Source organism: Trichomycterus rosablanca, chromosome 19 (genome assembly GCF_030014385.1).
Source record: "Trichomycterus rosablanca isolate fTriRos1 chromosome 19, fTriRos1.hap1, whole genome shotgun sequence".
Taxonomy (NCBI): Eukaryota; Metazoa; Chordata; class Actinopteri; order Siluriformes; family Trichomycteridae; genus Trichomycterus; species Trichomycterus rosablanca.
In genome coordinates this window covers 4,890,209-5,178,566 of record NC_086006.1, presented here as the reverse complement: position 1 = coordinate 5,178,566, position 288,358 = coordinate 4,890,209, and the positions used below count along the sequence as shown (strand labels likewise).

The 288,358-nt window shown below is 39.6% G+C and overlaps 5 protein-coding genes and 2 long non-coding RNA genes across 15 annotated transcripts in view; 5 read left to right on the top strand and 2 right to left on the bottom strand.

Moving 5' to 3' along the window:
- kif1b (kinesin family member 1B) overlaps positions 1 to 76,193 on the top strand; it is a 77,099-nt gene extending 906 nt beyond the window's left edge. The window contains exons 2-49 of one of the 6 annotated variants that reach the window (XM_063015227.1): positions 2,329 to 2,476; positions 23,347 to 23,423; positions 23,573 to 23,752; positions 23,977 to 24,042; positions 24,991 to 25,169; positions 26,833 to 26,944; positions 27,606 to 27,683; positions 29,045 to 29,110; positions 29,252 to 29,269; positions 29,499 to 29,574; positions 30,417 to 30,495; positions 30,887 to 31,029; positions 32,102 to 32,143; positions 34,833 to 35,041; positions 36,885 to 36,964; positions 38,082 to 38,157; positions 40,402 to 40,481; positions 41,149 to 41,255; positions 41,721 to 41,804; positions 42,143 to 42,323; positions 42,564 to 42,636; positions 52,305 to 52,410; positions 52,742 to 52,890; positions 54,292 to 54,470; positions 54,756 to 54,893; positions 56,702 to 56,944; positions 58,582 to 58,700; positions 58,892 to 58,977; positions 59,182 to 59,311; positions 60,161 to 60,311; positions 60,429 to 60,519; positions 60,614 to 60,723; positions 61,785 to 61,840; positions 65,069 to 65,177; positions 65,285 to 65,351; positions 65,484 to 65,568; positions 65,658 to 65,763; positions 67,888 to 68,002; positions 68,193 to 68,326; positions 68,631 to 68,692; positions 68,805 to 68,950; positions 69,220 to 69,462; positions 69,567 to 69,638; positions 69,725 to 69,846; positions 69,954 to 70,106; positions 71,096 to 71,288; positions 71,374 to 71,492; positions 72,879 to 76,193. In XM_063015227.1, the coding sequence (XP_062871297.1) occupies positions 2,371 to 2,476; positions 23,347 to 23,423; positions 23,573 to 23,752; positions 23,977 to 24,042; positions 24,991 to 25,169; positions 26,833 to 26,944; positions 27,606 to 27,683; positions 29,045 to 29,110; positions 29,252 to 29,269; positions 29,499 to 29,574; positions 30,417 to 30,495; positions 30,887 to 31,029; positions 32,102 to 32,143; positions 34,833 to 35,041; positions 36,885 to 36,964; positions 38,082 to 38,157; positions 40,402 to 40,481; positions 41,149 to 41,255; positions 41,721 to 41,804; positions 42,143 to 42,323; positions 42,564 to 42,636; positions 52,305 to 52,410; positions 52,742 to 52,890; positions 54,292 to 54,470; positions 54,756 to 54,893; positions 56,702 to 56,944; positions 58,582 to 58,700; positions 58,892 to 58,977; positions 59,182 to 59,311; positions 60,161 to 60,311; positions 60,429 to 60,519; positions 60,614 to 60,723; positions 61,785 to 61,840; positions 65,069 to 65,177; positions 65,285 to 65,351; positions 65,484 to 65,568; positions 65,658 to 65,763; positions 67,888 to 68,002; positions 68,193 to 68,326; positions 68,631 to 68,692; positions 68,805 to 68,950; positions 69,220 to 69,462; positions 69,567 to 69,638; positions 69,725 to 69,846; positions 69,954 to 70,106; positions 71,096 to 71,288; positions 71,374 to 71,492; positions 72,879 to 72,921 (5,439 nt within the window). In that variant the 5' untranslated portion in view covers positions 2,329 to 2,370 and the 3' untranslated portion in view covers positions 72,922 to 76,193. Of the gene's footprint in view, positions 1 to 2,328; positions 2,477 to 23,346; positions 23,424 to 23,572; positions 23,753 to 23,976; positions 24,043 to 24,990; positions 25,170 to 26,832; positions 26,945 to 27,605; positions 27,684 to 29,044; positions 29,111 to 29,251; positions 29,270 to 29,498; positions 29,575 to 30,416; positions 30,496 to 30,886; positions 31,030 to 32,101; positions 32,144 to 34,832; positions 35,042 to 36,884; positions 36,965 to 38,081; positions 38,158 to 40,401; positions 40,482 to 41,148; positions 41,256 to 41,720; positions 41,805 to 42,142; positions 42,324 to 42,563; positions 42,637 to 46,129; positions 47,937 to 52,304; positions 52,411 to 52,741; positions 52,891 to 54,291; positions 54,471 to 54,755; positions 54,894 to 56,701; positions 56,945 to 58,581; positions 58,701 to 58,891; positions 58,978 to 59,181; positions 59,312 to 60,160; positions 60,312 to 60,428; positions 60,520 to 60,613; positions 60,724 to 61,784; positions 61,841 to 65,068; positions 65,178 to 65,284; positions 65,352 to 65,483; positions 65,569 to 65,657; positions 65,764 to 67,887; positions 68,003 to 68,192; positions 68,327 to 68,630; positions 68,693 to 68,804; positions 68,951 to 69,219; positions 69,463 to 69,566; positions 69,639 to 69,724; positions 69,847 to 69,953; positions 70,107 to 71,095; positions 71,289 to 71,373; positions 71,497 to 72,878 lie in introns of those variants that run through there. The other 5 variants (XM_063015229.1, XM_063015228.1, XM_063015230.1 and 2 more) reach the window with 5 other exon arrangements.
- LOC134333299 (uncharacterized) lies at positions 74,317 to 86,227 on the bottom strand. Its single transcript, XR_010015370.1, has 4 exons — positions 86,129 to 86,227; positions 82,413 to 82,510; positions 79,721 to 79,780; positions 74,317 to 74,401 (listed from the first exon to the last, which is right to left on the bottom strand). It is a non-coding gene; the product is annotated as an uncharacterized LOC134333299 (long non-coding RNA).
- pgd (phosphogluconate dehydrogenase) lies at positions 77,342 to 84,669 on the top strand. Its single transcript, XM_063015233.1, has 13 exons — positions 77,342 to 77,401; positions 79,278 to 79,353; positions 79,465 to 79,644; positions 79,735 to 79,800; positions 79,884 to 80,002; positions 80,083 to 80,152; positions 80,275 to 80,409; positions 80,595 to 80,784; positions 81,802 to 81,932; positions 82,191 to 82,324; positions 83,368 to 83,467; positions 83,592 to 83,714; positions 84,260 to 84,669. Exons 1-13 carry the CDS (start codon positions 77,394 to 77,396, stop codon positions 84,377 to 84,379), a joined length of 1,452 nt encoding a protein of 483 aa, XP_062871303.1. The 5' UTR covers positions 77,342 to 77,393; the 3' UTR covers positions 84,380 to 84,669.
- A 1,063-nt stretch (positions 86,228 to 87,290) lies between the features above and the next one.
- Positions 87,291 to 92,654, top strand: tardbpa (TAR DNA binding protein a). Of its 3 annotated transcripts, XR_010015345.1 has the most exons (8): positions 87,293 to 87,570; positions 87,744 to 88,023; positions 88,829 to 88,992; positions 89,170 to 89,310; positions 89,472 to 89,657; positions 89,738 to 89,822; positions 90,517 to 90,663; positions 92,128 to 92,654. XR_010015345.1 is itself a non-coding variant. In XM_063015008.1 (7 exons), the coding sequence occupies exons 2-7, from the start codon at positions 87,783 to 87,785 to the stop codon at positions 90,609 to 90,611; spliced, it is 912 nt and encodes a 303-aa protein (XP_062871078.1). In that variant the 5' UTR covers positions 87,292 to 87,570; positions 87,744 to 87,782; the 3' UTR covers positions 90,612 to 92,071. The 3 variants fall into 3 exon arrangements, 2 of the variants coding, with proteins under 2 accessions (XP_062871077.1, XP_062871078.1); XM_063015008.1 differs by lacking the exon at positions 92,128 to 92,654 and having other exon boundaries at positions 87,292 to 87,570; positions 90,517 to 92,071; XM_063015007.1 differs by lacking the exon at positions 92,128 to 92,654 and having other exon boundaries at positions 87,291 to 87,570; positions 89,738 to 90,610.
- A 1,903-nt stretch (positions 92,655 to 94,557) lies between these two features.
- sst6 (somatostatin 6) lies at positions 94,558 to 96,422 on the bottom strand. Of its 2 annotated transcripts, none has more exons than XM_063015010.1 (3): positions 96,332 to 96,422; positions 95,565 to 95,749; positions 94,558 to 94,871 (listed from the first exon to the last, which is right to left on the bottom strand). In XM_063015010.1, exons 2-3 carry the CDS (start codon positions 95,721 to 95,723, stop codon positions 94,665 to 94,667), a joined length of 366 nt encoding a protein of 121 aa, XP_062871080.1. In that variant the 5' UTR covers positions 95,724 to 95,749; positions 96,332 to 96,422; the 3' UTR covers positions 94,558 to 94,664. The 2 variants fall into 2 exon arrangements, with proteins under 2 accessions (XP_062871080.1, XP_062871079.1); XM_063015009.1 differs by having other exon boundaries at positions 96,246 to 96,364.
- Positions 96,423 to 98,379: 1,957 nt separating this feature from the next.
- Positions 98,380 to 101,676, top strand: c19h1orf127 (chromosome 19 C1orf127 homolog). The gene is made up of 10 exons (XM_063016015.1): positions 98,380 to 98,452; positions 98,730 to 98,854; positions 98,948 to 99,091; positions 99,195 to 99,233; positions 99,334 to 99,471; positions 100,050 to 100,134; positions 100,472 to 100,665; positions 100,749 to 100,872; positions 101,340 to 101,523; positions 101,643 to 101,676. Exons 1-10 carry the CDS (start codon positions 98,380 to 98,382, stop codon positions 101,674 to 101,676), a joined length of 1,140 nt encoding a protein of 379 aa, XP_062872085.1.
- Positions 101,677 to 150,595: 48,919 nt separating this feature from the next.
- LOC134333494 (uncharacterized) lies at positions 150,596 to 287,767 on the top strand. Its single transcript, XR_010015388.1, has 4 exons — positions 150,596 to 150,670; positions 155,408 to 155,466; positions 206,387 to 206,438; positions 287,704 to 287,767. It is a non-coding gene; the product is annotated as an uncharacterized LOC134333494 (long non-coding RNA).
- The last annotated feature ends 591 nt before the right edge of the window (positions 287,768 to 288,358 follow it).

Here is a 288,358-nt window from a genome sequence, read left to right as displayed (position 1 = left end):
TGTTGCACAAATAGCAAGGCCTTTAACCCCTCAATTGCTTAGATAATGCACTGTCGCAGTACTGTAAGTTACTTTGGATAAAAGTGTCTGCTGAAAATGTATATGTATAAATGTATTCAAAACTGAAAGTTAAACCTGTACTGGTTATTTTTTCAGCTGACAATATATTGACATTTACATTTTCAGCATACGCTTTTATCCAAAGCGACTTACACAATGAGCAATTGAGGGTTAAGGGCCTTGCTCAGGGACCCAACAGTGGCAACTTGGTGGTGGTGGGGCTTGAACCGGCAACCTTCTGTTTTCTAGTCCAGTACCTTAACCACTGAGCTATCACTGGCCCATATTGACACTAATAGTTTCAGTTAACAATGTTACAGTCTATATGAATAATCAAAGAAGGAATGTAAACAAACAAGCTGCTCCAGTACTCATGGGCACCAACGTAATTGAAAATGTTAAGCAGGCCTGTCATATTTAACACCATTTATTTGGCAACTGAAATAGTATCCATTACACTTACCAATGGTTTTGTTTTTCCAGTTAAATTCATTACCCAAGTTTATGGTGCATCAGCTGCACATCAACATAAGCATGGAAGTAGATTTGTTTTCTTTTTGGAATGTGTAGAAAATGCCAAGAAAAGACATAAAGAAGAACTTAAATTACTGTACTACTTAAAGATATAAAAGATTGCTCTACGTCAAAAACAACAACAAATGTAAAAAGGTGACAGTACAAATGTTTTGGTTTAACATTATGACTATCCAAACTTTGCCACAAACCCAGTGATACAGGCTGTTTAATGCAGATTTTATCTCATTTTAATGTAGTATTTATAGACTAGTTTTAGCAGTAAGGATTATGTGGAAACAACTGAAGCCTTGAATATATAGTTGCAGTATATCACAAACCTCGGTTTATAAGACTAATACCGCAGTCCCTGCTAAAGTAAATCTAATGCTGGTCTTATCTGATCTTTCTTTAATTTTGCAACATCATGTTTCTTATATTTTTATCTGTATGGGGATCATCATATGATCTTGCACCCCTCCCCTGCAGTACAGTAGATGAAGCCAGTGTTTGTTGTTTGTGGCCAGCAGCCGGGTTTTATGGGCGTATGCCTGTGAAATAACCACAAGGTCACTGCTAACAGTCGGATTTTGTTTTTAATCATGTTTTACTGAATAAAGCGAAGATGAATCCAGTTATATCAGAAGTCACTTGTGAAAATAAGGCTGATTTTACTATGTATAGTCAATGCAGTATAACATTGACACAACGTCGATTTTGAGTTGCCATCGTGCGTCCGTATTTGTTTAGTCTCTCTGCTGCATATGTTGTTTATAAATTATCCCAATAATATGATGATAATGAACTAAGCACTTGTTATCGGCCCATCCCTGCTGCAGTTTACCGGCAGCCATGTTTTGAGGCGGCTGTAGTGAAGAAGCCATCTAACAACCGGGTTGAGTACGAATAGCGTAGAATTGTACACAAAGTGCACTAGGTAGGGCACGACAATCTGTATTTGAAAAGGGATTTAGTAGTGCGCATGTGTAGGGATAGTACATCTGTTTATGATGCAGCCCGTGTCAGTGACTGTCCAAATATTTATCTTTTATCCCTTACTTACTGAAGCACCTGAGAACTTTAATATGCTCCTTCTAAGGATGGAACATGTGGCAAAACATTTACTCACAATATTTGTAGACATTTAGACGATGTATGCAGATGTATAGAAGTTATATTAAATAGCATGATGGAGGACAATTTAATGGAATGGATTGTATAGATGTACCAATGTAATCATTATATTTATTATATTATACTTATTCAATTATTTGTTTATCTTATACAAATATTTGTTTATCTTCACAATGTAAGATTCAAAATTATGTAAGAATTCAAAACTATATAATAATAAATGTGACAAATGTAAGCCAATGTGTCATTAAAACAGTAAGCTAACTGCTTGGTATGGCTATTACGTGACATTTTCATAGATCCTTACATGTAGAGAAATTATTTAGCGTAAAAACTAAAGAACTTTGGTTAATTTACACCTGAACACCAAGGTGATTTACGGTGAATAGCTACATAGTGTGTGTCTTGCTTTTTATACTTGACCATTTTATTTTTGCATGTAGGTAATAATTTGATTCATTGAACCAGGGAACCTGTTAATCAGACTATTTGTCTCTAAACTACTTATTTGTAACCATATTATATATCCCACTTAACAGGCAAATAAATGGAATGACATAAAAAAAAAACAGTGTCTATCTTTAAGCTTACTAATGATTGAATTTGTTTCCCCCTCTACAGGGTTCATTTCAGTGTTGGCTAGTTTTGACAACAGCTCCAACAATGTCTGGGGCCTCAGTAAAAGTTGCCGTAAGGGTTCGTCCTTTCAACTCAAGGGAGACCAGCAAAGAATCCAAATGCATTATTCAGATGCAAGGCAACTCCACCAGTAAGTATCACCAGATATTTGTCAAATCCCTTGGATATATCATGTTCTCCATGCTTGATGTGGTATGCTCACTATGTTTTGTCTGACTGATGATATTCTGTCACATGCCTGTGGCCTTGGTTATCCGAGTAAAGTTGTGTGTCAGGCTTAGGGGTGAAAAACTAGTCAGATCAGTAACACAAGGGTCCTGAATAAATGGGAAAGGTATCAGTTTCGAGCACAGAAAAAATATGTTAATGTGAGTTCCCATTTCTTAAATGAAAAAGAAATAGAATAGGGTCGGAATTAGTGTCTGAGCAAAAGTAGGATCAGAAGTGTGACGAACCGGTAAAAGAAAATGAGTAGATCATATCACTTTTGATGCTGTGATCTTTGTGCAGTCAGTCATTGCTGAATCATTATGAAAATTAGCACTGTGTTTTGGACTTTCGGTTCCAAAAGATTTTAAATTGGACTGCAGTTGAAGATAAAAGTAGATTGTGTGACCTTTTTAGCCATAATGGTTGGGATTTTTTTCAAATTGAACGATTAGCTAACTAATGCTAGTGACTGCTCATACTTCTAGATTGTTTATTGTACTGCAAGTGTTTTGTCCTGCAAACATGACGTTTGTGTTTTGGTCCCTGTTTGCATGTGAATCATGCATGCTTATTGATTTTTTAAGTGTGTGTGAACAGATTGTCTTAGGTCAGTGTTAATATTGTCAACATTATTGTTAGAAATGGGTCAGTTCTGTGCCTGAAAGAAGAGAGAAATGAGTAAATATAGCATAGCGTTATAGTCACATAGATAAGCATTTCTGATAAATTAAAGTGAAAGGCCATCATAACATCAGATAATTTAATACTGTCAATTATCTTGCTGCTGTAACAACACAAATTTCACCTTAAGAGATAGTAAAGGACTATTGTAAAACATAATTACACATTTTTAAACAAAGTATTGTTTTTCTAAACATAGTAAACACAGTAAAACAGTAAACTGTGGCAGTTGTTTTTGCTTTTGCTAGATTACTTTTCGTATAGTGTTGTGGACCATTGTGGCTTGACTTTCAAAAAGAAATCGAGACCCACCGCTCAAGTGAAAGTATGTGTGAGGATCTGCACCTGTGTTATGGCACCATGGAGCTGGTAGCATGCCCACTGACTCTAATTAAAAGACTTGTGCAAATGGTATGCTAGGAATGTTGTCCTGTTATATGTATTTGTGTGTGTCTGTTAACATCTTGGATAGTTTTCAATTGTTCTCGGACTTGTAGAATCATCAGACAGCGACACTTCTTCTATTGTTAGTATGTGTTGGTTATTATATTTATAGTAAATAAAACTTAGGGAGTTGACAGCTCAGCATTTGTATTAGTTTAGCATTTGTATTAGTGTTTGTATTATCCAGGATTTTTTTTTATTTTTAATTAAAAGCCCCATATGAACTTGCATTGCACTATCGCAGAGCTTTGGCCATGCACAAGGTGAGAGATCAGGACTTAGTGGACTTGTCCATTCTTACCACTAACCCACAATCCTTGACTATGGGACATGTCTGTTCAGGTCACTGTCACACTGTTGGAATGATTACTCACTCCTTATGAGAGCAGAAATATGGTACACATGTCTGATCTCATCAGTTACTTGTTGGGTAGTGGATCAGTCTATTAGATAAAACACTAAATGAGGGGTATTTTTAATCTGATCTCAAAATGTGTCCATTCTGAGGTAATTAAACTACAACAGTTTACCAGCTGAGATTTGATACAACCAAACCCAACCCTACTATAAATTATTTATTATGGGGTTCAGTAAGCTGGACTAAATGGTTTAGATGGTGTAAATATCTTCCAGATCAGAATGTTGTACTATTTATGGGTGCTGAGTTAGCTTAGCTTAGTTTTGCTTACAACCACCTGGGGTGTACAGACTCTCACAACGTTGTGTACACGTAGGAGATGATTTTGGTCCTACTGTTTATTTGTGGTGTGTTAAGTTGCATTTACAAAGCATGCAAAACCAGAATCAGTTTACGAATTGCGATTTAGCCATGGATCATATAAATTGTATATTTTTAATTAATCTGCTTTACACATAGAAGGAAAACCAGGGTAATCAATGCATATTGACATGGACATGTTTCTAGCACTTTCTGGGTTATTGTATAATGTATGTACAGAGTTGAGAGATTGACCTGGTTAGCAGCGTAATCCTTGTGCTTACCTGAAGTCATTACACTTCTAATCCTTCAGAGCTGCACTGCTGTCGTTCTTCTTACCATGTACATTAATACAGGTGTTGAAAATATTAGATTTCTCAGTGATGCATCATTAAAATGATTCCACTGTTAACGATGTACACATGTAAAAACAACACAACAAAATTGATAAAACATGATTAAAGTAAGCTTGTCATTAGACTGGAAAGACAGATGGCAAACGGACGAATAAAATGAAATGTATAAATGACATGCTTCCACCCTTGTGACAAGAGTTCCAGCATGACTGTACCCCTGTGCACAAAATGTAGACCATAAGGACAGTGTTTGACCTGTTTGTTATATAGGGAATTAAGCCCATGAAAATCTTTTGAATGAATTGGAACATCAGACCTTCCCGTTCAAAATTAGTGCCTGACCACAGATTCTTAAACATACCAACATCAATTTTTTCTTCCAGTGCACTAATATGCTAGAGTATGTGAGCCTGTTTTAGGGCTATGATTCAGATTTTCTAAGTCCAGCCATAAAAGAGCAGACATCAGTCTTTCAGGCTCTACACCAAGCCTTGTAAGCAGCCATGGCTTCCTGGCACACCCTTTAGTAGCTACAGTTCCATTCTGCAGACAGGCATGTCCCCCCAATGGATGCAAATAAGCACCAGCAGCATTGTTGTAGTTGATCAGGGGTACTGGATTATAGACTGTTAGAAATATGTGAAAACGAAACATCAAAGTGACTAAGCTTTGGTAATGAAAAACAATACAGACAGTAAGTGAAGTCAGTGGATTAACGGCCTACCTTCCACAGTTGTTTATTTCATACTAACACAGCTAAACATGAAACTGTTAATGCGTCTCCTTCACTGCTAACATAAACAGAAGTTTGTACTTACATGAACTTCATAAGGTACAACAGTTATTGCTTTTCCACACTATGTAGTGTAACATAGCCAAATAAAGTCATTTGAATTGGGCCCAAATCTATAAGGATCTGTTTCGTGTGAATAATTGGTCTACCTGAGGAACGTTTTCCAACGTCAAAACAGAACTCATGTCAGACGCCAAAGGTGTTAATGGTGTTTTGTATATTTTATTCATTTGATTCATTCATGACACCCTGTGGTGTTAAGTATGTAATGTATTTAGGGCCATAAGAGTTTGTGCAATGTTTGAAATTGTTGTATGAATAGTCTTCTTTACATACATGAATTGTATGGGTGCAACATTCTTTTATTATCTGTATATGTGTATATATTACACACAAACAGAAATATTAAAACAACTAAGTAATTAATCATATTCTTTTTGGGACAGATTCATTGATCATTATAACAATTGTTAGTTGCAGTCTTACATGGCATTATTTGTGCCAGCAATTACGGCGGCATAAAAGATACCTCTGTAAATACAAGAGTGCATAGCAATAAACTGTTACGATTGGTTATGATACATAAAGTTTACTGCAGTTCCTGCTAACGACAATAATGTGGGCTGTATAGATGACACCATTCCAGTTCTGTGCTGTAACCCGTTCAGGAATATTACCCCTAGTGTTCATGTTACATCATGTGCTGCAGCTTATCACAGAGTCCATGACGATCAATACTAATGGGTCTTATGATGGCTGCTGGAGGCCATTACAAAGAGGCTTGTGATACTCTTGTGTAGTCTCTTTGTGGCACTGGAACTCTCACCAATGCTTTTATGCATGTACAGTGTATCACAAAAGTGAGTACACCCCTCACATTTCTGCAAATATTTCATTATATCTTTTCATGGGACAACACTATAGACATGAAACTTGGATATAACTTAGAGTAGTCAGTGTACAACTTGTATAGCAGTGTAGATTTACTGTCTTCTGAAAATAACTCAACACACAGCCATTAATGTCTAAATGGCTGGCAACATAAGTGAGTACACCCCACAGTGAACATGTCCAAATTGTGCCCAAAGTGTCAATATTTTGTGTGACCACCATTATTATCCAGCACTGCCTTAACCCTCCTGGGCATGGAGTTCACCAGAGCTGCACAGGTTGCTACTGGAATCCTCTTCCACTCCTCCATGATGACATCACGGAGCTGGTGGATGTTAGACACCTTGAACTCCTCCACCTTCCACTTGAGGATGTGCCACAGGTGCTCAATTGGGTTTAGTCCATCACCTTTACCTTCAGCTTCCTCAGCAAGGCAGTTGTCATCTTGGAGGTTGTGTTTGGGGTCGTTATCCTGTTGGAAAACTGCCATGAGGCCCAGTTTTCGAAGGGAGGGGATCATGCTCTGTTTCAGAATGTCACAGTACATGTTGGAATTCATGTTTCCCTCAATGAACTGCAGCTCCCCAGTGCCAGCAACACTCATGCAGCCCAAGACCATGATGCTACCACCACCATGCTTGACTGTAGGCAAGATACAGTTGTCTTTGTACTTCTCACCAGGGCGCCGCCACACATGCTGGACACCATCTGAGCCAAACAAGTTTATCTTGGTCTCGTCAGACCACAGGGCATTCCAGTAATCCATGTTCTTGGACTGCTTGTTTTCAGCAAACTGTTTGCGGGCTTTCTTGTGCGTCAGCTTCCTTCTGGGATGACGACCATGCAGACCGAGTTGATGCAGTGTGCGGCGTATGGTCTGAGCACTGACAGGCTGACCTCCCACGTCTTCAACTTCTGCAGCAATGCTGGCAGCACTCATGTGTCTATTTTTTAAAGCCAACCTCTGGATATGACGCCGAACACGTGGACTCAGATTCTTTGGTCGACCCTGGCGAAGCCTGTTCCGAGTGGAACCTGTCCTGGAAAACCGCTGTATGACCTTGGCCACCATGCTGTAGCTCAGTTTCAGGGTGTTAGCAATCTTCTTATAGCCCAGGCCATCTTTGTGGAGAGCAACAATTCTATTTCTCACATCCTCAGAGAGTTCTTTGCCATGAGGTGCCATGTTGAATATCCAGTGGCCAGTATGAGAGAATTGTACCCAAAACACCAAATTCAACAGCCCTGCTCCCCATTTACACCTGGGACCTTGACACATGACACCAGGGAGGGACAACGACACATTTGGGCACAATTTGGACATGTTCACTGTGGGGTGTACTCACTTATGTTGCCAGCTATTTAGACATTAATGGCTGTGTGTTGAGTTATTTTCAGAAGACAGTTAATCTACACTGCTATACAAGTTGTACACTGACTACTCTAAGTTATATCCAAGTTTCATGTCTATAGTGTTGTCCCATGAAAAGATATAATGAAATATTTGCAGAAATGTGAGGGGTGTACTCACTTTTGTGATACACTGTATATTTTCTTCACGGTTGCCTGAATCATAGATTATATATGTTATACTAGTGACACTGACATCAAGTGCATTTGTGCGTTTCCTTCATAAAAGTCTTACATAAGCACTTAGCGATGAAACATGTAATGGTGTTTTGTTGCTGTGAGGTCAGTCTGTTTTTTATTAGCTTAGTGATGGTCCAGCTTTTGGGGATGATTCATTCTTTTCGTTTTTAGAGTAATCGTGTAAGAGTAATTCTTCCACTGTAGGCTAATCACACAATCTTAGGCTACTCAACCCTTTATTCTATAGCTCACACGCAATGCCTAGTCTTATGATGGTGTCATCTTTAAAACAGGCATGTTGAATGTTTGTATGTGAGTAAGAAGTAAATTTTTATCCTCTGAGATTCAACTTGTAGATGACCCATGACTTCATCTAAAAATAAGTACATATTTATCTGGAGGTAATTTTACTGTTTATCAAAAATCAAAGGGCCCAGAAGTAAGTCAGGCTTGAGCAGGATACTTGTAACTGTGCTTTTTTATTGGCACATCCAGTACCAATTGTTCCAGCTGTTTTTTTTATAACAAAATTGGCACCCCCAGTACCTAATGGTTCTCAGAGGATGGGTTGGCAGCACTATTTATTGGTTATTGATTGCACATGTTCGACACACTAAAATGCGAAATTTGTAGGATGTTTCATTTCTTTGTGGTTAAACAAAAGATCTTTAATAATTTTCTAAACCTTGCCTTTTTATAAGAATCTTAATTTTAGTCTGAGTTATCCAAATGATAATTATCTAATGGAATCAAGTTAGACGACGTGCATTTAATCTCAAATATTCATTTCCAGTTCAGATTTATTTGCAGCCAAATTGACTGATTGCCAGTTTTTGATAAAAGCAGAAAGCCATATTATATATATATTTTTTAGGAATGATGGGATCGCCTTTTTGACTGAGGCATTTCATTATAGGCAGCATTTTGAGTCATCTAAGAACTAAGACAGCCTTCTCTGTGTGTGGCGTTGGATGACGTAAAATGCTGTCCCTGTAAACTCATTGAATGGACATCAGGCCTGTGAGAGGAGCAGTAAAGCTGAATGAACACACCATCACATGCATGGAAGCATGAGTGTAACATCCTGAGCTTGTAAAATTGTGAGACTGTGAGAATTTTTACTGCAGGGACGTACAGTATATGAGCACACAAGCTCCTGCTAAATTAAGGAAGGAAGTAGAGCACAAACAATGCAGCGTTACACCCTTGTCACCTGACTTTAAGTCATGCAGATTTGTTCTAAAGGAGAAGTATAGTAAATTTAGCATTGACATGTACTATAGTTTGTGCTTATTGTGGTAATGTGGTGCAGTTTTGATTCATTCTTCTTGGCTTTAATTCCCCAGTCTAAGCATGTCTTTCCTAAAGTTTGAATGGGAACCAAGTCAGTAGCTTAGACTAGACCATGCATGCACTTTCTTTACATACCAGTCTTGAGCCATAGGTATGAGGTTGTTAAGTGTCTGTTGTGACTCTGTAGCTTTTTTTATCAAGTGTTGCATGTTGCACTTTTACCACAACCCTGGTTTGCATTCTGTGGCACTGATGTGTTTCTCTATGCAGCTCATCTACTGTTACTGTTATTGCTGTGATTAAACAATTACTGACGGCACGGTGGCTAAGTGGGTAGCACTGTCGCCTCACAGCAACAAGGTCCTGGGTTCGATCCCCAGGTGGGGCGGTCCGGGTCCTTTCTGTGTGGAGTTTGCATGTACTCCCCGTGTCTGCGTGGGTTTCCTCCGGGTGCTCCGGTTTCCTCCCACAGTCCAAAGACATGCAGTCAGGTTAATTGGAGATACTAAATTGTCCTTGACTGTGTTCAATATAACCTTGTGAACTGATGAACCTTGTGTAATGAGTAACTACCGTTCATGAATGTAACCAAAGTGTAAAACATGACATTAAAATCCTAATAAACCAAAAACATTATAAACTGCTGCTACTACTAAAAGCACCAACTACTGAGAGGTTACCTAAGCTTAAATTGTGTCATACAAAATTATTTAGCTGCACAGTATACAATACAATACAATACAATACAATAGCCATTAAATTCAACTCAGCTATTACTTCTTAAAAAATCTTTTAAGGATCCCAGCTGAAACAAAAGCAGCATAAAACCATGTATTAGAAACTTGTGGTTTCTCCTGAGCATTCTCTCCAGCTTGTATCTTCCTGGCACAGCCATCTCATTGGACATAATGAATCATCTGTTTTCAGATTCGGAGCGCCATGGTCTTAAAGGCGCTGGTTACCTAAGAGCTGGGTCGTCTCTTACTCCCACACTCCTCGATCTGAATCTCTGACTCGAATTGAAATAAACTGAATGGATGGGTAGACGTAGTCTTTTGTAGTCCAGGCACGGCTAGTAGTGGCCACTACTCTTTTCTCATGTGCATGGGAATGCATTTGAAAACAAAGGGCACAAGAAAACAACTGACAAATTTTAGAAAGAAGTTTTAGCTGTTGACGTGTTGAGGCATTGTGTTCATTCTTTGTTCAACTGCAGTCTAATGCAGTTTTTACACTTTTCATGATCTTTAGGTTGTATTACATGAAGCTTAGTTATTCATAGATAATCATTTATATGTATGATGCTTTTTGTAGTTTGTAGTTGTTTTGTGTAGCTTTTGGACCAAGAGCTATAAAAACCTGATACAATCTTTGTTTAGAAGTGTATATAGTTCATATCCCCAGATTTAGATGCTACATATTGTGGCATGGGAAACAAATGACCTTCTATTAAAACTCCACAGAATGCATTAAAGCCTGTTTGGACAATATAAAAAAGTTACATGTAGAGGTCATGTTCTGGCTTTGCATCACTGACCATTAAAGCCATCAAATGATGATTAACCTGATTCCACTTTTTTCCACACATTTGCCACGAAATGATGTGGCTTACCATGTGGTGAAATTCATTTCAAACATGTGAATTTTGTTTATTGTTTATTTTCTTGTTGCTTCTTTTGTTGGCTCAAACTCATAAGGAAAAAATGCATTAGTATAAAGAGTTTTACACATGTGTTTTTCCAACAGCATTTGTTTTTCTTTGTATACTTGCTAGATTGTGAGGGGAAAAAGTTTTGCTTTTATCCTAAGCCTTGCTCAAGGGGCTAACAGTGACATATTGGTGATATTGGGCCTTGAACTAGCTACATTTCTATTAATAGCCCAGTACCTTAAACACTAGATGATTGTTTGGCTGCATATGCCAGATCAAGATTACGTAGCTGCATACTGCCATTGTGAGATTCAGTGAAATATATTAAAGCAGATAATCAGATGATTAGACATGATTAAAGTTTGGCCTGCATTCGTTTGACCAATTTTTTTCCATCTGTTGAATCAATGCTGTGATTCATAAAACACTAAAGCCTAATCAGAAATGGTCAGGATGATCTCAATAAATGGAAATAATATTCTGTGGAGCTCATTTTTTTATAATTGTCATTTTATGTCTTGTGTCAATGGCTTTTCCAGCCTTAAGCCTCTTCTGACTGTTTCTGGAGTATGTTGGGAGGGAAAAAATCTAGGGTGATTACCTTGCCAAAAAGTGAAAAACGAGCTTTTTTTCTGCGTCTCAATCCGTCTTTCTTACTGAAGCAGGACATAACTTTATCACATTTCAATGACTTTGGCCCAGGGTTGAATTCACCTCTAACATTCGGTGTAATTGGCAGAACGTGAACATGATGTCATACAAGATATTCATTTCACTTACTTGGAGGGGCATAAAAGTTTCGAGTCGAACAATGCACCATAGATGTACTTAATACGCTTTATGAATTTATATTTAGAGGATGGCCTGTGTTCATTTAACTCCACCATGGACTTCCCCGTTTCCATTGACCCCCTGTGATATAATTAGCTTAGCATGCAGAGGACATTTTGATGCCAACCTTGCACAGGCTATAACTTTTGTTCCTCTTGTATCTTGTAGGAAAAAACTGTGTGTATAAACGTGGCACTAATTACTTCTCTCATATTACTTCTATGGAAGTATAAAACAAATGGAAATACTGTACCGCTTTACATGAATCGCCCATCATATCACTGACAGACATCTGGCATGACAGATATATGATGTCTTATGACGTAAAAACTGTTCATAATATGCAATGGCATAACAGCTTATGTCATATGCCAGGAGGCTGTTGTGACAATTATCAGTACTGGTAAAATAACACTGTTATAATGTCTGGCGTCAACTGTTAATACCACTTATTACATCATATGAGATTGGTATGACCTGTTTATGACATTTTAATTTTAGTATATGATGGAGGGTTTAGGTGTACCAGAAATACAAACCTGATTCCAAAATAAAATTAAAACAATTTAAAACAGAAAGCAGTGATTGGTAACTGTCCATTCCATGTATTTTATTAAAAACAGCACAAAGATTAGAGATTTAAAGTTGTGCCCTATCAACTGCATTGATTTTTGTAAATTTATGCTACTTCTTAATTTAATGGCTGCAAAAAAATCTAAAAAGTCCAGACCTGTCTTTTATTGACAGTGTATAGCATTATGAAACAAAAGAGATCGTGGACGGTTGAACAGCTAAATTGTTAAAACAGCTAAAGCAAGTGTATGTTAAAAATCTAAAAATGAATTTTCACTATTACAACAATTGGTGTTCTAAGTTTCCAAACAATTAGCAGACATTTTTTAAAAGGTGATTTACCACAGTGCCCCATTTTAGAATTAGTTGTTTTTTACAGTTAAAAAAATCCCATTATGGCTTTTTCTTTACAATATATTTGTTTGCTGTGGTATCACATCAGTGCGAAGATCTGTTACAATGTTCTGCTATTGACTACCAAAATTCTGTATCATGACAGTGGTATACAGTGGTATAACATCTTCCACCATGAAACCAAGACACACATGATGTGTAGATCTGAACCCTGCGTGCTCCTGGAACACCTGCTTTAATGTGACTTCCTCTACCTGCTGTGTGTGTGTGCACAGCTCTCAGCACACATTAATATCTCTCCAGGGTTTCTGCTTATGCCTCATCCATCTTCCCCCAAGGTGTGAACGGTGTTCTGGTGCACTGTGCTGAGGAGTGTAAAAACAGACTTGGAAGGCATCGAGGCCTTAGAACAGAAATAACGTTCCACATTGAGATTCTTGGAAGTATGGAAGGACATTTAATCTTCAACCTTCTGCCGGCTGTAGAAGTGCTGGGGTGGGGAATCCTGCATCGTCAGCAGCCATCTCACAACATCAGCAACCATCTGGCTTTCCTCAGGGGTCTTCCATTCATATTCATTCATTTAGCACATTATGTTATTTACAGCAGCTCAGAATACAGATAGGATACGACATGGCTACAGTAAAAAATATATTTTGAAACAAAATAAGAATTAATAAAATAAAATCTGAACAGCAATTTAGTTTTTGAGTTTGCCCTAAAAGATGCATGGCACAAATAAGTTTTTCACTCCATTCAGTGTTGCAAGTAATGATGGTGTTAGTATTAAACTAAGTGTTTATTTCATCTAGTACTTGTGCTTACTGACCGTTTATTCACATGCAGTTTTGTGTGAAACCATGAAGCTTTGCAATGATCTTGATTTGGAATTGTAAGACAAAAAAAGAAAAACAGCGAAAGTATAAAGTGGGTTTATAAAATTTTATTGTTTTGTTCATCTACGGGTGAATTAAATCATGTTGATGAGCTACAAAGCTGTGACAAGCAACTCCAGGATTAGTCCGGGTCACCCATGCTGTAGTTTTCTCTCAATGCCATGCTTGATTTAAAGTTCAATTAAACAGTCCACAATGGATTGGCACCCTGCACCATTGTTAAATCATGATTACAACAACACATCACTTCATTTATTTCTAAATCCTGTTCATATTGAATCATTTAAAGTCTCAACTCTGCTTTCATCCATTCCTTGATCTTGATTCTACAGCCTACAGTATGGGCCTGTTAATAATCTAATGTCAGGCCAAAGGAAATGATACATTTGTCTAGTATTTTACTAATAAGTTGACCTCTCATATCCATCATAGTTGATGGTTAAAGGCTTTGGTAGAGAGGCTAATGGTAGTCCTGGGATTTTATTTTTTATGTCAAACTTTCTATGCACTGCCCTTTCTTCGGCGTGCCTGGTCTGGTTGTGCTCTCCACTAGATCCCATGATGTTTTTGCTGAGTGGAGTGTATTAGAAAGGTCTGAGTGCAGAAATGTGCCCAATCCTTCCTGTCAGGATCTGTCAGCATACAGTTGAGCACCTGCCATCTGCTTCTGTATAAATAGCCCAGCAGTGAGGGCCCCTCGCTGGCAGCTGGGTAGAGCTGCCCTTTCTTTCCCAGAGGTTTAAGTCTCTCATCCACACCTTGATAAGTCAATCATCTCATCACGTTGATTTTCAGCTGTTCAGCATTGTTTAACATGACATCTTTATAAGGTGATACAAACACAAAAAGGTTATTACCTTCTTATAATACAGAAGGTCTTGCCATTTTATGATTTGTTCATTGTTTATGTGTGCCTATTTGTTAATGGGCATTATTTAATTGGCACAACGTGAAATGTTGCTGTGTGTACAGACACAGTTTGAAAGAGCCAGATTACGCAAAAGTAGCACTGAGACCTAAAAAAGGGCACAGACCCCCAAACAGGCATTGCATTACATAATGTGCCGACTCCTTTGTGAACTGGTTCAGACATGTTAACATGGCGAAGCCTAAATTGATATTCATAGGACAAAATTCTTATCCAATTTGGCAAGTTGGTAAAAACAGCTTAATAAAAAAAGTAAGGCAATACAGATTGAATTGCAACATTGTGATTATTATGTTATAGGTGACCAAGCATTCTAAAGTACAATATATGACAATGGAGAGCTTGGACTGTTGAGAAGTGTTTGAAAGAAGCTAGAAAATAAAAACTAGTACATTCACAACTACAAGTGGTATTCTCAGTTCCCAAAATTTACAGAACATTAAAGGTGATGGAACACAGTAATAAACATGCCCAGTAACCCATTTTATCTTGCTTCAATCAAGTGGCTATATATAATGTTACAATTATATGAAAATATAAGCATTTTGGCTTTATCCTGCACCTTTAGTTCCCACTGAAGGTCACAGCTTTTCTGTTGTGATACTCTGCTGAGACCAAATTTATCAAAGAGCATCTTTAAATTGAGTTCCTCTAAATGTAATATTACACCTGTCCTTTCGAAAGCAGGGCAAAGCTGTGACTATATCCAGTTTCATGTCTGCATGTAGTACAGTTAGATTTATCTAACCTGAGGTCAGTGGGTCCATTAGGAAGTGTGTGTGAGTGAGTTTAAGAACAGCGTTCCCCTTATGCGAGACCGAGCACCCATCTTTAGCTTTCCACTTTAAGATCAGTCATTCTGGATTAATGTCTAGATGTATTATTAATGTAATTATTAATTATTAGATGCCAGAGCAGGTGTAAATCTGGGGCGATGATTACTTGCTTAACAGTCTATGCTAAACCTCTTAGAGGCAGTTTTTCAACTGTTTTTGGAAAAATTTTCTGATTGGCTACTTTGTGTGGACAAAATTCTACAATACAAAGAGCTACAAGGAACTCTTCACCTCAGTCCCCCCAAAAACTACTCAAATTCTACAGTAGACTTAAAAATGGCACACAATCCCTATAAAGTGTCTTCGTAAATTCCTATAAAGGAACAAATCGACCCCACAAGGAACTAAAGAATCAAACAAACAAAACAAACAAATAAAGGTGTTTGTTAGATGTCATGCAATAGAATTGACACATGAAAAATGACCTCTCCTGACACTGGACTCAAACAAGCTCTGCAGCTCCCAGGGTGCAACAAGAATTTTCATTATTGTCAGAAGACTAAAATAAACAATCACACAGCCATTAAAGAAAGTGCAGTTAGAACAGTGGTAATGATTTAACCATATAATTGGTAGATTACATCATGTAACCAATAAGTTGGTGAGTTCTGAATAAAACTGTGTACTGTATTGGTAGCTGTACACCAGGATAAACTGATAGACTCCTGCGTCTGATAGCACTACAGGCATGGTAACACTATCTGCTATTAGTGATGCCATCCTGTCAAAGTCTAGACATTTTGCCTGAAGCTGGATTATTATGGCTTCCTTCTCTCTTTTTAAAAATATGCTTGTTTAAAGCCCCCTGCTTACAGTCCATGCTGTGATGAAAGGAGAACACTCATTATCTTGTGACTTGCTGCACCGGACCAGGTTCCCTCCTGCGGCATGTGAAGACTAGGTGCACCAGAATGTGTGTTTGTGCAACAGTGCATATGATAGTTTTTCATTTGTGTTCATTCATGTTTTGTGCACATGGCTGGCCTTGCTTTAGCAATATGCAAATTAGTTGCTCATTAGCAGAAATACTAATCACTTCATCTTGGTCAGGGTTGAGGCTCCACGGACACCTGGAACCACTGGACACGTGGCGGGAACACACTCTGGACAGTGTGCCGAGGAAGTGAAGGACAACACACACTCACACGTTCATTCACTCACATGGTGAAAACCTTAGTGGGGCAAATCCATCTTGTGCATATTTTCTAAGTGACTAACTGCAGAACTGTGTTTTGTTAGATCTTTCAACGTCAGTACCTGATCTCACTAATGTCCTTGGTATTAAATTGAAGTAGGAATGACAAGTTATTAAAGAATTAATCTATATCAGTATCAAGGTTGAAACTACGTGTTGGGTATGTTTTCTTATAAATCAGCAGTGGCAAGTTGAATCTGTACCTCAATCTTGTCAATTAAACTTGACACTCTCACAGTTACACAAACACCACTATACACACAAGTAAAGAAAGCAAATCGACCCCCTACTTTGATGTTTAAAGACAGCTGACATGGCGTTAAGAACTAAACAAACAAACAAACCACAATCTTGCCCGACCACTGGTTGAAAAAAATAACTTGGAAAAGCCAACCATTAGGTTTTAAATGTGTACTTTTAAACTCTATTTAGTCTATTTATTATGTCCATTAGGCACTACAAACGATGAGTAGCCATTGAGCCATTGAGTCAAAAGAGCATTTGTGACATTCCTTTGTATGGGTTCATGGTGTAATGGTTAGCACTTGAATCTGAATCCAGCAATCCAGCAGAGTTCACAATCTCGGTGGAACCTCTGATCCTTTGGGGAAGTGGTAGCTCAGCAATTACAGCTTTGGACTATCAAGCCCAAAATATGGATTTTTTATGTGTGTGGCTGTTATAGTTTATTTTGAGAGAGGACATCACTAATCACAGTCACTCGGATTCTATTGTGCCTTTGGAAACATTAAATAGGGTTTTTCGTTGTCTCTAATTGGGACCTACACTGGCAGAGTAAACCGTAATGACCTTGCCATCAATCAGTGCTGTCCGTTAAAGGCTGGGTTCATTTTACAGCTCACACTCTCTCATGTCCACCTTTAACTGGTTTCACAGTGACGTGGAAAATTCTTGTTGCCATTTCTAGGCTCTCGTTTTCACTCTTGCTTTCATCCTGAGCATTTGAGGATCCTACAGAATGGTCATGATTGTACAGAAGATGGACTTATTATTTTGTCCTGGTCTGTTCCAAACACGACATCAGAACAGCGTCAGAAAGGAATTGGGACTTACACAACTATCAATGTAAGCTCCTGATTCCCACGATGCTGGGTGGAGGTTGCCATGGTAACTCTACCTGTTGCCATGGTTTAGCAGGACTGACGTAGATACAGAAGTCTATGGAATATGTGTGACTGTAACCAGTTTATTTCCCTATTGTGTTTTCAGGAAGGTCTGGGTGATATGGCAGAACATTTATATCATGATACTTTAGGTAACATCGTATGTCCATTAGTATGCGAACACCTAACCATAAGCTTGTTGGGCTGTTATTCTCATTCTCATTAATGCTTGGGCATAATATTTAGTTGCCCTCTTCCTTTTGGCTGTAACAGCCTCTAGATTTCTGGAAAGGCTTTCCATGAGGTTTTAAATATGTCTGTAAGAATTAGTGTCCATTTGTTTTTTTTTGTTTTTTTTATTATCTATTTTTCGTGTCCAATTACCCTGAATGCGTGCCCTATACTGATTCGACCCTTTGCCGCTGACTGAGGACGCCACTCAACTGACTTGCACCCCTCCGGTACACAATCGGTACATCCTGCATTTTTCACCTGCACGAGCCGAGTTTATACACCGAGAGACACTGCGCACGAAGGGTCACACCCCCCTCAATGTTATTCCTCAGCCCTGTGCAGGCGCCGTCAGTCTACTAGCAGGGGCCGCAGTTGTACCAGTTATGAGGACCTATGCTCCGACTCTACCCCTAAGCCCCTGAACAACAACCAAACGTTGTTCATGCTGCCGCCCAACCCAGTCGGAAAGGTAGAGCTGAGTTTCGATACGATGCATCTAGAGACCCAACTCTAGCTAGCGTACTTTACCGCTGCGCCACCTGAGCGGCGTGTCCATTTGTTTAAAAGTGGATGAGAAGGGCTGGCTCACAATCAACATTCCAGTTTATCCCAAAGGTGCTTCATAAAATTAAGGTCAAGGATCAAGGTACACAGGGAAGGACATTTCTTTTAACTGTTGCCACAAATTTGGAAGCATATCATGATTTTATTTATATAATTGGTTATATAAGCAAGTATGTCTGAGCCACAAACTTGGTCACAGTTAAATAAGCAGTTTTTGCTGATGAATTGCCTACATAACAGTCGAGCCACATTAAGGGAATGCTGGGGACCTGGGTTCAATCTTCAAATGTTCATTCTACTTTAGTTACTTCTTACCTCCCAGTGGTGCATTGGTTTCTCAAAATTACCCCTAGGTGTAAGAGCTTAAGTGTGTTTGTGAGTGTTGCCCTGTGATTGATTGGTGCCATGTCCAGGGTGTATTCCTGCCTGGCGTCCAGTGATTCCAAATGGCGCTGGACCACTTGGATCAGTAAATAAACTCAAGATTAAATTCCCAATCCTGACCAGTCTAATCAGGCGATGGAGTCACATAGTCTGAGCGCTACAGTAATTCTTTGTTTGTGAAAGTCATGCTTTGCACACCAGGCTCTAATGTGCTGAACGTACGCTGATCAGATCTTCTGTAACGTTTTGCACTGCTTATGCCTCAGCTGAGGGCATTATGACTGGCTGAGAGCAGATGGAGGGAATGAAAAAATATTAGTCAGTGGGAAGAGGTGTCATGAGCATGAATCACCTCCACCTACCCCCCTTTTCCCCCCTCTATAAACTTAAAACAAAAAAACACATCACGACACATGGCTGCCTTCATGATAAGGTTGCTGCTATTGATTTATCCATGAGAGGAGGCTTTAGGATCAAGTCGAGTGTGTGTGCGTGTGTGTCTTGGCACAGTACAGAGAAATCCAGTAGAGCTAAGCTGGCCTCTCATCCAGTTACCCAGTATCCCAGCGTCCTGGCAAATAAACAAGCAAACACACTGCTCTCGCCATCCTCATGCTTCAGTCCCGTATAGCTAAAACATGCATATAGGGCAGGTGTTAATATCCTCTGTGGGCTTTGTGTTCCAAGAAGAGCACTCAGGTCAAAGGTGAGACGACTCCTAATTTAGCTTGCCTTATTGCCCCCCATGACCTGATGCCCTAAAAGGAAGCTTGCTCAGTCGGAAGCTTGCTGAGTTTCCGAACGGCTGATGTGAGGTGAAGTACAGCCTGGTTTTACCTGTACGGCCTTCACATCTCAGCACTTAGGCACGATGCTATCACACTCACAGAGGAAAAGGCCTTCACTCCGATATCACAGTTTGTTTTTCTCATCACACCAATGACCTATCAGAGGAGATAGAGTATCAAGCTACCAGTCCATCCTCGACACTCAGTCTCTCGACTGTGCTGCATTATTGATGAGTTTACCGAGATTAAGCAGCACTCCAGCTGAAGTGGGCAGCGCAGCCCCCTCAGCTTAAATACACTGATTCCGGTGCTCAGTTAGGTAAGTGCTTAGTTAGTTGGGACAGTGGTAGCCTAGTGGGTAGAGCTTTGGGCTTTCAACTGAAAGGTTGAGAGTTTGAATCCCAGCTCATCCATGCAGCCACTGTTGGGCCCTTAAGCAAGGCCCTTAACCCTCTCCGCTCCAGGGGTCGCTGTATAATGGCTGACCCTGCGCTCTGACCCCAGCTTTCAAACAAGCTGGGATACCCGAAGAAAGAATTTCATTGTACTGTACATCTGTATATGTATATATGACAAATAAATGCATTCTATCTATATTCTACAAACCTCTCAGTCTTCACAGGGGGTGGATGGGTGGAGGTGTATTGGCACCTGTCTTCAATCCACTTGTGGGGCAGGACTGTTAAGCCTGGAGCTGTTTAAAGTGGTGTGCGCAAACATTGCACTATTTACAGTAATAATAAGTGTATTTAATGCACACTATTGTTCACGCTGGGCTAAGAGTGTGTTTGTAGATGAACTGTATGCAGATAAATGGACATTCTTATCTGGTGTGTGCATAGTGTCCCATGGCTTGATTGCATGAGCCATGGGACGCTATGCGCACACGATGCACGCTGTGCACACACCAGATCAGAGCTGTATTATTATTATTAATTATTATTACTGTAAAATCGAAACTGTTTAATTATACGTTTCATTGATTATTAGGTGCTTTTACGTATTCATAATAGCATTGTGTTCTCTCTAATGTAGAGGAGGACTTTGTGGTGACCCTGACTATCTTCTAGACTGTGTATTTCTTCTGTTTTGGTGGTTGCTAGGCCAGGAGCGTGTTCTTCGCATTTGTCAAGCACTCCCATCTTTTTTTCGGGATCTCATTCACTGCCTTTGAACCACTTTGGCAGGGTTTACTTGCGGCCCCAACACGCAGGCCAGCACTGACGCACTCGGGGGACTTCTATAGCAGCTGGCCCCTCACGACTATAAATATCTTACAGTACATTCCTGCGGCACAGCCATGCACGGACCCGTCCGTCCACTGCAGTGTATGTATAGATCGAGAGCAGGCTGCATTTTCGGAACCTGCCAAATGCCAGACAGGGCCGCACATTCCTGTTTATTAAGACAGCAGGTCAAAAAGAATGGGATGGGGTGTGTACTGGATGTAGTGAGAGGCTGAGGAATGTGTGGAGGGGGAGAGGGGGAGAGGTTAGCCATGGAATGACACCAGGAAAATAAATACACCACACAGCTGAAATTGTTTGCAGAGAGAAAGAAAGGGACAGCAAGGGTAAAGAAGGAAGTAGATTTGTGAGGTAAACATGGGGAATGGGGCCAAAAATGTGGCGTCCACCTGCTTTTTCTTTGTTCTGCAAGAGAATTCAGCTGTATAGAAAGTCACTGGAATGTGCTTATGTGGTTTACATTTTTATTTTCCCTGCTGTTAAGTTGCACATCACTCCAAATTTTCACTTCCTCTGTGATGAAGTAAAAAGATGACTTTACCTCGATATATTCTAGTAGAGTTTTTGTTGTTTGTTGTTAAATTTTCAACCAAAAAGCATCCATAAAAAGAAACTAATCTAATAGATTAAATACCTTTTCATTAGGTATTTAATGGAAATTGAGTATCGAACACACTGGCCGATAACACAATATCTACACCTAAAGGTTTGATTAGAAATACAGTATTAAGAAAATGTTAGTAAGTACATATAAGTAAGATTTAGAGACATTGATGCAAAAAATTCACAACAGTGACAGACAGTTCTATATATTTACATTTACATTTACATTTTTGGCATTGGCATTTATTCAAAAAGACTTACAATTATGACTGAACACAATTTTTAAGGGTTAAGGACCTTGCTCAGGGGCCCAACAGTGGCAACTTAGCGGTGGTGGGGCTTGAACCGGCAACCTTTTGATTACTAGTCCAGTACCTTAACCACTGAGCTATCACTGCCCTCAAGCTAAATAGTTCACCACAGCTACACTGCTGCCAGTATTAGAAACAGAATTTGAGGGATAAAAAAATGAAGTCTAATAAGCTAGCTTGTCAATATGCAGAATTTAAGAGTTTTAGTGAAGCTACTATGTTATCAATACCCTGGACGGTCAGAAGAACAAACAAATCAATTTTGGAACAAATCAAGCCAGACATGTCACTGGAATCAAGGATCACTAAGCTACGACTTGCCTACTTTGGACACATCATACGAAGAGAGCGATCACTGGAGAAGGACATCGTGGTCGGAAGAATAGAAGGAACAAGGCGAAGAGGAAGACCAGCAACTCGATGGCTCGACACAAGCACAGTAACGGCAGAGAAGACCCTGGCGGACCTATCTAGACTTGCACGGGATCGATATTCCTACAGATCGTTCATCCATCAAGTCGCCATGGAACGAGATCGAGCCGAAGGCCAATAAAAAAAAATTTTTTTTTAAAGTGAAGCTACTGGCCTGGCCGGAAGATCAACATACTAAATTGGCCATGTCTTAAGGAGGGAAGGTCACATAGGGTTTGTCCTTGTATCTGCTGAAACAGTGACCCTGGCTGTTTGCTTCTTTAGTGTGGGCCTCAACCAGAGGTACATATAAGATGGTGTGGTGTTTACTATGACGTTTTTTGAGAATCCACTGTTTGTTAGTTGGTGTAGTTGTAGTGGGGAATTGAAAAAAGACTAGATAGGTAAGAAAAAAAAAAGTGGAAAATGTGCAAAAAAATGGAAATAAACCTTTTGAATTTGGACTGCCAGATGAAAACAAAAGAAATGATGGAAATGACGTAATGGTACGCCGTGGGTTACCCTGCCGTTTTATGGCTGTGCACGTCCTGTTTTGGAGTTTATTGTAAACAGGAAACTTTGGAAAATAGAGCAACCAAAACACAATGTGCTTTCAAATGTATCCACAAATTTGTGTTTTTATACTAAATATTCATTGATTTGTTGATTAGTTATTGCACAATTAGTAACAACCGTGCTACCTTCCTCTGTTAAACTGCTGGTGCATTGCTTGCAATTCCACACTGGAATATTATGATTATGGAGTATGGTGTTTTCAAAAAGATGTGTCAACCCTATTGCTGTAACAGATTTTAAGATTTGAGGATGTTTGATGTGATCAATGTGGAGGAACTTTAAAAGTCTGGTCTAAAGAGTTCCTGAACCTAATTCCACAGAGATCTAGTTAACTGATGTATTGCTGGATATACAAGTCAAATATCTCTGTTTTTGGGTTATTTGAATCAGAAAAATCTAAATAACAGACGATTGTTTATTTCTTCTGTGCTGTGCTCCAAAAAGTTGGCGTGCCTAACAATTTTTCATTTAACATTTCAGCACCAAAATATAAATGTTTCCTTTTTCTTTTTTTCCAGCTATATTGAATCCCAAAAATCCCAAAGAAGCGCCAAAGTCGTTCAGCTTTGACTACTCTTACTGGTCACACACCACGGTAATGGTTTAATTTCTGTTTTCATTACAATCTCCTTCCTCTATTTTATCCATTGCTGACTGTAAAATTAGCTGAGATGCAAAGTAATTTATCTTGGTCATTTTGTCATAAAATGTGTGCGAATGTGATTTTTTCTTTTCTCCTTGTAGCCGGAAGACTCGTGCTTCGCTTCGCAGAGTCAAGTGTACAATGACATTGGGAAGGAGATGCTGCAGCATGCCTTTGAAGGCTACAACGTTTGCATATTTGCTTACGGCCAGACTGGAGCTGGCAAATCGTACACGATGATGGGAAAACAGGAGGAGGGACAGGAAGGCATCATTCCTCAGGTTGCCATTGATCATTTCCTCCTAAAGCATAATGAAGGACGGGGAAAAATATTGCAGGGGTGAATGGTTTAGGTTTATCTGACTTAGATCAACCGTTGCCTAAAGACATTAAGGAATTAGCTCACCGTCTCAAGCATCTAGCAGCGCTTTGTGTTATTTGTGTGCTTTATCGATTAGTCTCTCCTCAAAGTCTAATGCACCGTTTCATTCCCCCTCCCCCGCAGCTCTGTGAAGAACTCTTTGAAAAAATCAATGACAACAACAATGACGAAGTCTCATATTCGGTGGAGGTGAGTGGCACATGCCCCCAGCTTTTTGCCTCTGTTTCCCCAAAACCCTTAGCTACTCAGTAAAAAGCATTAGTGCTTTCAGATGGAAAAGTGGTCTAGATTGTCATGGTGCTACATAACTTTAATCAGCTGTGAAACTCCCAATATCACACTAGCATCGTGTGCACATTGTGTCAGGTGTTTCAAATAGATCACAAGTGAATCTACATTCGACGTGTCTCTGTTTCCATATTAAGCTCACAGCAAACACACAAGGGGAACTGCAATCATTTTATTCATTGTTAATACTTATACAGATGGATTGTACAGCTGTAATTACAAAATACTTCCCTAGAAAACCAGTCAAAAGAACAACCAGAATATTTGTTTCCCCGTGTTGTTGTATATGAGGATACAGTTGTACAAACACAGACTTGGATTTTAAAGTTTGCTCCAGGTGTTTGACACAATAAAAGACATATAAGAGTTTTGTTTTTGCTTCCATTTTGTTATTTGAGGATGTCCAACAAATTATAGGTGAATATCAATGAGAAGATTTGCCTGTTAAATAAAAACATATAAAATGGCACTTGGTTGGGGCAACGGTTTAATACACTAGCCCAACAGCTACAAGACTAGACACTTGATGGTACCACTTGCCTGTTGGTCAGCAGATGCAAGCGACTACTGTCTGGTTGAGGCTGCAGCACCAGCAGCAAAAAGAGTATGAAAAAAGGAGCTGGGTCCTCTGAACCTGCTGTGACATTCTGTAAGAATCCTGTGCTTGGCGGTGAACGATGCCCGCGGCTGTCTTTGACCAGCGAGGGTGTTGTGTGGCTGGCAGTTCTGAAGGAAACTGAGCATATATAAATACTGCCTGTCCCTTACTAGTGTCTATAACTTTTTGACCAGTGAAAACTGGGTAAAAGGTTTACTAAAATATGTTGTATCTTGAAATATGTTGTGTAGGTGGCTTACATGGAGATTTACTGTGAGCGAGTGAGGGACCTGCTAAACCCCAAAAACAAAGGGAACCTACGTGTGAGGGAGCATCCACTGCTCGGGCCGTACGTTGAAGACCTGTCCAAATTAGCTGTCACCTCATATAGTGACATCGCAGACCTAATGGATGCTGGTAACAAAGCCAGGTAAGAGAACAACTGTAGAAGATCAACACGGCTATAAAATAATCACTTTCAGTTCTAACCGTCTTTAGTTTACGGTTAAATTATAAGTTTTACCTTTATACCGAGGCATGAGGTAAAATATCCAAATCATTAATGTGGGTAAGGGTAAATCACAGTTCAGGATTCAGCGCTCTGTAGCATTTGTGTATGTGAGAGATCTGTAGCTCAAGCTCTAGTAATGTTGCATTTTTTGCACATCTCGTTATAAAAGAAGTGTTTGGCGTTGTGTCATCCAGAAGTCTCATTAGTCGGCCATGTGGGCAGCACAGAGAATGTTTTCTTATGAAAATAGCACTTCTAAAGTGGAGGTTTGGGGTTTGCAGTGAAAGTCTAATTGACTGTTTTCCTAGTAGGAGGAGAAATGTGTCTCACATCAGTGATGACTTCCCTGAGTTTATTTGTAACGTGTGATGTAAAGCTCACATCTCACTCCAGATCTTATCCTACACTACAGCAAGTCCTTTCACTATCTTATTCCTGTGTTCTCAAGCATTCCTGGATTATCATTAATACGGCTGATGCAAAGCAAGCCCAGCCTCATACTCTCTCCACTACACGTGGCCTTTAGTGATTGGCTGCATCTGCTGCCAGGATGGGAGTCTTACGTCTGATTCATGCTTTTACAGAATAGATTTTAAGAAGGATTACTGAAAGCGTGCAGCGTCATCTTTTCAAACAAAAGGAGGTTCTTGAATATTTGCAGGCTATTTGTGATAGTGATGTTGGCGGTATGTTTTAGTAGAAACGTGGCCACTGCAGGTTTGTGTCTCATTTTATTTAGGAATTAATGCGAGTTAACTATATATACAATCATGTTGGACAAAATAGAGCTAGTAAAGCCACATTTTTTGTGGTAGCTCAAATCTAAACAAACCACATAGAGAAAATATATAGGGCATTGTAGCTGCTACCCTACAACTACTGTCACTACTTTTTGGTGTTACATCAGTTTGGCACAAATTCTAATAATAATTAAAATTATACATTTATAAATGTACAGTACATTTACCAAACACACAAACTTGGCTAGTTGTACACAAATAATATTCCAATATGAACTGGCTTTACAAACACTTTATCTTGGTAGGGTAGCAGCAGGCGCTATGCAATAACACACCCTGGACAGGAGGCCAATCCATTTTTAAATGACATCTAAAAACAATGTAGCTAAGAGGTGGCACAGTGGCTGAGTGGGTAGCATTGTCACCTCACAGCAAGAAGGTCCCCAGGTGGGGCGGTCCTCTTCCTTGTTGTGTGGAGTTTGCATGTTCTCCCTGTGTCTGTGTAGGTTTCCTCTGGGCGCTCTGGTTTTCTCCCACAGTCCAAAGACGTGCGAGTGAGGTGAATTGGAGATACAAAATTGTCCATGACTGTGTTTGACATTAAACTTGAGCTGATGAATCTTGTGTAACCAGTAACTACCTGTCCTGTCATGAATGTAACCAAAGTGTGTAAAACATGACCTAATAAATAAATAAATCCTAATAAATAAATAAATAAAAACAATGTAGCTAAACTTAAAGCATAAACCAGTAGTTGTTGTTCTGGGTTTTATTTATTTGTTTATTTATTTTTAAATTCAGCCCATTTTTTTTATATATGCTCTTAACGTCTTTCTTTCTAGGACCGTGGCCGCTACCAACATGAACGAGACCAGCAGTCGTTCGCACGCCGTTTTCACCATCGTCTTTACACAGAGAAAGCACGACAGTGAGACAGACCTATCCACAGAAAAGGTCAGAACCTATATGTCAACCTATGAAAGTGCAGTTAGTGTGTGTGCAGGGTTGGCAGGAAGGGAAATGTGCCGCTAGCTCTGTGTAGGCCTCATTGTTCGATAGCTTGGAGCACAAAAGCATCTCTGTTGTGTCGACGTGTACAATAGTCTTTGTGTAGTGTGTCTGCATTAGATTTTACTACACAGGCTGCACTTAGGCCCTCTACCAACTATACTCGTCCCAGTGTTCCCCTGCCAGCCAAATATGAGTGCCGTAGAAAAGAATAGTGTGGGTGTCTGATCCAAATTGCCAAGCTTATGGGTTCTTTAGATGAATTTAGGATTCACTCAGATAGAGGTGTTTTTCATGAATTATAGTTTTTTTTTACATATTGTACAAATGATTTATTTTCTTAATTATGTATTTTTATTACTATTTATTAATTACTGATTTATTTATATATTTTGTATTAGTGACACAGAAACAAACCTGTGCCTGTGATAACTTAAATCTTGATGAATACAAAAGCAACAGGAAAAAATACTAATTGAGAATTGTTATGGTTTTGTTATGTTAAAAAGGTTTTGTTATGTACAGGATGCATGGTGGTCTATAGCGACTGTCTGTGCCTGTTCCATTGATTTCTCTCTTTAAACGTCCTTTTGCTATCTGGTTTCAGGTCAGCAAAATCAGCCTGGTGGATCTGGCTGGCAGTGAACGTGCTGACTCGACTGGAGCCAAAGGCACACGGCTGAAGGTACAAACTAATTTTACTCCTCTTTGCAGGTGGCACAGAGACTGCATGGCTATGCAGGTACAAACTGGGTAGAGTGATGATGTCTTCTTATTGTGTTTCCCTGGCCTGGTGATGGCCTGCGTGCCTTTAAATACACACAAAACACAGAACTTACAAATGACTTATGAAGTACTGGAGTGTGTTGTAGAAGGGTGACAAGATTGAGAACAAGGTAATTGTTGGGGCAGTGCAGGTAGGATTATTTGGAGACAGAGTTAGAAAGGTGAGATGTGCAGAGAAGCGATGAGTTCAGTTGGGAGAAGGGTACTGAGGATGGAGCCGGGTTATGGATGCGGTGAGGGAAAACATGGTATGATTGGTATGATAGAGGAGGATGTTCAGGACAGGGCAAGGTGGAGACAGATAATCTGACCCCTCACTGCAGCAGCCGAAAGAAGAACAACTGCAGAGTAAAAGATACTGCAATTACACATACCTCACCTTTTATATGACAAAAGTCTATGTCATATAAGTCATTTAGATATTTAATTCAAGGACTAATGCTGCTTCTCTTTAAAAATAAGCCATATTTACTCTCATCCTGACAGTGTTGTGTTTACAGGAGTGTCAGTGATTAAAGTATGTGAATAGATTTGATTACTTTAGAAAGAACAGAAATACTGACTTCAAACACAAACTCCAATAATTTTCAGGGTCTAGCTGTGGATGCTTTGACATCAATTTGCAGCCTCACATGGAATCCCAGCTGTTTTCTGTTTCACAATGGTTGACATTTTCGTTCTTGTTTTTAATTAATCTTTTTAATAAAAAATGACATACTAAGTCCTAAAGTGTGTGTGGAGGGGAGGCATAGTGACTCGCAATAGCGCAGAGACAGAACACAAGATGCATTAAGATCCATGGCTCATCCCTCAGCAATTCTTCTTGTAGCATCAACTTTAATTGTATTAGTGATGTGCTTCTCTGGTGTCCCAGTAATTAAAAACTCAATTCAATTTAATGTCCCTTAACTATCCTAAACCAAACCAAACCAAAATTCAGAATGTTGTTTCCTAACTTATAAGGTAAAATAAGAAGTGGAGTACATGATAACCTATTTATTTCAGTGAGGTTTGCTTGGTGGCACATGAAGTATTGGTGTGATACTTCCTGTGCCATGGTGTGATATGTATGATCACAGGGACATAATCCTTGCTCAAATAAATTTTAGTAGATTCATCTCGGTTCAATGCTAATCTGTTCATGTTGCCCTGTGATATATAAAATAAATAAATAATTTTTCCACAACCTTTTTAAATGTACATGACAAGAACATTTGTTTATTAAAAACAGCTAATCAATACCATCTTTTGACTTCATAGGAGGGTGCAAACATTAACAAATCTCTGACGACCCTGGGGAAGGTGATCTCTGCTCTGGCTGAAGTGGTGAGTATTACAGAGTGTATTGTGGAGTCTGTTAGTCTGGCATGAACTGCCTGTCTGTCTCTCCTACCTGTCAGACTGCAGTGCAATAACAGTGTGTGCTATCTGTCTGTCTGTCTCTCCTACAAATGCTTCCATATTCAGAGTAACTGTACCAGCAAGGTAAGCCTTCCGAGTTCAACTGATAACCACATCATCTCACTATCCTGGCATCGTCTAACCTTATTCATTTATCAATACATTTTTGGTTCTTGTGTTTTATACAATTACCCCTTTCCACCATTAATTCTCTTTCTGTTTCTAACCTAACCAATTCTGTACTTGATACTGTGGGTTTTGTATCTCTTAATCCTACTAGTGTGAGTCTGAAATATTGTTTTGTTTTTAACAGAGCAAGAAGAAAAAGAAGACAGACTTCATTCCTTACAGAGACTCTGTCCTAACATGGCTTCTGAGAGAGAATTTGGGTATGTGTGCTCAGCTTCTGACTGTACATTAACAGAAATGCTAATATAGAATACAGTGCTGAATTCATGAAACACAAATCAGATTGCATTATCTAGGTTAAAATAAAGCAGTCCAGTGAAGTAAAATAGACATATAATAAATGTTAGTAATAAATATTGAACTAAAATTGGTCAAAATACAAATAAATACAGAGAATAGAAAATATTACTGTTACTGTAAGTTTATTTAGGCCAGTAAGAAGGGCTCAGGACAAAGGTAGGCCATTTTATATGCCTTTTTATTGCTTTTTGGCAGACAGCAAATAAAAATGAACAGAAAACACACACACAAGCAACAAATTAAAATAAAAAGCAGAATTATGCATAAAGAAAAAATATGAGTTAGTTTTCCAGCTTTATACTCCCTTCTGCACACACAAAGAAAGCACACAAAACAGGGTTTAAATATACAGGTTAATTACCTTCCCTCAGGTGTAACCACTGATCAACCCTACAGTTCGTCCCTCAGTCTCCTCCCTAATGTTGCATCCTTGAGCACCCCTCTTATAATTACATTAAATGTGTTTATATTTTTAGCTATATAAAAAATTAAAGCAACACTTAATATACGGCACAGTTTGTCCATGTCATCTATACAGTTCACTCTTGTGCTGCTGTAACTTTCTGTAAGTCACTAGATAAGATCATACAGTAAGTTAAAAAAAGTACAAGGAAATTCAGCAGTTTGGGGAGGGGGAATGCTTCCCTTGAATGTTTAAGTCGTATATAATAAAGTTGTGCGTCCCTGCAGGCGTTAAGCTGCCTTTTCTCTTTGAAGTGAATGTTTTTTCATTTTCTTTCAGGTGGGAACTCGAGGACGGCTATGGTAGCTGCTTTGAGCCCTGCTGACATTAACTATGATGAAACTCTCAGTACCCTGAGGTAACCGCTATACTTCACTTCATTACCCACCAATCCATCACCTTCCCTTCTACTCTGTCTGTTTGTGCAGTGCTGTGAAAGCAAAATTACAGAGTTATGAGTAGAATGGCTGAAGCCCTGCTATGGATTGGCGCCCTGTCCAGAATATTCCGGACTTGCACTGGGTGAATTGGCCCCACCGCAACCCTGACTAAAATAAAGCAGTTGTATTTTTGCCAAAAAGCTGTTGAAACAGACGATATATGTCATTTACTCATGTGTTGTCTATGTGTGCACTGGGAAAAACACACTATAAGAAATAAATCTTAATCTTGCTGCCTCCTGAGTCTTTTTTTTCATTCTCTTTGCCTCAGACTACACTTAACCTCTGAACACTTTTACACTCGTACAGATACGCTGACCGAGCCAAGCAGATCAAGTGCAATGCCGTGATCAACGAGGACCCCAATGCCAAGCTGGTGCGTGAGCTGAAGGATGAGGTCACACGTCTGAAGGATCTTCTCAGGGCCCAGGGACTAGGAGACATCCTAGACAGTAAGTCAGGGCAGTTCCCTCAGCAGCCCACCTCCCTGCCTACCCATCATCCATGGCATTAATTCACAGTACTATTTTTTATTACTCACACAGAACTGGTGAGGCTTACTACTGCCTTCTTTTCCACACAAGTCTAATCGTTCTTTACACTGTTTTCATGAAACTTGTCTATTTCTGTGCTGTTTCTGTGAACATTAACATCTTTGTTTAATAATGTAACTAAGAGGGAGAGGCTTTATTTTAGTGTGAGCTAATATTAGAGCAATTATTAAATGCAGTACTCAAACACTGTCTATCAACATTTTTTAAGCTTTTTTAACAACATGAAAAATATTTATTTTTCATTTCATTTTCAAATTTGACCATGGCTTTATTATGGTCAGGGTCCCGATGGGTCCTGTTGTGTAATGGTGTAATGGTGTAACACATCCCGGACAGGACGCCAATCCATCGTGGGGACTCGGGCAGAAATAGCCAATCATGTCTATATGCAAACGCCTGTGTAGAACCACTGGGGATTTGAAGCCTGAATCCCAGTGGTAGTGGGCTAGCTCAGTTTCCCAGTTTGCTACCTGAGCGAATAGTGTAGTGTATAATAGTGTATATTGAGCCCAGGCCAGCAGTACAAATGTTAAGTCACCCGATCAGCTATTACAAGTGTGTGTATTTTCAATTCTAGGTGTCCTTAGAATATGGACACCATGCAGAACTGCTACTAAACTAATGTGGCTTTACTCTTATTGTTATAGATTTTTGCAGGTGAGTTTTGCAAATTATGGAAGGTGCAGAACCAAAATTCAAGCCTCTCCCTCTTACTTTTTATCAGTCGGCCAGCATAACTAATCATGGTTTCTGTCACCAGGCTTTAAACATAAATAATGTAGCAGCACAGCTATTGGCAATATTACCAAAAATTATATTGTGTACAGATGTCTGTTGTAGTACTGTTCCATCATATTATCATCCTGTGTACATTTCATTCTGTTATTGTATACCTCTATCACTACTCCTCTCACTGGTCCTCTCAACTATGACCTCTTACTCGTGTCCTGTTCTTCCTACTTCCCCTCAGTCGATCCAATGGGGGATGATTACCCTGGAAGTGAAATCAAATGTATGACTGTTGCACCTTTTACCTCTTTTTTCTTTCCTTCCCTCTTTCTGATGATGGCATAACCATCACCTTAAGACCTCTCTGAAGTTGAAACTTTGCATGTCCCTTCTTTGCATTCCTTTTCTTGCCAAAGCTTGAGACACAAGGAGTCCCAGACAAATTAGATCTAGTGGGTTAATGAGTTAGGCGTGGACTAATTAGGGATGACTAAGCCTTCTGTCTGCACACTCGACACTTGCTTTTCTTCAGACGGTCTGGCATTGTACGATTTAATCAATCAGACCGTAACTCTTATGTACTAGGCACTTAAAGTAATATGCCTCCATGTATTGTTTGAGTTATTTGAACATTTTGCTACATTTCTGCATTTTTGATGAATGTTGTTGAATATAGTTGATGAATCAATCATATTTCCAGAGCAAACTGGCTTCACAGATACCAGACTGATCTTAATTACCCAGATGCATCTGAGGCCAACAGTGGTTAGCATGTTAGCACATGTGACTCCTTGAGTCACCACCCTCTACAGTGCTGTTTTTATAGCATTAGTGAACAGTGTCCATTTGTGGACCAAAATGAATATCACGACTATACCTAATCTCATAGCAGTTCCTAATAGTAGGGATTATTGGCCCATCTTGTATCACACCGTTTGCACCAGAAATAGTTAGATTCCTATCTGTAGCTGATCAATCCTCCCACCCTTATTAAATACACTCTTTCTTTTAGCTATATTGTTTACTTAATATTTTCATTTTTGTCAGTAATGATTTTGTGTTACGGAACTATTCGTTGCAGCCGACACCATTCACCTGAGTGCTATGCATTACCGGAGTAAAGGTAGATTTTTTTTATTTTAAGTCTGCACAATTAGTTGGATTTTAGTAAGTTGCTGTTTTGTGTCAGCTTGCTCTAGTTTAATCATTCTGAAAATCTAGATAGTTCTTTTTAGCTGTGTTCTCAATATCCTCTGATTCCATGTCCTGTCCTTACCTGTACTTTATTACACACTTTAAAATTATCTACTAGATCAAAGCAGCTGTCTGGGAGTCCTTGATTGACTGTAATAGACTGGTGCTTTCAGCTTTACCCTCTGTTGCTTAAGCATTAAATACTGGTTTTTATACTGATAGTGATGCTCGGTCTTTTATACGCTAGCTGTTTGAATTGCATGAATCCTGTGCATGGAGCCAGCAGAAATGTAATGCCTTGCTGCCTTACAGCAGTATCAGCCTACATGTTTCATGGAGACCTGCATTTATTAGACAGTATCTGACTAGAGCTGCCAGAGTCAGCTCAGAGGCTCTCGTGGTAATTTTGTGGAGGACTGTGGCTCTGCTCTCCAACATCGAGGGCGTGATGACATTTTGAATGGTGTGTGTGCAAGTGTGCTGAAAAGTCAGAGCCCACTGCGCCACAGTCTGGAACTGCATGTGTTTTCATACGTCCCTTCCCCCTCCTGTATTCTCTCAGTCTTTGGCCTCTGTATGGCTTTTCTCCCTTCACTCCTTTCTAAAAGTGGTTTTCACTCTGGTCCGCTTTATAAATCAGTTTGAAATTAATCAATGTGTTAACCCTTATAACAAAGACATTTATCAGATTGGTGCTGCAGTATGATAGAGCTTCATCAGTGCTTTGATTTGGATTTGGCCAAGGCTGTATTTTTAAATAGTGTTCCCAGAAATTAAACTTACAGTAAAAAAATAATAATAATAAATTGGGGGTTGCCAAATTCTCTAAATTGCTAATCTACCATCATTAATTGATGGTTAACCAGTAACCAAGTGACTCAGTACAATAAACACAACATTAAGTTTCAGGTCATGCTTTAGGGTTTATTAAGTTAAAAAAACCATAATGTGGTGGTACTCTATAACAGTGACATGAACAGAAATACCATGACCAGAGACAGTAGTTTAGCATTTAGAATATAATATGGTCAGCAAAATCCTACTTTTATATTAGGGCATTACACACAATATTGTATTCATTTACAGTCTTTATTAATAATTTAATTATATAGTAGCTTTCCAATTCAACTTAATTTATTTCTGGATTTTCCCCCTTTATCTCCCAAACTAGTCATTTCCAATTCCTCATTGTGAATCCGCAGGTGCTTGCATAACCCCAGATCTGATCACGCCAACCGAATTACCACACATCCCTTCCAACACTTGTCCAATCTGTGGCCTCTTCTTATCACCTGCCTGTATGGGGTTCCCATGTTTCTTACAGCTTCCTCGTAGTTTAATGGCATTTCTGCTTTTGTGGTCGTATCAGTAATTAATATGATGTTACTGGGATTAGGCTTGACAACCAAAGTGTAGGTATTCTGGCAGCATCAAGGAAAACATTGAACAAACTACAGCTGTGTCTGTGTCTGGAATTAAAATAATCTCTTAAGAAAGTCCAGCTACAGAAAGCTTAATAAAAAAATATAGTCATGCTAATACATAGTACATTAAATCTAAACAAAATTCTTTTTCTGTCGTGAAAACCACTGCCACATCTGTATCTGACCATTTAATAGATGCATTTGTGTTTATCCTGTACTGTGAACTGTATGTCTTACACTAGTCTTTCCATTCCTTTCTCTTTGTCTTTCTTTCCCTCCTCTCACTTGTCTCCATCATCGTTCCTTCTCTTTTCCTCCTTGTCCTGTTTCCCTCATGCCTCCCCTGTGCCTCAGACCTTAAAGATATACATAATAATCAGCATAGATTGCTTGCATCAGAGAATCAGCGACCTGGCCATCTCTTCACAGCACCCATGGGCTCTCTGATGGCCTCTGCGTCGTCCGGCTCCCTGTGCAGCCCGACAGGATTGCAGTCCGTCTGCAGCATCCAGGAGCGCATCATGTCTACCCCTGGGGGAGAGGAGGCCATCGAAAGACTTAAGGTATGTCATTACCAGCACTGTAAGCAATGTGCATAGTTCTGTGTATACCAAAGAGTCGCAATAGAGGTGGAAAGTTGTAAATGTCACACTGTTCATGTTAAAGGTAAAAGAACTTCCTTAGGTTTTCAGGGCAGGACAAATTTCAGGGCAGGATAAATAAAAGTCTATTTGCTATAGGAAGTGCCAACATCAGTACAATTGACTTAAAAAACATAAATAATAAGTCATAAATAGTTCACCCATCCACAGATTTTCCCTAGACAGGTGCACTAAAGAAAAAAAGTTAATTTAATGAGATTTTGCACATATGTATTCAACTTACGCTTCCTCTCTACTGATGCTGACTTCCACTCCTAATTGAGGAGAGCGTGACTGACACACGCCCCCTCCGACACGTGCATTAGCCGACTGCATCTTTTCACCCGTACAAGGCGAGTTCATATGCGGATCAGCTTTGTGTATAGAGAGCGACACCCTGATCAATGCATTATTTCCCGACTCTGTGCAGGCGCCATCAATCAGCCAGCAGAGGTCGTATTTGCGTCAGTTATGAGGTCCCTATCCGGCTCCCCACCCTGTATAAACAACAGGCCAATCGTTGTTCATGTAGCCGCCCAGCCCAGCCGGATGGCAGAGCTGAGATTCGAACCGACGAGCTCGAAATGTCAGCTCTGGTGTGCTAGCATGTTTTACTGCTGCGCCACCTGAGCGGCTTTGATTATGCACCATTTTTAATGAAACATCGGGGTGGTACAGGCACAGTGGCATTACAGTCAGGGAATTGTAATTGACTATATTGACAGAAAATGCAAAAAATTATAACTAAACAGTTATTGTTCATAACAACGTGCGGAAGTTTGCTCTCCGTAGACGTTGTGGTAACAATACACAGACTTAGTGCAGGGGTGTGTGCAATTTTTTGCATGAAACTGCGTGAATTTTTTGCGTGAAAGACGCAGGAGGTGGTCATCTATTATTTAAACACAGCATGCAAGCCTTTCACGTCATACTTCCCCCTTTAGCAGTGACTAAACTCACGTCATCGTTATACATGATCTTACTCCCCGTATCACTCCAACTCGGAGCATCTTGCCCTCTGGAGCTGTAGTTTCTATGGTTACGGCAGCGGCTCCGCACTTTCGTATCGTCCAGTGACGTCAGCCTCTGACGCAGTTAGGAAATCAGACAGAAATAGACGTGCTCTGTGTGGCTATTAGAATTAAAAAGAACATGAATAAAATGTCTTATAACTAGATGATTTTTCTCTGGAACGAATCACAACTAAAGCAGCAGTGCAAGGATCAATGCAAGGATCCTTGCACTGCTGCTTTAGTTGTGATTCGTTCCAGAGAAGAATCATCTAGTTATAAGATAGGATCTAATATTCACATTTACAGGGGAGAAATTTCTGCAAAGTTAAACGTAGGTAAAGCATCAGTGCTACCTTCCAGAACAACAGATGGTGAGGGTGTTATCCTTTTTGGAAGGATCTTCACACTTCCTGCATTTTAGGCCAGATGGTCCAACTTGTCCTCTGATCTCAAAACAATAAAGAGGCAGCAACAATAGAGAATAATGGTTTCCAATAATGGTTTAGCAATGACACCACTGATGCTTTCAGTGTTTTTAGCATTGAATTTTTACTGTGAATCACTGTGTAAAAGAAGACACAGAGTCTTTTACTGAGGATACGTCACACTGCATGTTCTTAATAAAATTTTTTCTTATTTTAGATATATAGATAATATAATGACTTAAATTGATTCACCTATGTGAGTTGCTGACCATAATGACAATGACATGACAATGCATTGACTTCTCTCATCGCACCCACATTTTTCAGGAATCAGAGAAGATCATAGCAGAGCTAAACGAGACATGGGAGGAGAAGCTGAGAAAGACGGAAGCAATCCGAATGGAGAGGTCAGTTTCGTGACAGTTGACAGAAAAAGTGCACTGCGTTTTGGAAAGTAAAGGTCTAATAGTCTCTCTAAAACCTGGTTTATGCTCTGTGATGTTTTTTTTTTTTTGGAAATAATAGCTTTGTAATATATTTGGGTTGATACTCACCTAAAATACTGGATTGTTTTTGGGTCAAATTGGACATTTTTCAAAATGATCTAATACCATTTTTGCTAAAAATGGCTGTATTAAATCCTACCAAACAACACCTGTTTGTCAAAAATTGCTTCAGCTCAGGTGGCACAGCGGTAAAATATGCTAGCACACCAGAGCTGGGATTTCGAATACATCATATCGAATCTCACCCCTGCCATCCGACTGGGCTGGGTGCCTACATGAACAACGATTGGCTGTTGTTCACATGGTGGGAAAAACCGGACCGGGATCCTCATAACTGCTGCAATTACGACCTCTGCTGGCTGATTGATGGCACCTGCGCAGAGTTGAGGAATAATGCTGATCAGGGTGTGGCTCTCCGTGCATAAGGCTGATCCGCATATTAACTTGTGCAGGTGAAAAAATACAGTCGGTATTGTGCACGTGTTGGAGGGGGCGTGTGTTAGTTGCGAAGCTCCTCAGTCAGCAGTGGAGGCTTGTATGGGTAGACGGGAAGCATAATGTAGTCAGGGTAATTGGATGTGACTAGATTAGGGGAGAAAATTTGGGGGAAAATTGGAGAGAAAATTGCTTCAGCTGGGTCAGCTTGGTCAGTATTAGTATCAGTGTCAGTATTAGCGTTCTGAAAAAGCTACATTAAAACTACATTAATGATTTTTGTGACCTCCCAAAACATGGGGTCTGCAGCAGTAGAGAAGATACAGCTGGGTTAATTGGAGAAAATGGGAAATGCAGAAATAGAATATAAAAAAGTATGCATGATGTAATTAAAAAGTAATGTTTGGGTATTCAGCATCAACTGTGACTGTTATGGGCAGTTAGAACCAATTAGATCAGGAAAAAATGGAAAATGATTAGATGTTTCCATCGGTGGTATGGGACTAGTATTCCAAGTACCAGCTTAATTCATAAATGGTTTCATCTTGCACTTGGTTTAATAGATTTTTTTTTCACTCCTTAGAGAGGCTTTGCTGGCAGAGATGGGTGTTGCAATCCGAGAAGATGGTGGAACCCTTGGTGTCTTCTCTCCCAAAAAGGTACAGCATGTGTGAGATTCATTAGGGCCACTTTCACCTTCTGTTGTAGCTGCTTAGTTGAAATGCATTGATTATCTTTATCACCTTAATCACCTTTTGTCATAATTGTGTAGGCATAATGTGTTTGTAAGGCTATAACTCGCTATTTCTTCCTTTATTCATCTTTCCAATTCAGCATATATATCACTTTTTTTTTTTGCTTTCCTCATGCTGGAATGTTTAGTCTTTGTCAGTTGAAGATTTTAGCATTTTTTCTTCGAATCAGGTTTGTATTGGTGAGCTGAGTAATTCCCTGTGTTAGTTAGGAGTGCTTTCCTGGTAGCTAACCTGTTACAGTAAACCCCCACAGACTTTTTTCTAGAGAAATGTTGTTACAGCCAAAACAGGCATGTCCCGCGTACTTGCTTATGCTGCTTAACACCTTAACTGTTTTTATTAGTAAGCATTTGAAAGGTCTAAGTTTGCAATAATTTCAAAAATCTGCAGGTCCCAGACCCTTTACTGGTAATTTTGATACCTCTCGTTTACACGTTTTGTGGGAGCTTGTTCAGCCATAATGTTTGACATAATGGTTGCTAAACCAGGCTTTGTAATTGTCCTGGTTCACTCACTGAGAGTAGTTCAGTAATCAAAGTTTTCTATTAGCTGAAAATGAGTAGACGCTAGCCGTAGTCATGATTAGTGTCAGTACATAATTGTTTTGTGCTGCCCTGGCAACCTTTTTAATCAGACAAAAAGCCCATTCTCTGTTTTACACATTAGCATGAACAACAAAGAAAGTGACCAACATGATATAATAGAAATAATGGCAACCGTGTGAGGTGAGAGAGTGATGTGTGTAGTGGAGGGCAGAAGTGATGAACTTTCGCTACACCAGCTCCATGTGCGTCACTCAGCCATGATTAATAATTCAGTTCCCAATTAAATCAGTGATTAGCTTGTTATCGCTGATGCTCATCTCTCTTTCATCTCATTAACTCAGCCACTCTTCCCCTCTCTATTACCTATTAACCCCTCTTTGTTGTTCATGTCTTACTTAATTTCCAAGGACATGGTGCTGGTTCTAAACAAAGGAATCTGTCTACTATTCGTGAACTGATCCATGTTTTAAGGGGTTTAATACAATTAAACTGTTAAATTAATCACACTTCATAGTTAAAAAGTATGTTGAATCCCAACCAGAAGCTTGGTGGACGTCCTATATTTTAACCATGGGCATTAATATGAAACTGCATTTCCCTGCAGCTGTAACAGCTGTGGCATGGATGAATTAATTATCATGTATTTATGCATACTTTACACAGCCATATTGGTCCACCCTAACCCCACTGTAAAGTAAATGCTTTTTATGGTTGGATTTTAATCATATAATCAAAAAAAAACAAATAAATAACAATAACTGTTGTTGCAGTTTTTTTTGTTACTAATAATACCCACATTAAGGGCTGTAGAATGACTTTTCCTGTAAAAATACTTGAGTGTATGTAAATGCCTATGCTCTGGGGATTCTAATCCCTGGCTGGGTACACAAATACAGAAGGTGTATGGCATTGCATAAACCTGTTGGTGGAAGGCACATCAGTGCACCCTTAGTGCCAATCCCGAACCTGAATAAATAAGAGGGCTGTGTCAGAAAGGACATGTGGTGTAAAACGTGCCAGATCAAATATGCAGCCTAATGATTCACTGTGGCGACTCCCAACGGGAACAGCCGAAAAGGTATCATTCATTCATTAATCTACAGTCAGGATTAGGTTTTTTATTTAGTATAGCAGAATTTTAGTACTGGAATTTTGTAGTCATAATTAAAAGTCTGTTTCGATTCAAAATGGAACACTGGCTGCTAATACCAGTACTGGCACCTTGTCCGTGGAAAAGGCTAAATGTTAAAATGCTATGCTGTCAATAGCTCTTTTTGATCTTGTTTTTTTTCACTCTTTTTCCATTCCCTTCTATAACTAATTGCTGCCTCTCAAATAGCTTTATGCTGAAAGACCATGTGATCTCTTTGCTGAGTTTAATGGGGTGTTTTCTCCGAAAAAGGTTGGTGGTTTAGATGTGAACCGGTTATTGTACAATGAATGCTTAATGTAGCTAGGCCTTCTGTAATCCCTGAAAAAAACGTCCTTGACTCTGTGTTTTTCCCTAGTGAACAGTTTTGTAGTGATGAATGAATTTGGGCATCTTTAGAGGATTCTTTAGAGACTGACAGATTCATTTGGTTTCCCTTCTCACACTTCACAGACGCCTCACTTGGTTAACCTGAATGAAGATCCTCTAATGTCAGAATGTCTGCTCTACTACATTAAAGACGGAGTCACAAGGTATGAAATCACTTCTTGTGTCTATTAGCTGCCTAAGAACACATCACACTCATGCATGTTCTGCTGCTTGATTTAATGTAAAGTTAATACGCTATGGTAGGTTTAGGGGCAGAATATGTTTTTGGTTAAAGTACTGGACTAGTAATCAGAAGGATGCACAAGCCCCACCACTATCAATTTGCCACTGTTGGGCCCCTAAGGCCCTTAACCTTCAGTTGCTTGAATTGTATTTGGTCACAATTGTAAATTACTTTGGATAAGAACTGCTAAAACTTCTAAAATGACAAATGTCAAATGTTAATGTATAGCCCCAGTTCTTATTTGTGTATGGTTTTACATGTATGTAATACTACACAGCATTATGATTATTTTATTGTTTTTTTGTATTGGATGTTCACTTACCATACCCAACATATATTTGGAAAATGTGTTAATTGTGTTGTGTATTTTATGTTACAGCTCTTTGGTTTTACTTCTCTTGTTTACTTGTCTTGTTTCTTGGATAACATAAATTAATGATGCTGTTGAAGTGTTACTACTATGATTTTGTAGGTCTTACTAGACTGTCAATCTAGAGATTGTGTTGCTGGCTTTATGCTGTATGAGTTTGGTGGTGCAGTTGCCCCTGTAGGCCAGTGAGTGAGTGATTCTGCTTCTGTGTTGACAGGGTGGGTCAGGCTGATGCAGAAAGGAGGCAAGACATTGTTCTCAGTGGAGCGCACATCCGAGAAGAACACTGCATCTTCCGCAGTGAGAGGAACGCCAATGGTGATGGTGAGGTTTTACTACCTTATACTGACTTCTGACAAAATACAGACCTCTTTGTCATTATCTCAGCTTTTTATTTTATTGTGACTTTCTAGTTTCTCATAACCAAGTATCGGAGGCCACTGTGCTGCCATTTTCTTGTTGCTACTGCCTATTAATATTTTCTTTTTGCATAAATGTATGCATATTGGGATTACTATGAAGGCAGTAGCAAAGTGTAGCATAAAAGTAATCAAGCCTACATCAATGTTTTTCTTAACACAGACACATACAAAAACTTACATTTATTGATTTTTCCTGATTGCACATCTTTCACCTTCCTATGTGGTTCACTGCTTTAAAGGTCAAAACTAACTAGAAGCTTTGAGTTCATGAGTTCATTTTAAATTAACATTTGTTTCAAGTTCAGATCAGTTTAGAGTAAATAAAAGTGCTGTTTTGAGACTGACTTGCTTTCTGCTGACTTTGCAGTGATTGTTTTACTCGTGCCATGTGATGGATCAGAGACTTATGTGAACGGCAAGCGTGTGAATAATGCAGTGCAGCTGCGGTCAGGTGAGTTTCCTCAGCAAATCCTTCCACCACACCAGTTTCACTGATCAACTGATTATCTGTGCTACCGAACCCCATGAACCACAAAACGGGGCTTTATATAGATGACTGTTCTCCAGTCTTGTGCCCTACCCACCGTGACCCTGACCACAAAGACATTGGTTAAAATGATTAAATGAATGTTTGAAATTATTGTGCAGTTTACCCTTGGTGTTAAGATGATTTTTTGTTAATCATCAAGAGCTGACCTTGGACCTTGGCGTTGGCATGTATTATGAACGTATTATGACTCCCAAAACTAACTGCAGTATTGTTTTGACATTTCTGTACTTGCTTAATAGGTAACCGCATTATCATGGGGAAGAACCACGTATTCCGCTTTAACCACCCCGAGCAGGCGCGTGCTGAGCGGGAAAAGACGCCTTCAGCCGAGACCCCTGTTGAACCCGTGGACTGGACGTTTGCTCAGAGAGAGCTGCTGGAGAAGCAGGGAATCGACATGAAGCAGGAGATGGAGAAAAGGTAGCACAATGCCAGCAGGGCAAATTGGTTTTGAGAGAGAAGACACAGCACAGACCTGGTATTAGATACCATTGTAAAAACAGCTGTGTGTGTCAAAGTCTGTGGGGCAAATCTAAGCCTTTTTATGGACTCTGGTTTGTGCACCCGCTTGTGAAATCAATTATTTTTAATAGGATAATGTTGTGATTGAGTGTAAAGCGGAACAGCTCTCATGTGTACCCTGTACTGTATTAAATCTAGGCTTACTGAGATGGAAATCCTGTATAAAAAAGAGAAGGAGGAAGCAGATCAACTGCTTGAGCAACAGAGACTGGTAAGAGTGATTCTATATGCTCTAAATTGTTTTATTACAGAGATTTGACATTTTTTAGATTTGAATTTGGTTAATAGACGTGTGTTGCTTGTTTTTCTTGTGGACACTATTGTACATTTAAGCGAAGAGATGTGCCTGATCTGTACTGGTCAATACAAGTTTTTTTTAAATGGCTGATGTTAGTTAATTGGAAAAAACAAACTAGTCTCCCTCATCCAACCTCCAACCAGCACTAATTCTGCACTTTGTGCTCTGACACTTTGAGACTTTTGTGTGTGTGTGTGTGTGTGTGAGAGAAACACTTCTCCTAGTGCATGGCTGAATCTCTTTGCATGGAAATGAAATTCATTCTGACTCAGCTAGTAAGAAAAAAAGGCTGAATTTACTGTGGGATTTCATTATGAGCTTCATTGTTGTCATATCTGATATAGAAAGAATTTCCATCTTCTGGTTCAATAGTGTTTTATAGATTTGAAGAGCAGAGTCTTGCAAAACAGCAACAGCAGAAGAAAAAAAAGATTTACAAACCTCCATTTCCAGAAAAGCTGCAACATTTTGTAAAATGCAATAAAAAACACCAGTTTATGATTTGTGAATTTTCTTGGACCTTTATTTAACCAACAAGTTGAAAGAATATTCAAGTTAATCTATTAAATCAAGTGAAAACCATACATCAGTTCTAAGCAAAGGCACCACTGAGTTTTCTGGGCTTAAGTGCTTCTCAAATAGACCAAAAGATGGTACAAATGTGTGCAGTAGTCAGATGAGTCCACATTGTAGCTTGTTTTTGGGAAAAATGAATGTCGAGTTCTACATGCCAAAGACGAAATGGGCCATCCATACTGTTATCAGCAAAAGGTACAAATGCCAAGATCAAATTCTAAGCTGCTTATATTTCAATACAAATACAAATAACTTAAAATACAAATTCAGTCAGTAAAAACACTGGAATTTCTTTTCAATGTTAAAGAGAATTTACAAATGACTTGTTTTATTGCATTTATTGCAAAATGTCCCAGATTATCTGGAAATGAGGTTTGTTAAAAAAAAATTGAAGACATTTACAAAAAGCTGACTACATCTTCTTAAATTTTGCCACAAGCAGAGGTCACACTGGAGAAAAAATCTGTTCCCTTAATTGGACACAATATTAAAAGAGCTAGAAGCTTTGTGCTTCATCTAGATGAGCTTTTACTTTGGAAACTCCACTGCCCTGTAAGTGTAAGCAAATGGCAGACAAAATAGTAACTAGGGGTTTTATAAAAAAATAAAAAAAATAAAAACAGCGCTCCTTGTAGCCACCACATGTAAATTTGCTTCAAGAAAAAAAATATCAAGACAAACCTGGTGTCACCACTGCTTTTAGCTGCAGTTAAACTGTTTGTGTAGTGTAGTTTTGCAGGCAAACATTTTTTGATATTTGTGTGATCTGTGCTTTCCTGTTGCCCATATTCCACGTAAAAACATCAGAAAACATCAGAAAACATTGTAAGATTTGTAAGGTACAAATTTATACTTCATACATTATAGTAAAGCTGCTTTGCTGTGTTGATCTTTGAGGGGCCGTTTCATCACTTTTGGCCCACCCCCCTGCCCAGTGTTTTGAATGTGTAAAATGACATGCCCAAAAAATGTAAGTGAATTCTGGTATGAAATGCTCAGTGTAAATGTGCAATTTTTTTTCTCTTTATAAATTTTTTGTGAGAAAATGTATTATGGTTTGGGGTCAGTCAAAAGGCTGTGAAGCTAGCTCACATGCAACTGACAGGTTAGCAAATAAGGAAAATTTGCACTTCTAATTATTGCCAATCCATCTTGAGGTGTTTTTACCTGCTGTTTCCTAAGTGTGACCGCAGCTTTAAAAATAAAATAAAAAAAAACTATAATTATGTTGCTGCTATTGCATGGTCTGCTTTAGTAGCATGTTTTCTTAACAGTGCTGTTTTATTAATAAAGTATGCACTGAGCCTTGTGGTATTTATTGCTTCAGTGTTGTCACGCTGGTCAACATTTAAGTTGGCTTTTGATTTGCTTGCGTAGATTTCTGTTTTGTTTCACTGGCTCTTCAATGCAGTTGCTGATATCTTCAATGCATTGTGTAATAATAACCCCAGATTTCTGCTGTAGTTGATGAAGGCTAGTGACAATGTGGTTTCTCATTGACATCTGCACCCTACTGAGTTCTACGCAAAGAGCATGCTTGAACGTAGTTATCTGTGCCGAGGTCTTAATCAATGAAGACAAGCTCTCCAATGCTCTGGTGATCATATCGAAACTGTCACTGCATCACAACATGACACGCAACCCACAGATCCCAATCGCAATTACACATTCACTGTCCTCCTTCAGCGCCTACGCTATCTGGCTTAGATTCGCACTGCACCCTGCATACTAGAAGAAAATGAGAAACTGCATTTCTTTGAACTAACTTCTTAACTGTAGTGGATGAAATCGTTGCTTTTAACTTCCTTCCAGTCTGTTTTTCTTCTTTTTTCCCTCTCTGTACTGACCTGTAATAAACACGCAAGAGTCTTCTAACACACTGCTAGAGCTATATCAACCCCAAAACCTTCATCAAGGACTTCAAATGGGGGGAATGCTTCGTAAAACTTCACTGGCTTTTCTGCATGCCTCTGCTCCATGTTCCTGGTGCAGTTTTTAAATGCACAGAATGAAGAGGAATCTAATGAACGGATAAAACAATCAAGCAGAGCAACACTTGTCCCTTTTTGTTGGCATTTTAATCATATCATGATTGATTTTAATATGAATATGTAATTTGGGAACTTTTTGTCCTGTAAAAACACTAATTCTGACCCTAATTTTAAGTAAGGGGTCTTAATTAAGTTTAACACTTGTCCTTAACGCTCTCAGCTCCATGGGCATCTTACAATGGCTGGCCCTGCACTCTGACCCCAGCCCTAGATTATTATTATTATTATTAATATTGTTATATTAGTTCTATTGTGTAATGAAATGTTAGAAAGGATTTTTGCACTCTTAACACTTAATATCAAAAATTTGACATGACAACACAGTAACAATTATAGCCAAATGTCACATGTAAATTTCCCATAGTTATGTACTGAATGTAAAAGTATGGATATATATGTCTAGATACAATGAAATGCACTTGATTATTAAAGTTGCTTACATATTAATTTAATTTACATTATTTCGCCTATATAAATCAATAAAACCTTAAAACACATTACAACACATTAGTATTTACTTCATTCAAAATATTAGATGTTTAAAGTTGCTGGGATGGAACAATTTAGATTTAGCTAATTCTGTTTATAAACATTGTATTAGTGTATACTAATGACTTAAATATTAAGACCTCTTTGTAAGTTCTGGAAGTTCCCACTTTGCATATCACTACTCGTGTCCATTCTTTAAAAAAAAAATCATTTCCTTTACTTGAGTTTCTCATTTTAATTTTCCATTTGTTCCGCACATTTTCCGTTTTTTTCCTGTTTTGTTCTTAAAGGACGGCGATTCGGATAGTGGAGATGATTCTGATAAAAGATCATGTGAGGAAAGCTGGAGACTCATCACCTCCCTGCGGGAGAAGCTGCCCCCCAGTAAACTCCAAACCATAGTCAAAAAGTGTGGCTTACCCAGCAGTGGCAAAAGAAGAGAGCCTATCAAAATGTACCAGATCCCTCAGCGCCGACGCCTTACCAAAGATTCCAAGTGGGTCACCATCTCTGATTTAAAGATACAGGCAGTCAAGGAGATCTGCTACGAAGTTGCTCTCAATGATTTCCGCCAAAGTCGCCAGGAGATTGAAGCCCTGGCCATTGTGAAGATGAAGGAACTGTGCGCAACTTACAACAAAAAAGATCCTAATGAGCGAGACTCCTGGCGAGCCGTCGCTCGGGATGTCTGGGACACAGTGGGGGTTGGAGATGAGCGAATCGAGGACATCATCTCTACCGGGCGAGGTGTGACAGACATGGATGACTTAAAGGTGCACATTGATAAGCTGGAAGATATCTTGCAAGAGGTAAAGAAGCAGAACAATATGAAAGATGAAGAAATCCGAACCCTCAGAAACAAGATGGTAAAGATGGAAAAGGTCCTGCCTTTGATCTCTGCTGAAAGCCAGGACAAGACTGATATCCGTGGAACTGGAAGGGCTCGCAGCGCCAGTGAAAGCAAGCCTCTACCTGAGGACAAGCCTGAAAGTAAGCAAGGTGATGATCAAGTATCAAAACAAATGGATGATGATCCTTCATTCAGACATGGTCACATGCGCTGGATGCAAAAAGAGCAGACAAGGTTGAAGAACCTCCAACAGCAGGAGATCTCCAATCAGCTCCGCAGACAGAGAGGCCCACATCGCTTCATTCCACCAGAAGACCGTAAGCTTCGCTTTCCTTTCAGGAGCAACCCAAACCATCGCAACTCTTGGAGTCCTGGCACACACATAATCATCACTGATGAGCAAGTGATTGAACTAAAGGTTCCCAAAGAGCCTGTGCAGGAGGAGGACACGACTGAACCAGAGGTTGACCAAAAACACCCTTCCACCCATGATTGCCCTCCTCTTCCCAACACATTAGGGCAACACAGAAACAAAGATCTTGAGCAAGGCCTAAGCCACAGACATAATCATGGCCACAGGAATCAACATCCTCATGAGAGAAGCCGTAGCAATTCCTTTAACAGTAGCCAGCGGGCATCTGGCTCAATGGAGTCTCTGCACTCCAGGGACAGAAAGCACCAACAGCCACAACAACAAGTTTTCCAGCCACGCTACAACCAAAATCAAACCCAGCCCTCTCCTTACCTTCATCCTCATCATCAGCAGTTCCAGCAGTCCTGGAACTACAATACCGATGGCAGCTACAGACCCCACCAGCAGTACTTCCACCACCATCAGCCTAGCCACAATAACACCTTTCAGACACCACCCCGCATGCGCAGACAGTTGTCTGCCCCTAATTTGAAGGCTGGCCAGGAAACCACAGTGTAAATGGAAATGAATCTTCCTTTTATGCTCTGGAACGTATAGCCCTGCCAGCATCACACTACAGACTTACACAGAAAGCCTACAGCATTGGACAGCTTGTACTCATTGAATCATATGGCCAAATGTCATATGGCTTTTTTGCAGTCGAGAAGTATTTGTTTGTTTGGTGTTACAAATTACAGCTCTTTGGCCGACAAAAGTGTATTTTGTCCCCTTTTGGAATGAAGTGTGCAAAGCCATGTAGGGTAGTTTTAGTACCGTTAGTATTATACTGCTTTGTCAAACTGTGTGTCGAGAACTAGTTCTTGTGTGAGGTATCGCTCCCTGAAAATTATGTTACAGTTCACTTGGTATTTAAATTGTGCTCATTTTATTAATCCCTAAAACTGTTTCCAAAGTAGTTTTGGGGTTTAGCTTAAGAGGATTTTATCATCTGCTTAAGGTCTGCTGGTTTTCACAACTTATTTTTAATTCTTTGAATAACCACTATTTGAGCCCACAGTCGTTGTTTAACCAATAAGAGTTGTAACGATACATATTGTATTATGATACATGGTGTAATCTAGTCTGATGATTTCTGTGATGCAAAAAACATAGGTATCATCCAAATTGGGATAATAAAAGCAAATTTGAGATATTTATGGACGTGTCAAAAAAACAAGTCTGGATTTAGACAATGAGATTCAGCATGGAAACCTAATCACTGTAGGCTAGTGTCTGTATGTCTTAATCCAAAGGCGTGGTTTGACCTTGAGTGTTTGTCACTGTCTTATTGATTGCCTGTTGACGCCACAAGCTAAACCAGTCATCCCCAGCAGCCACAGGCCTTCTTAACCTGCCATTTTTTCATTTGTATACAGGCTCTGTGATTCATACTAAATACCCAAACAGCACTAGGAGTGTCTCCAGTCTGTCGTTAAGTTTTGCTGGAGAGAGTTCATGAGAAACACTGTGATGTTGACATAACCTCAGCAAATAGCCTTCTACAGGAATTAGTGTCCTCCAATGCCCAAAACTGATCATCAGCACTTTTCTAATAAGAGGCTATAACAAGCCAATAATTTCATATTACAAACTAATCGTTGAACTCTTAACTGGAACATTGTTACACTGGTCTCTGTGTGTATGTCACAGAACCATTAAAGATGAATGGAGATAATAGTGAAGGGATTAACACCTGGTATTTTTATTAGCTTGGTTGGTGCCACAGGCTTTTAATATCATAGCTTAGTGCTAATCACACAGTGCCACCTCTATATTTAGTCAGTTTAATTCTAACCACACACAAACACAGATGGAAAGACTATGCAATTTCATTATATTAATGTTTACTTTATGTAAAACGACTGAATTTTTGTTACCTTTATATCGAAAATGTACTGGGGTGCAGAAACAGTGTTATTACTTGAATTTCAAGCTAAAGCCGCACTTCTGTGTTTGACTCATCTGTGATACAAAATATGCAACTAATATGTTCAGTGAATGCTGGAAAAACAACTAAGAAATGCAGCTAATGTCCATCAGAAATTCACTATAGATTTGTTCATTTATATGGACTGTAGATTTAATCGGCTCTGGTGTTACCTGACAGCCTTATGAAGTGATTTTTTTTTTTTAAGACGAATTGAAGTGCCTCATCAATATGCCCTCAAGATCTATTAGCTATAATGAAAACTCATTGTACTGATCAGTTAAATTTTTAATCACATAGAAATGTGCGTGTAGTGTCGCCTATATCATTTTGGCTTTAAATACAGTAACACTTATTGCCTTGCTATTGCTAAAGTCTCTTTTTTCATGCAAAAAAGTGCTGCACAGGAAATTTTTCTGCATCGCTGTGTGCTTTGCTCCCATTGTTTCTCTGGACTTCCTACGTCACTGTGCGCCTCAATCCGGGGGGGCTGTGGTTTGTGAGAGGCGTTCTATTCCCACAGTGTTGGATTCAGTGTCCTAGAATGATCTGCCATTTTGTGCATAGAAATACAATCCTGTTTCACATGAGAGTTCTCGTCCGAGGGCTTTGTTCAACCCCAGTCGTAAAGTGCATGATCAGAATAGCACTCGCTTTCTGGTGGGTCTGAATGTGGTCGCTTTAACCCCAGACAATGCAAGCAGGGCTGTCTGGGCCGTTGCCATGGTTTCCTGGGGCTCATTTTAAACTTCAGAGGTAAAACGAGCAATAGTGAATGAGTCTGTGCAGATCTTTTAGAAGCTATGAAGACAAATCAGATTTTACAGATAATTTTTTGGAAGCCTTGCTGTTTTACCCTAATTTGTATGAAATATTTTTGGTAATGCCACTAGGAGCAACTTTCTCATTGTTGGTAACAAACCCACAGTCTGTATTGCTGATCAGATATTTACCGCATTAGCTCACTCTGTATTCACTTTAGAGCTTTAATGGTTAAAATAAATGCCTTATGTCTGTGCCTGTATTACCTATAGCAATATACAAGCTGAGTATTCACCTATGCACTACCGCTAAACTCCAGAAAAAAGAAGAGCAAACCCTGTTACTGTGCTCTTCTGTATCTGCCTTTTAGTGTAGCACAAACCTGTTTCAATTCTGTTACAGTGGGGAGTCACTCACAGTTAGGACATTGTTTTTGCAGGTTAAGTGACTATCAGTGGCTCTTCACTACAGTAAGGAATGTTATTTACGGCATGTATGGTGCTGATGGTTCCACCAGCTATTAGAAAATGGCACTGAGGACAATATACAAGATGAAATGGACAGTATATGTTGTCCTTTTTAATAATGAGCAGTCAGAAGTCTGACCTGTGTTTGTTTATATGCAGTGATGGTATTAAGTGCCTCCAAACGGCTGTTACATGTTGTGTTGCATTTTTTTTTTACGTTTAAATCAGCATTTTGTGCAACTTTGTTTACATGCTTTTGCTGGTTTGTTCAGAATCGGCGTGTTATTGTTGTCGAAGTTGAATGTTAAACAATGGCAAATAAAGATGAGTTCAGTGTCAGTTTGATTGATTATGAGAATTTCATTCCAATATAAGTTGCATTGATGGGCATTTTGGACAACTTTAAACCTATTGATAGAATATAAAGTATTGTAATTGTGTCAGCCATTAGGATACAAGGCTACAGTCATTCAAATGAGAATAAGACTTTTTTTTCCTATACACCAAATCTACAGACCAAAATGTAAATAGTATTTGCATTGAGCATTTTCATGTTCTACCAAATTAAACAGTATCTGGATGCATATTATACAGCTCACTATTACATTTAATATGCATTCACTATATGGCCAGAGGTATAGCATTCTATTTAATTAAATTATTTCAGCCACACCCAGAATTCCCATGGTTTTGGAATAGGATGTCCAACAAGCTAATGGTTTGGTGTTCACATACTTTTGGCCATACGCTGTATGACAAAATAATACACCACCAGTGTGGTTTACTAATACTTGGTTTAGTATGAGCTTGATATCTCCACTCACGTACACAACTGCAACAAACACACGTCACTGATTTCTAATGATTTTATCTTTATAAATGCAGCCAGTATAACAACAGAGTGTGTCAAGGACTGCTTAGCTATTTATTTGATCTGACCATTTCATATTTTGCTTACTACACAATGAATCCACCCAATTAGCATGTACAAATAAAATGATTGATTATTAGATAGAAATGTTAAGTTCTTAGGAAACATCTGTTGTATTTACATTTTGATTTCATGTATTTATTCGGAGTTCTGGGGTACAAGCAGAGTTTTAGTTCAGTTTGATCAGCCAGTTTCAGATCAACCAGTTGACTTCCCTATTGCTATAACTGTTGCTTTACAGTTGGAAGCAAGTAATTTTCTTTATATAATGGACACCTGTTAGAAATTGTTATGGCTGAAACTCATGAATTCCAAAATTAGAAGGAATATCCTAATACTGTTTGATAGAAACTCATTTAAAATAACATCTATAATTTTACCATAGTTTATTGGGCTGGATCATTTTATTTTACAGGGTTTGGGGTTACACATTAATTTAAGATATGACCATGGTAAATGTAATAGATTCTACAACAATTTCCCCATTGTACTGTAGCATTCATAATGATAAATGGATTAGTTATCAGTTCAGCACCAAAGGTTCCTGATTTATAGCTCAGGATTGGTACCCACTGTACCTCGTAGTATTTTATGGCAGATTATCTGCACTATGTGTTGTTTACAGGTAGTTTGCCACAATGCCACAATTGATCTTGCCATTAGGGTGGTGGGGATGGCATTCCTGTCTTCTGTATTCATCAAAGTGAGACTAGCAAATGTTGAGAATTTTTGAACAAATAATGACAGGTATCCAAAGCACTATTTGACAAGAATGACAGTAATTAAATTGGAGAAATCCAGAGAAAAGTTGTATACAGTAACTTGCTGTTGCAGCTTATACACAATAATATTCTATCTAGTAGTACTTTTGTGATGCTAAACAGTAGCATTGACCGAAACCATTCTGTCATTACTGTGTAGTTCCAGCTGCCCATCCAGATGAAAATGCCTAGAATACCAAATTCTATTGGTTCCTGTTGACCAGCTCTTGTATTTGATTATGTGGTGCAAACATACCTGAGAATATTCAGCTCGGGTGGGTGACCTTGGGGGGCACTGGTCTGTGTTGACAGCATTCTCTGTGTGTTTTCTTTCTCATCACATTTTGTCCACCAGGTGTATGAGACCAAGCTTCGGGAACTCCAGAAACAAGTGGATACCCGCCCGCTGATGCCAGAAACTCCTGATGAGGAAGAGGAGGAGGAAGAGGAGGAAGATGAAGGTAAATACTATGTCAAGGAACCCACTGATAGCTTACAAAAATTATTAAGAGCTTGTTATTAGGAGCTCTGTCAGCTATTGTATTTAAGCAAAACAGCTATGAGTACACTGAAATTTACAGTGCTTATTAGAAATAGTCCAATGTGCTAACCCACCACTGCAGAGAATCCGGTTTGAGTTGGGTGTAAATGATGGAAAAAGGCTTAATATTAAGTCACATGCTAAAATAGTGAAAATCCTTTTAATAAATGTGATCTTGATGTTTATATATGTGATATCGATATTTATAAGAGATAATTAAGCCGAAATACTGTCTTTTTGTGGCCCTGCAGTACCATGGACACAACATGAATATGAACTTGCTCAGTGGGCCTTTAGGAAGTGGAGGTACCACCAGTTCACCTCATTACGAGACCAGCTGTGGGGCAATGCAGTGTACCTGAAAGAGGCAAATGCCATCAGTGTGGAGCTCAAGAAGAAGGTAAGGACTGCATTTATGGAGGATTTTACCACATTCAGGCACTGTTTGGGCACATTTAATTGTGTCTCTTTTTACCTGATGTTCTAATCCACCTGATGTAAATGTTTAGAGGGCACTGCAGGGGTAATGTCGGTGCCTCATCAGTATTTCATTCACAGCTTTTAGCAGAGGAAACAAGCGCTGTGGCAGAGCTGAAGCTGTTGTTTCAGGGCTCTGATATACTGAGCGATGTGGGTCGGCATATGGACTGGGTTATAAATCCAAGTGTTTGGCTTAGAGCATTAAGAAAGCAGGCGGTTGGGCTGTGTTTGACCTCTCCACCGCTACGTCTGTGCTGATTTACTCTCCGATTACCCAAAGTGTCAGGTTGCTGCGGGAGGATTTTAACTGCAGGCGAAAAAGAGCAGACTCTGTCATTTTCAAAAGCCCCTCATCTCTATTTGGTTCCCCCCTTCATTTTATGTATGTACTTTCTTTTTCCTACCATGATGCATAGCCTTGAAGGACCCTTATCATGGAGTTCAAATGTTTGTAGTTATAGATATACTGTACACTGGGGCTCATGCCTGCCTAAATACCAAAATTTAAAATCTGTTGCAGTAGTCAAAACTACAGGTCAAAAATTACCCAATGTGTTACAGACAGAGGTTTACTCAGGGTTAAAAAGTAATTGAAGTGTCTTTGACTTTAGGGAGTATTTAGAATACCATTTGTTTTATCATTCTTTAAAATAATCCATTTAGACATAATTGACATTTCATTACAGTGGTAGCCTAGTGGGTAGAACTGTGGATTGCCAACTGGATGGTTGTGGATTTAAATCCCAGCTTGCTATGCAGCCACTGTTGGGTCTTTAAGCAACCCTTAACCTTCTCGGCTCTAGGGGTGCCATATAATGACTGATCCTGTGCTCTGACCTCAGCTTCCAACAGGCTGGGATATACAGAACTAATTATTTCATATTAGTCTACTGTTTACATGTATATATGACAAGTACTGGCATTTCATCTGCCCTAGATTATCATTATCATTTAATGTTCATCTATTGTTTTATCCTTCACGCTGATCCATAGCGGGGTCTGTCCATCTCCTCACACAGCCGATCATGTCTGTATAGACACCTGGCCGGCCGATAGTGTGTAATAGACCACTGCACACCTGTGCTTTAAGTAATATAGCTTGATGATTTTGCCCATGAGCTTTATACACATTACAATACTTTTACAGATATGTAAAAACATGATTTATGTCAGTTGATTTCTCAGCAATTTTGAGTGAGAAAGGGAACAGCAAGTGAAATTCCAACCCAGATAGAGGATGCATTAAAATCAGATGTAATGGGGTTTGGTTTCAGTTTTCTTATTTCCCACTTTCATTCTAGGCCTCTTTTTGTCTTTTAAGGTCCAGTTCCAGTTTGTACTGTTGACTGATACATTGTACTCCCCACTTCCCCCGGAGCTACTGCCTTTCGAGCCGGAGAAAGAGCGAGATGCCAGTCCTTTCCCTCGTACCGTGGTGGCTGTGGAGGTGCAGGATCTGAAGAATGGAGCCACTCACTACTGGTCTCTAGAGAAGCTCAAGTAAGCATTGGGCCTTCAGCCAGACAGCCGAGTGCTGATGAATAACTTTTCCTTCGGGAGTTTTGGCTTGGTGTTTTGCAGGCTTTCAAAAACAGCAGCTTCACATTTTTAATCCATGCTGGCTCTGTTTTAGCAGAACTGCTCCACTAAACCACAATCAGGATTATTTAGTGCTTTTGTAATGTTCTGTTTGAATTGTGCAAGAATGAGGTCTTTTCTTGTATAAAATGCAAAAACAGCTTTTGAAGGCAACTTCTGATGGATGATATTTCTCTGCCCTTATAGGCAGAGGCTGGAGCAGATGCGGGAGATGTATGACCGTGCAGGAGAAATGGCCTCCACCAATCAGGAGGACGGGGAGGGGCCCCTGACTGGCAGTGACCCCTTCTATGATCGATTTCACTGGTTCAAGCTTGTTGGGAGGTAAAGTAATCCTTAAAATATTAGGTAGAGCTGGTATTCCAGGCTATCATGGTCTTTGTGACACACCAGTTTTTTTTTTTTATCATCCAGCTTCGTCGTTTTCAATTCCCTGTTTGTAATTCCTTCACCGCTTGCGCCATCCCCAACCCCAACTAAGGAAAACCCCAGAATATTGTGCCCCCTCCGTCACATGTGCAGCCGCCGACCTTTTCACCTGGCAGAGCTACAGTTTTGTGTAGACAGCTGTATTGAAGAGCCATGTTATGCTATTTTGGGAATATCCACTCCCTGTGTGGGCGGCACGGTGGCTAAGTGGGTAGCACTGTTGCCTCACAGCAAGAAGGTCCTGGGTTCGAACCCCAGGTGGGGTGGTCCGGGCCCTTTCTGTGTAGAGTTTGCATGTTCTCCCCGTGTCTGCGTGGGTTTACTCCGGGAGCTCCGGTTTCCTCCCACAGTCCAAAGACATGCAAGTGAGGTGAATTGGAGATACAAAATTGTCCATGACTGTGTTCGATATAACCTTGTGTAATGAATAACTGCTGTTCCTGTCATGAATGTAACCAAAGTGTGAAACATGACGTTAAAATCCTAATAAACAAAACAAACAAAACTCCCTGTGTAAGGCGACTTGACCAGCCAGCAGAGGTCGATAGCACAGCTGAGATTAGGGCTAAAGAGCTCTAAATCTGAGTTGTGGTTAGATTGCAGAATTTATCTTCAGTAACTGGTTAATCCTGATCAGTGTCACAGTGAGCCTGTAAACATCCTGCATAGAGGAAATCAATTATAGTTTACTGATATAAAGCTGGCAAAACAAACTAAGTATTAAACTGAATGTTACCCATCATCTAAATATTGCAGCTAAATTGCAAATGCAGGCACAGCTGTAGACTATTTCTCTTTACAACCACCCAGCCAGGCAGTATTCTAGTGTGACCACATACAATAAACCTGCTAGCCAGTCATAATGTAGTTTTTTAGAGTTATTAGAATACTGGTAGATTCTGTATCTCACCCATTCTGTTTGTCTACTATGTGTACCTTACCCTGCAAAAAAGTTATAATGTGTCAGTGAACATGTGTCACAATAGTCTAATTTTCCAGCCCTCCATTAGCTCGAAAACTACATACATACATGCTTACATGTACCAAACTTGGGACCAGAACAAATGTGCTAGTGTTAAAACACGGTATGTATTGAGTGAGATGTTTAAAGAGTCATTTGTATGTATTGTTTGAGGTACAATACTCTGTAGGAATGTTTTGTTGGATTGTTTTTCTTCTCATGAATCATTCATATCATTGTTTTCATTTAAATGACACTTCTGAGACCCTGCATACATAATTACCATAACTCATGTTCATACTGGTTGGGCCTCAAGTTGTTCCCCTCATTCAGTGTGTCATTTATTAATGTTCAGCTTTGTGTATAGTTTCTTTTACTGGTATGTGCGAAACATATTAACTCACTTCTTTATTATTATCATCTTTTTTTTTTTTTACTTTGTCTGTGCTTGTGAGGTTATTTCATCACAATCATCTGTTGTTCATTTGTCATTTATCATTAATTGCAATGTTTTCCATTTTGTAACATTTTTTTCCTTGTTTCAAAATTACTTATTGTCCCAATTATTATAATAATTTGTATTTATTTTTTTGGCTTCAGCTTGTATTTTGCTTAAAATGTTTTTATTTTTAGTATTAATGTGGCGTACCCATCGTGTCATACCACTAAAATAAAATGCAATGCATTTGCCTAACCTTTATCATTAGTGCATTTACTGTAAACCAACTTGCGCTGTATTTAGCTTCCATGGCTGCGTGAACGAGCACCTGGCTGACCGCACGCCCTCGCCCACGTTCTCTACGGCTGACTCGGACATCACTGAGCTGGCTGACGAAAGGCAAAGCGAGATGGAAGACTTCATGGATGACGAGGCCTTTGTGGATGACACCAGCTCAGATGCGGGAACAGAAGAGGGTTCAGATATCTTCAGTGATGGCCACGACCCTTTCTACGACCGCTCACCTTGGTTTACTCTCGTGGGCAGGTTGGTGCTGGGGGAGAGACGATGAGATGGAAAGAGAGAGAGAGAGAGAGAGAGAGAGAGAGCTGCTTTACATCTACATATAAATGCTTATTGTAATAGGAAGTGCATTCTGTAGGCTGTTTTTAATAAATGCTTTTCTGGAAATGAACTTTTTCTGGAAAATGACCTGCTGGAGGTAAAACAAAACCTGCTAAGCTGGCTTACTTAGCTTAGGATAGTGATGGAAATTGAACCTTGTGAAAATTGGTAGCGAATTTAGACTCATTGAATTTAGATATTCCTATTCCACTCGTGTCTGTGTTTAAGGCTATAAGCCAGGGTTATACACACCTCCTTTTTCAGTAAGTTGATTAAGCCATGTAAAACCAACTATATACAACAAAGTTTTCTCAATATAAAACCATGGTTGACTAATTTGACTGGTTAATCCTGCAGCCTGTACAGAGCCACTGTACATCTTTGAGATCAATTTAAAAGTTGATTGCAAGCCAGGCCTTTAGGTCTAACACCAGTGCCTGATCACATTTTTAAGTAATTGTGCACAATTTTTCACAGACACTCCAAAATCCTGTGAAAAGCCTTTCCAGAAAAGTGGAGTTTGCAAAGAATGGCCAAATGAATGCTCATGGTTTTGAAATGGGATGTCCAAAAGACTCATGCTGTTATGTCTAAATATTTTTGGACATATAGTGTACAGTTCTAAGGCATATACTAAAAATGTTAAGAGTGTTTAATTTGACAGTATTTGGACACAAATGTTTATAGAACAATAGTTAAAATATTAATATGTAATGTATTATCACATGAATGTTTTGCATTCATATGGTTTAAAAGACTTTTATCACATGACACTTCGCTACACATTGCCAGGTTGTGTAGCTTTTTAAAACCTGTTCTGATCAGAGGAAATTCACTCAGATAGATCTTTAGTAAAATGTAGAGACGTATCAGATGTTTCACCTCTCTCTCTCTGTTCTCAGTTTTTGTCTCCTCATACCATCAAAGCACTGACCGCATTAACAACCACCATTAACAACCACCATTAATCTCCATTCAGTTTCTATGTTGTGTTTTGTTTGCATTTTTTCTGTGTTAAACATTTTGTTTTGCTTGGATTAATTTCATTGTGATTTTGTGGTTGTACAAAGAGCTGGGTTTCAGTCTGCTAAGACATGCTAAAGATGGGAGGGGTGTCTGGGTTAGAGTTTGGGGGTTCACCATAGGGGCAATGGTCACAGTTTATTTCCAAGATCACCAATGTTTTGATAGTTCTTGCCACTTTCGCCCTGAAATACCATTGTATTTGACCTGCACCCAGTGGGCACACACACAGTTCTCGGGCAGTTCAGTTTATTTGGATCATCTTCAGCAGACTGGAACTTTTTTGGGCAACATTTGTTAATTGTGTTGTTTTTTTTTTCGTTCCTTTTTTTGTGTTTTCATTTCAGTTTCAGGGATGACAAGTAAAGAGGCACAAATCATCAAGCTAAGATTCCAATAAAGCTTTAGATAAACACATAAATGCTTTAGAAGTGATAAATGGACCTAACTTTTCTAATGTACTACTCTGCTTTAGTAAATCCTCAAACATGTCACTGTGCATTAATCTTTTTTTTTAATTATTATTATTTTTGCAGAGCCTTTGTGTACTTGAGTAACCTGCTATACTCTGTGCCCTTGGTACACCGTGTGGCTGTAGTGACAGAGAAGGGTGAGGTCCGCGGTTTCCTGCGTGTTGGGGTCCAGGCCATTGCAGGTGAGAACCAGTCCATCACAATCTATTCATGTCTGGTTTTACTTTCTTTTTATAAAGTCAAAAACTTTATAGATTCTAGAGTTTATGGTGGCTAAGATTCATCATGTTATTGACTCTTTGTAAAATGCGTAAGGCGTCTGGTTTTAAGTTTGTTTTGATTGATCTCATGTCTTGATCTTGTTTGGTTTTAGCTGATGAGGAGGCACCTGATTATGGCTCTGGTGTGCGTCAGTCTGGCACTGCTAAAATCTCGTTTGATGATGAGTATTTTGAAAAGGTAATTGTTTCTTTGATTTTCACCCCAAGTTTACAGAATATTTGGTAGCACAAAACTGGGGCAAGTGTTTGTTTAACTGGCCACCTGCCCAGTATTAATATTTCATAAACCAGTACAGTACCAGTACCAACACTGGTGGGGTTGGGTTAGTGGCTCAGTTCTATCCTCTGTACTTATCTATTTACTTCTCTTCTGGTCCTCCAGGCTGATTTCTCCTCCATGGCACTGACACGTTCTGGCCTGTCTATGGAAGAGCTACGTATTGTAGAAGGCCAGGGTCAAAGTTCAGAGATCATAACACCCTTGGAGGAGATGAACAGAATAAATGACATGGGTAAGAAAGGGGTACATGGACAGCTGGTGACACTGAATGCGTAAAGCCATTCACTTGGTGAATTCTGATTGAATTTTGTTCTTTATTGGGTGTCTCCACAATTATTTGCAATTAATATGGAGTTTAGTGGTTTTTAAAAAATTTTAACTTAAAAACAGGATTGGATGACCAAGTCTGGTTCTATAGATTGCTATTTGGGAGTGTTATATTTAGACAGTGATCACACAAAACAAAAGGTTCAATATTATTAGACCTGAATCATTATTAACATTAACCACAGAACATGCATACTGATTTAGCTCGGTAGCTTTTTAAAGCTCTTAAAGCAAGTTAGTGGAATAGATTTCAGGAAGTGATTATTTTAGTTACCGGAACCTTAAACCCGGTTAGTTATCATTTGATCTCTCTCCATATCAAGACACCTTCACCTGCAGACGTTGTGTGTAAATTCTAGAGACTGTTGTGTATAAAAATCAAGAAAAATCAAAATTTTTTGACATTAGTAGTAACCACACATGCCATGTTCCAGTTTACTTAGATCACATGCCCACATTCTGATGTGTAATGTGAACACCTACCTAAAGTTCCTAAGTATGCATTGCAAAGCTGCCACGTGACTGGCTGATAATTAAATAAATGTACATGTTGCTAATAAAGTGGGCAAGACATGTACTATTTAAAATTTAATTTAGCTGACAATATTCTGATGTACTTTAAATCTTGCATATCTTTCTTATAATAATCTTTAAGTGGACTTTAAATGAATTAATATATTAAATACATGGTATTTTTTATTAATCATGACTTGATTGTATCAGTTTGTCCACACACACGTATTTTGTTCCTTAGATCTGAAGCTGGATGATGTTGATGCTAAACTGGCACGATCAGAGGGCGTGATTGGTCAGCTGGAGGTCGGCAGTGTCTTTACGTTCCGTGTCACTGTGCTCCAGGCCGCCGGCATCCCGCCGGAGTACGCCGACATCTTTTGCCAGTTCAAGTGAGTCAGCCTGTCTCTATGGAAACCTTTTTTAGACACAGTGTTCTGTTCTCGAGCAAAACACACACACACACACACACACTTCACTCTGTAATCCAGTAATATTTTTATTAACAGTTTCCTCCATCGTCATGATGAAGCTTTCAGCACAGAGCCACTAAAGAACACGGGCAAAGGTTCCCCGCTCGGCTTCTACCATGTACAGAATGTGAGTGATTACGTACAGAACTGGTAATGTGGTTGCTTATTGTAAATACACATTTGACATTAATTGTGTAATATGATGTGATTTATCTGTCCAGATTTCTGTGGAGGTCACAGATTCCTTTATCGAGTATATTAAAAGCAAGCCTATTGTGTTTGAAGTGTTCGGGCACTACCAGCTGAACCGCCATGACCAGGATGCCATCAGGTACTGCACCACCCTTCAGTTTATAATGTACAGAACAGTATAAATTTATAGCACACAGTCTATGTTTATATAACAAGGTTGACGTTGGTCGAGTTTTTTATTTTTGCAGCAGAAGTGTAAACACAACACTCAGGGGTTTAGGATTGTCTTTCATTTAATTTAGGTACTTAGGTACAACTTATGTACTTGATCCTAAAGTAGCTCAGATAGTTGCGTATGACACGTGACCATGTCATCGTAATTAAAATAGTCATATTTGAATTTGTGTTTGTGTTTACATCTCACTTAATTGTTAACCAGCCAACCTTAAGACAGAAATAATTTTGTGTTTATCATGCATGTGGGCACATACAAGTAATTTAAACCATGTCATTTTATAACAGAACTCTGTTACATCAATGACAGATATTTGGCTATGAAAGCTCCTTTACACACCTGTTGTGTTTTACTTAATTAATTCTAGCTGGATTAATGCTGTAATTTACTGGGATGAGACCAAGCACAATTTCTGTATAATTGTGTAAACAGAAGCTGATACATTATTGATTTTCAACAATAGCACAGTGATGATATGCCTGGAGGAAAGTTTGAAGTCAACAGACAAATTACAAATCGGAGTGATTCAGAAATGATATAGATGTTGGTTAAATAGTTCTAATGAATGTGCAAATGAGCAAATCTTTCAATAATGCATTCAGTAAATAAGCTACATGCAGTAAATAATTTAGGGGGTTGAAATGTACATTTATGGCAAATGTATGGTTAAGGCAACAAGACAGCTGGAAATCAGTGTTTAATATACCATAAATGTAGGTAATGTAATGGCTTTTTGGTCAAAGAGACTTTACAAAGCATGAACATGAACTACTTGGACAAAAAATGCAGTAAAATAAGACCTGTAATGTGAACATTGCACCATTGTGGCTGCTATTAAAATGCTTTTATAGCTACATCTAATTATATTATCTTAATCACTAAAACGTTTTGTCATTAATAATAATTAAGGTTGCTTAGTAATGACTACATAGTAATGTTATGTATCTATTTTTCTTTTTCTTTAGCCCTTCAGAGCCTTCTAGGAAATACTACCCTCCACCCATGCCTCTGTCCAAACCAGGTACAGCCACAGCCTCACAATAAAGCTAAATGTTATATTTTATTTTTTATTTTTTAAATGCACCATATGAGCAGTGGTAGCTCAGTGTTTAGGATACAGGACAAGTAATTGGAAGGTTACTGGTTCAAGTCTCACTACAGCCAGGTTGCCAGGCACTTAACCCTCTATTGCTTGGATTTGGTTTAGTGAAAATTGCAAGTTGCATTAGATAAAAGCATCTGCTTAATTCAAAAAAATTGAAATTAAAATATGGTATTTAGTCAACCCTCCTGTATACTGAGTTCAGTGATTTTACGTTAATTGCTAACAAGTGCATTACAAGCAATTACAAAATCCACTGATACTTCCGGCTGTGTGACACCCTGTGTGACAAGGGATGTCTAAAAAGCTCATGGTCAAGTGTACACTTACTTTTGGCTCTTGTCAGTGTTAATATGAAACTAAAATGAAGCAGATGATTAAAACTATGAATCAATCACACACTTAAACATTGTTTAAATCCACCCATAGTCATCTAGCTAATTCTGAGTCATTCATTAAGTGTCCCATTCAGTCAGATCTACATTTACTCAGGTTTTGATCTTTGCTTTCTCTTGACAAGCTTCTCTGCATGTCAAGCCTGACAGATTTATCTGAAAGATGCCATAGTCTGCTAGATTATATCAGCCTGCTGGCGTTATAAAGAAACATATTTCTTTTGTGACCAGATATAAAACAAGGGGGCTGCAGCCTTGACATGTCGTCTGTCTGTGCAGTATATCGACCTGCCACAAACCGTCATTTGCACAGCAATTTTATAAATCTGCACAGCCAGATTTATCACTGCACAAATGTGCTGGTGGCCATTTGTTTATTGCAAAACTGTATAACTGTATGTGATAAAAAGGAAAATACAGTTAGAGGAAACGAGTAATTAACCACTTTTGTTTTTGTTATTTATTATACTGCACTTCTAATGAAAAAAGTGAATTATTGTAATTGTAAACACTTTAAAGTTGTAAGCAACAACAGTGGATTTGTAACAAAGAAATAATGTTATTTATGTGTGGTGTATACATTTTTAATGCTTAAAAATATTTTTTTCTACATATTTTTAAGTACAAAGTGTATGCAATGAAAGTGATTTTAATATCATAAACAAAAGTGTCCTTTGTTATAGTGTCTGTTTTATAACACTATTCCTTTATGCTCGTCATTATTTTTGTCTCTTTTATTTCTCATGTGCATTTAACCGTTATTCTCTTCCTGCATCCCTGATATTTCCTCCGAGGCAGATCATGCACGTAAGATCGAGCTGATCAGGCATCTGATGAGCGGTTACGTGCACGGCCAGGTGCTGGACACGCTGTCAGAACACGCCAATGCACTGGCCTCCACGGCCGTGGCCACTCTGGAGAATGGGGTTGACCAGCTCTCCCATTTCCCTTTCTTGCCAGTTTCTAATGAACCTGTGCTTACTGTGCCCAAACACCACGGTTTGTACAGGGTCTTTCCCCTATAGAGCTAGCTAGGGTCACTTAGGACACGTTGTGTACGACTCCTCTGTGCTTTGCAATTAAGCAGTAAGTTTGGCAAAAATAACATTTACATAAATTGTATTATACTTATATTTTACTCTGGAGTTATGACATCAGTCGAGCTAACAGTGAAGAAAAGCTTATAACTATTCTGTTAGCACATTTGTGTTTAAATTAACAAACTTCAGCCAAATAGACAGTTTTGGCTAGAGTGACACATTTCTGCTTAAAGTCTTAAAGAATAAAACACAACTGTTATGTTTTTAAGTTGTGCTTTAAAGTATTTAGAAGTATTTTAACTAGAACTAGTCAATGTTACTCTTATTAATTACTACACAAATGAGAAAAGAATAAATATGAATATAATAAATATGAATCTACTACTATAAATACTTAAATATTAAATACTTATGTTTATACTTGGGTTTACTAGTCTTTGCAAAAGACAGTTGTGCTTGGAGGAGATTAAGGAAAAAAGGGAAGAGTGTGGCCAGCAACAAGGATCGATGCAATTAGAGGAACATTGATTTATTAATAAGCCTAAAGACCTAAACAACCCAAATATTCTGTAAAAAATACTATCTATATGGCAGCCAGGAGTCAGAATCCACTTGACAGCACTTAATGATAATAATAATATTTTAATCTTCCTTGGGATCAGTACAGTATCTATCTATATATCTAATAATAATAATAATAATTGTAATAATAACAGCTTTACTGCACCACCAAAGAAGCAAATTTTAGACACCAAACTGTCTTACCTGACTACATTCGGGACAAAGTAAAACGTATGTAAATGTTAAAATGTTGTTTTTGTCCAAACTGTTCTTTTAGGTTCTGTGAATTCAGAGTGATCTGTAGAGTAGATGAATGTGTTTGGTTATTAGGGCTAGATCCTGCAGCTCATTCCAGTGACTCATACACCCCACCTCTTTCCACTCGCCCCCTTGGATAACTACTGAATGGTGACCATTGTCTATGAAGTGTCAAAGCTTTTCAAAATTGTAAGGCCTGCTTTGAAAGGAGATAAGAATTAAATCCTGTGTGTAATCCTACAATATATAATCCTGGGTTCTTATCTTGGTTCCTGAGGATTTTCTTGTGCTTCATAGCCACCAGTGTCAGATAGTGTTCCAGCTGCTTTGCACTTCCCGGGCATTATAGTGTAGGTCTGCTTCTACTGCAGATCAATTCAGTCTAAGTGCTTAAAACCATCTGCCTTGTGTTATTGCTAGCTAAGTAACATCATTGAGGTAGACTCTTCCCGCGTACACTAGTTTTTTCTCTGTACTGTCTCTCAGTGTTGTATGCATTACCGCTTCATCTTTACTACATTATATGGCGGTGTCAGAGCAACACAGGAAATGAAGAGTGCTCTGTCTCCTCCAGCCAGGTCTGATGAGACTGCATTACACGTTATTGATCGTGCAAAGTGTCAGATTAAATCAGAGCTTGTTTTGGAATGAACAAACATACTAATATCCCTTCATCCATTTATTGCACTGTGATGCAACACAGTCACAGGGTTAACGATATTGTCAGCTGAAGCTACCAAACCTTAATCCTGATTTCCAAGATTTTTGACCACCTTGAAGCTAGTTGGGAATTTGATCACCCTTTTTTGATGTTAGCTTTTATTTTTACCTGTTTAGTTTGTCCTCTTTCTGTCACTGCAATTTTACGTATGACATATGATCTCTCTATACAGTGCCAGCCACCAAGCTGAACACCATCAGCAAATCAAACCTGGGTCAGTGTGTGAGCAAGTACGACCTGCTGGCCTGGTTTGAAATCAGTGAGCTGGAACCCACTGGAGAGTGAGTTGATCTGATTCTTATTGTCTTAGCTGTTTCAGTATGTGTAGTTATCCACATTGTGTCTCTGTTCATGTGATAGCTGATTGTTGCCGTTCTGTTTTTGTTAGGTATATTCCAGCAATAGTAGACCATTCTGAAGGCTTGCCCTGCCATGGTACCTACCTACTGCACCAGGTTAGATTGTCATTCTTTCTTGAATTGCATGATGGATGCACGATGCCTGCTTAAGGTCTTAAGGTCCCAGCAATATAGTGCTGGATGCTAAGTTTGTTGTGATCATGATGTTAAAGCATCTTTTTACCGCAGGGTATCCAGCGTAGGATCACAGTGACGCTGAACCATGAGAAGGGCAGTGAGCTTCACTGGAAGGACGTCAGGGAGCTGGTGGTTGGTGAGTCCTTCAGACTGTTCGGTATCCTATAAATAATTTTCTGCTGATATAAACAGTTTGGGTAATGGAGGTTTTTTGGTGGTGTTCAGGTCGGATCAGGAACAAAGCTGAGGTGGACGAGACGGCGGCAGACGCGGTGCTCTCTCTGAACATCATCTCAGCCAAAAACATGAAATCCTCACATAACTTCAACAGGTACGGTGCACACTTTGTGCTTGCCAGCTTATCATATGGGCATGTGGTATTAAGTTACCCTGTACATTACTAGACATTAAACAACTACATGCCAGTGTCACAATTACACTACATTTTAACAGGAGGTAGGAGGTAACCAGTATGAGAGTTAGACTCTGAGCATTTGCCATGAGACGTGTATTGGTAGCAGCATCTGTTCTAAAAAGATCATTTTGGGGAACATGATGTCCGTTGCTTATCCAGCTGTCTTTCTGTCTGTAATACGAGTCACAGAACAAGAGAGACACCTGGTGGAAATGTAAAACATGTTCACTAGTGTGATTTTATGTATCTCTGAGACTGTTAGGTATTTGTTACTTGTTCATACACGTTTTCTTCTATTTCTGTTTAAAGAATAGTTTGGCCACAACGTTGTCATTGCATTTTTTCTTTTTTTCTTTTCTGTGTCACTTAAACACTGTGGCTGCATCACATTAAGTGCTGCATAGAGAGTAAAAGTCAGTCCACATCGGACACATCTCTGTTCCCTTGTACGCTATCCACACTCAAAAAATTGGGACAGAAGTGTGTTTACTTCTGTGTTACATCACATTTCCTAGTAATGACACTTTTTAATGATTTGGGAAATGAGGACACTAATTGTTGCAGTTTTGCAAGGGAAATGATTTCAATTTGTGTTTACTTTATCTGTGGTTGTATCTCAAATGTCATTACATTTTAACACTTATTGCACTTACATTTCAGTGTAGTCTGTTTATCGCTCATTGTGTCTTCAAACATGTCTCAAATAATTTTACTAAGTTAGCTTTATTTAAATTTTGTTTATTTTTTTGCCATTTTATTGTTACTGCTTGCACATTATAACTCTTCTGTTTCTGCCTTCTGTCTTTTTTTTTTTTTACTACTGCTGCTGCTGGATTTGTTTTGTTTTTCTTACACAGACTTAGCATTGATAATGATGTTGCTAGGTATCAGTAACATGACCATAAAGCCTTTTCACTGAAAGAGCTTTATAAATGTCCATCCTGTTTGCTTTACCAGTGTGACTAGATGTGCAGTGCTTTAATAACCCCTAGAGAGTGTAGTACAAATACTGTGCAGTGTGTGTCTTTGTCATTAATGTTTTAGTTAATAACACCCCCCTTCCATTTATGTTCAGTGTGAATTCTTCTGGGGAAAAAATTAAGACTAAATATTAACTGAAGTGTTGGAACAGTGGATCACCAATAAGAATGAAATACTGTGTAGTAAAAATGTGAGATATATTCATGTCCCATGTCCAATGCACTTGACTGTGGGCTCTTTTCCTTTCTTATAGTGTCATTGTTTTCAACCATGGTGACAGTAGCACATCAAATTAATAACTGGCCAAAGCGCTCTGGTAGCTCAACAACCTGAACCCACCTCCGCCAAGACTTGTGTCTTACATTCAAGTCTTTGCAAGACTCAGGTCTTAAATCACTGTCCTGACTGGGTGCTTAGCGTGTCTGAGGAAGAGGAGACTGGATGAACATACACAACCAAACACGACATGAAATTTAATACACACATACACACTCATGTGCTTCCTGACATGTTTTACGGAGACATCCAGAAGCAGTGTCTTTCACTCTTCTCACTCCTGTCTCTTGGTCTCACACCTGCCAACATGCTTATGTGTTCTTTTTTTTTTTTTTTTAACTGCTGTTAATGCAATGTTATTAAACAGATCAGCTTGATTGGACAGGGTGCCTACTGTCACCTCTGTGCACATGAGCTTTCACAAACCAGTGGGAATGAATCCATACCACCTTAAAAATGTGACATTTAATCTATTTTTCTGACTCCTGGCTTCAGATGGCCTTGCAATCATTAGGGTTCAGTGACAGAATTTCCAGACAACTGATGCAGATGCTTTCTTTGTTGTGCTGCTCAAGCTTAAACCATCATTTAAATAATAAAGAAGAGAAAAAACTGCAAATGTTTTATAATCATGTTTAAAATAGCTTCTTGCTATCGCACACTGTTTATCATTGTTATAACGTATCGACCAAACCTATGACAGCCTTAGAAAAGTGCATCATATTGTATGTAAGTAGAAATGTTTCATGCACAAAATATTGACTCTTTATTTCCCTTGTTCAGGACATTCTACCGGTTTGAAGCCGTGTGGGACAGCTCACTGCACAACTCTCTACTGCTAAACCGAGTCACTCCATGTGGAGAGAAGATTTATATGACTCTGTCTGCATACCTGGAGGTTAGTTAATCTACTTACCATGCACATCACACATGAATACAGCACCTGGGCAGACTGAATAAATGTTATATGCAGATTAATGACTAAAGGTTAATTTATCTTTGTAATCATAGGTAATTATGAGAGCTAGGAACTAATGAAGTTTATGCATAAGTTTGACCTGAACATTACATGTTCTTCTGAATTACAGCTTGACCACTGCATCCAGCCTGCCATCATCACCAAAGATATTTGCATGGTGTTCTACTCCAGAGACGCTAAGATTTCACCACCACGCTCTCTGAGGAACCTTTTCGGCAGCGGTTACTCAAAAACTCCTGACTGGTAATTTTTTTTATACTAATATGTTAGTTAGATCTGACAGTCGGAGAAATATTAACAAAAAAGCTGATCCACCAGTAAAACCCATCCAGTTAAACAAATGTGTTTAAGCCCTGAGATAAAGTAATGAAAGCTGGAGCAAATTCATCATATTCCACATAGAGATTCATTTTAGTGTAGTTTGGTTTACAGATTTTGTGTTTAAATTAAATAACTTACAAAACTTCTATACAAATGCTTGTATGAGGGATGAACTCTAAATTCTGCTTTGTAGTTTGTAGACTGATATGTTTTGTTCATCCTATAGTAACAGAGTGACTGGGATTTATGAGCTCAGCTTGTGCAAGATGGCATACACTGGAAGCCCAGGTAAGTTATTTTGTCATGACCTTCCCATGGTTCTTTCTAAGGTCTGTTTGGCTATGAATGGAAAGTTTCTTACTAATTTATGAAAAAAAAAAACTTTTTGTGTGTGTTCCAGGTATGCAGAGGCGAAGGAGGAAAGTTCTGGATACATCAGTGGCTTATGTACGTGGAGAGGAGAACCTGGCTGGATGGAGGCCCAGAGGAGACAGTCTGATCCTGGAACACCAGTGGGAACTGGAGAAACTCGAGCAGCTGCATGAGGTAAAAGTCAATTTCTTAGCTAGTGGAGACTGTGTGTGTGGGATGTGGATGTCTCATCAAATTGAAGAAGAAAAACCCTGATTTTGTTGGAAGTTAGCTAAAACTACTTATTTAAACACAACCTGACTCCTGAGGTTACGGTGCTGTTCTGCTCATTTTGAGGTTCACTGCTGACCCCATCAAGCTACATGCACACTTTTATGCATAGTGAGGCAGCAGATATATTCCTCAATCTAAACTCTACTGTGTCTGTTCTGTCTGTGTTAAAGGTGGAGAAGACCCGTCACCTCCTGCTGCTGCGGGAGCGGTTGGGCGAGACAGTTCCTCAGAAATCTTTGAGCGACTCTCTGTCTCCGAGTTTAAGCAGCGGGACCCTGAGCAACTCCACCAGCATCTCCTCCCAGATCTCCTCCACCACTTTTGAGAGTGCCATCACACCCAGTGAGAGCAGTGGATATGACTCAGCTGACATCGAGAGCCTGGTGGACCGTGAAAAAGAGCTGGCAACCAAGGTAACACATCAAGCAATAAATGAATGTCTTGTTAAATTAGATTCGTTATAATTAAGCAGCAGCATGAACGGACAACGTTTTTAAAATGATTTTCCTCTTTATAGTGTCTCAGACTCTTAACTCACACCTTCAACAGTGACTATAACCAGATGGTCAACAGCATCAGCGACTGCAAAGTACAACCAACTCTTCAGTAAATCATTGATATGGTGACCCAGAGTGGGATATTATAAGCCTTATTTTCTCTTTTCCTTCTCACTAGCTGTCTGATATATCACCCTTGGGTCGTGATCCATCAGTCTCTAGCCTGAGCAGTGCCACACTCACCCCATCGTCCACCTGCCCCTCACTGGCAGACTCCCGCTGTAGCTTAGTGGATCAAAAGTAAGAATCGACAGCTTCTCAGCTGCTCACATTGTATTTTCTTTATGACACTGTTAATTAACCATTCATTTTAGAGTCCAAAATACTAAGCTGTGCACTCTCTTTAGGACTCCTGAGGCTAATTCTCGTGCTACTAGCCCCTCATGCTCTGATTATGAGAACTTCTCTATGATGCCCAGCCTAGAGACGTCCTACCTGGCTCGCGCTGGCAAGAATGAGTTCCTGAACCTGGTGCCAGATATTGAAGAGATGAGGCCTGGGTTAGTAAACGTATTAACAAAAACTAAAAAGAATATTATTTTGACTCTAGCTTTAGCTTTATAAATGTAATCATTTTGCATAGAGTTGCATTTGGAAATATTTAACCCCCTAAAGAAAATAATGTATAACTCTAGCTATTTTTTAGTTTAAATGAAGTCTTTATCAATTGAACGATGATGCAAATAAACAAAGTAAATTAATGCTGTAGTATTTTAGAGCAGCAGGATTTTTAGTTAATACTGCCATGTCAAAAGAATTCAATCCCAACATAATATTGCTGATCTTAAAATGTACTGCTACCTACACAATAACAACCCTTAATTGTTAGATAAACACCACCAGAGATTTGGGAGCTGTCACCAAAGCTGAGAGGAGATCATTTTATTACACCATAAAGGAAAGGGGTATAGGATTTCCAAGACTGAACATTCCTAGAGACACCACTGGGAGAATTGTCTGGAAATTCCAAAACTGGCTGGCTGTAGGAGAAAGCCCAACATTTTGTCCAGATGTCAAAGCAATCTTATCAGAAGAAAACCCCTCATACTGCAAAAACACTTACAGTGCGACCAGGTAAAGGTGGGGACAAATGTGTCTGTGGCAGCCACTGTGGAATACTGAGGGGTTGGGAATATACTGGAAAGAATTTTAATAGGCCTACAGAGTTCAGGGACACCGTTCTATAGAGTGACGAATCAAGACTGGAACTGTTTGGCCATATGGATCAGCGGTTTGTCTGGCGCAAGAAAGCCCATAAGAATACAATCCTCACAGTCATGCTTGTAGATGGGTCTGAACTTTGAACTGGTGATAATTGGACTTTCCAGCAAGACTTTCTAGCAGCTACTTATTAATAAATAATTGAAAGTCAGAAAATGCAATAAAACACAACATAATTATGAGTTTAAAAACGTTCTTAGTATTTTGATACAACAACAACTTGATGATTTGGTTGAACTTATAGTAACTAGGGTTTGTTTCTCTCTAGCTCTGTGGTGTCCAAGAAGGGATACCTGAGCTTCATGGAGCCCCGCTCAAACTCCTGGGTGAAGAACTTTGTGGTGGTGCGTCGTCCATACGTCTTCATTTACAACAGTGACAAGGACCCCGTGGAGAGGGGCGTCTTGAACCTGTCCACTGCTCGGGTGGAGTACAGTGAGGATCAGCAAGCCATGCTCAGGGTAAACACAGATCAAGTTTTACATCGGTTTGCAAACACAGATGCTAAAAATAACTGTGTGATTGAAATATTTTTTTGTTTCTTAGACTCCCAACACATTTGCTGTGTGCACCAAACACAGAGGGATTCTGCTCCAGGCTAACAATGATAAAGACTTGAACGATTGGCTGTACGCCTTTAACCCGCTGCTAGCAGGAACAATAAGGTAACAGTTTCTTTTCTGACCTGTCTCTCACTAAAATAGGACCCAAGGACTCAGGGAAAAATGATCAGTTGGTGAAAAGGAGGCACATTTGTAGTAGGGAATGCTTTTGTGCAAAGCATGCCAAGCTGTTGTGGAAACTGTCATAGGAAACACGACACACCTTTGTCACTTAAAGTTCAACAACAAACAGCTGTATGAAAAAAAGACTTTACTAACAAAGTGCGACATTAAACATAAACAACCGACTCTGGGGAAGCACCATCTATATTGAACTTGAATAGATTTTAGAGCACTTAGTAATAATCTTAACTTGGCTAAATATATAGTGCCGTTTGTACTGTTAAGAAAATAAGGCTGCTTGCCCTAATTACATACATTGGTACTGTGATTCCATCACAACCACTTTTTTTTTATCTTGCCATACCAAAGATTCATAATCAATGCCACAAATGTGTAAATTAACATCCTGTTTCCCTCAGGATGTCTGTGTGTGTTGGGGGGCTTACATTGCTTTGGGTTTGTGTGTTGCTTTGACTGTATGTGTCGTACTGGTTGTTCAGGGAATACAGCCTTACCACATTCCACATGATGTTTGCACTAGAATTATTTGCACAGTTGTTTAGTTTGAAAAAATATGTTATCTTTTTTTAATAAATCTGAAAATAGTTAGAATTATTATGGTTTTATTACACCAGAAAACGCAGAAGCAGATTTATTACTCCCAAATGTGTTCACTTTATGATTATGGTTGATTAAGTGTAGATCGATCTGTTTTAAATCAGATCCACAACACAAAGTGCAAAGTCATAGGTGTCTAAATACTTACTAAATTTACTGGATACTCCTGCCTAAGGCCTTGGCTACCTGGCAGCATTGGTAATACTGGTTTAATATCTCTAGTTTCTTTTAATTGCTATATTAAATTATGTCATGTCGATATCATGCATTTAGGACAGTGGTAGCCTAGTGGGTAGGGCTTTGGGCTATCAACCGGAAGATTGGCGGTTCAAATCCAGGCTCTGCTATGCAGCCACTGTTGGGTCCTTGAGCAAGACCCTTAACCCTGTCTGCTCCAGGGGCGCCGTACAATGGCTGACCCTGCGCTCTGACCCCAGCTTCCAAACTGGGATATGCAAAGAAAGAATTTCATTGTACTGTACAACTGTATATGTATATATGACAAATAAAGTATATCTTCTTCTATTTAGACTTTTTAATTAATGTGTTTTTTAGAGGGTTTGCTTGCAACTTTTGGTAAAACAAATTATTGAAGCGCAAGACAAATGAACATTAGCATTATTAGTAAGGCTGGGACTACCAATAACCTGATAACTTTTACATCCTTAGTTTACTCAAACGAACCTCATCTTTTGTTGTTTTCTGCAGGTCGAAACTGGCAAGAAGACGCTCTGCTCTGTTGAAGAACTGAACACGTTTATCTGCGCACAGAGATACTGCTCTGTTTCTTCTCTCTAGCCTTTAAACATACCAAGTGTTGACTTTTCTTAAACTTTGTGATTCTTGATGGTTTTCTCTGTATGTAGACCTGTGGCTTTAGTTTTCGCTCAAGCAAATGATCTCTTGAGTTCCTCAACTCCACTCTTCCTCTACCCCCTCTCTCTCTTTCTCTCCTAACCCTTTGCTGTTTTGTTAATTTAGCTCTGTTCCTTTTTTGTTCTTTGTCATAGCTGAACCTTCTAGTAGCATGTTGTAATAGTCTGTTTGTGTGTGTGCACGATTCCTCAGAACAGTTTCTCTCCTCTCTTGAGTTTAAACTCGTCTGTAACGATCGTCTTAATCAGTGTTATCTGTTGAGTCAGGTCCAGTTTCTCCCGCATGGCCAGAGCAGCAATCCTCAGGATAAGACCAGTTTGCTTACAAAGCCTCACAAAGTACATTATATATACAAAATAAACTATATTGTATCTGAAAATACATCATTCTCTGCTAGGAAAAATAGCTCAGTAGTTTTTACTCCAGCAATCACATGATTTAAGGAATTAAAAAGGACCAAGGGTTTTGCTGAATGTATAATATTTCTCAATGAGTTATTATGGGACCAGTCATTCCTTATTATGAGTATTACTGTGGTACTGGATGAAGAATTAGGACAGATTGATTAAGATAGCAAATGATTTTTATGAAACTTTATCCTAGTACTCACTCGGTTACTCATAGGTTCATATTAGGTGGTGCTACAGAAAAAAAAGGCATTTTTTGGCATGAATCGAATCAGTGTATTAATGTAGCACTAAAGGCGGATGAATTAAGCATGAACAATACTTTTCAGATTTAAGGAGCATTTCAGCAGCTCTGAATGATTCAGAAAAAAAATATTTTAAATAAACATTAGATTACATTCACCAGATACAACAAAATAATAAATGAAATGAAGGTGGTGATATAATTTTCAGAATTCCTGTGCTTCTTGCTAGTCAGTACAGAACAAGAGACATTCCTTGTACTGTTGTCAATGTAATGTTTTACTTAATTGCCAGGACTTGATAGTTGCAGGCTGATTTTGGAGCTTAGTTAAATAATGATTTACATTGTTTAGTGATCTATCATGGCCTGAACATCCCTAAATACAGTGTTGAAGCAGGAAGGTCTTTCGCTTATCTCTCCCTCAGAAATCTATCTCTTCAATATTGTTAATTCTGTTGTACACAATGTCTTGTTTTTTAAAAACGTACTAATTTATATTCACCACCTAACTATTTATTTATTTGCTAAAGAACAAAGGTTCTATAAAAAGTGTTTTTTCTTTTTTATTACCTTTCAGCTCATAGTTTTGCACAGTAACATTTCACACACAGATGGATCACTGAAGGAGATTTGGTTCATCACTGTTCTGATCGATGCTTGGTTGACTTTAAGATGGTCGAATGCAGTGGTGATGAATTATCATACTGCACAGAAAAGGGAGAATACACTCTTATGCTTGTTTATTTATTGTGAGAAAAAAATATTTGCTCTGTGAGATGTATAAAATATAGATGTTAATTCTTATATTATTGCTGTATTGTTTTGGCTTAGATATATACGTGACTCTGCACTTGGAAAGCCTCTGGTCTGCCAACCAGTAGGCTGTGTCACACTTTTTCTAGATCAAACTTTCAGCTTATTGTAAGGATGGTTATTTTTTGATATTACAACCTTTCATGAATAAAATAGAGTATACTTTTAGGACTGCATGGTATGCACCAAAAAATAGCACTGTATAATGCAATGCATTTGTAGTCTTTGACAATTTCCACTCATTAGCCAAGTGAGGGGCCAGCATGTGCTTTCTCTGAGACTTAAAAAAAAACAGTCACCACCACTTTTTAAACTGCAGATCATGCAGCATTGTTGGGCTCAATAACACACTTGAAGAGGGGTGCTGTCCACACCCTTTCATACACATAAGTTAAACGAAGCCCAAGCATGGCGGGTGATCAATAGAAGGGATTTCATTAACTGTTTTCAGATCAGCCAGTCTGAGCAACACAAATGGGACCTTTCAGCTATTGAATTGTTTCTAAATCTGTGTCTGAAGGTTATTTGCATGTTTTATGCTACTAGTGTATTCTCCCCTATTAAATGGAAGGTGAAAGACCTTACATGTGCCACCCACTACCTCTTTTGAAACCAGAGGTCACATAACATCATTGGGACATATTTGCTTGTTGCAGGTTTTTGCAATAATTTATATTTGCAAGGTTAATATTGCATCAAAATAATTTACAAATGAAATATTGTGCAGCCCTAATAGCCATGTAGTCATTTAATAACTTTTTACAGAATAAAAAAATATAAGAGAATATGAACATGTTGTAGTCTTGACAGAGCAAACATTTTCCCTCACCACTGTTGTTACTAATGTATAGATGTAGACATTTATTTTTGTTATTATTTTGCAATGTACATATTAGTTTGCAGTTCTTTGCACATTTGAAAATCTTAACAGATCAAATAAAGTCTGAGAAGGTTGTTGTTTACCCAGATATGTACCAAATGACAGTGCAGGATTGGACGATTATGTGTTGTGAATGTTGAATGTACTTCTGGGATTTCATGAGCAAATATATTCACAAGTTGCATTGATTAAAGGGACAAAATGTTTCTTTTTCTCTCTTTTCTTTTAAATTGTGGCTTGATTCATTGCAGCGCTTCCTGTTGCATGTTCTTATTTAGCATCACTTCACTTACCAACCCAGTTCAGGTGTGCATTTTAGAGGTATGATGATACTGGTTAGATTTATTTTTTTAATATCAGGGACTTTATTTTGCAAACTAATTTAAATAGAATTATCACTCAATGTGTGCACTATTTAATTTTCTGTTTGTTTCTAAGTTACTAAAATGCATTTTTCATGCTGCGTTCAAAACCAAACCACTATTCCCTCTCTCATAAGACTCCTTTTACTGATCATGTACTTTTGTTTTCCTAAGACACTTAGCTAAACCCAGGCATCAACACTGTACACTATTTGTCAGATTGGCTTCATTTTCATACTTATTTTGTAAATATTTCATGTTGTACGGAGCTTGAATTAAAATGTAAATATGTCTCCTGTATTTGTAATACTTATAATCCATTCGCTGTATAGCCTAGATGTGTAATGCAGATATCTTAATTCTGTGTATGGTAATCTTGCACCATTGATCTGTTTAGTGAATGAGGTAACAATAAAGTCCATCCAGTGCATTAGCAAAATACATTTCATGTGACTTTTTCCTTTCAGAGGTAGAGCAACCAAGCAGCTTCCATATTATCATCATCCATCAAAATGTTATTAAGGAAATCTATAATGGTATGAAGAAAATAATGATCAACCTATTGCATAAAAACACAGTGCCTATAAGGACTCTTTCCTGAAAGGTTGTCAATCATTAAAAAAAATGTCTCGATGCACAATGGCAAATATCTTTTAAGATGTGCCATATGCAATATTGTGAAAAGATTTTGGGGGCTCTTTGTATGGAGAGGCCAGAAACCACTACTTAGTGTGTGTTAAATTTGAGCCTCAGCTGGCATTGCATGAAAAACCGTTGGGCTACACATGGGGATAAAGGCCTCTCAAGGCCCATGCCTCAGATAAATCGATAGATGGTGGAAAAGTGTGCTGTAGTCAGGTGAGTCCATTTCAGCTTGTTTTAGACAAAACCAGATGTTGAATTCATGTTAAGACAAAGAGGACAATTCCTATAGGACTGTTATTAGTGAAAGGTGCAAAAGCCAACATCTGGCATGGCATGGGGGGTGTTTCAGTGCCCATGGCATGGATTAATTTAATCTAAAGTCTATTCTAAATCCAGGGGGGAACCTGTGCAGGACAAGAGTATCCCTCTGGAATGTTTTTTACATTTTCAGCATTTAGGAGACGCTTTTATCCAAAGCAAATTACAAGACTGTGACCGCATACTGTCTAAGCAATTGAGGGTTAAGGGCCTTGCTCAAGGGCCCAGCAGTGACCAGTACCTTAACCACTAGGCTACAACTGCCCTTTTTAGGGAGAAACCAGAGAACCCGAAGGCAGCTGGATAAAATCATGCCAAATTTCCTAGACAGAAACCAGAGCCGATGGTGAAATCCTGGTCAGCAGGGCTGTAGTGACTTGCAACACCTACACTACCTGCGCCATCAGGCTCTGGTGTCCTTTTCCATTGAGTGTAGTGGGCGTGTACACGGCTTCAGTCAGCCAATCAGCGTTCTTCACTCTCAGCTCAGCGTTTCTCCACTAATGATCGAAAGCGAGCAGGTCAGAGCAGCGACGTGCTAATTACGTCATCCAGGCAGCTCGCGTGTTGATTGGTGGACAGTGCAGCCAGCGCTTCTGTGCATAAGGAAGTGTGGATCAACTGTCTCATTCATACTGTGCATTTCTCCCAGCGAGCTCCCCTCTCACACTGTCAGCCATGGCACAGTAAGTCTGCTTTCTTTTACACCTAGTTTTCTAGGACTTGATTTATAGAGAAACGTCGAAATCTATGGGATCATAAAACACGATACATCATATTGTCGTGAACTTTGCTGATCCCTAATAGCTCGAGCAGTTATAACACTATTTGTAATGCATTTTTTTACAGGAATAAAATCTTTTAAGATTCTTATTAATGTCATTTACTGCTTAGGCACTTTTGTAGTTTAATAGCTTCGAATAACCTAACGTTACTTGAGTTGTTCGGCTGCTGCTGCTGTTCGATTCCTGTAAAAAAAAGGAGTCGGTTCTGACTCTGAATATAAGTGTGAGGGGAATTAAAGGAATCGATTCCAAGAGTTTAGATGACTCGTTTACTTTTATCCAGAGCGATTTAAACTCAGGTTCACACTGTAGGATTTCAGTGATCTTATAAGATAATTACTTGTCACACTATGTATTACATATTGGATAACTAATGTTAATGATTACGTAATGTTACTTGAGTTGTTCTGCTGCTGTCCTTTCCTGTAAAAAGAGTCGGTTCTGACTCTGAATATACGTGTGCGGGGAATTAAAGGAATCGATTCCAAGAGTTTAGATGACTCGTTTACGTTTACTTTTATCCAGGGCGATTTAAACCCAGGTTTACACTGTATGATTTCAGTGATCTTATAAGATCATTCCTTGTCACACTATATGAGACTATTTTCTTTAAACCTTTTTTCGATTTTATGACAGTGTGCGATATCATGTGTACTCGGTGTCACGGTTTACCTGCAGAAAACTACAGTACAATGTCATGTGACATCATCAATCACAACAGCATGGTATAATAATGATAGCTTAATGCCCAAATAAAACGAGCTTTAAAGGGAAGAGTAGAAAATTTTAGGGTTGTTTTAACTGGGTTAAAAATGACAACATGGCATAGCATCTGTGCTAGCAGCTATGCTATTGAAAGAAGGGTCCTGTGTATATTGGTACATTTACATTTTCGGCATTTAGCAGACGCTTTTATCGAAAGCGACTTACAGTATACAGTCTATACTACAGTATACAGTCTATATATACTACAGTATACAGTCTAAGCAATTCAGGGTTAAGGGCCTTGCTTAAGGGCCCAACAGTGGCAACCTGGCAGTGGTGGGGTTTGAACCAGCAACCTTCTAACTAGTTCAGTACCTTAACCGCTAGGCTACAACTGCCATGGTATAAATTAATACTGATAGTCTTATTTAAAAGTCCTGACCAGCCAGAACCTTTTGGTCAGCTCTTCTTGGTCGCATTGGCCCTAACCACTGAGCTAAGACTGGCCCTGGTGTTGCACAATTGGAGGAACAAAATATGCAATCAAAACAATAAGCGGTTAATGGTATTCAGGCATCCATATATAATAACTGAAAGGAATTTTGTTAAAGGTTAAATCATTTCTAACATTACCTAAGATGTTCAGGTACATGTAAAGTGTTAGGTTTTACTCAGTTCCCTGCCTAGTCCTAAAGAAAATGTGACCAGACTACAGTCAGAACCTGCCTAAAAAGATGTGAATGGAAGATCATAAATGAATGGCAAGTAAACAAAAGAATAAAAGATAAAATTGGCCAGATCAGAATAACACAGAAATCAAACAGTCAAATTTAAAGCTTAGACATAGCCCTACCCAGAGTGTGTTACAATTTATGGTTGGAGTTTAAATCAGGTCTCACAGAAGTTTTAGGAGATTAGAAAGAAGCAGATGAGTTTTCCTAGTAATCTGGAAAATGTATTGTTACATGGTTTGTTGCAATATTGTTATCATATTTTAATATACCCAGACCAGCATTAGTTTATTCTGTGTAGTTATATCTGGTTTTCTTAATGCTGCATTTCTTGCCTGCAGAGCGGATATTGCTCTCATCGGATTGGCCGTCATGGGGCAGAATCTGATCCTGAACATGAATGACCATGGCTTTGTTGTAAGTCACAGCAACATTTTTATCCTCTTTGCTTTCTTTTTTACTATCAACTTGAAAAGCCAGATGCTGCATGTTGTCATTATCTGATCGATTTTCATTGTTATACTGCAGGTCTGTGCTTACAACAGGACTGTGTCTAAGGTGCATGACTTCTTGAAGAATGAAGCCAAGGGCACCAAAGTAATTGGGGCTGAGTCTTTGCAGGACATGGTCTCAAAACTAAAAACCCCTCGCCGTATCATCCTTCTTGTTAAGGCTGGTCAGGCTGTCGATGATTTCATAGACAAGCTGGTATGTCATTGTATATGTATTAACATTGTCCTGCTGTTATGTCATTTACTGGTTGCAGTTTTATTAAATCACCCACCTACTGCCGAACAGGTGCCTCTTCTTCAGCCTGGAGACATCATCATTGACGGAGGCAATTCTGAATACAGAGACACAACAGTAAGTCAAGTCAAACATGGAAACTCACACATTCATGCCCATTATTAAATGTAAATGATGGAATGTTATTCTTCTGTCTGTAGCGCCGGTGTAAAAGCTTAAAGGAGAAAGGTCTGTTGTTTGTGGGTAGTGGAGTAAGTGGAGGAGAAGAGGGGGCCCGCTATGGACCATCACTTATGCCTGGCGGACATAAAAAAGCATGGTAAGTTTTAGTTTTGAAGTGAAAATATTATAAATGTTTGCTGTAATTATAATGTTTAATGCTTATTTTCACTTCTACAGGCCACACATAAAAGATATCTTTCAGAGCATTGCTGCAAAGGTTGGCACAGGAGAATCTTGCTGTGACTGGGTGAGTGAGTACTCTATTATCTGAAGGCATTTGGCAATTACCCAGTTAGTACTAAGTTGACCATTCATTCACATTACTGTATCTGATGTACTGTAATAAGCATGCTATAATTTGTTCCACAGGTTGGAGATGAGGGAGCTGGACACTTTGTAAAGATGGTTCATAATGGCATTGAGTACGGAGACATGCAGCTGATCTGTGAAGCCTACCACCTGATGAAAGACGTGTTGAATATGGACCATGATGAGATGGCACAGGTGAGTCAACACACTACCTCAATTTTCTGCCAGCAGTAGACTGTTTTACATTTCCTTGTTCCTCAAACTATTGTCTTTCTAAACTTTTTACGTTTTTTGTGAAGTGCTGAATTTCCTATTTTTAGGTAATAGTTGTTTGTTTAGCTTGATGTTAAATTCCATAAACTGGGCTGATTTCCTTTCAGGCTTTTGATCAGTGGAATAAAACGGAGCTGGACTCTTTCCTCATTGAAATCACAGCAAACATCCTAAAGTACAAGGACACTGATGGCACTCACTTGCTGCCCAAAATTAAAGACAGTGCAGGACAGAAGGGAACAGGGAAATGGACAGCCATATCTGCCTTGGAGTATGGCGTACCTGTTACACTTATCGGTATGTACTGGCATTTATTCATTTTGTGGTTTGTTTGGTTTAGAGTACAGGTTTGGCTTCTTGTAGAGAATGAATAAGAGTTTTGCTTTATTCAGCTGATTTCATGAAAAACAGGGATTTTTCTTTATTTTGTTTTCTGCTTCAGTTTGGTTTTGTGATAGCAGAAATTTCATAAACAGCCAGGCTGTGACCTGAGGAAATTAAAGTCTGTTGGATGCTTTTATCATAGATGTAAGTAGGAACAAAGACTTATTAGAGAGGATACAAACTTGGTTTAAATGTATAAGCCAATCTGAGGTTGGAGTTTACTTTTGGCAGCTGTGTCCTAAATACTGTACATAATAGTATGTCTAAAGAGTTCACTTCGATAGAGACTATTTGCTGTATATACTATAGGCAAGATGAGGTTTGGAACACAGCCAGGAGTTAACAGGAAAAAATGTCTGCGTAAATAAAAATGCTAAAAGTACTAGACGACGTTAGTAAAGTATATTGAAATAATTATTACTCTTTGTATGGAATACAGTGCAGACTGCACCGTAGTGTGGCTTTTATCTAAGTAGGTAGCATTCTATTATGGATATTGTGCTTAGTTCATGATGACACGGTTGTTTTCTCTCCTGTGTCCTATCACTCTTAAATGTTTGATCAGTTTAGCCTTGCTAATCCTACAAAGTCATGCTTACACAACTCTGTGCTCCTGCAACTGGTATCTTACTGTTTGTTAATGTGGCAAGCCCTGTTTCACAAAAGCCTGGCTGATTAGTCATTGGTACTGCTATGTGTCCTGATTCAGTCACTGGCTAGCTGAGGCGACTGCACAGGGAGTGGGGAAATCACAGCGTAGTGAAGCAGCTCTGTGAGATTTCACCTCTGGCAGGTGAAAAAGAGGTGGCTGCCGTCTGGACGCTTGTCAGAGGCAGCGTATGATAGTCTGCAGGTCTTTTCGGTCAGGGCAGGGGTGGTAGAATCAGGGGAATCAGTAACTGAGACTGCTCTATAATTTCTGTCTCACAGGAGAGGCTGTCTTTGCCAGATGTCTCTCTGCACTGAAGGAGGAGAGAGTGCAGGCCAGTAAGAGCCTCACAGGGCCCCGGGGGGGCAAATTTACTGGCGACAAAGCTCAGTTTCTTGAAGACATTAGAAAGGTCAGTAATAGGTTTATGGGTTGTTTGCAGATACATTGCAGCATTACATTGTTAATTTATCATAATTACTGAATCTGATTGATTTGATCCCCTTATGACTTTTACAGAGAAAATGTATACAAATTACACATACAGTTTTTTATTTAATGTACCAGTATCAAACATTCACCAATTGATAAAATGATGTACTGGTGTTCATTGTGTGTTTGATTAACCTTTTATAATACAATTAGGAGTAACTGCTGATATCATTTGCAGGCTCTGTATGCCTCCAAGATCATTTCATACGCTCAGGGTTTCATGCTCCTGCGGCAGGCAGCTAAAGAGTTTGGCTGGTCTCTGAATAATGGAGCTATTGCCCTGATGTGGAGAGGAGGCTGCATCATTCGAAGGTGGGCTATATCAGATCACAGCGATAAACTAAGCGTAAATCTAGACAGGTTGTGTTTGCGCAGACAATAAAGTGAAATAATGATTGACCTTATTCTGTGTCCATCCAATGTTGCAACACTGAAATATCACACGAGGAAGTGGAGGTTATGTTTCAGTTCCTGGTAGAACCCTGCTGTGGTGAAATACTGAAAAAAAGATTGCGTAATATCTGTGAAGACATTATCAGTATTGGGAAAAATGCTAGTTTTATAAGCATTATCATTATGTACTCTCTGTAGAATACTACATTAAGTTACAGCAACATATTATAGTTTAACAAAAACTATAAAAAATGAAAATTACTTGACTGGTATTTAAAATGACAACTGCTGCTATTAAAAACTTAATTGCCTAGTTTCAATTATTTTAATATGAGCCATGATTACGTTTATATAACAACAGTTAATTGTTAGGTTTTACAAAGTAACATTGTCAATGTACACAAAACCATTTTTCAGTTGCTTATTTTGATATATTAATATTTCTAAACTCAATCCATGTGATAATCAAATCTTTGTGGCATCATGTTTTCATTACTTTTGGTCAAGGCCTTTACACCATGGACCATTTGTGACTGGTTAATATTTGCTTAATAAGTTCATCTTAAGTACATAAAGAACCTCAATTTGTATTTTAATAATAATAACTATACTAACTATGTTTGTTATACAGCCTTTTATAGTATCATGATATTAAGTTGATAGAAAAATTACAGTTAACTGTCAGTCTGAATTACACAATTGGGCAGATCTTTTATCTGCCTGTTTCAGTTTACTGCCTGTTTCAGGACTATATTTAAATTATTAACTAAATAAATGAAAATCCCTAATAAAAGCCTAAACTAATTTTAACTTTTAAAGTTTTTCTAAATAATCTGTCAGTTTGTTAGTGTTTTGTAGTAGGTGTGCTTCTAAAATAAACTTGTTAGTGGTTTATTCAGTGGTTAGTGTTTATGAGCTGGCATGATTTTAAGTATTTCCCTGCTTTTTTTCCATGCCTTTAGTGTGTTTTTGGGGAAGATCAAAGAGGCTTTTGACCGGAACCCAGGTCTGCAGAATCTGCTGCTTGATGGCTTTTTCAGTAAAGCTGTACAGGACTGCCAGGTACAGTGTGTGCAAGTGCATGTCTATCCAGATGTGTAAACATGAAACTAAATGAACTGAAATATCCCAGTCTGTTTTGTTTTTAGTATGTAGTACAAAGATTTACATTCCTCTCTTTATACAGGAGTCATGGAGGCGAGTTGTGAGTACAGGAGTTCAGCTGGGAATCCCAATGCCATCTTTCACAACAGCACTGTCCTTCTATGATGGCTACAGACATGCTATGCTTCCAGCTAATCTGCTGCAGGTTAGTCCTCTTTAACACAGTTTTCACCACACTACTGTACTGTTCCTTAAAGCATGACACTGGGATTACTGACGCCTCTTGCATTCCTTAAATCTGGAATGTTGCCAGTTAAACATGTCTCTCAATGCTGGCCAATTGTGTAAATCTATAGCTGTCAAACTGCCATGTCCAGTAAGTTTTCCAGAAAGTCAGGCATTCAAAAATGAGCAAATGGTGTGTGTCCATAGCTGTAACTCATTCATTTATTTATACATTTTTCAATGTCTGTTTCTCAAAACACATTCACACATTATTCTTTACTGAAAGCTATGGACAGTTAAAAAAAAACAATCCACTAAACAATTCTGTATGTTTTTATGAGTGGGAAGAACCCTTCAAAGCTCATGTCTGACCAGTGGGAGACATTAGAGGCCTGTACAAATGGAAATGTATAAAGCAGGCTTGAGTCCTTTATGTTAATAATTAATATACCAGTGGTGATCTATTTTCTAAGAAGAACAATACTCAGTAGTAATTCATGTAATTATTATTACTTTACTCTGCAGGCTCAGAGAGACTACTTTGGTGCCCACACATATGAGCTGCTCTCAAACCCTGGCCAGTTTGTTCACACCAACTGGACAGGCCATGGTGGAAATGTGTCCTCAACATCATACAATGCATAGTCAGTGCATCATCTGAGATAAAGGGACCAGATCAACATTTTTCCAATTCTGTCTTTACTTGTATAGTTAAAGCCCCACTTTTACATGATTAAAGGATTTTATTATGTTTTGAACTAGAGTGCTATTCATAACAATACTGTATTAAATTTTAGTGTGAACACTGAAACTATTAAGAAGTGTAGTGCTTAAACATTAAGGTGTTTTGCCCAGGAGTTCACAGTGTTAACACTGGATCTTGGTTCATTGTTTCACTGTATTCTGCTTAATAAAGAGCTTTATTCCTTTTTAAATAGCTTCTGTCCTCTTTATTCACCTGCTGTCCTGAGTAAAGCCACTACTACTGCTTTGTGCACAAAGATGTAAAGAAAAAAACACAAACTTGAAACCTATCGGTTGGTGTTCCCAAGCTGTGTCTTTACTTGAATGACGATGATAATCTAAGGCTGATGGGATGCCTTTATTTGTCATATAAACATATACATTTGTACAGTACAATGAAATGTTGTTCTCAGTGTTTTTGAAGCTGGGGTCAGAGCACAGTCAGTCATTGTATGACGTCCCTGAAGCTGAGAGGGTTAAAGCCTTGCTCAAGGGCACAACAATGGCTGCATGGCAGAGCCAGAATTTAAACACGCAACGTTTCAGTTGGTAAATTTTTATTAACCATCAAATTGGGAAAAAGATGACATGGCTGTTGGTGCCAGTCTCCAGAGTTTACAAATATGTTAAGTGGCAGTTTTGTGAGCCAAAATGTCTCTCTAATACAGACCCAGAGCTGGACTGACATATTTTAAAAACTTTCTCATGTATCTAATTAATATTTTTTCGTTCTTCTTTAATTTCTGACAGAAGATTATAAGTTTTTTTTTTATACTTTGCTTTGCACATACAGAAGTAGGGGCAATTTCCTGGAAATAAAAGTTTAAATTATAGGTATTAAGTACGAACGCATCTTACGCACTTACGCAAATTCACGAACCAGGCTAGGTACGTAGTTCAGTGTCGTGAATCGGAGCATGCGCAGTGAGGCGCTCAGGTGTGTGTATTGATGAGTAAGTGCGATTATCTTTTGACTCTGTGCTTATAAATGCATACAGATTAGCATCTATTTATAAATTTAAATAAACAAGAACAAACATATTCGGTCTCTAATAAAAGTGTACATATTTATTCACCCGGCAAGCACAACTACGTGGTATGAGTTAGCCGCCTGGATGGAAGTAAAGCACCAGAAACAAGAAATCTGACCGCTTTAAACATCCGAATGTATTTACAACTCTACTGAGATCAACTACTTACAAAAATGTATGTATTACAATATAAAAAAAACAGGAATCACTGCAATTAGCTTAGCAGCTAACACTAGCGACCAGTGACCCTGAATATTAACTCACAGCTGTAATGTTTTCCGTATAGTTAGTGTACTGCACACAGCGCCCAAGTCTTTATTGTATATGTTTCATAATAATAATAATAATAATAGTTATGGTGTATGTATTTGGGGTTTAGTCAGTATTTCAGCTGGGAACTAGTTGGGCTAGGTATTGCCACCTTCACACGGCTATTCTAAGCTTATCAGTACACTCATGTGAATGAATGAAGCTTTGTTTAAGGAAATAAGTAAGGGAGAGCGTCACCCCCATACTTGTGTCATTGCATTGGTTACCAGTAAAATATAGGATAGAATTTAAAGTTCTATTATTTGTTTTTAAGGCTTTACACGGCTTGGCTCCGAGCTATGTCGCTGACCTTCTCTGTGTTCACTCCACTCTACCATCCTCTAACCAGCTGCTCTTAGCTATTCCACATTCTCAAATGAGGTTCAAGAGTGTCAGGGCCTTTTCTGTAGCTGCCCCAAGACTCTTCTTCTTCTTCTGTTTGATTTAATGGCGGTTGGCAAACCAACGTAAAGATGCATTTACCGCCACCGACTGGACTTGTGTAATACGAGATATCGAAAAAAAAAACTAGATTCTATTACATATTTCTATTTCTTTTAAAAACTTGATAATTAAATGATATACTGTATATTACTTGGTGTTTTCCCTAATAATCCTAATAAAGCTGGTGTTAAACTGTGTTGTTGAGCCATTTCCAAGGATTGGAAAAGGTTATTTCTTTCTTGTTCATATTTTTTACAATATAGCAGTACATGTTCTACAGTTTCTTCCTGTGTACAGTGTATGCAATTTCCTTTACTATGTTTATTGATTATCTTTGTTGTGTGATTTAGACCTGAGTGCCCTATTCTTAGACGTGTTATTATGGTTTCCTCCCTCCGTCTCCTGCCTGTCCTTCTACCTGAGTCTGTCTCTTTTTGTATTCTGTATAAATGTCTTCCTGTTTCACTTCTATCTCAAAATTCCTGCCAGGCTGTTTTGCCATACTTTTTAATGTAGAACTTTGCCTCTGTTTTGTTCAGTGGAATATGTAGATCTATGTGTTTGTGTTTTAAAGTTTGTCTTGCTATTTTATCCACCTGTTCATTCCCGCCCCAAGACTCTGGTATATTCTTCCACTTTTCATAAAGGAGTCACACACAATAGATGCCTTTAAGTCAAATTTAAACACTTTGGCATTTGAGTCCTTCTAACGAATACGTTTTTATTATTTCTTGGGTTGTCATAGCCATCTTTGTTTTAGTGGTTTTATTTGATTTATATGTTGGTGCGTATGTATATGGTGCGTTATTTTGTATGTATGTTAATGATTTGTTAAATGTTGCATAGTTGTGTAGTATTTATACTTGATTTTAATGTACTGTACAGCGTTGTCTTTTAAATAAAGGTGACTTGACCTGACTTGTTGGATTGAATGAAATGGTACGGTCCAATCCCTAAACCCCCCCCCCCCCCCCCAGGCTGTACAGTGGTATCTTCTGAGTGATGACGCAGTTGGTTCGACAGGACGACTCGGTAGCCATTTTGATACAAGTTTAAGTAAACGAAGCGAGGTTATTCCGTTTGTAATTTCTAAGTAAATTATACCTGTGTTCAGTTGGAAAATACACAGTGAACATTTTAGCGCAATGAGGTTCGGAATTTGCATAATTCGATGAGGTAAAAACTGAAAGAAAAGCAGTTAAATTGGAGCACGGGAATCGAGTGACTGGCATTAACTGCGCGAGCGCGGCCGTTAGGAAACCTCCTCCTCTCTGTGGACTTTAATCATTAACAGTTTAATTTCATGGGGTAACGTTATAAACTTTTGTTTCTATACTGACAATTGTAAATATTCGGCAGGTAGATTATTGTCCTACCCTGCATGTAGCAAATACCTAAGTTTAAATAGACCCCTCATCTGCTACGTCTTTTGGTGAAGCTAGATCTGCTAGCTAAGCTAACTGAATAATTAATCTTATTAGAACGCGAGCAGCTCGCATCCTGTATTAAACACGTTCAGCATGGAGACGTGCTACATTCGCGTGGCTGAAGATGAGAATGAGGAACCGATGGAGATTCCCTCGGAGGAGGATGGCACTGTGCTCTTATCCAGCGTCGCTGCTCAGTTCCCCGGTGCTTGCGGCCTCCGGTACCGGAGTCCGGTGTCTCAGTGCATGAGAGGGGTTCGCATAGTGGAAGGAGTGTTGCATGCACCTGAGGCAGACTGGGGAAATCTGGTGTACGTAGTGAACTATCCAAAAGGTAAATAAACATTGCACGACTTCATTTCCATAAAAGAGATGTGGAATAGAAGATGCCTTTATTTGTCATATGCCTGTATACATATACAGGTGTACAGTACAACGAAATTCATTCTTCGCATATCTCAGCTTGTTTGGAAGCTGGGGTCAGAGCGCAGGGTCAGTCATTGTATGGTGCCCTTGGAGCAGAGAGGGTTAAGGGCCTTGCACAAGGGCCCAACAGTGGCTGCATGGCAGAGCTGGGATTTTTACTCTTATCCTTTCAGTTGTTAGCCCAAAGCCCTGTCCACTAGGCTATCACTGTCCCTATATGTGTTTCATGAATATTTTTAATGTATTTCATATAATATATACAGACTATATTTATGTGTTCCATGCACTCGATGACCCAAAGTAAGTAACCATTGCTGAGTTGTTGATTTACTTTGGCCTGATAGGACTGTAAGTAATTGTACATTTTTTGTATTTAAAAAGTAATTGCAGGCAAAGCAGTGAAACCGCGATAGGGAGACATTTAATGATGTGTTCACGTAGAACCATAGAGTATGATCTTATACTCAAAGGGTCAAGACCCAGATACCAAGTCCTGGTATCGAATTGGTAAACTGGGAAACATATACCTCATTAAAATGTATTGTTTTCTAATATTTATTCTCTGCGCTGAAAAAAACTTAAAAGACAATGAAGCAACTGATTTAACCAAATGGTTATTTAAAACTGCAGGGGTTTCTGTGAGACATGGCTTATTTTTAATAGTGTAACAGCAACGGTATTGTGATTTTAATACTAATCATTTTTTTTATCAGATAATAAAAGAAAGATGGATGAAATGGATGCTGCTTCTGCTGTAAAAATTAAAAGAGGTATTCAGAAAACATCAGACCTGATCGTTCTTGGTTTACCATGGAAAACATCTGAGCAAGATCTGAAAGAATATTTTGGCACATTTGGAGAGGTGATAATGGTACAGGTGAGTAATGCTGTGTGTGTCTGAAATTTTACAGATGTCATGCTTTAACTCGTAAGTTAGGTAGATGTGTGTATGTACAAAACACAAAATGTTGCAGTGGCTTGTCTTTTGGTGCTTATGACCTCTTGTGTTGAACATTATTGGGGAGCATATTTTTTCTTTATGCTTTTTTGACAGGTTAAGAGAGACGCAAAAACAGGAAATTCCAAAGGTTTTGGCTTTGTAAGATTTACAGACTACGAGGCACAAATTAAAGTCATGTCTCAGCGGCATATGATTGATGGAAGATGGTGTGACTGTAAGCTACCTAACTCAAAGGTAAAACTTTTCTGAGAGCTTAAATAATTATTTATCCAAAAAACCAATAACATATGCGTGTACTGTTTTTGGCCAACAGGTAACTTGTTTGGTGATTGTACTATTGTGTCGTGGTTATGTCGTGCAGAGCATGAATAGACTGTTTTTTATAATTGGTCTAGTATTTCATGGAACAGGCTGGGATAGATGAGCCTATGCGGAGTAGGAAAGTGTTTGTGGGGCGTTGTACTGAGGATATGACTGCTGATGACCTTAGGCAGTTCTTTATGCAGTATGGTGAAGTCACAGACGTCTTCATTCCCAAACCTTTCCGGGCGTTTGCATTTGTCACGTTTGCTGATGACCAGGTTGGTTTCCAGCATTTGGACAAAATATTGTTCTTACTGTTTGCATGACTTTCTTGTAATTGATTTGTTTTGCTTTCCAGGTTGCACAGTCCCTGTGTGGTGAGGACCTGATCATAAAGGGCACCAGCGTGCACATCTCCAACGCAGAGCCTAAGCACAATAATAGTAGGCATATGATGGATCGTGCTCGTTTCGGGGGGTTTGGGCAGGGTTTTGGTAATAGTCGCAGTCCTAGCAGTAATGTGAATTTTGGGGCTCTCAGCCTAAACCCAGCCATGATGGCAGCAGCCCAGGCGGCTTTACAAAGCAGCTGGGGAATGATGGGTATGCTGGCCAATCAGCAGGGTCAGACGGCTGCATCTGGCGCTGCTGCTCAAACAAGTGGCAGCAGAGATCAGGGCCAAAGCTTTAGCACGGCAGGCACCAACTTCAGTGCGGCCGGTTCTGCGGGTCTTGGGTGGGGTGCAGCCAATAATGCACCCTCCAATGGGGGCTTTGGCTCTGGCTTTGGCTCCAGTATGGAGACCAAGTCTAGTTGGGGAATGTAGAGTTTCCAGATTTACAGATGATTTATTTTGAGATGAGAGTTTCTACACAGATCTTATTTACTTTAGTTTTTGAAGATGAATCCTGAGTTTCATTTGAAAATATTTTTTGACAAAAAAAAATCTTAAAATTTGGATGGTTTATGTTGTAAAAGTGGTATAGACACTAGAAAGCTTAATTTATCGATAATTTTGCCTACAACCTGATGTGTATAAGCATCATTACATTTATTGTAAACTTGATATAAGTTGTTGTTTGATTTCTTTTGTTGTTGTTTTGGAGTTGGTCAAGCCTTTATAAATCTCTTCTACAGTTCACCACCTCTTTTCCAATTTCCCGGGAAGACACCCTGCGTTGGCCTCAATGTTCGAGCGAGCTCGGTATTACTACCATACTTCCCATGTGTAAATGCTTTGCCATCAAAGAACACAGCTTCACTCTTCATTTACTGTGTTAGACGGTGGGTGTTTTCTTTTTCTCCCCTTTTCATGGATTAATCTGTCCAGTATGTACCGCTTTTGAGAGCGAGCGAGCGAGTGAGATGGTGATGGATTGTTGGTGGGCCAAGAATGAGAGACTGAATGAGCGAACAGACTGAGAGAACGTGAACGCAAGTGTGAAAAGAGCTAGTTGTGCTGTGAGAGAGAAAAAAACAAGATGACTGGAAGATGTGAGAAGAACCTGTGTGAGCGAGTGTGAACAGCAGCAGCATGTTTTCTGTCACATCAGATGGACTTTCATTCTTATTCCCCTTTAATCTTCCTTCCTTCCTTTTCTCATATAATCAAGCTTCTATAGTTACAGAAAAAAAAATATATGTATGTAAGTAGTGGAATGTCTAGCTATCCAAGTATATGTATATTATCTGTAGTGAATGCTTGTATTGTGTGCGTGTGTGTTTGTGTGATCTATCTTTTCTCTTTTGTTGACATCTGAGTGTGAAGTGTGGGGATGGGCAGTTAACTTAAACTAACAGTTTCAATTGGTCTAAAAAACCATTTCAAAACTTAATCGAAACCAGGCTCTGTACCCAGCCAGTGATCTTTGTACTCGGTGCAGCTGAGATCAGAATAAAAGCCTGTACTTCAGATAAATAAATTAGCATTTGAATACATGGAACATGTAAGAGTAGTGTTGAATGTTCAGAAAAGTTACACCCTTCAAATCAACACAAAATACACTTACCAGTACATTTGCAGTGTTTAGCTACCTGCATTTATTTGTGGCAGAATTCCGTACTTTGTTTTACCTGGACATAGTGCCTTTCATAGTCTAGACCCCATCATGGTACTTTGTGTCTTGTGCATGTATGAACAGGAAGCTTTCTGAGACAAAAGCAAAGACTGAATATATTGCTTTCCCTTAATAGGTTAAACATACTAGTAAGAAGTTTTATTTACTTCAAGATTTGGTCAATGGGGTCTCAATTGTAATCCTAGGTAAAATGGGCAACTAAATGTTCTTCTAGATCATTTTTTACTTTTAAGTATATGTTAGAATGATTTGATATTCCAATCAGGAATTGGAAACTCCTATATTTGTGTGGAAAATATGAAAGTTATCTTTAAAATATATTTCTACCAGAGTACACAAGCAATACCTGAATGCAAGATTAAATGATTTAATGAAAAAATATAAAATGGATTTTTAGTTATAGAACTAAACATGCCCATCCCTATGGTATGAGAAAGCACTAGAGGTGGGATGAGGGGGAGTGTGCTAGTATGTGAGCTTTTGAGTGTCTTGAGGAGTGTTGTGGCAGTGAATGTTGAAGGATTCCTACAAAGATGTTGCATTTGTGAACTGTTTAAATGGCATTTATGTTGTGTCTCAAAGGAAACTCTCAAATAAAACAAGTTTTCAAAACATTTTCAGTTGACAAAATGAATTGAATTGCAAAAACTTATTTAATTCGCATGTATAGGGACCTTGGATGCAGCTGACCCAGGTTTACATCAGAACACAGTGAAGTTTTGGGAAGCTGAAGACCGGAGTTGTAGTGTTGGCGGCCCCAACACAGTCCAACTGTCGATGCTGAATGCCTTACAGCCGAAAAGGGACTGCTTCACTTTACTGTAACAGGAACCCAGGAATCCCTTTCGAAATTAAAGTGGACAATTTCAAATTGGCTGGAGCACATACTTTTTAAATATGAACGACAAAAAATATTTCCATGGAACAATGGCTGAACCTCAGTCTTTTTCCAGGTAATTTTGTTGATAAACACTCATGCTTTTTGTTTTATCTAGGAGTCATCGAAAATGGCAAAACCAAATCTTGTGTTTATTTTTTATTATTATTATTTTTTTATTTTTTGGATTGTTGGTTTAATGCTGTCACAAATTCTGCCCTTAGCTATTGTAATAAAATGGTTGGATTTTATTAAAATTGAAAGGCACGTTTGTAGCTTTTTTCAAGTTTTGTGAAGTATAAACTGTTTTTTTGCTGTAATGAAGATTAAGCATTGAATGGTGTTATTTGTTGGTTAAGTCCAAGAACATACTATGTTTTTTTCTAATTAAGGTCTGTAATGTATGTGTAAAACAGTGTTTCAAATGTTTTAACCATATAGAAATGATCATTTATACACACAGCTCACAAAAATATCTACAGAAAAAGTCATACAGCCCAAACATTGACGAGTCCATTTTTGGTGAGCTGTTGTGACATGACCCTGTATATGAATGTAATATACATTAGTTGGAAACCTTTTTAATACAGTTTAAGATGTTATTTTTTCTGGACGTTTTTAGCTCATTATCTAGATGATCTGTGGCAAAACTGCTGCATGTTTTTGCACTTTAAACTTTTTGCATACTTATAATTTCTGTTGTAACATTTTAATGAAGTGAATTTACAAATACAATTGTGCAATAATTGATCAATTATATTTTGGGAAGTTGTTTTTTTGTTAAGCTTTCAGCATGACTGGGTTTGGTGAGCTGCATTCAGATAGAACTGATACCGTCAATACACTAAGTTTTATAGTTCACATGTGAGCTGATTGGCTAAGAAGATTTTATCTGTACCAGAGTAAAGCATTGAATTCTTAAATAGGTAAAGTGGCAGACGTCAAATACAAATGGAAACATGCTTTATTTACAGTTTGTTTATTCAAAAATCAAGACTTGATTGGTGTTTTTTTTTTTTTTTTTCATCATATTATTTGTGTTAGATTACGTTTCTAAGCTACCATGACTGTCTTATTTTGCAAATTACACTTTTATTTACAGTAATTGCAAGATCATGGTTTTTTTTTTTTTTTGGTTTTTTTTTTTTTATTTGTTTTTTTTATTTATTTATTTTTTTTATTTTTTTTAAAGCATATAATGATCATAAAAACATGAAAAAGCTTCTGAAATGTTGATCATTGTGTAAATAATTCCTAAACCTGATCATTGTTTAAAAACCTAAATCTCCTTTTAATACACAAGTTATTGGTCCCTTTAATATTTTGAAGGAGTCTTTTTGGCAGCAATTTCAGTATTTTTGGATTCAACCTAACTGTTGTCATAATGGGTGGTTAAGTGTAAATAGTTGAGTAAAATGACATTCAAATCCATTTCAATACATCTAAAATTGAAAATAAAGCCAGAACGTGTGGAATATGTCAAGGGGTCTGAATACATTCTGAATTAACTGTCCTTTATTCATTTCAGTAAGAGCTAACTTCTATGGACTTTGTTTTTTCTGCTTTTTATTATTATTTGATCTGTTTATGTTTACACTTCTCAATGACTTGAGGATAAATAACCCAGCATGGAGTCCATGCAAAGTGGACTCCAGTATTGTTCACTTGCAGTCTTTCCCTGTACTTGCATAAAGTCAGCAAAATTGGAAATTTTAACAAGGTTAAAGATTTAGATTTGTGGGCAAAACGTTTAAAATTTGTCACTGCAGCCATTACCAGGAAAATGGAATTAAATACCAACCATGCAGTTTTATTTTAGTTTGTCTGGAGTTAATCTGACTTCAATCTCAATTGCAACTCCCCAGCTTAAATTTACAAATTATTTTAACCTGTCTAGAAAAAGCTATCTATGGGTATTTAGAAAATTGTAAAATATGCATCACCATTTTAAAGCTAAGTTGTTCCAAAAAATTTTTTAATGCTTGCTGTTTATGTGTTTATTTGTTATTATTTTAAATATGTTGGATTTAAATTATCCAGCATTTACAGTTGTCACTGTGTATGTTTTACAAATGCTCTGTTGATGTTAATGTGTGGGGTTAATTCACCTGCTTTACCCCAATGATTTTGTAATTATTTACAACCTTCATATATCTACTTTGTTTCGTGTGTCTTCTTCAGAATCTTCAGATTTTTGTAGACAACCATTTTAGACTGCCAAAATAATACATCACATGTTTATTAATACTTGTAATTAAACTCAAGCTGATTGTTTTGTTGTTTATAACAGGGTTAATAATACATGGTCCATGTTTGTATATCATGCAGTCTTAACATGCATAGAAGGTCTTCCAGAAGAAGTTCTTGCATGGGGATTTCTCACGAGCAGGTGGCAAGCCTAAAGCAGACCTTTCGCCCAGTTTACCATTAAACAGCTGCTCGAGGTCCAGTGCGCCCAGCTCCTTAACTGTCATGTTCAATTCAGCAAGGTCCGCCAAGATCTTTATCAACAAGTTCTTTTGCTCTTTTGTCAAAACCTAGGTAAGAGAAAAAACTAAAAGTACTTAATGGGTGCATAGTGAAAGTTTTGTCCATTTTAGTAGTAACTGCAGTTACATAGATATTGGACAGAGGAAAAGGGATGTTCATTAATATTCATTTTGTTAACCACAGCACATCTTATATAAACTGTAAATGTAATAGTAAATGATTGGTCAGTTAAGCCTTTTGACATGCCAAAATTCTCCTAACAGTCAGTAAGCATAATAAAATATATGTTCAGGAAAGCAACGTGGGAAAACAATAGAGGTTATCAGCAATATTTAATCATTCAGAACAAAGAGGCGTACTTTGCTTGTTTTTGTCTGGGCTTGGGACCGGCACTTACTGTAGAGTGCACTGACAAGTGCACCTCCTGATGGCTAGACTGTTCGGCCACAACAATACAGCTAATCATGTAAACTTTCCAACACTGCACACACTTCCTGCCAACCAGTGGCTTCTTGTCCAATATGTGGCATTTTCAGTAGTAAATTTGTCTCCTCAGCCACAAATAATTTTTTCTTGGGTCCACTTAGGGTCACTGCAGTTCTCCCCACCTTAACCCATTTTGGCACCACTGTACATTGTAACATGCAATATAATCTTTCCACAAATATTAAATAGAATAGGCCTATATAAAAAAGTATATATATAAAAAAAAAAGATCTTATAAGTATGTATGGACTTACCTCATTACTGTTTGGCAGTTTGGTTTGTACTGGCAGTGCATCAGTGTTGTTTCTACTCCATGTGATAAGCAGTAGCGTGATCAGACTCAGCAGCATTTTCATCATGAACTTAGTGCTGTCTGCTGCTTGGTAAACATTTACTCTGCCACCCAGTGCCATGCTTTATAAAGCACTCGCAAGAGCCACTGATGCAGGTATTCAGGAGAGAAAAAATAAATAAATTAGAGTAATCAGATTTGGGTAACCAGGTATTAGTCATTTGAAATCATAAAAAAATATTTATGTAAAATAAATTCTTAAATTCATTTAGAAACATCCCAAACACCTTAATCTGTTAATATTCATGCTGTGTGCATACAATATTATAACAGCTTATAGAAGTTTTGGCTGCATTCCCAACCACACCTATAGTTATTGTTGAATTGTAATTGTTGAATCTCCTCTCAATGAGAGTCATTTGCAATGCACTTAACTAGGACACATTACGTGCACACAAATGTTAAAGGGTCTTCATCTACTAGGTCTAGCTCACAGCTTGAAAATCAATCAGAATGCAAAAAATTCACCAGAATATGTAGATTAAATTGCGTAGTTTCTAGCTAATAGCATCACCTTCAAACCTGAATGCAATGAGACATGCAGAGCAATAACAACATGCTTTTAAAATAGTAACATACATACACGAACAGATCAGGTCTTAAAAGAGATGAAGTTCTTATTCATATTGTAGAAAAAAACACGCCAAAACAAAACACTTCAGACCTTACTGTTAGCCAGCATGCCTCTCCCAGTGCAGGTTCTATGTATTATTGATCAGCAGGGCAGAGGAGAAGTGTCTAGTTACTGTGATGCCAGCCTACAATCTGGAGCACTGCGTGATGACTCGGCAACTCTTGCACTTTCATTAAGTGTGTAAGGCCTTTCTGCAGAACTGGCACTGAGCAGGAATATGCCATGGTCCAAAAAAGGTCTTTAATTAGAGATGTTATTTAACTTGACTAACTGGGTTTATAAGCATTAAAGTATATAAAAACCAGAGTTGACATACTATTGATCTGGAAGCAACAGACATGAGGTTGTTTTAAATGATATAGAACTGTACCAACAGTTGTTTTTTCTCTTGTCTTTTACTCTTGTAAGGTGGCTGAGACAATTAATCAATCTCTTTATTACAACCTCTTTTACTGCTGATGGAGATTGGAGATTGCTCAGATCTCAGTCAACAACATACACCGGTAAAGCTTCTTCACCTATCAGGTGTATAATTATGTATGCATTTACAACAAGGGATCTTTACTGCTTCAGACTGGCTTTAAATTTTCCTCTCACACCTGCACTATTGTTAAGGACAAACACACACACACACACACACACACACACCCACACACACACACCTGAATAAAGTACACACATATGTGCTAAGTGTTGCAGGTGCCTATACACAGTTTCATGTAAACCAAACACTTTAAGATTGGAACATTTAGTTTATAAGATGCATGGACATTTTCAATGATTTTTGTTACTGCTCTTTTTCTGTGACTTAATAATTGAAGCACAACTCCAGAAAAACAAAAACATTAGTTAAAATATCCTGTCTAACTTTAATATTATAAATTTAATATAGTATATAGTTTTATAATGTCATTTTACACTGTTGCATAGCATTCTAATTTCTTTATTACTGATTATGATTAGCTCTGGCTGGTGACTTCTCTGTGCCCATATAAAGTCTACCATGGATTAGAATCTGCTGGAACATCATAATTTTCCATTTCATTGTTTATGACCGCCAGTTTTTGCACATCTGTCTTGTATTTATTCAAACAGTCTTGGATACAAAATCACATTATTGACCCAAATGCTGATTTGTGAAGCTGAATCTATATTTAAAGGCAGGTTTATTAGGGCCTGCTTTCTCAAAGTACATCTTTTTACAGTTTTATTTACTATCCATGCTCTTTTATTTCGACATAAAAGCCCTCGCACTGAACCACAAACCAAATAATGTTCAGTGGTCTGTGGATGTAAATATTCCCCAAGGCAATAAAACCATCCAGTCTTTACACCTCTGGACCAACCTCATTGTACCTCGCCTTGTGATTTGGGTTTATGATGCATCTTACAGTGAGCTGTGACACTTAGTAGGTAAACACAGGTGATGCTTCACTTTATAAATCCTGAAAGCTCCTCTAGCAGTTGCAGATACAGCTTTCTCAACTATGGACCTGATGCTTCTTAAAACAATCTTATATTTCTTGTAAGTATAATGCATTTTTTGTACAATTTAAAAACATAAACTGTGAAAGGATTGTCAGAATGTGTTACAAATGTAGTCTACTTTATCTCACACAGATATTTTGCCATACCTGTATACAGTGGTGTTTTGCGGTTTCAGAAACGAGAATGGATGAACATTCCATCTACAGGCATCTCTGGTATTATTTTATTATGCACATCAAATTTTGTAAAATGCAATAAAAACAAGGATCAGTGATTAAAACCTTTATTTAACGGACAAAAGGACAAAGAAAAAAAATCCAATGTTTTTTTTTGACCAATTTTGTTGTATTATGAACAAATTTAGAATTTGATGTCTGCAGAACACTCAACAAATTTAAAACAAAGGCATTTTACCACATTTTTGCATCACTTTTCCTATCAGTTACACTTTTTAATTATTTGGGAACTCTGAACACTAATTGTTGTGGTTTGGCAAGTTTTTGCCCATTCTTACTTGATACAAGACTTCAGACAGATGTTTACTTTTGACATTTATTTTGTCCTAGAGGGTGATGTTGAATGCTTTTCTGAGTACATGGAGCTATGGATTCACAAAACGCGAATAGAGGGGTTACGACTGTGGCTTTCAGCAATGTTGAGAATCCAAGGTAAATGTTGAGAATCCAAGTGTGTGGAGTAATGAGTGTGCTTAGGTAAAATTCTCATATTAATAATTAAATTATTAAAAAGATGTCGTTGATTAAGTAGGTCAAGTCTCATTTGAAATGGTGTAAAATGCCCAAAAGCTGGGTAGGAAAAATCATATCTTTACAAATAAATAAAACTACTGAGGATTTGACTTGATCACTGCAATGACATTTGGGTTTTAAATACATGTACAGTGTTACTCTCTTAATTTGGCTCTTTTTATTCTCTGCTGTCTAGTTTCTCCTACACCTCTGGAGAGCCTAAACCAACAGTTGTCAGCTTGCGGCTTTGGCTTGCATAAAGATCCTGACAGAAACTACATCTTCAGAGTCACATACAATGGGTGCTTTGTGCAGCTAGAGGTAAACTAAAATCATTCTGAACCCACATCCACAATAATTTCCTGACTTCTTGTGTTCTTCATGTGAAGTGATAATACCTGTGATCTTTTTTAGCATGGTAATTACATGATTGTGCTGAATCTGATGAAGAGAGTAAGCCGTTTTGGAGGAAGGACACATAATTACATAATGAAGTGTCCTGTAGTTCCAGCACCACCCAACAGAGAGCACATTCAATGTGACCCTGATTTCATCCAGGTAAAGCTTTAAAACCAGTGCGTTTAACCTAAAATACAAAATTTCAGCCCTTTACATCCTATATTGTTGACTCTGAAATGGATTTTACCTTGGAATTTCAAAGGTTACTCGACAGATTCCAGTGGACAGCTGGAGCAATGAGGTAAATTTAAAGTGTGTCCAATTATAATTTGATAAAAATAAATAAAATAAGGCACAGGCTAATGAATCAGAAGCTGATGTCTGTTATTCTTTTCTTTTAGCTCACATGGTCTCTTGCTTTGAGAGGAAGTCTGGTGGTGGCACTGGAAGATGCCAGTCTCATTCAGGTGAATGTTGACATTCAGAAGCCGCTTATTACTGTTCAAGGCAGGAGGAATGCAGTTCTTACTCCCGTGCAGGTCAGTTTTACTGTAGAAAATTTTCTGTGCACTGATGAATTCAAGGAAAAGCATGAGATAAATAAGTGGGCAAGTATGAGAGACTAATGTGAAATCTGGATTTTATCTATATCAATAAACAGAATCATATTAACATCTGTGGGAGATTTTAGAACATTACACCAAGCTGCCCAATACCATTATCAAAACACCAATTAATGGGATATTTCTTTACAGTTCCAGAAACTTTTAAAATCCATTTCAGCATGCATTAAAACTGTTGTGGTGTATTGTGCTGTAAAGAAAGTAACACAGATACTGGATCAAACATGGCCCTGATCAGGACAAAACATTGACTGAAGAAAAATTGTTTAATAGATTCATTTAGCAACGATCATCAGGTGTCTATTATAATGAAATTGTACAGTACAGGGAAACATACTTAAATGATTGTGGTAATTTCTCATGCACTACAACCTAATCAGAAAATCTACTATTAAAACTATTTATTTAATTTGTTTTCTCTTACATGTTTCAAGTATTTGCTTGAAATATAAAGTAAATAGATTAATAGGTCAAAACAATGTTTTTTTTTCCAGGTTCTACAAACTGAGGGCCAGTTTCTACCCCTCAAATTGGTCAGTGGACATTATGCCTATAGCATGGAGGCCACCTGCCCAAATGGTGGGTACAATTTATATTTTTAATAACACTCTATGGCAAAAGTATGTTGACACCCCTTCTAAATATTACATTTAACTGCTGCAGCAGCACTCAATTGCTAAAAGGTACAGTTCTCTCCATACTTATTATTGTATTATTATCATAGCCTTTAAATAGCGGTCACAGTTATAGTGTAAACACAGCCCAACTCCAAATGAATACTTGTTCAACAAGCACATTTGGATATGTTGGCTGGGTGTCCAGATACGTTTGGCCATGTTGTGCATCATCTCTGTTTAGTTATATCAATATGTTTGTATAGCACATTCATTTTATGCTTTATGTTCCTTGACTTCAGTGATTCAGTACTCAGAGTACACAGTCCTGCAGATATATAAACGTCGAATGGGCCTGACAAAGAGAGGAGGCTACGACAACGAGATGCTGTCAGTCAGCAGTGTGTCTATAAACCAGACAGAAACATTCACCTGGTCTGAGAGCAGCAGTTTCGTAAAGCTCATCATACTCACTGCTCTTATTCAAAAGACAAAGGTGAGCCATCATGCCATTCTTCAGCTGTTTTCATTGCCTTCTTTTGTGTCCTGCTATAATTGCTGTGTTTGTCTTAATTTTAGAAATGCAGTGACAAGGACAGTGAAAATCTTAAGCAGTTTTTCTTCAGAGTAGATGTTGTGCTCACCTTTAAAGAGATGAATAACAAAATGCTCTGGACTATGGAGAATAAATCACCTTGTTTAGGTATGTATGTGTTGCATTGTATTTATAGAAGCTTAGAGTCAAGCAGTGGGTCACACCAGATGTTCGCCTTCCTAATTCCATTGGTCTGGTTTTATAGTTCCCAACTATAAACTAGTTACCAACTAAAAACTGAGCCACATAAAATACAGCTAATATTTAGAAGCAATTCATACAGCTATGTACAGCTTAATAAACAGATTTTCATCTCTGTACCATGTTAGGGTACGGCCTAATAGAAACAAGGCAACAAAACAGGTGCTTCTGTTTAACCACTACTGTGGGGCAAATTATTTGGCCATGTGGCCATGCCCTGTCCCATTCAAATGAACTCAAACCAATTGGAGCTTTTCTTTTACCAAGCACTTTTATTACTCAATCGGGCTGCCGCTTTAATCAATGAAATAAATAAGGCTTATTGCAGCATAACACCTGACTGCATTATTGACTCACAGCTTTTTTCATTTCAGAAATGCCTTCAGTGACACCTACAACACTCACTGCAGAAAACATTGTTTCAAGCCCCACACCCCCTTATTCAGAGATTACAGACCAGCCACTGTTCATTTCCAGCACGGACTCCCAAATATCAGCCTGGACAACAGAAAACAGATTAAGAGAAAAATTACAAACTAGCCAAGTTCAAACTACTAGGTCAGCTGAACTTTTATCAGAATTTTCACAGAGTACAGGTTCACCAGAAACATACAGTATCTTGAACAGTACTCTCTCAGTGTACACTGACACAGTTCTACCATTTGTGAATATTTCAGAGGGAAGAAGTATAGATCCATTATACCAGACTGACACTAAAAGTGGGATTCTACCTCCCAGATAGATACTCCACTCCACTAAGTTGGTCTCATCATCATCATCTCTGTAAAGCACTGGTACATCACCAGCAGAGTTAATAACTCTTTTAAAAATTATTTCAGACATCATTTTGAAAATCCCAGAAGTCGAAACCTGATGTCGTCCCAGAAGAATAATGTCATAAGTGCTACATGTCCATATACTGTTTGCCAAATAGTGTACTTAAAAGCTGATGTGCTTAGGATGTGCACATTTGAAAATGGTCCCCTATAAGGAAAAATATTTGGTTAAGCTTTGAGAAAGTCAATGTTTAGGTGTGTGATGCCCTCTAAAGGTAGGTGCCCTGTCTTGCACCCATTTTTTCCACTTAGCACTGAACTCACTGCAACTGACCAGAAGATTACAAGAAAGGTTACTAAGAATACATGAATAAATAACTAATTTAAAATATAGCTGGGAGTAGACTTTCAGAAGGTTGTCAAGTACAATAACCAAACATGTGTGAACACATGACCATTAGCTTGTTTAACAGCAGATTTCAAAAACATGCATTAGAGTTAATCCTGATTGAGGCAGTAACATTATTCACTTATCTGGCTTTTTACAAGATTTGTGGCCATTGATTTTTGTTTATCCCAAATGTGTTCAGTGGGGTTGAGGTCAGGGCTCTGTGTGGGCCACTGAAATTCCTCCACACCAATCTCATCATACTATGTTTTAACATACCTAGTGTAACCCCTGTATACTTTGAAATGGTGGCACTCACTGAACAAATTACTGAATAAAAATTCCAGAGAAAGCGAATATATTGATCCTACCGAACCAAATTAGCATTACTTTGTGGCTTAGACTCGGAGTCGAGTCAGTGGCTGAATCGAGTATCTATTAATTACTCAATTCACCTATTGAGTCGACTCTGAGTCTTTAGGAAACGATTCCTCTGTGTAACGTTTATTTGGTTCGTGTAAAGTGAAGTGTACCCATGTTAAAAGGGGACACCACTTTAAAACTAAGATTTGATAGCAACAAAATGAATTAATAAAGTGTGAGTTAAGGTAGCCCTTTGTCATCTACGTTATTTTTTTTTTATTTTTAGCAAAAGTTAACTCCCCAGTGAACCCAATAAGTTAACTCGATTATTATTATCGTTTAACACGTTTAATAAGTCTGTGATCCAACCAAGAAAGAATCTTCATTTTCACCCCAACATCTTGGCCACACCAGTTATTCAGCAGTATGGGACACCTTTATGAATAGGTGAGTGTTTCTTTGTACCTTACATTGACTGAAATGACCATTTGAAGGGAGTGTGTTGGCAGAAGCATCACCAGGGATGTCCAAACGATGGCAAGTCATTTTAAACAAGTTTCATGAACATGATGAGCTCGGTCTACATAAATGGCCTCCACTGTCACCAGATCTGAATCTAAGTTGTAGATAAATGTGGACCTGACAAATCTGAAGCAATTACATGATGTAATAATGCCAACATGGACCAAAATCTTAAGATGATGATTCCAGTGTCAGAAAGCTGGGTCTCTGTCAGAGTTAATGGATATTTTAGCTGAACTATGGCCTGAAGTATACTTTACAAACACCAAGATATTGATTAGGACAAAGTTCTGAATTGATTTAAAGTGACCTGCAATGAGTCCTGATCTAAATTTCTTCAAACTCCTGTGGAGAAAAGTAAAAACAGCAGTTGTTATTGCAACAATTTTCTGTGGAAAGTGGTGCACTTTCTGAAAGATCTGCAGGGGTGCCAATATTTTCAACCATGACTGTACCAGTTTATACTGCTGAATAGATAATACAGACTTTGATGTCATTGGTTCAGTTTCTCAGATTTTTTTCACATGAATGGTTGAGGGGAAGATAATGCTCCTTTTGTCAAAGCTCTGCTAAGAACTTTGTGTACTTTGGCTTCCTTAAAATACTGTATGCAATTCAGGAAACAATATAAATGTATAATTATAGGCTTAATGTTACCGAAGGTCAGATTATGTACTTTAACTTGACTTCACAAGTAACTAGGTACACAGGTTACATTGGGTACACACCCACATGACAAGCAATTTCTCTACAAGGCCCATATAAAGACACATTTTCATAAAAGAGAGCTTTAATGTCAGCCAGCCATTTTAAACATGTAATATTTGCCTAGCCAAATGTACCTTAGCTACAGTTTCCCTGCGGGTAAAACAGAAATACAGACTCAAAGGAACATTAATTTAAAAAGAGGAAATGTGCTGCTCATACTTTAGAGTGATGTAAATTATAGTGAGAGTTTTGCTACAGGGTAAATGTACGGTAAAAACAAGTAATTTACTGTAACCTAAAACAAATGTTGGCTGTGGAATTGTGTGTATGGTCGGTAGGTGGCGCCATTGCTTGTAGAATACCTATAACAAAATATACACACACACACACACACACACACACACACACACAAACACACTTTTATCAGATACACTCTTTAAAATCCACTTTTGTTATTTAACATAACCAATGCAAACGTCCACTTGAAATAATTACACAATATATATAATCTATAACTAAAATATGTGATTATAAGAATTAACAAAAGCTTATATTACTTACAAAAAATGATCAAGTTTATATGTGTAGACACGGCATGTTAAAACATTAGTACTTTTGTTGTAATTAATAAATTCAGTTACAATTAAGTTGAATTTTATTGAGAGTTTGTGGACTGTACTGAAATCTAAAATGTCTGCCAAGTGACAGAGGTATATTTATTACACAGATACGTGTCCCCACGTTTTCAAAAAAATAAATTATTGTGAAAGAATGCTTAAAATCATTTATAAAACAGTGGGTAGCACTGTCACCTCACAGCAAGAAGGTCCTGGGTTCGATCCCCAGGTAGGGCGGTCCGGGTACTTTCTGTGTGGGTTTGCATGTTCTCCCCATGTCAGCATGGGTTTCCTCCGGGAGCTCCGGTTTCCTCCCACAGTCCAAAGACGTGCAAGTGAGGTAAATTGGAGATACAAAATTGTCCATGACTGTATTTGACATTAAAACTTGTGAACTGATGAATCTTGTGTAATGAGTAACTACCATTTCTGTCATGAGTGTAACCAAAGTGTTTCAAACATGACGTTCCAATCCTAATAAAATAATCCCAGATCTTAGAAGTGGTGGACTGCTATCACAGATTGCTGCACCACCCTAGCTTTATATTAATGATAAAGCAAACCTAATAGTAATAATACATAATATTACATATACAGAATAATACAGGGGAAAGCTTCTGTCAGCATAGACTCCACCTAACCATCATTACCACGGTACAAACCGCACACTTACTCCTGCTATAAATGCTTTGTTAGAATAGTGATTACTGTGGCTTTGCTTTCCAAATGTACTGTTTTAAACTGTAGAAAGTGGTTTGGAGAATTCATGTACCTTGTCCATTCTGTTAAATTAAAACTTTGCTAACTTGCAGCAGATATCATTAAAGACAGTGTAAAAAAACAATGTTCCAGTTTTATGTTCCCTCACAGAAATAAACATCATTCCTTGATTTACACAGGCACACTGAGATTGTGTTGAGAAATGATTTGACCTCAGATGGGTGCTTGACTAATTTGGCTTTACTGCGCAATTTTCCATGCATGAGTGCATTCAATTAGATGAAAGAAAGGGCATCTTGTTTTAATGTGGACTAAACACAGTCAAGATATTCCTGAAATTTCTGCATATTTTAGAAGAACACCATGCAGAGCGTTGTATTCCACATTTACTTTAATGGTTGGCCAAATATCAGTCTCTGATTATGTTTATTCGAATAGTTTTTGTATGCAAAGTTAACCTCAGACTAGATTTGCTTGTAAAAATAACATTTTAATTGTCATCTGGTGTGTGAACTTGTGAACAGGAAGCAAAATAGTGACACAAAGTACAGCAGTAACCGAAGCCTTTAATGTGGTTTTCCCAAGTCATGATGTTATTTGTGTAGACAAATAGGCAATACAATTTGTTAAGTTTATGTGTTTCTTTCATGTTTTTCCCCTTTGTTTCTTTCTCATATGGGTCGCACATATGGGAGATGTCTAAAAAACTACACACATTTACCTTATTGTTATTTTGAATTTGCTGCATTTAATGTATCCACCCACTACTAACAAGAATAAACACATTCATATTTGCTCCGATCTTTCAACATTATTTAATAACTGGGGGCCAGTGATAGCTCAGTGGTTAAGGTACTGAACTAGTAAACAGAAGGTTGCCGGTTCAAGCCCTGCCACCACCAAGTTGCCACTGTTGGGTCCCTGAGCAAGGCCCTTAACCTTCAATTGCTCATCGTGTTCCGCTCATTGTGTAAGTCGCTTTGGATAAAAGCGTCTGCTAAATGCTGAAAATGTAAATGTAAAAACACCGTAAGTTGTTTAGCTGCTACTTAACTTTAAGGCTGAAGGGCTAAAATGTGCTTCCTCCTAAACATGTAATTCCAGCTACATTTTACAATTCCAGCTACCTATTAACTTACATGTAACTAAGATTGACTGGTGTTGTTTTAATTAATAGAGGATGACAGAATGCAACCTCTTTTATCCAAAGTATAGTGTCAGAACTGCCTTCTTGGACTCCTGGCGTCTGATGGCTACTTATTTGCCAGGTCTTGAGCTTGCAATATTTGTATGATAAGGTGAAAGCTTTTGTGTTGCATGGCTTCGGAGCCCCAGCAATTTTAGTATGATTCTCACTGGCAGGGGAGCACAACAATCTTGTGGTAATGAAATTATTTCCCTGTGTTGTTTTTTAAGAACACATTTTATTAATATCTGATAAATAAAAAAAATACAAAGCTAAACAGTATAAGCCAATTTCTTGACCTGACAACAGGAGTTCAACTGCTGATACTGTAAATATAGCATTTCAGCACAAACTGATTACACTGTAGTACTACTTGTCAAATTGTTGTTAATGGTTTAACTCTTTTGCTGAAAGAGTTAAGAGTTGCAATCCTGCATTAGCTTAATCCCCAACCCGTTTGGTCCAACTTGAGTTAAATCTTAATAATTTTTGTCTTATTCTTCTGTTTAGATCTCCTGAATAGTTCAGTTCAAGCACTGGTGCATGTGTGCCATTTGGGTGTGTGGTTCCTCATACTGAGTGTATTATGGAATTAGGAGCTAAATCACTAGGCCTCCTGTAGTTCCACCAGGCCACTTTTTTCACGTGGTGGGTAATTACAGAATCATGGGTCAGCGATACATGCAACCGCAACTGTGTTGCACAGTAGCAGATGTGCATATGGCCCTATTCGCTAGTAGCACAAAGGTAAACAAAAACAGCTGGTTGCTAGGGACCCTTGCCAGGCGTGTGCACCCTAATCTCTTCCATGTGTGGCAGTGTTGCTAGATCAGTGTGTTGCAGAGAGCAAAGTGCCATGTTTAAGCAGTGCCCAAAATCCACAATGGGAAATCTGTAAATGAGCCCTCCACCCTTCCCACAAAGATGGTCTTAAACACATCATGGCTTTTTTTGGGAAGTAAGTAAAAGGCTTCTAAAGTATTTTAGTTAACAAATGCTGCTGTACAAGCACATGGAGGAACAGAAAACCATACAGCTAGTCTGCAGTTGATTTTGGTTAAAATATTTTTCAGGGTTGATGTTGAAAGAAAACTACTTTTGATGCAGTTTCAAACTTCACACTACCTGCTGTTGGCTACCTGTTCTATACAAAAAAAGATTCATACAATCATGTATTAACTGTTTCCTTTTGTTCCGACATCCAGCATTTGTTATTTCCCATACTATCATATCACCAGTGTGGATGGTAAAGGTCAGAGCACCTCTGATGTATATGCCACCACGTTTTTACAGAGTCTAGAGTGCTTAGAAAAGAATCGATCAGCTCTGCAATGATGCATTAAAGATAGCTCTGACAACTGGTAAATCATTCAGCAGAGTCAAAAGTCATGTAGATCGTTCTATATTACTCAGAGTTCAGAAAGAAAGAAAGTGATTTTTCTTAAAATCTACATAAAATAGAAGAATATAAGTCAGAAATCACAGATGAGGACCTGTTTTAATTAGACTGGTGACAAAAAACACAGCTGATGTTACAGTCAGATGGTCGTTTGTGAACACTAAGCTGGCTGCAGGTTTAGGTTCAGACCAATTGAGCAGAAGCTACATTTTATATTACATTAATGTGAACAGTTTGTCTTGGTCTTCAAACAGCTTATGTGCTGTATTAGTTGTACTAGCTCATGTATGATACATCAGTACTATGTGGACAATATTGACTTCCACCAGTGTAGGTGGATGTTTAAAGTGGCTAGACATCAAATATTGTTAAAAGTTTGGATATGCATAGCCAAGAGGAATCTTTTTGTTAATTTACAGTAATCTCTGAGACATGATTTCTCTGAATATGGTTGGGTATTGGTTTTACTGGACAAGGTGGCTAATTGGATATTGCCAGTGTAATTGTATGGATTTGATTAGTATTTTATACCTTTTTTGCCCTTACAGTGCCTGTTATCATGTTTTAAAACAAGCTGTGAAAATGCTAAAGAGTTCCCATATAATGTAGTCATTTAAAATCAGTGTTTTGTTGTTTTCCAAAGTATAGGGACACTACAGGAAACCTTGTTTATAGTGTTTTCCACAAAGTAAACCTATTCAAATGCATCACATTATGTGTGGGCTAGCACATATGTACCCAGAAAAAGTTTTACATGAGCTTGTCTCTTATCCTTATAGCTCCTGTTCCAATGACATCAGCTGTTAAGATGTTAATGCAATATGATGTTTAGTTTTTTTTTTGCCATATTTAACTGATGGAAATTGCAATTCTGACGTCTTTCTCTCGCCTTATCTCAGTGCTGATCTTCGGTGTAGTTTAAACTTTGCTGTGTGAATGCGTGACATTACACAATGTCAGGGAGGTCCATTGTTAGATCTGTGTCAGGCCTGCAGTCCAGATGAGCTAGAGGAAGGGGTCAGTTTCTGTCTTATCCTGTGTGTGTTCACCATCTGATAACATGCACTGCTAGATTCTTCTGTCACTCGATATGCAAAATTTACAGATGCATGAAAATTAAGGACACGTGTGCGATATGTTTGTCTACTAGGCTTGTTTAACCCTGACCACTAAGCTGCATTTTGGTTTTGTATTTATAGCTAAATCTTATAGAACTTTACCTGATGGGCTCAATGGCCTCGTCTATCACAATTAAACCCTTATCTTCAAGGAAGAATTGCTTAAATCCCAGTTGTTCCCTGCAGATTTTCAATAACTATGTATACCACTTGTGTGTTAAGATCTCAACACTCAGTTGTGATTAAATAAAAAATAAAATAATAATATAATGTGTTATGATTTGATTAACTCTATTAATTAGACTAAAACAAACTTACTTTGCTTCATGTGTTTATCATGTCACCAGTCACAGAAATGAATATAGTTAAATAAATGTATTTTTAGGGGGCCACAGGGGGTTTAGTTTGTATCCCTCTCAACTGTCTAAACATACCTAAATGAGGGGTGTGGGGTGTGACCAAAACCATGACAGAATATTAATTTAGGACACTGTATTCAATATTTTGCAACTTCCCCTTTAACTGCCACTCTTTTGCCAGGAAGCTCTCTGCCAACAGCCTGCTCCTATTCCCTCTCTGATTAACCACAACTGTCAGATCCTCCAGATGATGAGCAATTAAGGCAGATAATAAACACTCGCCATCAATTCCTGTTTGTTTGTTGTTGTCAACTGCAGCAGGGGCTCCTCTCAAGCCACCTTGGTGCAAACTAGTACTTCTGCATTGATGACAGAATGAGTCAGTTTGCAGATGCAGCGTAACAGCACTGGGCTGATGATAAAGCATGCTGGATGTTAAGAATTTAATCTTAATCGGGGCCAGCACGCTATAGCTCCTGTTTTATCCCAGAGCTTGAGAGAAATGCAAACAAATCCACTGCCAAGATGGAACGCTTTTTCTGAATAATCATGTGTCTCGGCTTCTTTCACCACACAGGTTGTGCTGAACTGGCAGCAGAGAAAACTGCTGTTGATATTCTACTGTTTGCTCAGGTATTAGCTTAATAAAACATCCTTGGCTTCACCAACCAGCTGCCTCTCTGTAGTGCGGGTAAACTGACTGTATCATTGACATTGGTTGTTCACGACTGGATCAGTTACCGTTTGCCTTAATAAATTACCTCAAGGCCGGATGTGTTGTTCCACTGTTTATCTAACCAGTGGGTTTGCCTATTTTAGCTACACCAATTGCTAGCGTGCATAAAATGAAGCATACTGCTATAACATGTTCATAGCCAAACATGAAGCAAATTTTCATCTTGTCAACTAATATTCTACTCCGCTAAAACTGCCCTGGTAAACTGTACATGAGTTTATTGTGAAGTAAAAATGTCTTGAAGCAGCAACAGCTCAGGGTGAAGTGATAAATCGTTATATACAGTTATATATAGATGCCCTAAAAATGAATTTATTCTTTCATAATTTCCTCAATTTTTGCCACAGTAAATGGTTTAGACTGTTATACAAAATGCTATATAAGACAAAGAAAGCTTTTTTCCAAATTAGAGACTGTTTGGCTTCAATGTATATAGCACATAGAGACTATGGTGGAGGCTGTGATGGTCTGGGGAGGTTTTGGGGGGGTTGGACTGGGCAGCCCTATCATAAGGAAAAGAAAAAGAAAGATGTCCTTCTGACTTTGTGGCAAAAGTTTGGGAAAGTTTCTTTCCTTTTTTGAGTTTTTTTTTTTTAGGAGGAATTCAAATTACCTGCACAAAGGCTTGACCTTAACCCCATCAAACACCTTTGGGAGGAATTACCTGTGACCCAGACCTTATCAAGCAACACCAGTACCCACCTCATTAATGCTACTGTAGCTAAATAGATTTTAGTTCTTTGCAGTAATTTTCTAAAATCTAGTGGTCCATTTTCAAATGTATGCCCATGGATTAGTATTTGATATCAGGTTCAATATCAGGTGTCTGCAAACTTTTGGTCTTGTACTGTGTGCCTCATAGATCATACCATTTCCTGTCGTTTCTGATTTAGAGTGTAGCCTGAAGTGCTCTCAAATGTCTTGAAATGTGACACACGCAAAGCTTTGAAACAGTGGAACCGTTTCCTGACACAATGGCAAAACACAGGGTGGTGTACTGTATATCTATTACAGATCAGAATAGGTTTGCCAGGAAAATGCAGGCGTTTAAAAGTGCTGGTCCAAAAAAAGACCCTGAAATAACAGTTAAACATCTGATTTCCCCCCTGACCGTGGAAAAATGTGCGTCCCCTTTTGTTTTGAAGCAAAATTTCCCTCAAAAACACTTTAAAAACTAAACATAATTGACAGTCGTGAGACTGATTATCTTTTCATCCTTTGTTTTCATCCTTTGTGTTTGCATCTTTGCCATGGAAACGGAGGATTGTTTACGGTTGAGCCAGTTCACACTTACCTTCCCTTTCCTGACCAAACAATAAAGGAAATACCGGGTCAAACCCTTTTCCCATACACAATATCTGGTAAATTCTGTCTCTGTTACACTTTGTATATACAGTACATATTATGATGTGTTTCAGGGTCTATTTTTGGGCACTGGATGCTAAATATCTAAAGCTCCTCCAAACTGCTATCCTGTTTTTTACCCTTGTTGTGCTCTCAGGTTTGCCTGACACACTTGAAAAAATAAACTTTAGTAGTTCATCTTCAAACATACAACATCCTTGACATCAGAGCCAGGAGTCAAGGATCGTCACGCAAAAATGTTCCACATGAAAGGCCAAAGATTCTTGCGTAGCGATGGCCATTTTCCATTCACGTCTCAGAAATCAGAAGCTGATTCGAGTGGATGTGGCATAGGATCTGGAGGGCGCTTCGGTTGTTTGTAAGTTTAGGGGGATGGGTACTGCATCTGCTGATGATGAAGTCCTATAGCTAAATGTGCCCATCACTTACATTTGATCTGGATTAACATGTTCTCTGACAGGCTGTGTTTAAGGCAGTAGAGATTCCTAACACACAACGACTGACTGTTCTTACAGCTCGCTGCTTGACGTGCATAAGAGAGATGGTGGCAGCACTAGATGGAGACAGTGAGATTCACATTCAGCACTGCCTGGTCTTGGATTAAACTGTCTTTCTTACATTTGGGTTTTTATAATCAATGGAAATAGAATCAGTACCAAGGTGAGACAATAGAACTCCATATTTAAAACGCAAATGAGACAGATTTTTTGAAGCGGCGCAGAGACAAAAAAAATAAGTTTAAACACAGATACAGAAAATAAAACACCACAACAACCACAGCAGGGCAAACAGAAAATGTGTTATTGTTGTTGCTACAATTGTTTACAGCTACTGTGGCTTGGTGGCTCTCTTTGTCTTCAGCAAGACGAGTACCTTGTGCGATGGAAAATGGACAATAACACATTACGTACGTTTGGTCAGTTCTGGATTTAGATGTGTACCATATACTACTTTAAGGTACCATGCAATGGAAAAGGGGCAGGACTGACCAAGAGTACTTTTTTGGTGTAAGATGTAGCTTTTACTTAGGTTCTCTTTGTGTGGTGTCTTTTACTGCATTTACAATGAAACAAAAAAAAATTTAAAACTTTTAGCTAATATTAAAAGTCAACTATATCAACCCGACTGCACTAGTATTCTTACATTGTCTTCTGAATTTATGAGGAGACTGTTCATGAAAAATAAAGGCAATAAGCATGACTGCATGAGGTGAGCAGAAAGAACTTGTCACAATTAAGCTACTTAATGGCTGGAAATCCCTCGATAGATCATACAATTTACATTAAGAGTCACTCTAATAAAGACTTTTTAAATTCAACACTGAAATTCAATTAGTGTGCTGAATGCATAACCAAAGCCATGCAAAAATGAACTCAAGGGAAGGGGGGTGGAGGGGAGGAGGGGTGTGCTGGTGCTTTTTAGTTTTGCCCTGAGGCAGAAGCATGCATTACTTTAATACTGTAAGTAGCTTCAAATACACAAATGGTTCAGATTCACCCTACGTCTCATAATGTATCGAGGCCTGCCAGAGGTTATCCCCAAAAACAAAGAGACCCACCTAAATATGAACCCCTAACCTTCAGAAATGAAATATGTATTAACTGTATTTATCTAGATTTATTTAACTAGAATTAAGTTCTAGTTGAATGCACAAGTTTAGACAGAGTCAAATTCTATGATTTGTTGATTTTTCTAAATAAAAAGCTAACACATTTCCACAGGAGACAAACTACATTTTATTTTTTTCCCTGTACATTTATGAGAGCAAATTCTATTCATTAGCTTTTAACAGAAATTAAATATAATATATTAATTGTTGTTCAGGTGACGAAGCAGTCTAATACATTCGCCTGGGTTTTTTATTCCAGCTGCTGTGCTACCGGCCTTAACAGATACGATTGGCTTTGTCTGAGGGAGGGATGGCTGGATGATGAATAGCGAATAGTACTATCTAATCTAGGGACGTGTAATAGCCCCTCTTAGCAACCTCCAGTAACCAGTGAAGGTCATAGGGAAATTATATCTGAAATTAGGATGTTGCAAATAGAAAAATAGTAAAAGAGGTTCAAAAAAAGTTTTAAAAGACTAGAGAAGCCAACCGAAAAGAGACACTCGGGTGCCAAACTTCACCAACACAAAGAGTTTGAGTTTTGAGTACTGACCTGGCCGGGCATCCAACTGACACAACTGACCTTGTCTGAAGAAGAGAAAAGTTTGTATTCTGCAACCTCTGGTGAAGACGCTGTGGTGGGGGATTTGCATGAAGCATAGCGTGACTGTCTGTATATGTTATGGCTGTTGTAGAAGAAGCAAATGGCAACTACATGTGTGTCTGATGCAAGCAGCAGAGGAATTACAATAGGGAATTAGAAATGACTTGTTTTGGAGAATTGGGGAACATGCCAAAAAATAAAAATAAAATGGTAAAGAAAATCAACAAAACATGTAACTTTACTTCTGCATTAAAATGTACTTTCTGTTGCAAACTAATTTGTGTAAAGCCTGTGAATAAGCATACAGTATAGTCGCTGAGGTTCAAGAGGAAAGCGTCGTTGAGGAATCAAAGCGTCGTTCATTAACAGCAACTGAGTAAATATAAGCTTACACAAGGTCAGTCCACTTCACAACATGCAAGAAATTACCGAGCAATTACAGTGGAAGAAAAGCTGCTTGTCAGTTGTTTGTGTATCAGTAATGACAAGCTCAGGTCAGCGGTGTTACAAAGTTCCTTCTCTTATTCTGCAGCTAATTATCTCAAGTGTATCTGTTGAGGCTCTCTGAGTAGCAATTTGACCATTTCAAACAGATCGCTTTGCCACTTGTCCATTTCTAATCTCTGTTTTAAAGGGTATTTGCATTCCTCAAGTCTGAAATTCAAATGATAGATCTGTCTGATTAAAAAGCCTTAAGATTGGGCAGGTTAAGCAGAGTCTTTTGTAAATTATTAACACAGAAGTAAATTGCAATTTCATTTAGGAACAACAGTGATAGTTTGTAGACCACAGACCTTTTGTGTGGTTTATTGTGATGTGGATTTGATTCTGAATGGATATAATTGGAATTTTTATCAGTCAATCTGTACTTAATATCACCCATAATGACAAAGTGAACATGTTTCCCAAAAATGATTTAAAAATCTCTCATTTACAGAAGTATTCAGACCCTTTTCCTATACACTGTAGAAGTATCTTTAGCCCCAGAGTCACTTTAGTGCAGTTTTGGCTGCAACCTTCATCCTGTCAGCCCTGAGTTTTTGTGTGCCGTTGAGAAGCACTCCTATAGCAGGGGTTCTTAACCTAGGGTCTATGAACCCCTTGGGGGTCTGTGAAGGTCACCCTAAATTGAAATTACAAATATACAATTTAATGTCCTGTATTTTCAACTAAATTTCTACTACTTATGATTAACCTTATATCTCGTCTTGTAATGAATAATAGGGGGTCCATAGCTTTTATCGGATTCTTAAAAAAGGTTATGAACTACTCCCCTACAACATGATGCTGCCACCACAGTGTTTCATTGTAGGGATGGTATTAGCCAGATAATGTGCAGTGCCTGTTTTTTGTCACACACTGCTAAAAGAGCTCATGTCTCCAGAATCCCTTACATGCCGTTTATCAAACTCCACTTGGACCATCACTGTTTATCATCACATCACCCAGTGCTACTTATACATATATTTATAAATGAGCCATCTATAAGTATAGTTCAGCTTTTCTTTATTTCAGAATGCATTTCCTCCCTTTGTCTCTTAATGCTAAATATTTTAGGCTTTTTCACATTAATTATAATTCCAAACTTCACACCAAACCACTGCTGACAAGAAGTGGTTTCTGAAGAACTTTTCTAAAATTAAGAAATTACCCATGTGATAACAAAAAAAGTTGTTTAATATTACATTCATTGCACTGGAGGCTCTAATTGAGAAAGTTTTGATTTATTTATACATGTTTGGAGAGCTCAAGAAGACGGTTAGTCTGCAAAAACACTCACAATCCCATCTCCGAGAAAACACAGAAGAAAATCAGAGTGCCTGTTTTTATTTATTTATTTGAAAACAGAAGGATTTTTTTAGATTTGGCCATTTGGAGATGAACTAATGGATGGAGTGCACATGTATATTTAATGGCTACATGTTAAGTAGGAGATAAACATGGTGTTTGAGATGTTTTCCCTTCACTGAGCTGGATGTTCATATTATGCTACTTTCAGCGTACACACTAAAAACTAACTTTTTAATGTCTTATGTCTTGTATCCGCACTACACTCCACATTCCTTTTTTTTTTTTTTTTACAGTTTTTGTATTTACATAACCTCAAAATTGCTTCTGTGTCCTAATTATTTTGCAACAGCCAGCGTAAGACGAGACCTTATTGCGTTCATGACTTTCCCGAGACTGTTGCCTTGCCCAAGCAAATAAGTGCTTTTACTGCTGCGTCCTGCCCGCCGGCCTCATCGGATTTTACCTGCTTCCAGGAGTCTGAAATGAGACCCTCTTCTGGATGACTTAAAGTAGTTAAAGTAATTCACATGCAATATTGTGCGCTAATTCTGACCGCCGAGACTAACTTCAGTCCTACTAATAATGTGTTTGGGCTCATTTTTAATAAGTCATCATAATTACTCTGAGAATTTGATTGGGCATCTGTGCCCTGGAAGATGAAACACGTTGTGTGGGCTTGATGGTAAAGGATATTGCTTGCTGTTCATACATAATTGAGAGATCTTGAATGTCAGACCTGTGGGAGCAAACAGTGGAAAAAAGCACCAGTGTCCTTATCATTAGGTACACAGAGTCTGCATGGCTGTGGGTAAACGACTGATGTCATTGTGTTTCAGATTGAATGCAGCTAGATTATCTAGATTTGGGAATTCAGATATGTTTTCTGTAGCATCATTAGCTTCCTAATTATTGAGTTTAGTGTTTTAGGAACACTTAAAGTCAAAGGTTACATACATGAATAAGTGACATGTATGCCATGGCAGTCTTGGGAGTTTAATCATTTTAGCCTACACAGAAAAGGGTAATGCAGCCTCAGGAGCAGAGACCAGCTCCACATGAATGCCCATTATTTTGGAATGGTATGTCCAACAAGCACAGGTTCGGATGCTCACCTACTCTTTGCTATAACAATTTTATGGTACTATCGGCCAGCCGGGCATTCACACAGACATGATTGGCAAAGTCTGAGGAGCGGAGGAGGGGTCTGCAATGGATTGGCATCCTGTCCAGGATAATCCCACAGCGACCCTGACGAGGACAAATTAGTTGATGGTTTGGGTGGGAGTGTAGCCAAATAGGTAATTAAGAAATCCAGCTTTAATCCTGATATAAATTCACACTAATAAACACTAATTGTTTACAGCATAGCCCTAATGATCTATTGATCCAACAGTGTTAATGGTAAAGCCAAATCTCAACTGGTAAACGTTTCTTTTCCCAGACTGTAAATATCATAGTGTTTAACCTTAAACAGAGTGTAACTTGAGATGTGACAAATGTCTAAATGTTGCCATTTAACGTGTTTGTTTGAACTTTTCTACCATTTAACTGCCATTTGATTTGAGTTATTTTTCTTCGGTGTGTTTAGAAAACTACTCCATTTATTCAGCTCCCATTTGTCACCACTGGCTTCTCGGGCTGATTCGCCTGCTCAGTTGGTCTAGATATGAGCGTCGTCCATAAAGCCAAACCCTGACTCTGTAACTCAATGAGATGCAGCAGGAGACAGGGCTCTATTTATTTTCTTTTGGGCCCCGGTCGGAAGCGAGATAAATGGCGAGACTGTCGTGCGAGAGAAGAGCCAGCTTTATATTTTTGACGTTTTGGTGTTTAATGTGTTACGTGTTTTATATGGCCCGTCTTTATGCTCGCCGCTTCCAGCGTTTTCTTTTAAAGCTCAGACGCAATTATTGATGCGCTGGCTCCAGGACATTATGCGGTATTTGTTAGTAAGCACCATTTTTGCATATTGGCGGTAACAGGAAAATGCATGTATGGAAATACAGATATAAATTGACTTATGTTTAAAGAGCTGGAATCTGCACACTGAGCTCTTCTGTGAGTAATATATATGTTGTTCTTGATACTGCTAATCCAAGCGAGCAGCTTTTAAGAGTCCGACTTGATAAAAGAAATACCTGAAAGCCTCAGGCTCGTTTTGTCTTATGTTACTTTATTGACGGATTGCTTTTTTGTTATGCTATTGCATTTGAAATAGGGAAAGAGTGAGTGTGTGATGACGGTAAGGAGTGATATCGCAAAGCTGTAGGATGATGTAGCTTTAGGGTGATTATTTCTCTATAGAAGTGTTTTGTAAACAGTACATTTACGTTTGTAGAAGAATTTGTGAAACTGATAAAAGACATGGGTGGCACGGTGTCGCCTCACAGGGTTTGATTCTTAGGCGGAGCGGTCCGGGTCCTTTCTGTGAGGAGTTTGTATGTTCTCCCCGTGTCTGCGTGGGTTTTCTCTGTGAGCTCTGATTTCCTCCCACAGCCCAAAGACATGCAGTTAGGTTAATTGGAGCTACTAAAAATTGCCCTGTGGGTGAATGTGATGGACTGGTTACCTGATTGGGGTATTTCCTACCTCTCACCCAGTGAATTGCTTTATTGGGAGCACTGTTGTGGAGGAACTAGATGAATGGTATTTAAACCATGCCCTTTATTTAAGGTTTGTGGAGTTCTGTCACTGCCTTTCATTACTTAATAGCCTTGTCCTACTACAAAGTAGTGCACCTTGTTAAAAGTGGCTAGAAAGAGCCCGTAAAGGATGGTAGCATTACAAGAAAGTATTTAAATGTAATGGTTTTTCTTCTTAACTTGTTATATTTGCAATGCTTGAAGCTTTTATATGAGGTCCTGATAGACAGGCTCATAGGGAATAGGGCTGTTAGAATAGGTTTTGCTGATTTTAAAGAGGAAGCAGCAGGCTATTTCGGCAATTTAGTCTATTTCTGATTTATGGCAGCTCACTCTTTGGCTGGATTGATGCTACGCTTTTTTCAGGCCATGCAGCTTTTACTGGATCATCTTGCATCCAGAGACGTGGCTTCCACCCAATAAAGCGCCTTTTAACATCGCCGAGAGTTTCTATAAACAAAAAACTATTAAAAATGGCTTTCACTTTAGCTAGAATAAAGGGCAAACTACTGTAGACAATAAATAGAGAATATGAGGGTTGAGTTGAGTCGGTCGTGCTGATGTTTTTTCAGGAGGCTTCGCCAGGCATTTGAATGAGAATGAAGGATAAAAGCAGAAGAACGAGAGTTATATGGACAGGTGGAGCAATGAAGAGACATCCATTTTAATCACTGGTTACACTGCATAGCATTACGGCTCTAATACAAGCGGGCTGAGAGAGAGCTCTGGGGCTAAACAGACAAGACAACTGTATCTTTCTCTAACTATCGCATCCAGCCAGACGCAAGCGCGGGAGACGAGACTGTAAAATGAGTGATGTTTGTAAAAAGAGACAGATCTGCCCGGTAAGCACTTTCACATGGATGCTCTAGCAGTTTTATGTAGCGTTTTCCCTAATGCATCCTGACACTCTGTTTTGATATCATTACTACATTATACTTGCAATTTTTGAGTGAAAAAATACACTACTTAGAAAGTCGAAATTCATAAATACATTTATGTCAAACTGCACTTAATATTGATTTTGTTAGTGTTCAGATTCAATAATAAGGTACAGGGTGCATGAATATTTAAATATAATCTTTATTTCTGCATCTCCTAATGGCCTCAGCTCCTCCACACTCAATTTAAACACAATTTAGGAACTATAATGTATTGAAAAATACAGGGATTTGGCAATAAATCATGGAGAGAATATCCTGGGCCTATTATAAGATAGTTCAATATTAGCCCCCAGAGGGGAGCGCACAATTAGATTCCTGTTTTTAGGCTACTCAATTATCCTGCTGCTCTCATTTCATGGGACTTTTACCTCTATACCTCTCAAAGCCGCTCACTTATAGAAAGAGCATGACACTGCGATACAAAGTCACTGCGTAAGACTGTTGGCACTCCTTGATCTTTCTTGGTTGTCTAGTAGTTCATGAGTTGATGCAAAGCTTTGCCATTGAAAGATTGGGTTTAATTTAAAATAAAATTGCAAAATAGAGTAATTTGACTAGTAGACCTAGACTTTTGGCCTCCACCATATGTCTTACCATTTGACCCCCACCATGTGATGTCATAGCAATCTATGTCAAGAGTCCAGGAGACCATAAATGTCTCTAACCTCAGGGTGAGAGGGATGGCATTCCTGTCTCCTCCTTTTGATCAGCACTGTTGCCTCACAGCAAGAAGGTCCTGGGTTTGATCCCCAGGTGGGGCGGTTCGGGTCCTTTCTGTGTGGAGTTTGCATGTTCTCTCCGTGTCTGCGTGGGTTTCCTCTGGGTGCTCCGGTTTCCTCCCACAGTCCAAAGATGTGCAAGTGAGGTGAATTGAAGACACTAAATTGTCCATGACTGTGTTTGATATAAACTTGTGACCTGATGAATTTAGTGTAACGAGTAACTACCGTTCCTGTCATGAATGTAACCAAAGTGTAAAACATGACGTTAAAATCCTAATAAACAAACAAACAACCTCCTCTTGATCACAGTGATGCTTGATAATCCTGGATGTCTATATGTTTTCTTTACAGAAAGAAAGCACATGCTAGCCTTTATATGCTAGGTAAAAGACTGGGCATGGAGAATGTAGTTAAATGAAGTCTAGTCTTATAAAATGTTGTATTATATAAAATGTTTTCTATTCTCTGTAAAAACGTAATATGTAAGGATGGTCTCTTCCTGTCGACTAATAACCTGTCATGTAAGTTATGGGTGTAGCCTTTTGTGACAACGAGTTGCCCATAAAGACCCACCTTTTAAATTTACACTCAGCCCCGGTCATGTTGAAAGGCTAATATTGAAATGAGAAGGTTGTTTTTTCTTCACTAGTCCACGTGCTGTGTGATTTAAATGTAGCTGTTAACTGTAATAAGTGAGCCGAGACTTTCCTCATTTTCACAAGGTTAAACATTTCTTATTTAAGCTTTCAGGTGTGGCTGATAAATTCGGATTTTCTTGTGAGGTATTTTAGGTTCCATCCAGAACTGCAATCAAAAAATGAGTTAGAAATCACAATATTATGGTTACAGAACAATGAATTTAAAAATTAATATATTAATAATATGTCAAGATAAGACAAATGAAAATGTTTATTATTTGCTTTTATTATGACTGCCAGTTGATTATTAATATTCATACAAATAAGTTTTGCATTAAAAGTTTATAAAAATGAGATTTATTTATGCAAAGAAAGCCTCACCTAATTAAATTTGCGTACATTTACATATTTAAAAAAGGCTGATTAGCTACACCTTTAAAACACTGCGGAGAAAGACTTTCACAAAACAAATGAATAAAATGATTTCTTTTTGTTTAATCAAGAGAACAGTGTGCACTGTTATGAAAATAGAAAGTATTTTCTATTTCTAAAGTTATCGTTTGGTTTTTATAAGGTAATTAGACTGTCCTCTGTAATTCTCTTCTGAACTCAGTGTTTATGACTGCAAGTAATACAAAAAAAAAAAACAGATTTGTGGTTCTTAATGTACAAAACAATGAAATTTTAGGGAGGCTTTTATTAGGAAGACAACAAAAAACATAAAATGTCATTGTTACAGGGGGTATTGAAATGTATTCATATGCCAAACATGTTAAAGTGGTCATAATATTTGTCAATTTTGTGCACGTAGGAATTTAGAGCAGTCAAATTATGGAAAAAAGAATTGAAGTGGTAATTACTTAAATATAAAATTATTAAATACAGTCAAATAAAGATCTGAAAATGTTTTGCTGTAAAATTATAGGTCTGACAGAAGCAAATGCAAAAATCAATGTATAAAAACTGACTGCAAAATCAATGTAAGCATTAAATTAATACAAAATCAAAGGCAGAAAATTAAAAACCATCACAGAAAAAACAAGTAACACAAGTAATTAAGAATATAACAATCAATACATGTTAAAAGCATTTTTTAAAATATAACATGGCAGACAACTAAAGGACTATTGTCAGAACCCACAAACAGCCATTTAAACACATTTAAACACCAACAATTGGCATCTTTTTGCACATTTTCCACAGTATATAACCGCTGTCCTGACTAAAAAAACTTTTTTTCCAATTATTATGAAAATACTGCAACATTAAAAACGTTTCTGCATTTTCTATCTTACTGGTTTATCTTTGTAACATATTTAAAGAAAATGCAAACAACCTAAACAAAGTAAATCTGAGCAGAAAATCTGAATTGAGTGATTGATCCTGCAATTTGAACACAACAGTCGTGCCTGACCTAGCCAATCGTGTCTTTGTAGATGCCTGGCCGGCCGATAGCAATGTTGAGATTCAAACCCGGGAGACTAGAGTGATACAGCACTACACATGTATTTCAGCCTTTTTTCACTCATACATTTTCACCAGCTGTCTCATTGTAGTCATTTCTGCATCAAAATGACTAGGCCACTGTGAGAACATACAAAATACCTCACAAACAGGGACCAAGAGTGGGGATTAAACACAGGTCCTCAGCTATGCCACCGTCCCAGTCTTGCCTTGAAGAAATACACACTGGTTGTAACTGGTGCTCCTTTTATGTCATAAATGCCATTTTCATTCCTGTTCCAGTGTACGATACGAATGCACTTTCATGTTAATTGTGTCTGTGTTCCAGCACAGAGTCTTCATACACGGACGCCAGCGCCCCGTCTGCTGCCAAACACTGATTACAAATGTAGCGAAATCCTGATTACTGCATTTCTGAACAGCCCCTTTGTGTATGTCATTTCATTTTTCCTTTCTCGAGTAGATTATTAAAAATTGATATTTCTCTTTAATGGCCTCATTTCTGTCAGTTTTCATATTTTAATCCGGTTTTAAGGAAAACAAGATACATTAATCAAATATGACAGAACACATTCTTAATGTAATCATGCAGGGGATTATGAATTGCAAATGACGAGCCAGCCGTCCCCCCTGCTCCAAACATACTTCCATTAATGTTACAAAATAAAATAATCATGACCATTTTAAATAGAAACTGACTGCATCTCTCGCAATGGAAAATTTACACTTTGGTTTGTTAGAAATGGATAAGAAGCATGACATTTGCATCAAAGCCTGTCAGGGGGATGAATGTTTTCAGATCATGAACAAGTTTTGGAATAAAGGTCTGAACAAATCCAGGGTGACGCTCTCCACCACTGGTTTCTGGTTTTCTGTGTAAGCAATGAGCAATGCTTCGTTTGCTCATGTCTACATCAATTGTAATTCATTGACCTGAGCTTTTTTTGTACACCGACAGCTGAGGAGCTGGAACGCAGCTTCCGAAAAGTAATATACGCGACCGCACTGTGCTTTCTTATGTAGATCGCCATCAATTCATATTGCTTTCATTCAGCGCTGTGTAATTTTGCTAAGACGGAGATATTCCACAGAGAGGCTGGAGCGCCAAACTTAGATGCATTTCCAACCCAGATCAATGCTTATTTTTCTCAGAACTAGAATGAGAACACAGACGAGAGCATTAAAAAATTATAACCAAATAAAATTTACATTTGCGGGAAAAAAAGGTGTATACCCCCAACAGTGCTCATAAACAGAAATCAGCAAGCAAAGAAATGAAATGAATAATTAAAGAGAAGACACCGGCTCTCATGAAGACCGGCAGGTCTAAAAGGCCCGACCTGGCCTCGGGAGTGAGGGAATGTCTCCACGGGTTCCTTGGCCACACTTAGAGAAAAGCAGATAATTTGTTAATGTCACGTACTTGTAGGAAACGACAGATAAATGGAACCCAGCCATTACATGCCAGCCTGAGTGAAGTGAAGCAGGCAGCGTGGTGAAGAGGACGAGACCAGTTCTGAGTGATAAGTGTCTAAAAGCTAATGAAGGCTGAATAGGGCAAGGTCATTGACTGACAGCGAGGTGTCGGTGCTGTTCCTTCTCCTCCGTACTGCTGCTTAAATATAGAAGAAATATACATTGAGCTTTTAACACCTTGAAACCTGGGATTGCACGGAACATAAAGAATGGGCTTATAATGGCTTTTTAATGATGCTTCTGATCCCCTATGTATTCTCCGTCCTGGCCTGAGATTGGAAATCTGAGGTGAACCTTGATATCGTTGCACTAAGTGCTTGTAATGCACCGTAACTTTTTCCCTCGGTGTAGATGAACCCACTTTACATAAATGACGAATGTCTTCCTGACATTATGTTGAAGGATGATACTATTGTAAATGTACTGAACAATATAAACTGAAATATTTTTTTTTTCCATTAGAGGTTTCTGTGGAAGCATTTTTACTTTAATAATGACCCTAAAAACCATAATGACTGTAATCATGTGGATGGAAAATGTTTTAGAGCTTTTTACTAAGATCAATTACTAAAACAAAGTTAAACACATACATATTGTGATTTATAGACCTCTGTGGGACGTGGATTCAGACGTAATAGGTGAATGTAGCTGTATTCACCTTTCATATAAGACAAAAAGAACGATGTAGAGCTGGCTGATAGGACGCTACAGCGCTGCAGTATAAGCTGCCTGACAATAAAAACGTTCCTATTGTAATAGGAATAGAAATAAATAAAAAGGGTGTGTTACACCATCATGAAATATTGTTGCTTATCTCAAATCCACTGGCAGGACTGCTTTTTAAATTTATATTTTCTGAAGATTAGGATGTCTGGCAGATGAGAAGCATTTTATACAGCAGACTGTAATACAACACAGTGTTTGTAATTTGAAGTTGCATCGGATATGTTGTGGAAATAAAATGAGATGTTCTCTAAGAACATTTCACACTGACAACATTTTCTACCAGTTTTCCAGAATTTACCATTAAATTACATTTAAAAATGCAAAAGAAAAACACTTGCACCAGTAGGACCTGGCATGGTGGGGCTCAATGTGATCTTTTTTCATGGCACCCAAAAGCAAAGCAGCACCCACAGAAAAGAGTCTGAATAATAAAAAAAACTAAAAAAAATGGGTGGTTAAGTGTAGATTGATAAGCAAACAATGCATTTTTTTAATTTCATTTTATTTGATGGTCATGTTTTACCACCACTTTATCCTGGTCAGAATCGTGGTGGGTCTGGTTTCCCTGGAATCACTAGACCCAGTGCAGTAACACACCCCAGACAGGATGCCAATCTTTTACAAAGCTTCAGCCAATTTACCCCACTACCCCCAGACCTCCCCCAGCCAATCATGTCTGTATGTAGATGTCTGACCGGCCAATAGCACCCCTGGGGATTCGAATCCTGGGCCAGCGCAATTTACCGCTGCACCACCTGAGTGCCACATAGTAATTATATTTATTCCAAATTAAATCCAAACACAATAAAGTCTGCAAAAATTACGGTTGAAAAAGCCATGTTCTGTAAAGTCAAACACCACTCAGAAGGCTGAGCTTTTCCAAAATGCAGCCACAATCGGCCAGGGAAAGTGTAGTGCATGCAACAGAGCAAAAATAACTGATTTAGGTAAAAACATTAAAGAAAATTCCTCCTGCTAGTAATAACTTTAAAAAACAAAACCTTGACTTTTGCAGATGTGAAGTCCCATCGGTTCTCTCCTCTCGAGTGCTTAATGCCCTCTAAAGACCTATATTACACCCCAATTAGATGCCACTCTTGTTTCCTTACATCAAGGGCTTGACTCTACTGACTTGTCACCCTCCCCAGGCCCAATCAATTTCATTACTCCAGTTACAGCCCAGCTCGGGTAAAGCTGTGCCCTTAAACTTCAGCTTCCCCCTGGATCGATCAATAGCCCACGTTCTTGCCAAGGTTCCATTTAAAGTTCATTTATTTCAAGCCGTCATATAAAACAAGACAGAGCATCAATGTGGCCCCACTTTGTTTTATTTGTCTGAGGATTTCCAGCATGACACGCTATCCTGAGCGCTGGGTGGAAATAGATAGTAGTTAAGGTAAGGTGCGTTCCTCAAAAAACAAAACAAAGCCCAAACAAATATACAACATCAATATACAACACAAATATACTGATGATACCTATACACTGTACCTAGTATAATATTCTTTTTTCCCAGTACCAATACTGTGGTGTAAAATTTCTTGATTATCTAGTTTATAAAAATCTGTTTTTTTTTTGCTTCTATTAATGCATTTGACTTTTTTTTCTTTTAATCTAGTCGTATCCATTTACCTTGGATATATCTTTCCTCTACTGCTGCAGACTCTGACCGAAGAGGGCTGTACATAACAAACGCCCCCTCGGCCAGCAGAAGCCGTGATTCCAGCAGTGATAAGGAATCCTGTCTCACCCTCCCACCCAGCAGACATTAGCCAATCAAGTCTGCGTGCAGGCGCCCAGAGTGTAGCAGAGCTGAGATTCAAACTCACAAGTCCAAGATCTCAGCACTGCTGGGCTACCTTGTTTTACCGCTGCCCTACCCAAGTTTTTTTTTTTTTTTTAAAGAAGTATACTATATGGAGAAAATATGTGGTCACGTTTTCTTTAACAGTTCAACATTTCCCTTCAATTTGTTATGCTGATTATATAATCTGTAATGAAAAAGATTGTATTAAATTCCAGAAAAATGGAACAGAAAAGCAGTTTCACCAAAAGTTTTTTACAGCAACTGTATATTATAGGATTTTTCAGCTGGTGGTGTGACCCGGATGATCCACATTTTGGTGAATAAAACATTTCATTTCAAACTTCCATTTTCTGTTTGGATTTAAATCTTAGGAAGCATTAATTCTTGATTGTTTTGAGTGATTCTTGATTGTTCTGTGTGGTAATTTTATGCTATAGCGCAGTGGTCAGTTGTGTCTGCATTGTTTAGCCGATGGTTGCTAGGCAGAGGTCTATTACTTTACCATGTTCAAGAAAAAAAACTGTCTGACTGTTTATGACTTTCGTTCAGGTCTACCAAGACTTGGCATTTGCCCGGATTCTAATTTACAAATATGTTTTTATAGCTCTGGCATCTTAGACGTTGTTCAGTTCGGATATTGAGTACGAGTGTCAAGCAGTGGCAGGGTGTTTGTGAGAGGAGTTAATTGAATGGGAAGCGGGGAGGGGTAGAGGCCTTTAGCGCTTTTTATGCCTGGTGCGAGGACGCTGCTCACTGCTCTCCTCTCACCAGTGGACTTGGCAGTGTGTGACAGATCTCTGGGAGTGATTTCTTGCAAAGCTGGCCCAAATGAAACCATCTCGTTTTAATCAGAGAGCCCGGCTGGTGTACCAGCAGCACGAGCTGTGAAAGCCCTGCCAACAAATGCATCGTATTTCCGTGGCACTCGTACAAAATATACAAATATTTTCTCAGTAATTATGTGTCAAGTGAAACAAGCAATCAAGGCCGGGGCTTGATGTGTTCACGAGAGCGTGGGCAGCGTAGCTGGACATCCAGGGCTGAGACGGACCCCCAGCAGAACAAATCAGTCCTTTAGATACTGATAGATTTAAAACTGTTACATTGATTAAATTACATTATAATAATTTTGGTTATTTCTGATGAAGGGAAGAAAATGAGCTAAATTCCCACAGGTAAAATAACTGAAATTTTTTTTTTTCAAAACGTTTTTCTCTGAAAATGTAACGACTTCAATACAGAATCAGGGTGAGCAAATTACTAGCCTGGGAAAAGCATGATCCTGTCTGCTAAAATATTTGTTTCCCTCAATTTTATATTTGATTGTTTTGGAACAGTCTCAAGTTGATTTATGCATTGTTGGCACAACAAACCAAATAAGAAAGGGTTTCTATTCCTTGGGGTACATGTACACTCAGTTGTGATAAAAAGTCACACAGATCAAGTTTTTTCATGTTTTTTAATACACCGTAAGTCTGGGAAAACAAAGCAAAGATCTTTTACCTCAGTTTGCTCCTTAGTTTAAACAAAAGTCAACTGGGAAGGGTGGCTGGGAGGTAGGGTGCTTTCTGCTCACCTTTAATCACACAATCCCACAGATGCCTGGGATTAGCTGACGTTGCCTGGTTAAAAGGAAATACATTAATGCCAACTCTCTCACCCAAGGAACTGGGTCAATTAGCTTCAAGCATTGACTATGCAATAGTTTGCAGCTACACACACACACACACACACACACACACACACACACAGGAATGTTTTGTAAATTGTGGTTTCTAGCTCTTCAGTCAGTCACATTTGAAGGTTGTAGGATTTTTTCCACATGTCATATTACCTTGCTTTCCTATGGTAAATGACGTACATGAAAAGACTAGATCGTCCTTTCCTGTGTTTGGATAAAAAAAACAAGTTCAATGATTACAAAAAGTGAAGACCCGATGCGGGACAGGTATAAAATAAAAAAGTTTACTATTTTTTAAACCAACCTGACTGGGAATTGTTACCTTTCTACAAAAGAAATCACAGATAAATCTTGAGAGAATCTCCCTAGAACCTTTTCTCTAAGAAAATGTTCGTTTTATATATAAATATTTCATTTAAATTAAATACATCATTAATTTATTTCTAAGGAGATTATCTATTAAAGTGAATTGACTTGAATTCAACATGCCCACCAGTACCCACACCATGCCACCTCTTCCTCCATGCTTAACTGTGGTAGAGAAACAGTCAGTGTTTCTTTGACATTTCTTACCAGATCTTTGAAGACAGCTCTCTGTAGAATCATCATACTGAAACTGAAACTTATCACTCCACACAACTCCACTGAACCAGTGAGTCTGACTTGCCAAATACTTCCTTTCCTCTTTGATGTTTATTTCAGACAGCAGTGATAATTCTGGTAATGATTATTCCTAAACGAGTCATGTTACTTTATTTCTCTTTTAGTTATTTTTTGTCTCTGAGAGCTGTACATTTCATACAGCAGTCATCCCTGCATGACATGGCTTTTGAGGCTTCCACATTCTTACAATCTGGCAACGTCAATTTTATATTTTATATCTTCCTCTTCTTCTTCTTCCTCGGCCTTTGTCCTCGGCCTTTGTGCCGTTCGGTTACATTGTCGGCTCTCGGCGGATCATGATCCGCATTGATTTGGCACAATTTTTACGCCGGATGCCCTTCCTGACACAACCCTCCCTATTTTATCCGGGCTTGGGACCGGCACTACAATGCACTGGTTTGTGCATCTAGCGGCTAGGTATCTATAAGACAATTCAGTGTTTCCAGTTAGCCTGGTGGCATGTTTTTGGACTGTGGGAGGAAACCCACGCAGACATGGGGAGAACATGCAAACTCCGCACAGAAAGGACCCGGACCGCCCCACCTGGGGATCGAACCCAGGACCTTCTTGCTGTGAGGCGACAGTGCTACCCACTAAGCCACCATGCTGCCCAATTTTATACATTAATTTTAATGTCTCCAGGTTTTTCTTTAGACAATCACTGTATCAAAGTGTAAGTAACAAACAGTGTTTTTATTTCTTGCAAGTTGCATAATGCGTTTACTGTATTTGGGACGTGGCCTTTTTTCACAAGAGTGTATATAAAATTTGTGTATCCATATTGGTATTTTTTTAAATCTATAAAATGCACGCTATTTTAAAAATTTACATCGAAAATGTTAAATAAAGCGTTTTTGTTTTACAGTAAAAGCAAACAGATTCTTGTTCTGAACGCGTTCATAGTGTCTTCGTACTGGGTGAATCAGGTTCATCAGTAGGGGGCGCTGTAGCTATGCACAATCCACATAAAACCAGCTCGTCCTGTCTGGAGAAAAGTGAAACTTGTGGCGTTTTATTCAAATCATCACAATATTTTGACAGGCAGCTTATAAGAAAAACATTTAGGTTATTAGACCCCATATTTACCAAATCTATGCATTACACAGACTGTGTGAACTATGTGTGGGCACAGGGGTGTAGATTTGATCTGTAAGTAAAGACAAACGGGTAAGTGGAAAGTGTGAGGGTGAAGTATATGGCCAAAAGTATTTGGACGCCTGACCATGAGCTTGCTGGACATCCCATTTTAAAAACAAATTAAAATAGGGTGATCTTCTGAGAAGGCTTCTTACAAGACATTGAAGTATGTCTGTGGGAATTTGTGCCTTTTTGCTTGTTAAGAGCATTTGTATGGCTGGGCACTGATGTTGGTCAAGAAAGTCTCAACTGATGTTCCAGTACATTCCAAAGCTGTTCAGGGGGGTTGAGGTCACTGGAGTTTCTTTATATCGATCTTTTTGTATTACTTTATAAAGTTTGCTTTGTGTACAGGGGGTACAGTCATGTTGAAACTGAAAAGGTCCTTCCCTAAACTGTTGCTGCACATATTGAAGCATATAATTTCCTTTATACAATTGGTTTATTACACCTGTTAGCAAATGTTGAGAAATTAGAAGATGTGTCCTAATACTTTTGTCCATATAGTGTGTGTGTATAGGTGTATATGTAGGTCCTTGACTTGTTACTGTTTGTGTAGCATTTTCGATGCCCTTCTTGCATGCATGCATGCCAGTAGGAGGGTTGGCAACAGTAAAAATTGAAACCAGGTCCCTGAAGCTGTGTAACACAGACATTACTTTCTGTATCGCAGTGTTTGATCAAGATAAACAGAATTAGAGCCTTATACATGATGTGGATATGATAATGCCACCTTTTATAAATATAGTAACTAATTAAATGTCATTAAAAAGGTTGAAAAAACTACCAGGACTAGTTTTGTATTATTAATTACTATAAAAATGCAGGTTTTGTGTTTACAATAGTTTGGAGAATAAATCTAAAATGTTACACAGACAGTCAGATTTGAGATGTGTGTCAGGGTCAAGGTGTGACTCGAATTTCGTTCTGTTTGCACTAAAGACAGCCAGACGCCCTTCCTAATGAGAGTCAATATGACTAATGACAAAGAGCGGATCCTTTAAGGACAAGTATGCTCAAACTCATCCGGCTCTGCTTAAACCGGCAAAAAAAGAGGAGACGGAGTGTATATTTTCAGCTCAACAGTCCATATACTGCAACCAAAGAGCCACGTCGATATAATGAAAATGTGCATGCTGAATGACTGACCACACTTATGCTCACCTTTTGCCAAAAATGATACCTCTTTACAAAATAATAGGAGATGGTACGGTTGTTTGGCATAGTGGTAAACTCTGCATCTTAATTTCTACCAGGTTCTCCCTGAAAACCTTGCAAATCTAGCCAGCTCTCCCTGTATTCAAGTAATCTACAAATTCTATTTACTTACACTTGCATGCTACACTATATGGTCAAACGTATTTGGACACCTGACCATGAGCTTGTTGGGCATCCAATTTCAAGATTAAATTGTTTTAAAATAAAGTGACCACTATGTGATACGTATATTCAGCTAGAACAACAGCCACAAGACGTGAAGTGAAGTGTGTCTGTGGGAATTTGTGCTCGTTCAGTCAAAAGAGCATTTATGTGGGATAGTGGTAGCTCAGTGGTTAAGGCACTGGATTAGTATTTAGAAGGTTGCTGGTTCAAGCCCCATCCTCGCCAAGTTGCCACTGTTGGGCCCCTGAGCAAGAGCCTTAAACCTCAGTTGCTCAAATAGTATTCAGTCATAATTGCAAGTCGCTTTGGATAAAAGTGTCTGCTAAATGTCGCAAATGTACAGTATATGTATGGCTGGGCACTGATGTTGGCCCAGAAAGCCTCAATTGATGTTCCACTTCATTCCAAACCAGGTTATATTCTTTATATAATTGACCTGTTAGCAATTGCTGTGGCTGAAACACATAAATTAAAAATTAGATGGTGTGTCTCAATACTTTTGTCCATATAGTGCAGTAAGATGTTAGGATGAGGTTTGTCGCAGAGCCAGATGTGAGGGAGTCTGTAAGGCAGGTGCATATCCTCTCTATTAAGCCGTCCACATTAAAAACAATGTCGAGGTGATATATTTTAATCCAATTCCTATTATTATTTTTTATTGTTATTTAGCATTCCCTCATTCCCCGCCTTGCATCTTTGGCTACCAGATGTGTCCCCACACTGAAGAATTATTTCTCATCCCCAGAGTGGAATAAATGCAATCAATATGAGCATTGCTCTCAGGCCTTGAAATATTACATTAATGTTCCATGTGGTGACATTTTAGCTGGAAATTTCAAATACATCATGAAGGCTCAAATTAATATTTATCAGCGCGGGTTTTATATGCTTTGCAAAACAGTATTAGTGTGTACTGGATTTATGCTGCTGAGATGAATTTACATAGCTCGCCTGTACTTTGGAGTGGAATCTTTATAAAAATGTGTTTAGAAATGTTTCGGATTTCTCATTTCTGGACGATTACGTCTCGTATGCAATATTCTCTCTTGGTAGTGATTTGTGTGAGATTGTGTAGGAATCCGTTTGGACTGTATGAGTCTGTTTAATGCATTACGATGCAGAAATGATGTGGTCACCTGGTTAAAGAATTACATTTTACACGTATGAATTAAGTGAACAAACATGTGCCATTTTCATGAGCGGCCGCTCTGATCTAATCCGCTCCGTCCAAACCAACAGCCCGTGCGTGCGGTTCTCCCGGGAATTGCACGCTATCATTTATAGATCTGTTTTAAATTATGCTTGTCTTTGAATCCAAATTTATGCCACCATTGATCTCGAAGGAAAAATATTAAACGATTTTGGGGTTGGTCTGCGCTGACCTGCAGGTCAAGGAGATTTTAACATTGGGCTTATTGAACAGTCGTCTGTCTCACCTGCTGCTGCCGCTCCCCTTTGTTTCTTCTCATTTGCATTTCGGGTGCATTTGGGGCTTGGAGTAATCACAGATTCAGCCCGACGCGCCTTGCAGACGTTTCAAGTCCGTGTTTTAAGAGGAAACCGTGGCACTGATATGGAAATAATTGACTCATGTCAGTCTTTACTTAGCTCTCTTTACAAGCAGACTGGAGGAAATTGGTGATGGCAAGAGACTTTCATCAGCGCAAATATTATGTTTCCAGTGGTTATGGGTTTGGGTGGAAATGAGATGATGTAAGAAATCTGGTAGAATGATATCTTCAGTGTGTGTTCGTCCTATGGTCCGGGGTGTGTTCATGCCTTGCACCCAAAAATTCCAGACCCACCACAGCCCTCACCAAGAACCAACCAGTGTTTAATGAAAATGAAATGAAAGGTTTTCTGCCAGATTTCAGAGTCTGTCTGTGGGAATTTGTGACCATTCAGTCTACAAGGCATTTGCAAGGTCAGAAAATGATTTAAGTCTGGCTCACAGCTGATGAGTTGCAAGTTCATCTAAAGGCATTTAGTGGGATTGGGGGCAGGGGTCTGAACAAGCCACTGAAGTTTCTTCAAATCAACCTTGTTGAGCCACAGTGGGTCTGATTAATTGGGCGAAAGGTACAAAACACCCTGGACAGGTCGGCAGTCCATCACAGGGCCAACACACACACACACACACACACACACATTCACACTTACAGCAATTTTTAGTAGCTCCAAGTGCCGTGACTGCACGTCTTTAGGAAACCGGAGCACCTAAAGGAAACCCACACGGACACAAGGAGAACATGCAAACTCCACACAGAAAGGACCCTGGCTCCTCGGCCAGGGAATTGAACACAGACCCTTCTTCCTTTGAGGCGACAGCCCTACCCACTGCAATAAAATAATAATAACCCAACATTGAGTGCTCTGCCCATCAAAGTACTATTATTTAATCCACAACTGTCAACTTTAATAAAAATCTAAAATCCAAATTCTAATAATGTATTCTGGCTCCCAAATCAACCCGAACTGGGTTCCTATAAGCTTGGCACTTTTTAAAGTATACAGGAGTGACATAATCTGTCTGCGCTGTACTACTGTAATTTCTCCTCTATACTGTAAACCCATGATGAATCATGTCAGGAGAAACTCCAGCCAGTGCAGTCATGTAAGCATGATGAACTTTTTTATAATGACTGCGTTTTGGGGGGGAGCGGAGCGGCTCGGTGGTCGGATGGTGTGAAACAGGCTTTTCATGTGATTTGCTGAATTGCTATAATCGCTGGATCTTGGCCGGTTTACAGCGGCCGCTCGCCCGGACTCTTACTGAAACGTTGCTGCACCAGGTGGTGCTGCTCAGTGCTGTTCTCCCCTGTGGCCTGCTGATGGAAAACATCTGGAGAGCCTCTGTTCCACCTCTTCTTTCCTGTCCTCGATATGACCAGGTGATGTAGCGAGTAGTAAGATGCATGTTGACACATGGCTCTTGGTTTCCCCCACTGGGAATCTGTTCCACCTGCCGGCCCCCATTTATGCTGAGCCTGAGGGGCGCATTTTACACTCCTTTATACACCACTTTAAGCTCATTTTAAGTCACTCAGAAAGAATGAGGGTTTTCATGGCTTGGTTATATTGTATCATTGCACTGTTTCTCCAAATCAACTCACCGAGCACTTTATTAGGTACACCTGTCTGATACGTACAGTCTTTAATTTTTTTGATAAGCTACACCTACCATACTGATGAAAGGTGTAAGTATTCAATTACTGACTGTAGGTCAGCTGTTACTCTGTGCACATTGTCACCTCAGACAAATCAATCCAAACCCAGTTATCAATCAAAAACAGGCCCAGATGCTATTGCTGGTCCCTTCTCACTAACATGTTAATACCATTGTAGTGTGTGCGTTTTTATTTATCTGTTTTTTAAATATATGTTGTCACTATGATGGGGTCATCAAAAGATGGGATCACTCTTTTTATTTACAGTTGTATTTGTGGTCAGGAACTGAACAGATTTATGGTTTACAAATTGTACAAAATACTCATTTCAGAACCAGAGACTAAAATGCTGAATACATATTTTATAAATTAAACAGAAATGCTAGGTGAGTGCCCAGGTGGCGCAGCGGAATTTTCCGCTAGCACACCAGCGCCGGGATTCTGAACTCATAGGTTTGAAACTCGGCGTTGCCACCGGTCGGCTGGGCGCCATCTGGCAGGCGTAATTGGCAGTACCTGCAGCAGATACAAACTGGTCTCTGCGGGCGGGGAACGAACTATGTATGGGTGGGTGGGTCTTCATACGCTGTGTAAGGACCCTGATTGGCGGAAGAGACGCCTGTGCAGAGGCAAGAGGAGGAGGGCTGTGCACGTGTCGGAAGAGGCGTGTACAGCGACGTGCTCTCGGATGCAATCGGGGATCCCTCAGCAGTGGAAGACAAATTGACTGCGCTAAATCGGGAAAAAAATGACGGATAAAATTTATTTAAAGAAAAGAAAAAAGAAATGCTAGATGAAACTGAAACATCAGGTAAACCTAAATATGATTAATACTTAATTTGTCATAGTTTGAAGTACCTGTGATCCAAATATCACCCATAATCCCATGTGCGCTTGTTATATATACAATGTTATTATAATTAAAATGTGGCTCTATGTTGTGTCCGCTCTGTAACAATGTTCATTTGGGACAGTACCCAATTTACTGTGAACTTAAACCTGCAGCACTGCCCATTGCACCATCTAGAAATACATGTACTAACTGTTTACAATGCCAGTTAAAATCGATGTTTAACAGGAAAAGACAGTATGGATTATCTCAGAGAGCTTTCTATCAAGCCACTTGTTCACTAGGCAAGTATGAATGTAACACTAATAGGCCAAACAAAATTAGCCTACCTGGGCTAGTGGCTAATTAACTCCTGTAAAATATTTGAGAATTTACACCAATTTATACCAAAGGTCTAAAGTAATGCCCATCTTTGCAAAAAAAATTCCTTTACAATTTTGTTAGAGACTCAAGATTTGAGACAAAATATTTCTTTAAACCTCTCCTGCAGCTGGAGAGCACAGAGAGCTTCCAGGAGCAGTTTGTTTTGTTTCATTGATTTGGTGGCCAGCTCGCCCTGAGGTACAGTATTCCTGTTATGTTTGGTGCGATTGGTGCACATGACTAATTTTATACCCTGATGTCCATAATCAAGTAGGAGTATCTACTTACTTGTGCCCCATTTAGTGCTCAGAACTTCCTGACTTGTGCAGAATGATTTGAACCCGTGTAAATGTTAAGGGAAGGATATTACATTCATGCATGGTGCAGCGAGAAAAGGGGATAAAACACACATAATTTTTTATTCGAGCTGCGTTTCTCAGTTTTCCTCTTGTGTTTAATTACAGAAAAAGTACAGTAAAACTCAAACTGTGACCGGTCAATAGCGGTGCCACATCTGTTCTGTTAATCCTGTAGTTATAAAACATTTGGATGACTCAACGGTGCCTATAAATCCTCTCTGAGACATTTTTTTTCTTTTCTTTTTTGGAACGTATCCAGTTCTGTATACAACTGTACATTTCGTACACTTTTAATTTGTTGGCAGATCACCTGGATAGAAAGCCACAAAAGTTATGAAAGCATGTTAAAGTTCACCAGATGTTATCAAAACAGGTCAGATTGTTCTTAGATTTGTCTGTAACATTTAGGGTGTTTTTTTATTTTAAATATAAAACACAAAAATATGAAACCAAAAAAGAAGCACATTTTATCCACGCTGGCAAATATGTTAAATCAGAATCGCATATTCGTAAGAGCAGTTACTAAAATCCCTGACCATATTTAATAAGCATGAAATGCACATTAAATGTTACAGAAGCATTAAAAAGTAAGCAACTTTTACATTTCCAAATGAGGTTCATTTTACATTGTGCCTCGACCTTCAGCACCTGTCCAGCTATTCGTCAGAGGCTGATATCACGTCCAGTGGCACAACATTACCCCTTATAGGGCAAATCCACTCAGCATTAGTAGATCTTTTCAAACGTCATGGGAGCCTCCCCAAATTCCCCATAGGTCATAGCTCAGAGCCTAAATTTAGGCATTATTAAGATACCATCCTGCTGCTTCTCATTGGATTTGCAGTGTGGAATTGTGACTATTATTGTGGAATTGTGATTATTTGCAACTCAAAATGACCAATATGAAGACAATGATTTATCTTTTATATCAGAATAAATTTTATATTAGAACTCATTATGCCAGTAAGAATTTCTGAAAGAAGGTTGTAATTTTAATAAATGTAGTTGTCAAATTCAAGGTTTCTTAAAGTGTGATGCTGTTAACTTACTTCTGTAAAAGCCGAGGATCTTTTACAGCCATGACATTTCCTCCGAATAATAAACTGCCTAATAAATAGTCATTCTGGTCACTCTATTCTTAACCCACAAAGACTTCATTGTCTGAAGTACGGCATCGAAAAGCCCCTCTTTCACCCACTATCTGTGGAGAAACCTGATCAGCTGGCTTATTAATTTCATCTTTTCAAAGAACTCTATGAAATGTGCAGCAAGTGGAAAATCCATAAACAGGCTTTTCAGCTGAGCCCCCTCCTCCGGTCGGCCCATGTATGTCAGCGTTTTCAGTGAAGTAAGAGTCCAGAGGCCTGAAAGTTTATAAATAAGCCTTCTATCAAGTTCCACAACAGGTGTGACCTCGCTGTCCTAAAACTGAACACTTTCAATGGCTGATATCTGAAAACAGCAGGTAGGAAGGGGGAGAGAAGGGGATTTAGTGCCTTCGAAAATAGAGGTGTTCATCATGAACTTAATGTTGCCTTTCCATTTAGCCGATTACTCATGTTGTTTTTGTTTTGTAAGCACAGTTATTCACTGCTGCTGAGACACATGCACAGTGTAGTTGACCTATTATAGTTCAATATGGTAATAAATGGCAATACTGAGCCAATGTATCAGCTATAGCTCAGACTTTGCAGATTCATCAGAGAAAGCCTTCGGATAAAAGTACAACTTCTCAATAATTGGGCTTAAACCGCATCTATTAAGGTCTGACTTACTGCCTGCTTCCATTTACCCTATTCTATATAACATACTGGAAAAAGTCCAGTTTGCTTACCAGACCTCTGCTTTATAAAACAAATACAATATTAATGTTTGATGGACAATAAGTGCACTGCGTTTGAACCTTACCGCTGACCACACTGCAATGCTTCCATCATTTCTTTAACAGTATGTGCTTTTATGTCGTGGGTTTCTGGAGTTAATGGTCTTTAATGAGAGAGTATCTTGTTCTTTACTGGATTTGGATCGTCCAGTATTTCCGTATGAGGTCATGATAAAGAATCAATATTACACAACTTACTTTATATTGTTAATCAGTTTATTAACAATCCTTGTCAGGGTAATTTAAGTGCATCACAATCTGTAAATAAATAGGTAAATATTTAAATAAATTAGGTTTTACATGTCACTGTTTTTACAACAATGAATATACACTCATTCATTGTCTTCATTGTTTACAACTGCTTTATCCTGGTCAGTGTCAGTTTATCACAGGAAACACACAATTTTAATATCTCTAATTTACCTGACTACATGTCTTTGGACTTGCAGAAATACAAGACACAAATGAATGAATAAGTAATTTTATAATTACAGGGGTGATAACATGCGCTCTTAAAGTGTTCTTTTTATTTTGTCAGTTTCATCAACAATCAAATAAAAACTCTTTTTTACAGCGCTGATTTTTCCTTTATTAATAATACATTTTAAAGCCCTTTGTTGATTAGTCTTTTAATATTTCCGTAGAAAATACTGGCTGATTACCCATCAAGCTGATGTCAGATGTTAAATTTAAAGGTGCATTGGGTAAAATTTTTGCTCGAGTGGTTAGAACTACACCATCAAATCGTGTTCCTCCACACGCTAATAAAGTATTTAATAAGCTAGTCATTAAGTCAATCATTTTTTATTTGCAAATAGTGAAGACTGCTGGAAGTGAAGGATTATTGGGGGCACGTCTAGAACACGACCAGCAGAATTCACACATTATGTCTTTTAATAGTCAAGCTTTGATGATAATATTGTATTAGTCTGTTTTATTGTGTGCTTGTCTATATAGTATTACCAAAATGACCAGTGCACTATTAATTTGTGCAGCTCACAGAATTAACATTGATTAAAGCATGTGTGCTCTGCTGGATGCACAGTTAAAATACTTAAAATACACTAGCCAACAGCCAGTGGTTTGAGTTTAATTCGTGCCACTGGTCTGTGCAAGCATCTTACTGACACAATTAGCTGTGACTGACAGTTGGAATGTTGCTGTTGAGACACCTCGTGGGTGGAAGAATACAGGGGTGTAGCGTGATCCTCCATACAAATGTTGGCTCTGTGTAAGAAATTGAAGTGGAAATTTACTACATTGGAAGAACAATAGACACAATTGATGAAGTAAATGAAGAAAGGGTGTGAATTAGCTTTGTTCTTTACACTACTTCCTATTCAGACCAGGTCTTATTTTCTAAGTGTGCAGTGAAGTATAGGATGAAATTGTGTCCTTTAATGGACAATAAAGTGATTGGAAAACTTTCGGTGTTGACTTTATCATGAATACAAAGGACAGTTTTTATTTCCTCTTTATACAAGAGCTTATACGAGGACTGCAAACTCTGAGAAAGGCAAACAGGTGAGGGAGAGGTGGAAAGGCTTGCTGGATTACTTTACATTATTTAGATTAATTATTCAGACGTCTCCATTTTGCCCACGATGGCTCGACATATCATACCACTGTGTGATCCACTAAGCTCTCATCATTTACCTCACCAGGAAGGAAAACTGCACATTTAAGCAAAGGGCAATATATTGATTAGTCACTTCCTATCTAAGCAGAACACTTCAGGTTACACTCGGGTTACTCAGAATTCGGTAACTTTTGCTTCTGAATCACTTACCTCTGCTGGATTGGGAACATGAGGAATGATTCACAGGTTTGCAAAAGAGATAAATGGCTGAAAATTTCTACATCTAATGAGAGATTATTATACCAGAGCAAACGCAGGGGACACAGAGCGCCCTTTGTCTTACCCCCTATGGAAGTGTGTCAAAAGCATATAAATATTTTAGAACGAGGTGTTTGCCCCCTATCAGGCATCTGCCGTCTGTTGCTCTCAGACAGGTGCAGAGGCATAAAAAGGGGGATTTCATTGCTAAAACAGCATTTACCATTTTCCTCCTAGAGACTCGTGTTGCCAGAAATTTCCACGTAATCATACACCAGACGCTCTGAACCTATTGAAGTTGATCCTCTGGGACATATGGTGGCTTAGACGTGGAGGAGACTAGCAGAGGACATGTCTGGAGGGATTTGTAGATTTAGACAGATAAGAAAAATGAAACAAACAAAATCCAAACACTCCTGTAGTTTTAATTGCAGCAGATATAGGGGTGTAAATTTATTGCACCCTTTTGCAATCGGGTATTTGTCACACTGCATTCAGATTAAATTTTTCTCCACTGATTCATCCTGGTCACAGCTGCGGTGGGTATGTTTTCCCCGGAATCACTGGGCACAATGCAGCAGCACACCCCAGACAGGGTGCCAATCGATTGGGGGGCTGAAACTAAAACTGCAGTTTCTACAAGTGACGTTCGTTTATCATTTCCAAGGTCTAACACCAATAAATACATTAAAATTTTAGCTTGAAGTGGAACACCCTCTCATCTGCGAAATATGGTGGTGATAGCACCATGCTATGGTAATGCCTTGCTATAGCAGGGTCTAATAGCCAGTTTAGGATTGATGGGAAAATAACTCTGGACAGTGTGGAGAGATCTTGGATAACTTCAACTCCCTCTAGCTTAGCAGCTTCAATTCGGAGGCAAGAAAGTAACCCAAAACAACTTTAGTGGTTACAAATTTGCCAAAATTATTACTATAGTGGTTTTCTATAGTGATCTTAACTCCATAAAACACCTGTGGTGAGACCTCACAACTGCTGTACACCAATAAACATACAAATAACCTAGCAGATGTTGTAGAGTTTTTTAAAGAAGCACTGTCATGAAAAATGTATTGTAACTTAGACACATAAACACAAAGACTACGGGCTGTATAGCTGGCAAGAATGTTTCTTTTTTAAATGTTAAAAATATATATAATTTTCATTCTTTGGCTGTAGTTAAATTCATGCAATTTCTAGGCTGTAACAAATCATTTGAAAAAAAATGGGGAGAATTTAAGGCACTGTGGTTTATTGGTCCTCATATGTGGGATTGTTTGATCTGTTGTCTTTTGTCAGTCGACACAAAAGTTCAGTGGCTCGTCTCCACAGCTAAACAAGACTTGCTTCAAAGATTTAATTGTGTTTTGAGATGCGCTAGATGAAATGGCAAAGTAACAAGGTCTCTTCCGCTGTTAAGCACCACGAATGGAATATTAAAACTAATATCTTTGACATTGTCTTGTGATGCTTGTGTTAAAAGACCTGTTTATTTTCATCATTAGAGAAGTGTGTCGTCGTGCTGAAGAGACAGGTCGAACTTGCACTCCCAGCGAGGCTCTGTCTGTTTTCTTTTTTTGTTTGTTCCATCCGTCATCAAATGCTGCTCACAATATAATGAGAGATGTGGCAATTAATTTTCTTTTAATCAAGGTCAAAACGAAGTAAATTGGTACAGCTCTGCGAGCCCTCATCTCCTATTTTTGCACTGATGCAAAACAAATACGATAAAATGATGGCCCTGCTCACCTTCAGTAATTAGAAAGCGTGAACGATCAGAGGGAGATATGTGATATACAGTACCTCCGACTGGTGCTCTCCCCCAGAGATCACATTCCATCTCTTTTCGCGCAGATGACCATGCTTACCATCCGCAGGCGCTCGCCCGTTCGCCTCCGTTCCTCTTTCCGCGCTCATCTTACAGACAGAGGGAGCAGCTCGACTTGACATTGACTGCTGTGTTGTTGTAATGCCTCTCAGATCTTATTAAAGACCACAACTGCAGAGGACCTCGCTGACTCCACACATTTCCATTAACCATGTTGTTTCAGGATCCTACAAGCTGATTACGAACGTATTCAAATTACATTTTAACTCTGCCCCCAAACGTCTTATCAGCGCCAAATGGTCGTATTGTTGGTAGGCCGTGCTAATAAACTCTTTAAATTAGCCCAGCTCCATTAACAGATGAACTCTTCTAAAATGCCTATACACTTTACAGTAACCGACTGCAGATCCTTTCAGGATCCACTTTCAGCTCCTTGTTCCATCAGTTCCATCTTAAAATGTTTTCGTTTCTTCGTCTACGTGCACAGAACTTTGCTGATGCATCTTTCATTCTCATGTGGCTGCATGAATTGTTCAGGTTTTTTTGTTTTGTTTTGATTGGGTGATATTCCGATGAGTAAACAATGCTCCACACCTTCATTTCCTGTTGAAGTGATTGAGGAAATAACCCCCACCTGTTATTGTGCACATGTGAATAAATGGAAAAACCACATTGTTACATTGACCGTCTTCCAAAACTTCTTTGAATATTCTGTAAGTTCTCAGCTCGTGACCTTACAAGACTTAGGTCAACATAATTTTTAAGAAGGATATTACAAATACGAGGAAATATCTGGAGAACACAATGAAACAAAAATGTTGGAATGATTTGATCAAAGCAGATGTATTATAATACTAAGAAAAACACTTAGTTTACACTCCTCTCTCTCCTCCTCTTCTTTACTCCTCACAGATAAAAACATGGCAGACTCCCTTGCCAAATGGTCAGTATCTTTGCTGGAACAAAGCACAGTTTGTCACTGTAGATTATCTTGTAACCACTAGAAATCCAAACCCAAATTCTACTCCTTTAAATGGTTGAACAGCTCCTTGAATGTCTTTTTTATGGTACATTAAACTGGCCGTGTTTTTACTGCACACCTACGGGGACACACACTACTGTCCATATATCAACCATTTCTTGCACAGGTACCTCAACCAGCCCGGTCAGGGTCCTTTCTGTGTGGAGTTTGCATGTTCTCTCCGTGTCTCCGTGGGTTTCCTCCAGGAGCTCCGGTTTCCTCCCACAGTCCAAAGACATGCAAGTGAGGTAAATTGGAGATACAAAATTGTTCAGGACTGTGTTCAATATAACCTTGTGAACTGATGAACCTTGTGTAATGAGTAACTACCGTTTCTGTCATGAATGTAACCACAGTGTAAAACACGACATTAAAATCCTAATAAACAAACCTCAACCAGCCAGGAGAGGCTGCAACTGCGTGTGTTTGACCAATCATCGGCTTGATCGGCTGGTCAATAGCACAGCTATGACTGTATGGTGCCTGAGAAAAATTGTTTGAAAAATTGGATGTGGCCCAGTTGGTACAGCAGGATATTCCGCTAGCACACCAGCGCTGAGATTCGGAACACCCCGGTTCAAATCTCGGCTCTGCTATACCTGTCGGCTGGGCGCCATCTAGCAGCAAATTGGCAACAATTGAAACAGGCAAAAAAGAAGGGGTTAAAGGACTGCGCACACGTTGGAAGGGGCGTGGAGCAGGTGAATATACCCTCCTCTAACACAGTCAGGATCCCCAGCAGTGGAATACTAATTGGCTATGCTAAATCGGGAGAAAAGGGAGAAAATGCATAAATAAATTTAAAAAAATGGACGTGAATGGAACTGAAATAAATCCCAGTCACACTCACAGATTTACTAAACTCATCCCCAAACGTCGGAAGCATTTAAACCACAGCACGTGTCAAACAAGTTGAGTCTTTAATAGAATAGAAAACAATCTTTATTCTCTCAATACAAGTACAATGAAATTTTGCATGGAATCTCTCCAATAGAGGTAGTAGCAGCAATAAAGAAAAATAGTACCAGTACCCACACTCTGAAAAATAAAAATGTACACTCTGCATAAGTAAGAAATGAATCTTTTAAAAACTCACTATTTTATTTGGTTCTTTTTGAGGTGTTTTGATGCACTGTAGTTTTTTTTTTGCATATTAAAATTTTTAAACCAATTTAAAGTCCATTATCTGATATCTGAGCTGCTCCGGATTCAGTGACCAGACAGCTGCCACCACCCCGAACGTCCAGTGTAAAGACAGACTCATACTCCTGGAGGACGTTGTTGTTTTGTACAAGTCTTCATTTAATTAAGATGATTGCCAGTTGCCTGCCCCTTCATACCACACAACTGAGCATCACCGCCGACCTTGATTAAGCTCGACTAAGGCTTTCTGAATCTCTGCTAGTATTCACATCAAGGGCAATGTTACTTTTCTTTCAGGTTTACTTCATCATGACACGCTTCCACCCTGAGCACATAAACAAAAATGATAAATAATGCTTGTTTAGCCCAACATACTTTTAATTATTAGTAATGTTTAAATTAATCAGCCAATTTTTTGGAGACTAAAGGGTTTTTATGATGCTAAATGAAAAGACAATTCTAAACAACTGCATATATTGTAGATCTTCATTTCTGGACCACTTTTTTCTGCTATAACAGCCTCATCTCAGCACAAGCTCTTTACTAGATTTTCAAACATGACTGAGAGCCAAGAACAATGACGAGGTTGAGCACTGAAGTGGAGGCTTATCTTTGGTGTTATGAAGGTACGAAGGTAAGATTTTGGATGAATTTAAGATCAGGGTTGTGAATTAGCCAGTCAAGTTTTTCTTGACCAAACTTGCTAGCATTGAGGTTTTAGCTTGTAGGTGTCCAAACTATGAAAATAGCTTGGGCCACTATTCCACTATGCTCAGTCTTCACAGTCGGCACTGCACATTCAGGTCTGTATTATTTCCCTATCATCTTCCACCCTACATTCATCTACAATTGTCAGAGAAAATAGTGTAATTTACCATTTGAGAAGAGATTTTTTCATTAAACTAGTGTCCACTAAACGTGTGCTTTACACCACTTAACCAAGGAAACCCAATCCAGAAACACACAGTTTCATGTATAAGCTTGAGTGGCTTCACCCTTTGGGTCTGAGATGTTGCTCCTAAATGTTTCTACTTCACAACAACTGCTATTACAGTTGACTGGCCAGCTCGGACAGGGCAGAAACTCTTTTGTAGGAGCCATTGGAGTGTTCCATTGGAGTATATACTGGTGTAGATGACACACCTGAACTAATCATTTAGGTGAGTTGTTTACGTACTACTTTTACCCATATAGTGTAGTTCACCTAGTAGCCACTTTATTGTACCCAGTTCACCTTCTAGTGTCAGAAAAGTTTCATTTTTTTCTTTCTCTGTCTTTTTTTCCTCTTTCAACTGACCTTATAAGCTCCTTCACTCAATGCTCAGCTGGTAAGAAGTGTTAATATCTCGTAAATACAGAGTCAGAGCTTTTTGCTTTCGTACAGTCCAGGTGTCTTCATGTCAAAAATGCTTGCGCATCAGCACGGCCATATGGACGGTGCTTTAGTACGTAGCCATGTGAATGTCAAAGGTGTTCATCAGTTTGGTCAATTTCCATCTATCTGCTGTAGTAGTATACACCATGTTCACCACATGGTCTCGTTGCCCACTATCTTTAGACTGGACTTCTGTGAAGAAGTAGAAATATTTTCACAGCTCCAGCTAATATTCAGTGATGAAAAACATGCTTTGAGATCAAGAAATGACCAAATGACCAAAAGGAAGAATAATTGCTTTAAGTGGTGCAGCTTAGTAGTATGACTCCTATAATCTTGTGCTACCTTGTCATTAGCCTTTAATGTCTTTTAATTAAAGATGGCACGGCTGAAGAAGGCAGGGGCGCAGTAGGCTCAGGGTTTGTCGGGTCTGCCCTTGAGAGCAGCCCTAATGAATCAATGGATGACAATAATTGTGCTGGTCATTACTGAATCAAGTGATCTGCAGAATAATGTATTGATTTTTAGACCTTTCTTACTACATTATTATTCTGTATCACCGTATTGCAACATCAGGGGAATTGACTGATGGGTATGCAGAATCTGCGGCATAATCAGAGTTCAACGTCTCTATCCGTCACTTACTTCTGAAGTTATGCAAAACCACACAGATAATGTATACATGCATTTACATTTTGTACAGACCGGCATTGCTTTTGTTTTTTAAAACTGTAAAACATTGTAATAGTTACACATTTTACATTAAAAACAGATATCTAAATGTTTTGTGTTTGTTTTTAGGAGCAAGTCTGCTTCAGTTCTTCTGGTCATACATGTATTTATTTTACTTTGGACATTAACATTGGATATAACTGTATTAACATATTGATGTACGACAATTTGTCTACTTCTGTTAATAATTATATTTTTTGTTCACAAGAATACACGCAATAATACAAGATCATTTTTGTACTTTTTTGCATCATTGTTTAACTCACATTTGACGACCCTGAACCACTTTTTTAACTCACCAGTTTTCCAAATAACTGGAGTCCGTTTTGTGGTACTGGTGTTTTTTTTAATGAACAAATCCGTTAAACCCAGTTACTCTGAATCAAATGCTATACTCATAGTATGAATGATCTCTACACCACTTCTCTACACTGTCTGACATTAGTGAATTCATTTAAACATACTCTGTATTAACTAACCCGTTTGTTAACTTACAGTTTCTTTTTTTTTTTTATTTAGGAGTGTTTTCCAGCTTTGTGCTTGAACATTTTTACTATTTTATAACAGCCTCTAAGCCTCTGTTATTATAAACTATGCTTGATTGTGAAATGTGTCACTTGTGTTCCAGCAGGATATCATTTATAGCATACCTGCTTTTTGATGGTTCCTGAATTACATTTAACCATCCGGACAAATTTTATGTTAACATAAGGTGAACCTTTGTTTTTTTTCTTAAACCTTGGCAAAAGGGCCACTGTTCCATGTACTTTGCACTTACAGACAATTCTTTGGCACCTGAAAGCTGGGCACACAACAAAGCTGACCATATAGGATGGAGAGATGACCAGATGGATTATACCTTCGACAGTGAATGCAGAAAGTAGAGCATCATTAGTGTTTATTTGCTAAACTTACCATATTGGAAGAAAGAACAAAGCAGAATATGTGCAGACATTATGGCACAGTTTATATTGTATATAGATTTTATTTTCAATGTGTTAATTTAGCATTATGTTAAATTGGATTACAAGTGCATGTAAACCTTTGACTATAACCTATATCTTATACTAAATATTGACGGACATCACTTTATTACACCAATGCTTTCTTTTCTCCAGCTCTTCCTCTGTGTATCCTGTGCTACAGACTTCTCCTGTTACCTTGGAGAAGCATTTTCTTGTGACATGATGGTAAAACCGACTATTTAAAAGTGTTTAACCCGACAGTTTAAACCACAGAACATGAGAACTACCGCCGAACATGGTGGGTTTTTTCAGCATTAAATATGTACGATTTGTAACATTACCTCGCTGGCAATAATAGGATGGGGATTTGAACTATGAACATGTCTTGTAATATTTATCAACTAGCAGATTTCAGATTTGATTTTATTCAGCATTAATAGCTAAAAGTGTAGAAGGTCAATGAAATGTTCAGAGAGGTTTAAAGTTAATTGATTTAAAAATGGGTGCCTTTCCATTATACTGTTTAGAAAAAAAAAGATACTGAAATTACTTATATTACAGTGATTTTTTGTGGATTTGATTTTGAATGGATATACAGTAATTGCTATGTTAACTCATCGACCTACACATAATGACCCATAATAATTAAGTAAAACGTTTTTTAATTAACATTTATTTACAAAAGTATTCAGTATGTTTGTTTTAAAATTGTGGTCAGGTGAATCCCTTTAACTATTCTTGGATGTGTCTAGAATTGGAATTCACCCATTGCTATTTGAATTGATTGGATATAATCTGGAAAGTCACACACACAGTTTACACTGTATTATTAGAACAAAAACCAAGATATTATGTCCAAGGAATAGTCTGTGGATCTCCTTTAAGCTTGGCACAACCTTGAACCATTCTAAAATTGTTCGTTCTGGCAAACTGGGCATCTGGAAAGGACGGGCCTTGGTCAGGGAGGTAAGGAAGAACCCAACTCTCACTAAAAGCTAATTTTTGGCATTTAGCAGACGCTTTCATCCGAAGCGACTTACAGTTAAGGGTTAAGGGCCTTGCTCAATGGCCCAACAGTGGCAACCTGGCAGTTGTGGGGCTTGAACCCTCAACCTTTCAATTACTAGTCCTTAACCACTAGGCTACAACTGCCCTGTGCTCCAAAGCTCCAAAGTCCTGTGTAGAGATGGGATTAATCTTCACTACACTACATGGCCAAAAGTATGTGGACAAGCCTTCAGATTGGTGTATATGGCTATTGTAGACAAACACTGACTATTGCTACTGCCAGCTGTCCTGGTCAACTGTTATGCCTTCAAAAAGCCTGGAGGCTGTTATAGCAGCAAATGGGGATCAAAATCATAGTAATGCCAGTGGGTTTGAAAATAGATGTTTAGTAATATATATATTAATTTTAATATAAAATATATAATAAAACTCCCGCTTTATTCTGGTAGGCTGAGACGATGTATTACTGTATTAATTCTGTTCTAGTACTTACCTAATGACATACAGTATGTAACGTTTCGCTGTGGCCGCTTGTCAAACATCGTCCACTCTGACCCTGTTGACACCTTGATCAGAGCCCTGCCTCGTTAGTTGACTCTGCAATCGATCAACTCAAATAATTTATTATGTAGAGCAGGACATGTCACAAAACTGCTAATTGGCAATAATCTGTTTGTCAATAGCTCACAAGACTGCAGAATTTAGAAAAGGGGAAGTTCAGGTTTAAAGCACATTACCACTCATTATCACTTCTCTTTCAGCCTCTCAGGAGTCGCTACTGAAATGACTGTTTAAAATGTTAATCAAATGTTTAAGGTTTTTCTTATTAGTGTAGGACCCTCATAAGTCTTAAATTAAGTGTAAAAGATAATATTTAGTATCCATTTCATTTCATTAAAGTCTTGTTACATTGTATTCCTTATCAGTGTCTGCAAATGTATAATAGAACATGAACCTCATAAATTCTGAGCATTGTGCTGTTATGTTCCGAAGGTCAGACGGAGTAACGATCACTCAAATTTTTCACTTCCGTCTTTCTGCTTTATGGATTATCATATACACAGTGTGAAAACATACACTAACTGTACAGAAACTGATACATCTGGGTGATAAGTAAAGAAGAACACAGATTCATTCATCTCCACTAACAGTTTTATTCTGATTTGTAAAGTATAACTCAGCAGGCAGGGTGAGTTTTACAGTATCATGGCTGTCAGAGGGGGCATGGAGGCGCAGATGATTAACAAGCTGGTTTTAACTACCTGCCCCTTGTTGAGACTTAATTTGCCTTAAGTGGACGGATGTGTATTTAAATCATGGTTTCTGGACTAGACGGTGTTTCTGAAACCGTGATGCTGAGCCTGGCCCCTGCATATTGAGGTCATTCAGTAATTCTTGCAGGTACGGGGCTACACCTGGTGCCTCTGTGATGGGGCATCATTACAGAGTTGTAATACACATACTGATATTTTGCCATATTACCCACCCACAGTCCATCAGTGTCATTTAAAAGCTGATTCTTCACAAAAACACAAACTGATTAACTGCATAAAGAAACCTTTATTTCGTATTTTGAATTTTACAACTTACAGTAAGGGTGGGTTACTATTGCTACAAATGTAATTAAAAATAATCTTTAGTATAAAAATGCTTTAAAATATTTCAATATTTTATATCAAATAAAACTGCTTTAGTATAAAACTGTTATAATGTGGCAAAATAGATCAGTAGAAAAGAAGGTGCTTAACAATACCAATGGCCTGGGGATCATATGACATGCAAAACTAAAATGCAGAGAAATAAAATGTTTTAGTCATTAATTGTGAGGATAGAATTTTATTAGTTCTGTTGGCTTACTTTGCTGTGTGCGCACACACACACACACACACACACAACCACACACAACCACACACACCCACACACACACTAACACCTAAGGGTAATTTAGTATCTTCAAATGGCCTGACTGCATGTCTTTGGACTGCAGGAAGAAATCAGAGCTCCCGGGGGGGGAACCCACAGGGACACAGGAAGAACATGCAAACTCCACACAGAAATGACCTGGACCACTCCACCTGGGAATTAAACCCCGGACCTTCTTGCTGTGATGCGACGGTGCTACCCACCGAAACACCATGCCACCCAAAATCCTGAACTGTTTAATTAAATTTGAAAAAAACTTTTGTTATAATGTTGGGTCTCATCAAAGCTCTATAATAAGACCAATCTTGCCTTTAGTTTGGCAAAGAAAAGAAAATTTTATGAACCCACTTTCTTTTACACTCTTCATCTTCTCGCATCTTTAATACAACCATAGCTCATTTTGTATTAAATGCATTTATTAATATACATTTAATACAACACTGCATACAAATAAACGGTCAATTGTTTAACCTGGCTGCCTCGAAAAGTGCATCCTGATGACAAAGAAGGGCCTAAATACCCCAGTAGGCTGCAATGTGCACCCAGCCCCACAGTTAATAAAGTGCAAAATGCTCATCATCTAAATGCAGTTTAAGAGGTTACATGAGTGAGGTACGGTGAACAGTAGTAGCTGAGTGTTTAAGGTACTGGACTAGTGATTAGAAGCGTATTGGTTTAAAACAACACTGCCAAGCTGTGCTCAGTCACAACTGTAGGTCAAGGGTGGCATTGTGGCTCGGTGGGTAGCACTGTCGCCTCACAGCAAGAAGATCCTGGGTTCGATCCCCAGGAGAAGCGGTCCGGCTCTTTTCTCTGTGGAGTTTGCATGTTCTCCCGATGTCTGCGTGGGTTTCCTGCAGGAGCTCCGGTTTCCTCCAACAGTCCAAAGACGTGCAAGTGAGGTGAATTGGAGATACTAAATTGTCCATGACTGTGTTTGACATTCAACTCAACCAGTAACTACCTGTCCTGTCATGAATGTAACCAAAGTGTGTAAAACATGACGTTAAAATCCTAATAAATAAATAAACAAACAAACAACTGTAGGTCATGGGTGGCATTGTGGCTCGGTGGGTAGCACTGTCGCCTCACAGCAAGAAGGTCCTGGGTTCGATCCCCAAAAGGAGCGGTCCGGCTCTTTTCTCTGTGGATTTTGCATGTTCTCCTTGTGTCTGCGTGGGTTTCCTCTAGGAGCTCCGGTTTCCTCCAACAGTCCAAAGACGTGCAAGTGAGTTGAATTGGAGATACAGAATTGTCCATGGCTGTGTTTGATATTCAGCTTAACCAGTAATTACCTGTCCTGTCATGAATGTAACCAAAGTGTGTAAAACATGACGTTAAAATCCTAATAAATAAATAAACAAACAAACAACTGTAGGTCGGTTTGGATGGAATCGTCTGCTTAATAGCAGTGATGTACCTGTGCAGTTTCAGGCCCCGGGTCAGTGCTGCAGATTCACTCCGGTTTTTCCTTCTCTCAGCTGCTGTGTGAAATTTAATTAGTGGCTCCGCTTCTCAGTTGTGTCTCCAGGGCACATCTTCCATCCCGCTTATCCTCTGCTAGAAATAGGAAAATGCTTTACCAACACAACAGGAGAAAATATGGCATAAGTTTGATCACGCATGCTCTCCTGGTGTTTTCCTACTTTTGGCACATTTCTCCTAAATTTGGAAAGTGAAGGAAAGCCGGTGGAAGTGTTGCTCTCAGGTAAGAGTCTCATTCCGACCAGCGACTAACTGTTCTGATCACTTCCACTGTCGCCTGAGTGGATCATGCTGGGCTGTGCAGAGTTTTATTGCAGCAGGTGTTCAGGTGTATAAACTGAGGATGACTGAGGACATGCACATTAGTTTCTTTTATTATTTTTATTGCTTTGGTATTGATTATTGTGCTTGAACCTGTTTTTTTTTTTTTGCATTGCATTATGTGCCGCAATTATTACTCACTATACTCATTCAACCTGTCGGATGTGTGGAGTGGAGTCTTAAAATGCTTCAGATTTCACTTTTGTGTACACTGTGTACACTAATAAACCTGATGCATTTTAGTATTAAATGCATGGATGATATCTGCAAGTGCTCAGTGGGTAGCACTGTCGCCTCACAGTAAGAAGGTCCTGGGTTCGATCCCCAAGTGGGGCAGTCTGGGTCCTTTCCGTTTTTCTGAGTTTGCATGTTCTCCCCGTGTCTGCGTGGGTTTCCTTCGGGAGCTCCGGTTTCATCCAACAGTCCAAAGACGTGCAAGTGAGTTGAACTATAGATACAAAGTTGTCCATGACTGTGTTTGATATTGAACTTGTGAACTGATGAATCTTGTGTAATGAGTAACTTCCTGTTCTGTCATTAATGTAACCAAAGTGTGTAAAACATGACGTTAATATCCTAATAAATAAATAATTAAATAAATAAATATCTGCATATAAATATCTTGTAGGCTATAAAAGTGGCATTCATTAATCCAGGTGATACTAGGGTGATACACGGGTTCACTTTGACACATGCCATGCTACATTACATGTCATTTGGCGACTCTTTCCTTTATTTTTCTATAGCTTCAGTATTTTGCTCAGCCGGTGGTATGAACAGATTATGAATTTGAATACTGGTTTCATGCATTTATCTGCACATTTCTTGGTATCTGCACATTTCGTGGCAGCGCAAAGTGAGAACAGTAAGTTTGCATGCATTGAATCGCTTAACAAACCAACCTAAAAAAAATAAATACATAAAAGAACATAAAACTTTGGATTTTTAAATCTTTTAAGTTGTGCACACACTGCATGCATGATTTTAGCAGCAGTGGCAGCGCGCGGGATTCGTTTCCAGTGGCAGCTCAGTGCTCGTGACAGTTTGACAGTTGCTTGTAATTAAATGTAATATTTAAGGTATTGAAATATAAAATAAAAGCGAGTTCACACAGCCTGGCTTTATGAAGAATCTACACACACGCTTCTGCACAGTAACCTTCAACTTTATTCTCTGTTCTGGTAGTTTGATGTGTTTATCGGTGCAACCGGCTCGCGCTGCTGCAGCCCAAGGCTCCCAAACTGCGCGCGCAGCTCCATTCATCCATTCATTCGGTCATTCAGCCAGTATTTAAACTAGTTGGTTATATTGATCATGGTCGCCAGGAATGGAGGGGGTTCAATTCCCTCGCAGTTCATCAAAGGTTCACACATTCACTCATCTACGTATATCAAGAGGTCTAAATGAACCTAAACGAACAGTGGGAGAACATGCAAAACTTATCACAGTGTGACCGGAGGGCAGGATAGAACCCAGTTCCTCAAGACCCGTGTTGCTTCTAGCACACACTACACACTGTGCTACTGATGTTTAATATAAAGTTGTTGGAAGGTGGTTTGATCATAGGTAAATGGGTGAGAGTAAGGTGTGTGTGTGTGTGTATATATATATATATAACGATAAGGAAGAACACACACACACACACACAAACAAGTGGCAAGGCATTTGGGTGGTGCAGCTATCGTCCTGGCTGTGCCTTAGGGAGGAAGGGTGACTGGGCTTCATGGTGGAGACACCTGCACTAGGGGTGGGGTATTCGTAGAGTGTATACCATGTCTCTCAGTGCACGATACGGCTCTCTGTGAGGCTCCAGCACTGGCAGGTAGAACGACTGGGGACTGCGTGTGTGGTGTCAGCTCTTTTTGATCAGTGGGTCAATAGGGGAAATGGCAATAAATAAGTTGGGGGGGGTTAAAAGCAATGTGGGCTAAAGCAAATGTTCAAATAGCAAAGATACCTATTGTGTATGGTATGTTGTAATTATTTCCAATTCCATGGGCTCTCACATTCTTGGCATGACACCCATGCTTGCTGTAACAAACACGGAGGCTCCCACTGTGCTCTCTGTATTTTTCCACCAGACAGTAGGAGTCACTATTTTAGCAGATTTACACTTCGGCCTACTCTTCCTCAGCCATGGCCAAATGTCTCTGTATGGCCAACGCCTCTCAAGTCTGTATGCACCACTGAGACCTGAACCTGGATCACAGAGGTCGTAGGCTGGCGTATTAAATTGCAGTGCCACTCTAGAACCCCACCATATTTTTAATGAAATATTAAATAATTTAAATACGTGACTGCAGTTTTTTAGTGCGCACATGTATGTGTACAGCGCGCACACACATTTCATAGCCAATTTAACTACTGAGAAATCCAAGTACATTTGTAACACTTTATTTTATGCATGATCACACAGAAGCTAAAGATGGAGAACACCTGATTTCTATCTCCAATGTTTCCTTTTCTCCTATTACAATCCAAATCAGGGGCAAAACGTTTGTATGTGCTTCAGAATTTGCACACAATTTAAATATTTGAAGATGATTTGTACATTGATTATAGTTGTCTTGATTCTCAAAAGTCCAGAAAGACCCATACTTAAATAAACAATACAATAAATCATGAAAAGCAAATATTTACCACGTAACCAAAACAAAGCAAAACATTTACCATGTCACAACCAGCTGCTCAGAGGCAACATTACCCTGTTTATGGGACAGCTTAAGTTTTTATCTTTGTTTTAAACACTAATGTTCTGATTATTGTAATTTAAGTAGTCCTACTTGACCAGTGTAAATGTAATAAACAGTGGTGTCTCTGTGTCGTTCAGTGATTGACTTAAGCAGCCCATGAGAAAGCTGACTGTGGCGTTAATATAAGGCATTGTTGATTGATTACATGCGTAGATGAGAGAGAGCTTGCAAATGCCACTTAGCCAACCTATTTGCTCATTTATTTATTTATATGCTGCATTTATTCATTTACAGCATTTGTGTTAATAAATAAGAACTGTGTTCTCTGTTAATGTAAACACAGATAATGTAGATTACAGCTTGGCTATTTGTTAAACTTCGAATAATATACTTTTTTTGGGCTGTTCTTGTGCTGTGGTGGTTATCATAATAAATCTGGTGTGCATTCCAGACTTGGCACAGTTTTTAATACCGGATTGGGACCGGCATTGTGAGTGCACTGACAGGTGCCTCCCAATGAGTAGACATGGTTCCTCGGTCCTGTGTCAGCAGTTCAGGCTGCTACTGGTGGTGAAATGGTGTGAGAAATGTTTTCTTGGCACTCATTGGTCCCTAATATAAATCGATCATTTTCTGAATGTGCGTTCTGTCATCTTCTAAAAGCTGCTTTTAGCTTTCTTTGCTGATTCCATAATAATAACAATGAGTTCAGTGTTTTTCGGTGACCTTCCCAGTCACCATCTCTAAATCCAGTGGAGCAGAACAAAAGAATTGCAGCATGAATGTGCAGCTGACAAATCTAAATTAATTACATAATTGCAATCATGTCAAGACAGACCAAAATCTCACAGGAATGTTTGTAACGTTGCATCATTTGTGAAATCAAAGCCACAAAGAATTCATCGCGATCCATTGCTTAGCTGATCATGTCTGTGTAGACGCCCAGCCGGCTGATAGCACTGTGGAGATTTAAACCCGGGATCTCAGCGGTTGTGGGCTGCTCCATCTGAACGCTTCTATTATATTACCATAATATTTATTATTTATTTATTTGGATTTTAATGTCATGTTTTACACACTTTGGTTACATTCATGACAGGACAGGTAATTACTGGTTACACAAGATTCATCAGTTCAAGTTTTGTATTTCCAATTCATCTCACTTTCACGTCTTTGGACTGTGGGAGGAAACCGGAGCTCCCAGAGGAAGCTGAACTCAGGACTTTCTTGCTGTTAGGCGACAGTGCTACCTATTAAAATAATAGCTAAAAAAATGATGATGAAGATAAATCGAGCTGAATAATACATTCCAAAGCAGTGTAAAAATGATAAAAAAGTGTTTTATAAAACAATGAGGTTTACCTACACCTCATTTGCAATGTAATATTAATAATATCAGTGCTGATGTGGTTTATGGTTCAGCACTGTTGTGGGATGAAAAGATGTGTCATATAGTCATTATAATATTTTAAAGCCAAAAAAAGAGGTCATGTTCATCGACCGTATCACGTCGTCAAAGATTAGACTTACATAAGAGAACTGCATTATCTGTTAAATTAAACCCTGATAATAAAGTTTAGTGCTCGGTGGGGTTTTCTGTTTCATCATCATTAACGTTTTAATGAATAAAGATTGTTTACTGCACTTTGCGTTCTCGTCTTAACGTCATACGTGCCTGACAAATATGAGCAACCGGTATGTGTTTGTTTGTGCACAATTTAAGTTGAAGGCAGCCGAATGTCAGTAAAGATCACTAGCTCTTTAAACCCTGGGGTGTGCTTATTCTCGCCGGATCTTTTTTCTTTGCTAATTATTGTGTTGTTTTCCGAGCAAATATGTCATATCCATGGCGACCAGGCAGGTTTATTGTCTTTCTCATGCAATGGCTCACATAAGTAGTTAATTACTCTCTCTCTCTCTCTCTCTCTCTCTCTCTTTCTTTACAGCTAAACCAATCATACGGGTAAAGTCGTCTGTTTAAAATGCCTGTGGTATCAAAGTGAAGGTAAACACACAAAGACATTTTTAATCAAAATAGTTTTGTTGCTCTAAACGTTTGAACGGTCTGTTTCATAAAATGATTTGGATGTTATTGTTATTTCATACTAGGGCTGGGCGGTATGACCAAAAATTTGTATCACAGTATTTTTTAAGATTCTGACAGTTTCACGGTATATCAAGGTATTTATTTTTGTAATACTGGGACTTTATATAAGTCTGTAGCTGATTTTACTGTCAAAAGTACATAGAATATAAAAAGTATATAATAAAGGTTTTGAGTACTATAAGCTTTGCTTGGCCCCACAAAATGACACAATATATGATGGAATCAGAACGTGTGAAACTGTTGCAATAAATACAATTTTTATTATCAATATAATATTTAAGTATTATACAATTACAGTTAGCTCTCCCTTTAACAAATAAAGCAAAGTTTGCAAACTCCCAGTCACCACTGATGAAGTGCACAGTTATATCGTTATACTGAGGTACGACTCCACTGATTGTACGACGTGATCACAGGTCGGTTGTAGAAAAGTGGACGCTGTTATATATCTACGCTTCCAGCTTGCTTCGGTGTTGTTGGTATAACGTCAGTATAGCAATTTAACTGAAGTATTTTCGCCCCGGTAGTAACGTTGCTCCATTGTTTGCTTTTTTTGCAACAACCGTGCCCTGACAAACCGTACAGTATATAGTGTTTTAATCTGTGTCGGAACACACACTTTAAGTGGAGAACAATATTATATGATTTTTTGGTTTATTGAAGCCTACAGCTGTTGTATTAACTATGCTACGGTATGGCGGTATATGAAAAACCCATACAGTACGAGGAATCAAAGCTGGTATACCGAATGTACCGTCGTACTGCCCAGCACTATTTCATATTTTACATTTATAAACATTATGAGCTAGTCTATGCTATGCTTACTCTTAAACATGCTCAGAAGCTCTTGAACAATACAGGCTACATGCGCATTAGGATTTAAACAACAATTTTACTGCAACTGGAGTCATGTTAGCCACTGAGCAATTGCAGCATTGCCTTCGCTTGGTGATTATCGACACGCCGTATGTCATTGTTGATTAGTGAATAGCGAGTTGTGTTGTATAGCGCGGCGGCGGGTGGCCGACACACTGTGTTGCTGTATACAGACACTGAAGGTGTGGCTCCATCTGGACAGCCAGTCATCTCACACTGGCCTGAATAAACTTCTCCAGGTGCTGGTCTGTCTCAGTGTCGATGAAGCACCGTCACCTCCATCTGTTACTTATTCCTTTCGTCTGACAGCTCCCCTGCCCTCCTCTTCCTCTTTAGCGCACCTAGAAGAATCCAGCTTCCTGCTACTCCTGGAGTATTTTAAAATTAGACTTTACCAAAACAAAAACTGTGTGAATTGTTATATTGGCTCCAGGGCTGCGATAAACCTTGAAAATATGTTGAAATAATCAATATTAGTACCACAAACATCAACAGACTCATGATAACACCTGTTTCTCAGTCAGAAATGTTCCTCACATTGTAGCCCAAGCCAAATCTTTTTACTGTAGTCGACAGCTAACTAGCAAGTTCCTGTTTACTTATTTACTTGTTTACTTACTTGTTTAACGTTTTCTTTTTCCAACTGTGTTAAACTGTGTTTTAAACACAAAACTATTTAATAAAACGTGGAATTTGCCTGGGGCATCCAACGTTCGCATAAAACTGTACATTCTTGCAAACCTGTTGTTAGAAGTTACAGCTTTAAGACAACTGTGGTTAAAGTTTTTAGCATTTTACACCATTATGGTTCAATCTTGGCTTTAATTCTCCACAACTGTGTTCGTAATAGACTTGCAACTTAAAATTCTCAATTATTTATGAAGTCAGAAAATTGCCTGGGTCATACAAGCACCTTAAACTTCTTATTAAGAAACCAGTCGAGTTATTTTGGCTTTATGTTTAGAGTTGTTGTCTGTTAGTTTTTTGGCCACTATTGTAATACCCCAGTAAAGTTTGTGGAGATTCAGCCCCATATCATGATGCTACCACCACCATGCTTCACTGGGGGTATGGTCATCTAGAAATTATACATGCAACCATTCTTTCAGACCCACCACAGATCTGACCAGAAATTATAATCTGGTTACTGAATGAGTGCTATGAATGATTGAAGAGAGGGGCGAGGCTGCCACACACCCCCTCCAGTCACCTTGTGTGGCTGAACCCTGTTTCAGCCATCTGAGTGCTAGGAAATGATTAAATTTAAGAAGCTGTTTTTTCACTTTAAGTGGATAAAATTTAAAAAAAATTTAAAGTGGCTGATCTAACCAGTATTAGATTTAAAACGAATTAATGAAGGCAGCCAAACATTATGATTGTAGTGGAAATGGAAACTGTCTCTGGTATGAGACTTTCACAGCTTAAGGATGGTTTCTCTCTTTTTTCTGGTCTGACCTTGGCTTCCAAACTGAAGCCCTTGCAGTTTGAATGTTCACCCATAATTCCCCTCTGTACCTGACACACCTGAAGATGTAGTGTAATTGCTTTTTCATCCCGCCACTTTGTAAATTGCACAATGTAATGATTTGGTATCTATTCGCACCATTGTAGGCTTAGTAAAATCTACTGCTCTGAACGGAGGAGCATGCAGAGCCTCATGTTTGTTTAATCTTCATTATTATTTTTATTTTAGTGCAGGGGAAATGTCCTCTTTGCATGCTTGATCAACCAGTAGAGAAATCCAATATAATTGAGGTTCAAGGTGAATTGCGTCCCTGGCTTTTCCAATTGACCGAAAAGGGAGTGAGCAGATTCTGCAGCAAAATAAACAAATCACCGCGACAACAGTAATATAGGCTTGATTTTGAAGGCATGAAATAAGTATTGATTTAAGCCTTCACGTCATAGATAAAAATGCCCATTTTAGTCATTTGTCCTGAGCCCTTTCAATACACCCGAAAGAAAGAGAGAGAGAGAGAGAACCAGAACGAGGCAGAGAGAGAAAGAGAGATGAGAAAGAAAAAGCGAACAGGCTAACAAGACAGAGAAAGGGACATGCTGCCCCTTTCCGAGCTCATTATCATTCGTAATAAGTCTTAAGCAAAGAAGGAGCACTGAGTGTAAATGCAAGGTAATCCTAACACTGCTCAAGGTTAGTGAGGACACCAGCACATGCTTTGTTCTGCTCACCGTTTGTACACAAATTTGCAGAAACTTTGGCATCCCTAATGAGCTCAGGCTTTTTGTAAACCTGTTTTTACCGAGACTTTAACAGGCTGTAAAATATTGAATGTTTACTCTTATTTTAACCTCCATTCTCAAGAGCAAAATAATACAGGGATTATTACACATAATAATGAATTTCCGAACAGATAAACAGAATTCTGCTCTCCTGACACAGCATGTGCAAGAGTTATCTCAAATGTTTACACCAATGAGCCCCATAAAAATGTGCATGGCATGGCCTCGTAAAATCTGTGAATGTCATGGTCAGGAATATATTAAAGGTTGGGCTGATGGTAGTTACTAGTACACATGCCATAAATGTACATGCATTGAAATCTTGATTGGAAGCCAAACCTTTTCATCCTTAGTGCTCAGCCTCACGAATGCACTTACCAGACACTTTTATCCAAAGCCACTTACAGTACTGTGACAGTATATACTGTCTAAGCAATTGAGGGCCTTGCTCAAGGGTCCAACCTGGCAACCTTTTGATTACTAATCTATTATCTATAACCACTGACAGACACACACTGGAAAGGCATGACCAGATAAGTGGACGCTGTTATAGCTAAGGTGAAAGGAAAGGACCCGCTCTATTTTTAATGGACTGGGATATTCTACAAGATCATGCTTAGGTGTCCACATAATTTTGGCAGTGGAGAGAAGGTGAATGGGTGAGGCCCTGTTTATCACAGTGAGTTATCAGGCTGAACTGGTTAACTAGTTAAGAGAGATTTAGACCATGTAAATGCATACACACTGGCAAATCATTGGCAGCGCCACATTCTCCACTTCTTTATGTTGTTGTTTCTTTCTCTTCTGCCACACATTATCACTCCTACACTGCGGCGACTTACACTTCATGCCCCCTGTTATATTCCCGTTTCTCTTAGTCTTTAAGTCTCGGCTGATTTACCATTTTAAGGCGGACTGCCGGCTGGAGGGGGAGAAACGTGTAGTGATGAACTGCGCTCTCCGCTGCATTTCTAATCAGTTCGCATCTGAATAATACACAATTATGCGCCGCAGCAAACAAATGAGCAAACACCGCCCGGGCCGATCGGCTGGCGGGAATCCGCTGCCCTTTGTCTGCTCCGCAACCGTGTGCCACGTGAATATGACTCCCATCCCAGCTGATGTTCTGAGTCTTTACCCTTTCAAAGACTTTTCAAAGCCTCAGCCTTTCCACTTTACTGGTTCATGTTTGCGTTGCAGTTATTTTCCGGCCCCTGACATGGAAAGTGCAGAGAAAGCTTGACGACGAGCCTCTGGGACCTGGTTAGTAAGATTACATCATGGCAGGCACCTGTAGGAGCATCCTTCCCCCCCGGGTGGCACAGAGCCATCGCCATGGTGATCAGAGCCCAGAACCTGCACAAAGCGGTCCATTGTGACTGGCGTGCGTTGAGGTGAGAGGAACAAAATGTCACAGCAACCGGCTCTTCTTTTTTTCTTTTGCTTGTTTTTGTCTCCAGGGTCCTTTGGGGTTTGTTTAGCCTTTAATTCATCTGTGCCGCGCTCTGCTAAACGAGCTGTTTGTGATATTGCTTAATTGCCTCTTTTAAGACATCCGTTTGTGCTTTGGCACGCTTGTGCCTGTCTCGGACTGAGCATGGACAGCGCTAAACCAGGCGTAATACTTGCATTTATTTCCATTATAGATAGTCGAGGAAAAAGTGCAGTTATGGTAAAAAGACGCTTCATTTCTTGTGAAAGAGGGATTTATGAGAACGCCTTAAAAACCTAGAACTGGCATAAAAAAAACCTAACATTTTTAACCCTGAATAACTTTTTTTTTAAATAATTTTTGTCTGTACCTTTTTGGCAAGGTGAATTATATGGCACGATGACAGGCAGTACCATTTCTGTTCAGTTTGTTCCCCATGTGCTGCTTCCTCATTTTTTTTGGCAGCTCCCGTATTTACGGGTCGCCACAATCTAAAGCTTAACCTAACAAGACTCGGATCGTGGTAATGGATAAAAGACTTGGATCACGCTAAAGAAAAACCTTGGTGTAGTTCTGGATGACCAGCTGTCATTTTTGGCTCATGTTGCTTTTCCTACCCGATCATGCGAGTTCATCATGACAGTCTGACCATTTCTCTATGGATCCACTCAGGTGCTTGTCCGTTTAGAGATCGGACATCAGTCATTCAGTCCTGACAGGATCTTCTGTGGCCACAATCAGACCCTCACAACTGATTCAAAATGCGGCCACACGTCTAGTTTTTAATCTACCTAAGTACTCCCACATCACTTTACAGCTGCACTCCCTTCACACGCTTCCTGTGCTTGTGTACAAAGACAAAAGTGGATTAGTTCCCACCTACCTGAGAGCACATGTTAAACCCCGCTCTGTACCTCGTACGTGTCGGACAGCAAGCCTGGCTCGACTCGACTCGACCCACCACTCGGGACTCAAGGAAGACGAGCATCAAGGAAAAACAGCCGAATTACCTAACAGCCTAATTTATCTTAACCTAGACTTCCTTCTAACAGTACAGTTACAGGGTACTTTCCACCTCTGTCTAAGATGAACTAGCACCCCCTACTGGCTGTATTTCTGCCTTGTGCCAACTCTGATCATGATTAAATGGTTATTGAAAATAAAGAAATGAAAAAAATATTATTTAGACCACTTTTAATGTGGCACAAACCATTTAACTATCAGAAATATGTTTTCATATCTTTATTTTTTGTCAGAAATGGGACAGTGGCGCAGCTGCTGGAGTGAGTGCCTCTCAACAATGTGGTTCCTAAGGTACTGGGTTTGATCTTTTCTTATTGTTCTACTCAGGTCCACCTAGGTTTCCTTTAGGTATTCTAGTTTTCTTCTACCTGTCAAAGACATGCAGAAGATATATGCTAGCTTACCGTGATGGACTGGCACTCTCTCCAGGGTGAGATGTGGCCTTTTATTGAGTGTTTCTGAGTGTCGTCGGATAAGACTGATAAGCTGTGGGTAAGAATGGATAACTAAATACATTTTCTTCTATCACTTGTTCTGGTTAGTGTCACAGTGGGTCCAATACCAATGTCAAAAGCTGTGCCACCCAGTATTAACAAAAAGAAATATAATACAACTGACATGAACAGCTTTATTTCTACAGTGAATTATCATAAGTAATGTTGAGATGAATAAAATCAGAGAACAGGATATGAAGTTCTACCTCAATTTCTCTCTTTCTCTTACTGTCTCAGTGCAGAAGATTTTCTCCACTAGGGGCAGCAAGAACAAGTTAAATAAGGCTGAGTTTGGCTGATGAGAACCCCCTCACAGAGCAGCTCTCTCATACACACAGTACACGGATGAGCCAAAACATTAGGACCATCCGTCTAATATGCTGTCAAAACAGCTCTGACTCTACAGGCATAGACTTTATGAGACGTCTGTAGGTGTCCTGTGGTATCTGGTTCCAGGAGAAAACAGGATTTGTCTGAACCAGTGATTACCAGTCTCATTGCTACAATCTCCAGATTCTCCATAGCTGAAATGATCACACTATAGAGGTGACTATTTTAATACCATTCGTACCACAAGCTCATGATCAGGTGTCCAATTACTTTTGGCCATATAGTGTGTATATGAGGAGTGTATGCAGACTAATCAATCCCTGTTTTCAGCACTTCAAAGTCAACAACATACAAAACTCCCATCTGAACGTCTGTCAGGTTCCTGTCTGTTCGGTGTGTATCACAGGTTGCTCTGTGTAGCACTGAGGTGTGGAGGAGTGTTTATTTTATGGTAATTGATGCTGTGGTGCGAGGTGGCATACGGTGGGGTGTGACAGGCGGGGCGTAAAGGCCGTGGCCGTGGGGCAGGTCAGGAAAGGGGTTGGTCCTTCGCTGGACCTGGAGGAGGGTGCAGGCCGCTCTGGATGACAGGCTCAGTGTTGAGTTTGGCCCCCGGTGCGGTGTGGGGCCGCCACTCGGCCTCAGAGTGCAGCGATGCCATCGTCACACAGAGTGCCAGCAGCGTGCCAACTACCACTGCCAGTGTTACTGCTGCTGTCATCTCTACACTACAGTATTTCTAACATTGTGTCTTCACTTTTTCTTTATTATTTTTAACTGGATTAACTATGGGTATGTTTTTGTCTTTTTCGTTGTGTTCTTTCATTCTTTTCTTTCGTACTTTCTTTTTTCTTTATTTCTTCTTTCTTTTATTTTTTTCTTTCTTTTCTTTCTTTTATTTTTTTCTTTCTTTTCTTTCTTTTATTTTTTTAAAACTTTTTTCTTTCTTTTTTCTTACTTTCTTTCTTTTATTTTCTTTCTTTCTTTTATTTTCTTTATTTTATTTTTTTTCCTTTTATTCTTTTTATCTTTTATTTTTTTCTTTCTTTTAGTTTTTTAAAACTTTTTTCTTTCTTTCTTTCTTTCTTGCTTTCAATATTTTTTTCTTTCTTTCAGTCTTTTTTTATGCGTCCAATTTTTACCCAATTGCATTATGCTTCCTCTCCACTGGTGCTGACCCCCGTCCCAGTTGAGGAGAGCATGACTGACACACGAGGCGAGTTCATATGGGGATCAGCTTTGTGCACGGAGACCCACACCCTGATCAACGCATTATTCCTCTCCTCTGTGCAGACACCATCAATCAGCCAGCAGAGGTCATAATTCGTTTAGTTATGAGGTCCCTATATCCGGCTTATCCTACCCTATGAACAACAGCCATACATGTTGTTCATGTATTTGAAATCCTAGCTTTGGTGTGCCAGCGTATTTTACCGCTGTGCCACCTGAGCGGCATTCTTTCAATCTTTCTTTTAACATTTCTTTATTTTTTTTTTAACTTTATTTCTCTTTTTTTTCTACATTCTGCATTTGTTACTTTTGCATCTTGCTGTTGTAGAGTCACAATAACTTAAGTTGAGTGATTTGTAAGTTAGACACTTTTTGGAATATTTGGCTTCGATCAGCTTAAAATGTAGCAGCTGTCAATAAAATATATGCTCAGATTATAAATCTGGTCCCGGTTGTTGCCCCAGGCTCCAGCATTTAGATGTTCTAGTCTGGGCAGTGGATGTGTTTTACCATGTGGCTTTAAAAAGAACGCTGGGCTTGTTCCTTTTTTTTTATTTTTATTTTTTTTATTTTTATTTTTTTAGGTTTAGTTGAGGTTTAGTAAAATGACTGACTCCATCTTTGTTTAGGTCACACTTTTGTCACAGATACAGGTGGAGTGTCCTGGATTTTCTCTCTGGACATCACGTGTTGAAGTGGCTGTAGGATCTTAGAAAGATATCTCAGTATAGCCTCTTTTAATCAGCTTTCTGCACTAATTCCACTTCTCAAATCCACTTTGCACTTTAAATACTGAACTAAATACATTTTTCAGCATTTATTAGAATCCAGGCTTACCAAAAGGCATTCCTCTCTTTTCCTCAGCCACTAATTAGCAAATTGATTATGAGAACTTCGGCACACCTCCTCTGCTTTTATCCGCTAGTTCTAGGACAATATCGCCGAGCCATGGGACGGTGTAAATATTTTAAGAGAAAAACCCTGGACGAATCTCATTAATGGCTTTGGGGCGCAGCAGCTGTCCTTTTACTGTAGGTCCCGGCCAATTTTCTAAACTGTGATTAAAGAAGTGTTGGATTATTTAAACAAGCTGTGTCCTGTGGGTTCATCACGCCTCTGAGGAATTCTTCTTTTTTCTTTTTTGTTTATTTTTATTTATTCAATCCTAATTTTATGTGCTCTTGCCTGCTCCCTGTGGATCGATCAATGTGAACGAGCGGTGAAGCCGAGAGCTTTAAAAGAACCGGTCATTCTGGGATGCATCTCGCAAAATATGACAAAGATCTCTCTTTTATGCAGAAATGCTAATTAAACTTTTAGCCTCATCCCAGAACTGCAGTGGCAGAGACTTGGTAGCAATTTGGCAGCTAATCAAATTGCATTTTAAATGGAGCCGCTTAAAGGCTGCCGCAGCCGGCTCTCAGAAAGACGCTCTGGTGCAAATAAAGGCAGAACAAGGCGCTGTTCATAGAGAGGAACAATGAAACACAATCCACGTCTCAATTGTCTTATGGGCTTGAGTAAACAGACAACTTACAGAATTTGATTTGCAGATTTAATTAGTTAAAAGGTACACAGGTATACAATCAGCCCCATCTTTACGCTGAGTGGCGCTGAGAAAACTTTTTTTTTAAATTATACCGCCTCACTCGCATTTAACTAACTAAAGGAAAATGCAAACAGCAAGCTGTTAGACTGGCAAAATGGGGTGGCAATGATTCATCACCCCTAATTTGAGATTAAAGCTTGCTTGAAATCACAAAGTCTTTTGAAAAATCTTGTCAATAAGCTCATTTGCCCACCAAAAAAGGAGAAAACAAATCTGTGCCAATAAGCCATCCTTGCTCATTTGATATACATCATTAAGTTTCTTGTAGCCAATCAAATTGTTCATTCACCCGGGATTTTAGAACGCATTATTGGCATTTCGTTAGCGGGAAACAGATTAATGGGGAAAAAGTAAAGGAAGCAGCGCAGGGTTTTTTTTTCTTAAATATATCTATTATTTTTTTATATATTTTTTTTCTGAGGGCCCTACATGTAGCCATGTATGTATGTGTATATACTGTACATGTATACAGTGGGGCCAAAAAGTATTTAGTCAGCCACTGATTGTGTAAGTTCTCCTACTTAGAAAGATGAGAGAGGTCTGTAATTTTCATCATAGGTACACTTCAACTATGAAAGACAAAATGTGGAAAAAAAATCCAGGAAATCACATTGTAGGATTTTTAAAGAATTTATTTGTAAATTATGGTGGAAAATAAGTATTTGGTCAATAACAAACAAGCTAGATTTCTGGCTCTCACAGACCTGTAACTTCTTCTTTAAGAAGCTCTTCTGTCCTCCACTCGTTACCTGTATTAATGGCACCTGTTTGACCTCGTTATCTGTATAAAAGACACCTGTCCACAGCCTCAAACAGTCAGACTCCAAACTCAACCATGGCCAAGACCAAAGAGCTGTCGAAGGACACCAGGAAGAAAATTGTAGACCTGCACCAGGCTGGAAAGAGTGAATCTACAATAGGCAAGCAGGTTGGTGTGAATAACTCAACTGTGGGAGCAATTGTAAGAAAATGGAAGACATACAAGACGATTGATAATCTCCCTTGGGGTCAAGATCTCATCCCGTGGGGTCAAAATGATCATGAGAACGGTGAGCAAAAATCCCAGAACTACACGGAGGGACCTGATGAATGACCTGCAGAGAGCTGGGACCAAAGTAACAAAGGCTACCATCAGTAAACACACTACGCAGAGAGGGACTCAAATCCTGCAGTGCCAGGCGTGTCCCCCTGCTTAAGCCAGTACATGTCCAGACCCGTCTGAAGTTTGCCAGAGAGCATATGGATGATCCAGAAGAGGATTGGGAGAATATCATGTGGTCAGATGAAACCAAAATGGAACTTTTTGGTAAAAACTCAACTCGTCGTGTTTGGAGGAAGAAGAAGAACCCAAGAACACCATACCTACTGTGAAGCATGGGGGTGGAAACATCATGCTTTGATTTTTTTTCTCATTTTGTCTCTCATAGTTGAAGTGTACTTATGATGAAAATTACAGACCTCTCTCATCTTTCTAAGTAGGAGAACCTGCACAATCAGTGGCTGACTAAATACTTTTTGACCCCACTGTATATGTGTACTTACGTATATTCATACACATACCTGTACATATGCACATATGTCAGTGCTCCAGTTGACACTGTTGTTTTTCCTAAAGGTGTGAAATAAGGTCAGGTTTGTGCTCTGTACAGACCAGAATGCTTGTTTTCTTTAAACATCTTAATTTGACGGTTGACACTGAACACGGTAAACTAAAGTTTGCCTGCAGCTGCTTAGCCATAGACATCCAATCCATAATGGTGCTGTCTTAAAGGTTGCTGAACTGAAACCTTGATTGCTATAGCAAGATTTTCTCATCCAACATCAGTGCCTTGCCTCAGAAAAAGGCATGAATTTCCACACACACAGTCCAAATTCATGTAAAAAGCATTTCCAGAACAGAAAAAGCTTAGATGGCGCCCAGGTGGTGCAGCGGGATGACGGAACTATGTGGGTGGGGTCTTCAAACGCTGTGTAAGGACCCTGATAGGCAGATAGAGAGGCGCCTGTGCAGAATGCATGGGTGAAAAAGGGTACCGCTAAGGGCTGCACGCGGGCCGGAGGAGGCGTGAGCAGCAATATACCCTCCTCAACTGCAGTTGGGGATCACCCAGCAGCAAAGACAGATTGACTATGCTAAATTGGGAGAAAAAGGGGAGGAAATAAATAAAATAGAAAAAAAAAGACCGACTTAATATTAATGCCTATGGTTTTAAAACTGGATGTCCAACAAGCTCATGATTAAGCTGAGTACTGTGATCATCTGCTCCCATCAGTTTCATAAATGCAGTTTTGGATCATCAGTCTCGGCCCAGTTGTTAAAGTAATTAATATAAACACTCTGATAATGAACCATTTAGGTGAAGTTTTGTTGACTTATTACTTTTTTTCAGTCCATTTTATTTAGGTTTTAAAGCTAATGTGTTGAACATAAGGTTGTAAGCATATCCTCAGCTCACTCCTGGATCAGTGCCAACCACAAATAGGTTTTTAGCATGTGATCATTATGGGAAAAGAAAAAAAGAATGTACAAATATATTTGTGGTGTTTATTTTGCAGTCACACCCCAACAGACGGCAGGATTTAAGTTGGGTGGAGAAGAAGTGAATGGGTGGGGAACTTCTTTTTGTCAACATAACCTGTCCTTTTAATCTCAGAAACAACCCGTGACCAAAAATATGCAAAAAGTCAAACACTGTTTAATAATCAGTGGATCATTTCATTCATTTCATTTCTCAAAGAGAAGCTCATGCTTGTGTACTGGCTCAGGTTTACAAATGTCCTGTTTATTTTCTATCTCAGATTGTCATTTTATTTAGGGGTTAGAAACTTCAAACTGAAAACAGCCCATGCTGTCAGTCTTTCTGAAATCCACATTCCACACACTCCAGCTCGGGCCTGCTCTTTAGCTGGGTTATTTTGGGTCTTGTGATAGTGTTATACAGTATGTATGGAGACAGACAGCAAAGGCACGTGTTTGGCATCAGTTGAAAATGTGCATTTCGTTTTGGCTCTTCTTCGCCTCCCATATCACCTGCTGGTTGACTGGCTTCTACTGACATTGTAAGTCACAGACTGTCCAGTATCTTCTATTTTTGAAAGTTTCTGTTATTAAAACATGATCATAAAAGAAATGCTTTCATGCAGATTTGGTGAGAATCCAGTCAACGATGTCTGTAGCACCAGGATTTCAGGATTAACATTGTCACGTGGCATCGATTGCAAACGATGCCCTCAGGCTTATGGTATGTGCAGTATAAATAAATGAATCAATAAAAAGGATGTTTGATCCTGCCAGGCTGGTACGTTTTGTGGCACAACCTACTTCGATTCTAAGAGCTTGTATTTAGTCACATGTACAGGTGGTGGACAAAATAATAGAAACCAAGCATTAAAAGTAAGCTTGACTTTAAGATGACTGAATCAAATTCACAAACATCGCTGCTACGTGCTGCGATTTAACAACAGTCACAGTAGCCAGAGGGAGTGGGCTAGTACATATTCCTCCAACAACTGCATATGGCCAATGTCTGTTGAGTGCCCAAACAGGCTGTTCGTGTCACTCAGTCTCAAGCTTCGTTCTCCGTAGTGGGGGGCAAACACAGTGAACTAATGCGCAAACCACACACCCAATAAAATGTATGATTAAATTATGAAGACCGAATTCACCTGCTACTAGAACCTACAAATCAGAAAAGAAGAGTCTACATTCATGGTTTTGCAATAGAAGGTCTAACAAGCTCATGGTCAGATTTTTACATACTTTCGGCCATATAGTGTTTTTTAAAAACTATTTAGAAGCCTCCTGGATACAAGTTCTCCATTTAAACATTACTCAGCCACTGTTTAAAGAAATATCTGGGCGCCCAGGTGGTGCAGCGGGATATTCTGCTACTACAACAGCGCCGAGATTCTGAACTCCTCGGTTCGAAACTCAGTGTTGCCTCTGGTCAGCTGGGAGCCATCTGGCGGGCATAATTGGCTGCATAATTGGCTGCTAGGACAGGATGACCGTACTATGTGGGTGGGGTCTTCAAATTCTGTGTAAGGACTCTGATTGGCAGATAGAGAGGCACCTGTGCAGAGTGCATAGGTGAAAAAGGGTTCTGCTAAGGGCTGCACGCGGTTCTGAGGAGGTGTGGGCAGCAATATACCCACCTCAACTGCAATCAGGGATCCCCCAGTAGCGAAATATCTGAAGATACTAAGTGTAAATATAATCTATAATAAGGGTCTAAAGCTGAATACAGTGGAGATAAAAGTAGGATATTTAAGAGGTACTTTCCAACTGGGTCGACCCCCCCCCCCATTAAAACAACAACAAAAATAGTCAACTAGTGTCTTAAGCTGCGAAAACATCATTAGTTCTAGAAAAAACTATATTAGGTTTAAAAGGTTTCGCATGAGAGGCCGACGTGAATACTGTGTTGTCAGAATTTTTCAGAATTCCATAATTATGAAACCCTGAGCACATTATTATTCATGCAAGTGTTCCTTCTGTTTTACTTTAATAAGTCAGGCCAGTAAGCACGCTGTCATGGTCAACAGGAAGAAAATAAAGAATGGAGGCAATCAATTATTTATATTATTTTGAAAGCTGCCTGGTTTGGTTTGGATGGTGTGATGGTGTGTATTATTCACTCAGAAACATTAAATAAATGTTTTTAGGTTTTACCAGTTTGTTTTGCATGTTTACTCTCACTTGGTTCTGTTCCAGCCTGTGTACATTTTTTATATCCTGTTATTTCGGAGAACATAATTTTGAAATAATTGTTTGCTTTTCATCTTCGCTGTGCAAAAGCCAACCTCACCACACCCAGAGATATAACCTCAGGATATTTGATATAGAAACAGAAATGGCCCCAATATAAGGTACAAGGTGACGGGTGCTTTCCATTTCTGAGTATTTTAGGTTCTCAGTAATACATGAACCTCGTGAGACAGGGTCAAGTTAAACTATTGAATTATATTTTTACTGGAATTTTTTTCAAACTAAAATACGACAGAAACAGTCAGAGTGAGGACATTAAAACTGAGGGCAGTAAAACGTGGCAACTTGACTCTGTGGTCACTAAATAAAAGCTCTAATTTACTGCTTGATTAACCGTCGCAGATCAGCTGCAGCAGCATCAGTTAATTTTTTTTATTTTGATTGGGTTTTTTGATTAACGAAGTTTGATTATAAATGTAATTAAATGCTAGCAAAAATAGGTGTTAAGAAATTTTAAGGAGAATATTTAAGGGGAAACAAGATGCTCCATCAAAGAGTTAAACACCAAGTTGAAAGACTTAATATATATACACTTAAGTTCAGGATACTTGCAGACACCCCATCCTGATCACCGTATTCAGTTCCTTAACAATAAACACTAGTGCTGGCAGTGGGTGTAAGAAGCTGGCCTCTGAACACGTGACCGTCTGAACACGTGTCTATTTCTTCGGGCCTTTAGCAAATTCAACCGAGCGATTGGCTACAAAGGATCATCAAACAAATTAATTGTTTCCCCTTCATTGTAAGAAGGTGCTACTCTCCCAAATTGAGTGCCCGCACTTGGTTATTGCACTTTAATAGCTTGCTCGCCAAACTAACCATATATTACACCGTGTGCAGGCTCAGATCGGAGAAGATGAATAGGCTATTAATTAGACTTGTGCTGAGAGGGCACAGGGGATAGACTACTCATAGCCCTGCAATCAGCATCAACAGGGGCCTTCTCTCTGTACACCAGACAGGCCACCGGCGGGTCATAAGGCTCGAACCCATACAAGCCAACGAACAAGCCAAAAATACATCAGATACAAAGTAGACAAAGTATAAGAGTTTGTTTTAATTGCAAAACTGGACCAGTAGGGTTCCAGTTCTAGTTTAGTTTCCATTAACTTAAAAGACAGTTGGAGTGGTCACCATAAAGACATCAAAGGAAACAGCATTCATGCTATTGTTAGAGTCAGTGTAGAAAATTAGATGTGGAACCATTTGGACTGGTGGTTACAGGTTTGGTATTGGAATTGGGATCTTTGGTCCTAGACCCTGTGAAATCAGAACTGGTACATTTACACTGTAACTAGAACCTGTGTTGAATTTATTGTAGGGGGATTTCAGTGGCTTGCACCAAGTCCTGACCACAGCCATATTGATCATGTACCCTTGGTATTGTGTACATAACCCTTGGTTCTGGATCTAATACCTTTTGCACTGACCCTGCAACCTTTGGTTCTAGGACTGATTTGATGCTTCTAGCCTAATCCCAAGGAACCATTCGGCCCTGTTGGTGCTTGATCTGGAACCTTTGGTACTGAAAAGTTATTTTCTCTTCCCAAAAATCCTGGTTTTATTTAATGAAAATATTTAGCTTTGCCGAGCTGTAGCGCTGCTTGTCCTGAACCTGGAGCCGCCTGCGCTGAGCCTAGTCAACATCTTTCTCACGTACTGCTGACTCTAAATTAGAAAGTTATGGATAAAACATTTGATGTCTGAAAATGATTTGCAGCAAAAACGATTCTTTGACTTTCTCTTCGAGCCGAGCGTGCGAATTAGCCTTTTATCACAATTAATTAAAGCGTCCTATCAGAGTTGTTCCATCTTGCGCTCATCCGCGCGGGATAAATAAGTCAGAGCGAAGGATATATGTCCCTTTATTAGATGCGATGATCTCGCCAGCATCTGTAGATACAAAGCTGTCTGTGTTCTCGGCTACTTTGCTAAAGAGTTGCGCTCCATCAATCACGCCGAGCGCTAGTTTTATGGCTCGTTTTGTTAAAAACCTCTTTTTTTAATGCAAGGTATCAGAGTTATGGCCTGTCTATGCAAATAAGGCAATTTTGACAGTTTGTTATTCATGTCATCGCCTTTTTAAACACTTAAAGGGAATAAATTCATCGCTGACAGGTCGCTCTGAAATTGGCACTAAATATTATTAAATATTTTAACAAGTTCCTTGTAAATGTGCCCTAAATGTTTGAACGATGGGCAACATGAAAAATGGCCCTGCATCAACTTATTAGAGGCAGTAAAGTGGACATGATTTATGGCGGAACAACTTAGGACACCTTTTTTTTTCTCCTCATTTGCTTAGTTTGTCCTGATGCGCTCGGTAAACAGCTAAGCGATGTTTAAACCCCGGTGATTTTTATAAGTCATGGGACGTCGGAGGAAAGAAATGGTCCAGGCAGCCCATCTTTAAGACAATCACTCTGATGGTGTACAGTACATCACGACTCCACTTTTAACATCTTTTAAAGTGCTCCTTATCTTTTTATTGTCCAGTGCTTTAATTTTGTGGCGGTGCTGCTCGGGTCTGTGAGTGATGTCGAGGTCCAAGGCGAGTTTGCATGTTTATAGTGAGCGTAAATGTCCTGTTATGAGTGTAAGTATAAAATCACTTTAATTAAACAGAGCACTATTTAAGATTAGTAGGAGGTGGTTGAGATATAATGCTTCCTGTAACTAAAGTTTAGATCCTGCCATGGAAATTTTCAAGCTTTTACATCACGTCCAAACCCAAAGTACCTGTGTTAGTGTGTAAGAAAGGTTTCTATGGTGCTTAATGTTTACCGTACATAACAATGTTTTTTTGGCTATCTGTCAGAAATGGCAGTTAGATGACTCACGGCAGATCTTTTTTTTCTAGCACATATATTATGCAAAGAATAGAATGCAGGCTTGATTTGTTAAAAGAAAAAACGTCAATGAAAGGCTTCTTGCACTGTAGCTTTTACCTGAGTTAAACTTTGTCAATGTATGCAGGAGTGCTTATCATTGTTTGGCTTTTATATCTATAAAAAGTGGTTTTGTAGTGACCGAGGCTTCTTTAAAGCCGAATGTAAGGTCCAGGTGTGGGAAAGGCCTGTACATTATCTGTAAGTAGTTCTATTTCAGACTTTTTCCACATGAGATATTTCTGCACCACAACTAAAACTGGAACTCTTTTATTCAATCATTTTATTATAAGCCAAGTCACTAATCTGCTTCATTAAAAAATCCAAACAAACTACATTTTAAAACTAGATAAATAAATGATGACCAGTAAATAAAATTATAGACCTTTAAATAAAAAACGGAATGCAAACTAAATTTTATTACCAAATTGTTAGTCAGTCCATAGTCTCAGCTTCCACAGACGTGAGTGTAGAAATGGATTTATTCGTCTTTATATCTGTTTTTTATTCATTTAATTTTACTAGAAATTGTGCAGTACTGCATATTTATCATATTATTTCCATTGTAATTTAGTTGTTGTCTTTATTATTTGTTTTTATTAATTTTGTATACACTATATGGTCAATTATATGTGGACGCCTGATGATGATGTTTTTTTTTTCCTCTTTTTCTCTGAATTTTTCCACACCCTGATCAGCATTATTCCCCAACTCTACACAGGCGCCATCCGTCAGCCAGCAGAGGTCATAATTCCACCAGTTATGAGGAACTTTGGTCCGGCTTAACCACCCTGGTGGCAGAGCTGGCAGAGCTGAGATTTGATACGATGTATTCGAAATCCCAGCTCTGGTGTGCTAGCGTGTTTTACCGCTGCGCCACTTGAGTGGCCCTGATGTTTGTTGGACGTCCCATTCCAAAACCATGTGCAATAATACAGACATTATATGGGCATCGATTAACATGTTGTTCCACACTACACAGCTTTAAAATGCTTACCACAGGATTTTGGATGGGGTCTGTTTGGTTGTAAATTTGTTCCCATTCAGTTTACAGAGCAATCACAAGGTTTTAATTCTTAAAGTCCACGTTCTGTACAGATATCTAGATATGCTCCACCCCAAATTCGTCAAACTGTGTCTTGAAAGACCTTGCTTGATCAGGAAAGATCTTTATTTTATACACCTGTTAGCAACATGAACTGTCAGTGTGGCTGAAACTATTAATCAGTAGCTATAGGAAGTATCCACGTACTTATGGATACATAGTGTATATACAGTGGGGGCCAAACGTCTGAGGGCACTATTTTGCTGTTTTCTTGAAATTACTGCAGTGTTTTTCATTACAGTTTAAATAAAAGTTGAATCTTCTTAATATTCTACATGGTTTTAAATGTATTAACATAAACAAGCTTTTGCTGAGTAGATCAATTCCATCTGCTTAAAATCATCTAAGCCTGTGCTTCAGCCGAAAGGATAAAGCTGGGGACAGTGGTAGCCTAGTGGGAGCTTTGGACTGTCAATTGAAAGGTTGAGAGTTCAAATCCCAGCTCTGCCTTGCAGCCACCGTTGGGCCCTTGAGCAAGACCCTTAACCCTCTCGGCTCCAGACCCCAGCTTCCAAACATGCTTGGGATATGAGAAGAAAGAATTTTGTTGGACTGTACACGTGTATACACCGACAAGGCATAACATTATGACCACTGACAGATGAAGTGAATAATACTGATAATCTCTTAATCACGGCACCTGTTAGTGGGTGGGATATATTAGGCAGCAAGTGAACATTTTATCCTCAAAGTTGAAGCAGGAAAAATGGGCGAGTGTGAGGATTTGAGCGAGTTTGATAAGGGCCCAATTGAGATGGACAGACAAATGGGTCAGAGCATCTTCAAAACTGCAGCTCGTGTGGGGTGTTCCCGGTCTGCAGTGGTCAGTATCTATCAAAATGGTCCAAGGAAGGAACAGTGGTAAACCAACGACAGGGTTTATGGGCGGCCAAGGCTTTTTTAAATCCTTGTTTTTTTAAATCAACTAAAAATTAAAATATAAAATGTCTTCTTCACAGAGGTATTCAGACTCTTTTTCTATACTTTCGTCCTCTTGCATACATCTATACAACCTGAATTTGGGCTGTTTATCCCATTCTTCAAGGCAAATCATTAGGCTGCCATCTCCAGGTCTTTTCACAGATGTTCGATGTTTAAGTGTGTTTTCATTGGGCCACTCAAGAACATTTAGAAACTTGCCCTGAAGCCACCCCAGTATTGTTTTGGCTGTTAATCGGTGAACTGTCACCACAGTTTGTGTTTGTAAGCACATGGAAAGAGTTTCTGTATTTTGCTACGTTCACCTGCCCTTTAATTCTCTGCCATTCACAGGCATCCCCATAATGTGATGGATGGGCTTTACTTGTCCCCAGGGGGAAATTTGAGTGCTACACTAGCAAACATCAGTGACAATATGTAATCACATTAAATACACCCAATTATAAAAACTACACAGTTACACATTTACTCAGAGCAAAGCACATGGTGCAAATAGCAAAACCAAGTGCAAAAGACAACATTAAACATTTAACCTTTATGCTAAACATTTACACTGAGTGTGTGTGTGTGTGTGTGTGTGTGTGTGTGTGTGTGTGTGAGGGGGTATTCTTAGTTAGCTGTTTAGACTATCTACATATTCATGCTGTGAGCCCTTGTTGAGCCGAACAGCAACTGGCATAAAACCCACCAAAAGCACTCCTTAGATCATCTTGGTGGAATGAATCTGTGCCTGAAGGTGCTTCTGTATATAGTGTCAGTCAAAGGATGACCAGGATTGTACAGAATGTCCACTAATTTTGCTTACATTCTCTTTCCAGTCACTGTCTCCAGAGAGTCCAGTGTCTACTGTATTAGTGCTGCTCCCCATCACAGACTACTGTATAAAAAAAGACACTGACCACAACACACAGTGGTCATGGTGGGTTCAAAGTTTATTCCAGGAAGATTCCAGGCCAGAGAGTGAGAGTACACACACATTCATTCATTCACACTTATTTACACCCAAAAGCAATTTAACGTAATTTAAAGCAATTTCAAGTAGCCAATCTTGTAATGAGGTGGGTCACACCTTGCCACAGAAGCACCAGGTTTAGCCCTGGACCTGCAAGAATTTTAAATCAATCCATTTTGCAGGATGCAAACCAAGTTAGACAGTAGTGTGGCTAAAAAGCCACAGACAAAAGGGGGAAAAAGGACAAAATGCTGGTCAAAATAACGGAAACTAACAAAGTGATGAAATTGAAAGACACAAAAATATGTGCAGCCCCCAGCAGAGAAAGTGGATTGAAGAGACAAAGCAGTAGTTTTAGTCTGCTACGACCCAATTCTAAAAAAGAAATGGTTACGAAAGGAAACCCAGAACAAGCCGGGTGCGACAAAGAACGAGTAGGATGCCACCTTACTAACTGGCGCCGCTGATCAGTGTGGATCCACACCTAGGCCCTGCTTCAGAAAGGGACGTCTCTGGGATAAGCACGTGCCCTCTCCAGCATGTGTGAAGCCACCAGGCTCTTCTTTTTACCAGCCAACAGAGGTAAACAAGATAAGTCCCTCTTCGGAAGCACTTTGAAGTATTGGCGCCCTGTTCAGGGTATTCCTGCCTTGTGCCCAGTGTTTTCTGGTGGTACCTGAACCACCATAGTTCTGACCAGGATAAAGCAGTTGATGAAAATAAAAAAATGATTAAAAGTATTGGTTGATAAAGATACCATTACAAAACATCTTGATAGTGACTCTGAATGCTTCTTATGCCCATTTATAGAACACAGCACGGGCAGAAAGTGGCGGAGATTAGGACCATTTGTGTTGTGTCTGTTACTGTTTCATCACAATAAATCAGTTTGTTAAATATATGGAATCTGATTTTGTACTTGCCCAGTGTTTAAGGCTACTCAATACTGAATTGTGCATTTTTAATATCTAGTTTATAGACAGTCCTTTCACAGTAAATTATAAACATTAATTTGGGCAGACTGGCATTACAGCATGGTTCAGGGTATAATTGTTATGCTCCCTGAAGCTGTTTTTGCTGTCCGGGCGTGTCATTCTTTATGACTGAAGAGAGGTGACGGCTGGCCTATCAGTTCGCTACGTTCTCTTGCCTCTCTCTCTGCCTTCTGCAATTTTTTTGCCAGCTTGGCAGAATACGAGTGGCTTGTTTGCCCGGCTGTAACCTTGCCACCAGCTTTTGGGTGTCCAGCCCTTCCACTGTCTAAAAACTGAAACAATGATGACTCACTCACTGAGTGCCCCTTGAGGGAAGAAATAAAAACTTAGGGGTGAGAAGGAGGTGGTGGGTGGGGCGAGTGGTTATAACAGTGCATGGATGTGAGGGGGGCTTCTGGGTTAAAAGCTCGGGCAGCTCTTGTCCGGCTTATTCGATTAGGCTGTCTGACCGACAGGAAGCGCTGAAAGGCGCTGCCGATTGTATCGCTATGAGGAGCACCGAACATCGGCCCACAGACGGTTGCCAGTCCTCCCCTTTTGAATGCCAAAGTGGTCTTCAATCTAGTTAGAACTGGCCTGGTATATCTCGTTCTTCCCAAACTCGCCCTGAGGTCCTGATAAACATGAGAAGCTCTGTGTAGGTATTCCTGTGCCCGCTTATCATATGCCATATGCCTTCTCGGCCATAGTAAAAGGTTCTAACTTTAGCTTTTTAGTCAATGATGTAGTCAGTGATTATTTTTTAATGATACTGATTTTGACGGCATCATTTTGCCGATGACTCTATGACCGAGCTGCATCATGTGGCTCTAAAGGAAAGGTGGCAGAGCAGTATGAGTTACAGTGTATCACAAAAGTGAGTACACCCCTCACATTTCTGCAAATATTTCATTATATCTTTTCATGGGACAACACTATAGACATGAAACTTGGATATAACTTAGAGTAGTCAGTGTACAGCTTGTATAGCAGTGTAGATTTACTGTCTTCTGAAAATAACTCAAAACACAGCCATTAATGTCTAAATAGCTGGCAACATAAGTGAGTACACCCCACAGTGAACATGTCCAAATTGTGCCTAAATTTGGTGTTTTGGGTACAATTCTCTCATACTGGCCACTGGATATTCAACATGGCACCTCATGGCAAAGAACTCTCTGAGGATGTGAGAAATAGAATTGTTGCTCTCCACAAAGATGGCCTGGGCTATAAGAAGATTGCTAACACCCTGAAACTGAGCTACAGCATGGTGGCCAAGGTCATACAGCGGTTTTCCAGGACAGGTTCCACTCGGAACAGGCTTCGCCAGGGTCGACCAAAGAAGTTGAGTCCACGTGTTCGGCGTCATATCCAGAGGTTGGCTTTAAAAAATAGACACATGAGTGCTGCCAGCATTGCTGCAGAGGTTGAAGACGTGGGAGGTCAGCCTGTCAGTGCTCAGACCATACGCCGCACACTGCATCAACTCGGTCTGCATCGTCGTCATCCCAGAAGGAAGCTGACGCACAAGAAAACCAGCAAACAGTTTGCTGAAGACAAGCAGTCCAAGAACATGGATTACTGGAATGCCCTGTGGTCTGACGAGACCAAGATAAACTTGTTTGGCTCAGATGGTGTCCAGCATGTGTGGCGGCGCCCTGGTGAGAAGTACCAAGACAACTGTATCTTGCCTACAGTCAAGCATGGTGGTGGTAGCATCATGGTCTTGGGCTGCATGAGTGTTGCTGGCACTGGGGAGCTGCAGTTCATTGAGGGAAACATGAATTCCAACATGTACTGTGACATTCTGAAACAGAGCATGATCCCCTCCCTTCGAAAACTGGGCCTCATGGCAGTTTTCCAACAGGATAACGACCCCAAACACAACCTCCAAGATGACAACTGCCTTGCTGAGGAAGCTGAAGGTAAAGGTGATGGACTAAACCCAATTGAGCACCTGTGGCGCATCCTCAAGTGGAAGGTGGAGGAGTTCAAGGTGTCTAACATCCACCAGCTCCGTGATGTCATCATGGAGGAGTGGAAGAGGATTCCAGTAGCAACCTGTGCAGCTCTGGTGAATTCCATGCCCAGGAGGGTTAAGGCAGTGCTGGATAATAATGGTGGTCACACAAAATATTGACACTTTGGGCACAATTTGGACATGTTCACTGTGGGGTGTACTCACTTATGTTGCCAGCCATTTAGACATTAATGGCTGTGTGTTGAGTTATTTTCAGAAGACAGTAAATCTACACTGTTATACAAGCTGTACACTGACTACTCTAAGTTATATCCAAGTTTTATTTCTATAGTGTTGTCCCATGAAAAGATATAATGAAATATTTGCAGAAATGTGAGGGGTGTACTCACTTTTGTGATACACTGTATGCAGAGGAAAAAATGGAAAAATGGGTCCTGATCATCTTCTTTTGAATGCCAAAGTGGTCTTTAATCTACTTAGAACTGGCTTGGTGTATCTCGTTCATTCCAAACTCCCACTAAGGTCCTGATAAACATGAGAAGCTCTGTGTAGGTATTCCTGTGCCCACTCATCTATATGCCATATGCCTTCTCGGCCATTGTAAAAGGTTCTAACTTTAGCTTTTTAGTCAATGATTTAATCAATGATTATTTCTTTTTAATGATACTGATTTTGACAGTATCGTTTTGCCGATGAGTCTATGGCCGAGCTGCATATTGTGGCTCTAAAGGAAAGGTGGCAGAGCAGTATGGGTTATGCAGAGGAAAAAATGGGGTCCAGATCTTCTTCTTTTGAATGCCAAAGTGGTCTTTAATCTACTTAGAACTGGCCTGGTGTATCTCGTTCATTCCAAACTCCCACTAAGGTCCTGATAAACATGAGAAGCTCTGTGTAGGTATTCCTGTGCCCACTCATCTATATGCCATATGCCTTCTCGGCCATAGTAAAAGGTTCTATCTTTAGCTTTTTTAGTCAATGATTTAGTCAGTGATTATTTTTTAATGATACTGATTTTGACGGCATCATTTTGCCGATGAGTCTGTGACCGATGTGCAAGGTGGCAGAGCAGAATGGGTTGTGCAGGGAAAAAATGGAAAAATGGGGTCCTGATCTTCCTGGAAATGCCACGATAAATTGCGGTGCCTCCCCAATGGATGGATGATTAAACGTGCTCCTAAACCGGCTTGATTTGTGAGGGCACCTTGCCGATTTTATTTGCCATTGTTAACATTTTCATTCCTGCATAATGCATGCAGCTCTGGGGCAAGGAAGTGCTACAAACAAACGGCCTGAGGAATGAACGTAAACACCGAGCGCCTCCAGAGCTCACTACAGAGATAAAGAGACTGAGGAGAGAAGAACTACTTACCAGCTTTGCTATTTTACTGTTCACTGATACTTCATCAACAGCTTTTAAATGTACCACTTGTTCACTTACCAAATGAGAGTAAAATTTGGAGCTTGTGGGTAACATTATTTTGACTGTTTAGTCTATCTGGAGGATTTTCTCCATGCTACTTTCTCTCATAGGCAGTTATTGTGATTTACACCGATCAGCCATAACATTAAAACCACCTCCTTGTTTCTACACTCACTGTCCATTTTATCAGCTCCACTTACCATACAGAAGCACTTTGTAGTTCTACAATTACTGACTGTAGTCCATCTGTTTCTCTGCATGCTTTGTTAGCCCCCTTTCATGCTGTTCTTCAATGGTCAGGACTCTTCCAGGACACCGACAGAGCAGGTATTATTTGGGTGGTGGATCATTCTCAGCACTGCAGTGACACTGACATGGTGGTGGTGTGTTAGTGTGTGTTGTGCTGGTATGAGTGGATCAGACACAGCAGCGCTGCTGGAGTTTTTAAATACCGTGTCCACTCACTGTCCACTCTATTAGACACTCCTACCTACCTGGTCCACCTTGAAGATGTAAAGTCAGAGACGATCGCTCATCTATTGCTGCTGTTTGAGTTGGTCATCTTCTAGACCTTCATCAGTGGTCACAGGACGCTGCCCACGGGGCGCTGTTGGCTGAATATATTTGGTTTGTGGACTATTCTCAGTCCAGCAGTCACGGTGAGGTGTTTAAAAACTCCAGCAGTGCTGCTGTGTCTTATCCACTCATACCAGCACAACACACACTAACACACCACCACCATGTCAGTGTCACTGCAGTGCTGAGAATGATCCACCACCCAAATAATACCTGCTCTGTAGTGGTCCTGTGGGGGTCCTGACCATTGAAGAACAAGTTGAAAGCAGGCTAAAACAGTATGTAGAGAAACAGATGGACTACAGTCAGTAATTGTACAGTAGAACTAGAAAGTGCTTCTATATGGTAAGTGAAGCTGATAAAATGGACAATGAGTGTAGAAACAAGGAGGTGGTTTTAATGTTATGATGTTAATTAACATCACTGAGTATTGCACGCATTCATACACAACCTTTGGCTGACTGAAATATCGAACTCAGTAACTCAGAGGAGTATTCAGTATTAGGTTTGAGTTGCAAGTCGCCCAGAGATAATACAAAATAAGTAAGTGAGGTTTAAGGGCCTTGCTCTGCTCAGGGGCCCAACAGTGACAGGGTTCGGTGGCAATCTTCTGATAAATATTCTAGAACCTTTAACCGCTGAGCTACCACTGCTCCTGTGAGACAAATAAGACTGCACTACACTAACTCCGTCTTAGGAACTGAAAAGCCAATCGAGTCGGTGGTTTTTGTAATGATGCTCAGAAATTACGCTTGTTGTTAAATCATTTGTGTTTTATGATTTCGTTGCTGCAGTTCTTTTGTAAATGCTGTTGATAATTAACTAGCTATTTTACAGGCTGCAGAGACTCTCTGTCTCTCATAACCCACACAGACATCTGTTTATTCAAATAAAAATATAGAATTTAACTCGCCTCTCTGGCTTGTGTGTGTGTGTGTGTGTTTGTTGATGTGTTGGTGTGGGATTGATGTCTGGGTGAGAATATTAACTCCTCCAATATCCAGTAGAGTTAAAGGCTGTACGGTGCGACCTGCCAATGCAAATCCATGCAAATATCATCTCAGTGTTGGACAGTTCCATGCATGACCTGAGTTCTCTGCATGACCTGCACTGTACTAATGGTTTACACAATGGCTTAAAAAGTTTAAAATGATGCCTCTTGGGACACTCAGACTAAGGTGACACAAAGGTCTAATGTGCCAGTGGGCCACCACTCCTGAATTTGAAGCCCAGGTAGTTTCTGGCCTGGTGGCCAGTGTCCAAACAGGCACAATTTGCTGTGCCTGAGGGGGAAAGTTGGCTGGGTTTCATTGCTGGTGTATTATTGGGATCAGGAAGCGTCTGCACTAGTGGTAGGGAATTCAGTGTGTTTTGAGGACATGCTATGATTCCACTACTGGCAGTGGCGCTTGATAGTCACCTTGATCAGTTTCCTTTGGCTATTGTGGGGGTGGTTCAAGCAGTAAGAAATGCAATTTGGAAATGAGCGATTATAATAATATACAAATGCAAAAAATGATACACAAACATATACAGTATTCAGAAAGTATTCAGACCCTTTATTCAATACTGTAAAAACCCCTTTGGCGTCAAGTCTTCTTGAATCTGTATCTACAAGCTTTGTACACCTGGATTTGGCCGGTTTATCCCATTCTTCATGGCAGATCTTTTTAAGCTGTGTCAGATTGAATTGTGAGCATATGGGAAATGCCAAATCCATTGGCAGAATGAATCCTAAACGACTTCATATAGGTGTGTATCACCCTATATAAAATATCTACGGCCCCCTTTGGATAGGTGTTGATAAATCCAGTTGATAAAATACACTGCCAACTATTTTTTATATCAAATTGGACACTTTTTGTTAATCAGTTGTTTTATTGACATTGCTACATATTGTGACAGTGTTCTAGAGCATGACCATGCAAAATCCCCGGCAATCCCTTTCTGACTGGCTGACGGGGTGTTAATTCCTTATAACATTTCTAAACTTTATTTACAATTCCAGATCAGCGTGCCTGGCCGAACCTAATGTTTGAATTTAATGATTAGAAAGATTAGAATAGTTTATACTGGACCTGTTATTACATTTCGCTGTTGAACCATGATGAGTTGTAGGAAGAAACGAATGCCTGTCTTTAACAGATCATCAGATTTATTTTGTTTGGAGGATCTCAGAGCCTGGCAGGAAGGATGTTGCACTGGAGAATCAGAAGAACAGCCGCAGTAAGGATTTAAGAGGAAGAAATCAATATTATAGAAGAGTAGAAGCTCAGTTATCTCCATCCTTCATGTATTATAGTAGAATTTGATATTAATATTAATTTACAATTAATGTTATTTATAGACTGGAGTGTTTGGAAATGAAAACCATGTTGAACACAGCATTTTAAAGCTGCAAATTTATAAGCATAGCAAACAGTGTATAAAAAATGTAACATCCTACAAATCCTTCTGGAGTTTATGTTGACAAGTGTCTATGATACATAATATGGACAAAAGTATGTGGACACCTGACTAGAGCTTGTTGGAATTTCAATTCTAATGTTCTATGTTCAATTCTATGTTTATTCATTTGGAGTTTCTTTCCTTTCCTTTCGTTCCTTTCTTTTTTCTGCTAAATCAGTTTCCACCCATCTAGAAAAGCTTTCTATAAGATCTAGAAGTTTGTCTAAGGTAAATTGTGCTCATTTAATAAAAAAAAGTGTAATAAATGTTCCAATTCATCTTAATTGTGGCAAACAGCATAGGGACAGGAGCCTAGTGGGTATCAGCTGAAAAGTTGAGAGTTTGAATCCCAGCTCTGCCATGCAGCCACTGTTGGGTCCTTGAGCAAGGCCCTCAAAGCTTCTTTGCTCCAGGGGCGCCTTACAATGGCTGACCCTGCCGTCTGACCACAGCTTCTGAACAAGCTGAGATATGCGAAGAAAGAATTTTATTGTACTGTACACATGTATATTTATATAAGGCATTCTGTTCTACATTGGGGCTCTGTAGTTTTTTATTTATACCTCTTTGTGGACACGGGGACAGTTATCCTGGAGCAGGACCTTGTAACTGTAGCCACACGTTTGGAAGCATGATTTATTTAATATATTTAATTGTACACGATGGCTGTTCACATATTTTGGCCATTCATTTATTTTTTTTGTTGTAATAGACACTGTACTGGGTGCTGTTGGTAAATGTATCACATGATTATCATCTCTTTGTTAGATGCTACTGTGATAACATCTTTACTATCTGCATCAAAGTCAAAATGATAGTTTCGTCACAGCCCTTGCATTATTGATGCGGTGTTCCAGGCACTATGTTCTCCGTCTGGCTAGTCTATATCAGTTCTTATAGCTGCGACTGCTAAAGAGCTCTCTTTTGCTTGACATAATGTGACTCATGCACAGTGCATCAGAGGGAAGCCTGATATTGTCTTTTTATGACTTGACCTTTGAGTTATTAGTTTCCTCTTTGATGAATAACTGTTGTCGCTGCGCCTCTGAATGAGATGGGGGCGCTTTTTTTGGTGAAGACTTTGGGTTAGCTGTTGCTGTCTCACCACCTTTTGACAAGCGACTGAAAGGGAATTTACTCTCTCGTTCGGTCTGACAAGATATGAGGTGATCTAATATGAAAAGTTATGGTTTGATTAATTGAGTGGAAAGTTGTGAGAAGGTCAAGAGTGGATGGTTGGAAATGACTTTTGGTTCACAGAAAATGACCTTTCTCAGCGTCGTTCCTGAGCTTTGTTGTATCTGTTGGAGGTTGAAGTGCGGCTGGAAACAATTTGCATGACATCCTCCTCAGATGTCACCTGTTTCATTTCATTGCAGTTAATACATGCAGCTTGTGTTTTTTTTATAGCGATTAGCAATAGCGAACCTTGATCCATCAATATTATTACAGTCCAGAAATTTTGCATGACATTAAATGTGTGGTTGCATGCATGGCAGTTTATGTGTATATGTTAATGTGGATGTGTAATAGGTTAGTCATTAACATCAAATACAGTATATTAAATATATGATGCTCAGGTTTGTGGTGGTGACCAAGGTCTAAAAACATCTCTAGATATTTGATTAGGTTGAGAGCTGGTGACAGATCCTGTTAATACTTATCTAATCATTTAATTTGGTCAGGGCTCCACACCAAACTTGTCATACCATACCCTAAAGGACCTTGCTGTTTAAACAGGGACACACTCATGTTGAAACAGGAAACTGTTCCCACGAAATAGGAATCATATTATAAGTAATAAGTAATTTTAACATTCCCCCCCCCCCCCCCCCCCCCCCCCCCCCCAACAGCCTCTCTCCCTCACACGAGCCAATCATTGTTCATGTAGGCATCTAGCCATTATTAGCAGAGATCAGCACTGGTGGTGTACTGTGCTTTACCACTGCATCACCCAAACTCCCACATATAATTGGATGAACACCTAAACACTGAGTAAGCCAAAAAAATGGGTCGCAGAAAAAAATTATTAACAGGCACATAAACACGAAATAAACTTGTACACAAACGCCCCTTGTGGAGACTTTTAGTTATATCTTGTAAACCACGGTGGAACCAGATTGTTATTTTCATTAATTAAGTGTATTTCATCACCTGAAAGAAAGTTTAAAAAACCCTGACCTAAACTTATTTATTAAGATAACTATCCACATATTTTAGGCTTATAATTTATATTACATACATTTGATTCTTTAACGCAAAAATGGTTAGTTTTTTAGACGTGACACTGATATTTCTGCTGCCATTTTTTGGTGATTGAATGATTGTCAATGAAAAAAACAACAAACAAACAAGAAAAGAAGTAGAATTGCTGTTGTTCACATGATAAATGAGTGTTGGTGTTGCCCTACAATGTATTGGGCCCCTGTTTAGGGTGTATTTCTAACCTGTGCAACTGCTTCCCATGGTCCCATGTATCAGATTAAAAGGCTACAGCAGGAGGACAAAAAGCAACTCATTTATTAAAGTGTTGGCTGTTGGATATTGGGGTGTATTGGGTGATTATTCAAATATTTGTGGTTATAAATATAATTATATGAGGACATATTTTTTTTTATATGGAAATACATAGTGCTTCAGAGCACATCATTCCACCACACGGATGAAACAGCTATATATCTTTATTTTTGGTAAATGCAAAAATGAACCTTTGAGGACCACTCACTGACTGATGTAGGTGGAACGTTATAGAGTGCGAGTCATAACTTATCATTGCTTTCCTCGCTCTCCCATATGAAGCCATTTGGCAGAAGCATAAGCTGAAATGATGAAATATAGATGCACTTTTATCTGTTTCTTTTTTTTATTTCTTTTCTTTTGATTGCAGCCTCTTAGCAGGAAATCTGACTTCCAGTCCTCGGCATGTCGATAAGCCAGGACTGGTTGAAGGGAGCGAATATTTAAGGTGTCTTCGGGTGTGAGGCACATCTGTCTGGCAGCTCAAATCTAGCGCACAACAAGACAACAAATGCTGATCCCGGCCTTCTGTGCGGCAAAATAAAATATGGCTCAAGTTTTCATTAAGGTGCTATTGATTAGCTTTTCCTGGCAATGAATTACGTCTGACAGTAAATAAAAAGGAAAATATTTTTATGACTTTTCACAGGCCGTGCCAGAATCTTCTCTCTCGCTGGACTCGATGTGCGTCTTCTTTTTTGCTGAAATGTTTGTGACTCTCACAGAGATGCTTTTTTAGGATGTAAGAACAGCTTTAAGTGTTTAAATCCTCTCATCCTTTTGTTCATCGTGTATTTAAAAAGGCTGGAATTGAAAACTGGCTTGTTCTAGTCAGTCAGTTCAGAGGGTAAACATACTCATCTTCAGCTGCCACGTGGATGTTTGTACCCAAAACTGTCACAGTTTGCTAGACAATAATCAGGAAAGTGGAAGAGTGTGGAACGCTGGAGTTTAGTCTCAGTGTAAATCTATGTTCCACTTTCAGAACATGTCCTACAGTGTTTTGCTTCTCTTCCAACATCAAAGCAGCTTGATTTTTCTTTCCTTTTTAAGTTTAGCCCCGAGCTTCACTGTTCTCCGGCTTTCCTGCCCTGTGTGTGCGGATCGGGTTGCGTCTCATGTTGTAGAGATGAACGTTTAGGGAATAAAAGCCAAGTAACGCAAAGCTGTGATTTCTAAAAAGATTAAAGACGTGATTGTTAACAACTTTTGTCCTTTTGTCTTTTAAAACTCTTAAAATTAACATGATCCTAGATTCAGGTTGCATAATTGTGCAGTACGAAGTGTTGCTGCACAGCTTCAGCAACCCAGGTTTGATCATCTTAGGTTTTCTTCGGTTTCCTTTCGTCCCAGAAACAGGCCAGTTTTTAGACCAGATCCTTGGTGCAAGTGTGTGTGGGTGGTGTTCTGTTATGAACTGGTACCATGTCCAGGTTGTACATTCCCAGTGATTTTAGGATATGCTCTGGACCCACCAAGACCTTTGACTATGTTAGTGTTTACTGAAAATAAGTGTATAAATGAGCTTGTTGAAAACCAATGATTAAATAATTACCTTGGGAAGTTTAGCTTTGGGGTGACAATTCGACCAATAACAGGCAGTGGTACAAAGTAACTAAATTAATGCGTTTAGCTTTAGCTGAGCCTTGCTGAAGTTTAGCTGTTGGACGTGAAGAACTTGCTTACAAACGATGTTCCATTTCATCCCAAAGGGGGGTTTAAAAGGATTTCGGTCAGGGCACCAAAATTGTCAAACCATGTTTTCATGGACCTGGCTTTTGTGCACTGGGGCACATAAACTGTTTATACTTGTGGGTGGAACCAGAACACTATATAAGTAAAGAAAGACCTGGAAACTGTTAGAAGTGTACTTGTGGGTGGGGCCAGAACATTATATAAGTGAAGAAAGTCTTGGAAACTGTTAGTACAGTACCAGTGGGTGGAGCCAGAACATTATATAAGTGAAGAAAGTCTTGGAAACTGTTAGTACAGTACCAGTGGGTGGAGCCAGCTGTCTGTCTATGTAGATAAAGGCTTGGAAACTATTCGAAGAGTACCTGTGGGTGGAGCCAGTAATCACATATGGAAGGCAGTTGTGAAACCGCTCATTTTGAATTGTTTTGAGCCAGTCCTTGATTGACTGCACCAGTAATTAAAAGCTGTCACCTCACATTATTGCCGTACCTTTAGCTCACCAGTGTTGTGCCAAGTGCCAAGTGTAGATTTGCTCATATCAAAATAGACAGAAGATATAAAATAGGCTAAAACTGGGGGAGACTGGAGGAAAATCTGGTTTCTGTTTTAACTTTGTGGTGCAACTGGGGAATATTTGTATGTTTGACTCAGAAAACACTCATAAAATAACTACATTTTTCGCATTGGCTACCAGCCAGTTCGACGTGCTCTGTGTTCCAAAAGACATCTTGTTTACTCCAAGGGAGAAAAAAAATACTTATCCTCCACCACCCCCAGTGAATTTCATGGGCCATTCTGTGTGTGACCTGAACTGAGTTCATTTATTTAATTTTCTCCTCCAGATTGATTGGCCACAGCGCTCACAAACAAGTGACGAGGATTCAAGTGGACATTTGTGAAATTCTGGGAAAGAAAGCGTTTCTTGTGTGTCCGTTTGGTGGGCAAGGGGAGATGGGCCCTCCAGCCCTCTGAAACATGAGGCGTTGGTGATAACATTTCACACCCAACAGCGTTGCCCAACATGAAATAAGCACTCTGCCTTTGGCTGTGACTTTTTTTCAGTGCTTGATGTTGACAGGCATTTTAAAATGTGCCAGAAATTAATTTGTGACCACATAGTCCTGTAAACAAATCTGTAGGGATCTACTCCTATTATAGTACAGCCTTTTTACTGGCGATCCACTCAACAGATTCTTAACGTACAGCTGATGCATCAGATAACCTCCTAACCTTTTCTGATCAGTAGTGCTGGAGTTGGCCCCAATACTAAGTGCAAGCCAAACTCAAGGGTGGCACCATTGCATTTCTGTCTAATTATAATAGACCTATGTCATATTAGTATGGGCCACTCATGTTTTTAAGGTAACCGTTTAGCCAGGAGAGAAACAGTTGTTTCAATTCACTTGAAACTTACTGTTTAACACACTGCATTTTGCTCTATTCTAGTAACAAAACACAATATGTTGTGAATCTGTAATATGTCTCAATATCAGACACAGACGGAAAAACATTAAAAACAAAAAAGTTCCCACCAAAACCAAATAAAACCAAAAACGAAAGCGTACATTCATCCTGATCTGCGTAAAACTAAAATAATTTGCAGAGAAATACAGTATAAGCAGGTATGTTTCTAAAATTATTTGGGACATGATGTCTTTTTAGAAGTGTTTAGTGTAATGTTAGCCAGTGATTAAGCCCTTTAAACACTCAGCTACACTGAATCCCATATAGTTCGGTTTCACTACATATGCCTTCTACAAAGCTATATGTAAAGTCCTTATAATGATGTTTGTTCACAAATGATATCTTTGCAGAACCCCGGGCAATTATGTAAAGCCAGAAAATAGAATCGTATGTATTTAAATAAGGAAACTCGGTGTGTAAATTCTTTATTGTCTTTGGTTCAAGTACCAAAATACATTGTTAACAAGTTATTTCAGATACTAGAACATATTATATATAAAATAATTCTAGTTTATACACCCCTCCACCACTGACTGGGGAGCCTCGGAACTGACACACGCCCCGTCCGACATGTGAGCAGTACCGACTGCCTCTTTTCACCTGCACGAGGCGAGTTCTTATGCCGACCAGCCTTGTGCACAGAGAGCCACACCCTGATCAGCATTATTCCTCAACTCTGCGCAGGCGCCATCAATCAGCCAGCTTGAGGTTGTAATTGCACCAGTTATGAGGAACCCTGGTCCGGCTTTACCAACTCTGTGAACAACAGCCAATCTGTGAACAACAGCTGGATGGCAGAGCTAAGATTCTGTACGATGTATTCGAAATCCCAGCTCTGGTGTGCTAGCGTGCTAGCGAAATTCTTTAATGAATAAAAAGAAACGGATCAAAATGGAATGGGTTTAATAAATGTAGTTCTGAAATAGCGTCCTAGAACTTCTACTTCTCTGAATAAAAGAGCTCAAACTAGTTTTTCTAGTTAAATACAAATCAAAAAAACAGAACACACGATTAAATGCTGCAAGAGTGTATTTATACATTATGCCAGGAAAACCGGCAGTTTCTGAGCAAAAGGCTTTTTAAGACGTGTGTTGACACAAAACGGTAACGACCTCACTTTCTCGTACTGCAAAATATGTAAAATTGGATTAAAATCTTGCTACAGGCGTAAATCCTGTTAGGAAAATACATTTACTAAACATTTACAGAATGAAACTTTTTTGTCAGTAAGCTCAGTGTCTCTGGAAGATGCCCGAGGCTCGCTGGCTGACACTTAGTTAAGAATCTGAAGCCCTAGGTGTGTACCAGGTGTTTTAGTTAGATTTGTTTTTCCACAAGTCAAATGGAAAAGTGCCATCTTGCTCAACAGCCCTATTAATTTCTTATATTGCTGTGCAGGATCAGGCCCTGAACCACGATTTTTACTGCAGAATCTTGGTATTGTGAGGCATAGCTTCCAGTTTACGCTTTCAGTTAATAACAGCTTGGTGCACGAAGACTCCCACAAATCAACACTTTGGGCGAAGGATCAGTTGGCACCATGCCCGTCAGTACCAGTCTATCGCCAGGACATGAGAGGGAGATAATACACAAGTTTGCACGCATGCAGACACTCATTTAGTCACATACGCACATCCTTTCTTGCTGATACAGAAATCGTCTCACAGTATTACTCACACTTTCTTCTACACACACACACACACACATACACACACACACACACACACACACACACACTAATGATACGTTATATGACATTACAAAGGTTTTATTTATGTTTTTTACCCTAAAGAAATAAGACTGCTTTTCTAATTGGTATAAGTATGGCAGATTTTTATTGTACATATACATTCATACTGTGGCTGATGAAACACTTCACTGATTTTTCAACCTAATCGCTACCTACACTAGTTACATTCAAAATAAAGTTCATGTTAAGATGAGTCAGTTGAGAGAATGTCTTACCGAAGCTGTTCTCAGGTGCTCTTATCCAGTTTTTGCTCAGCTAGTGCTGAGCAATATGAAAATACAAATCATCTGATGATACAGACGTGTGTACAGGTAGATATTTTCCTGTCATTCATACTGCAGTACACCAGATAGAACCTGTGCTGTAAACCTTCACAAAATAAAATCCCTAATTGAATGCAGAACTGTTATGAAATTATTTCTATGTTTGTTTATTAGAGTTTTAATGTCATGTTTTACACTTTGGTTACATTCATGACAGAAACAATAGTTACTCATTACACAAGATTCAGTTCACAAGGTTATATCGAACACAGTCTTGGACATTTTAGTGTCTTCAATTTACCTCACTTGCACGTCTTTGGACTGTGGGAGGAAACCGGAGCACCCAGAGGAAACCCACGCGGACATGGGGAGAACATGCAAACTCCACACAGTAAGGACCTGGACCACCCCACCTGGTGATCGAACCCAGGCCCTTCCTGCTGTGAAGCGACAGTGCTACCCACTTAGCCACCGTTACTATTTCTATGTAAAATAATTTAGGATGCATGGCAGACAGAAGGGAGGTTTTCTTCATGCAAGGTTTACAGTCACAGTTTACTTGCTGAATTTCACATAGATTGGAAATATGTTAAATATAAAATTTAATTGGTAAATTTGTAAATTACAGTAGGCCACTACTGCTGGGATTTAGGGTGCAAATCTCCAGCAGGGCCATTTGCCTCAGTCAGGCATCAAGCATGATTGGCTATGTCTGTGGAGGGCAGTCTACAATGGATTTGTGTACTGCCCGGGGTGTGTTACTGCATTGTGCAGTAGAAACTAGTGGTAAAACATGAAAAATATATTAAATAAAAATAAATTTAAATAAAAAAATAAAATTAAATAAAACTTATATGTTCTATTTCCAAAAGTTCTGGTGTATTTAATATATTCTTCCCAATATGTTAAACTGATAGAATAAACAGAAGCAGTGCTCTTAAATTTGCAGGGAAAAATTTAAATATGGAAAGTTGAATTTAAATCAAAAGAAATTAATTTTTTTCTTTAAATAATAATTAAATAAAGAAGATTTGACCAGAACTGTCTAAACATTTGCATCAGACTTCATGATCAACTCATAGTAGGATTCATTTAAAAGATGTTTATTGCTTCTGGCATCAGTTGGTACAATAAGTCACATAAAACATTAAAAAGTATATTAAATGTTCAGAATGTGTCACATTAGTTGCTTTCTCACATCATCTCTGTGTTCCTGTGTTTACTACTTAAAAAAACCCTAAAGATCTTCATTCTGTTCTAAAGAACTATTAAAATAAGCTTCATTATTTGGGATGTTTGTAGCCACCTTTCAGGCAAGCATAGTAAAGCCTTTAGTTTAGCTTTGGCTGGCTTCCTGGCTAGCATTAGCCTTAACTGAACATTACAAATTACAGTGGAGTTGAAATGTGCTGAGGCAGTGTAACGGTTTGCTAAACTTTGTTTGTTGCGTCTAGCAGACAGGATCATATTTACACAAACCCTCAGAACCCTCAGATGCTAACCATCTGATAAACTGTGCTACTTAAACAGTTTTGATGCTCATTTCAACTTTTACACGATTCATTTTCCTAAAAAGAAAGCTTGTGGTTTATGACTATGACTATCGGATTGCTGCTCTGGACTCGCTCCCTGTAAAGACAATGAGACACACTGCAGAAAAGGAAAGAGGGGTAAGAAAACTTCTTTCATCCGGGTCGTAACCGCTGCCATTCCCATGAGGGCCACACATAAGGTCTCAATTAAACAGGCAGCGCTGCGCCAGGAGCATTTTGCTCACAGATTTGTTCACGGAGAGGAATGGATGTCATACGCTGGGCCGCAACGGTCCGGGCGCACGGCTGCGGTGCACAGATGCGGAGCGTCGATTAAAAGCGGTTCTTTCTTATTACAAGTGGAATTTCCTCCACGCTGATTGAAGTTTGAGCATATTGCTGCCATACTCGCTCCCACAAAAAAAGTGTTTTAATTCTGGAGAAAAAGAGAAGCTGAGGGCTGGTGAACCGGAGGAGTTTCAAAGTACTTTTTACTCCCCCGATACCAGATACCAGAGTATCAAAGTTGCCTGATTTAGTGGAAGTGCTCCAGGAACAATGTTTTTTAGTATTCATTTCCACTCTTTTCTTTTAGAAGTGGCTTCAAATGACTGATTTACGTGATCAGCTCAATTACCAGCAGTTGCACGGACAGCCGGTTGAATTTACACTCTCTTTGAAGTAAGAGATCAGCCATGTGAATTCATATCAGAAATTGATATTGATATGCTTTTTTTCTTTAATCAAAAAAAGCAAGAAAGAAATGCTACAATAATCAAACTGGTGCCATTTAGCAGCTCTGCGCTAAGTTAATGGAATCCTGTAATGTTTAGTGTGAAGCATCAATCATGCAAAAATCTATTGTTGCATTAGCCTTGAAAGAACAATAATAATAAAAATGCTATAATGGCTTTAGCTTCCTTTCCATAAATCATGTTGCAGGGGGTACAGTGCTCTGTGTGTGTGCGTATGTGTGTGTGTGTGCGTATGTGTGTGTGCGTATGTGTGTGTGTGTGTGTGTGTGTGTGTGTGTGTGTTTATTACGAAGACGACTTAACTTTGTTGAATATGCCATTTCAGCCCTTTCAGCCTATTGAGGACACTGAATATTGATGCGATGGTAAACAATAATAAGGTTTTTTCCACCACTCGTTGTCTTGTGGCTGAGTACAGCATATAACACCGTGTATTTCTGGGTGACTGCGTCGCTTCTGGCACATTTGGCCGTGACTCTGAGCGCCGCCGCTCCGGATAGCCACTCACCGTTCGGCTGTAAATCATCAGTAAATGCATAAAAATGGTGTCGAGTGGGAGATTTACTGTAACGACACAAATCCTTTTAAACAAATATTAAAATAAGGCAACAAGGCGGCTGAAAGTCATTTAAGAGGGCATCTCGCTTCAGTTTCGACGCAAGCAGTGAAAGCTGACAGGCTGTCGGAATTTACATTGGTATTAGCATTTGATTGATGACACTGCACACACTCAGCTTTTGTTAAGTTGGAAGGTGGCGGCGGTGTATGATGCAGTTTCTTCTTCCGCTGATTCTATATGTGTACATTAAGAGGAAGGAAAGAGGCATGGCAAGAAATAATGTCTCTTTTTTAATGTACACTAGATGGTCAAAAGTATGTGGACACCTGACACTGAGCTGGTTGGACATCTCATTCCAATTCCAATTCCTAATATGCAGTGTCCACTCCCCTTGTGGCTTTAACAGTTTACAATTTTAAAGCGAGCGTTTGTGCACTGGACAAAGTCATGCTGAACACTTTTGGGAACATTAGTGCCTGACCTCACAAATGCTCTTTTGACTAAATGGGCACAAATTCTCAGACACACACTCTTAAATCATATGGTTTGCCTTCTCAGAAGAGTTGAGGCATTTTTAGCCCAAAAGTGGGCAACATTATTTTAACGCCCATGATTTTTAAATCGTCCAACATACACATAGGGTGTGTTCGAAAAGCTAGTGAGCTCTCTACATAGGCAGCATTTTACGTCATCCTGTGCGCGCTCCCGAGAAGGAGGCTGTTCTAAATCCTAGATGCCTTAAAATCCACACTTCTGAGGCATCTTATTATTTCAATGTTATTTTGGCTCAAGAACGAGTGAGCATCGAACGCTGCCTTAGTGATCGAGACAATCCCAGCATTCATGGCTGACGGGGCGGAGAAACGAATGGAGTTATTTTCAAACGTAAATAAAATATTACTGATTTTTAACTTGTATAAACTTGTACAGAGTGTTTTTATTTGCAAGTTCGGGCTTGTCAGGAAATTTAACCGTTATCGGTACATGAAGGGAGATGTTATTGACGTTAGCGTGCTATGCTACCTCAGTTTATTGGTTTTAATGGCGAGATGCTAAATGCTAAACGCGAAATGCTAAACCCGATGGAATCACTATCTAAGTAGTGCGTTCGAATAACCTGCCTTTTAAGTCACTAACTTATTAGAATCCTCTCTACTAAGTCAGCTGCCTATGTAGACAGTAAGACAGCAAGGCAGCTCCCTAGGTTTTCGAACACACCCATAGTCAGGTGTCCACATACTTATGGCCACAAAAATGGAATTTGGCTAAGAGTGTCCAAGCGTTTACAAACTACTGTATGTGTTTACATAGAATTTTTTTTTCCAATTTGGATTTTAATTTATTTTTAATTATTTTTTTAATGAAATTAAATGTAATGTTTTCTTATTCATTGTGATTTACAGTGTGTAATGCGCTATATTTACTACAGTACATTTAATCATGAACACTTAAAAATAATTTTTAGTCTACTGTAGAACAAATTTCATTTCAATCTTAAATTGCACTAGGTACCAGGCGGTGCTATCGACCTGGTTGGGCCTGAGAAGAGCAGGTCAAGGAGTTTAATTACCTCCGTAAAATTGCAGAATCTCTGCTGTCCAGTCGAGGTGTTTGCACCAGTGTTGGTCTTTTTTCGTGCTGTCTGTGTGCGGTATGGTTCTCTGTGAGGCTTCACCCTTGAAAAATGACAACATACTGCCAGCTACTGCACTGACCAGTTTGCAGCTGACCTGTTCAAAGCTCCTCCAATGAGACAAAACTTAACGAGACTTATTGTACTAAAACAACGAGAGAGGAATTTCATTAGTGGGGAGAACTTATGAGCAGAAATAATTAAGCTCCTGTTCTTTCTTTTAGTACATTAAACCACGTTAAGCTTTTTTAATGAAAGTGTTTTAGACTCTCTGGGAAAAGGTGATTCTCACAATCTCTCAGAACCTCGAGCTGTAACACAAGTTTAAAAGTGAAACAGTGAGAAAAATCCAGCTAAACACAGATACATGTGGAGTTTTAGACTGGATTTGACGGTTATTTCACACAAATGCAGATTCGTCTCATATTCACACTTCCATGACGTTTACCGCACCGCTCAGGCAGAGCTCTGAGCAAAGCGGCAGTTTGTGCCAAGTCTCGTGGTGATTGAAGCACAAAACACTTCTCATGTGAATGTGCCCTAATGCTGGTACCATTAAGAGTCTTTATGAATTATTTGGATTTTTTTAAGCTTTGGTCAGGTGTTTGGTTGGTTTACACTGCTCTGTTTATACTTACCATTCATGTTCAGATGAGTCCTGGGAGACGTTCGGTGTGTCGGGGTGTGTACGTGTGAAACACACTGACCTCGGGAAGCAGGTTTAATTTCAGTAAAGACGGTTAAAGTACTGAAGCTGATCTGGCTTCACAGCAGGCAGGCAGAGCCTGAGGAGAAATCTCCATTACCCAGCTCCACACTTAACACTCAGCAGTGCATTTACACTGTGGGAGGGGAAGATAACGCTTCGAAAGAGAGGCAGGAAGAAAAAAACACCTAAAGTATGAAATTAATAAAGCTTTTAGTTGGCATAATCAGTCATTTTGAACTTGACTGAAGAGAGCAACAAAACAAATAAATTTTGGGGAGAGAATACATGTATTTTAATGCCTCCGAGCAAAACTAATTAAAGACGACACCTCATTTACATAAATAAGCATTATAATTTGCATGGAGGCACCAGGGAATATGACGGGAAAAAAAAGAAAGCAATATTTTGCACTCTGTTAATTTCATTTTATTTAGGATTTAAGCCTAATAAAGATTCACTTTGGAGAGGAGGAGAATAATCAAAAGGGGAAATGTGAACTATCTCTAAAGATGCAGCAGCCTCTTCAAAGCACCCTTTCAGAGGCAGGAGGAACCTCCTAATCACGAATAGCACTTTTTGGCTCAGTTCCAACACTCCTAACTCCTTGAAAGGTGAGAAAAAAAATTTTTTTAGAGCCCAATTTATTAGTATGCAGTTCTGGCATCGGTGGGTGAATTAATGGCGGGGACTGATAATGACTGTAATCGTGGCACAAATGGGGTGTTGAAATAGCAAACAACGGGCACCAGGCATGTAATAGAGCTTTTATTAATTACCTGAGCCGGGGCAGGAGCTAGACGCAGGATTTACAGTAGCGCTGGCAGCCGGTCGGGCCGGGTCATGCGGGCTGGACGGGTTTAATCCTACAGTAGAGGGGTCGGGGGAGAACACTGCTCGTGAGCTCTCTTTTAAAGTGCTTTATAACGCTGCTACTGGTGTAGAGATGAGATCAGCGCCGGGTTTTAGATCTAGTCTGTGCTTTCCGAGAAAAAACTCACTTCGGTTTGACTGAGGCTGTACGAGCACTGGTGTGTTTTACAAATTTAGAAATAGCCTTTAAATTTTTGATCTAGGTTATAAAGTAATGTAATTTCTCATTTAAATAGCACGTCCATGGGTTCTGTTTTTTGGTTTGTGTTATATGCTTACATTTGTGTACTCTTGTGATTTTTATTATTGATTGTCATTGTGATGTGCGGTGGGTGGCGCAGCGGTAAATTACACTAGCTCACTACCACTGCGATCCAGGGTTTGAATCTCAGTGCTATCTGCCAGTCTGACGTCTGTTTTATATATTTTTTTATATTTTTCATTTAGTTTTTTTGTATTTGTAAATTTTTTTTTTTGTTATATATATTTTTATGCGCTTTTCTCCCATTTCCTCCCAATTTTAGTGTAGTCAATTTGTCTTCCGCTGCTGGGGGATCCCCGTTTTTTGCAGTTGAGGATATATTGCTGCTCACGCCTCCTCCGACCCGCGCGCAGTCCTTAACGGAACCCTTTTCCACCCATGCACTCTGCGTCTCTATCCGCCAATCAGGGTCCTTACACAGCGTTTAAATACCCCACCCACATATTCCGGTCATCCCTTTCTGCAGGCACTGCCAATTATGCTCACTAGATGGGACTTAGCCCACCGGTGGCAACGCCCTATTTTATTTTTTTTATTTTATTATTGCTGCTGATCTCACTGAGAGCTACCAAACAAAGTTTCATTATATAACTACATGCAGTCATGACTGGCTGTGTCTGAGGGAGGAAATAGATTGAGGCATCATGATGGATTGGCGTGCTGTTCGGGTTGTGTTACTGTATTGTGCCCAGTGATTCTGGGGAAAACTGGACCCACTATGACCATTACCAGGATAAAGTGATGGTGAAACATACACATTAAATGAAAATAATAATAATAATAATAATAATAATAATATTATTATTATTAATATTATTGTATACATTAGATTTGTGGTATTTTGGCCTGACCCACAGAGAGTAAAATGCTTTGTTTTATTGAATGATGGGATTTCTTTAGCTGACGTGCTGAACAGATTAAAGCTTCTCGTTGGTACAGCAGCGTAGAGGCCGACAGAACTGTGAGTCATACATTTATTTCTTCATGATAATTAGACCAGCTGTTCCAAACCACCTCTGTTTTTACACAATATTTGCACTCTTTATTAAAATACGACCTCTGTAAAGATTTTACAGATTAAAGGGTGACCTTCATCACAGAACCATATGTTTAGGAAGTCAGGGCCTGCATTTCTTCCCCCCAAGTCTTTCATGTGAAGTGCTGTACATAAATAAAGACACGTACCAGAGACGTTTCAGAGGAAACAGGCTGCGCCGCATTATTATTTTAAATGAAATGATATCTCCGAGTGAAATCATGGACTAGACCAGTCAGGACCACCTGGATGTCAACTCCTTGATTAAAATGCTCCTTATTACCCAATGAATCCTTAATGGACAGTACACTTTAAAAAATGGAAGAAACAATTAGAGTTTTACTGCTCGCTGGGCACTGCTGATTTCTATAAATCACGCCGAGGGTGTAAATATTACAATAAAAAAACGGAGAGCTACCCCACATACATAATCAACAAGTCCCTGCACCCGATTCCTCACTGTCTTTTTACTACAATGTTCAGCTCACTTAGTTTGCTTTTATAATAAGAAGAGAAGGAATATATTTAACTACACTACAATGGGGAAAATACACTTTATGGGCAAAGGTTTGTGTTGGACATTGCCTTTTATAAACAGGGGCATGAAAATGGAAAGCCTATTGATCATTTTATAAGCTACACCTACCATACAGATGTAAAATGTGGGTATATAATTACTGACTGTTGTTCATCTGTTGCTCTTTTCACTTTGTCACCCACCTGTACCCCATTTATCAATCCAAAAGGACCCACATAGTGCAGGACTGACCAGATGATGTTTGGGTGATGGGCCAGTCTCACCACTGTAATGACACTACATGGTAAGGGGTCAGTGGTTGCCTAGTGGGTAGAGCTTCGGGCTATCAACTGAAATGCAGCCACTGTTGGACCCTTGAGCAAGGCCCTTAACCCTCTCTGCTCCAGGGGCGATGTACAATGGCTGACCCTGCTTCCAAAACAGGCTGGATTATTGGAAGAAATAATTTAGTTGTACTGTACGTCTGTATATGTATATATGACAAATAAAGGCATTCTAATGACGTGGTGTGTGTTGGTTTCGTATAAGCGTTTCTTATAAGTGGCATTGTTGTGAAGATTCTGAAATACAGTTTGAAGCGACTGGCCTCTTCGTTAGGAACTTATACCCTGTTGTATGTGTGCCAGTAAAGACTAGAGCTGTCTTCTTTTTTATGTACAATATGTGCTAATTTTCCTCAAGTTAAAGAAGTAAAAGAAATCCCAACAACAATCCTGCACCTGCTTCACATATACTATGTTATTACCAGGTTAGTGTCATTGCAGTGCTGAGCATGGTTCACCAGTCTACATCTGGCCAGTTTGATTAAATAATGGGGTACTGTTGACAAAGTGTACAGAGCAACAGATGGGATACAGTCAGTAATTGTATTCCCACAGTGCTCATCTGTGGGCTAGGTGTAGCTTCTGAAATAATCACTGAATGATAATTGTACCTCATGTTTTTATGTATTTATTTTATTACAGATTTAAAATGATGTTTTACACTTCAGCTTCATTCATGACTGGACAGGTTACAAGTTCAATGTCAAAAGCCAGTTTTAAATTTCCAATTCACCAAACTTAGATGTATTTGTACTGTGGTAGGTAACTGGAGCACCCGGTGGAAACCCATGCATTTATCAAGGATCATCTGACTGTGAGGTGACAGTTCTACCCAATAAACCACCGTGCTGCCCTTGTACCTTATAAAGTGTGCGGTGAAAGTCTATCACAGTAGAAATGCTTTACCTTTTTATATATATATATATATATATATATATGACAAATAGGATACATATATACATACATTATATTTTACATTCAATTTGTAAATATATATTATAATAAAACAATAATAATAATAATAATACAATTATATTACCCAGCCCCAGTGAACACTATTAATTTGAGAATTCCTGAAAATTCTTTCTATATTTGTTATATTTGCCAAAAATACAGAGTCAGACAAAAAAAGGACTTAATTGGCTTTTATTTCAACTTGATTTAACCCCTGTACTTCTTCCCAGCAGCAGAAGCCCATAAAACCACCCACACACATCCACACTACAAAGACAGCAGCTGGGTTTTATTTTACTGAATAAAAGCAATACTGGTTGGAGCCCTTTGAAATCATTAATAGATAAAAAGAATCAAAGATCATGTTACATCTGGGCAGCGAGATCGAAGTTTGATCATCTCTCTCTTTCTCTCTCTTTCTCTGATCTACCATTCCGATAAAAGAAAACAGTTGAATTTAACCCGGATACTAAATAACTGTAAGTCAGACACAGATGAATGAATGAGTGATTTTTCTTGCTGCTGTGGAGTGAGTATTTTTGTTTTGTTTCCATTGAGTTTGAGAGCAGTTGATGAGTGGTAATAAACCTGGGTGGTACCCAGCGTGTCGAGTGTGTTTAAAGGAAAATCTGCATGTCTGGAACTGAGATGAACAGAAAAATAACTAACTGTAGTCCATCTGTTTCTCTGCATGCTTTGTTAGCCCCCTTTCACCCTGTTCTTTAATGGTCAGGACTCTCTCAGGTCAGGACTCTCCCAGGTCTACTACACCTCACTGTCACTGCTGGACTGAGAATAGCACACCACCGAAGATAACCAGCCAACAGCACCCCGTGGGCAGCATCCTGTGACCACTGATAAAGGTCTAGAAGATGATAAACTCAAAACAGTAGCAATAGATGAGCGATCGTCTCTGACTTTACATCTACAAGGTGAACCAACTAGGTAGGAGTGTCTAATAGAGTGGACAGTGAGTGGACACGGTATTTTAAACCTCCAGCAGCGCTGCTGTGTCCGATCCACTCATACCAGCACAACACACACTAACACACCACCACCATGTCAGTGTCACTGCAGTGCTGAGAATGATCCACCACTTAAATAATACCTGCTCTGTAGTGGTCCTGTGGGGGTCCTGAAAATTGAAGAACAGGGTGAAAGCAGGCTGAAAAAAGTATGTAGAGAAACAGATGGACTACAGTCAGTAATTGTAGAACTACAAAGTGCTTCTGTATGGTAAGCGGAGCTGATAAAATGGACTGAGTGTAGGAACAAGGAGGTGGTTTTAATGTTATGGCTGATCAGTATATATATATATATATTCAAATTCTAAGTAAAATACAGATTTTATGTGTAGGTAACACAAGTTCAGACCTTCTTGCAAAACATGTATTTTTTAAGGGAAAGTTTTTGTAAGTGCTCTTTGGGTGTGCACATTTTTTATAGTTCGTGAGATCACGCTGAAGAAATGTAGTGAAAAACATGTCATGTCACAACACATCAGCACTTGCTCCTATATAATCATACAAGGTTTTTTTCTATCCAACCACACAGTCCTAAAACATGCAGTTAATGATACATTCATGTATTTGAGTTCATTTGTTTCACTGCTGTGTGTTTAGTTTTCAGTCTGTATATTAGTCTGTTCAGGTAAATGAAAGTTACACTGAGTGCTCTTCATACCCGACATTTGGGGTTTTGGTTTTGTTCTTGTAGGTCAGAGACACTGATAGATAAATGAATTAATTTGTATTAAAAAACTAGAAACAGTGACACTTGTTTATTCTCTGTGCACCCTGGGATTGTGAGTGTGTGTGTGTGTTTGTGTGTGTGTGTAAAAAACAATGCTTGCATCAGACATTTGGCTTAAGGGCAGATGTGTGGTACAGGTGATTTTAATCTCCTCTACCATCTCTCATTTTTGCATTTACTGTTTATTATCAGCAGTCACATTCTAGGGAAAATAAACCTTAATAGTTTTTATGTCTCTAAACTGATCAGCTAAATCATATGAAATGATTAAAACTACAGTGGGGGGCAAAAGTCTGAGACCACTGGTGTAAATGCTTTTGTTTGCATTTTTCTTAAATGTAATACAATGTTTTTTGCCAGTGTATTGAAATCAGCATAGATGTTGGATGAAAGGTTTGGAATGGACTCTCCAGTTTACCTCATTATTATGTATCCACAAAGTTGAATCAGTTCATCTGGACACAAGTTTGTTGTAGAGATATGTTTCGTCACTCAATCCGAATGACTTCTTCAGTCCTCTACAACACACGTATCTCTACAACTAACTTGTGTCCAGAAGAACTGATTCAACTTTGTGGATTCGTGTACCTGGATTATTGAGCATGCATCAACAGATCATTATTATGTAGTTGGTTTGAGGTCAGGACTAGAGGCTGACCTAGAGACTGCAGGTGACTAGAGGTCCTCTAAACCAAACTCATCAGCCATACATTCATGGAGCAGGTTTTGTTGTTTTATTTTTGGAAATGCTTTGCTTTGGACCGCCCCAGCTGGGGATTGAACCCATGACCTTCTTGCTGTGAGGCGACAGTGCTACCCACTTAGCCACCTGCCAACTGCTAGGAAATTTTGAATTACAATGAAGAAGAATAAATGAGAAAGCATTTTCACCTGTGATCCCAAACATTTGGTCGCCACCATTAGTTGTATTTGGCCTTTGATTTTTGGATAGCAGGGCATCATCAGATTGTTTTAAATCTTGTATTTAGGATAAAAATATAAAAATATTTCTTGCCATGTCTACAAATAAATTTGATTGATCAATAAAATCAACCCTGCTCACTCAAATCATTTTGTAAAGTAAGTGGAGATTAGGTTTGTAGGTTTGAAAATGTAAGTACTGTATATTGCACTAACCATAAGTGCATTTTGAATCCGAAGTGTGTCGCGATCACACGTTCGTCCATTTTGACTTTGTTCTTCCCCCTTCTGTTTAAACCGTTATGACTGCATATATCACACCGAGCTAATTAGCATTATAATTAGCATTGTAATTAGCAGCTATAATAATTTCCTTTATTTATGATGGTTTTGGTTATTTATCTGATATAAAGGAGGAATATGCGCTCATTAGTCGGCTTTTTCATTCTGTTGTTTTTAGCCTTCGTGTGACTTAAAGAAAGTATTCGGCAATTAGCTTATAGAGGAGTATTAGCATAATAATGGAAGGTGCTGGGTAAATTAATATAATATTACTTTTCTGGGATTAAATCACGTGCTGGCTCTTCTACCAGATGTTTAAGTCATGTTTGGTGTGCCAGTGGACCCAGCTGATGCCTGCCTATCTACTGTACAGTAGAGTGAATGTGGGAAAGATACTGGAAACAATCCAGCACAAAATTTTTAAAAATGTGGAACTTTTTCTATTCCACAGTTAAGGCATTTATGCATTTCAGGGGCAGCACGGTGGCTCTGTGGGTATCACTGTTGCCTCACAGCAAGAAGGTCCTGGGTTTGATTCCCAGATGGAGCGGTCCTTTCTGTGTGGAGTTTGCATGTTCTCCCTGTGTCTGTGTGGGTTTCCTCTGTACAAAGACGTGCAAGTGAGGTTAATTGGGGATACAAAATTGTCCATGACTGTGTTTCATATTAAAAACTGATGAATCTTGTGTAAGCAATAACAAACGTTCCTGTCATAAATGTAACCAAAGTGTTTAAAACATGATGTTAAAAAATGTAATAAATAAATATTGAATAAATTATTTCACATTATATGTGGCAAAAAAACGGTTTCTGCTCACTGAGCAGCGAGCTTAAAAACAATCCACAACATTGCCGGTATTGACAGTTTATTAACATGCAAGCTCTGGCACTGGTCGTCATTTAGAGACGATAAAAAAGATTAAAAAGAAGTTTGTTATTGAAACTTAATTGCTTTGATTAAACAGCCACAACAAGCAAGTTTAGTTAATATGAGATATTTAAAAGATAAACCTGGTCCCCATTCACAGTTTATTCGTCTCTGTGCTGTATTTCAGCAGTGCTGTGTTTCTTATGTGTGTTTCACTTCTGTCTACATCATAGTTATAAACAATTTGTCTTATTGGAGGCAAACTTGGGCAAAAATCTATTAGGCTGAACATTGTGTGCAGCAGCAAACAATTTATGTATTCAAAAGATGATTAAAAACCTTCATCACCTCTTTACTAACCACTTAAACTGACATGTACTTACTTACTGACACTCTTATGCATTTCCTGCAAAAAAAACCCCAAAAACACTTCGGTTCTAACAGGTTTTAGCAGATTTGTGTTCTTGAACTGTTGTCCACTTAAAATAGAGTAAGGTCATGTTCACTATGGAAGCACTTCTGTAAGTCGCTCTGGATAAGAGCATCTGCTAAATGCCGAAAATGTAAATGTAAAGCAAACCTTAAAAACTGAGCGTCAAAGCTGTAAATCTGCACAGTGTATGATGCTCAATGTAGCACAACAGAAGAAGTAAGCGGCACCACTTCAGTTCATATGAAACGATAGCACAGCCAGCGTGAAAGCGTTTTTGCCGCGCATCATGTAAATGCAGCCCTTAGGCAACTAAACTACCTGCTACTCCACCTGCTACTCCACAGTGCCTGCAGTCCTAACATTCAGCGCTCTCAGCTCGTGTCATTTGCATTTTGTTTTATATTCTCAGTTCATTTTCATTTCCAGTAACCTCAGTCACCTCGTCATGATAAGATCTTTTTTTGGCATTTCCTCTTTTTCATCCATTCGACTCATTTTCAATTCCCCTTTGCAATTCCTCACGCCGGCTGAAGATAGCTGCAGACGAGCACTGCCTCTATCGATGTGTGTGCGGTAGCGGCTGCTTCTTTTCTTCAGCCAGCGGTGGATTCTAACAGAAAGCCGTACTGTATACTGGGTCAAGCTGTGATAAGCTCAATGTTAGCCAGTGTCAGTTAATAAATAGGAGGCACAGAAACGCTGTTCCTTCTTCTTAAAGACCAAATACAACTTCTGCAAGCCACAGTTTCATATGACATTATTGACATTATTATCTTTCAAACGTAGGCTTTACTAATGCACCACTTTACATTGTTTTTTATTATTATCTTTTTATAAATTTTTACCCCTTTTTCTCCCAATTTACCATAGCCAATCCACTGCAGGGGACCTTAATGGTGACCAAGGAGGGTGCCGGTCCCAGCTAACCGGTAGAAAAGCCGAGATTAGAACTCGGGAACCCAAACCCGGTAGCTTGGCGGCGACCAAGAAGGATGTCCCTCTGATGTGTGTGTGCTCCACCAATCCCTTCTCATTTACCCATACTTCAGTGAATTTGCACGTGAGGTCGGGTTTCGCTTATAGAGAGCCACGCCCCGTTCTCTGCACTCCTCCATTTTTTGTATAGGCGCCCTGGTCAACCAAGGTTCTTACCACAGCGTTGATAGCCCAGCCCCCACCCCTTAGTTTGGTCTTTCCCACCCAGCAGACTGGAAGCCAATTTGTCTGCTAGAGGGCGCTCAGCTGACCGGTAGAAGAGCCGAGATTCGAACCCGGGAACCCAAACCTGGAAACCCAACTCGGTAGCTCAGTGGTGACCAAGGAGGGTGTATATTCGCCGGACACACACTCACTCCCAGGAACCCGAACCCGGGAGCTAAGAATCTCGGCGCTGGTGTGCTAGCGGATTATCCCACTGTGCCACCTGGGCGCCCTGTGATGTTATACTTTAAATTAGGACTAAAGTCAGGATTTAAAGTTGCATTATTAAGTAATGCACTGATCCTGAACTGAAACAGAATTATTATCAAATATTTAATGATATTTTCCAGTTTAATTTACTGGGATATTTATGCAGTGAACACAACATGAATCTTAAATGTGAACTACTAATACTGATGCTGTCAGACTTTAGTCATTATTAAGTTCCGTCAGCTGCCTTTGGTGTCTTATTTCAAATAAAAAAAAGTTTTTTCCTTGCAAGTTGGGAAAATTGGGACAGTCCTAGTGACCAGTCGCCCCAACAGCCTCACAAAAATTACATTCAGGAGAATCAATCGACTTTTAGTAGAACCTTGCGTATGGGAATAGATCTGTGTTGTTGTGTATAGATGAATCCTGGATTTCCGTCAGGTGTTCTGCATGGAAGTCTACATGGATAGACATTTCCTGCTCCATAAAAAAAGAAAGCTTCAGGCAAGAGACGTCTCTAAAAGGCTATATAACTCCTTTTTATCACTCAGGCGGTCTTTCTCAGTGTGTTTCTCAGACGCCGAACGCTCTCTTTCAGCTCTTTATAAAGCCAGAAGCTCCTGTTTTGCTTTGAAAGGGGAAGCATGCAGAAATGCACAATCTAATAAGAAGACAAGATGGATGATAATGTCTTTTTATTAACTTACTGAGTGGTTTGTTTTGGTAAATTGAAAGTCGTATTTTTCTCTCTAAATATCTAATTGGTCTTTTGGCGGATTTTACAATGAAATGAAAGCGGTTATTGTGCCGCGGAATCAGCGGCGTGTGTAAAATCCTGTGTTAAAACAAGCCATTCACAAAACTAATATAAAATGATGTATAAAAGCTCTGGCATGACTTGAATGCTGATATGTCTGTGTGTGTGTGTGTGTGTGTGTGTGTTCGGTTTAAAGCTGGAGAAAAATGACAACAGCTGATGATGGCTCTGTTGTGTGTTTGTTTTCAGGATCAGCTGGCAGACATGTAAGAAAGTGATCGACTGACCAGTCCACCTAAAGGTAAGTTGTACTACATGTACCCCCTACTGCCACTTGTGATCCACTGTGGTATCTTTCAGCTTCTTTTTAAACGTTTACTAGTTACCTGTGTAATGGTCAGGCACACTGTTTAGGCATCTACATACAGACATGGTCTGTTCGAAAACCTAGTGAGCTGCCTTGCTGCCTACTGCCTCTTTAGGCAGCTGCCTCAGTAGAGAGGATTCTAATAAGACATCGACTTAAAAGGCAGATTATTTAGACACACTACTTAGACATGATTACATCACCTCAGTTTTCACTTACTAAGCTAACACAGTTGGGCTGCGGTGGTGCAACCCGCTAGCATGCCAGCTAACTTCTCCCTCAGTGTATCAAAAAGGGTTAAATTGTCCCTGACGCGCCCGAATTTGCAAATAATGTGAGAGAAGTTGTGCCGCACTGAATGCTGGGATTGCCTTCACTGCTAAGGAAGCATCAGATGGTCCTTCGTTATTCAGTCAGATTATTGCTTTGAATTAAGGCACTTTAGTAGGCAGCATTTTAAGGCATCTAGGAATTTAGACATGCCTTCTTCTCAGGAGTGTGTAGGTTGATGTAAAATGTGTCTATGCAGAAAGATCACTAGGTTTTCAAACTGACCCAATGTCTAGTCTGGAAGAAGGAGTGGGGATTTGAGATGATTGGTGTCCTGTCCAGGGTGCATTAGTGCTTTACAGCCAGTGATTCCGGTGGAAACCAGACCCATCGCGATCCTGACCAGTGTTTTTCCTTCACAGCTCTAATATCACAAGATGCTCTTCATTTAGCAAGGGGGTCTGCTTTGTTTGCACTTGTGTGCAGGACAAATTATGGAGTGCCAGGCTCCCGGGATACGTCTCTAAAATGACTAGCGGGAGGAATGTAAACAAGGCAGCTCGGCTCTGTTGTGCAGATGCTGTTTTCTCAGTCCTGTGATACACTTGCTTTGATTAAACTGTTTCAGCAATTCTGTTTGGATAGTGTCATTCGGATCTCTTCACCTTCTTTGCAAGAAGGTACGAAGAATAAAATATTGAACGGTGCGTCTTTAATAAATCTGGAGAATTATTCATGTATAGCATGAAGGACTCTGTGTTTGACTTTACCTGAGTGATGATATCCAAATCCAAATCTGGTTTTCCTACAATCACAGCAAACATTCAGATTCGGGTGAAGATTGTTGATTGTTGATGAAGTTGTGTTGATTTTCTGGTGAGCGCTGGGGGTACGGGAACAACGTTCAGGTTGCACCTCTGGTTCTCAGCACGGCTTAATGGAGTCACACATGCAGAGGAGCAGCCCAGTCACATCATGATACCCGGAGGCCTGGATTAATTAAGGGCTGAAACCTCAGGAGAAGCTGCCGTTCAGCGAGTGCTCGGTGTGTCTGCCTCACAATTTACCTCTCAATCCTGTACAAGACCGTCAGCATGGTTTCCTTTATCAACCTGCAATCAAGCAGCCAGCTGGAAAAACACATTGATGTTGTGGTGTGCTAACACTCGCTTGCATTTTATCGAAGAAAGTGCCAAATATAATTTGGAGAGCCCTACACTGATCTGCATGCTCCTCCACTTTCTGTACAGGCGCCTCGGGATACCAACCAGGGTCCTTGCACAGCATCGAAGGTCCCACCCACATTCACTCCGGTCTTTTCCCACACGGTAGACTTTAATGGCCTGTTTTTGTCTGCTGCAGGCATTGCCAATAATGCCTGCTAGGGGGCGCCCAGCTGACCGGTAGCAGAGCTGAGATTCGAACTCGAGAAATTCAGAATCCCACCGCTGGTGTGCTGTTTGGACGCCCTGACTGCCTATTCTAAATTTCTTTAAGGTGCGTAGGCCTGACTTTCAATGAACTGCTGTCCCACTCAAGGAGTATCCCCACCTTAAAACCAGTGGTACTTGACAAGGCTCTGGATCCACAGCAGCCCTGATCAGTCACAGAACTATTTAACTTTTTCGTCAGAGCTCTTTGAGACCAGGTTGTTACAGCCTACATGTGTTTTGTGTTGAACCCGCAGCTGACCCTCAGTGAAGCATTACTCACAGCCTACCGACTGTCTCTAATCCAAAACAAGCTGATTTAGCCAAAGTAAACAGGCTAACCCTCGGGCCACCCCGCTGTTCCAGCCGTTCTGCTCCCCTCTCAGTTAGCCCGGCTAAGTGAATGTTGGGAGGCAGATCTCAGTGGGAACCGGCTGCCGTGGAGGTACCTGGCAGGAGGGAGAGAAGTTAAGAGAGACTGAGCCAAGGATGAGCCGGGGAAATTCTAAAGAGCTTTAAATCGCTCCTCCCTGTTCCACCATCCCGCTGCGCGGCGGCGCTCGGCCCCGGAGGGCGGGGCGGCCGGGGGGAAGACCCCCTACTAGATATGATGTCTGCCAAGAGCTAGAGGAAGGTAGGCCTGTTGCTGTGAATGGGCAGAAAATTGAGGTTAACAAGCATGGCGCATGCTAAGTGGCGATGGGAGTCCCCGAGCTCTTGGGTAGGGCCCTGTTCCAGCAGCCTCCTCCTCTTTGAAAAGATACTGGCAGCATTTGCTGGTTCAGGCTGCTGGCTGGAAGTGACCAGCGCTGCTTTGTTTGAAATGAAGCCATCACCCACTGTGACCTCTTGATTAATGTAATCATTCTTTTGAGACGAATATGCTGCACTGCCTTGAGTATTTGCTTTCTTGCTGTAAGGAGACAGTGCTACCCACCGAGCGGCACTACCCACACTGTGGCTCAGGGGGTAGTGCTGCTGCCTCACAGCAAGAGGGTCCTGGTTGGTTTGATTCCAGGTGGTCACACATGGAACATGAAGTCAGGCCAATTGGAGCTACTAGAAATTGTATGTGTGAGTGTGTGTGGATGACTGGAACCTGTCCTGGGTGTTTCATGCCTTATTGCCAATTGAACTGGACCCACCGTGACGCTAACCGGGATAAAGCAGTAGTAAAACAGACAATAAATAGCTGAAGAATGAAAAATCCTTCAATTACCTTTACTTAGGGACAGTGGCTCTTGGCTATAAATCAGAACACTGAGGGTTAAATTAGATCTTTGCCTAGCAGCTAATGTTGGACACCTGAGCCAGACCCTTAACCTTTTTATTTACATTTGCATACTTTTTTATTCAAAGTGACTTACAATTATGATTTAATGCATTTTGAGCAATTGAAAGTTGCTCAGGGGTCCAACAGTGGAAACTAGGCGGTGATGGGGCTTGAACCGGCAATCTTTAACTGACTAGTCAAGTACATTAACTGCTGAGCTACTACTGGTTGTCTCTGTGGTGCTGCGTGTTGGCCGACCTTATTTTATGACTGAATATTTCATCAAACTGTACAAAATACAGACACTCATGATCATTATTTAAAATGAAATGTAACAGATTAAATGTTGTATTTTATACCACATCTGAAAGTCTGAAGCTCAGGGACTGATATGTCCTATCTGACACAACGAGGCTAAATGATAGATAGGTCACCGGGAAGATTGGTAATATGGCAGCCCAGTAAGAGCCTGTCAAGGCCCTGTGGTTGGGTACGGCAGCTTGGGAAGAGCAGCCTGATAGTGTTATCAGAACTAACCTGCCTCTAACACAGACACGGCCGTGCCGTCAGCGTCAGCACCGCTCCCCGCTCCATACCCCCGGTGTGGGCTGCCGAGGATTGAGCCGAACGCTCCACATCCTGCTTAAATCCCCTCCCCAGGTGTCCCGAGGCCTCGTACTTTTCTAGCACCTTTACTGAGGCAGCGTATCCAGATGGTAGCGGGAGCTTAAGCGCTGCAGATTCAGTCAGGTGTGCTTGTTATGCTCTTAAAGAGAAGGCTGAGTTGCAGAGTTTTCTTAAGACACCGGCTCAGGAGAGGCCTTTCAAATCTAATCCTCTTCCCCTGAATCCAAGGGCTTGCAAATCTCCCTCGTTAACTCCGGACTGGGTTTGTCGGGGGAAATATTAAGTTGCTGTGATGAAAAGAGCTAAAGTTTAGTCTGTCTTTGACTTTGTCTGGTGGTTTTTTTTTTTTTTGAAAGAGGAAACATCAAGAGGATCATTTTTCTCTTCTTCCTTTTTGGTTGAAGATTATTTGTGTTTTTTTCTTTTTTTAATGTTTGTTCAGTCTTATGTCTAAAAATATGGTATTGTAACCCAAAATTACCCTCTGGAAATGTTTTATGGATTGTTTATTGCTGTTTCTTTTTAAGCTCTCAGAATTATGCAGCGTCTTTGCTGTTTGTTCAATAATAAAAACTAAATCCAAAGAACTGGATGTTAAAACAACAATAAAAAAAATACCACTGAATCTTTGTATTCCTGAATAAATGACTAACTTTAGATTCCCTGTGAGCATGTACAGTATTCGTCTGTGTGCATAAAATTTCCCTGCTGGCAGGAATCATAAAAAAGATGAAATAAAGCAAAACAAAACAAAAAACGAAGGCAGTCTCGGGTCCCCACTTTTTTTCTTTTTTAATATAAAAAGTGCCGTGCTGATTGTATGAATCACATAAAAGAACTAAGGCCTGGCCTCTATTCAGGGTTACACTTCTCAAAAAAAGCCGTCGGTATCTAACCCCTAGCGACTGGCTGGCCCTATCACTCAAACGTCCCAGCAGTCTTTGTGGCTTTCCCCAGACCACAGTGAAATGATCTCTTTCGTTGCGCATCATTAGTTCCATCTGCTGTGTGAGCCTGGCTGTCTGTCGCGGGGGCAGGACGGCGTCACGGTGGCCGGGGGTAACGCGAAAGACCCACCGACCCGGCGCTCGTGTCCTGACCTCGTCTTCCTCGTCTACCTCTCAGGATGACTGAATTTCGCTCCTGTTACACAGTCACTTTGTTTTATTTTTCTTTCTTTATTCTCTCTTTAGCTCTGTACAGTTTAGGGTAACTTTAGTGGTATGACCTTACTAAGATGCACTGTATGGCCAAAAGTATGTGGACATTACTTCTAATTATGAAACTCTTGGTGTCTCTTGGTCTTCATCATAAATACCATGGCACTAGCAAGTAACACAGTCCTTGTGTCTATATTTTCTATCATCTTTGTCCCAATAATTACACCCACTTTTAAAATATTTTCTGATCAAGGTCAAATCAAGGTCAACTGGACCTGCTTAGCATTTTAATACATCCCTCAGAGCATGTCAGAATGTTGTTTGCTTATAGGCAGTTATAGCCTAGTGGTTAAGATACTGGATTAGTACTCAAAAGGTCACTGGTTTAAGCACCACCACTGCCAGGTTGTCACTGTTGGTCCCTTGAGCAAGGCCCTTAATCCTCAATTGCTTAGACAGTATATACTGTCACAGTACTGTCAGTCACGTTGCATAAAAGCGATTGCTTAAATGTAAATACATCATATCATCTATTGTTATATTTTCTGAGGTTATTTCTTTAAGCCATCTAATGGTTAGATAGCTGCCGTTACAATCTCCAAGACTGATATTGGTGCCAGAGTGAGTGTGGGGGTGGTAGTCACATAGAGCTTAGCATGTCTCTCAGTGCACAATACAGCTCTTTCTGGGAACCCAACACTGGCAGGTGATGAGAAGCAGCTGCTGATTGGATGTGTCCGAGGGGGCGTGTGATGATCGGCTTTTCTTGATTAAATCAGGGGTTGTTCATGCGGCAGTGGATTCACAATTTGGAATTGGAAATTATTAGATTGGTAGATAAAGGGAGGGAAAGCATGCATTGGATCAAGTAGCCAGCAAGTCAATTTGGCCCTGATACTGTAAAGTATTTGGCTATATTTAAATAGCAATTTTATTTTCTCAATTGTTGCTCTTTTGTCTACTGCGAGCTGATCTTCCTGCCTTAACCGTCCACATTTGTACATGACCCATATCTGTCATCTGTGACCCAACCTCTGTTCTAAAATGACCACACATTTTTAAAATCATTACCATCACATGCATATACCACATGTGCTCTGAGAAATAAAAAACAAAAGCATATTCACTTGCTGATAGATCATTTGCACTTATGATTAAACGAACAAACTAGCATCACAGCTACTCATGAGCTGGAAGTTGGCGGAAAGCTCGTCAGCTGTTCATGATCAGAACAAGCAGGGTAAAAATGGCCAGCTGCAGATGCAGAGCTGTTGCTGTTTTTGCAGCTTTACTGGCAGATCTTCACTGTTAGTTCAGCGCTGACACACTGTCGACCCTGAATGATACCAGTGATGTTTACAGTGAAATATACCGTACGTCTGTCTGACTGTTCTCATTACAGTCTAATAGACATGAATTGGATGTGTTTTGGATCAAAGTGGACTGCACAGTTTTAAAATACAGGGGATTGTTCTTACACACACACACACACACACACACACACACACACTAAAATGGCCAACAGTTTAATAATGTATTATAACTTTTTCAGCAGACCACAACTTCTATACTGGGACTGACAGACTCTGGGGCAACACCTGATTTCTTGGACTTGATTTCTTGGACTGAGAGGAATAGACACCACACCTCCTATACTGGGACTGACAGACTCTGTGGCCACACCTGATTTCTTGGACTGAGAGGAACAGACGACACACTTCATTTAAAAGTGTTAACATGCACCAAATCTCTATTACTAGGACTGTCAGGTCTAGAGGCCACACCTTATATACTAAGACTGACAGGCTTCCTTCAGTGGGTGTGACCTTTGTACCACTCTGGACACTGGTTTCGATACCAGTCTTTTCTTCTTTACTTGGATTGACAGGGACGGAGGCCACATGCCTTTCTATTGGAGTAACTGGCAGCACGGTGGCTCAGTGGATAGCACTGTTGTCTCACATCAAGAAGGTCCTGGGTTTGCTTTCCAGCTAGAGCGGTCTGGGTCCTTTCTGTGTGGAGTTTGTATGTTCTCCCCATGTCTGGTGGGTTTCCTCCGGGAGCGCCGGTTTCCTCCCACAGTACAAAGACATGTACTGACTGGTTTAGAGGTCACGTCTCATTTATTAGGACTTTTAGGCTAGAGCCATACTTCATTCAGTTGGACTGGCAGGCACAGAGACCACGCCTACTATGCTGGGGTGTGGCACCACACCTAATTTTCTAGGACTGACAGGCACAAAGAACACATTTAAATGGATTAACAGGCACAGAGTCCAAATCTTTATTATTATGACTGTCAGGTCTAGAGGCCACACCTTATATACTAAGACTGACAGACTCTGGCATTACACCTGATTTTCTAGGACTGACGGGCACAGTGGACACACGCACCAGATATCTAGTACTAGGATTGTCAGGTCTGGAGGCCACACCTTATATACTAAGGCTGACAGGCTTCCTTCATTGGGGCTGACAGGAACAGAGACCACACCTACTTTAACAGAATTGACAGACTTAGCAACCATTCCTGATTCAATAGACTGTCAGGCTTAAAGGCAACACCTTCTTTATTGCCTGACCAAGTGGTCATGCAGCCTTCGGTTAGACTGACAGGCACAGAGGCACAGAGAGGCTTAAAACCAACATCTTTTTTTATTGGCTGGTGCAGTAGCCATGCCCCTTTCAGTTAGACTGACAGGCACAGTGGCCACATCTTCACTAGGACAGACATGCTATAGTAGCTTTTTTAGAAAGAAAACCTGTTATTTCTTATAGCACAGGCTGGTGTGTATGCTGAGGTTTGGTTTCACACTGATGAAGTGTCAATTTGTGAATATTCATAGAGACTAATGAAGTATTTACGTAAATCTGAACTGAAGCACACTCCAAACCTCACGAGTCGTACCTGACTCGTTCTTAATACATAACCAATGCTAATGTGTCGTACAACCATAATCAACACATTCATGACTGATCACTGACTAGTAGGTGTACAGTTTGTACACAATTAACTATGTTCTATACAGAAAGACTCAAAATTACTCTGAATACTGAACTGGTCACTGAATCTGTACTCATGTACGGGTTTTTATTTAGAAAATGTATGATGCACCAAACAGATGTAAAGTTTTCTCATGGCAAGAACAATATTTTATTCATGATTTACATGAATGATAAATCTTAAGAAAGATTTACCGCTGATGGGCATACACAATTTAACATCTGTCTTCCTCAGAATAATTAATAGCACAGCCGAGCACTGGGGACCGAGTCGTCAGGACTTTTTCGCTCCTTCACTTTCTGTAATTATTGTCAAAAACAAAGCAAGCATGGATTTGCATTTAGCCGTGGTGTCAGTGTTGTCTTGGGTCCGGAAACTCTCGGAAAAGCCTGATTAGCTTCAGAACCTCACTCAGTTTGATTTATTTAGTTTTGATTTGTTGAAATAATTGCTATTTTGATCCATTGTATCCTCACATGGCATTAAAGCTGCAGCTTCATTTCGTCTAGTAAACAGACAGAATTATTGAGACCCTTGGTAACAATTCATAAACACCTTGAGAACAAACGTCTGTGGTTAAATAGCTCAATCTTACACTTGACAAATATAAATGAAATGTAACTTTTATTTATTTAGAGGTTCACTGTACTCCAAGAAGATTAAATTTGTCAACAGCAGTCTTCTCTTACACTGATCAGTTATAACATTATGACCGCCTTCCTGATATTGTGTTGGTCCCCCTTTTGCTGCCAAAACAGCCCTGCAACTGTGATGCTCTGTGTATTCTGACACCTTTCTATTAAAACCAGCACGAACGTCTTTTTCAATTTGAGCTACAGTAGCTCGTCTGTTGGATCGGACCACACGGGCCAGCCTTCGCTCCCCACGTGCATCAATGAGCCTTGGCCGCCCATGACCCTGTCGCCGGTTTACCACTGTTCCTTCCTTGGACCACTTTTGATAGATACTGAGCACTGCAGACCGGGACACACCCCACAAGAGCTGCAGTTTTGGAGATGCTCTGACTCGGTCGTCTAGCCATCACAATTTGGCCGTTGCCAAACTCGCTCAGATCCTCACGCTCGTCCATTTTTCCTGCTTCTAACACATCAACTTTGAGGATAAAATGTTCACTTGCTGCCTAATATATCCCACCCACTAACAGGTGCCGTGATGAAGAAATAAGTGTTTTTCACTTCACCTGTCAGGGGTCATAATGTTATGCCTGGTCGGTGTATAATGATTGATAAAACTGGTAAATGCAGCACAGGGATTCTAAGACCACACCTCAGTTGTTTTCCAGATTTTTCTGACTCTTAGATCCTTTAGTTTTAAATTTGGTCCTTTCCACAGCTTTGTGTCCTAAAATATATGACGTGTTTTTAATTTGATCACATTGGTTTGCCTGTAGGTATTAATGTTATTAATAATGTAGATCATATAGGTGTGTGTGTGTGTGTGTGTGTGTGTGTGTGCGTTTTGGTTTGACCGGATTTTCTCCCTGTAAGCTTGCACGCCCATCAGATATGATCTGACCTCATACGTAAGATTTTGGAACAGTGAGCTAATCCGTTACTGTAGGATTACTGTAAAGGGCGCAGAGGAAGAGACGGAGGGACACCACACATTGACCGCAAGACTAAACACTATTGGATAAACGACTGTGTTGCTATCACGCTTAGTGACACTGTGCTACCCAAAATCCAGAGTGCTGTATTTGTTGGAGCTATTATGAAATAAAAAAACCCTGAAAAAGGCCACTATTCGGTTTGAATTGATTCCCTGAAAACTCTTGCGGTGAATGGGCTTTCATTTTGATGGCATTACTATGGAGTGAATGTGTTGTGTCAGTTTCACCTCTCCATTACTTTGTCCATTAGGGTGAAACCGCCTGATTTTATTTCTCGCACTCTATTTTCTGTGATAAAATGGAAATTCAAACGCTTATTAAGTCTGAGTGACATCTATGTCTGGGAGCTGGAAGGAAAGTAAGTCGAGTATATCTCGTTTCAGTTCATTTTTGCTCAATTTCCCTCTCGTGATCAAATATTTCACTTTCCAGTAGGGTCCTAATGGGAGTGTCAGTTTCGGACGGGCCTCTCTCGCTCCTTTGCTGCTATTACCGGCTCTCTTCTACTGTTTCAAATTTCTACCTGTCAACAATAATAGCACGGGTCTCAGTTTTAACCGCTTTTTCCTCCGCTGTGAGGCAACTAATGGCGACGCCTCAGCCACGACTGCTAAACAAAGCGCGGGAGTGAACGTAGGCTCAGATCAGACCTGCTGGCAGGGTGTTGACTTTTAAACTCTTTAGTTTTTTTTGTTTTATAAAACGTGATCCTGTCAGTTGCACCCAATGGTATGTTGCACAACAAGCAGTCATTTTCCTCACTTCTTTCTGTTTGGCCTCATTTAGGCATTATTTTTATCAGAGACGTCACTGATCCACCCACAGCACACCTTAGTTTCAGCATTCTGTTTTCTGAGAGAATTTATGATGTTACACAGTACACAATGCAACAATTAACAAATCTTACGGGAAAGGCTTTGGCTCAAAAACAGAAGTATGACAAGTCACGCAACATTTTTTCAATATGACTAATTTTTATGTGTTATTTACGTTGCACATTTTAACTGTATGTTGTATAAATTGTATTGAAGTGTATCAGACCTGTAGCTGGGTGCACAATGGTATTTTATAAGCACATATCAGGAGAACTGTAGGTCACAGACAGCAGAGACACTGATTTTAAAGCTTGGAGTTTAACATTTTAAATCCTAACTACCTATTTTAGCTTTTATTGCATTTACATTTTAAATATTATGTTTAAAATCTCAGGATATGAATCTTATTATGAGTAAAAAACATACCTTACCTGATGTGGACATACTGAACACAGAACGAAGGTTGTGATTATGCAGCTATTTACATAATAAATGTCAAATACAATCATTAAAAACAAAAACTTATTATAGTGACTTTCAAACCCTCACACACTCAAATATTTAAGAAAATGTGTATACTGCTGCTTACTTTAAGCTGCTTTATTTAAACCAACCACATTCAGATATTCATGTTGTGATACATTGTAGATTACATAGTGATGTTTTGATGTATATTCATTTATTTATTCATTCATTCATTCAGTGTGTTTGTCTTTCATCCTGGTCAGGGCTACAGTGTGTCTGATTCATTGGGTGAGGGTGTACATTCACATAATGCATTCTGTGGTACATTTACAATTGTTGCTTTCAGCAGACACTTACAGTTCTGACTGAACACATTTTGAGCAATTGAGGGTTTAGGGCCTTGCTCAGGGGGCCCAACAGTGGGCACTTGGTGGTGGGCTTGGACATGGCTTGAACTGGCAACCTTCTGATTATTAGTTCAGTACCCTAACCACTAAGCTATCACTGTCTCTGGTATTCTAGGTTGCAGGGGTGGAGAATGTGTGACTAATTTAAATACATGGGATGGAAAATAATAATAGTAAAAAATAGACTTCTGAGGGCACAGTTTGTTAATAGAAGTGTGATAGAGCTTATACATCTGTTACTATTGGCTAATTACAGTAGCCCATTTCTGCTGGGATCCAGGCTTTGAGTCTCCAGTGGTGCTATCGGTTGGTCAGGTGTCTTCATACAGACATGATTGGATGTGTCTGAGGGGGATGGATGGTTTGGGTGGGGATGGATTGGCACCTGTGAGGTTGCATTGCATCCAGTGATTCCAAGAAAGCCAGACCTACCACGACCCTGACCAGAATAAAGCAGTGATCAAACATGAAAATGAATTAATAAATGATTAATTAATGGATTAAATTTAGAGTTTTAAGATCTAAACCTGATCAGCTGTTGCACTAGCTGCTTCATATACCTTTACAACACTGCAGTATTTGTTGTGCAGGGCAACCCCTCCCTAAAAGAACACTTACTGCTTAATTTTGTTTAGTTTCCCCTGAGGAATCAGTATTATTCTGACTTTTCTTTATTCAGCCTTATCAGGAAGGTCTAGATTGTTTTTGTTACACTGACCGGCTTTTTGCAGATCCTGTAACATGTTTATTTAGACTTCCATTTTTCAGGGTAACATAATCTATGATATTATGAAGGGCATCATGGCTTTTAAACCACATTGACCGTATTGAACAATATATAAAGATAATTTGCTATCAGTTGAAGATCAGAGAGAATACTACTGTATCAAAACTACACTTACAGTCAAACGTTTACCTGCAAAAATAAAGGAAAATGCATTTTTTGGTATTTTGAATACCCTCTTTAATGATTGATTTTAGGTGTCTCAGCCCCATCGCCAACAGCCGTGTAAAATCAACTTTATAAAGTAGACTTGCGGCAACAGTTTGGTGAAGGACCTTTCCTGTTCCAGCTTGACTGTGGTGACGTCCATGAAGACGTGGTTTGACCAAAACTGGTGTCAGGAAACTCCAGTATTGTTCACCGAGCTCTGACCTCAGCCCAATTAAACACCTTCACATTGAACTGGATTGGGATAGTGAGCCACATTTTTTAATCCAAAGAATGAACACAAACCCTTATAGACAGGAGCAGGTAGCATGGGTGCCATACAGATCCAGTGACATCAGGATGTGGGTTTGATTTTGGCATGTTTTCTTGTCTCTGTGGGTTTCATCTGGGTACATCAGCTTCCTTCCACCTCCCAAAAACATGCTGATTGACTGGCTACTGGAAGTTGCCTCTAGGTTTGATATGTGATACACCTGGCCTAGGTGTATCTCCGCCTCATGCTCCAGTAGTCACAGGATCCACCACAAACCAATCAGATTGAAACGGATCACAGAGAAGAGTGAATGATTTGGGATTTTATTTAAATGATATTTTGATTTATTTGATTACCAGGGCTAACTGGGCTCTGGATTATTTGACTAGCTGGCCCCTCCCCTTTCTGTGCATCACTCCTGTTCCAGTAGAGATTTTGGTTACATTCATGACAGGACAGGTAGTTACTGGTTACACAAGATTCATAAGTTCAAGTTTTAATGTTAAACACAGTCATGGACAATTTTGTATCTCCAGTTCACACAGACACAGGGAGAACATGCAACTCCACAGAGAAAGGACCCGGGCCGCTACACCTGGGAATCAAACTCAGGACCTTCTTGCTGTGAGGTGATGGTGCTACCCACCGAGCCGCCTGTTCCAGTAGAGACTAAACTTCATAAAGTGCTACAAAACTTGACGCCTCTTTACCCTTTCATTTACATTTTCGGCATTTAGCAGACGCCTTTATCCAAAGCGATCTAAGCAATAGAGGGTTAAGGGCTTTGCTGAAGGGCCCAACAACATGGTCGCAGTGGGACTTGAACCAGCAACCTTCTGATTACTAGTCCAGTACCTTAACCACTAGGCTATGGCTTGCCCTCTGTGGAGAATATGAATGAAAAGACAGATCAGAAAGCTGATTTAAACCTGTTTTTGAGCGTAAAGTGAGGGTATTTACTCAAGCTCGGCTTTTACTTCAGTCAACTGCAATTCATCACATTTAATCCAAGGAATCATTTAAACCCTTGTTAACTGCTTGCTTTGTTTCATGATGTATGTAAAGCTCTTTTGAGGAATTAGATGGTAAAATATTCTGTCCGAGGTTTACGGGGCGTTTCTGCTTCCTTGCGCTTAAATGTCTTGATCAACTAGTCCGTGTGTGCAGTGAGGAATAAGTGTAACATTATTTTCTCTACTTTTTCATTTGTATGATTTATTTACTCATAAACGACTGAATGATTGAGTACTCTGACATTCAGCTGAACTCGCTTTTCTCTTAAAGCCTATGATTTTTTTTTGCACCATCATAGGAGGATAATTGTACTTGAGCCAAGAGAGTATTGGACCATTAAACCACTGCCTCTCCCAGTAAAGCTATTCTCCTTTGTGTAAATGCACTGGAATTACTTTCAGGGGGGCGTTGCACTGAGAATATGTGAACGGCTACTTATTCTCCTAATGATTCTTTGTCCTTTTAAAAGTCATCAGGCTCATTTATAAGTGGATCTGTAGAGTTGAGAGGTGCCCCCCGAGACCGAGGTCATCTCCATCTCCGTATCCAAGGCCAGAAAGTACTTTTGAGTGAATTGATGCCTGTCAGTTCAGCCTGGTCACTGTACTAATGTACTAAAGATTTCAGGTCATGCCAGTGTTTTCCTCTAAACTAAACCCTGATCATGTGTATGTTAGCACTAATGCATCTTGCTCTATAAGCTGAAATACTCATGTAGGAATATGTATAGATTTCACAATCATGTCTGGATATGTTTTCCCGGGTGTATCTGATGAAACTATAATCCCACCGCAGTTGTTAACACCTACTTTCTGTGGTTTTCTGTTTCAAAACTGTTGCAAAAAGGCATTGCCAAAGAAATGGTACAGACTGAAATAGGCTCAGATCGGCACAGTTCCGGCTCACACCTCAACGTTCAAGATGTGTGAAGGTCAGGTTCTCATCGTATTTATTACAAATATTATTATGTAAGTGCGCAGGACTTCTTCAACTAAATATTTCATTTTCCCAAACCACAGAAGCTAATATATACAGAACCAAATTGTAAAATAAGGTACTTTGTAAATTGTAAATAAAATACTCTGTTGTGCTCAGCTCTGAACCTCAAAATGTAATTTGGACCTGAATTCTTCACATAGTACATTTTCCCCAAAATTCCCCAATTTTCTCCCCTAATCTAGTCGTATCCAATTACCCTGATTGCGATACGCTTCACCTCCACTGATACAACCCTCCACTGCTGACTAAGGAGCTTCGCAATAGACACGCCCCCTCCGACACGTGATCAGTACCAACTGCCTCTTCTTACCTGCATGAGGTGAGTTCATGTGCGGATCAGCCTTGTGTACAGAGAGCCACACCTTGATCAGCATTATTCCCCAACTCTGCGCAGGCGCCGACAATCAGCCATGAGGAATGAGGAACCCTGGTCCGGCTCGTCCCACCCTGTGAACAACAGTCAATCGTTGTTCATGTGGCCTCCCAGCCCTGCCGGATGGCAGAGCTGAGATTCTGTACGATGTATTTGAAGTCCCAGCTCTGGTGTGCTAGCGTGTAACAACTCCCCCTCTCCATTTTTTCCATTGTTTTGTCATTTAGTATACCAGAAGGCTCAGAGTTTAGGGTTAAAATGTTTTAATGTGTTTTTATTAGCAATCGGTTCTGCACTTTAAGGTTTACATTTATATTTTCAGCATTTAGAAGACACTTTTTATCCAAAGCGACTTACAGCTGTGACAGTACACTGTGGCAGTGGCAACCTAGTGGTTAAGGTTCTGGACTAGTAATCGAAAGGTTGCTGGTTCAAGCCACACCACTGCCAGGTTGGCACTGTTGGGCCCTTGAGCAATACCCTTAACCCTCAGTTGCTTAGATTGTATACCCTTCACACTGTCGTACTGTAAGTCACTTTGATTGAAAGCGCCTGCTAAATACCAAAAATATAAATATATTATATATACAATCTAAGCAATTGAGTGTTAATGGTCTTGCTCAAGGGCCCAACAGTGGCTGGCTGTGGTGGGGCTTGAACCGGCAACCTTCTGATTACTAGTGCAGTACATTAACCACTAGGCTACAGGTATTAGCCTACAGGTACATGCAGGTATTTTAATAAATGAACCTGCCAGTAACAATGTGGCTTTTTATCCCTTATCCCCTTCAGTCTGTAGCCGGGTTCATTAGTTTTGTTGAGTTGTTATATATATTGTTCATAACTCTAGACGAGTGCAGGCCACAGCACCACTGTAAAACGGTACTGCTGTCAAATGGTTTACTCCAGCCTGTTCTTATACTGTATGTTTAATGTGTAATTCTGGGATCTCTGGATTCTGAAATACTGAATACGTTACCTTAAGATTCCCTCTTTAGTTTCTTTGTGTGATTTACTAACATTTGATAAAATATAAAGCGAGTGATAATTGAGCCAATTTATGATTTAATTTATGATTAACCTCATTTTGAAGGTAGAGATTAAATCAAATGCTTAATTGAAAATCCAATTTGTCACCAGCAAGCAGTGGAATTACTCCTTAAATAAATAAAAGCAAAGCCAAATATAATAAATAAAATTAGATAAAGTAGAAAATTTGACATTGCAGTCCTTCCCGAGAGCTGGTAAAGAGACACGTTGACTTTATTGGATTTTGCTGCCATTTTAGCGGCCGCGGGACAGACCCTGTCTCTTGGGACGGCTTGATTGTTGAAGTACTTCCTTCAAGGTCGCTTTTCATCCCTCCCATTCATCGCCTGTGGACGTATGAAGGAAAAAGGGAAAGGTTTTTGGAAGGAACAAACGTGTACATTATCAAAGAAGACTAGTCATTTTGTTGTCGACAAGCCAAAAACCCAGACAGCACAATCCAGAACATTTCCCAGAGACGTTCCCCTCATCAGTTTAATAAGTCATCACAATCCACAGCCTGCTATTCTCCAAAATTGTCTTTCTCATCATAATTGTCATCCTTGTCAAAGTAATGAACATGATTTAGGCGCATCATTTCGTTGTCATATACCCTTATAAATGGCTTTTAATTGCGGTCTCCGTTTCTGGAATAGTGCCAGACTGCAATCTGACAGATGCCACTTTCTAATTGTTCACTCACTGAGACACTGAAGAAGTGTTTGACATAAACGAAAAGCCTAAAGTACATGGAGGCCTGAATGTCTGTGGGAATTTTTGACTGTTTAATCAAAAAAGCATCTGTATGGTTACATTTGCATTTGACTATGAGACAGTGGTTGCCTAGTGGCAGTTATAGCCTAGTGAATAAGGTACTGGACTAGTAAGCAGAATGTTGCTGGTTCAAACCTCACCACTGCCAGGTTGACACTGTTGGGGCCCTTGAGCAAGGCCCTTAACACTGAAATGCTCAGACTGTATACTGTAAGTCAAATAAAGGCGTTCTATTCTACTATTTTTATATCATGGATAAGTAAAAACTAATTTCCGTCATTCTTTACCCTTATACTGGTTTTAAACAATGACCTAAGGTGCTCAGGTGGCACAGCGGTCTAACTTGCCAGCACCCCTCTGTAGGTGTTTCCAAGAAGAGCAAATGACCAGGCAGGGCGTCCACACAAACACGATTGTCCGTGTTTGAGGGATGAAAAGGTCCGGGTCTCTTCCTGGTCACTGCCGCTATAATATGCAATCTCCAGGACTGGTCCATGCACCTGCAACAGTGGGTGTGAGTGGGGGAGAGGCGTCATGTAGAGCTTAGCATGGCTTGTGTCGGACCCCAAATCTAGTGGTATAATTAAAATATATAATAATATTGTGAATACATTAATAGACAGATAGTAATAAATTAGTAACAGAGTAATAGAGTGGGCGGCACAGTGGATCAGTGGATAGCACTGTTGTCTCACAGCAAGAATGTCCTGGATTCGATTCCCAGGAGGACCGGTCTGCGTCCTCTCTGTGAGGAGTTTGCATGTTCTCCCAGTGTCTGTGTGGGTTTCCTCCGGGAGCTCCGGTTTCCTACAAAGGCGTGCAAGTGAGGTGAACTGGAGATACAAAAATTGTCCATGACTGTGTTTGATTTCAAAACCTGAACTGATCAGTCTTGCGTAACCAGTAATTACCTGTCCTGTCATGAATGTAACCAAAATAAAATGACATTAAAATCCTAATAAATAAATAAACTAATAGTACATGATTGACCTGACTCATGGTCTAGTCGGCTCTCGTATGACTAGTTAAATATTTGTCTCTGGGTTAATAGAAAGGGAAAGGACGGGATTAGTGTCCGGCGAACACAGACACAAAGCAAGGTTACACAAGACCGTCTTACACTCGTACGCTTGATTTATTTACCCGGCTGTCATAGCGACCCGAGTTGATTTGTGGTTTGCGCAACCTCGGAGGCAAGAGAACGATGCAGAAAAGCACGTCGAATAGGTCTAGTGGAGTTTAAAATTCAAGGGGAAAGGAATCCATCTGGAGGATGAATAATTTAGATGGCTCAAGTTGGTTCCTGTTGCTGTTGTTTGTGGCACGCTCCCCCCCTCCTCCCAGCAGCCCCCCGAACAGACTCGGCTCCCCGGGCTTGTTCTTCACACTCTGAGGTTAGACATGTCACTGTACGTCAGGGACTGTTGTGTGATGGATTGACTTACACCAGACAAACATTTAGCTCGGGTCTGCACACTTATAATCCTCTACTTTAGTAAAAAAAAAAAAAGCAAATATGATTAGTCCTCAAAGTTCGTTTGTTATTAAGATTTTAGTGTCATGTTTTACACTTGGGTGGCATTGTGGCTTGGTGGGTAGCACTGTCGCCTCACAGCAAGAAGGTCCTGGGTTCGATCCCCAAGCGGGGCGGTCCGTGTCCTTTCTGTGTGGAGTTTGCATGTTCTCCTCGTGTCTGCGTGGGTTTCCTCTGGGAGCTCCGGTTTCCTCCCACAGTCCAAAAACATGCAGTCAGGTTAATTGGAGACACTGAATTGCCCTATAGGTGAATGGGTGGGTGTGTGTATGTGTGTCTGCCCTGCAATGGACTGGCGCCCCGTTCAGGGTGTTACTGTGTGCCTTGCGCCCATTGAAAAGCTGGGATAGGCTCCAGCACCCTCCCCCCTTCCCCCGCCACCCTAATTGGATAAGCGGTTAAGAAAGTGAGTGAGTGAGTGAGTGAGTGAGTGAGTGTTTTACACTTTTGGTTCCATTCATGACGAGACCAGTAGTTACAGGTTCAGTGTTCAACACCATCACGTTCATTTTTGTATCTCCAGTTCACCTAACTCACATCTTTGGACTGTGGGAGGAAACTGGAGCTCCCGGAGGAAACCCACACAGGCACGGGGAGAACGTGCAAACTCCACACAGAAAGGACCCGGACCGCAAACACCTGGGAATCAAACCGAGGACCTTCTCGTTGTGAGGCGACGGTGCTACCCACCAAACCACCGTGCCACCCAGTCTATGGGTTTAGTTTAAATGTAATGATATTGCAAGTAGCAAAACACAAGTTCACACTCCAGCAATCAAACGGTTTATCCAGCTTCAGCTAATCCCAGCTCTGCCACACAGCCATTTTTGGGCAAGGTCCTTAACCCTCTCGGTTCCTGGGGTGCTGTACAATGGCTGACCCTGGGCTCTGACCCCAGCTTCCAAATGAAATGGGAAATGCGAAGAAAGAATTTCGTTGTACTTTACACCTGTATATGTATATATGACAAATAAAGGCATTCTCTATTTATTCATATTGACATTAAGTGATCTTCTGTTCTAGGTAGTGTGTAACTAATCCTTCTGAATGTGCACTATTTAGTACACTAATGTGTGAATTAGGACACAGGTGCATTAAACTTTGAGCTTTGCCTTTAGGAAGTATAGATTGGCTTATCAAATTTCTCTCCAATAAGTCTTCATTCCCACTCATCTTTAAGCCAAAATCTCTTGACAGATTCTTAAAAAATTAATCTCGTCAGTGTTAGTCTGGCCCCATGCGTGTAAAACTCTTAAGCCTTGAATAAAAATGTCATAATACGTCGTTGTTGGTCTTTTGAAGGTTTGTATTGAGTTTTGGACACTGACGTGAAAACTCTCAGACACTTAAAGCTTTGTTATTTGGCTTCTTCAAGCAGCTCAAATGAATACGATCAAAATGATATTTTAAATGCCACACCCTAGCATTTCTTCAGTCTGGAAAATAGAAACCATGCACATTAATTGTTATTTAAAGTGACATTTCCAATGCTTGAACAATCCTAAATCAGGGTGAACCTCATTCTATGACAGGATTATCATTATCAGAGGATTATCATTATCACGGAGATATCACAGTATAAGTGTTCAGCATTAAAGAATTACAGACTAATCTCTGAGCTAAGTTTTCATTCTGTCTTTCTCTCAGTTTAGTCCCTGCCAGTTTTTATACACCGACCAGGCATAACATTATGACCACAGACAGGTGAAGTGAATAACACTGATTATCTCTTCATCTCCGCACCTGTTAGTGGGTGGACAAGCGTAAGGATTTGAGCGAGTTTGACAAGGGCCAGATTGTGATGGCTAGATGACTGGGTCAGAGCATCTCCAAAACTGCAGCTCTTGTGGGGTGTTCCTGGTCTGCAGTGGTCAGTATCTATCAAAAGTGGCCCAAAGATGGAACAGTGGTAAACCGAGACAGGGTCATGGGCGGCCGAGGCTCATTGATGCACGTGGGGAGCGAAGGCTGGCCCGTGTGGTCCGATCCAACAGACGAGCTACTGCAGCTCAAACTGCTGAAGAAGTTAATGCTGGTTCTGATAGAAAGGTGTCAGAATACACAGAGCATCACAGTTGCAGGGCTGTTTTGGCAGCAGAAGGAGGACCAATACAATATTAGGAAGGCGGTCATAATGTTATGCCTGATCGGTGTATATCACAGCTACTAATCTGAGAGGAAAAAGGCTAGCATGTCCTTTCTTTAGGACATATGAAGCCCGGCCACTATCTTCTTATGAGACACCTCGTCTTAAAAAAATTTACATTATATGTGCAAATACCAACTTGCTTAGAAGCTGGTGGACAAGATTCAACATTATAGTAAAATACACTGATGAGGCATAACATTATGACCACCTTCCTAATATTGTGTTGGTCCCCCTTTTGCTGCCAAAACAGCCCTGCAACTACGATGCACTGTGTATTCTGACACCTTTCTATCAGAACCAGCATGAACTTCTTCAGCAATTTGAGCTACAGTAGCTCGTCTGTTGGATCGGACCACACTCCCCACGTGCATCAGTGAGCCTTGGCTGCCCATGACCCTGTTGCCGGTTTAGCACTGTTCCTTCCTTGGACCACTATTGATAGATACTGACCACTGCAGCCTGGGAACATCCCACAAGAGCTGCAGTTCTGGAGATGCTCTGACCCAGTCGTCTAGCCATCATAATTTGGCCCTTGTCAAACTCACTCAGATCCTCACGCTCGATCATTTTTCCTGCTTCTAACATCAACTCTGAGGATAAAATGTTCACTTGCTGCCTATATATATCCCCCCCACTAACAGGTACCGTGATGAAGAAATAATCAGTATTATCAGTAGTACCAGTAATGTTTTGCCTGGTCAGTGTAGATTCAAATGATAGTAAAATGAAAATATTGATTAAAAGGTAATCACTGTGATCACTTTGCATTTTTTGTGTTTTAATTTATTTTCTACTTTTTTTCTTCTTGATATTTTATTCTGGTGCTGCGGTGTGATTTTGCAGACTGTTCGTCTGGTACGAGGTGGAGCGTCTTACTTTAAGAGGAGCTGAAGAGACGGGAAAGGGGGGGTCCGGGGATGTGGGGACGATCAGGAAAGGGGGGGGTGTACTTGATGTGACAGGCCTTTGGAATCCCAACCTCTCTCTCCTGGCGCCCGCACTAATCAACCCCTGTAATTTATGCAGAAAATATGATTTATATTTAATTTCACTACACTTGCATTGTTAATTTGAGATGTAATTAACGCGTCGCCACGGCAACTAATTTCTCAATGCCGTAAATTATCGCCGCCTTTTCATCAAAATTCAGTTACTTCGGCTCCTGTGTGCAATGTACTGATGCAATTAGGTTACCGGGGCAACCTAAAAAGTCTTCGTTTTGGTTTTGTAATTGCGGCAAAGCAGAAGTTTTTGTGAGATGGATTCATGTGCACTGTTTTTGTTAAACAAAGAAAGCAGGTACGTTTTAGTGACAGGATCTGCCAAGTGTGGTACAACAAACATGCCCCTTTTTTTACTACTTTGTGCCTTTGTGGGTAAATAATTCAAATTCACACTGAACATATGAGATCAATCTGTGCTTTAATGAAAGTAAACGAATGTAAGACACTTGGTGCTGCCTCCCAATACCAACATAACAGAACTTCTTCTCCTATAATGCTTGATTAGATTAAATACAGAGCAGAGCAAAGTATCTAAAAGCTCTTTGTAGTACAGAATCTCTTCAGATCCTTCAGACTGCCAGATCTGCTCTTGTGTACTCTCTGGTTCTGCCATGAGCATATATATCCAATTTTTATGTGGATTTTAATGTCCTGGAAGATTGTGGGTTCAAATTCTGGTTCTGCCATGCAACCACTTTTGGGCTCTTGAACAAGGCCCTTAACCCTTTCCGTTAATAATAATAATAATAATTATTATTATTATTATTATAAATGATGATGATTTTTATAATTATTATTAGCAGTAGTAGTAGTAGTAGCGTTTTTATTATTATTATTATTACTATTGTTATTATTATTATTATTACTATTGTTATTATTATTATTATTATTATTATTAGCAGTAGAAGTAGTATTTCTATTATTATTATTATTATTATTATTCATTATTATTATTATTATTAGCAGCAGTAGTAGTAGCATTATTATTATTATTATTACTATTATTATTATTGTTGTTATTATTATTATTAGCAGTAGAAGTAATATTTCTATCATTATTTTTTTATTATTATTATTATCATTATTATTATTATTGTGCTGAAAGCCACTTGCAAGCTAGTTTTAGTTTTCAGGTTAAGGTAGATAGATTTTTATTTAATGTCTCATGTTATTTCATGGAGTCGATGATGCAATGTGTCCAACAAAGATTTGGTGGCGACAAAAGCAGCCCCAAAACATCACAGATCCTCCACCATGCTTACCCATGATGTCTAGCTTCTCTTCTGTGCAAATATTATTCTTTTGTGAGTGTTTCTTTCCAAAGAGTGTTATTTTTGTTATCTACCAGTGAACAAGCCTGATCTCATGGTTAGATAAAAGAAAAGGCTTACTGGTGTCTCTTTCAATAATTTGTTCATTTCTAATTATAAATTTAGTGACTTGGTGATTTCAGAATGCTATCGTCTTCCCAACTATGATTACTTCTCTCACCATCTCTCTGTCTTATTTTGCATTCAGACAAAAATATGTCCTTATCCAGACAGGCTCATTAAAGCTCTGCTGGTTGTAAAATTTTTGATTATTGCCTAAATAGTATAAAATAAAATTTGAAGATGTGTAGCTGTTTTATAGTCTCTGCCTGACTTAAAGGTCAACACATCTATGTTTCATTTAATCTGCGTGTTCTCTAATCTTCTGCATGTTAATAAACGACTGCAGGAATAAGGCCTCTGTGTCACATCAGATTTGTACCCTAGTGAAGCAGAACATCATTTAATGAACAGGATACCATTTAGGAGTTTAAAAAGTAACACATCTAAATAAGAAGACATGTCCTTAAAGATATCTCTCTTGACATTTGTTGTTGGATTTCTCTCATATTTTCAGTGTGAGGGTCAAGCTAATTGACTACAAGTGTTACCCTTCTCACCCTGATTCGTCTAGAGCTGACTGATAATCAGATTCTTTCTTGCATGTTCTCCCCGTGTCTGCATGGGTTTCCTCCAGGAGCTCCGGTTTCCTCCCACAATCCAAATACATGCAAGTGAGGTGAATTGGAGATACAGAATTGTGCATGACTTTTTCGACATTAAACTTGAACTGATGAATCTTGTGTAATGAGTAACTACCGTTTCTGTCATGAATGTAACCAAAGTGTGTAAGACGTTAAAATCCTAATAAATAATGCATAGGACACAATCTGAGTTCAAATGAAAGTTACAATGTTCTCAAAGTAAAATTACCCCAATGTTAAGTGCACTTAAATACCCTTAATAATAATAATAATAATATTAATAATAATAATTGGAAACAGGACCCAGTGGACCCAACTGGACCCAGTGGAACCCTGAGTTGAACTGAGTGAGTGTAAGAAGTAGCTCTGACTAAGTAAAGATGAAAAAATAATATTACAAAAGAAAAGTGCTTATTAAAGTATTACATTATACAAGAAAACACTTCGACATTCAAAGCTGCCTTTCATCATTTTAAAGCATTTTTGTTCTTGTCTTGACGTCCCAGTGCGACTCCTGCAGCTGTCGGCGTTAACCTCAACATCTCCTCAGTACTTTCATATCTCTGTTCCGTTTGATTCTCTGTGATTTTACCAGGGGATCGACTTGCTGTATCTGTTTCTGAAAAAGAGGGGGATTTGGGGGGAGAAGGTGTCTTATCCTGCTCGGTCGTCCCTGCAGACACAAAACAACAGATTACCATCATTTACAGAGACAGCGGAACGCACGAACGGAGGAGCCGGGGCCTCTCTGGACGCGCTCCTCCGGGACCCGCTGAAAGAAAAGCACCCTCTTTAAAAGCCTGGCCCTCGGCACGCCGGTGACACATTCGATTTCCACTCCGACTACTTTCATGATATTGTGTTTTCTTCAGAAGTCGAGCTCCGAGTGACTAGCAGCTCTTCGGATGAAGTGGCTGTAGTGTAATTACTGCTGCTATTTTCCGGCCTTTGATCAAATGTTGTTCTATTGTGTGTCTGACATTCTCTCAGTAAGTGTCAGACGCGAGAAGCTTCTCCCTGTTTATCCATAATACATCCCGGTACAGTGGCCTCCTGGGCCGGCCTGTATCGTACTAATCATGTTGTTCTCTGATCAGTACAGTTACAGTTACAGCACAACACTCGCTGGGCTTCAGTTCAAAACATTTCACATACACCGTATGGCTTAAAGTATATAAACCTTCTGAGTTTAGGTGTTTGAGCTGCAACCTTTCACAGGAGGAGTATAAAATCAGTTATACAAGTGTTCTTTAAAAAGTTTCTGCCCTTTTAAAAATCTATTTATTAAAACATTTTAAAACACAAAACAATTTTCATCACTTTTCTTCAGTCACCTTCTGATGCATTTTTCCAGCGTCATACCAACTCTTTATAAGTCCAGCATGACCATGCCACTGTGCACACAATGATGTTGATTGACAGCTGGTTTGATGAGTTTGAACACGTTTGGGATGAATTGGAACATTGATAGGGAGCCAGGCCTTCTTGTCCAACATCAGCACCTGATTTAAAACACAGTGTCCAAATGGTTTTGTCCATATAGTGTATGTATTTAGAAAAAAAAAGAAGAATGCATTATTATTTTCAGACAGGGCATCACGGTGAATTGGTGGGTAGCACCGTCACCTCTCAGCAAGAAGGTCCTGGGTTTGATTCCCAGGTGGAGTGGTCTGGGTCCTTTCTGTGTGGGTTCTGTGCATGTTCTCCCCGTGTCTGTGTGGGTTTCCTACAGGCGTTCCGGTTTCCTCTGACAGTCCAAAGACGTGCAAGTGTGGTAAATTGGAGATACAAAATTGTTCATGACTGTGTTCGATATTGAACGTAACCAGTAATTACCTGTTATGTCATGAATGTAACCACAGTGTGTAAAACATGACGTTAAAATCCTAATAAATAAATAAATAAATAAATAAATACTGTCACCCGAAATGTTTGGCATCAAATTCTGGAATGTAACTAGTGTTGTAGGTCACAATGACAGAGTAAATGATACCGCTTTGATAAACCATTTACTTTATCTTGTCCTGAATATGAAACAAGAAAAAACCCATACATTTACTACAAAAGTTTATTAGTCATGTTTGCTTATTGAAGACTGAAGCAGTATTTGCTTTTGTCACATTTATTCCCCTTTTACCAGTACACAGGCCCCTAGAAGACGAGTTACCAAGGAACACAAAATTTTAATTAGTGTATTTTAATCATTCAGGCTTTTCAAGCTAATCCACAGACCCCTGAGAATTCCCAAGATGCAGCTCTGTGCTGCTTTACCATTTATTGTTGAGTCTATTATAATTACTGTTAGCAGGTGGGGGCTGGGAGACGTTTATTATGTTTTTCCATCTTTATTATAATTACTTGGAAAAAAAAAAATAAAGGATGCTGTTTCATTAAGTTTGGAGATGATGCCACGTTAGCCTTGTGTCCTCTATCTCACTGGCATTTTTGTATTTTAATGCAATTAAATTCACTCACGTTTGGTGGTATTTATGTTTGTACATGTTGCTGATCCACATGGAGGAGGCAACCAGGGAGAGAACAGATATTTCCTTAAAAAAACCTGCATCTCAAAACCTATTTAAAGATCTAAAAATTGTGTGTGTGTGTGTGTGTGTGTGTGTGATCCAAATATTTCATAGGAGTAATTGGCACTGAATCAGAAGCCATGTACAGACAGGAGGATGTGTTTTCTTCATTTACTCTAAAAGAAGATAAGAGGCTGGGAGTAAGTCTTTAAGCCTCCAGCTTTGGGGGTTCTTCAGGGATTTCTGGAATCTTCTAAAATCAGCTTTTTTAATGTCTGTGTTTGGACTCATTTGCAGCTTTATTTGTGGCTTGTTCACAGACAGGCGCTCGGCCTCTGTGGTGAATGTCGATTTCCAGGGCGGTGATTTTTTTCTGTTCTAATGAGCGCTGCCCTTGTTGATGCGTTTCGTGGGAAATGCCAAACGGCTGAGCTCCTGATATGCCTTTCAGTACAGTTTTATACCCTTTATCTTCTATTTCCCTTCCTTATAGCATCATCAAACTGTAATTACACTCCAGCCTGCAAAGTCAGCAAAGTATAGCCCAGCTTTTAGTACTTTGATAAATATGTTCTTATAGCGTTGACTAAATTAATATAAATCTGTATGATAATCTGCTCTAAGATGGCTTTTGGGAGAAAAGGTTGATTTATTCTGTTAATTACAGCAGTCGAACTTAATTATTGTTGAATCTAAATCTGACATTTTTAACGCCACTTTGAAAAATGGAAGCCTGTGGTGTAAAGTTAATGTTTAAAGTTTATATACTCTTATAAGAAACGCATGTCATTGCAGTATCTACTACTACTTCTTCTGTCCGGATGATTGAAGCTCTTCAAAGGAACTATTGTGGGTTTTCTTGCTTGAATAAGTCATGCTTAAACATCAACCAAAGTTTGTTGCAGATCACAAAAGCAAAATAAATAAATAAATAAAAAGAAATAAAAAGAAAAAGCTGTTTAAAGGTCTGAAGTTTGTGGTCAGGTGAAAAAGCATTGGATGTTTGGAAGAGATAAAGTAAAATATTAAATCCCAGCAACACTGTACTCATCTGTGAAGCATGGTGGTGGTAGTTTGTCTAGTTTCCGCCCTAGCAGAAATGTGTCTGCTGCAGGCACTGCCAATTATGCCTTCCAGATGGCGCCCAGCCGAATGGTAGCAAAACCGAGGAGTTCAGAATCTCGCCGCTGGTGTGTTGGCGGAATATCCACAAACATTTACATCCAGGAGCTTTAGTGAGGTTGGAATTGAATTTTAGCCCTGGTGTCCAGTTTAAGGTCATTGTAGTTTTGTCTATGGTCTTGTAAACCCAAATTCATGAAGCTCCAGTCAAACAGTTATTGAAGTGATATTGCTTTTAAAGACAGTTTAAAACTTTGTAGGGAAGAATGTTCTAATTGTTTTGACGTTACATGGATGTGTGTGTATGGTATATATACTGTATGTATATATATATATATATATATACAGTGTATCACAAAAGTGAGTACACCCCTCACATTTCTGCAGATATTTAAGTATATCTTTTCATGGGACAACACTGACAAAATGACACTTTGACACAATGAAAAGTAGTCTGTGTGCAGCTTATATAACAGTGTAAATTTATTCTTCCCTCAAAATAACTCAATATACAGCCATTAATGTCTAAACCACCGGCAACAAAAGTGAGTACACCCCTTAGTGAAAGTTCCTGAAGTGTCAATATTTTGTGTGGCCACCATTATTTCCCAGAACTGCCTTAACTTTCCTGGGCATGGAGTTTACCAGAGCTTCACAGGTTGCCACTGGAATGCTTTTCCACTCCTCCATGACGACATCACGGAGCTGGCGGATATTCGAGACTTTGCGCTCCTCCACCTTCCGCTTGAGGATGCCCCAAAGATGTTCTATTGGGTTTAGGTCTGGAGACATGCTTGGCCAGTCCATCACCTTTACCCTCAGCCTCTTCAATAAAGCAGTGGTCGTCTTAGAGGTGTGTTTGGGGTCATTATCATGCTGGAACACTGCCCTGCGACCCAGTTTCCGGAGGGAGGGGATCATGCTCTGCTTCAGTATTTCACAGTACATATTGGAGTTCATGTGTCCCTCAATGAAATGTAACTCCCCAACACCTGCTGCACTCATGCAGCCCCAGACCATGGCATTCCCACCACTATGCTTGACTGTAGGCATGACACACTTATCTTTGTACTCCTCACCTGATTGCCGCCACACATGCTTGAGACCATCTAAACCAAACAAATTAATCTTGGTCTCATCAGACCATAGGACATGGTTCCAGTAATCCATGTCCTTTGTTGACATGTCTTCAGCAAACTGTTTGCGGGCTTTCTTGTGTAGAGACTTCAGAAGAGGCTTCCTTCTGGGGTGACAGCCATGCAGACCAATTTGATGTAGTGTGCGGCGTATGGTCTGAGCACTGTCAGGCTGACCCCCCACCTTTTCAATCTCTGCAGCAATGCTGACAGCACTCCTGCGCCTATCTTTCAAAGACAGCAGTTGGATGTGACGCTGAGCACGTGCACTCAGCTTCTTTGGACGACCAACGCGAGGTCTGTTCTGAGTGGACCCTGCTCTTTTAAAACGCTGGATGATCTTGGCCAATGTGCTGCAGCTCAGTTTCAGGGTGTTGGCAATCTTCTTGTAGCCTTGGCCATCTTCATGTAGCGCAACAATTCGTCTTTTAAGATCCTCAGAGAGTTCTTTGCCATGAGGTGCCATGTTGGAACTTTCAGTGACCAGTATGAGAGAGTGTGAGAGCTGTACTACTAAATTGAACACACCTGCTCCCTATGCACACCTGAGACCTAGTAACACTAACAAATCACATGACATTTTGGAGGGAAAATGACAAGCAGTGCTCAATTTGGACATTTAGGGGTGTAGTCTCTTAGGGGTGTACTCACTTTTGTTGCCGGTGGTTTAGACATTAATGGCTGTATATTGGGTTATTTTGAGGGAAGAATAAATTTACACTGTTATATAAGCTGCACACAGACTACTTTTCATTGTGTCAAAGTGTCATTTTGTCAGTGTTGTCCCATGAAAAGATATACTTAAATATCTGCAGAAATGTGAGGGGTGTACTCACTTTTGTGATACACTGTATATGTGTGTGTACGTGTGTGTTTCTATGGTTTTATCCTAAACATCTTCAAATCATGTGTTTGTCTTTAAAAAACCCTCCTGTCTAACAAGCGTACACCACTCCCGCTTCATTTCTAGAATTCTTGCAGGTCCAGTGTGTATTTAGCACCGTATCATGCCACTATTTTTGGGCCCCGGTGAAACAGTGCACTGCTGCTGGGCCTGTTTTTCATGTTTTCATGGAAAATTCCACATGTCCTTATGAGCTGAGAAAGCAGAAATATATTTCACAGCAGATCCGTGGAAAAAATTAATTAATGGAGCGGTGCAGTGAGCTAAAGGCCAGCACAAGGCAATTATAGTGTCTTTGTGAAGTGTCAAGATTTTGGAATTATAGAATCAAGCCGGACCGCTGCTGGTAATTATGGGTGAAGGAGGAAATCTCCTCACACCTTTGCTCATATTTAACAGATTTCAGCTCGATTTCTAGTGCTTGGCTCACTCTGTCCCTGCGAGGCCAGCAGTGATTTTGTAAAAGTTCAGCACATCTCACTTAGTTCAGGGTTTTAAGTTAAATTTTATATTATATTTACTGGTATAATACCATAAATACTACAGAGCTTAAGTAAGCTAGTATTCTTAACATGGTTATATACTGTATATATAGCTAGCTACTTATTTATAGTTATAAATAATAAGTTTTGAAGTTTTTTGATGATCAGATAAGATTGTGATTGTCTTAGATAGTAAAGTCACCCATTCTTGGTGAAAGTACTCACACCAGTGAGCATCTGTGTTGCTTTTCCAACAGTATTATCTTTCACAAAGTACTGACCATAATGACATAGAATTAGTTGTATTTTTTTTTTTCATCTCCAGTACAGTGGACATGTAGAAAACAAGTTTTTAAGTTTCAGGACAGTCGTGCTTGGTGTGAAGGAAAGATCGCTCTCTCATTGGCTTACAAGCAAGAGTTCAAGAGTTCAAGAGAGGCTTTATTGTCAAATCAGTTATATACAAGTAGATATTGAAACGAAACAACGTTCCTCCAGGACCAGGGTGCAACACAGAACTCACTCACTCACTTTCTTAACCGCTTATCCAATCAGGTTCGCCCGGGGGGGTGCTGGAGCCTGTCCCAGCTTTTCAATGGGCGCAAGGCACACAGTAACACCCTGGACAGAGCGCCAGACACACACCCATTCACCTATAGGACAATTCAGTGTCTCCAATTAACCTGACTTTGTGGACTGTGGGAGGAAACCAGACCTCCCAGAGGAAACCCACACAGACACGGGGAGAACATGCAAACTCCACACAGAAAGGACCCGGACCGCCCCATTTGGGGATCGAACCCAGGACCTTCTTACTGTGAGGTGACAGTGCTACCCACCGAGCCACCGTGCTGCCCAACACAGAACACCAGTGCAAAGAAATACAGTATACACAGTTCAGATATAAAAAAACAGTACAATAAATACAAGAGACATTTCTAATCTAAAGGAATTGAGGGGGACGAGACTAGAAACAAGTGCATCTAATTGATTATTTATTATTTATTTTTTTGTTCTAAGAATGTTTGGCAAATGTCACAAATCATAAAACAAACAAAGAAAAACTATGTAAAGTGGAAAAATGTAACTTCTGCACGTAAAAGTTTGAACCAAAAACCTCAATCTACAGTATATATTAAGAATAATGCATCCATGTAAAAAGGTTTTAAACATTTAAAAGTAATATTTTGAACTTTTTCGAGTGCCCTAAACCACTACAACTGTGGAGGCTCTTTTACTCAAAAAGAAAATCCACTCACCTCTGGTCTTCTATGATACCCAGTCTTGTAATCCACACATGGCTTAAGTTGGGTCTTTGTTGGGCTGGGTTGTGTCCTTTACTCTGCGTGTTGTGATGTGGATTTAACTCCTGTTTTCACAGATTAGGACCAAAGAGAGGGCTTTAGCATCTGCTGGCAGCGTAGACGCTTTAAGGGCTAGCTTTACCAGTTGTTTTGTCTAAGGTGTGCTGGTATTATTGATGCACAAACAGACCAAACAGCAGCTATTTAGACTGTCTGTCCCACAGTAAGTACTGGTGAAAAAGCAGTCTGGTGCATCTTTAAAAGCTTATTTCAGTGTAGTTTCTTTTTCTTTAATGCAAATGTGCCCAAGCATCCATAATATACTAATATACTAATGTACACAATAATTATGAAACTACTTGACCGCATCCATTAGACTGAGACACAAGCACTACAGCAGGAAAGCTTTTTTCAGATCTCAGGAAGCTAAGCAACGTTCGGTCATCAGTATAAATGACTCTCTAAGTACAAAGAATAAACAACATTCACCTAATGCTCAAAGGAAATGTATCCAGATGGTTAGAAATAGTCAAAGAAACATCAAAAACCATGTCTGCCACGAATTAACAGCAAACTTTACATCGGCTGCTGTGCATAAAAGTCCCTGCTCCACTTTAAAGCTGAAGCACATGGACAGAAGTCTTCTGGAAGAGAGCCGGTCAGATTGTATTAAACATTTTGTAGAAGAATCACAGCACATTTCTCTGTAAAAAAGTGATGTAACATGTTACAGTTAAATTCCAGTAATGACATTTACATAAAAAAATTTCATTTTCTGTCACTGCTTCTAATCAAATAACAGCGTGTTTATTACACCGCCTGCGTTTACATTCCATGTTTTATTCTGCCTATAAACGAGTGCATTGCTCTTTATGTATCGTGCCAGCCAGATGACTTCGCCAGTGTGAGTGGAACCAATCTGTGTTATGTAATCATTGCTCTTATTTAGAAATGGCACTAGGGTAGAAGCTAAGATCTGATGAGAGAAGATATTATTATATTATATTAAGATATTTTAAGTAGTTTGTTGGAGTATCAGCTGGTAGTCCCAGAGAGCATGTTTGGCCCTGTTTTCTATATGGGATTGAAGTGATTCTAGCCAGCCCTGGTCGTCTGTAAGATAAATCTGTAACATACTGAATGGGACAAGATCAGCCACTGTGTGATGAGCTGCTTATTTAAAAGAGGTGGTGGCTGGTTTTATGTGTTTCAAAAGAAGCCACAATAAGTCTTCACATTTCTCAGTTGGTAGCTGTTAAGCAATAAGGAAAGTTCAGCTTGACTAAGTTTGTTTTGTTATTATTATTATTATTATTATTATTATTATTGTCATTATTATTATTATTATTATTATTATTATTATTATTATTATTGTCATTATTATTATTATTATTTTATTTTTTTTATCATTATTATTATTATTAATATTATTATTGTTAATATTATGGTTGTTATTATTATTATTATTGTCATTATTATTATTATTATTATTATTGTCATTATTATTATTATTATTAAAATTCCCCCATACACTAATAAGTCATAACAAAAACAATCTTTAACCCTTTAATCCTTTTCAATCCTTTTTTTTACATAAAAAATCTTTAAATCTGATGTAAAAGTCTTAAGCTTAAGTAGTTGAGTAGAGGACAGTATATGAATCTCAAGGTGGATTAAGGCGTGGTACTGATCACAGCACAATGTGACACTTCTGTTACCTTTCAGTGACCTAAAACGCTTTCTTTTCTCTTCTCTTCATGTGGTTCAAAGAATGAACAACTAATAGAAAAAACCATCATGAGTAGAGTTGTTTCTTTATGTTAGAAAGTAACATGTAGAGCAATAATAATGTTATATTATTTATTTCTAATGGATTACTCGTGCCACGTAACTCTGTTCCTCAAAAAGCTGACCTGATATTAAAAAGTCATAATGCTTAATAAGCTTCAATCCCTTTACAATGTCACAAAACCTTAAAGTTAAGGTTTTGTGAAAATCTGGTATGAATTACCTTAAAATTACGGAAATTACCCTTAAACCCTGGACTATGTTTCTGTTGTTGCAGTAAATTAATTCAAACAGGAAAGCACTAAGCAGCCGAGGTCACAAAAGGAGCAAAACACGACAAGGAGATGATCTGTGTAATGCTTCTGGCGGAGAGAACGCATGTTTGAAGAGAAAAGAAATTGGGCTTAACTGAAACCATATGGCATTGCGTTGGAGAAGAGCTCTGCTTAAGAGGATCATGACAGAGTAATAAAGGGAGACAGTAAAAGGGCACGTGTGGCGCTTTGGGCACAACTTGGGCTTTTTTTCCCTTTCGGAGCTGGTCCTTTAAAGGAGCACTAGTGCGAGAGCGAACTCTTATTAATCAGTGTGTTCAGTGCAGTGAACACACACACACACACACACACACAGAGCTGATCATGAGAGTCTTAAGCCAGCTCTCTCAGAATGCTATATTTCTTATTAGTACTTTGTGTCTGTAATTATTACCATTAAAGCAGGCGCCCTTGTTTTACCCTATGTAATTTTATAATTATAATTAGGATTTCTTGATCTTGTCTCGTCTCTTGTTCTTCTCGATACGACTGCGGAATTGAAATGTGTGTCTAAGTTTAATCATAACAGCCCTGTGAATAAAGAGACATACCGCACCAATTACTCCTCTTTCTCCCGACAGATACACTTTACCAGGCTTCTTTGTGACGCGGTGGCGTTTCTTTATTGAGCGTCGACGTTTTTCTTCATTTTCACGTCATTCGGCTTAATTAAGCGAATTGTAAAAGGGTTTGTTCGCTTTTCCTTCGACTCCGGCAGCTCGACTTTATCGCTGAACGTTTAAGTTTAATCTGTTCAACATGTCGGGCTCCTTTTAGCTCTTTTTTATCGCTGCTGTTTGTGGTGATTTAAACATGACAGGCTGATTCTCGGTGTAGTTTATACGTAGCCGCGGTACGTCCGTATTTAATTGAAAAATAGCACCTTAAACACTTAGTGGTGCCTGGTGTTGAAGATTCGACAGCAACCTTTTCATTTTGCTGGAGTTAATAAATGCTGTGGCTCTCCGGGGATGCAGACGGTTCGGTGTGACTCCAGCATTAAGTCTGCACAGCCTTGTACACGGAGGGTTTGATGCGCAGTGTGTTGTGACACATTCACTTCACCACCAGTATTAAAATGATCTGGAATTTAGGCTTCAGTAGCTCTTGTGTTGGTCTCTACCAGACCCCATAACCTTCATGTCCTGCGCATCATTGGGTCTTGGCTACCCAGCACCCTGTGAGCCGGTGGTTTGTGGCTGGTCTCTCTTTGGAACTGTCAATAGTACTGCCTACAGCTGTGTGTACTTCTAGCTGTTTCGGAGATACTTCACCCCAGACGTCCAGCCATAACAATCTGACCCTTATCCCAGTCACTCAGGTCTTTATCATGTCCATATCAGCTGCGTTTAACATGTGCACTACGAGTATATACCATCAGCCCAACATTTTTAGGTGGTAGTTCTAATGTTTTGGCATTCATCCACCATATTTGGAAGCATCGGATGCTCCCTCGTCATTCAGTCAGACTATCACTCAGAAGTAAGGCACCTCAGTAGGCAGCATTGTAAGGTATCCAAGAATTTGAACAGCCTTCCTCTCGAGAGCGCTCATTGGATGACGTCAAATCATATGTGCCTGTATAGAGAGATCACTAGGTTTTTTAGACAGACCCATAGTGTGGCCATATCTTTTGACCCTTTAACCAAGAGGGACAAGATCTCACTGGCAACAGACAAACATACATATTTTAAAAGTTATTATATTTTTGACACCCTACAGCTATAGTAGCTTAGCAGTGAAGACCGGTCTACTAATCACACTGTTTTATAAAAGCGAGGTCCATAAAAACATGCTTTACAAAGTCTGGCCTGCAGAGAGCTCTGACCTCAACCCTATAAAAGATCTTGAGGATTTGTTGAAACACAGATTATGAGCCAGAAGTTTTATCCAACGTCCCAATAAAACCTTAACAACCTCTAGAGCTTTTGTAGTACGGCCAAGTGTGTGGCCAGAATGACATGATTTTTTTACCTTATTTATGATTTTCTGTAATAATTGTATCACCGTGCGATAAGCAAAGTCATACGTTCCTTCATGTGTGGTATGTTGTTATATTTCATGGTTTGTTGCCAGGCTTTGTTGGAGGTAACTAAGTAATTATTTGTAATGGAATTGGCTCTGGTTAGTTAACTGGCAGGATTGGTGCATCTGTATATCACTGTACACCACTGGTGCCTAGTGGGTATGGTTGTGGCTTACCGACTGGAAGGTTGTGGGTTTAAATCCTGGGTCAGCCATACAGCCTCTGTTGAGCATTTGAGGCTTTAACCCTCTCGACTCCAGGGCTGGATTACAATGACTGACCCTGGGTTCTGACCTCAAACTGGGCTATTCATTGTGCTGTACATGTGTAAATATATACACTGATCAGCCATAACATTAAAACCACCTCCTGTCCATTTTTTCAGCTCCACTTACCATATAGAAGCACTTTGTAGTTCTACAATTACTGACTGTAGTTCATCTGTTTCTCTACATACCTTTTTAGCCTGCTTTCACCCTGTTCTTCAATGGTCAGGACCCCCAAAGGACCACCACAGAGTAGGTATTATTCAGGTGGTGGATCATTCTCAGCACTGCAGTGACACTGACATGGTGGTGGTGTATTAGTGTGTGTTGTGCTTGTATGAGTGGATCAGACACAGCAGCACTGCTGGAGTTTTTAAATACCGTGTCCACTCACTGTCCACTCTATTAGACTCTCGTACCTAGTTGGTCCACCTTGTAGATGTAAAGTCAAAATGGGGGTCCTGACCATTGAAGAACAGCATGAAAGCAGGCTAAAAAAGTATTTAGAGAAACAGATGGACTACAGTCAGTAATTGTAGAACTACAAAGTGCTTCTATGTGGTAAGTGGAGCTGATAAAATGGACAGTGAGTGTAGAAAGAAGGAGGTGGTTTTAATGTTATGGCTGATCGGGGTATATGCCGCAGTAGTACAGCCACAGTGGTAGCGTACTGGGTAGAACTTTGGACTATCAACTGAAAGGTTAAAATTTCAGCTCTGCCTTGCAGCCACTGTTGGGCCCTTGAGCATGGCCCTTGCGAAGAAAGAATTGAGTTGTACTGTACACCTGTATATGTATATGAATGGATGTATGGATTATCCTTCACACATTTTACTTTGTTTTGATCTTCTCGTACCCGTGGATACGGTGAGGGTGCAGGGGTGCAGTAAACATGCGCCTGTTCCCCTCTTTGCTTTCATGTGTGCACTAATATGATTGCACAGGCCTTGGTGTCACCTCCTCTTTAGCATGCACTTCCTCTACATTAAATGTAAGCTGCTATAGCACCCAGAGGGACCTCGACGCGCTCTTTTTCAATAATGTTATCGGGCGTGTGGAGGCCCCCCTTAGAGAGAGGAGGAGTAATCGGGCTTTTCATCTGGAGAGGAGCTGAGCCGGGTTCGGGCCGACTGCGTCACTTCCATCGGCTCTGCTCAGCTTCAACTTCCACATGTGGGTCTGTGTTTCCCAAACTTTTCTCTTATACCCCGCGCGCACACACAGCAGCTCGGAAGTTGCGCCGCAGCGTTTGTTTTCGGACATGTGCTTTAAATTAAAGGGCTGGCTTCAATGAGAAACAGCACATTAAGTCATTTGTATCCTTTGTAGATAAGTGCTGAAGCATGAAGTATGGAGGTCAGCGTGAACGTGGATCTGCGCTAAACGTTTCTAAATGTTTTTTACGCTGGTTAATGAGCTGAGCTTACTGAACGTAAGCCTGCCACATGTGCAGTAGGATGTAACGTTGCTAATGCTTTGGTCTTTCTCCAGAATCGTATATTTAGCTTAAAAATCGACACCTGGGTTGTATTCAGGGTGCAGCTGTGGGCACAGAGTATTTAATATAAAACAAAATCCAGCTGTTTAGGCATTTCTGCATAAGTGGGGCCTCCAGGGCAGATTGTTCCAAGTGATTCTTAATTATTTTTTGATTAATAAAGTATTATTTTGAACCTAAGCGCTGTTCATTCCAGCACATGCAGTGTCATATCCAGCTTTGTTGTTTATTATTTATTTATTGCGATTTTAAGGTCATATTTTACACTTAGGTTCCGTTCATGACAGGACACATACGTAGTTACAGATTACCCATGATTAATCAGTTCAGGTTTAAAGTCAGTGACCCTCACAGCCAAATTTGTATCTCCAGTTCACCAAACTGCAAGAAGGTCCTGGGTTCGATCCACAGGCGGAGCGGTCCGTGTCCTTTCTGTGTGGAGTTTGCATGTTCTCCCCGTGTCTGTGTGGGTTTCCTCCGGGAACTCCGGTTTCCTCCCACAGTCCAAAAACATGCAGTCAGGTTAATTGGAGACACTGAATTGCCCTGTAGGTGAATGGGTGTGTGTATGTGTGTGTGTGTTTGCGCTGCGATGGACTGGCGCCCCGTCCAGGGTGTTACTGTGTGCCTTGCGCCCATTGAAAAGCTGGGATAGGCTCCAGCACCCCCCTGTGACACTAATTGGATAAGAGGTTAAGACAGTGAGTGAGTTCACCAAACTCCCATGTTTAGGTTAAGGTACTAGACTAGTAATCATAAGGTTGCTGGTTCAAGCTTGACCATCACCAAGCTGCCACTGTTGGGCCCTTGAGTCAAGGCCCTTAACCCTCAATTGCTTAAATTATGTTAAAATGTATTCATATTTTTATAAATGCCATAAATGTAAAATAGGGCAGTGGTAGCCTAGCAGTTAAGTCGCTGATTCAAGCCCCACCTTTCCCAGGTTGTCACTGTTGGGCCCTTCATCAAGGCCCTTAACCCTCTATTGCTTAGATAATATAATGTCACATTACTGTAAGTCGCTTTGGATAAAAAGTGTCTGCAAAATGCTGAAAATGTAAATGTACTGTGGGAGGAAACACACACAGACATGGGGAGAACATGCAAACTTCACACAGAAAGGACCCGGACCGCTTGACCTTGGAATCGAACCCAGGACCTTCTTGTTGTGAGGCGACCGAGTCATGGTGCCGCCCCTACACATAAACCTGATGAAAAAATTAATAAATAAAAATGTGGAATTAATTATTATTATTTAATATTATTAATTACTTCTTATTTTTTACCATGTCTACTATTGTTATAAGTAGAGAAAACTGCCAGCCAATCGGAAAAGAGCATTTTACAATTGTAGTAATATACACACGTGTTTAACAACATGAAGCATTTTTTGTTGTTTTTATGTGTTTATTAAAAAGCGAATTGCTTTTGAGCTTTTTAAATCTTGATTAAGATGCTCTGTCTCTTTGTGTAGGTGTTGGGGGGTTGAATGTATTGTTCTGTTCTGTTCTGTTCTGTTCTATGCACCTCCCTAAAATAGCAGACATACCTGGCTTGTAAGAAAATTAGTGAATTAAATTTCCCTGAGTAATGAAAATGTCATGCACCATTTAATAAAACTCCATGAAAAAGGCAACATTGCTCCCAGTGCAGATAGCCGAGCCCTGTGGATCTGAAACTTAGACCTCTTCCTCCTTTTGATGTTTTTTACTCAGATTTCTTTTTCTTCTTGATGTGATTTGGAATTAATTTGAACAGCTTCTTTGTAAATACGAAAATGAAAACCTTGTTTGGTGTCCCGCAAAGTCGCAGCACAGCAATTTGCGGCGAAAGCTATCTCTCTGTGTGTGTGTCTGTGTGCTGCAAACTGGGAATTATTTAACGTTTATGAGTTTGTCTCATCTTCAAGGTCAAAAATGTAATTTTTGCTCTTTCAAAGGGTTATAACCTTAAAAGGAAGCCTCATCCCTGGTGATTAATGAGAGACTTTTGCATTTGATGTTTCAACGTTGACATTTTAAACTTATATATTTTTTATGCACGGCCGGGGGGTGGAAAAAATTGAAGCTACGCGTTCATGTGGAATAAACGGTATTGCGGAGAAGAAAGGCCGGGCCGGGTATCATTTTAATAGAACAGTTAGAGTGCAATGGTTTTTCTTGGTGATTTTTATTTGAGGTTTTTATGTGTGCGCAAGCTGATTTAAAGCCACACTAAATCATCGGGGATGGGGAGTAGTGGATTATGCATTTAATCAAGTAGCAGGCCTTGGAAAAGTGGCTGGCCGAGTCACTGGGGCATCGGCTCAGGGCCCTATAACACTTCGCCTGTCCTTTGGGCGTGCCAGGCTATTTTCACCTCCATATGAGAGGAAATAAATGGACTTTAAACTTGACAGAAAGAGTACCTTTCAATGTGCTGTATTTCTGCGAGATTTAGTACGGAATTTTCACGAGCGCAATCTCGTCTGTGGACAAAGAGTGGAATTGGGGCGATCATCTTGTTAATAAAATCTCCTGAAGCGAGATTGTTTAAAAAGAAAAAAGGATGCACAATGGCTTATTGCTAGCGTCGCATCCGAAGCAATTTCATGTGCGCAATAATAAAGCTTGGAGGGCGTAAGAATGCCGCAGTTAGCCATAAAGCCCCGATAGTGGCTCTCTCATTCGCACCCGGAGCTTCTCTATCGCCTCCTAACAATCATACGCTCAGCGGCTCTGATGGAGAGGGATGGATGTGCACCCAGTGTTTGAGAGGGGTCACTGCCAGACTTGGCATGTAGGAACGTGCATTCCGGCAGTGTTGGCTAAGCAAGCTGGCATGTGCACTGGTGGATCTGGGACATGTCCTGATCTGAACACTTCCTCTGTACACATGCGCTCTGATTTCATTTCCACTGCCCTGGGCTGTCTTTTAAAAAAAGCAAGGTAGGCTGAATATGTTCAGGAATATATTCAGGGTGAGCGACCGTCCCACAACGGCACCTTGTTAGATAGCGGACGAGACCACTGAACCATTTCCTGTTCGTAAAACATGGCCATTATTGCTGAACCGCTGAAGATTAACATGTGCTTAATGCTTGATGACTTGCATTTTCCTGAAGGACCATGAAGGCTTTCAGCTCGCTGGTTAATTTATTTGTGACAATGTTCAGCCTGAAACACTTTATAAATGAAACTATGATGAACTTTAAAACAATGATGAAGAGAAAAACATTATCTTGCTGTTCGAGTCATTTTGATAGCGTTTCTGGAAGCGTGAGGTTGTGGTCATCTGAGGTTGGCAAGTGTGTACTTTGTTTTTTAGGGGAGACAGTGATGCCAGTCCTTTTACCCAAGGATCAGGACTGATCATGTGCTAAGATATTTAGGACATCCATCCACATATGAATGGTTAAGGCATCAATGCAATTTGAATAAATATAATAATCTTAATGGGTCCTTGATGTTCTGGTTGTTTTTTATAATATATATCATTATATAGGAAGAAAAAATGAAGTTGCTTACTGTTAAATCCCACTACATGGTCAATATGGACAAAACTATTGAGACACCACTTCTAATTTATGTATTTATTAGGATTTTAACGTCATGTTTTACACACTTTGGTTACATTCATGACAGGAACGGTAGTTACTCATTACACAAGATTCATCAGTTCAAGTTTTTTAAAATCAAACACAGTCGTGGACAATTTTGTATCTCCAGTTCACCTCACCTGCACGTCTTTGTACTGTGGGTGGAATCCGGAGCTCCCGGAGGAAACCCACACAGACACAGGGAGAACATGCAAACTCCACACAGAAAGTACCCGGACGCGTCCAGATGGCACAGCGGGATATTTTGCTAGCACACCAGCTCCAAGATTCTGAACTCCTTCGTTCAAAACTCGGCGTTGCCACCGGTCGGCTGGGGGCCATCTGGCGGATATAATTGGCAGTGCCTGCAGCAGATACTAATTGGCCACCGTATCTGCAGATGAGGGACCGGACTATGTATGGGTGGGTGGGTCTTTGTATGCTGTGTAAGGACCCTGATTGGCGGAAGAGATGCCTGTGCAGAATGCATGGGCGAGACGTGCTCTCCTGGGATGCAATCAGGTATCCCTCAGCAATGAAAGACAAATTGACTGCGCTAAATCGAGAAGAAAAAGGACCCGGAACGCTCCACCTGGGAATAGAACCCAGGACTTTCTTGCTGTGAGGAGACGGTGCTACCCACCGAGTAACCGCACCCTTCTAGTTATTGAATTCATGTGCTTCAACCACAATAATAACTAACAGGTGTAATAAATTATTTATATTGGAACTTCCAACTTTGCAGCAACAGTTTAGGGAAGGCCCTTTTTGACAGAATGGGCACAAATTCAATTCTTGTGTGAAGCCATGTCAGAGGATGTCACCATTTGTTTTTTAAACAGGATGTCCAACAAGCTCATGGTCAGGTGTCCAAATACTTTTGGTCATATAATGTATCACAGCATTATTAATCACAATGTTGATGCAGAAACCTACAGCTTTTTAATCAACATCTCTGTACAATCACTCAGAACTTGTGAAAGTAAATATCAGGATTTAAAAACAAACACGGAATATCCGGCCAGCGTTTGTCTTCCGCTCCGATTCGCCCCGCCGGGGGATTAGAGCCGTCAGTCACACTGAGTGACGGCTCTCAAATCACCTGCTCGCAGCAAAGTGGCTGATTTTTGTCAGGCCTCGTCAGAGAGACGCAGCGCCGTTATCACAAGCAGCTTGTTTGGAGAGGTGCAAAAGCGCTAAAGCCGCCGCCGTTCATGGGAGATCTGTTTACAATCTGCTGCAGTCGCTGACGGGTGAGCGGAACGCAGCCGTGCAGTGTGGGCTGCTCCGACGAGATGATTTCTACAGCACAGAGCCGCGCTGAGCGAGTGTGTACACCAACAAACACACACACACACACACATGCAGAGAAAAAGCACCGGCCCTGCTCGAGCTGGCAAAACACACCAGCAGATAAAATGTTACTCTGTAATGTGTGTAAATGTGTGTAAATAAGTCAATGAGTGATGCTCTGTGAAGGACTGACACCCTGTCCAGTGTATTCGTACCCTCTGCTGGGTGTTCCCAGCATGTCCCAAATGAGGATGAAACAATTCATAAACATTTATTCCTGAATAAAATGTATTCTCTGACAAATAAAGCTACTTTTTAAGTGAGGAATATGGGGTTTTGTGTTACTGACGTTGTTTGGGTATTTTCTGTCCATAACACATTACTCCAAAGAATTTGGGGGGATAAGCAGGTGTTTTTCAACATCTCAGATGACCCCTGATGTAAAAATGATGAAAAAAAATTGTAATAGCTCTTACTGTTGTTTGGTGGAGTCCTAGAGCCAATGACATGGCTTTGTCATCTTTTCACCGGTTCATATATTTGAACAACTGTTTTTCCCTTAGCATTTGTAGAATCAGATTGTGGTATAGTGTTTTTTGTAGGTCCAGGGTTCGATCCCCAAGCAGGGCGGTCCGGGTCCTTTCTGTGTGGAGTTTGCATGTTCTCCCCGTGTCTGCGTGGGTTTCCTCCGGGAGCTCCGGTTTCCTCCCACAGTCCACAAACATGCAGTCAGGTTAATTGGAGACACTGAATTGTCTTATAGGTAAATGTGTGTGTGTATGTGTGTGTGTGTGTCTGCCCTGTGATGGACTGGCACCCCGTCCAGGGTGTTACTGTGTGCCTTGCACCCATTGAAAAGCTGGGATAGGCTCCAGCACTGTACATATGTAAAATGATTTGGTCCCCTTTATTTATTAACCACAGTTGTAACCTATTGGTTAAGGTACTGGACTAGTAATTCAAAGGTCATTGGTTCAAGCCCCATCACTGCCAGGTTGCCACTGTTAAATGCCGTAAATGTATTTTTATTATTTATTGACTGACTTAGAACTGTCCATAGACACTGTATGTAACTTTCAGGTCCACTTGCTATTTTTCTAAGTAGAAGCTGTGTTGAAATGATCGTCTCTGGTTCTTAACCGTGTGCTACAGGTGCTACATGGAGCTTTGGTATAACACTGTGGGATTGTATCAGGATTATGTAGCTTCTGAGTAGTTTGGATTGTGTAACCTTTCACTAACAGCTCAGTTAATATTCAGTCAGCTTTGCTATTGAGTAAGAAATGATGGAGCATCTAATGAAACGATAATATTTTGTTTACTATAGTTAAGCAGAAATATGTAATAATAATAATAATACATTTTATTTATATAGCGCTTTTCAAGATACTCAAAGACGCTTTACATAAGACAAATAATCAAAACAAATACGTACATACACCATACAAATCATAGTACAAAATCAAAATAGTACATCAACATCAAGAATAATTAAGATAAAAACAAAGAGAGCAGCATAAGACAGTTCATTAAAAATTAGCTAAATTATGAGAGAGAACAACAAATATAGAACAATTTCTTAAAATTAGACAGAAACAGGACAGATTTACATGCAATCAGGAAACTGAAAACTTTACAAGTTTTAGGATCTAGGACTTCACATTTCTGTCGTGATCTAAGTATAAAAACTATTAAAAAGAATAGCAAAAATAAAAGCATTTATTTTGTGTTGTTACAAGTTAAATGCCACTCTGAATAGATGAGTTTTGAGAAGTGACTTGAATTTGGACAGGTCAGGACAATCTCGTAGGTGTTTGGGGAGAGCATTCCATAAAGATGGAGCAGCTATGGAAAAGGCCCTGTCACCCCAGGTCCGGTGCTTGGTCCTAGAGGGTATGGACAGTAGGTTAGCCTCAGAAGAGCGAAGGCTACGGGAGGGAATGTGCTGATGGAGCAGGTCGGTGAGGTAGGATGGGGCCTGATTATGGAGAGCTTTGTGAGTGAATAGAAGAATTTTGAATTGAATGCGTTGAGCAACGGGAAGCCAATGAAGTTTTTGTAGAACAGGTGTAATATGATCACGGGAGCGAGTATGAGTAAGGAGGCGAGCAGCTGAATTCTGGATATACTGAAGTTTTTTTAGGATTTTGTTAGATGTACCATAAAGGATGCTATTGCAATAATCAATTCTGGATGTAATAAAAGCATGAATCAAGGTTTCGGCAGCAGAAAAGGAGAGTGATGGACGTAGACGTGCTATGTTTTTTAGATGAAAGAAAGCAGTTTTGGTGATGTGATTTACATGGCGGTCAAAAGAGAGGTTGCTATCAAAAATTACACCAAGATTTCGGATGTTAGAAGACGGAGACAAAGTGTCATTATCAATGGTAATTTGAAAATTTTTTGTGGTTTTTGCCAGGGTTGTAGGACCTACGATGATCATATCTGATTTTTCACAGTTTAATTTGAGGAAATTAGCTTTCATCCACAATTTCATTTCAGTGATGCAATTTGTCAGAGTGGAGTGAAGTTCAGTATTAATGGATTTGGAGGAGATGTAAAGCTGAATATCATCAGCATAGCAGTGGAAATGTAAACCATGCCGACGTATGATGTCACCAAGGGGGAGCATATAAAGAATAAACAAAAGGGGACCTAACACTGAGCCTTATGGAGGACGATGTTGCACCTCTCAGCTGTTTGAGCAGCAGTACGATACGTCACTACAGACTGACTAAGCTCCTCTTGCTAAAGTGTTGTTTAAGGATTATTATTAAGGCTGCATTTTTTGTGACTCACTGGTGTTATACAGTGTTATACAGCACATTATTACTGTGGATTCTGAAATTATTCAGACCCCTTGACTTTTCGTACACTTTATTATGATGTGGATTCGAATTTTAAATTGATATGTTATCTCTAATTCATAAAACTATTCAGACCCTTCACTGTGGCCCTCTGAATTGTGGTCAGGTGCATCTTGATTGGTCTAATTATCCTTGAGATGTAGCTAGAACTCATCTGGAAAGGCGCACACATGGGTCCTCTGGACCCACACTTAGCACTGCATTGTCAGGACAAAAGTCATGATTTGTTTGTTTGTGTATTAGGATTTTAACGTCATGTTTTACACTTACATTCATGACAGGAATGGTACTTACTCATTACACAACATTCATCAGTTCACAAGTTTTAATATCATACACAGTCATGGACAATTTTGAATCTCCAATTCACCTCACTTGCACGTCTTTGGACCGTGGGAGGAAACCGGAGCACCCGGAGGAAACCCAAGCAGATACGGGGAGAACATGCAAACTCCACACAGAAAGGACCTGGACCGGCCCGCCTGGGGATCGAACCCAGGACCTTCTTGCTGTGAGGCGACAGTGCTACCCACTTAGCCACCGTGCCGCCCACCATTCAAAATGAGACTGACCCAAAGCATACAGCCAAAACGACCCTGAAGTGGCTTCAGGACATGCCCTTAAGTGTCTCAGCCAAAACCCAGACCTAAACTCAGACCGGTTAACATCTGTAGAGCTTCCTGGTAGCTTTGGACCTATTTGGCTAGCCTGTGAGATGTATGCTAATGCTATTTACATTAATTCCTGTATATTTTGTTTTCCTGTTATAAAATAAAATGCTAACGTAAATGTAGACTTTAATACTGAAAATGTGTCCTGTTTCTAATACATGCTAAACCAGCTAGATGTTTGTTGTTAGACTCTTTGCTATTTGCTGTGTTATCTGTGTTATGCTAAGCTAAATGTATGTGTGGCTGTTATACACAAGCGATTTCAAGACTTCAGTAACTGCACCTCTGAGACTTACTTGAACTGTTAAGCACTTTAGAGACATTAAAAAATCTATTAATTTTCTATAGATATTATTATTATATTATTATATTTTTAATGGTTTAAAATTAGCAGTTGCGCTGTAAAGAAAAAGCTAAGCACTCTGTGTTAATACTACACTGATCAGCCATAACATTAAAACCACCTCCTTGTTTCTACACTCACCTTCCATTTTATCATCCACTTACCATATAGAAGCACTTTGAAGTTCTACAATTACTGACTGTAGTCCATCTGTTTCTCTGCACGATTTTTTAGCCTGCTTTCACCCTGTTCTTCAATGGTCAGGACCACCACAGAGCAGGTATTATTTGGGTGGTGGATCATTCTCAGCACTGCAGTGACACTAACATGGTGGTGGTGTGTTAGTGTGTGTTGTACTGGTATGAGTGAATCAGACACAGCAGCGCTGCTGGAGTTTTTAAAAACCGTCTGCACTCACTGTCCACTCTATTAGACACTCCTACCTAGTTGGTCCACCTTGTAGATGTAAAGTCAGAGACGATCGCTCATCTGTTGCTGCTGTCCTGACCATTGAAGAACAGCATGAAAGGGGGCTAACAAAGCATGTAGAGAAACAGTCAGTAATTGTAGAACTACAAAGTGCTTCTATATGGTAAGTGGAGCTGATAAAGTGGACAGTGAGTGTAGAAACAAGAAGGTGGTTTTAATGTTATGGCTGATCGGTGTATAAATTAATGACTCCTTAATGAATCCTTTCATAGCATCAATGCAATTAAAACACTTTTTAGGAGGAATGAAATCCACATGAAAGAACTGTGTGTATTTGTGTTTGTTCTACACACATGGCTGTTTGTGAGAGGAACAAGTAAACGTTTGCACCCTGCATTTAGGCACTTTGATATATTAGCGCTTTAGAAATAAATCCAGAGCAAGTGCAGGGGGAGAATTTTATCTGAAACGTGGTATTTAGGAGATTCACAGTGAATGATGATATGTGACAATCAGTCACAGCAATTAGTGTTGCTGTTAAGAGGCCTTTTTGTTTTCTCTCACCCATACAGAATGTCACAAATAAATCCTCACTTGCATTTGCATATTAATTGGATCGGAGACGTCAGGCATCTTTCATTAAGCAAAATGATCTGCATATTTGGAGACATAAAATAGTTTATTTCGACGTGGGAAAAGAAGTCATTGAGAATTGACCGCACGTTGGATGGAGCTTGACACGTTAACCCCTTAAGTGCCGGACGCGCCGCAGCCGTCGCATTAAATACAAATATCAAATTAGTGACAGTTTCTCAGGGAATTAAAACAAAAGCAGGGCTCGGAAAATAAAGAAAAAAAAACCTTCCTCACACGGAGTACAGACTGTGTGCTCAGAAATTACTCCGTGGTGATTAAATATGCTTTTAAGATAATGTTTGCATAAGAAGCGCTCCGTCTCCTTAATGTGTGAAGAGGTGAAGAAGAAAATGTATCAAACCAATCATGTGTTTGAGTAAAGCCGGTGTGTGTTAGCTCCTCATATACTGTATTTAATCACGTACTATATTAGACGTATGAAATGTGTGCTTTGTAATAAAATATCGTGTGTTGTATTTGCTAAATGATCACATATTTTGTTTATATATGAAAAAGTTGTTAACAATTCAGGTTTCCCAGGGAATTTTTATTAAACACAAATATCGATTAGGCATAACATTATGACCACCTTCCTAACTGACTGCTCTGCGGCTATGCAGCTCCATACGCAACAAACTGTGATGCTCTGTGTATTCTGACACCTTCCTATCAGAACCAGCATGAACTTCTTCAGCAGTTTGAGCTACAGTAGCTTGTCTGTTGGATCGGACCACACGGGCCAGCCTTCACTCCCCACGTGCATCAATGAGCCTTGGCCACCCATGACCCTGTCGCCGCTTTAGCACTGTTCCTTCCTTGGACCACTTTTGATAGATACTGACCACTGCAGACCGGGAACACCCCACAAGAGCTGCAGTTTTGGAGATGCTCTGACCCAGTCGTCTAGCCATCACAATTTGGTCCTTGTCGAACTCGCTCAGATCCTCACGCTCGTCCATTTTTCCTGCTTCTAACATCAACTCTGAGGATGAAATGTTCACTTGCTGCCTAATCTATCCCCCCCACTAACAGGTACCGTGATGAAGAGATAATCAGTGTTATTCACTTCACCTGTCAGTGGTCATAATGTTATGCCTAGTTCGTGTATGAACAGTTAGGTTCGATTTCTAACATTGTTTGATGAATTTGGTGGTGCCCCGTAATGGACTGGCGACTCGTCCGGGGGGGGTTTCTTACCATTCGGCCAGTGAATCGTACCCACTGCAACCCTGAATAGAATAAAGTGGTGGTAAAAAAGACAACGAATGAATGATTTCGGAACAAAGTGCGATCAGATACAATGATCTGAGATGGTGAGCAGGAGTTGACCTGCTCGCTGAAGATGGAGCTAAAAGTGTCCGGGTCCGGGTCAGTAGGATCTTTATACGTTAGACACAGTCGTGCTCTGTTTGTTTGTTTGTTGTTTTAAAGGGACAGTAGACATCAGCCTGGTTCAATATGATTAAGGCAGGGGGAGGACAGGGAGGACGGTAACGGAGGCTCTGTGTATCGAGGGGTCTGCGTATTAGGGGCTAGACTTGTGAATAATTTGATTAGTTTGCAGGGGGATATATCTAAAGGATTATGTAAATATCCATGCCCCCATGCAGGGTTCCTTTGAACTCCTCACAACTCGCATCTGCTGGGGTCACCAGCCAGACATGGGCTCGCCATCGCCGCCGTCGATTCCTCCGCGTTTCGCTGAAGTGTTTAAAGGTCACAGCAGAAACAAACAAAATTGGCTGGTAGAGCTGAAAGGGCTTCTGTCATAAATGGCTCAAATTTATCTTTTGTTGATTAAAAATGAACGATAATTGTGAATGCATCAACATTTGTGCGGAAAGATTAAGCCTTAATGCGTTTATTATCCCATCGTAATTAAACGTCATGGTGCACGCGTGGACCTTCTGCCTCGGCCGTGTGTGTACGTTTAAGCTCGGTATTTCCAGGCATTTTCCACTTTGCCTTCTCACCTCTTTGATTATGAGATCTTTTTTTCCTCTCTTGGCCTTATTTGGTAGATTTCTGGGTGGGGATATGTTTGTGTGCAGCTCTATAGCAACCAAAGTCAAGGTGACCAAGACCATGTTGAACACATTAGATTAGCAGAACACAGACGCAGAGACAATGCAGCCTGCACAAAACACAATTTATCTGCTGCCTGATTGGAGGCCTTTCAGAAAGCAGCCCCCGTCTGCCAGCCCGTCCGTCCGTCCGTCTGTCTGTCTGCGATTTATTGCTGGGTGAGTGTGAGCACCTCTCTCTCGTTGCTGCTGTTCTGGCTCTGTGTGTGTGTAAACTGTGTGTGTGTGTACACTGTGTGTGTGTGTGTGTGTGTACACTGTGTGTGTGTGTGTGTACACTGAGTGGACCAGCAGTGGTTGGACAGGATTGGACAGGGCTTCCTTTTGTTTGGGGGGAGTTTTTAGCGTGTATGGAAGTTTTATTTTACTCTTGAGATAATGAACTGCTCTCAGTATCAGAACAATTAAAATAATTATATAATGTTCAGTATGTTGATTGTAATTTTACTCACTGCTGATGTTTCAGTGCTGTGGAAGAACATAACTGGATTTTTATAGGTAGTGAAATATAAAAATAGAGTTTTAACCCTTTAATGGTCTGCTTAACTATTTGGTTGAGTTTACTTTGAGTAAACTCTATTTATTAAGAATTTTAAAAAGAATGACATCACTTTTCTACACAGTCGCCTTCCGACGCATTTTTTCCAGCATTGTACCAACTTTTTAATGCCATCAGCAAAAAATGTTTGTGGTTGAGCTTGGAGCTGACACACCGCTGCTTTCACATCATCATCACATTAAAATCTTCTTCCCCTTAAAGCTTCTTTGAGCGTCCAAAAAGGTGGAAATCAGATGATGTCTATAAGCGTCTTTCAGTCTCTCAGACACGACCGATTACTCCTCCTCCCACCCTCACCGCTTCCAACCAAAAGTTTTTAAATATCGTGTCCACTCACTGTCCACTCTGTTAGACACTCCTACCTAGTTGGTTCACCTTGTAGATGTAAAGTCAGAGACGATCGCTCATCTGTTGCTGCTGTTTGAGTCGGTCATCTTTGAGACCTTCATCAGTGGTCACAGGATACTGCCCACGGGGAGCTGTTGGCTGGATATCTTTTTCGTTGGTGGACTATTCTCAGTCCAGCACTGACAGTGAGGTGTTTAAAAACTCCATCAGCGCTGCTGTGTCTGATCCACTCATACCAGCACAACACACACTAACACACCACCACCATGTCAGTGTCACTGCAGTGCTGAGAATGATCCACCACCTAAATAATACCTGCTCTGTGGTGGTCATGTGGGGGTCCTGACAATTGAAGAATACCATGAAAGGGGGTTAACAAAGCATGCAGAGAAACAGATGGACTACAGTCAGTAATTGTAGAACTACAAAGTGCTTCTATATGGTAAGTGGAGCTGATAAAATGGACAGTGAGTGTAGAAACAAGGAGGTGGTTTTATTGTTATGGTTGATCGGTGTATATTTACATTTTCGCATGTATTTTTGCATGTATTTCACATATTTACATGTATTTTTACATTACGCTTTTATCCAAAGCTACTTACAGTACTGTGACAGTATATTATCTAAGCAATTAAGTGTTAAGGACCCTGCTCAAGGGCCCAACAGTGGAAACCTGGCAGTGATGAAGCTTGAACCAGTGACCTTTTGATTACTAGTGCGGTACCTTAACCACTAGGCTACAACTGCCCTATCATACTTTCAGCATTGACTAACAAACAGTCTATTTGAAATCATTCTGATTCCACTTCCTTTACAGCTGGACTCAAATCTGACAGCACATGTTAAATTGCTGTAATAATTTAAGATGTCCTCTGTGCTGGAGTCGAGGCCAGACTCTGTGTTTGAGTTGCTTTTCCGTGGGGAGTTGTTTAAAAACGCCGTATTGAATGAACAGTATTCTGGCCAGCACTAGAAATGTAATTCCTCCAGCAGATGACACACTGAGAGCTTCATGATGTGTAACTCTACAGTAGCTGGAAAGGTGCAGAAAAGTTGAGATTATTTTTCTTTCCGTGTCCATCGGCTTCTGGGTCTTTATAGTACTAAACTGGGAGCTGTTGGACCATTAAACTCTCTAGTGCTTTAGGAGTATCTGTCAGATTTCTTTCAGTCGTGTCCTCTTGGTGTCCTTGCTCTTAGTGTGGAATGCAGTATTCTGCTTTTGGCTCCAGCTGGAAAACATAATGCTGAAACCAGTCCGGTTTTAATACAAAGCTCTTTAGGGCCTTTTGTTTTTCTGCTCGTCTACGTTTTGGTATTGTAGATTACGTAATCTCTGCACGTCAGTATGATCAAATTAAACAATAAGCACTTCCATTGCTTTCAATTTTAATGTCATTGTTTAGCAAATCTCTTTTATTTACTGTGTACACAGCTGATTCTCTGCATTCCTAAGATAGTCGTAGGTTTAAAAACCTCTGATAATTGTTGGTTAGCATGGACACGTATACATGTGAAGTGGTGAGGTGTGTTAACCGGTGTATGAATAATTTATCTAAATCTTGAGAACTAGTTTTTGTTTTTGAGAAATATCTGCAAATATGTGTGTGTCCATCCTGATATGGATCTAATTTGCTTTTGTTTGGAGTTTAAACCTTGAGTTACAGACCTTGAGTGTTTGTTGGCAAAAAGCTCGTTTTCCTGTCACCATCAAACCCAGTTTTATGATTTAGTAGAAAAAAGTGAAACTCAGGCACTTGGGATTGGGATACTCAGTAACCCCAGTGTTACCATCTTTAACTTTACTCTTTGGATGACACGCTGGCTTGGTGGGTAGCACTGTCACCTCACAGCAAGAAGGTCCTGGGTTTGATCCCCATGCGGAGCGGCCCGAGTCCTTTCTGTGTGGAGTTTGCATGTTCTCCGCCTTCCTTAATAAAGTATCTATCTATCTATCTATCTATCTATCTATCTATCTATCTATCTATCTATCTATCTATCTATCTATCTATCTATCCATCTATCTATCTATCCATCCATCCATCCATCCATCCATCCATCCATCCATCCATCCATCCATCCATCCATCTATCTATCCATCCATCTATCTTATGCAAAATGAATAGAGAATTTATTAATAGATAAATTAAAAATATCACAATATACTAAATATTATTATTAATTATTAATGTGTGTTGTTGATGTAACTATAGCTACATATGGACAGGTTTTTGGTGGATTTGGCATCCCGCAGAAACTCTGGCGCAAGATAGGATGCAATAACAGGACACCAGTTTGTTAAGTTACTGACCTGCACTTATGGGCAGTTTAGCATGCATAGTATGTTGTAAGAGGCAGGAGAAGACTGCAGTGTCCAGAAGTAATACACATAGACACAAGAAGAACATGCAAAAGCACCTGTGTTTTCCTATGTTGCTGTGTAGCAACATCTACAAGCTAGATCAGTATGCCACCTTTTATGACCTGTTTATGACCTATAAATGTAGTTATAAGGCATTATGAATGCAGGATTATAGTAAGAGTTCTTAAAGAGAGTGGAAATGAAACTCGAGTCTGTAAAGTTTCTGCTTCCTTTTGAAGAAAAAAAAGGAGAGGAAACAACATTTCTCAGGAAGGGTCAGGGACAGGCTCGCTCTGCATCTGTCCACGTTTCTGATAGCAGAAAAACAGAAATAACTTGTGTGTGTGTGTGTGTGTGTGTGTGTGTGTGTGTGTGTGTGTGTGTGTGTGTGTGTGTGTGAGAGGGAGGTAGGATGGGGGGCTGATAGCTAATTCAGATGTGTTTTTAACCTTCACTCGGCTCTGGAGTTCACGTTCTTTCTGGTAATTTAGGTTTGCAGGGAACTGTAACTACTTTGTGTGAAGAAGAAAGTAAACCTGTCACCTGGATTTTTTATTGTGTGTGTGTGTGTGTGTGGGTGTGGGTGTGGGTGTGTTCAGTAATACAGAAGCATTATTACCCCTGAGAGGTGAAAGGTCAAGCATTAAGCAAACTGGCTGTTTTTGAGGTGTGCACTAGAGATCTCACTCGGCTGGCCCTGGAAATACTCTTGTGTCTCGTCTAAATGATCAAGCAGTCCGTCAGCGTAGATTCTGCCCTGATAAATAAACTCCAGAGACCCGGAGACTAAACACACGATTAAACTGGATATCGCTGCTCTGTGGATGGTTTTTATATCAGGAATAACTTTCTACTTTCCTCAGAACGTGGATTGTTTCTGTTCTACAGCAGGACAAAGCAGGGCAGCTCCTGTATAACGTGAACTTACCTTTCATCCACATTTCTTTTTTTGTCCTGGTATGTTTTTTGACCTTCCTAAAAGGAACAGCAAGTTTCGACCTCATTCCTTAAAAAAGGAGAAAAAAAAACAATAGTGCGGCCGGAAGAAGGAAGTCACATCGTATCAAAAGGAGATTAGAAACTCAAGAAAGGGCATTAAAATCCTCCTTGGAAAAATAAAGGCAGAATAAGTCAACAGTGTAAAGGGAAAACGCCCATGTTATTCAACTTGGTCTGTTTCCCACATCTTTAACCAAATATGTTTAACACTTATTACCATGACAGTATTATTTCATTCTATTTTACATGTTCTAGCAACAATAAACTAAACCTGTTCATTTCAAATGATAAAAACAGATGTAGTGGTAGTCAGTAAACTTAAGTAAATGCATATAATAATAATAATAATAATAATAATAGTAATAATAATAATAATAGTAATAGTAATAATAATAATAATACTATAATAATAATAATAATAATAATATAATAATATTGATAATAATAATATAATTATTATTATCACGATTTATTATTATAATCATCAGATTTTTATTCTTAGTATCATAATGATTATTATGATTGTTATTGATTGTTATTATTAGTTTTAATATGCTAATTTTTTATGGTTATTATTTCTATTACTAATTAGTATTATTATAATTACTATTATTATTATTATTATTATTGGTATCATTATAATTTATTACCATTATTATTTATTCTAATTATTATTATTTTTAAAATTATTATTTGTATTATTATTATTATTATCATCAGATTTTTTTAATTATAATTATTATTATTACTATTATTATTAAAATTATTATTCTTTTTATTGATATTATTTTATCATTATCATTTGTTTTTTATTATTATTATCATATTTATATTCTTACTCTTATATAATAATAATAATTATTATTATTATTGTCATTATTATTATTATTAATATTATTATTATCACTTTTTATTATTATACTCATCATCAGATTTGTAGTCTTAGTATTATAATGATTATTATTGTTATTATTATTATTTATTTATTTTTTATTTCATCTTACCATGCAGTTACACCTGGACAAGACGCTAATCCATTTGCAGAATCTTGGTTATACCCCAAACCTCCACCCTTTTCCTTATAGCAAAACCATTTGGAAGTAGATGCCGACAACACTGCGGGGGATTCAAACCCTGAATCCCAGCAGTAGTGGGTGACAGTAATTTACTGCTGTGACACCCGAGCGCCTATTATTAATATTATTATTATTTTTTTATTTTTTATTTTTTTATTTTCATGTTTCACCACCACTCCATCCTGGACAGGGTTGCGGTGGTTGCAACTTCCACAAAATCACAGATCACAGTGCAGCAACACATTCCTGACAGGACGGTTATTTATCACAGGTTTTCAAAGGAAAGTTAATTAAACAACCTGAAACATGAACTTATTTGCTAGAACTTTCACTCAGTTCTGTCACATCTAGCAAAATTTGTGTAATGTTGCAGTTTTATATTAATATCATGTAGTCGTGTATTTAACACCCTTGTGGTGCCTTCTGACGTCCACTGGAAGTAATGAATAGGTGGAAAGTGCTGTGTTTCTTTTGTGTTTAATAGCCTTTACTGCAGCGTTCCTGTTTGTCCTGCTCTTTTACATTTCTCTTCTTTGTGTCACGTTTTAAAAACTGAACCAAGTTTTGCTGCACAGCAAATTACAGCACATCTGATATAAATGGAGACCTAATGATGTACTGCTAAACACATTCTTTACTATTACATGGTATTTACTGTAAATTGCTCAGCCCTACAAGACCAGCAGCCTTTTTGTGACTTTTTTATGTTGCCATGTACTTGTTGACAATATAGTAGCGCTCCTGCAAGCTTGCACAGACTTCCACACAGTGAGAACAGATTATCACACACTTAAAATAACCCAGAATGCTGGCAGTCCCATATTAGGAAATGCAGCTCCACCAGAAAGAAAGTGAATGAGAAATTTATTGACAAGTGCTAGTGCAGGTCTGCTGGAGGAACAACATGACCCTGCTTCAGTCCTCTACACGACCACTGCTGTATTAAAGCCCAGTCATGTTAGTAATATGTGGGACTGAGTTGGGATTGCGAGCATGGGCACTGAAAGCATTTATTTATACACAGTTTAGCAGGTGCTTAGCTTTTTAGCTTCTGCTCACCTATAGTTTAAGAACTAATCATGGATCAGTAATGCTTAACATTACTTTAATAGGGACAGTGGTAGGCTAGAGAGCAGAGCTTTGGGCAACCAATCAGAGGGGTGTGTAATGTGGTTTTTCTCTGGTTACTGTATGTAAGGAGTCTTTTGTCTTATCTGACCTTACGACCTGGTTCCTAACTAACTAACCATAATAAATATAAGTAGCATCTAATTATAGATTTGGAGACTGTGGTTAAGGTACTGGACTAGTAATCAAGCCCCACCATCATCAAGTTACCCCTGTTAGGCCCTTGAGCAAAACCCTTAACCCTCAATAGCTCAAATTTGGATAAAAGCTTTTACTAAATGCCCCAAATGTAAATGGAGACTCTGGTGCAAATCCCCAACCATGATCATCAAAGATGATCCTCAGACCATCCTCCTCACTGTGCTGGTGGAAGAATCCACGTGTGTTCTCTAATCAGCAGGATCATGGCAACCAATGACAACCAGTTCAAATAATTTATTCAGCAATAATTATTATGTCACATTTACATTACCATAACATTAAAACCACCTCCTTGTTTCTACACTCACTGTCCATTTTATCAGCTCCACTTACCATATAGAAGCACTTTGTAGTTCTACAATTACTGACTGTAGTCCATCTGTTTCTCTGCATGCTTTGTTAACCCCTTTGATGCTGTTCTTCAATGGTCAGGACCCCCACAGGACCACTACAGAGTAGGTATTATGTAGGTGGTGGATCATTCTCAGCACTGCAGTGACACTGACATGGTGGTGGTGTGTTAGTGTGTGTTGTGCTGGTATGAGTGGATCAGACACAGCAGCGCTGCTGGAGTTTTTAAACACCTCACTGTCAGTGCTGGACTGAGAATAGTCCACCAAGCAAAAATATATCCAGCCAACAGCACCCCGTGGGCAGCGGACTGTGACCACTGATGAAGGTCTAGAAGATGACCGACTCAAACAGCAGCAATAGATGAGCGATCGTCTCTGACTGCACATCTACAAGGTGGACCAACTAGGTAGGAGTGTCTAATAGAGTGGACAGTGAGTGGACACGGTATTTAAAAACTCCAGCAGCGCTGCTGTGTCTGATCTACTTATACAAAGTGTTTCTATATGGTAAGTGGAGCTGATAAAATAGACAGTGAGTGTAGAGACAAGGAGGTGGTTTTAATGTTATGGCTGATCGGTGTCTATTGGTTGTTTTTGGGCAATGTGTCCATTTTTATCAACATTGTTTGATTTATAAAGGTCAACACAATTTTATTTTACACTTTTATGATGTATAATCTAATTGCCATGTAAGTGAATGACTTTGGCATCTTTTTCACCTCCTATTTATACCCCAGTCACTGTTTATTTTGTAATGTGCCTCCCTTGAATTTCATCCTACTTATGCCATTATTTTTCTCCGTGAAAAGGAGCAAAGGCAGGGTGTAAGGTAGTATATGCCCTCCTAAAGGCCTCCTCTCCTTTGAAAAAGTGACACTGCCTTTAAAAACCCTTCAGAGCAGGGAGATAAGGAATTTAGTGACTTTATCAGAAATGCCACTGTTTAATTGAACAGGGTGAGGCTCTCGGGGTCTGGCACCGGCCTCTTGGCCTGGTGATAAATTTGTAAGAAAGTGGAAAAGCATGGAAACAGATTAGCGAGCTACAAATATAGAACTGACACCGTGGCACCGTGGCGGGGGGGTGTTGGTCAGGTGCTCGGCTCAACAAGTGGCCGACCCTGATACGAGCGTGTGCTGGAGGACACAACTGCTGGATTGATTGCAGGACAGATTGATTACAGCCGCGAGACATGGGCCATGGGTGTTTCCCATAACTACTGTCCTCCTCGCCTCCTCCTCGTCTTTTCTCTTTTTCTCTCTGAACCTCTCTCTCCCCCGGCCCGCTCCCGTCCTCCCTCCTACATGGCTGCTTTGTGTTCGTCTTGGCTGGCGTCCATTGCTTGTTTGATGTGGTTTGCAGAAGTCCTGATCCGCCGTCCCCGGCCGCTCTTTCTGTCATCGGTAGACCCGCCGTCTCTTTAGCCTCCATTGACTCGGTTTAACCTCCGCCTACGTTCAGCACGTTTAAACAGCTGCTCACCTGCTCGCCTCTCTCTGGAGATGAGGAGACGTGTATTGTGTCATTCTGTCAAGTCGCTATTTGCTGAAGCATTCAGCTTTTCACTGGCTTTTTGCCTCAATATTAAGATCTTTAAATGGGACTCCAAACAAAAAAAGAAAAGGCGTGAGCTTGTGTTTCAGAAGGAGTCTAATGCTGGCGTGTTTCGCTTTTCCTGACCACCTTTCATTTTGCATTTCGAGTATAATACAAAATGACTAAGCTATTTTAAAACAAAACCTTATTTTAACAAAATGTTTCAAGAAATACTGCAGTATTTGTCAGTCGTATCAGTGTGTTTTGTCCCTAGAAAACCTTTGAACTCGAAGCTTATTGTAAAAGAGACACTGGAACTTCAAATGTCATCAAAACTGGCACCTGACGATAATCACGTTTGGCTTTCTGTTCCAGAATCATGCACTTGTCTGCTACTCTTTTGAGACGACGTTCCACAAAAAAATTGGAAATGTGACTCTGGGAACTTGTTTCCATTCAAAAAAGCAGCATTTGTGAGGTCAGGAACTGATGTTGAACAAGAAGTTCTGGCTTGCATTCGTTCTACAGAGGTTCTTTGTTAAGCTGCAGGCAACTGGAGTCTTCCATACCAAACTTGTCACACCATTTCTTTTTGGACCTCACTTTGTTTACAGGGGCATTGTGTGGTGGGTAGGAAAGGGCCTTCCCTAAACTGTTAGCACAAGTTGGAAGCACATAATTTACATGTAGTTGTATAGTTAATGTTACAGCTAAACACCTGAGGAGGAGTGTCCACGTACTTTTGGCCATTTTGTAGCGTAGCGGTTAAGATCAGGACTAGTAATCAGAAGATTGCTGGTTCAAACCCCACCACCTTAGCCCTTTCCTGGTCAGGGTTGCAGTGGGTCTGGCTTTCCCTAAAACACTGAGAGCAACGCAGTACAATACCCCTGGTCCCACTGGCAGACATGCATATGAAAAACCATCCTGCTCATCTCAAATAGTCAAAATAAGATCTAATAATCTTGATCTTAGGTGCACGGGTGGCGCAGCACCAGTGAGGTCCGAGTTTGAATCTCAGCGATGCTGTCAGCTGCCCGGGTGTCTGCACAGACATGACTGGCTAGGTGTGGAAAGGAGTGGCCGAAGGGGTGGCTCTGTGGAACCGGACCTGCCATGACCCTGACCAGGATAAAGCTGTAAAAGCGTCCTACAAAAACATGTTTCATCATCAACTGTCCCAACCTTATAAGAAGTGAGTTTTTAATAAATGGGTTCACTGTTTTTATTTTATTTTCAGCAAGGGTTGTCAAAATTACTGATTAAATCAGATGAGGTAGATGAATTTAATAAAAAAAAAAGCCTAAAGTTGTGCTTTATTCATGTTGCGTTTGTACCACTATAGACTCTTTCGAACAGTACAGCACAGAACTACATTCCACTCTAAAGAGCTCACTGCATTTTCCATACAGAGAAGGAAAGAGAGAGAGAGTGATCAGGGTACAGCAGAGACAAACGCTCATACCCGGACCAGTGTTGATTCAGAGGACGGTGCAGAGGAGAGCCTGTGACCCTACATGGGCACCTTTCCTGCTTATAGCAGCACGTATAAGGTAAACTGATAGGCCAGTGAAATATCTCCCACTTACAGAAAAGAAGGCAAGCTAGAAGAGGGCAGACAGGACGGATATGGATTTGCTCACCAGGCTGATAAGGTCTTGCTTTGGAAATAAATAGTCTTTGCCAGGCACACTGAGAGAGACGCTCTGGTTCATGATGCCTGTGCAGCCGTCTGTCTAAAGTCACTGCAGGTCACTTCTAGTAGAATGAGATTTAAAAAGCTCAATTGTCTTTAAATGCAGATATAATTTCTAACCATATTACCAATAAACATTTTTATTAGATGTAATATAGCAGTGGTACAGAATTATTTTCCAATAGGAAACAAAAAAAAAATACTGTCGTTATTATTAAAAAAATATATATATATTATATATATATAATTTATATATAAAAATATATATATTTTAAATATATTATTATTATTGACAATATTATATATATATATATATATATATACTGTATATATATGGTATATACTGTATATATATATATATATATATATATATATATATATATATATATATATATATATATACTGTATATATATATATATATATACAGTGTATCACAAAAGTGAGTACACCCCTCACATTTCTGCAGATATTTAAGTATATCTTTTCATGGGACAACACTGACAAAATGATACTTTGACACAATGAAAAGTAGTCTGTGTGCAGCTTATATAACAGTGTAAATTTATTCTTTCCTCAAAATAACTCAATATACAGCCATTAATGTCTAAACCACCGGCAACAAAAGTGAGTACACCCCTTAGTGAAAGTTCCTGAAGTGTCAATATTTTGTGTGGCCACCATTATTTCCCAGAACTGCCTTAACTCTCCTGGGCATGGAGTTTACCAGAGCTTCACAGGTTGCCACTGGAATGCTTTTCCACTCCTCCATGACGACATCACGGAGCTGGCGGATATTCGAGACTTTGCGCTCCTCCACCTTCCGCTTGAGGATGCCCCAAAGATGTTCTATTGGGTTTAGGTCTGGAGACATGCTTGGCCAGTCCATCACCTTTACCCTCAGCCTCTTCAATAAAGCAGTGGTCGTCTTAGAGGTGTGTTTGGGGTCATTATCATGCTGGAACACTGCCCTGCGACCCAGTTTCCGGAGGGAGGGGATCATGCTCTGCTTCAGTATTTCACAGTACATATTGTTCATGTGTCCCTCAATGAAATGTAACTCCCCAACACCTGCTGCACTCATGCAGCCCCAGACCATGGCATTCCCACCACCATGCTTGACTGTAGGCATGACACACTTATCTTTGTACTCCTCACCTGATTGCCGCCACACATGCTTGAGACCGTCTGAACCAAACAAATGAATCTTGGTCTCATCAGACCATAGGACATGGTTCCAGTAATCCATGTCCTTTGTTGACATGTCTTCAGCAAACTGTTTGCGGGCTTTCTTGTGTAGAGACTTCAGAAGAGGCTTCCTTCTGGGGTGACAGCCATGCAGACCAATTTGATGTAGTGTGCGGCGTATGGTCTGAGCACTGACAGGCTGACCCCCCACCTTTTCAATCTCTGCAGCAATGCTGACAGCACTCCTGCGCCTATCTTTCAAAGACAGCAGTTGGATGTGACGCTGAGCACGTGCACTCAGCTTCTTTGGACGACCAACGCGAGTCTGTTCTGAGTGGACCCTGCTCTTTTAAAACGCTGGATGATTTTGGCCACTGTGCTGCAGCTCAGTTTCAGGGTGTTGGCAATCTTCTTGTAGCCTTGGCCATCTTCATGTAGCACAACAATTCGTCTTTTAAGATCCTCAGAGAGTATATATACAGTGTATCACAAAAGTGAGTACACCCCTCACATTTCTGCAGATATTTAAGTATATCTTTTCATGGGACAACACTGACAAAATGACACTTTGACACAATGAAAAGTAGTCTGTGTGCAGCTTATATAACAGTGTAAATTTATTCTTCCCTCAAAATAACTCAATATACAGCCATTAATGTCTAAACCACCGGCAACAAAAGTGAGTACACCCCTAAGAGACTACACCCCTAAATGTCCAAATTGAGCACTGCTTGTCATTTTCCCTCCAAAATGTCATGTGATTTGTTAGTCTTACTAGGTCTCAGGTGTGCATAGGGAGCAGGTGTGTTCAATTTAGTAGTACAGCTCTCACACTCTCTCATACTGGTCACTGAAAGTTCCAACATGGCACCTCATGGCAAAGAACTCTCTGAGGATCTTAAAAGACAAATTGTTGTGCTACATGAAGATGGCCAAGGCTACAAGAAGATTGCCAACACCCTGAAACTGAGCTGCAGCACAGTGGCCAAAATCATCCAGCGTTTTAAAAGAGCAGGGTCCACTCAGAACAGACCTCGCGTTGGTCGTCCAAAGAAGCTGAGTGCACGTGCTCAGCGTCACATCCAACTGCTGTCTTTGAAAGATAGGCGCAGGAGTGCTGTCAGCATTGCTGCAGAGATTGAAAAGGTGGGGGGTCAGCCTGTCAGTGCTCAGACCATACGCCGCACACTACATCAAATTGGTCTGCATGGCTGTCACCCCAGAAGGAAGCCTCTTCTGAAGTCTCTACACAAGAAAGCCCGCAAACAGTTTGCTGAAGACATGTCAACAAAGGACATGGATTACTGGAACCATGTCCTATGGTCTGATGAGACCAAGATTCATTTGTTTGGTTCAGACGGTCTCAAGCATGTGTGGCGGCAATCAGGTGAGGAGTACAAAGATAAGTGTGTCATGCCTACAGTCAAGCATGGTGGTGGGAATGCCATGGTCTGGGGCTGCATGAGTGCAGCAGGTGTTGGGGAGTTACATTTCATTGAGGGACACATGAACTCCAATATGTACTGTGAAATACTGAAGCAGAGCATGATCCCCTCCCTCCGGAAACTGGGTCGCAGGGCAGTGTTCCAGCATGATAATGACCCCAAACACACCTCTAAGACGACCACTGCTTTATTGAAGAGGCTGAGGGTAAAGGTGATGGACTGGCCAAGCATGTCTCCAGACCTAAACCCAATAGAACATCTTTGGGGCATCCTCAAGCGTAAGGTGGAGAAGCGCAAAGTCTCGAATATCCGCCAGCTCCGTGATGTCGTCATGGAGGAGTGGAAAAGCATTCCAGTGGCAACCTGTGAAGCTCTGGTAAACTCCATGCCCAGGAGAGTTAAGGCAGTTCTGGGAAATAATGGTGGCCACACAAAATATTGACACTTCAGGAACTTTCACTAAGGGGTGTACTCACTTTTGTTGCCGGTGGTTTAGACATTAATGGCTGTATATTGAGTTATTTTGAGGAAAGAATAAATTTACACTGTTATATAAGCTGCACACAGACTACTTTTCATTGTGTCAAAGTATCATTTTGTCAGTGTTGTCCCATGAAAAGATATACTTAAATATCTGCAGAAATGTGAGGGGTGTATTCACTTTTGTGATACACTGTATATATATAATGCGTTTTTCTCCCATTTTATCTCCCAATTTAGCATAGTCAGTTTGTCTACCGCTGCTGGGGGATCCCCAGTTTTTTGCAGTCGAGGAGGGTATGTTGCTGCTCATGCCTCCCCCGACTGTGCGCAGCTCTTAGTGGAACCCTTTTCCACCCATGCACTCTGCACAGGCGCCTCTATATCCGCCAATCAGGGTCTTTACACAGCGTTTGAAGACCCCGGCCACATATTCTGATCATCCCTCCCTGCAGGCACTACCAATTATGCCTGCTAGATCGCGCCCGAGGGGTTCAGAATCTCGGCGCTGGTGTGCTAGCGGAATATCCCGCTGCGCCACCTGGGTGCAAAATATGTATTTTAAAAAGTTGTAAAATAAAATTTAATAATATAGAAATATAAACACATTTATACAGTGACAAAGTTCTCCAACACCTGTATCACCTGTGTAAAAACATAACTACATCGTTTGTATTTAATAACTGGTTGCGCAACCTTCAGCAGCAATGACTGCAGTTAAATGTGCTTCATAATGCGTTTGATAACAGACAGTGGTAGCCTAATGGGTAGCGCTATCAAACTGAAGGTTGTGGGTTTGAGTCCTGGCTCTGTTGTGCACCCACTGTTAGGCCCTTAAGCAAAGTCCTTAACTTGGGCACGCTAAAAATGGCTAAAATCGCTAATCGCTAAAAATAAAACATAGATGCCATGTGTTAACGAGGCATTCGTTACTCTTTAGTGAATAGAAGATCTGAAACTATTTGCCAGGCGTAAGATGATGGATGTCACCCTCCTCTTAAATCTTTTACTGGTATGTGATGTGATGCCTTTTCGGCCCCCGGCGCTCTTCAGGAATGGAGAGACTCAGTTTCAGGGCCAGGCAGAGATGTACAGGGAGCAGACAGTGCTGTCACATCACCCTCACCTCCCTGTACCTGCCTTGGGCTACACATGCCAACAAGAGCTCCGCCTGATGCCAGCTCTTGGACACACTCGTGGACGCGGTGGTACAAACAAACACACGGACACAGACTTGTTATAGAGGGCAGACGTGAAGAGGGTACAGGAGTGCCATCCCATCCCATCGAGACCACATGAGCCAATGTCCACATTGGCTCATGTGGTCTCGATGGGATGGGGTGGCACTCCTGCACCCTCTTCCCGTCTGTAGTCAGGATGGTATGATGGTCGGATATAATCTGTAGCAGCTCAGCAGTTACGATACTAAGACGAACGATCAGAACATCGCTGGTTCAAGCCCCAGCTGGTTCATCACCAAGTTGGCACCACTGGGCTCCTGAGCAAAGTCATCTGCTAAAGCGTTCGATTCCTGGTCAGTGCAGAACTTAGCGGTGGCTCAGAGGTTGAGGTGCTGGACTAGTAATCAGAAGATCATTGTTCAAGTCCCTATACTACCTAGTTGCCACTGTTGTGCCCCTGAGCAAGACCCTTAGCCCTCATTCATCGGGGTCTCCCTGCAGCGATTACGACTCTACTTTCTGGGACAGTGGTAGCCTAGTGGGTAGAGCTGTGGGTTACCAACTGAACATTTGTGGGTTTGAATCCAAATTCTGCCATGCAGCCACTGTTGGACCCTTGAGCAAGACCCTTATCCCTCTCGACTCCAGGGGTGTTATACAATGACTGATTCTTCTCTCTGAGAAGCAAATAAAGGCGTTCTATCTGCACTAGGGTGTCCTATCCTTATCTTAAAGGCCATGAATCATCAAAAACAAGTCTGTCATGCATTACAAGCAACTTAAACACTAGTACCACTGTTAACAGTCAAGTGAGCTTTACATTGTTATAGGCTGACATGCAAGAAAGAAGGTCTGTACCTAGCTGTGGGTTTGAATCCCAGCTCTGCCATGCAGCCACTGTTGGACCCCTGAGAAAGACCCTTGAGATTCAGCAGCCAGGAGAGGTGACGTGGACTTATTCAGGATTTATTTTTAACCAAGACCAGCAGGGATGAGGCATTTAAACCTGATTACTTATCAAGCAAACTCTCCTAAATGACTCCTAGTTTTTGCAAATGTATTTAAACACGCAAACTCTGATAAATGAGCAGTGGCACCAGTGATTAATTAACTGAATAATTAATGAGACATTTGCCTATTAATAATGCAGCATCATTTTGTGTCATCAGAAGTGTATCTTAAACTAGGATTGTTTGTACTATTTTGATAGATTTAGGGAATAGGGAATGTTCTGTACCTCTTATTGCACTTTTATTGAATCGTATGTAGACAGTAAGTGGACCTGCTGTTACACTGACTCTTCTGTCCTCACTCAGAATATAAAGTACCACCACATTTCAGCTCCTTCTCAACCGACCTAATACTTGTCTATTCCGATTAGGATTAGCATGTGTGGCGGCGAGTCAGGTGGAGCCAGGCCAGGCTGATAATCTAATAAATCAAGAGTAAAAACACGGAGGTTGGGTTACTGAGGAGCAGGATTTGGAACTCTTCATCTCAGAGCGACGTGGGGATTAGATACGCTTTAACACTGCAGGCACAGGCCAGCCAGAGGAACAGGAACACACACAGGAGCAGTAAGAGAGGGCTGGAAAAGGGCTTCATATCACCTAATAGACAGGAAGTGTAAGTGGCAGCGACAAGGTCAGGGTAGGACTCGTACAGAAAGGCTTTGTTCCACAGGCAGATTAAACGCCTCATCCTCGCTTTTTACACTTTTGGATCATGTCAGACGTGTTGTGAGTTAATCCGGACTGTAGAGGAAGCATTATGTACAGCACACACGCACACATTTATTCATATAGGGTCTACGAGACTCTTAAAAAGGATGTCTTCCTTAAATAGTAATTATTATTACCAGCTTATTATTAACAACGCATCATACACATTTACCACTTACACCTAGCGCAATTTAAGAGTAAAATGTCGTACCCAGAAGAAATCGGGACAGTATGAGGAAAACATGTGAAACTCCTTACAGACAGGAAGCATACGGGAGGATTAACATATGATATCAGGACCTATAGTAATAATAATAATATTGTTATTAATAATATAATGAAACACTGTTATAAGATAAGATAAGGTAAGACTTTATTGATCCCCTTAGGGAAATTAACTATCTATCTATTAATTATCTAGAATAATGATAATAATAATAACAAGAAGAAAAATAAACACTGTACTTCATAATAATAATAATAATAATAAACAATAATAATATAATAATAAATAATTATAAAAAAAACACTTATTTTATTTTATTATTATTATTATTATTACTATTATTATTATTATCATTATGATTATTACTATTATTATTATTACTATCATTATTATTATTATTACTATTATTATTACTATTATTATTATTATTATTATTACTATTATTATTAATGTTATTATTACTATTATTATTACTATTATTATTACTATTATTATTATTAATACTATTATTATTATCATTATTATTATTATTACTATTATTATTATCATTATCATTATTATGATTACTGTTATTATTATTATTATTATTATTATTATTATTATTGTTATTATTACTATTCTGGATCACAGTAGGAAATGTTTGGAGGACGTTTTTTTTCGGCTCAGTGTGCTAAACAATATCGTCATGCTGTGTGGGTGCGTGTATTTCACTCTTCTTTGCGTTTTGCTAACGCTGTACACTTTGTGTTTTGGCTTTGCATAGTCATGGCAACAGGCCAGGCCGGGCATGTCGGAGGGCTCTATTTCACTTTGCTCTGCATTGTACCTACTGTTTGACGCATTTCTCCAAAGATTTATCAGTGTATTAGAAACTGACTTTACTGTTCGGTGTGCTGCTCAGCATCAGCACGCTTTAAAAAAATGATGTCGGAGTGATATTGTGGATCTGGAGAGGTTTCATTGTATTAATTCTCATTCACTCTACACTACACACACAATACAGTACAGAAAACAAGTGTTTAACCAGTTTTTTTTATTATTTTAGATGCAAAACCCATTTCTGGAAAAGATAAAACATTTTGTAAGCTACATTTTGTAGCTGTGCTGTGTAAGCTACACTTTGTAGCTGTGCTGTGTATTGTAGCTTCCATTTATTATATCAATTAATTTATGAGTGTTAATTAATGACTGCTTTGAAATGTGGCAATTTTCTTTAAAAATCTGTGAAATCTCTGGAAGATTAAGCACATTTTTTGGTGAATTTAGTTGGGCCCTAATTATATGGTTTAGACTGGAATTCATGTTGTGTATTATTGGCCCAACTAAAACATGTTTGTGCTATTTCCATCGCGGCGATAAGTATTATAGAAGCCTAGTTGTTTCCTCTGTCACCTTATTAGCATGTTGGCTAATCTGTATAACTGCTGACAGTTTAGCTTGTTGATAATACCTCAGCTAAACTTGTATTAACCTGCATCATCATCGTTTCTCGTTCTCCCTCTGCTCACATTATGCTGTAGAAACATGCTTGCGTTCTGAGGATTCGGGGATTTAAAAGACAGTTTTGAGATCTCATAATGATTCCTAGAAGACTTGTAAATCACGTATATAGCTGTATTAACCACTATAGAACTCGAACCCGGCCACTTTAACTCATATTATAAAAAAATATTTTCAGGCTGCACCAATAAAGGCTTCAAAAATCATTACAGCAAATCTCTTCCCACTTTCTCTCTTTCTTGGGAGACATTTAACAATATCATTTGGTAATTAACAAGAAAAGGCGAGAGAAACAGAAAAGCCAATTACCTCTCAGAGGAAGCTAAAGGCCATTTTAAACTGTGTGCCCATGACATAATAATGTTTATGGTAAATATTATAGTGGGAGCCAGAAAGAGCCTGGTGTGAGAGCGAGGGCGGAAAAAACAGCATCAATCTGAGACCGAGAATAATTTATTAAGATCTGAGATGCGCCAATTATGTGGAAAGGACCAAAAAGAAAAAAAAAATCAAACTCTCCAGGAAGCGCATACATGATTGCAATCTTGATTAAATCCCCCTGGATCTAATGAGTTGATTTTCTGCTGTTAATATTGCATTGGCTGATGATGGATTCGTTAAGATAATGGAACGAAGCTAAAATATAAATGACTCCCTGTCAAGGAGCAGATTTTCGTAATTTTGCATCTGACACCTCCACCGTGGGGATTTGCTCAGGCCGTTTTGAGCTCAGATTGACCAGCTCAGGAATACTGATTGTGTTTCTGAAGTGAAGCGAGACCCTCCACAGACTCCCGATAAATGTACTCTTATTATTTCAGAGGTGGAAGAAGTAACGTAGGTTAGAACTACAAACACTTCTGCTGTATTTGTAGATTTTTTTAGACATTTTAATAATCTGTTAGAATTATTATAATATGGGGTAAACTAAATGAAATGTGTATGATGTGGAAAAGTTGGTCTTTTTGGGGAAGGGGTTTGGGGAATGGGCTATAACGAATATGCTAAACTGGCACCAACACTGCTGTTTATTCCCATGAAAATATATTATTATTATTAATAATTAATTATTACTATTATTATTACTATTATTATTGATATTATTTTATTATTGTTATTATTATTATTGAAATTATTTTTATTAATTTTATTATTATTATTATTATTGATATTATTATTATTATTGATATTTTTTTTATTTTATTATTATTGTTATTGTTATTGATATTATTATTATTATTTATATTATTGGTTTTATTATTTTTATTGTTATTATTATTATTTATATTATTGGTTTTATTATTTTTATTGTTATTATTATTATTTATATTATTGGTTTTATTATTTATTTATTTGTTTTTATTATTTAGTTTTCATGTTTTACCACTGCTTTATCCTGGTCAGGTTCACAGTGACTCCAGTTTACCTGGAATCACTAAGCGTAATGCAGTAACCCACCGTGGACAAGATGTTAATCCATTGTAGGGTTTCAGCATCCCCCCCCCCATGTCTGTGTAGACACTCAGCTGGCTAATAGCACTGCTGAGATTCGAACCCGGATCAGAACGGTGGGCGGTTAGCGCCTCTTTGTGCTCAGGATGTGATGATTTATCTTTGAACTGAACATGCTCTAAATGATCCAGTGAAGGCCACGTCTGCCAATGAAGTGTTTGTATTGACTTGTTTTTAAAGATGAATAAATGATGAAGTTGGTCTTGGGTGCAGATCTGGCCCGCGCGGTCGGGTCCGCCCCGCTTCTTTTTAAATGGCCTGTCACTTAGGTCAACGAGACGGCTGAAATTTGCACTTGGAAGCGTATTGATCACTTTCCGTACACGAGTAACACGAGTGGTTGGCGCAGCGGTGCGACGGCAACATAATCCAAAAAGCATTAATAATCATACAGGATGCTGAAGCGGGGATTAGCCGGGAGTACATATGCAAACACGTACACGCCGGGAGCCGGAGATCATGCATCATAGCCGTCGAGCGGTTATGGTAACATAGCTAATCAAACACGTCTGTCAAGATCCATCTGGTTAACGGGAAGTTCAATAACTGAGTGGAGTGATGGTGTTTTTTTAATAATAAGACTGAAAACACACTGCAGTCATGTGCTTAGGTGTCCTGAAAGGACCATGGAACACATTAACAGGTTTTACATACACTGATCAGCCATAACATTAAAACCACCTCCTTGTTTCTACACTCACTGTCCTTTTAATCAGCTCCACTTACCATATAGAAGCACTTTGTAGTTCTACAATTACTGACTGTAGTCCATCTGTTTCTCTACATACTTTTTAGACTGCTTTTACACAGCTCTGCAGTGACACTGACATGGTGGTGGTGTGTTAGTGTGTGTTGTGCTGGTATGAGTGGATCAAACACAGCAGCGCTTCTGGAGTTTTTAAATACCGTGTCCACTCACTGTCCACTCTATTAGACACTCCTACCTAGTTGGTCCACCTTGTAGATGTAAAGTCAGAGACGATCGCTCATCTATTGCTGCTGTTTGAGTTGGTCATCTTCTAGACCTTCGTCAGTGGTCACAGGATACTGCCCACGGGGCGCTGTTGGCTGGATGTTTTTGGTTGGTGGACTATTCTCAGTCCAGCAGTGACAGTGAGGTGTTTAAAAACTCCAGCAGCATTGCTGTATCTTATCCACTCATACCAGTACAACACACACTAACACACCACCACCATGTCAGTGTCACTGCAGTGCTGAGAATGATCCACCACCTAAATAATACCTGTTCTGTAGTGGTCCTGTGGGGGTCCTGACCATTGATTTACAGGGGGAAAGGGGACTACAAAGTATGTAGAGAAATAGATGGACTACAGTCAGTAATTGTAAAACTACAATGTGCCTTTATATGGTAAGTGGAGCTGATATAATGGACAGTGAGTGTAGAAAGAAGGAGGTGATTTTAATACCTTGAAACTTAACGCCTTTAAAACTCAACACCAGTCCAGAATCCACTGATGTCGAGTTTTAAGGTACCACTGTACATTTTTAAATCTATATTTTTAGAATACACATAATGGTTAGCTTTCTCTATTGTTTTTGCAAGGGTGTCAATCATTCTGAAGGAGACACTTTACTCTTCCTATATATAGACACTGCCAGTCCAGGAGCATGCATCACAGACATCAAACGATTATGGTAACATGGCCAATCAAAAATGTCTGTCTGGATGCATCTGGTTAACGGGAAGTTCAATAACAGAGTGCAATCATTGTGTTTTCTAAGAAGGAGTCTAAAAATATAGCAGCACCGTGCAATCAAGAGTTATTAGCGTGTGCAGAATTTCCCTGAACGCGTCCCTCACTGGTCATAATCACAGGTGAAGTTTTGATTTTATGAGATCTGTGAGATCTGCAGATTGTGCTGTTGCGTGTCATAAGATCGCTTCCCGAACGTTTATCCTTTCTCTGATCATCTTAATCGCTATTGTAGTCCATTTACATGCTCGGCCTGGCCTCCGACCCCCCTCTGCTCCTCTGCTTTCTCTGATATTACCAGGGAAACTGCGTGATTGGGTCTCGCCCCCGGCCCTTTCATCCATGTGTCACTTTTTTTGTCCTGTAACATGGTTTTGCTCAAAAGTTTTTTAATCAATCAAGGATGAGGCAGAAAAGCCGCTTTGTCACGGCCGGCCCCGGGGTCGTGTGATGCTTGCTTTGCATACTGACAGGTCCTCAAAGCCGCAGAAAGGAATATTTTGGGGGGAAAACGGTGGTTTCCATGGCGCCAGCACTTGTTGCACACTGCGTCCCATTCTTCACTCCCACGTGAGCGCAGCATTTCAAAGACACGGACAACAAAAATTAGGGCAGGAGGGCAGGACGGGGCACAGAGGTAGCTGCCCTCAGCCCGGGCCCGTCCCTTCCAGCGGACAGCGGAGAATAGCAGCCAAAAGTGACAGCAAAAAAGGAGGCCTAGCCACCTCTGTCAGCTCGGCACAACGAGCGCTATTAAGTAAATGTTCGATTTTTCATTGTGCCACGGCGGCTGAATAGAAGCACAGAGGGGAGCGCGGGGGATCTGAAAAGAACAAAGCTAGAAAGGAAAGACCGTGTCGTTTAGTGGCTCCAGTCATGTGTCGTCAGTATCATGCCATTATTGATGGCACTTCTTTTTACCCAGGCTGTGTAAACTGGAGGGGGTTTCTAATTTTATTTCACTAACAAACAAACTCAGGACATGAAAACAATAGAACGGTCGTATAGTGTGACAAAGAGAATTGTTACACCAGGATATATGGGACACTTGTTTAAACGTGCATTCCTGTTTTTAGTGGATGGCACACTCTGAAGTGCCACTTGACCGTCTGGTTAGCATATACTGTATATACATCATCATGGTCACTCACCAGATTGATTCACATTTAATTCATCTCAGGGTCGTTTGTATAGCTGGTGTATAACAGATCTTGTCCCAAAATACTGTAACTAGCATGTGCTAAAAAACAGAAAACGTAAGCATAAAACTTTAAGAGGAACTGTTTCATTTAAAAGTTCTTGGGGAGTGAAATTTTTGGGTTCAATCAGCTGCAGTGGTACCTTGAAACTTGACATTAATTGGTTCTGGGAGTGGCCTCGAGTTTGAAAGCCGTTGAGTTTCAAGGTATTTTTCCCCATAAGGATGTTTGGGAAACCTATTAATGCGTTCCATGGTCCCGTGGAACTACATATATTTTAGGCTAATGTAAAATAATGGGGTTGTTTTTGACACTTTGTAACAAATATAATATAAAAACACTGACATACAATTGAAAAACAGACATTATTAAAAAAATACAATAAAACCTGCACTTTACTTTGACTTCTTTATTGTTTTTTTATGCTTCTTAATCATGGAGATACTTGATTCTGGAATACCGTATTCCTTAGCGAGCTCAGTAATTCACATGAGAAGCTGCAAAAGCACTTTTGCACTGGCTGTGCCATTATTTTCTATGGAGTGTGACAGTGCACAAAGCTTAACGGGACTTATTGTACTAAAACAATAAACGAGGAATTTCATTAGAGGAGAGAACTTATGATCAGGGTTCAATTAAGATAGGTTTCATGTTCCTATGTCATCCTTTAATACATTAAGTCATGCTGAGCTTTATTTTTTTACGATAAGCATTTTAGACTTTCGGAAAAGCTAATTCTCACAATTTCTCAGAACCCCGAGCTGTAACACAAGTTTAAAAGTGAAACAGGAGAAAAATCCAGATTAACACAGATACATGTGGAGCTTTCAGACTGGATTTGACTGTTATTCCTCTCATATTCGCCAAGCGCTGAACAAAGCCGCAGTTGCACAGACGTTGAGTTTAAGGGTACAAATTTCCTGACAAAGGGCATCGAGTTTCAAAGATTTCGAGTTTAGAAGACGTCGAGCTACAAGGTACCACTGTATTTTTTATTCAGGATGTGCTGCTATTGGCCAAGATTCTTTCACATAAATAATTAGAGCATCAATGAGATTTACATCCCAGTTGACTTTACATCTTTATTGTTTAATTGCACACAATGTTGGCATAATTTTCATAATAAAGACCCAAAAACACTGTATCTAGTTAAAAAAGTTTCACAGACGTTTTTGTGGCACAGCAGTCCAGTGCACTAGCATTTCCCAGTCAGTGTGGGTATTGTGCATGTGGCAGAGGTTAGGAGTGTAGCAGGGACTTGGAAATAAATACATTTAAATAAAATAATATCCCAACCTTACATATCAACACAAAAGTATTCATTTCTCTTGTTTTATACTGAGTGGTCTTTATACGAGGGGTCTTCGAAAAGTTTCTGCTTATAGTCTGGATTTAGCACCATCTGATTTTGGACGCTCAAATAAGCTTTAAGGGGAAGAAGATTTTCATGTGATGATGATGTGAAAGCAGCGCTGCATCAGTGGCTACGCGCTCAACCAAAAACAAGCTTTTCTGCTGATGGCATTAAAAAGTTCTTGTGATGCTGGAAAAAAAAGCATTGGAAGGTGACGATTTTTTTTTAATTTTTTTTTTATAAATAGAGTTAAAAGAAGTGCGGAAACTTTTTGAAGAACCCTCGTATATGAATCTTAATTAAACACACAGCGTGATGAAGCAGATTAGCGTATTTTGTGATGATGAGGAGTGATGATGTAGTGTACAGCAATATTCAATTTGACCAGAGATGTTTAATTAAAAATGAAAGTGTAATTAAAGTTAAGATTAGGTCTCTGACTGGACTACACAAGGGTGTCAGTACTCTTCATTTTAACCAGTACAGTGTTACTTTACAGTGAAGTTAAACAGTGAAAATATTTAGCAATCTTTTCCTTCTACATTTGTGAGTCGAATAAAGAATCACGAGAATGAACAAATCACAGATTCTTCTTTTTATTGCATTTCACAAAACCGTCCCACCTTTTCTGGAAAGCGTGTTTGTACATACCTGTTACACAATCAAAAACAAGTTTCTCTATGGCTTTGGTATAAAAATACATTTCTTTTATTAACTTGAAGCAGGGTTCGTACAAAACGTCACATACGTTATTTTAGCCACACCTTGCTGTTTTTCTTTTATTTTGTTGCTATGTATTCTTCTTGGTTTTGGGAAAGGCTTATTAAGGTCAGGGTTTCTTGCGTGTCAGTTTGACAATTTGGAATCATTTTCCTAGTATGGACACCACCCAGTATATCACACAATGTTACTGCTACCTTTCAACATTCCTCACCGGGTTCTTTTATTTTTATAGTAGTGAAAAACCTGATGTGTTTGATTCTCTTATTTTTTTGGCTTCATTAAAGGGTGAGCTGTGTTTTTGATTGTGTTACTTAACCAATAAGCGTAACCGATAAAGAAGTGAAAGGAAGGCTCTAAATGTCAGGTTTTCATGTCGGCCATCCACTGCCTGATTTCTTTGCCAGAAGGAGCCCAGCCAGTGTGTCAGTAATTGGCGAGGTAGTTTGTCTTTGAGATCCTGTACAATCTGCTGCCAGTCGGCGAGGAAAGGTTAAGGGAGTGCTGGGATATCTTCCTTGATGGCGTTTTATCATGCAAGGCATGCCCTGTTTCCTGATGAATATATTAAAATTATTACTGTGCAAACAGACTTTCTAATTACTGACCTGCTTGCCATTGTACTCATGTGTTCATGTGTTTTCTTCTTCTCTCTCTCTCTCTCTCTCTCTCTCTCTCTCTCTCTCTCTCTCTCTCTCTCTCTCTCTCTCTCTCTCTGTGCCTTGTTTATTTATCTGCACCAGTGAATACAGAATAGTCAGAGCAATGTCATTTCTATCCACATGAAAATGATTTTGAAAATGCCAATCTTTCTTATTATATAGTGTAATTACACTCCCCATCACATTGTAACTGACGGGGGGATCCTCAAGAGCAGAAATATCTCATCAGACCTCAGGCATTGTTAAAAGTGTTCAAGAACTTGAGGAATTTTTCTTTTTTTACTGATTACAACATCTTAGCTGGTAGTTTGATAAAGAATCTGTAATAAATTGGTCATCACAGTGCAGCTGTAACATTTTTCCAAATTTGTTAACTAAGTACATCAGCAAAAACTGAATCAGGGAGGTGGGACGTGTCCTCTAGCATTTATTTAAAGTTCCACATTTACACCGATCAGCCATAACATTAAAACCACCTCCTTGTTTCTACACTCACTGTCCATTTTATCATCCACTTACCATATAGAAGCACTTTGTAGTTCTACAATTACTGACTGTAGTCCATCTGTTGCTCTTCATACCTTTTTAACCTGCTTTCACCCTGTTCTTTAATGGTCATGACCCCCATATGACCACCACAGAGCAGGTATTATTTGGGTGGTGGATCATTCTCAGCTCTGCAATGACACTGACATGGTGGTGGTGTGTTAGTGTGTGTTGTGCTGGTATGAGTGGATCAGACACAGCAGCGCTGCTGGAGTTTTTAAATACCGTGTCCACTCACTGTCCACTCTGTTAGACACTCCTACCTAGTTGGTCCACCTTGTAGATGTAAAGTCAGAGACGATCGCTCATCTATTGCTGCTGTTTGAGTCGGTCATCTTCTAGACGTTCATCAGTGGTCACAGGACGCTGCCCACGGGGCGCTGTTGGCTGGATATTTTTGGTTGGTGGACTATTTTCAGTTTAGCAGTGACAGTGAGGTGTTTAAAAACTCCAGCAGTGCTGCTGTGTCTGATCCACTCATACCAGCACAACACACACTAACACACCACCACCACGTCAGTGTCACTGCAGTGCTGAGAATCATCCACCACCCAAATAATACCTGCTCTGTGGGGGTCCTTTGGGGGTCATAAGTGGTAAGTGGAGCTGATAAAATGGACAGTGAGTGTAGAAACAAGGAGGTGGTTTTAATGTTATGGCTGATCGGTGTATGAATCAACACTAACCGTATGACTAATTTATTTATTTTTATTAACCTGGTCAAGGTTGCAGTAGGTCCAGTGCCATGCGGAACTACTGAATGTGGTTTTTTTAGCCTATATACAGTTACTAACTGTCCGACTGCCAGGGGGCAATTATTTGTTCTTCTATTGCTGACCATATACTTACGTGAATAAAGACTCCGATGCCACTTTGATACCTACATAAATGACATTTTCTAATGCTCTGTTAAATAAGATCCAGCAGTATGTGAGCATCTAACCTCAGTGTAAATACATGCTAAGCTAACTAGCTCCAAGCTGCTTGCCTCTTTGCTATTTGTAAATCTTATCATTATCATTAAATTGTCATAGTTATTGTGTTATATTTGTATGTTTTACTTTTATTAATTAAAATTCTATTTCTACAAAGTTAGTCATGTATCTGTAGAGTTTGACAGTAAAATCAGAGAGCTTGTGTGTGTGTTTTAGTTAGCTAGAATGCTGCAGCAGGTTGCTAAAGGCTACATTAAAAAAAACGTTTTATACAGTACATTGTGCTTTAATTTGATATTATTTATATATACTGTATATATGTGATATAAGACGATATTTTTTTCTACATTTGTTTTGATTTGTATTCTGCTTACAAATTTAAAGCAGTTTTTATTCTACATAGATTTTAATAGTTTAATGTTCTGAGTCACTTTAGGCTAATAGGCACTAATACAGACATGAATCGTCAGTTACAGGTGTGTCTGCTATGCAGTTCAAATATTTGTGAGAATAAGAAACGTCACACTATGTCATGATTAAAAACTTGGCAAAAGCATCCCCAGATGATTATAAATCAGAAATATGCTTTTCATTACTCTCAATTATGTATGTGTTCTTCTTTCTGTGAGGTATGAGAAAAATGAGGCGACTGAAAAACACTCGTGCATTCTTGCTTTTCTTGCTAGACTTTTGCTTGGTGTCACTTAGCTGGTTTCTCCAGTCAGAAAGGTGAAAAATACATTAAATATTTGTAGTTTTTCTTTTTTTCATGGTTTTTGGGTTTAACACGGGTTGTGCTCAGCGGTTTATAAATGTGTCAGGTCAGATGTTTACATACAGCTGCTTAGATGTCATGATGTGTTGTTAAAAATTACCATTAATTAGAAACCAATAGTTGTTATCATGTGTAGTTGTTCAATATATGTAAAGTTCAGGTTCCTTTGAATCTTAGTTGTTATATTTGTGCTGTTTTTTCGAATTTGCTGCTGGGGCTTTAATTACGGCATTTAGCAGATGCCTTTATCCAAAGCGACTTACAGTAGTGTGACCATATAAAGTCTGAGCAATTGAGGGTTAAGGGCCTTGCTCAAAGGCCCAACAGCAGCAAACTATCTATCTATCTATCTATCTATCTATCTATCTATCTATCTATCTATCTATCTATCTATCTATCTATCTATCTATCTATCTATCTATCTATCTATCTATCTATCTGTCTGTCTGTATATTTATCTATCTGTCTGTCTGCCTGCCTGTATCCATCTGTCTGTCTATATATCTGTCTGTCTATATCTGTCTGTCTATATATTTGTCTGTCTGTTTATCTATCTATCCATCCATCTATCTGTCTGTCGGTCTGCCTCTGTCTGTTTGTCCGTCCGTCCGTCTGTCTGTCTATCTATCTGTCTGTCTGTCTGTCTAATGGAACACAGGTTTCACTGTCCACAAAATCCCACATCACCATGAACTTAAAGATCAAGGGTAAAAGAACTATGAAACATATAATTATTGGTGTGTTCTGTGTGTATTTTGAACATAAACCTGAAGAACTCAGATGTTTTTGAACGATGTGCTTTTATCATTCAGTCCCGGACAAAAAAAAAAACAGTTATACAAGCATTAAAATATCAGGTCTGCCATAGCAGACAGTTTTAGTCAAGTGTATGTAAACTTTTGACTTCAGCTGTATTTGTTCGATTCTTCCATCCTCGTACAGAAGGGCGAGTTGCTTGTTTACTCCTGCTCAGGAGACTTCGCTCTGGGTTTTGATCAAACCTGATAGGAGCTGCAATTTAACAAGAGGACACTGCGGCCCCTAACAAAGACAATTAAAGGAAAATGGAAGACGGCCCCCATGGGTTAAAAATAGAAAATGAGCAACGCGCCGCATGCTGGAATGCACGGCTCGCTCTCGCTCCACCAAACTTAGTGAACCTGCATTGTTATGTACGATCAGATCTGCCAGTTCCTCCTCTAAGCTCCTTGTCACATTTTGACTTAATGAAGTGCAACTTGGAAGGGAATTGGGTTCATCATGCTAGTCGCACGATGCTCCCTTGTTGTAGCAAACAGGAGCAGCATGGGACCAAAGCGCTACAGCGCGAGTCGTTATCATTCCGGTCAGTCTGTTTAACACAAAATTAAACAAAGAACTAATTAGTGCCTCATGAATTAATAACTGCACTGTTGCCGTGTAGAAGTTGGGTTGCTGAGGGGAGATATAAAATAAGTAGGGAAACCAGGTTCGAATTATTATTACTGTTTGAGTCGCTCGTGCTCTCAAGGTTAAGAAACTTTGTGAACTGTCACAGTCACTCAAGTGCAGGTAATCAAAAGTGGTGTGTGTGTGTGTGTGTGTGTGTGTGTGTGTAAGAGAGAAAATAGAGGACTGAATGGAGCTTCTCTGTGTTCTTGCATGGACGAGTGCACATTTTCTCTTTAATAAGCATGTGCATACATTAATCTGGGCAACATGCACTTTGTGGCCAAAAGTATATGGACAGCACTTCTAGTTATTGAATTCAGAACTCTGTACACTGATCAGCCATAACATTAAAACCACCTCCTGGTTCCTACACTCACTGTCCATTTTATCAGCTCCACTTACCATATAGAAGCACTTTGTAGTTCTACAATTACTGACTGTAGTCCATCTGTTTCTCTACATACCTTTTTAGCCTGCTTTCACCCTGTTCTTTAATGGTCAGGACCCCCACAGAGCAGGTATTATTTGGGTGGTGGATCATTCTCAGCTCTGCAATGACACTGACATGGTGGTGGTGTGTTAGTGTGTGTTGTGCTGGTATGAGTGGATCAGACACAGCAGCGCTGCTGGAGTTTTTAAATACTGTGTCCACTCTATTGAACACTCCTACCTAGTTGGTCCACCTTGTAGATGTAAAGTCAGAGACGATCGCTCATCTATTGCTGCTGTTTGAGTTGGTCATCTTCTAGCCTTCATCAGTGGTCACAGGATACTGCCCACGGGGCGCTGTTGACTGGATATTTTTAGTGAGTTGTTCAAAAACTCCATCAGTGCTGCTGTGTCTGATCCACCTATACCAGCACAACACACACTAACACACCACCACCATGTCAGTGTCACTGCAGTGCTGAGAATGATCCACCACCTAAATAATACCTGCTCTGTGGTGGTCCTGTGGGGGTCCTGACCATTGAAGAACAGGGTGAAAGGGGGCTAACAAAGCATGCAGAGAAATAGATGGACTACAGTCAGTAATTGTAGAACTACAAAGTGCTTCTATATGGTAAGTGGAGCTGATAAAATGGACAGTGAGTGTAGAAACAAGGAGGTGGTTTTAATGTTATGGCTGATCGGTGTAGAGTAACTTAAGCCTGCAAAGAACACTAGACGTTTGTCTAACATCAGTACCTGACATCACATGCTCTTTTTAATCAACGGTCACAAATTCCCACAGACACTCCAAAATGTTTTTATTTAAGTATTAATGGCCACAATAGCAAAAGCGTATCTGATCTCACCAGCTTGACAGTGTAAACCTTTCTCCATCTGGTATCAGAATCAGAATCAGAAAACTTTATTGATCCCAGAGGGAAATTGCAGTACATGGTCAGTTGATTTGTATTGACCCCAGTTATTTATTCAAGTTTTTACATTTAAATGTTTCAGATCTTTCAGAGAGTTTTAATATAACACAAACAACCCACATAAACACAAATTGCAGCTTTTTAATGATCATTCCATTGACTGAAGATGAATATTTATTTAAAACCTGTATCACCTAAACAGTAATCACCTCCCTAAACTTAATAACTGGCTGTGCCACCCTTGGCAGTAACAACTGTAATGACGAGGCTGTGTGCTATTTTTGGTCAGCAGTGGTTTGAGCCTGGCAGCTCTCCCATGGATGCCATTTTTCTCCAGTTTTTTTTTTCTTTAGTGGAATCGTGTACATTGACCTTAACTGATGCAGAACCTGCAACCTTTTCTGCAACCTCCTGGATGATTTGTTGATGGATTGTTGGTGACATTTTGGCTACTGGGAGATTTCACACTGTTCCACTGTTCCAGGTTTTCTTTTCTGTTCCAATGTGTGGACACAATTGCTCTCTCTGTGGTCCAGTGGAGTCCCAGAGCCTTAGCGATGTCTTTGTAATCTTTACCAAACTGGTTTGTTTTATTAGGATTTTTTAACGTCATGTCTTACACCCTTCGGTTACATCCACGACAGAAACGGTAGTTACTCGTTACACGAGATTCACCAGTTCACAAGTTTAATGTTAAACACAGTCATGGACAATTTAGTGTCTCCAGTTCACCTCATTTGCATGTCCTTGTACTGTGGGAGGAAACCGGAGCACCCGGAGTAAACCCACACCGACACCGGGAGGACATGCAAACTCCACACAGAAAGGACCCGGACCGCCCCACCTGGGGACCCAGGAACTTCTTATTGTGAGGCGACAGTGCTACCCACTTGCCACCGTGCCGCCCTACCAAACTGTTAGATTTCAATGACTTTGTTTCTGTATTTGAATCTCTTTACAATGTGGCATCATAAACATCTTTTTTGCGACTTTTCAGTCTGCTTTACATTGTTGGACAGGTTTTATTTACATGATGTTTAGATTCAACCGGTTTGGCAGTAATCATGCCTGGGTGTGGCGAGTGAAATTCTTAATTGATAGTAGCTAAGAGGGCAATTACTTTTTATATAGGGCAAAGGGCAGAATAGCATAAAAAAGAACCTTCTGTCTTCACTTGGATCATCTGTCTGAAATTAAAAGTAGTTAATTGATCTGAAACATGCACGTGTGTAAAAACACACGCTGTAACCAGAGCTGGGATCTCGAATACATCGTATCGAATCTCAGCTCTGGCTGCCGGGTACGCTGAGCGGCCACATGAACAATGATTGGCCTGTTGTTCAGATATGGGCAGGACTAAACCGGATGAGGTCTCTCTCTCTCATGATTGGTGCAATTACGACCTCTGCTGGCTGATTGGTGGCACCTGCACAGAGATGAGAAAAGAGTGCTGTCAGGGTGTGTCTCTCCATACACAACGCTGAGCTGCACAGCACTCGTCAAAGTGTAGGTGATAAGATGCATATGGCATGCTGCCCACGTGTCGGAGGGGGCGTGGGTTAGCTTCGTTCTCCTCAATCAGAGCAGGGATCGGCATTGGTGGAGAGGAAGCATGACGCAATCGGGCAATTGGACGCGCTAAAAGTGAGAAAATGCATAAACAAAAAAAAAAAAGAAGGTCCTGGGTTTGATCCCCAGGTGGGGCGGTCCGGGTCCTTTCTGTGTGGAGTTTGCATGTTCTCCCCGTGCCAAAGTCGGTTGCCTTCGGGTGCTCCGGTTTCCTCCCACAGTCCAAAGACGTGCAAGTGAGGTGAATTGGAGATACTAAAGTGATAAACCTTGTGTAATGAGTAACTACCGTCTGTCATGAATGTAACCAAAGTGTAAAACATGACGTTAAAATCCTAACAAACAAACAAACAAATATGCACAAATGAAAGAAATTGGGAAAGGGGGCAAATACTTTTTCACGTCAGCCATCTATCAGCAGCGATCCCAGTGTGGATGTTTACTTCTGGAGGAATCAGAAGAAAGTGGTCACAGCTGACTTGGCTTTACAGCCTGATGTATTATGAGTTGCTCCGGCCTCGGCTAATGTGCGCCAGCCAAGGTCATATCGGCTAATAAAATCCTCCCGGCAATCAGATTTTAGGATTACTGATTCTAAGCAAATTATCATCGGCAAGCTGCACTGAAATATTTGCAAAAGTGGTTAAGCGGGCGGTGCACCTGCTCTCCTGCTCATGGCGAGGAATTAAAGGGGGGGGGGGGGGGGGGGCTGTCACCTGTCAGTGCACGCCGAGTGTGACATCATACTGTAAGTGTAGCAGGGGTGATAGCAGGGGTGATAGCAGGGGTCATGGCAGGGGTCGGCGCAGCTCCTGCTTTGGTTCCCGTGACTGCTTTATGGGTTATTTTCTGAGAGGCTGAATGTGCAATCTGGCTGCTGGTGGGTCTGTCCGCGGGGTTAATAGTGTGTTTTACTGTGTGTGCCGACTAGGTGTTTGCTTTGTTACTAATGTAAGTCTTTGTTTTGCTGTTTTTGCAGATGAAACAAAGCTGCCAATGAAGTGACTTATCAGAGACAGAAGCAGGTAGGACAACCTAGGACCTCTGAGTATTGACTGTCCTCACTGTCCATACTCTTCTTATCCCCCACAGGAAAATCAAGTGTCCACATTCATTACACAGAGATCGATGATGCTAGCGCTGTAAAAATTGACAGATTACTTATTAGTTTCACAACATTTTTTCCCTCTGACTGATTAACTTACAGGGAGGCGTCAGAATGCATTGTCACCTTCCCCATATAGGCGCAGGGTGAACTGTACACTGTAAACCGTGTGAACATAAAGGCACAGCCCTGCAGCTTATTCTATATTCAACTGTAAACACCTACTGAAAATGTCTGGTAAGATAGAGCGGTGCAGGGCGGTTGTTCAAGTATCCTTGTTTTTATTTTTGTCATTTCATTTACTTCCAGGGTAAATGAAATTTCCAGTCCATCAATGTTAAATTCGTACACAATGTCTTGTGTTTTGTACTTACATACAGTATATGAGGATTCTTCAAATATTTTTGGTTGAGCTCGTAGCCACTGATGCAGCACTGCTTTCACATCATCATCACATGAAAATCTTCTTCCCCTTAAAGCTTCTTTGAGCGTCCAAAATCAGATGGAGCTAAGTCTCTCAGGCTCTCAG

Coding starts and splice junctions, on each gene's coding strand:
- sst6 (XM_063015010.1), bottom strand. CDS start 95,723: ATGGCACTGGGTGGCAGAGTAAATGTTTACCAAGCAGCAGACAGCACT. Junction 94,872..95,564: donor AACTGCCAAACAGTAATGAG/GTAAGTCCATAC, acceptor TCTCTTACCTAG/GTTTTGACAAAAGAGCAAAA.
- c19h1orf127 (XM_063016015.1), top strand. CDS start 98,380: ATGGAGCTATGGATTCACAAAACGCGAATAGAGGGGTTACGACTGTGG. Junction 100,135..100,471: donor GGAGGCCACCTGCCCAAATG/GTGGGTACAATT, acceptor CCTTGACTTCAG/TGATTCAGTACTCAGAGTAC. Junction 100,873..101,339: donor GAATAAATCACCTTGTTTAG/GTATGTATGTGT, acceptor TTTTCATTTCAG/AAATGCCTTCAGTGACACCT.
- tardbpa (XM_063015007.1), top strand. CDS start 87,783: ATGGAGACGTGCTACATTCGCGTGGCTGAAGATGAGAATGAGGAACCG. Junction 89,311..89,471: donor GTAAGCTACCTAACTCAAAG/GTAAAACTTTTC, acceptor TAATTGGTCTAG/TATTTCATGGAACAGGCTGG. Junction 89,658..89,737: donor TCACGTTTGCTGATGACCAG/GTTGGTTTCCAG, acceptor TTTGCTTTCCAG/GTTGCACAGTCCCTGTGTGG.
- pgd (XM_063015233.1), top strand. Junction 79,354..79,464: donor TGAATGACCATGGCTTTGTT/GTAAGTCACAGC, acceptor GTTATACTGCAG/GTCTGTGCTTACAACAGGAC. Junction 80,003..80,082: donor GGCGGACATAAAAAAGCATG/GTAAGTTTTAGT, acceptor TCACTTCTACAG/GCCACACATAAAAGATATCT.